Here is a 228,089-nt window from a genome sequence, read left to right on the forward strand (position 1 = left end):
TGTTCACTGCAGGGGAGTGGCAGGTCTGGGAGTGGACCCGGATGGGTCTGACATCAAAGCCACCATCGTTCGTATCCTCTTGTCTGAGTGGGAGAGCTGAGTAGACAGAAGTGTGGGGCAGGAGGACAGAAGACCCCACACTCCTGCAGCGGGGAGGCGATGGGTGCTCTGTGCTGTGGGTCCAGCTTCCCAGGGACCCTGCACACCTCCCGGACTTGCACTGCTAAGTTAGCAAAGCAAGGCTTCTCTGTGCTTCTTTGGCTCCAGAGAAATCATGTGTGCTTTTTCATTTTTGTTCCTTGTGTGATTCTACATTCCCTTTGCTACCTGGAGTGCTCAGATGCCTGCTTTTTCCAAGCAGAGACATCAGTTCATTTGCTTTTGGTCATCAGATGCTGGAAAGTCATGGGGCTGGTGTGGCGGTGCTTTGGGTTTAGATTTCAAAAGAGGAATGGTCGCTTCTCAGCTGTCTTGGGTGTCTGTTTGCTTAGAGCCCCCTAATCCTTTGGTTTTGTTTGAACATCCCTCTCTGTCTGGCTGGATGCCCCTTCTGTACTGAGATCCATGTTCTCCATCCTTGGGTCTGTCCTTCTGAGAACTTTCAGCTCTTTTCTTAGATTCTCCTCCCCTCCTTGATTCCTCCAGTGGCCTGAATTTTGGTCATTTAGGTTTTCTCCAAAGGTTATTCTCACTAGAAATTACAGATTGCTCTTGCAGTCCAACAAACACAGAGCAGTGAGTCTTTCCATCCTTGGGATAAAACCATCCTTGCCTTCAGGTACTTCTTTCAATAAGACACGGCTATCCTCTCCTTCACAGCCATTACCTTCTATTTCACTTGATTTATTTTGATTCCAAAAGTCTTCCTTCCAAAAGTTTGGGAGGGGGCAGTCATATAAGCGGGTGTCTTCTCCTGGAGATGCTCCCCCACCCACCCACTCACTGCAACAACATCCAAAAGGGACTTCTCTTCTCTGGGATTCCCTCCTAAACTTGACTCCCACCAGCTGGTGTCCTGCCCTCCTGAGCTGCCCCACTCCATTCATTCTCCTGAGGGGCTTGATGCAGAGGTGGGTCTCCTGAGATCAGGAAGGGCTGCCTCCTTCTCTCCCGTTGTAAGAGAGCAGACTTGGTCTCAGACCACGGCAGAAGGAGCCTCAGTCCTCACAGGCTCTCCAGGGAATCACTTCATAACACAGCATTTCTTCCTTGCCAACACCTTGCAAATGACAACCCAGATGCGAGAAAGCCCAAGGGTGGTCTGAGTGGGGGCTCTATCCACCTCTCAGTCCTTGTTCCACCATGACCCCAGGTGCAGTCAGGCTCTGGGACTTTCACTGTGTCATACCCACAAGAGTGATGGAGCCTGTGGCTTCCCCCTTGTAAATCTGAGGTCCTGGCATCCACTGTCCACAGTGGGTGAGGCTCCAGATGTCTCTCTCTGGCCTCCAGCTGCTGAATTCAGCTGCACATGGACCTGGAGGGCTTTGGTGACTGGGTCTTGACTTTGCGTTCAGATCACAGGGACATTTTTGAGTCATTCTGGCTGACAGACTCTGGGATACACAGGGCACAGCTCATGGAGACATATGTATACAGTCAGTGTCTAGCCGGGCACACACACCACGGCTGGGGAGGCATGCCGTGTGGGGACAAGGACACGGGTCTGTCCCCAGACAGTGCAGCGGCTCTCCAATCAACCAGTTTCTAGTAATTGCACTTAGTTTCCTGGTATTCGGGTCTCTGCCCTTCGGGCTCTTGAAGGTGCCATAGCGGGGACTCAGATGTGGCCCTGAGCTTGACAAATTCCCCTTGGTCCCTGCAGAGCTCCTACAGCCCGACCCAGCCAGGACCCAGCCGTAGATCCTAAATGCCTCCCCTTTGGACTGTCATCAAGTATCCACAAATTCTGGTTTCAGTCTCTGGGCTTGGAATAGCTTGTTTTGCTGTTGAATTTTGGTTTGAGTGGGGTCAGGGTTGCCATAGGACTCAGTTTATTCCATAAGCTTTTTTTCTATCCTGGAAAATTAAAAAATAATTGGAAATGACACAAGAACCTAGGGTTAGGATGGCTAGAGAAGTCCCTGCTTATCTGCCTTCGCCTGTCCCCACCACTGTCCTGAACCCTCCAGCCGAGCCCACTGAGGGACGTTCCCCGACAATCCAGGAAAAGAGGAAATGGGGTTCAGATGACCTGTTCTCCTGCACCCACCCCAACCTGCTATAGTGACCCCCACTCTTGTCTGATGAGACCTGGGGTCTTTCTTTTACTTGCCACACAAGCACTGAATGAACATCAACCACATGCCAAGTGCTGTCCTAGGACTGGGCAGAGGACCCGAGGAAAAGTCCTCAGGTGCAAGGGTTGGGCATCGGGCACAGACACAGTGTCTGAGCTCAGTCTGGGGGTCCAGGCAGCTGCTGGGCTATGGGCATCCCTGGAGCTCACAAGGCCCTCACATGAGCTGGACTCAGGGGGCAGAACTCTAGGTTCTAGGGGCCTTGGCAGTCCCCAGTCCATGGTGGGCACTCAGAACAGGGAGAAGGGGGGTAGGCCTGGGTGCCAAAGCAGGAACTCAGTGTGAGACAGGCAGGGTCCAACGATTAGAGAAGGACCAGCTGCTGGGATGGCATCAAAGCCAGATCTGGGGTCAAGGGCAGGGCAGGGGGAGAGGCAAGGGGCTTGGAATCTTTACACAGGTTTCCTGGGCATTTTGTATGCAGGCCATGGACTCCTGCAGACCCCTGACCCCAGAAGCCGACTCTGGTTAATTTTACTGCTCCACAGGAAATAGCCTATAGTGGACTGTATGGTGAATTTACTGGTTCACAGGCGACAGAGAGAACCAAAAACCAAAGCCAAAATAGAGAGGACCTTTGGACAAAACTGTAACCACCTTTTCAAGATGAAATAACAATAGGGTGACAACCAGGTCTCCACTGTCCAACCTTATTCACTGAGAACTCCCCAATCTCCCTCCCAGGGGTGGAACGTGCCAGCAGCCCCTGGATGCCTCTAGCCCAGTGGGCCTGACATTGAGCAATCTATCACAAGGCCACCTTCCACATTGCCTAAAGGAATGTTATGGTCAGAGTCGGGAGGAAATCTCCTTTTTAGAAAATATGAATGAAAATGAAAGGATACCAACCCGAGTTCTTGGCTCACTGAAGTCATCAAGGCCACAGAATGAATGCTAGTGAGAAAAACAAAAAAAGGAACAAAAACTATAAAATAAGACCAAAAGAAAATGAGGAGGGGGGAAGAAAAGAAAGAAAGATGTAAGATATGTAGAATGGAATTCAATGACAGCATTTCACAAGAGCTAGGGCCCTGGGGTGGGTTTGGAAAGAGACACAGGAGGTCAGTGGGCTTTAGAAGCTGATTCCACCTGAGAAACCCATTCTGTGGGATTCCTTGCCCAGGGTGGGTTACCCCACAGAGTCTGCAAACATCTGGCTAATACAGACGGGGGAGAGGTACACCGTAGTGGAAGTGTTGGTCGCTCAGTCATGTCTGACTCTTTGTGACCCCGTGGACCGTGTAGCTTGCCAAGCTCCTCTGTCCATGGGGTTCTTCAGGCAAGAAGAAGGGCGTGGACTGACATTCCCAGACCAGGAATTTTTGGTGCTGGGGTGTGACTTTCTTGAAGAATGTGGCAGGATAGTATATATCCAGGAAGAACCCGCTGATGGTCATGGTTGATGGTCCCACCAAAGGCGGGGCATGACATGCATACAAAGATCAAGAAAGACTCCACCCAGGTCCCAGGTCACCCAGTCCCACCAGAAGACAAACAGAACCCCTCCCCCTCCCACATCCCTGCCAGGGCCCACTCTTCCAAGACATTGTTTAAAATCTTTTATGCCTCTGGTTTTTCTGCTTTAAAAAGAAAAAAATATCAGGAAAAAGAAGTGGCCCTAAAGGAGTGAAAAATTGTACAGATCAGTTTGAAAATAGAGATCTTCCTTAGCTTATTTACAACTTGATTTATTCAAAAAGAATTGCTGGTGATTCTTTTTGGAGATTAGGTTATGAGAAACATGTCTGAATATTATCTGAGGTGTCTGAAAATAATTCATTGTTTTTTTTCCCAAAACCTCAAGGTAATAGCTCCCCTAAATTGTTACTGAAAAAATGAACATCCAGACAGCCAACAAATTTTAAACACATTTTAGGATCACTGGAAGTTAAAGCTAGAAGGAACATTTAGAATCACCTAGCTCTTGATTTTCTACATAGGGAAACTGAACCCTGAGAATGGTGAGGTCCTTGCCGAGACCACCCTGTGGCATGTGGTGGGGAAAGAGTTCCTGACAGCTGACCACGGTGGCTGGAGTTATTTTCCACCAGCCCAGGCCAATAGTATCCTTGAAGTATCCTTGAGACCCCCTGGGCTGCTCCAGTCCATGGGGTCACAAAGAGTCCGACAGACTGAGCAGCTGATACTTTCACTTCAACTTATCCTTATGGCTTCCCAGGTGGCACTAGTGGAAAAGAATCTGCCTGCAATGCAGATTCTGGTTCAATCCCTGGGTTGGGAGGATACCCTGGAGACGGGAATGTCAGCCCACTCCAGTATTCTTGCCTGGAGAATCCCATGGACAGAGGAGCCTGGTGGGCTGCAGTCCATGGGGTCGCAAAGAGTCCGACACGACTGAGCGACTAACACTTTTGCTTTCACTGGCTGCTCAAAATAACCGCAGAATTGTGTGGGGGCGGGGGGAGTGGTGAGCAGCTGTCTGATGGGGATTCTGCTGCTGCTTAGTTGCTTCAGTCGTGTCCGACCCTGTGCAACCCCATGGACCGTAGCTGCCAGGCTCCTCTGTCCATGGGGATTCTCCTGGCAAGAATACCAGAGTGGGTTGCCATGCCCTCCTTCAGGGAATCTTCCTGGCCCAGGGATCGAACTCGAGTCTCCTGCATTGCAGGCAGATTCTTTACAGCTGAGCCACCAGGGAAGCCGGATGGGGACTCTAGGGGTCTACTTAAACCAAATTCCTAAGGGGTTTCCAGGGCACTCAGGAAAATGGGCCCAGATCCTCCAGCCATTACCCTCTGCTGCCCCCGTGAGGACACTGCCGGTTGTGCAGGCTGGGAGGCCCTGGGGCTCCAGGTACAGTAGGGAAGACGCTAGGAAGGTGAGTTAATCTGTGTAAAAGCTGACTTTTAGGAAAGAAAACTGGTGTAGCATCTGAAGAGCTGCACTATCTCTTTGGGCCATTGTGTTTGATTCCCTCTAGAAAGAGTGGGCTGTCATCCCATTTGCAGACAACCGTGAATCTGCCCTCTGGTGGCTTTCGTGACTTTGGCCCTGCTCTGTCCATGGAATGAGTCAGACACCTGAAGCTCAGAAATATCCTTTCTCCATCTTCTTTTCCAGGGTGGCAGCACATCATCCTTAAAGCTTTTTTGACGCATGTTGTCCCCAGCAGACACCACCCCCAAAGTTGGGGTCAGAGTCCATCACCTATTCCCAAACATGAGCTTACCTCTACAACATAAAATGTGCAATTGTGGATTTTCTGTGTGAGTGTGTTTGTGTGTGTGTGTTAGTCCTTCAGTCACATCCAACTCTTCGTGACCCCATGGACTGTAGCCTGCCAGGCTCTCTGTCCATGGAATTTCCCAAGCAAGAATACTGGAGTGGGTAGCCAGTCCCTTCTCCAGGGGATCTTCCCGACAACCCAGGGATCAACCCAGGTCTCCCATATGGCAGGCAGATTCTTTACTGTCTAAGCCATCAGGGAAGTCTGGGTTTTCTACTCATCTATTACTCATCCTGCAAACATTTGATGATGCCCTATTTCATGGCAAGAACTGTCTTTGATAAAGAGATAAATAAAAGCTGGTCCCTGAACTCAAGGAAGTCCTGGCCACTGGGCAGACGAACAAGAAGTGGTAAGTGCCCTAACAAAGATGCCGCGTATATGGATTCATTTATCTGTCTGGACCAGCAGTATGTGGCGGGGGCGCTGGTAGGGTGACTGTGGGATCCCTGGAGACCCGGGTTATCCCTCCCCAGCTGTGGGATTGTGGACAGGTGTTTGAATCTTTCTCAGGCTCAGTGTCCTCACCCGTAAAGTGGGGACAACCATAGGGGCCAGTGGGACTGGGCATCAGCCTCACTTCCTGCTGGAAGGAAGAGACTTCCCTGAAGGGAAGAACACTCATTGGTTCTAGGCGTAAGTGTCATTTAAGGAGAATGAGTCCATGGAGAAAGTCACCTCACCCTTCCCAGTGAGGTAGTGTCAGAGGGGTTCAGACTTTCTTCCCTAGAAAAGTACTTATTTCTTGGACCGCCAGTATGGGGGACACGGGCAGAGAAGAGAGGGCTGAAGACAGAGCCTGTTCCTTAGGCTTCATGAAACTGACAGAAGAGAATACTCCACGTGAGCGGTTCATGGAAGACGCCAGGGGCTGGCACGAGCTCACACCACCTACCTTTTCCTCCAGTTCTTTTAGGTGTCGCTTCTGGATCTCCAGCTTATCCTCCAGTTCTCGCACTCTCTGCAACACATTAAGTTCTGTATCAGAAAAAGTAAATTTTCCAGGTTCAAATCTCACTCTTCATTGTTTGTCTAGTGTAGTGTGTTTAAGCAGCGACTCATTGGAAATGAGTCGGGAATGACTGAAGGCAAGAGGAGAAGAGGGCGGCAGAGGATGAGATGGTTAGATAGTATCACTGACTCCATGGACATGAGTTTGAGCAAACTCTGGGAGACAGTGGACGACAGGAAAGCCAGGCATGCTGCAGTCCATGGGGTCAAAGAGAGTCGGACACAACTTAGCAACTGAACAACAATAAGCTGCTTAACACACAAACAGTAAGTGGGCAACTCGACTCACTTTTATATGTTGAACAGCCTTGTCTCTCCACCCCCTGAATCAAGACTGAGGGCCTCTTCAGCACTCAGGAGGCTCCCTCAGGCCCCCACGTGACTCTATTCTGACCTCTCACTAAAAGTAGATTTTTGCCTGTTCTTGAAACGCATGGAAACAGATTGCACTCTTAAGGCAGGATCTTTTGAAAACATAAACATCAAGATCAGACCAAGACACGGACGTGCCTTTTGGGCAGGTCAATAAAGCTCATGGATTTGAAGCAGCACCAAATGACATGTCTAAGATTTATTTAGCTGGAGCCTGGGAGCAGGGGCAGAGGAGATGAGTGTTGATGGGGGCACCCAGGTTCTTAGAAGGTTTAAGGATGACAAACTGTCCCTGTGAGCCTGGGCCATTCCTGGTTTTAGCACTGAACGTCCAGAGTCTTGAGAAACTCATCAGTCCTGGGCCAACAGGGAGAGATGGCCACCTGCCTGGCTCTGCACCCACCGAATGCTCCCTGGGGTGCACACCCACCGGTGCTTTATCAATCTGTTCCTTCCAGTTCCACGCAGCGTTTCACCAGGAGGCCTGGCAGGTACGACCTCTTCCAGTTTGTCATGTGTCCAATAGCGCTTCATCACCCGACAGGGTTGATACGCCGGGACAGCTACTAGCCTTACCAGTCCTGAATGCAGACGGACACCTCATTCCTTGGGAAAAGGCTGTCGGACTGATGGCCAGGCAATTTACATCAGCCCGAATTAAGCTTGTAGACCCATCCTCAGGCCTGGAAAAACTTTCTGTCCAGATTCCTAAATTCAGATCAGCATCACCTGGAGGCCCTGTGGATCCCAGAGGCCCTGCCCCAGAGTTGCTGACCCATCAGTTCCAGGGTGGGGCCTGAGAAGCTGTGTTCCCCACAGATTCCCAGGTGATGGGGATGCTGCTGGTCTGGAGACCCTACTCTGAGAATCACCACTGTGGGCACATGTGCCCACTCAGCAGGTATGGCTCAATAGGCCCTGTGCCTACTCAGCAGGTATGGCTCAATAGGCCTAGGGCCTCAAGGGGTTTGTGGTCCATCAGGTTCAGACAATGGAACTACGCAAATACATGGATGATGCCCTGGATAAATACAGACATCACAGAGAAAGTCAAGTGGCGTAGGGAAAGGGAAGGGGTGTTATTTTATATGGGGGCTCAGGGAAGGGCAAGCTTGGCAGAGAGGTGAGGAGGGTAAGGAATTGAGGTGTGGGCTGGGGGGCCTGGAGGAGGCATAGAATCCAGCCCATGGTGGTTTTCCAGATGAGGAAAGGAGAAGGAATCCAGGCAGAAGGAATGAGATGTGTGTGCAGGGAGCTGGGGGTGCCAGGGGGCAGAGGGTCTGAATGTTCCAGTGAGAAGCTTTCTGGTGAGGAGCTTGAAGATTTAGGGGTGTCATGGGGAGTTTGCGAAGGGTTTTAAGTAGGGAAATGATGAGATTTTGATTTTGGAAAGATCACACTGGCAGCAAAATAGAGTGAATTGATAAAAAAAAGAAAGTGAAAGTCACTCAGTCATCTCTGACTCTTTGTGACCCCATGGACTGTACAGTCCATGGAATCCTCCAGGCCAGAATACTGGAGTGGGCAGCCTTTCCCTTCTCCAGGGGATCTTCCCAACCCAGGGATCAAAGCCAGGTGTCCTGCATTGCAGGCGGATTCTTTACCAGCTGAGCCACAAGGGAGGCCCGTTCAAAATGCTTAAAGTTGGCAGAGTATGTGCTCCATAAAGGAGACTGGATATGTTTCTAACCTTCTTCCGCCTGAGGGAGACAGTGACTGCTCCTCAGAATCCCCTTGCAAGGCGGGGATCGTCTAAGAATGAGCACAAACTCAGCTAGACTCCGGTTTGGATCCCAGGCCCCAAATTTACCAGCTGGTGGGCTTTGGGGTGTCATGTAATCAGTTAATCTCTCTGTGGAATCCCTCTTCTGTAATAACTGCACTGTGACCCTGTGACTCTGGGGGTGAAATGGGCACCCAGGGAACAGTGCCTTGGAAATCACAGTGCCACATGGAGGGGGGGACAACCTCTTATAGTTTTCGAAGGGTTTGCAAAAATCTCCCAGGAACAACTTCTGGGCTTTGAAAATCAGTCTGAGTTCCTTTGTATCATTTTTTTAGATCCCACATACAAGTGATGTCATGTGGCATTTGTCTTTCTCTGAGTTACTTCAGACAGAGAGATATTACTTCTGTATAATAATCTCCAGGTCCATTCATGCTGCTGCAAATGGCATTATTTCATTCTTTTTAATGGCTGAGTATGAAACTTCAGTACTTTGGCCACCTCATGCGAAGAGTTGACTCATTGGAAAAGACTCTGATGCTGGGAGGGATTGGAGGCAGGAGGAGAAGGGGACGACAGAGGATGAGATGGCTGGATGGCATCACGGACTCGATGGAGTGAACTCCGGGAGTTGGTGATGGACAGGGAGGCCTGGCGTGCTGCAGTCCATGGGGTTGCAAAAAGTCGGACACAACTGAACAACTGAACTGAACTGAATTTGGTGAGCTGATCTGTAAAATAATGCCATTTGCAGCAGCATGGATGGACCTGGGGTCGCAAAGAGTCGGACACGACTGATCGAATGAACTGAACTGAACTGAATATTCCATTATATGTATGTACCACATCTTCTTTATCCATTCCTCTGTTGATGGACACTTAGGTTGCTGCCATGTCCTGGCTATTGTAAATAGTGCTGCCATGAACATTGGGGTGCATGTATCTTTTCAAAGTATGGTTTTCTATGGATACATGTCCAGAATCGGAATTGCTGGGTCATACGGTAATTCTATGTATAGTTTTTGAAGGAACTTCCACACTGTTGTTCATAGTGGCTGTACAATTTACATTCCCACCAACAATGGAGGAGGGTTCCCTTTTCTCCATCTCCTCCTCAGATTTATTGTTTATAGATTTTTTGACAATGGCCATTCTGACAAGTGTGAGGTGATACCTCATTGTAATTCTGATTTGCATGTGAGTCTGGGTGAACTCCGGGAGCTGGTGATGGACAGGGAGGCCTGGCATGCTGCGATTCATGGGGTCGCAAAGAGTCGGACACGACTGAGCGACTGAACTGAACTGAACTGAACTGAATAATTAGTGATGTTGAGCATCTTTTCATGTGCTCTTTGGCCATCTGTATGTCTTCTTTGGAGAAATGTCTATTTAGATCATTTGTCCATTTTTTGAACTTACTTACAAAACAGAGACAGACTCATGGACTTTGAAAACAAACTTATGGTTACCAAAGGGAAAAGTTGGGGTGGGAGGGATAAATGAGGAGTTTGAGATTAACATATGCATATGAAATATATTATCAACAAAGACCTACTGTATAGCACAGGGAACTCTATTCGGCATTATGTAATAAATTATATAAGAAAAGAATCTGAAAAAAGTGGAAATATGTATATGTAAAACTGAATCACTTTGCTGTACTCCTGAAACTAATACAACAGTGTAAACCAACTATACCCCCAATATAAAGTAAAAGAAAAAAAAAAGATTAAGTGAAAAAATTATCTTTATCTAAAAAGAAATCAGCCTGAGAAGCTGACTCTCATTCTAGTCTTTCATGACTTTTTAAAAAAATAACCAGGGTCAGCCTCTCACCTGGTTATGGGAGGCTGGAAGGGGCAGTGTTCAAAAGAGTCTTGCCATCACATCCCAGCTCTGCCACTTCCTGGCTATGTCTTTGGGCAAGTTGCTTACCCTCTTTGAGCCTCACTCATTTCACCTGTGAAACTGCATCAATGGCCCCCACTCAGAGGGTTGGTGTGACCCTCAATGAACCAACATTTATGGAGCCTCCTCTAAGTGCCAGCACTGGTCTGTCTCCCTGCTCTGGAATATAAGCCTCAAGAGGGCAAGCCCTGTGTCCCCAGCCCAGAGAACAGTGCCTGGCATGCAAATGTCAGAAAAGTTACAAATGGAAACAGTGTGACATGGAGCAGGAAAAGCTGGTGAGAAAAGCAGCTGATGCATTTGTAGAGGTGAGCACCGGGCCCAGGGGTGTCAGGATGTCAGGTTATGCAACCTAGGCTTCATCCTCTGGGAACTGGGGAGCCAGGGTGGGTCTTTGGGGAAGGGTGGTGCTACGCTGTGTTAGGAAGCCTTCTGGGGTGCAGTGGATAGATTGGCTGGGACAGAGGTTGTGCGGTTGGGGAGGGATAGGACAAAGCAAGCTGGCATGAGTGGATTAACTCCAATCTGCACTACAGCAGAACATGGTGTAAATGTGCCAAATGAGTCTGTTGGGAAAGGGGCCATGTGCTGATTGATTTTTTGCCCTCTACATCCACTTTTCCCCTTAGTTAACAGTGCTTGAAAAATAAAACGTCCATAGGAGTCACACTGGTGACGTCACTGCATCCCATGGGCTAGATGCAGGCAAGACAGACCGCTGCAGCCCATGGCAAACTCGGATGTGTCCTGGTCAAATCAGGCATCCGGTGCCTCAGGCTGGGTCAGATACGGCCGAGTGCTGCCAGAGGCCCTGACGGTGCTGTGCTGTGTTTTGTCGTGTGTTATATGTGCTATATTGTGTCGTGCTCTGAAAGTTGTGTGTTGTATGTGTTGTGTGTGCTGCAGCTCCAGGTGCTCAGCCAACACCTAGCAGGTGCCAGACATCAGACCGGCTCAGGGGCCACGCCCATCAGAGGCGGGTCGCTCAGGAGCCACGCCCATCAGAGCTGGCTAGCTCAGTAGCTGGCGAGCATATCACAGCAGCACAGGAGCCCAGGGGCTCCTGCAGGGGCTGCCCGGAGTCCCTTCGCCCAAATCAAGAATGGAATGAAGAGCTCGAGTTCATACCTCCAGTTACCCTTTCGCCTTTGGTCACGACCCTTTCACTCCTCAACCAAATGCAGTCAGCTGTGCCTGCCCCGCCCCCGCACCCCTTTTTCTGCACTCAATGGGAATCCTCGCTTCTTAGTCCTAACCGGGGCCTCTGCTGCCTCGGACAGAAGGCACTTCTCCACCGGCTCCTTCTTCCAATTCTCTGTCTCCCTCTCCTTCGGTGCCATCGATTCCCAGTGGTTATCTAGATCCTTCCTCACTGGCAGGATTCCTTATTAGCTGTTGAGCCTTCAGGCACATGAGTTAACCTTCCTGAGTCTCAGCTTTCGCATCAGGGAAACGGAAGTAATCGTCCCACCCGCAGGAGTGCCATGGGGTAAGAGATCTAAAGCAGTGAGCCTCCAAGGTCTGCCAGACCCTGGGGCCGCCTCAGCTCCAGCAGCACGACGGGTCCTGGGAACCAGGCCCCCGTGTGCTCAGCAGCACAAGAGGCTCACACAGGACGTCGCACACACTTAGGAATACCAAAGTAAACCGGCCAGCCGGCGCCCCTTGTTACAAGAACCTGAGTTTAAACAGAAGACGGATGCTGGAGGAAGCGGGGACGCCTCGCTTTGGTTTGTGTTATCATTTAGCAGGGTGGGAACCTTGTTCAAATGTATGATTAGAAACAGTGGGCGGTATAGTGTGCCCGTGAGCAACCCCCCCTCCATCACTGAGGGTTCGCCGGGCTATGAGGGCGTCCACGGGAAGACACCCCCACTTCACGGAAACCTGCTTTACGGCCAGCTCTCCAGCGAATGGGCCCTCAGAGGTGTCAGTGTTCCGACGGCGGGCAGGAGGGGTGGAGAAGTGGAGACGATGGACAGAGGTGCCCGGCGGGGCGCCTGCTCCTACCTGCCAGGTCCTTGTCACTACCTGCTGGGCCCTCCCCCTACCTGCCTGCCCCTTCCCCTCCCTGCTGGGTCCCTCCCCTTACATGCCCATCCCCACCCCTACCTACTGACCCCTCCCCCTACCTGCTGGCCCCTCCCCCTCCCTGCCGGCCCGTCTCCCTACCAACTGGGCCTTCCCCTCCCTGCCGGCCCCTGCCCCTCCCTGCCTGTCTTTTGCCTTACCTGTCGGCCCCTCCCCCATCTGCTGGGCCCCTCCCCCTACCAGTCCTTCCCCCACTTGCCTGCCCCACCCCTACCAGCTAGGCCCCTCCCCCTGCCGGCCCCTCCCCTACCTGCTGGGCCTGCTGCAGCAGCTCCATGCGCTCCCGCAGGATCTGACTGTCGAACTCCCGGCTCTGCCGCAGGATCTGCCGGCGCAGCTTCTCCACGGCGGCCTGCAGGTCCTCCCGCTGGCCCTCGCTCAGCGCCTCGCTGGCCCTCCGCCCCGGCTCCTGTTGCAGCGCATCGTACAGCGTGGCCTCCAGCTCCTGGATTTTCTGAGCGACCCACATGACACAGACAGTGGGAGGTCACAAGGTGGGGGCGGCAGGAAACCCCAGGACACTGCAGCTGAGCGAGGCTGAGCTGGGGGATCTTGGGCGGGGTGGGGAGGCATGCAGCGGGCAGAGCAGAGCGGGGTGGGGTGAGGGAGCCCCTTCCAGTTCCCTGCACACAGTTTTGAGAACATGTCTTACTCTATTCAATCAAGATGCTCTGCTCTCCACAGATAAAGAAAAAATAGTCATAATCCCTTCTTAAAATATCTGATTCAAAGAGAGGTTTGATTGGACTCGTCTTTATTTTTATCCTTGGCTTCCAATTTACTGTCTCCAGCTTGGGAAACAAATCTCTTTTATCTGGAGTAGCGTGGGAAAATGTGTTCCAAATTGCAGGCACTTGGCATTCAGCTGGCTCATTAGAAAAGCGATTTCAACCCCAAGCAACTGGGGGCAATGTCCTCATTGCTCCCTCCTCCCCGCAAAAAGCAAGACTCCCTTGGTTAGCGAAGCACATAAGAGATTAGTAGCCAATGGAGGGGATCTTTGTGAAAGCTCGGAGTTTTCATCCTGAGAGGAAGTTACTTCTTTTCAACTTCACGGTGAGACACTTAAATACAGTTACCTTATAGGAATACCTAAGGATGAAAGAGAGAAAGCAGTATTTCCTTCTCTTTTCCCCTAAATCCCCACCTGAATCTCTTGCTAGGAGCAGCTCCTTCTTTTCCCAAGATGCTACCGGCCAACAACCAGTTTTAATGGAAACTGCCAGGAAGAGGCAGGAAGTGGTATGAAGCAGGGGGTCAACACAGGTAGCCCTCTGTGCCTGTGGCCATCTACTCCTGTAGCCTCCCCCGTTTCAGCACAGCTGTGCTAACTCTGCAAGGGAATTCCAGGCCCACCAGACCAATTTTAGCCAATAGGCATTGGCTTCCTCTCTCCCAATTCCAGCGATCACCCCAGGAAACTAGAAGGTGGGAATGTGTCCACTGACACAGCCAAGGGGTCCCCATGGAGTGGGAGCTTGCCTGTGCCTGCTGGCTGCCCCCCTTCAGCAGCCGAACTCCTAGGAGACCCCCAAGTGGCCAGTTTCCAGCCAGGATCTCACCATCCAATTCCGGAAGCTTCACTGTGGCCCTGTGCCATCTCACTCTGCACGATGACAAAGGAACACAGGTGTGCGTCTGGCACCTGCTCTCCTCGCTTCTGCCTGGGCACATGGCACTGCCACCCTCGGGAGCATTTTACTTCCCTGACTCTTCAGGTCAGCCTCACACTGATCACAGCTCCAACCTCAACATGTGCCTGAAATCCCACTCGAGGCTTTGGAATAGTCTTTTTCCTTTTTTTTTTTTTGATGTGGATCATTTTTAAAGTCTTTATTAAGTTTGTCATAATTTTGCCCCCGTGGTTTTTCTAGTTTTCTGGCCTTGAGGCATATGGGATCTTAGCCCCCTGACCAGGGATAGAACCCACACCCCCTCCATTAAAAGGCGAAGTCTTAACCACTGGACCACCAGAGAAGCTCCTGGAATGTTCTTCAGGTAAGAATGTTGCTTCTACCCAGCAACAGGATCAGCCTGCCCAGGGGTCTCCTCTGCAGAACCAGGACTCGGGTTCTCAGGGTCCCCCAGGGCCTTTCTGCACACAGCACTTTGACAGCCAAGGGTGGACACCGAGTTTCCCAGAGTGTGCTGGGGAACACCAGCCTTGCAAGATGTCCCTTGAGAAGAGGGCCCAAGAACCTGTGAACTTGACATATGACTTCCTCTGTTCCTCTTGGAGTCTCAGCCCATCCTTAAGCATATTAAGGAGCCAGAGGTCAACAAAATTACTCTCCCTCTTTTTTTCTGGCCACAGGTTTTCTTGTTATCCCCTGAAATAGTATTCCTAGGAACTTACTGGGGAAGCCCAGGGGAGCACAGAGATGGTGTACAATGCAGCAAGAAAGGGTATTTGCAAAAGGATGGAATCAAGATAGAATAGATAGATAGAATCAAGGAAAACCCAAAAAAGCGAAAGAGAGGGAGAAAAGAATGAACATGGTCTCATTTTTCAGTTGCTCTGACCACCATTACAACATTGTATGCCCAGAAATGACAATCGAGAGGAAAACACCTTGTCTTGATGAGGCTGAAACCTTCCCGACCTTCACCATCTGCGGCTCCCTGCCCTGGGGTTTCAAGCCTCCGGAGCCTGGACATGAAGGGTCAAGGGTCAAGAGGAGGCTGACCAGCCTTCACGTCCAGAATGTCCTGCCTGTGCTAAGCCCAGCCTCCTGCTCTCTGTCTTTATGGAAGTGGGGATTGCAAGTTAATGTTTAGTTATTGATTCTGCATTTGTTAGGTGGAAACCCTCTTTGTCAAAAGATTTAGCTACAAATGATCTAGGCAAAGTCTTGCTCCAGATATTGCTATTCACTGCTTCTTCCTGAAAAAGCAGCCTTGAGCTCAGAGTTCTCTCTGACGTGGGGAACATCCGGGAAACGCCCCCTCAAAGCCATATGACCTATGAACCTGAGCGTGGTCCCTCCTCACACTCATCACCTGGAAGCCCACAACTGGTTCTGTGACCCAGGCTTGATGTTGCACAGAACCTCATGACAAATAATTCTTGTTCTGATGATCACCTGCCCTCCACTCACTGCTTTACCTCTGTGTTTTGTTTTTAAAAAGATAGTTTTGCCACGCCATGCAGCATGTGGGATCTTAGTTCCCCAATCAGGGATCGAAATCCATGCCCCTGCAGTGCAAGCATGAGTCTTAACCACTGAATTGCCTGGCAAGTCCCACTTCTGTGTTCCTTTGTGAGCGTCTCTTTTTGCTACTTATGGGAAAACTTGCTTTGGGCTTTAAGCATGTAAATAAATATTAATAAAAATATTAATAAGCAGAAAGTTTCTTTTCCTTCATTTCAAATGGTTACTAGAACTGAGTGTGTGTGCTGAGTCGTTCAGTGGTGTCCAACTCTTTGCGACCCAGTGGACTGTAGCCTGCCAGGCTTCTCTGGCCATGGGGATTCTCCAGGCAAGAATACTGGAGTGGGTTGCCATGCCCTCCTCCAGGGGATCTTCCCAACCCAGGGATCGAACCCAGGTCTCCCACATTGCAGGCAGATTCTTTACTGTCTGAGCCACCAGGGAAGCCCAGAACTGAATAAGTATGAATAAGTATGCCCAGAGAAAATGATCAAGTTAAGTAAATATTTTGGAAAAATCATGACTGACTTGGAAAAAGTGACCATTTATCTGTACAGTTGTTCAGGTTGAAACCAAAACGTGGAGGTGGCATTGGGATCTTGCCCACTCAGCACCGCACGGACCCCACATTCGCCATCAGCCCCCAAGGGAGAGCAGCCTGTAGTGCTAAGTCTAAAGAACCAGAACATCCAACCCACTTCCGGTCCTACCAGGTAAGCCTGGTCGAGGGCCTGCTTCCTGTAGTCCAGCTCCTCCTCCAGGTAGCCCTTCTGCCTGCTGAACAGATCCTGAAAAAGAGGAGGTGCCCAAGGTCAAGATCAGCACAAGGACCCATCACCAGGCAGCTCTTCAGAGCCAGCCTACTCACACTCGCTAAAGAGTGAGTCAGTCCCACTGAGGTGGGGACCCATCAGGTGCTCAGGTGAGAAGGGGTGTCAGGTCTGCCCTGGTCGCTCCTGTGTGAACCCCCAGAAGGAGCCTCCCAGGCCCAGGAACCTCCATCAAGCCTCTCCCCACACCCCCAGCTTCCTTCCTCTTGGGTGCCTGGCCTGGTTCCCCAAGCCCAGGTTGTAGGAATCCCTCTGAAGACTATCTCAATAGTTCTCTGATGTGGCTCTTTCTCCCCCAACCAGCAGCATCACCCACCTCCTGGGTACTCTCCCTGCTGGACATGTCCTCCCCACCCTCCATCACTCAGTCCCCCCAAGCATGAGTTCTCCAGAACTGACTGGAGGGTTTCAGGGTTAGAGCTCAGCTGTTGCAGCCACTTGGTTTTGCAGAGGAGGAAACAGAGGGCCAGAGAGGACCAGTGCCTTGTTCTAGATCCCACGGTTCACCGGTGATGGAGGCGGACTAGACACCCAAGCCTGGGGATTCAGCCCAGGGCTCTTCCCATGCCACACGCAGCTTCCAGGCCTCAGGCTCTTCCTTATTCCCCTCACTTCTACTTGGGGAAATTGGTCTTTGAAAGCTCAAGAACTATCTCTTCTGGGCAGCCTTCTCCAACGTCCCCAGACTGAGTATGACAGATCCTGCTCTATGCCCAGGGGCCCTGGTGAATAGCTACCATCACTGTTAATCAGGTGCCCACAGGTGCCAAGCACTGTGTGATAATGGGCTATGTGTCCAGCATTGCTCATCCCTCCAGCTCATCGAGATGGAAATAGAAAACCCCATTAGCCATAAGAAAAAGGAGGTCCAATGTGTCTCTCCCAAACTCATGTCCAGGAAGGGGCAAGCGAAGACTGGAGCCCCTTCTTTGTGTCTCCAGAACCCCTGGTCCATTTGCTTCCATACCACTGATCTGCCTCTCCTAAGGTTCTCATGCTGCACTGTGGCTGTCCGCTCCCATGCACATGTCCCCATGGGCTTTCGGGCTAGACCCTCAAGGCAGGGACCCTGCTATTCATTACTGAACCCCTAAAACTGTCATAGTTTCCAGGATCACAGAGGCTCCAAAAATATGTATCAAGTGAATAACTGAGTGAATGGATGATGACCACACAGGATAGGGATGAGAGCAAAAGCAAAATTTAGAAATGCATGCATATCAATACAAAACACACGTAAATCCTTCCCGGGAAATGACTTATCTGCGCTCTGTCAACCCCCTCTCTCCCAGGGTCGGGGCATGTCCTTTACCTTCTCCTTCTCCAAGTCTAGCATCTTCTGGGTCAGGGCCGCCTCCGTTCCCTCTATTTGCTTCAGCCACTGGAAAACAGCAGGGACAGAGGGCGCAGCTAGTGAGAACCAGTGCCCATCGTTGGGCCGCCCTCCTCGAGGAGGCTCCTGGCCCAGAGGGGTCCCCCCATATGTCCCATGGTGGTCCTTGAAATGGAATTTCATAGTCTGCACAGATGTTTCAGCTTCAACAGATGTTTGCTCAGGAATCATGGGTACACACGTGTGCATATGTACGTGAAGGTGGGTGTGAGGTGTGTGTCCAGGTCAGCCTGTATGTAGAGGAGGTGGTGGGTATGCACGATGGATCCGTGTGGAAGCCTGCAAGTGTGTGCCCTGAGAGCCCTCCAGGTGGGCAAGCGAGCCTCCCTGGGTTCTACCTTGCCGTGTACTGGCAGCTTCCCGCCTGGGACCTCACCCAGCCCCCTCATGACCACCCTGTGGAGAAGGCAGCGTCACTCCATGTTGCAGGTAAGGACACAGCAGCTGAATTAAGTCACTTGTCTAAGGTCACACAGGTGAGAAGTGGGGATTTTGTACCCTGCCCGCAGGTCTGCACCCCTACAGCTGCCCCCTGCAGCCACGTGGGGCATGTCTGAACAGCCAGGGGCACCATGGGGTGCAGGAATGAAGGGGGTTCTGACAAGCAGGCTGTGATGGCCTGAGAGAACCCGTGGGGGCACCTGCATGGGCTGGTAATGGGGGTGTGTCTGCCCCTCCTCAGGTCTGGGCTGGGGGTGAGCGGGCACAGGCAGCTGCCCCTTAAGTGTGGGCATGCAGGTGTCTCTTTACGAGGAGCGCACCTGAGAGCCAGGGGAGAGGTCCAGGTAACTGGGTGACACCCTGTGGAGAATGTTTTAGAGTGTCCAGGAGGGTCGGGTTTGACACCATGTATGAATATTCACCTCCTCGTTGCTAAAGCCCACAGACGAACTCCTTGCCATGGGGCCTGCCTGTTACTCGCCTGTGGACCGGCCCTGTCCCAACGCCTCAGACCCCTTGTCTCCTCGTTACTAAAGCCAACAGACAACCTCCCTGCCCTGGGGCCTGCCGGCCAAGCACCTGGGGACGGGCCCGTCCCGACACCCCAGACCCCTTGTCCTCCTCCTCCTCTGGACATGGCCGCCCCTCCAGGACTCTTGGGGCCCTCAGAGCCCCTGTCCTTGGTCATCCTCTCTCCTCGAGGGGTCCTCCTTCTGGGGTTCTCCCCTCCCTTATGGGTTCTCCCTCTTTGAAATGTCTCTGAAATGCCCCCTTTAATCCAAACATGTCTCCCACAGCCCAATTCCTTAAGCCCCAGAGAAAGGGCTCACTGGCCCACTTCCATAGGGAAGGGCCCCATCTCACCTTGACCCCGGAAGGAAAAGCTGAGAGCAGCCATAGCTCCTCCCCCTTCACTTCCCGTTGTTGGTTCTACCTCCTCTTGGTTCAAAACCCCGCCCACCACTCTCCATTGCCACCGCCCAAGGCAGGCCCCCCTCTCAGCCTCTAAGCTCGCGTCTTACCCCAAATCCCCTTCGGCCAGTGCCTTCCCTCAGAAACACTTAGCATCTACTTGTGGACCTTCCCTGCTCCCACTTAAAGCCCCCCAAGCTCCTGACAACGCTGGGGGAACAGCCCCGCTTTCCCTCACCTCAGGGCCTCTGCCCACCTCCTGTCTCTACCCGGAACGTCACCACTTCTCCCATCCCCAGCCTCCGCCTGGGGTCTTTATAGAGATAACACCTACTTAACCTGTGGACCTGTGTTAGGTGTCGCTTCCTCCAGGAAGGCTTCCCTGGTGGCTCATACGGTAATTTGCCCACAATGCGGGAGACCTGGGTTCGATCCCTGGGTCAGGAAGATCCCCTGGAGAAGGAAATAGCAACCCACTCCAGTGTTCTTGCCTGGAAAATTCCATGGACGGAGGAGCCTGGTGGGCTACGGTCCATGGGATCGCAAAGAGTCAGACACGACTGAGCGACTTCACTTTCTTTCTTTCTTTCCTCCAGGAAGCCTGCCCTGCTTCCTGAGTTTGTGCGGTCCGAGGCCTTCCACAGATTCCGGCACAGCACTCAGCTGACAGATTGCTGCTTCCCTTGTCCCACCACATGGGGTGTGCTCTGTTAAGTTTCCTCACCCAGCCCGGGGTCTGGCCTGAAGCAAGACCCTGACAGTCACTTCCTGAAGGAAGGGGGATACGGGGCTGAGAAAGTGTAGGGCGCCTGCTGGCTCCATAGCAGGAACAAGCCTGGATAAAGCTGCACCCACAGAGCCTCCCCCTAGAGTTCACGTTTGCTGGGCCCCCAAGGGTGGCTACAGAGGCAGCCTCGGGAGCAGGTGCCCAACGCAGCATTTCCTTAGACTAGGCTGAGCGGGTGTGCAGTGTCTTAGAAACTGGGAAACATATTTTTTACAAGAAATGAAAAAGACTTTCTTTGTACTATCCTAAGGCAAGCAGTCATAAAATGAATAAACTAAAATGGAAAAAGAGTCCAGTTTCGAATCCTTACAACAAGCTGCTCTTTGCTTTTATAGAACATGATGTCTAGTTTTTTTCTTATTGCTAAGAAAAAGGATTTGCTATGCACATTATGCATTAAAAAAAACTAAAAAATTTTGCTTTGTATATTAGCTGTGCTGTACTTAGTCGTGTCCAACTCTTTCTGACCCCATGGACGTAGCCTGCCAGGTTCCTCTGTCCATGGGGATTTTCCAGGCAAGAATATCGGAGTAGCCATGCTCTCCTCCAGGGGATCTTCCTGACCCAGGGATGGAACCCAAATCTCTCACATTGTAGGCAGATTCTTTACCGTCTGAACCAACAGGCCCAAGAATACTGGAGTGGGTAGCCTATCTCTTCTCCAGGGGATCTCCCTGACCCAAGAATAAAACCAGGGTCTCCTGCATTGCAGGCAGATTCTTTCCCAGCTGAGCTACTAGGGAAGCCCAAGAATATTGGAGTGGGTAGCCTATCCCTTCTCCAGGGGATATCCCTGACCCAGGAATCAAACCAGGGTCTCCTGCATTGCAGGCGATTCTTTACCAGCTGAGCTACTAGGGAAGCCCACTCACAACAGGCACACACACAGAAAAATTTGACAGGTCCTTTCCAGCCACTGGGGGAGTAAAGTCAGGACAGAAAGTGCTGGCCCTGGGCACCCGGGCATGTGAGGACACGGACTTCATATCAGAATCCCACCAGATGTCTATGGGGCCTCGCTCTGGGAGGGAACTTGGATGTTCAGGGTTGTGCCATCCTCCAGGAGGAAGAGACATGGGGACAGGGCACCTGCTGCCCCCAAAACCCTGAAGGAGAAGTGAACAGGGCACGAGGAGAGGGCCTCTCATGGGAGGCATGGCCAGTGCACCCCTCACCCAGTGGGTACTTTGCCCACCAGTGCAGGACTCTGGTCCCAGAGCCCAGGGGTGGGGAACTTCCTCCTCTAGGACCCAACCCTCCTTTCAGAGAAGGGTCCCAAGGCCTTGACTCTGGGCCAACTACTAGAAAACTTTCCTGTGGCCTAAGCCACCTTCTCCAGTCCGTTGTTCCCAGTGAGAGCCTGGATTTTTAAAAAGCGTCCATCTTTCTGACGGATTTGACCTGTGTGAGGAGTGATTTGTGATTGCTTGTACGCCGCGGACATCCCGTGTTCTCTGCTCAGCCTCTGTGTGGTGGTGGGCGGCAGGCAGCAAGGCAACACCCCTGATCTTGGACTCCGCTGACCAGAGGTGGGTCTGGCGGGTGCTGAGATGGGCCAGACCTTCCAGCAGGAGCAGGGCTTCCCCAGGTGGTGACGGGAGAAGGGCAAGCTGCCCAGGCAGGACCCCATTTGCACACCCAGGTGGCTCTGGTGTCCATCTGCCAATGCAGGGGACATAAGCGATATGGGTTTGATCCCTGTGTTGGGAAGATCCCCTGGAGGAGGAATGGCCACTGGGAGGAGAATCCCATGGACAGAGGAGCCTGGTGCGCTACAGTCCATGGGGTCACAAAGAGTCGGACACGACTGAAGTGACTTAGCACCTAGCACCAGCACCCCTAGGAATGCCTGGGGCCGTGCAAACTAGTTTGACTGGCACTTTGCTCACAGGCTATGAAAGGGATTTCGTGCTGTTAGAGAGAAAACTGAAGTGAACCTCAGTTTGGTCAGATACCAGAATTGAATGGCAATTTTCAAAATGACGTATGACTTGGTTGAGGGGGCTGGCTGAGGATGTCACTGGGGCTCTGGGTCCCACTGCCAGCTTTCCTACAGCACCTGTCAGCTCCAGGGTGTCCAGCTTGTCCCTGTTTCAGCATTGAAATCCCACATCCCAGGCAAACAGGACACTTGGGCACCCTGGCTGACTTGTAGGTGCTTCCAGGGGTCCCACTGACCCATTTTTCCTCTGGCTGTGCGCTCTCAGCGCCATTTCTCTCTGAGAGGGAGACACAGCACCTCCCAAGCACTGGGGCTTCAATCACAGACACGTAGCAGAGGAAATGAGAAATGTCCCTGAGAAAATGAGAGGACATCTGTCTCTAAGTCTAGTCTCCACGGACTGTCCCAAATGGGGAGCTGGGCCCCTCTCACTGGCACAGAGTCCAGTGCTGGTGCTTCTAAGCACCAGTCCTGAGTAGTGTGCCAACCCTGGGCACCATCACTCCTGCCGCCACCCCTGTGGGATTTCAGGGGGAGCTGCTAGGCAAGGGCGGCTGGCACAGGTCTCTGCATTTAGGAAGCAGAGCATGGTGCTGGCCGTCCAACTTGGGACTCTATGATCAGCGACCAGCAGGGGCTGCTATAGGTGGGCAAGGAGTGGGCGACAGGGTCAAAGTAGATAGCAGCCGCATGCCAGGCAGGCCCCGTGTTCACGGTGTACAAGGGATCTATGCCGCTCACCCTGCACAACTGTCGAGGAGCCCCAAGGGTCAGAGGCAGGGCCAAGGCTGTGAGTCTATAAAGACCTCTGTTTGCTGCATGTGGGGAGGAGTTTATTGAGAAGGGTCCGGGTGGGAGAATTTGGTACCTGGCAGAGGCTGTTCTTGGCAGGGCTGGGGACTCCAGACAGCCTGCCACCCTCCAAGAGGCTCGAGGGGGTAGAAGAGAGGGAGACTCCCTCCCCAGGCCCACTGCTCCAGCCCCACCCTGGTCCCTGGTGTTGCCTGCTCTTTGCTCACCATCCTTATACATGGATCAGTCACCTCTCAGTACCCAGCCTGGTCCCAGGTGCTTGGCAGCGGTGCCTGGTCCCAGTTAAAAGTGCCGTGTCCTGGAGTCCTGATGTTCACCAGCAAGGCTCAGGGATCAGGGAGATGGAGGGGCCGGCCTGCAGCAGCCCCTGCCGTTAGCGGGTGTGGAGCTGAGAGCCAGCCTGGGAGGGGCCCCTGGGGAACCAGAAGGGAGCCCTGGGCACATCCTCCAGGCAAGCTGGGTAGTGCATGTTGGAATGAACATGGTATAAACTGAAAGCGCTTGCCGGCTTCTCTCCATGACCTCCAGGAGGCTACACTGTCACATTTGGCCCTCCTGCTGAGAGGATATTTTCGGAATGCACTCCATGTCCCTGTCACCTACCATCACCTGCATCTGAGGGGCCAACAGCCAGCCAGGTGTGAGTCCTCCTCACCCCCGCTCACCTGAGAATGCAGACTCAGCCGGGTGACTGAGACAGTGACGTGGGCATCGCCACTTACCAGCTGTGTGACCTCAGCAAGGCTTTGCCGTAAGTCTGTTGCCAACATTTAGGGCCCTGTGCACAGGGAAGGCTGGACAGGTTCTCAGGGGCAAAAAAAAAAAAAAAAAACTATTTACATTTTAAATGTCCTCCAAGATTCTGGAAGGAATCCTGATTAAAATCATTAAGACTTCATCACTATAAAAATAGCATTTTAAAATTTAACTCACGTTTACAAGAAAAAGATCCACAGACAAGACCACATTGAAAAGTTGGGATGTCTTAAAACACCCTAAATTAATGTAAAAGGCAAATCAGGAATGTATTTTTTTTAATAAATATGGCAAAAGTTATTATCTTTAGCATGTAAACCTCACAGAGAAGTCAGTAAGAAAAACCATTATTATGACCAAATTCATATTAAATAAGTGAATAGATGAAGGCATGATTGAATGAAGCTATGAATGGATGATAAACAAACGGAATGGAACGTAATTACAATTCTCAAGGAACGAGAAAATGGATAATACACAAAAAATTCATTATCACTAGCACTTGAACAAATGAAAATTAAAATAATGACGTCGTATGATCTTTGCCTATCCTATCAGCAGAATTCTTAGTGGCCACATATGCCTTGCTGAACAAGAAACCGGCAGTGGTAGCGTTCATGTAGAAGGCGACTTGGTACCATTTTTATGGAAACGACTGAACAGTGTCAAAGCTCTTAAAAACCCTCTTACCCATCGGCCCAGTGACCGCACTTCTAGAATCTATCCTGTGGAAGTGTTTTAAAACATAGATAGAAACTTATGATTAAAGATGCTTGCTCATCGCTGCATGATGATATACAGAAATACTCTAATATGTTAACAGCAGAAGAATATTTAACTGAGGGCGTGGCTGTAGGTAGAATGATGCAGGGCCGTTCGATCTCATGGGGGAAAGCTTATGAAGCAGGATTAAAAGCTAAAGTCAAGTATGAACCCAAAGTTTGTTTGTTTGTTTGTTTAAAAAAAAAAGGGGGCATGGGGGGAAAAAACTGGAAATAAAACCAACTGTCGCAGACGGGTTTCCTCGAGGGAAGTTTTGATTTTCTTTCTCCGTCTCTAAGCTTTCTACCATAAGCATGAGTGACTTTCCCCTGGAAAACAAACAGGCGTGCACGTGCGCATGCAAACGCAGACAGGAAACCAGAACCATGCTTCCAGAACAAAGCGAGACGCCAATGTAGAGTTTCTTGTATGGTGCCAGGAAGCTCGGACAAGGCGTATGGACAGAAATGCCGCTGGGCTCTACCTTTTCACACAGGGCAAGCACAGTTCCAGCCTGGATTATTGCAACCTGTTCTTCATTTCTCAAATTCTAAAACACAAAAATGGGCAAGGGCGTTTTACACTGCTCCCACATCCCGTGCAGACAGTCAGCCCTACGCGACTCTGAAAGTGGCCTCCCCAGGGTCAGCCCCAACTCACAGAAGTGACAGGTCTGAGGACCGGCCCTTCGGGGGTGGGGACACCTCACACAGCGACCCCGAGCCTTTTAGAAACAGGGCCTCGCTCAAGCCCAGTCTTTTAAGAAGGCAAAAGTCTCACTTTGGGATTTCAGAGATCTTGAGTGCTTCCACTTTCTTTCCGGGCATTTATTTTTAGGCCTTTTTAACCCTCATTACTCACACGCTGTCAGGATGACCTAACTTCAGAACCCCACTTCTCACGGATGCGGACCCAGCCACCCACGCAGGAACACGGCCATACAAAAGCCTTACATTGTACTTAGTCGATCTCTTAAATCAGGAAGAAATTAAAACAAAAACGGAAACAAAAGCCACGACAGAGTACACCCGAATCAAAACAAGGACACGAAACCGGAAACCGATCGCTCATAGTTACCCCGTTATCGCCAAGGATATCTAATTTCTTCATAAGGTCAGAAATATTCACATCCTGGAAAAGATGTCCAACGTTCATTTTGTGTGAGCTACAAAGGCCATCCACACCAATCTCTGGGGCCACAGCCCTCACTCCTTGTAAGACACCATTCCCTTCCTTGTCTCTTAGGCCGGGCGGAGAGTTATTCTTGGTGGTCCCTTCAAGTAGAGAGGGCTGCTAACTGCCGTGTATTGGCTGAGTTTTACACCAGCACAAACACTGCTTTCTAGAAATTCTCATGGGATCCTGTAAGTCGAAAGGACCTCTCTGTGCCCGCGGGCCTAGCAGGATTCCAGGGTCATGGGCAACGGTTGTGAGAACCACCACCAGCTCCCGTCTCTAGAACACTCAGCATGCTCTGAGCACTTCACTGAGTCTTCAGGTTCATTATCTAGTTTAAAAACTGTCACACCCCTTTCACGGTGTGGGTGTTGCCACTCAGATCTCCTAGATAAAGAGACTGACGGTCAGACAGGCTCTGGGCCAGAGCCAGGAAGTGGCCAAGGTGGGGTTTGCTTTCAAGGCTGTATCCCATGCCTCTGCTCTTTTTAACGTGAATACAAATTTAGTGACCCAGCTGGAGTAATAAACTCTGACTTTCAAAACAGAGTGGAGCGACAGGGGGGTATCTTATTAAAATCAATTCTAGTCCTGGCACAGGCACACAATCCCTTTTCCAGCTGAGCCTGGCATTCGGGCGAGCGGGCCATGGCCATAATAGAGTGGGGGCACCCCCCCGGGCACGCTACCTTAACTCCTTCCTGGCGACAGAACAGCTGGAGGGCGCTGCTGTTGTTCTCGGGAAAGGTGGTGATTTGGAGGTTAAATGCTGGCGACCTCCGCTCTCTCTCCTGGGGAAAAGATTTGGTTTAAAAACAGAACTTTATTGTATTATTTCACCACTTGTCATTTTCCCACGTTATTCAGCAAAAAACCAAGGAATTCCAGTTGGCAAAGGTGTTCCTAGTAAGTGCGCACTCAGGCTACGGTCTGGTCGATGGTAGAGATGCTGTCCTGTCTGCCCCGCAGCGGATCCCCTGCTGACACTGGGTTACTTCTTAACCTAGTCAGCTGGGAAGAAATGGTTAGCAGAGTGTCCTGAGTGGACCTGTTGATCAAAGCCCAAGAAGTCACACAATCATCATTAAACACTCGATGAAGAACAATCGTGGGAAATTTCAATAGAAGTCATTGTTAGCTCACTTCATCCTCACATAACCCCAGGAGGCAGCCGTGAATGCTTCCGTTTTGTGGACAGAGAGAAGGAGGCTGTGAGACAGGACCCCTCCGAGGTCCCATGCAATTGAGTGACAAGGCCAGACCCCAGACCCTGGCTTCGTATCTTTTTCAATACGATCTTCTGACTTTGTTCACAAATTTTTTTTCTGATCTGCACTAACCTTCCAATGACCCTTGCCTTAGATTGATAAGTCAAATCTCAACTACTAAAAAAGGAGAGCAAGCATTTCCCCAGAAGTAGTACATTAATCATAGGTAAAGTGACAGATTTTTAAAAAGGAACTGAGTTGCCCAATTACTTACAGAAACAAAGGACAGCAGCAAAACAGTACTCTGGTCTCAATTGCGTTTCCTACACAGAGCCGCCTTTAAACCCCGAGCAATGGATAGGTCAGCCAGCAGCCAAGACCTCACCAAATGATACCTTGAAATCAAACTGCTTTTATTTCCTCAAAATTACAGTCAGTAAGCCTGCTTTGGACCACGGCTGCAGAATCGAGCCACAGAACCAAAGAGTTACTTTTTAGCCGTTAACTAAGAAATGTAGCCAAGGCAGCACTAGATGGCAGGTCCCTAATCAGATCCTCTAAAGGAGAAGGGAAGGGCGGGGCCATTAATTCAATTAATTTCCACGAAGCCCCAATCTGGCTAACCTGGTTTGAAACAGTTTAGATAGAAAACCTTATTTCCCTCATTAGACTCGAACAACCACATTCACAATGTCTATAGATGTCTCTTCTACCTGTAATACTTACTTACAGGGGGTCTCCATAGAAAAGCTGACACAAGAAAGCTCATGTTTTATATGAATGAAAGTCAGAAAACTGATTTCTAATGGCTCCTCCAAAGGATGGTGGAAACACTTGAAAGTTCTAGTAAAGTGATCAATGCTTATGGAATTCTCATGAGAAATGGCGGGTAGCAAAGAGCCGTGAAAGGTTTTCTGACAGGGGTAGAAATAGTCACCATAATCTTTCTTAACTTCTACTTCTGCTGCCTGAACGAAGGACTCAGTTTATGTTTAGACAAGAGCTGAATCACACGGCCAGCCCTGGCTCTGAGACAGGCCACGGTCCATGCTAGCACAACAAAGTATAGGATGAGATGCCCCGGGGAAGTGAGGTGAAGTGAAAGTGGCTCAGTCGGGTCCGACTCTTTGTGGCTCCAGGGACTATTCCATGGACTATTCCATGGAATTCTCCAGGCCAGAATACTGGAGTGGGTAGCCTTTCCCTTCTCCAGGGGATCTTCCCAACCCAGGGATCGAACCCAGGTCTCCCGCATTGCAGGTGGATTCTTTACCAGCTGAGCCATAGGGAAGCCCTGTTCTAGAGAAAGCAGAATTTTAACTGAAGCTGAGAGGAGAAAACGAAATCTGAGAGACACCAACATAGCCAAGGAGCTCACTTTTACCGAGGATTCAGGACATGCAAAGGCTTCAGCTGAGGGAAAGGACAGCCGTATCACCACAGATGCTTAGAGAAAACCAGTCACAAACTCAGGCGATGTGTCACATGTAGATGCGTTTGAAATGGAAACGAACAAACGAAAAAGGATTATGAAGTCAGGTGGTAGCAAGGCAATACAGTAACATATCCGAGGCAGGGCTCCAGTTGGAAGCAATAAAACCATCCATGTCCTCAGCCTGGATCCAGCTCTGTGTATCTGGGACGTCACTGAAGGTTTGCAACAGGATTTCTACCTGTGGACAACAGTCAATCTCCCTTCACGCTAAGGGAATCATCCTGAGTTGCAGTTTGAGTTACAGACATATTTAGTCCAGTACTGCTCGAGTTTGCGTTCACTGCGTCAAGGAGTTGGAGTAATGTTACAAGCTTTCTCAACTACCTATTGCAAATACCTCCTCTTACCCTGTTTACTTACCTTGTGTTTACCTTGGCAAAGAGAAAACAGGCCAAACTAGCAGTAAACACATTATGAGGTCAGCCGCAGGCCAGGTCAGACCCCGCTCTTTCAAAAGGTGAGATTCATGCATGCAAGGTCACTTTAAAAAGGTGTGTTATCAATTGCAACAGTGCTTCTGTCCGCGTTTGCAGAAGGCATACCAGGTGACTATGCATGCAGGAAAGAAGTAGTTATGGAAATGAAACACAAATAAAAAAGGCAAAATATTGCAAAAACAAATTATTTTATTAAGTGCAAAAACAAGCCGTAGGCAATAAATAGATTAGCTCTGGTACATGTCCAAGGACTTCGGTGAGCATTCTCTTCAGAACATATTAAGGCAGTGAAATTATTCTCAATGTACAGATTTAAAAAAAAGAAAAGAAAAGAAAAAGAAAGAAAGAAAAGAAAACAAGTGTCACAGGTCCCCTTACACATGCTTGAAAAACATCTGGGACTTTACATGAATTTCAGTTTGGGCTCAAAGAGAATGTCTGCTCCATTTGAGAGTTTACAACAGATAGAGTCTCTTACTTCGAGTTCTAGCACTCTGAATTCTAACAGCTCGTTCTGATCCTTTGCATCTTGCATTTCATTCTTCAGCTGGTTCTCTTCCATTTCCAGCCTGTAAATCTAGACCAGAGACACCTGGGGGTTAATGGCGGGAGAAGCACTGTTTCTTATCGGGGGCCGTGAGAACGTGTCCCGTATCACAGACCCCCGGGATGTTGGCCTGGGTACACAGGGGCCATTATCAGGGGTAGGGTGGGAAGGGGAGGGTCTCAGTGGGTGTGCACGGTGGGCCCTTTCTGCTCCAGGGGCTGGGATGGCCCAGATCAGAGGCTGTGCCTGCTTCGTCCCTGCAGCCCAAGCTTGGCCCTGTATGGGGGCCAGGTATTTACTGAATACACAAATGGTGGAGAAACTAAGGCACAGAGCAGTTGAGTCCCTTCCTAGAGGTCAGTCCTGGGGAAGCAACAATGATCCCCAAGCCTGTCTGAATTCCTTCTATCCCGATCTCCCAGAGTTAGCCCACCCAGGGCCTGGCTAGTTGCAGTAGGAAGGTGTCCTGGACTCCCCAGAGGGCTCCTATGAGTAGGAGATCTGAAAGTCTGGGAAGTCCGGCTGCCTGGGTCCCAAACCCACTGGGAGACTCTGGGCCAGCTATGTAGCTCCTTGGATGACATGGAGGCACACAGCAGCCCCCACTTGGCGGCCTGCAGTGAGGACCAAGACAATACATGGAAATGAAGGTCCTGATGGTTCAGTTGGTAAAGAATCCGCCTGCAAAGCAGGAGACCCCAGTTTGATTCCTAGGTCGGGAAGATCCGCTGGAGAAGGGATAGGCTACCCACTCCAGTATTCTTGGGCTACCCGGATGGCTCAGATGGTGAACAATCTGCCCACAATGCGGGAGACCTGGGTTTGATCCCTGGGTTGGGACGATCCCCTGGAGAAGGGAAAGGCTACCCACTCCAATATTCTGGCCTGGAGAATTCCATGGGCTGTATGGTCATGGGGTTGCAAAGAGTCGGACACGACTGAGCGACTTTCACTTTCACTGGTGGGTCATGGTCACCTTTACTCCTGCCTCCCCACCTCTAATGGGGTGGTACTTCCCCCAGGGGGACATCTGGAAACAGCATAAGAGTTTTCCGGGCCTCTCAGAATTTAGCCAGAAGGACCAGGGATCCGAAATCTCTCCCAAAGCCTGGAGCCGCCCCACAGGAAGTGGCCAGCTCTGTCCCATTGCCCCAGATGCTGTGGAGGGACATGGGACAATGAACGGCCACACGACAGGTCAGCACAGAGCTGGGACAGGACCCCGCCGCCCCCCAAGGAGGCAAGGCTGGGCTTGTCCGGTTGGGACATTTGAGGATGTTTAGAAGCTAAGGCCTAACACAGTCCACTTCCACCAGGACAGAAGGTGCAGAACAAGCAAATCTGCTGGGACAGAAAGCAGGTTTCCAGGGGCTGAGGGGTGAGAGACAGGGGTGACTAGAAAGGGGCAAGAGGGATCCTTAAGGGAGGCTGAAAATGTTCTAAAAATTGCATGGTGGGGCTGGGTGCACAACTCAGTAAATTTACTAAAAAAAAAAAAAATCACTGAATTGTTCACAAATAAGAAAAAGATAAAGCTGAGGTCTCGTCCCAAAGCATTAGATTTACCACTCAAGCCGACTCCCTACAAGTTCCATGACCACAAAGGGAAGGACAGGCTCGGCTCTGCCAGCACCACGGGCTCCAGTCGATGAACTGGACCATGACTGTCCGAGGATCTGCCCACCGACCCCTGCCTGGGGAGCAGGTGGTGGGGGTAGGGGGGTTGGGGAGTGGTCTGGAATCCAAGGCAACGGTAGAGGTGGCCTGGAAGCCCAGCATAAGGAGGACTGGCAGGCCTCACCACGTCTGCAAACCAGCTCTTCGGGCCCCGACCCAGAAGACAGAGACAGGACCGGTGGGTAGGAGCCCTCAGGACGGGCGTGGGTGAGACTCCGGCGGCCGGAGCAGGCCTCGGGCTCCATGATCGGCTGGGGCAGGGCTCAGGGTGTTGGTGCCACGTACCTTTTCCAGCAAGTCTTGGTTTGTTCTGATGAGTAGCTGCTTCTCTTCAACCCATTTGGAATCCTAAGGAAAAGTACTAAATATGTTCATACTCATTGAAGCAGACAGCTAAGTAACAAAGCATCAGTGGGAAAGGTGACTTCATATGAACCTTTCTATGAAAAGGCCAGAGAGAAGGAGAGCAGTTAGAATGATCTCATTGTCCCTCTAAACCAGGGGTCCCCAACCTCTGGGCCGGGGAACCAGACCTCTTGTCAGATCAGTGGAAGCTTTAGATTAGAAATCAGTCAGTCCAGTCGCTCAGTCGTGTCTGACTCTTTGCAACCCTATGGCAGCACTCCAGGCTTCCCTGTCCATCACCAACTCCCAGAGCTTACTCAAACGTATGTCCGTCGAGTCAGTGATGCCATCCAACCATCTCGTTCTCTGTCGTCCCCTTCTCCTCCCACCTTCAATCTTTCCCAGCATCAGGGTCTTTTCTAGTGAGTCAGACTAGAAATAGAGAGCACAATAAATATAAGGTGCTGAATCATCCTGAAACCAACCACCCCCCGCCCCGGTCAGGGTAAAAATTGTCTTCCATAAACTTGGTCCCTGGTGCCAAAAAGACTGGGGACCACTGCTCTAAACGTTTAATTCTGAAAAAGAGAATTGGCAGGTCTGCAGTGCATTCCTCCTCCACTCATGTTCCCTAAATTTCAGGGAGCTCATCTGTATCAAAGCTACTGGTTTTTCCAGTAGTCATGTATGGATGTGAGAGTTGGGCCATAAAGAAAGTCGAGCACCAAAGAACAGATGCTTTTGAACTCTGATGTTGGAGAAGACTCTTGAGAGTCCCTTGGACAGCAAGGAGATCCAACCAGTCCATCCTAAAGGAGATCAGCCTGAATATTCATTGGAAGGACTGATGCTGAAGCTGAAGCTCCAATACTTTGGCCACCTGATGGGAAGAACCGACTCCTTAGGAAAGACCCTGATGCTGTGAAAGACTGAAGGCAGAAGGAGAAGGGGAAGACAGAGGATGAGATGGTTGGATGGCATCACTGACTCAATGGACATGAGTTTGAGCAAGTTCTGGGAGTTGGTGATGGACAGGGAGGCCTGGCGTGCTGCAGTCCATGGGGTTACAAAAAGCTGGACACAACTGAGTGACTTAACTGAACATCTGTTATCACCGACAGAAAAGCACCTGGAGCACACCTGAGCTGGTCCTGGCAGCCCTTCCAGGGCTTGCTCTCTTAGGCTCGAGGGCAAGTGTCTGGGCCACGCCCCCATGGATGTGCCCGTTGACCTGGTGTCATCACAGTAACACACTTCTGCTCATCCGAGACCCTCTGCCTAACCACATCTTTGTCTGGACAAGTTCTGTCCAGGAACGTTCCATGAGCCGAGGGGCTAAGTCTGTCTTTATACCAGCATCTCCAGCACCTAACACGGTGCCCAGCACACAGCCGATGCTCAGTAAATGCCAGGGGATGGATGAAGGTATAAACGAGGGAACTTCCTCCCTCCCTTCCTTCTACCCAGCGCGTATCACCCTGTGTCTTCCCAGTATTGACACACGTGTAGGCTCATGAGGCTGAGTCCAGAGCTGGGTCCATTCATCTTTTTTCCTGTGGGAGGTTGTTGGCAGTGGCCCTCCCATGGCTCTGCCCCTTTGCAAGGTGACTCTGCAGCTCCTCCCAAGGAGCAAACTCACCACTGGGTGTGGCTGAAGCATTCTTTGGTGAACGGGATATTAACCAATGGGATGCAGGCAGAGGCATGGCCTATACTTGTGCTTTGGGGGCTTCCCTTTCTTCCTGCTCCAAGACCTTTACTTAAAGGAGCCAGCGTCCTTGAGGACGAGAGACCATGAGAGCCTGGCCAACAGCTGGCACTAATGCGCAGACAGGACACTGAGGTGATTTGGGGCCATCTATCCCCAATCAGCTGCAAAATGAAGCCTCTAGAGTGACCCCAGGGGAGACCAGCAGAAGAACCACCCAAACTGCTGATCCATAGAACTGTAAGCACACAAAATTTCTGTTATTTGTAAACAACTCAGTTTTGGGGTGCTTTGTTAGGCGGCAATAGCCAACTGATACATGATCCCACACGCTGAGCACAGAGCCCAGCACAGGGCAAGGGCTCTGGTAAAGTGCTCGCTGAATGAATGGCCATGTGCTTTGTCCCAGACTGGCCCCTTTATTTAGCAGGCACTGGGGGCAGAGCACACCCAAAAACTGGGCCTAGCACCTCAGATGGGAGGTTAACTTAATCATAGGCTGCGGTTGGACGGGTTGCAACCTGTGAGCTCAGCCTGAAAGAGGGAAGCTGAGGTCAATGGCAGGTGAGGACAGAAGTGTGAAAACAGCCTCATCTTCCCCCTGGACTCCACCCAGGCTGCTGTTGAGTCTCCCTCCTCCCCCATTCCCTATGTGTTAAGTACTATTATTAGCCCCATTTTAAAGATGAGGAAACTGAGACATAAGAGATCACGTAATTTTCCCAGGGCTGTGTAACAGGTCAGGGGCAGGGCTGGCCTGTGGCTTGTTGGCTGTGGTGTATGTTCTGCACTGCTCCCCTGCCTCATGGAGAGTTTTGGACCGGCTCCCACGGCCACCTCTGCCATCACTGAGAGCTAGCTGCAAGTTCATTTGCACAACTGAATCCTCATAGGCAGTGTCAGCTTTTCTTCCAGATTCAAGTCAGAAAAGATTCTGCTGATCACTTTATGTTTGGAGTTGTCTCCTATTCTTGTACATTTGGCAAACAAACAAAGAAAAAGCCAAGTAGACTCTCAGAACATGATGGATTTTTTAAAAATTGGTAAAGAGGCAAATGAGCTGGGATAGTCTCGCCTGAACTCTGCTAACATTCTTTTTTTTTTCTCTCACATCTCCAGAGCAAATGATATAGATCAACAGACCATCCCCCTGGGCACCAAGACCCCAGCGACACCACCAAGGGGATAGAAATGCAAAGAGTTACAGGTCACGTGACCGTTTCTGCTCACCTGGCCCTTCTCAACCAGTAACTTCTCCAGATCCTCGATTTTGGCCTGACACCTCAGCAGATCAGCTTGGAGCTGTTCCCGAGTCTGAAATGCAAAAGACCAGGAAGTGAGCAGGTCCCCCCGGATGATGACAGAGAAGGGGAAAGGACAAGGTGGCATCCGGTCCTGAGAAACGGGTCCTTTTTTTAGGAGCACACGTGCCGACTGGCCTGCCTGGTTCCTGTGTCACCCACGGGTGTGACACCTGGAAGAACCGCAAGGCCTTGACAGGCCGTCAGCGCCACCCCTGTTGAGAGACGAGCGCAGCCTGGAGAAGCGGCCAGCTTCTTCACGAGGGTGAGTGAGGGGCCAGCATGTCAGCTCCCAGCCCAGCTTCCTGATCCCGTGCCGTGGCTGTACCACCAACGCCAGCCACACTTTCTCCCTTGCTCAGCCCATCTCCTGACAAAGGTGTCACCGACAGCGAGGGCTGAAAACCAGATACCCCGAGCACCAGGCGGGTAGTATAAATAAGAGAGACTGACTGGGTGAGGGGTACTAGGGAGTGGTGGCGACTGTGGCAAACCAGGGGCACATGTCTCAACTCAGGGGGGGTGCTGCCACTCAGCAGCTGCAGCCAAAGGTGACTACACGGAATGGGAAGACTGGTGCTACCAGATGCTCTGAGCTTTCAAGAGAAGCCAGGAACCCGGATTTCTACGTGAACTCTCTCAACTTTTGAATGGTGCAAGGAGCTGAAGCTTTTTTAATAAGAAACCCATGCTTCAGTCCAAACCACCTCCAGCGTACACCTCCAGTGTACTTCCTCTGACCTACAGGTTACAGGCTGACACTATTGTAGCCGAGGAGCTTCCCTCCACAGCCTCATTTGCCACCCCTTACCTCATGGGGCTGTTGTGGGAATGAAACGGGTGTGTGCTGGGGTGAAAAGTCACCCCAGCAGGAGCACTCCCAGGGGTCCCTCTTGCCTTCAGAGGGAAAGGCTGGCCGAGTCTGGTCTGTGCAACTCCTGAAGATGGGCTAATGGCCAGTGAGTGGACGTTACTAGATGGTGGAGGTCAGCCCAGCCATGAGGGCTGGTATGGTCCAGACCTGGGTGGCCAGCAGGGACCCGAGAGAGCGCTGGGTGGGCTTTAACTGGGCAGCCCTGCCTGTGTGCCTTAGGAACATTCTTGGGGGTTTCTCAGCCGGGAAAGAGAGATGTCTGTTTCACAGTGAGTCTGATTTCATCACTGAGTCAAACTTCTGAAACCCTTCTTGCCAACGGAAGGGGCACAGGACACTGAGACAGCAGCATTTCTTCTGCAAATGTTGCTCCTGCACTGAGGACGGGCAGGTAGCTCCCGTTGGATTTGCCAAATGCTGGAACATCACCACAGCGGAGGCTGCCAGGCAACCCCCATCCCCTCTCAACAGAATCCGGCTGCTGGGAAGGGCATGCACAGGACATCCAGCCTCTGTCCGACCCCTCAACACCTTCCGCTGGCACCTACCCGGGCCTCTCGCTCGGCGTCCAGTGTCCCGCCCACCTGCTCCTGAAGCAAGGCATAGGCTCGCTGCAGGGCCTGGTACTCCCTGGTCAGCTGGCAGAATCTCAGGTCAGCCTCTTCTCGGGTTGTCGTCTTCACGTCATGGAAGAGAAAAGCATCAGGAAGCCCGTGACTTGACGTGAACGGCAGTGCCAGGGTCAAGTCAGGCAAAGACAACGTGCAGATGTCACGACCGCTGCCAGCTCTTACTTAACAGACTGGCCCGGGCCAGGACCTAACTGGAGGGCTCTGGAGAGAGTGCTGGGGAGAAGATCCCTTCTCTGCCATCTACCCTGGAGCTCCCTGAACCCCAGGAATCACTGAATCGTGTGCAGGGGAACAAGGGTGAGCCAGTCCCGACTGCACGGCGAGCGTCTAGGCTGTAAAAGGCACCCCTCCCACCCCTCAGGTCTCATTCTGGGGATTTCTCCCAAGGAGACAACCACCCAAAGAGCATCGCTGCAGTTGTGAAAAACTGGAAGCCCCGTACTCCTCTCATCAGGAGCCCTTAGGCTGGACGCACGTGTGGATCTACGAGGGTCTGCTCGGGACAGAGGATGATGACTAACAGCATCTGGTGCTGAAAGAAGCCTGTTACACATTCTTGGTGAAAAAGGCAAATCAAAAAGCGTGTGTCCGACGAGATCGTATTTGACTGGGGTTTCCTGAATGAATCCCAGCGGGCAGGGTGGGAGGAAGGGGCTGCTCTTTGCTCCTGTGTAACTCAGGCTCTCTGGAGCAGGGGACAGGAAGGTGGATGTGCAGAGACGGAGGGTCAGGAAAGTGTGAGAGAGAGGAGTCGGCTTCCGTCTGCTCTTTTCTGTGCTGCTCGCATCCTCTCCTACAGTGACACACCATCTTTATATACACAGGTGTGTGTGTGTGTGTGTGTGTGTGTGTACAAGCCTGGGGGGAGGCGAGGGGCAGACCACCACACAGCAGTTTTAATGACAAAGGGCAAGCGGCACCGCCGTGGCTACAGGTCTCCGGTGTGAAATCTGTGCTGGGAAGGGAAAGGGCCCCTCCAGACTGCAGGCACCCCGCCATCGCCATTCTCAGAACCCGTCAAAGTGGGGACCACCCTCCCTGGCCACAGGCTGTGACCACACAGGTCCTGCGAGGTTCGTCTCACAGGGAGGGACCGAGGCTACAGAGCCCAGGTGAGGTGGGAGGCACCCCCTTACAAGCACCCAGGGGTGAGGCCCGCTTACGTCGTCCAAGTCCTCCTCGGGTGTGGCCGGAGCCCTGTCCGTCCTGTCCGTGTTGCAGGACGTCTCCGACAGTGTTTCCGAATCCACGGACTCCTCGTCAAATCCAAAAAATGTCTCCACAACATGCTTCTGTGAAAGGCAATTTGCAAAGCATGAGAGAGGGACTCAAGAGTTGCCTGGATACCCCCACCCTGTCATCCGCAGGGAGACACTGTGCATCAGGGCCACTGGGGCATCCCAGAAGGGGGGTGGGGGGTGCGTGACTGCTGAGGGGGAAAGAGGCAGCCAGAGGTGGTCAGAGGGTGGAGGCTGACCACAGAGGGTGCTGGCCCGACCCTGGCTCAGGCTCACGTGCTGATGACCTTTTGCAAGGGAGCCACACAGCCTGTCTGAGAGCCAGCTCCCTTCTCCATCAGAGGGACACAGGACCCCCAGCTCACCCCTGAGCACAAAGTGAGGTCACCGAGCAAGGTGCCCAGCGTGGTAACACACGGTGAGTAGCATCCTTGCTATACTGAGTGGGGGAGGGGAGGGCAGGGGCAGGCCATGTGAGATGCCGGGCTGTAGGTCAGACACGGAATGGTGAGAGGGCAGAGTGTCCACAGGTGGACCTGGGGTTCTGACTGGCTGGGCAAGTTGGGGAGCGGGGGGCCCAGGTCCTCACCAGACGTGCCCCAAGAGGCAATTTTAGTTTAGTTTAACAAGCACACTTATAAAATTAGAAGGAATGGCGTAATGGACCCATATACACCCAGTACTCAGATTCAGAGGCAGTTTTGAGGCTCTGTGTGCTGGGCTTCCAGCTACCCTGTCCAGCACTTCTCTCACCCCGAATATCACAAGAGATGGGCCTTCATTCACTCACTTATTCATTCATTCCTTAAGTGAACATCTGACTGAGCGCCTTCTATGGGTCAGACCCTGGGTGGGGCCTGGGGGGCCACAACCAATCAAAACCAGGTGTGGTCCCTGCCCCAAAGAGCTTCAGTCCCTTGGGACCACAGACACCAGCCCACAATCACCAGATCAACATCCCTTGTCCAAGAAACACTGGTTTCCCCCCCTCACCGCCCACCTCAAATAGTCCGTGAGAAGGTTTTTGATTTTACAAATCAGGGATGCTCCTGACCATGAAGAAAGAACCATACCTAAATCCGGAGCCAAGCTCCAGGCTCCCACTCGTCAATCTGAACCAGGCTCTCGCAGGGGTCCCTCCCCACCCATCAACACAGAGAGACGCTCCCCGCATGCTCGGGCACCTCCTGCCATCAGAGCCAGTGCTGGTGTACAAGCTCTTGGGTCCAGATGTCAGAAAAACGTGGCTGGTGCACTAACAGGATTAGGAACCAATTCAGAACCAGGAAGTGAGGCGAAGGGAGCTCCTTTGTCACCCTGCACAGTTTAGCATCTCTCATGGGGCTTTGAGGGAGGCCCCCGGCCACGGCTGGCGCCCACGATGGCCTTGCATTGACAATTGTGTTTCTGCAAACTGCTTTCGCCTTATGCTTTTTGTTTATTTAACACAGGTGGGACATGTACTGCCCTCTGAACTCCCGGGTCACACGTCAGGCACCTCCTAGACAGTTCCAGGGAGGCTGGAGAACACTGACCTAACACTCCCGAACCGGCTGTTTCCAGGTTCGGACTAACCTGTGTTCACCACTGGCAGCTCCACCTCTACAGTTCCTCAGGCCAAAAACCAACCCCTTTCTCCACTCCATGCTCCACGCCTCTGAGAGAAACCCTGCTGGCTCGATCTTCAACCCACGATCCAAGCCTCCACGAACCAGCACCTGCCTCCTGGTCCAAGCCACCATCACCTCTCACTACTGGCCTTCCGGCTTCTGCCTTTGTCCCATAACCTGGTGGCCAGAGTGACTATTTTGTAACAAGAATCCCGTTGTGTTTGTCCTTTGTTCAAAGCCCTGCACTACACTTAAGTGGAAGCCAACATCGACAGCGCGGTCCACAGGCCCTGCGCCTGCCCCCGCTCGCTCCGGCCTCATCCCCTCCTCACCACTGTGCTCCAGCCACACTGCCGAGCACACCTCCGCCCCTTCCACGTGCCTGCCGCAGGGCCTTTGCACTCCCAGATGCTGTCCCCCAGAACCCACGTGACCCTCTCCTTCCCTTCCCTCCAGTTTTTGCACAAACATAACTTATCAAAAGACTTCCCTGATCACCACATCAAAGTCTTAACTAGCCTTTCCCCACCCCCGCCTCTCTGTTCTTCTTCTTTTATTTTTCTCCATAATGCTCATCACTGCCTAACATAAGATACACTGTGCTGATGTCAAGGCCTGACACGCTCAAGAAATACTGGTTGCTCAATAAGTATTTGCAAAGAACTCAACGGTAAACAAACGTTCACCCACGAGTAGTTTGGGTTTGCACGTGGTGTCCCTTCCTTCGCTCCTGCAGCCCGCATCGGTGGGCAGCCACCTGGCGGTGCACCCCAGGCGAGTCCACCAGGTAGACATGAGTCCCTACTAGACTCCGTCAACGTCAAATGCAATCCTCTCTGAGTGGAGTTGGAGGAGACATTCCTATGCTCAAAGGCACACTTCCAGCCCCCGGGTTGAGAAATCCCCCTGAGTTTGTGTCAATGATGCTCCAGACGCCACACCTCCAGAGAGCTGTGGCCATGACCTTTGATGGCGGACACATTCATAGCACTCAGTTCGTCTGCACACATGCGGTTCACCCGAGCCCCAGGCTCCTTGTTTTTCTGGGCAGCCACTCAGCTGACCTCATTTCTTGTAAACACTGCTAACTGCAAGGCCTCCAGGGACAGGCCTGTTGTGCTGATCAGCAGTGAGCAGTGACGCAGCGAGGCCCCTGCCCAGCACAAGGATGGAGCCCCAGGAAACATTAAGCCTCACAGTCTCCACATGGCCAAGACACGAGGCCAGGCGGTGGTCACCCACTGCAGGCATTGCGCAGGCGGTGGTCACCCACTGCAGGCATTGCGGGCTATTCTTGGGGGGGCGGGTGATGACTCAGTGCTCCATTACCTAGGGTGACCTGCTTTTTGAAACTTTGTGGGACTGAGAGTTAAATACTCAATTGCGTGCATGCTAAGTCACTTCAGCTGTGTCAGATTCTTTGTGATCCTATGGATGGAAGCCCACCAGACTCCTTTTTTTGGGATTCTCCAGGCAAGAATACTGGAGTGGGTTGCCATGCCCTCCTCCAGGGGATCTTCCTGACCCAGGGATCGAACCCACATCTCTTATGTCTTGTGCATTGGCAGGCGGGTTCTTTACCACTGGCGCCACCTGGGAATTACTGAGCCCTAAAACAGAGTACTGGGCTTCCCAGGTGGCTCAATGGTAAAGAATCTGCCTACAGTGCAAGAGAAGCAGGAGATGTGAGTTTGATCACTGGGCCAGGAAGATTCCTCTGGAGAAGAAAATGGCAATCCACCCCAGTATTCTCACCTGGAAAATTCCACGGACAGAGGAGCCTAGCAGGCTACAGTCCGTGAGGTTGCAAAAGAGTCGGATATGATTTAGTGACTAAACAATGACAAATAACAACCAGGGTATTAACTACAGACGCTGCAGCTGTGCATTTAAAATTGACCTGCCTGGATCCCAGTGGAGCGCCTCGAAGTATCATGTGGCTCCAGAGACAGAACCTGAGGAAGTACGCTGGGAGGAGGGAAGGAAGAAACAGCTCCGAAGGCGGGCTCAAACACACAAGGACATTCAAAGTATAATATAGAGAACTGACTTATGGACACCGGAGGGGAAGGAGAGGGTGGCACAAATTGAGAAAGTAGCACTGACCAACATGCACTGTCCTGTGTAAAGTAGATATTTAGTGGGAAGTTGCTGTAAAAGGCAGGGAGACCAGCCTGACACTCTGTGATGACCTAGAGGGGAGGGCTGGGACGGGGGAGGGAGGCTCAAGAGGGAGGGGATATACATACACAATTAGGACTAATTCACGTTGTGGTATGGCAGAAACCAACAGAACATGGTAAAGCAACTTTCCTCTAATTAAAAAATTAAAATATATAATCCTATGACCACAAAGGAGACGATCCATGAATCCACAGCACACACAAATTCCAAGGCAGTAGGGAGGTGACCACGAGTCACCCCCACCTTGTGTGACATACGGGTTGGGTTGGTTTGTTTCCTGAGAGTTAGTTTTTTTAAATTGACTGTATTATATGGGAAGCCAAAATGCACCACATAAATTTATGGCTTTATTAATAAAAAAACAAGCTTTAAAAAAAAAAAAGACAACGTTTCAAGTGAAAATCTGGTGGCTGTCTTCTTTGGAGACCAAGCAACCCTGCCTTCCACTGCATGTTCATATACACGAAATTACATACAAGCCTCCAAGGAATGAAAGGAAAATCACCTGGAAATACTGTTTCTCAAACGCTCAGCTCATAATGGGGTTTTTAAAGAAAGTCAAGCACAATAGAAACTGTCGATTTTTTGGAGCCTCCATCATTCAAAAATTCCCTGGGAAATTCCTAAGGAAAAAATAACTTCAGGAACATAAGATTTCCATCTTTGCTCACTCCAAATGCATCCTCTATGGAAAAGGGCCCACCTCTCCAGACTTCTATTTTCTTTGCCACCAAAGCCCTGTCTTGCTGACATCTTTCTATAAACCAACCCAAACGCTTGAAATGCAGTTTGGGCAGCTATGACTGGAAAATAAACATTTCTTCTCCACTGACATGCTGCATATACAGAGGTGCTCATTCTTAGCAGATCACGTGAACAGAGTGGAAAAAGGGAGGCACCCCGTCCCCCAAATAAACAACCTCTTGGCTGAGCCCAGCTTCTCACGGCCTCCTCTCTCCTCCATGTCATTCCCAATAATCCCAGGCACAGGAAAGAGCTTTCCAATCACAGCCGCTGATATTCACACGACTGCAACTGACCCAAAGCTGGCCGCTTACCTTCATGCTTGTAGGTCATCTCCTGGCAGCCAGAAAAGTACAGACACACCAGGGTGCAGAGACAGAGGAAAAAGGAGAAATACAGCACGAAGAGGACGTACTCCATGGTGGGGATGCGGGAGCGGGGAGGGGGCGGGGCAGAGAGTCTGAGACCCGCTAGCCTGTGTATGTCAGGGGAGCTGGAAGCCACATCACTGCCACCAGATTCCAGGCCTCTCTCGAGTCCTGGGAGGAAGCACCGATTCTTCTGCAGAGCGCTCTCGTTTCCTCTACCACACTAGGTCCACTGCCTTCCTTCTCCGCTGCACCGTTCTGAGAACAACCAGGATGCTCTAGAAGGTGTGCCTTTGTTAAAAGGGATGCCGGCTCTGGGGCAGATCGTGGGCTGAGAGGAGCCAGTTTCCAGGGGCTGGGCCTGGGTGAATCAGTCACAGCAGACAGCCTTCAGGCTGGCTGATTCTCTGGGGGCTTTCCTCCCAGCCCCAGGCTCCCCGAGTCGCCCTGTCGTCAGGGCCCCTGGGAACAGCCTTAGCAACCGTGATGCCGAGAGAACCTTCTTCAGGACCAGAGCACAAAACAGGGAGGTGCCTCCTGCCTCGTGTACTTAGGAAATTTCTCGGTTCATCCCCTCACCCTGTGCGTGCCCCCAGACTAGCTGAACTCATGGGTTCTTAGCAATTCTTCCATAAGCATTTGTTTTACCATTTATATGAACTGAAGCAAACCACCATCCGATAGAAAAATGGCAGCTAGAGTGGCCCTCAGTTCCCACACCCATGTAGCACCTATGAGGGCACCTTCTTGCAGAAGCTTCTCTAGCCACAAGATCAAATGCAAAAACCCTCCTAGCGGGAAAAAAGGGTAGATTTCACCATTAAAAAGTAAACCTTTTTATTTGAAAGGTATTAAAGCAACCCTGGAGGAGGGCATGGCAACCCACTCCAGTATTCTTGCCTGGAGAATCCCCATGGACAGAGGAGCCTGGTGGGCTACAGTCCACAGGGTCGCAGAGTCAGACACGACTGAGCAACTAAGCACAAAGCAACATTAAGAGGCAAAGAATAATTCACAAAAGTGTGTGCTAAGATGCTTCAGTCATGTTTGACTCTTTGCAACCCCATGGACTACAGCCTGCCAGGCTCCTCTGTCCATGGGGTTCTCCAGGCAAGTATACTGACTGGAGTGGGCTGCCATGCCCTCCTCCAGGGAATATTCCCAACCCAGGTACTGATCGAACCCAAGTCTCTTAGTTTCCTGCACTGATAGGCAGGTTGTTTACCACTAGTACCACTTTGGAAGCCCCAATTCACAAGAGAAAAAAATACATATAGCCAAGTTCATATATATTTCAACTTCAATAATGTTTGATCCTTTCAAAGTAGCCATGATATGAGCTATGTAACCAGGTCACACTATGCAATTTAGTGCTAAGTCTTTAAGTTGTCTTTCCAAATGAGGTGCCTCCAGAGTTGGGACTGGGTCAGGAATGGACCTGTGACCAGGCTGAACCCAGGAGCACCGGTCCCGGGACTTTTGCTGGAACCACTGAGGAGAGAGATCCTCTGACCACAAAGGTTGGTTGTCAGGTATAATGCCAGCTGGAAGCTGCTAAAGCTGTTTGGGCCACCACATGGGAGAGTCTGCTTGAGAAAGAGGCCAGTCCAGAGGAAAGCACACTTGAAAGATGGAGATGGACAAGTCCCTGATAATTGCGCGTGAGCATCTGGATCCAGCTGTACCTGAAACCGGACGTCTAGACTTCTTAGCTATATAAATTCATTTATTTGCTTAAACGACTTTGAATTTTTGGCACTAGCAATAGAAAAAAAATCTCAGCTAACAGGGAGGAGGGAGATAATCCTAGAAGTCAAGCCATCTACAAACTGTTGAGTTCTGCAACAAGCCTAAAGACTTGATTTCTCTCTAAGCTGCTCTGCACTTGGACCCTCAAGAAAAACCAAAGACAGCCTCTGCCTGGAAGAAGGATCCCTGGCAGAAGGATTCCTGGCTCTGTGGAAGCCATGACACATGTACAGTGGGCTGCCTCCTGGATCTACTTAGACCCACTTTGCCAGAAATTCCTCAAGAGTGAAAATTCCTCTGTACCCATCACCTGACGCTCTGTTATGCCCAGGGCAACAAGATGCACCGAGACAATGATGAGAGGGATAGGGGGATGGAGGGGCTGAGAGCTGTTCTGCCTCGGCTGGACACGAGCTGCCACAAGGTCGGGGCAGGAGGTGAGCAGGACCAGGTCCTGGAAGGCCCTGAGGGCCCAGCCAAAGGGCCCTAGATTCATCTCCTGAGAAAAGGAGAACCAGTGGAGGGTTTTTTAAGGAAGAAGGTGGCAGGGTAAGACCTCTGCCTTAAAAAGACAGTTCTGGTGGGAGAAGATACTGGAAGCAGGGGAGCAGCCAGAGAGCTGTGGCAATGGTCCCAGAACAGAAGATGAGGACCCAAAGGAAGGAGGTGGACACAGATGAAGAAGCAAGGGCCTGGAAGGGAGGGTCTGGAATCAGGGAGCCTTTGCCTCAAGCCCCTCCACACTGGATCTAGGGTCCCCTCCTGACTCTAGGCAGGGGGCCAGGAGCTGCAGACCTGCCTTCTAGCGTGGTCCTCTCTGAAGACTGAGTCTCACCCCCAGGCTCACTCCTGGTGTTGGAGTGTCTTGTCCTGCTAGAATATGTTGCCTATGACCACCATTACTTCCTGTCTATCCCAAAGTCTTTGGAAGTGATCTGGATGTCCCCATGGGCATTGCTGTGCTAGATGAGGTACGCTGGGCAGGTGAAATGGCCAAGGCAGGCTCCTAGCTCTGCTCTCCCTCTCTCCATTGCCCAGCAACCTGCGATGTTGCCCCAGGTAGGACAGTACAGACTGCGTGTGCGGCTGAGCCACTCAGCTGCCTGAGTGTGGCCCTGCACTTTCAAAACCGCGCCCGTGTTCCATCTCCAGTGCCCCAATCGTTTCGAGTCCTTTACCGAAGGGCCCACAAAGCCAGCAGGCGGCCCTTGGAGCAGCTCCCTGTGGGGCTTCACGTGCTTCTGATGTGAAGCTTAGCCACCTGCCTGGCCGTTGAAGAGGGAACAAGATGATGGGCTGCTGCCCAGGCTGGAAGGGCCAAGCCCTCATCCCTTTCAGGGACTGAAACACGGAGCGAAAGCCCTTGGCTGCCTGCTGCTCGGAGGGGAACCCTGGCAAGACTGCAAGGATAAACAGCCCCCTTAGTCCATGCGATCGAGCCCCACGGTGAGGGCCAGGCGCTGTGCTAGGGGCTGCTTATAACCCGGCAAACAAGGCAGGAGCCAGCCCTCCCCACGCTGAAAGGCTGAGGACGGAGCCGTGGGGGAAAGGCGGTCTGGGAACAAAGTCAAGTGGAAATGACCAGAGAGGGGAAAAAGGGTTTCTTTGGCTACTTAAAAATGGAGAAAGTGTGCACGTGATGGAAAGCACTCAGGCGTGTGGCCAGGCTAAGGCATGTCACCCCAGCTTCTGTCCCAGGGCAGCTTCAGACACCGAGTTCTTCCTCCCACAAGGCTGTGGGCTTGGCCTCGGGGCACAAGGTCAAGTTTGGATAGGTTTCAGGTGTACTGTCAGAGTGAATGCAGGGGCTGCGAACCAGGAGTGACCTTCGAGAAGATCCCCAGGGTGACCTGCGTCCTGGTGACAGAAGAGGCCTGGTCCATTCGGGAGAGGGGACCACAGAGCTGACGCTTGGATCCCAGGAAGGGCCGACTCTCCAGTGGTGCTTTGATGTTTCCCAGCCTCCCTCAAAGGGTGGGGATGTCACCTTGCTGCTACCTGAGACTATTTCTCTCTCTTTAAAAATGCAGTAGTAGCAGTGTTAGTCACTCAGTCATGTCCAACTCTTTGTTATCCCGAGGACTGTAGCCTGCCAGGCTCCTCTGTCCATGGGATTCTCCAGGCAAGAGTGCTGGAGTGGGTTGCCATTTCCTTCTCCAGGGGATCTTCCTGACCCAGGGATTGAACCCAGGTCTCCTACATTGCAGGCAAATTCTTTACCATCTAAGCTATAGGGAAGCCGCCTCTTTTAAAAATGGGGGCCATGAGTTAGAGGGGGATGGGGGGCAGGGTGAGGCAGGGCCTCACATCTAACCCCCCCATGCAGGGCCTGCATCTAACAGGCCCTCCAAAGGAAAGCTATTCATTTAAGATGAAGGGAGAAAGAAAAAGGATAATATAATTTACTGATTCCTGTCTACTCTTCAGGCCTGGAGCCAGATGCTTCAATTGATCCCATAGATATGATGTTTTAAGAACCAGGAAACAGGTTCTCAGAGTTCAAGGCTTCACAGCTAGGAGCTGGCCTGACTTCCTGCTGCTCCAGGCCATGGTTCCTGAGCCTCGTCCAAGATCTTAGCTCTACTTTCAAGACAAGTGAGCAAACTGTACTCATTTTAGCCATTCTTTATGGGCCCAGCTCTCTCCTAAGACACATCTCTCCCTTGCTAGGCTGCACGTTCCAATGGCTGACCCACTACCTCCTGCCACTTCAGGGCAGGGGCTCTGTTTCCAGTTAGGTCCTGATCACACCTTCCACAGAGCAAGCCCTGAACCCTGGACAGGGCCCAAGGAACCACTTAAGGTCCTTCTCCTGTAACCCCCACCCAGGGCTGAAAAATCAATGGCAAGTCCCCAGGCAGGGACAGCCAACACCAGTCTTGTCCCCAGGAGCCCAGTGAGACAGGTCGGGAGCTGTTGAGGATATGCTGGCTGCCCTGGAAGATGACTGCTGTGTCCTCAGAGCATCTGCAGCAGCTGGGCTATGGTGTGGAAATGGAGCAGACCCTTGGCAGGGAACTACAGAGTCCAAAGAGGCTTGCAACAGCTGGAGAGCAGGGACGGAAAGTTCTGGAATCTTCGGTGCATTCACCGAGACACTCTGTCACATAAAGACCCGGACAAAGTGATAAAGTGCATGTATGCATGAGGGACAGAGTGCAAGGAAGATTATTTAAGGAGAGAAAAGAAAGTACTGATCCCCACGACATGTGGGAAAGAAGGAAGGGAAGCCGCCCAGGCCTGAGGGCCAAGCCCTGGGGACTAAAAACCTGCCCAGGTCCCGATGAATCCACTCATCCATCCGGCCCTGGACTAGCTAGGATTAAGCAGGAGCATAAGGGAAACAGCTGTACATTGAATCCTGAGAAAAAGGAAAATACTGGTGGGTCACAGTAAGTGGGAAAGACCCCAAGCCGGGTCAGGAAATTCCCCTAGAGGTTCCAAGACTCTGCCTTTAGTGGCGTCAAACTCTTGTAATTACAGTGACCAAACTTCCGCATCCTGGAATGATCCAGTGTTAGGTAAATGCGTTTTTTCCAGTAAGAGCAATTTGTTTATTCAGTCAACAACTGTTTAGGGACACCCACTCTGTGCCAGGCAATGACCAGGACATAGTGAGCAGGACACAGCTCCTGCCCACCTTGCCTGCAGTACATGCAAGCCTAGCCAATCCTAAGTCCAGTCTAGGCCTTTGTGAAGTTCTCTTCCCATAGACACATTCAGAAACAGGAAAAGGGAAACAATCTCTTATTCTGGATATTCTGACAACATTTGAAAAATATAGTCATGGCACAAAACTGGGTTTCCTGAAACCCTTTCTGGGGTGTATGAGGCCACAACACAGCCAGTTCATGCAACAAACTGAATTCCTTTCGATGGTTACTTTTTAAACATGTCTTGTGGTGAAAATGGCCATCGTGTACATTACTGACAACGGGGCAAAAGGACACAGCCCTTCTATACAGCAGACAGAAGGCTGAATGTTCTTGATCGAAGCCTTCACACCCTCTGACCCACATGTAGACTTCCGGGAATCTATCCATGGGAACGATCTAGACTATGGACAGTTTTCTGGACAAAAGGAGTTCACTGTGGTTACAGTTACAGAAGCGGGGAGTCCAAGAAGACCGAAAGGGTGGTCACCCAATGAAATGTTCAACACTCAGGGAATCTAGCAGAACTGGCTGGTGAAGAGCAGTCTGCTAAGCACAGACACATTTACTGCAGTATTATTCACAACCATGAGGAGCTGGAAGCAGACACGCTTGGTGGACACAGAATGTTAGACAAATTTATGGCCCATCCACTCAACAGATTATGTAGTCTTGAAAATTCGTATTTATGATGACAGCATCATAACACGGAAAAATGCTTTATAGTATAATGGTAAGTAAAAACCCAGGGTGCAAAAATGTATTCTACAATTACAGCTACAGTATCTAAAAAATGTGAAGCGGAACAAGGATGGGGGAAGGAGATTGCATTAAAATGCCAACATTGATTGCACCGCGGAGGCACTGCCATGATGGACCACTATGTTCCAGATAGTCTATAATGTGGCTATACTACGTCCATAATAAAAATAGGTATTTAAATATAACCAAGTTCTGCTGAACCGCTTCCCATTTCTGAGATTCTAATGTCAGTGCATAGAGACTTGTACCTCATTCAACTTGACTTGGTGGCATAAGCTTGGGCCTTGGAGCCCCAGACTTGAGTTTAAATGTCGGTCTGTTACTTTTCCTCTTTGACTCATTTATATATTTTATACCTATATACTTCCTGTAATTTTAAAATAGAAAAAATAACACCAACCTCACAGGGTTGCTATGACGATTAAATAAGATGCTATAAATAAACCTTTATCCAAATGTACAAATTTGGTTCAAGATATATTTTATGTGCCCAGAGTGTACTATAAACAATTTGCACCAACATTCACAATCCTGAGATTTTACATAGAAGTGTTATGGGTTGAAATGAGCCCCCCAACCCAAAAAGGTTATATTAAGGCCCTAACCCCCCAGTACTTCAGAGTGTGACCTCACTTGGAAATAGAATCATTGCAATAATCAGTTAAAAGGGGGGCACACTGGATTGGGGTGTGATTAATGTCCTTATAAGAAGATGGCTATGCAAAAACAGAGACACACAGGGAAAACAGCACATGACAACAAAAGTAGAGACTGCAGCTGTGCAGCTTTAAGACAAGGAACAGAGAGGGGTGGACAGGGAGGCCTGGCGTGCTGCAGTCCATGGGGTCGCAAAGAGTCAGACACAACTGAGTGACCGAACTGAACTGAAGACAAGGAAAGTCTTGTCAAATAATACCAATTTTCCAGTAAATCACCAGAAGCAAAGAAGGATCTCCCTAAAGGCTGGGATCATGCTGCCAACACCTTGATTTTAGATCTAGACTCCAAAACCTTGAGCTAATACATTTCTGTTCTAAGACACCCAGTTTGTGGTACCTTGTTACAGAAGTCCTAGGACACTAATGCAGAGATTTCCACGTCTCTTGAATAACTGAATTATCTGACATCACCTGGCTCACTTTCTTACAGCAACTGATATTCTGGACCCAGTTTTTCACAGTCCCCATCACTCCCTATTGTCCCACTGACACCAAAGCCATATATCCATGGTCATTCAGTAAGACATCTGCATGGCTGTTTTCTTTATAGATGAGAAATATTTCCATATAGCCATATCTCTACCAAAAGATAAACCAGGAGGGGCATCTGGTTTAATAAGAAGGTGACCAGGCCCACATCTTCATGGAAGTGAAAAATGTTTCCAGGTGTTAATGCAAACTAAGGCCTTTTAAAAAATAGCAATTTGCAGGACTTCTGTAGCAGTTCAAAGGTTAAGACTTCACCTTGCAATGCAGGAGTGTGGGTTCTATACCTACCTGGTCTGGGAACTAAGATACCACATGCCCCCTTGTCAAAAAACCAAAACATAAAACAGAAGCAATAGTGTAACAAATTCAATAAAGACTTAAGAAATGGTCCACATCAAAAAAATCTTAAAAAAAAAAACCAATTTGTTCTTTTACTTTCCAGCTCGATCCCTGTGGGCATCTGAGTTTTCCAAGACTGCCTCTGCTCACCTCACTGGACATCTGGACAACGTCTCTATAAAAAGGGCAAAACCACATTTTCCAGGAAGAATGCATTCTGCATCATTCCAAAAAAGCCTGAAGCCCCTGATTCTTCAAAACAGGATATATAGATGTTATAAACCAAGACCAGGTATCCTTTAAATCCTTCAAAAGGTCTAAGTATTTATGTTTTTAATTTTGGGCACACATCCCCAGAGGCCTAAATACAGGATACGTCTGTAAATTTTCCATGAATAAATGACAGTAACCAGGTCCATGGCCTACTTATTTATGTTGCCTTGAGAAGTAGTTATAACAGGTTTTTCTGCATCAAATATGCAGAGATATGAGGGTGCCTGCCTTCAGGGCCCCTCTATGGGTTGCTCGCTCCCCTCCTCCATCCCTGGACCACCGTCCTGCAGATCCTGGCATGGAGCCAGAGCAGGGCAGCTGTGCCACCGCTGGCTCACCTTGGGTGGCTTCAGGCCCTTCCCGCGATGTCTTCTGGACCGCAAGAGCCGTTCTCTCTCCTAGAAGGAAACACAACCATTTGCATCTTCAGCCAGTCTTCACATCACGCCCAGGGACCCACTGGCTCCAAGAGGGCGTAACTCACAAAGTTGCTGCGCCTACCTGTCTGCACCGGGCCTGGGTAGGCCCAGGTTCTGAGCACCCAGGGCACGGCTGCTTCTCAGAACTGACAGCTACAGAGCCACACCGTGAACTGGACTTGGACCCTCCCAGAAAAAAAATGCCAAGGTTGGCCAGTACTGTAAAACTCCACCCTGGCTGCCTTTGGGGCCAGAAGCTATAAAACTTGAAAGTGGTGAAAGTGAAAACGAGTCAAGCGGTGTTACCTAGTTACCTACTGTCAGTGACCCCAACAGAAAATAAACTCGTGGCTTCGATCTCACACAGAGCTGCGGCCAAAGCCCCATGGGGCCTCTTCCTGGCCAGATGACACACACCTCGTTTCCCTGATTCTCAGCTTCTTCCTTTGCTATAAGTGCTAGAACCTGCCCTGCAAGAGACTGCGATTACCTGTGGCTTCTGTCCGTAGAAATGGCACCTACAGGGGTATTAGCAGGAGTAGCAGCATTCTGCCCCAGAAGGAAGCAGCAAATTCTCTCCTTCCTGATTATCTCCTTTCTGATAGGCTGCTCCTATCCTCTTTGGCTGTCAGGACACCCAGAGACAAATACGGTGCCTGGCAACAACCCTATGGTCCACCCATGTGTCCCTCCTGATCTTGACTGACGCTGCCATCTTCATTTTCGCTCGTCTTATCTGTTTATTATTCCTCTTTCAACCCTGTCATCGTTTTGCTGGGTGTGTTTTTTTCGCCTTATGTGGCATAAAGACTTTTATGTGCAATGAAGCAAAGAAGGTTGAAAGAATAAATGGAGGGGGGTGGAATAAAGGCAGGATGGAGAGAGGAAGGAATGGATGGGAGAGGAGGAGGATGGGAAGGCAGATGGAAGGAGGAGAGGGAGTATAGATGGGTGAGTGGAAGGAGGGAGCAGAGATGGAGAGATAAGCAAGCAAAGTGAATTGGACAACTTACAGTCAAAGCCTTTTCTAGAGCTTTGGTCACTGGCTTTTCTATTTTTTGAAGTAGTACTCTTTGCTTCTAAGATACAACTAAAGCTCACTACAAATGCTCCCTTCATGGTCCCTAAGCTCCTTCCACAGAGAGCAGCAGAAGTCTCTGGATGTCACACTCAGCCGCCTTAAGATATACTCACACTCCCCCCTCCTTGATCTTACAAACACACACACACGTCTTAGCAAGTCCTTCAAATTCCGGTCTGATTATAAGGTTCCGGTTTTCAAATTCACAGTCTGCAATAATAGGCTAAAAAAAAAAACATCAGACTTCTCCAGGACAGATCGATCACACCCACTCTGTAAAGGCCAGAGACTCTTTTCAACAGAGGCTGTTGCTGCTTCTTAATGGCAGCAAACTCTGGATAAGAGCTGAGCAAAAAGAGTAACCATGGAAACCGCTCCCAGATACCGGGTGATGTCGTGTAAAGCAAGTGGAGGCTGCTTTCTGGAAGAATGGAGCAGGAAGGCCCCATCACCAGGAGGAGCTCCGTGAGACGCTCCCCCGCCCCCCTGCGCCCCACGTTGCCTGCACCCCTGATGCTATTCTGGAGGCCCATGTCTCCTGGCACCCCACGGAGGGCTTGGCACTGGTGCAGGCGCAGACATACCAGTGAGAGATCGTCAATGACGTGCTGCTGCTCCAGCACCTGCAGCCTCAGGAACTCGATCTCCTGCTCGTCCCGTGTCAGACTAAGGTCGTTCAAGGAAGTGTGCCTCTTCAGGGACGCCTGGGCGGACAGTTTCTCTTTCTGCAGCCAAGGGAAGAGAGGACACTACAGGGCTGCTCATCCACAACCCTTGTCAGGGACCCACCATGCGTCAGGGTATGGAGTGTGGGCTTGGGGATACAGGATGGAAAGATGGAGGGAGGGATGACTGCTCCCTGGTCCCCACGCTGGAGGAGCAGACAGCTGCAGACCAGGGCCAGGCTCGAGGCAGGGCCGACTGTGCCCACTGCTAACAGGAAGGACTAGCAGGCAACGGGGTGGGAGAGGTGGACGTCTGCCCTGAGCCTAGAAAGCGTGGGTGCTGGGGGAAGAGAGCACACCACGTGGTAACAATGCACATTCACACCTGGACGTTCCAGGGAACAGGGAGAAGGGTGTTCCATCTCCCGGAGCCTCAGTCTTCTCAGCTGTACAATAGGCATGCTTGAGGCTACTTTGGACAATGAAGCTCAGAGTATTCCTTAAACCATCAGCTGCAAGACACCACTCTGACCACAAAGACCAGTCATTCTTGCTGGAGCAAATGAAAGGCCCTGATTCAAAGCACTTGGAGCAAAACTGTAATTGTCGGCCTACTGAGCTGCCCCAAGGTGCCAGGTCTTCTGTGAGAACCTTCTGTGTCATCACTCCATCCTGTCCCTGACCCTATAGCACTGATGTTTTCAATCCCATTTCATGGATGAGAAAGAGGGCTGGGCCCAAGGACCCCAGGTGGAGATGGCAGAGCGGAGGTGCAAACCCGCTGTCAGGCCACCTGGTACACGCTCCTTCAGACACAGATGCCCACAGCACTGTGAATTCTGGGGAACAGAGGCTAGAGGGATGGGGTGGGGTGGGGTGGGGGGCGGGTGGGAGATGGCCTAGGAGAACTTGGACTGCTCGGGTCAGGGGCTGGAGGAGCCCAGGTGGAGACAAGGGCTTCAGGTCCATGACTCACCATCTCCACATTTTCCCGAGTGAGGTTCTTAATCTTCTCTTCCATCCTCTGGATGCTCTGTAGCAAGTCCTCATTCTTCTTGTTCATCCGCTTGTTCTTCTCCACCAGGGGCTTCAGCTGAACCTCCGTCTCGCGGGAGCGTTTCAGCTGCAATCAGACAGACACAGAGGGCAGCAGCTGTAAGACCCAGCTGTGGAGGCCAGCGGAGATGCCACCTGGCTGAAGCCGTCCCTGTGGGGACCACATCGCCTACGTGATGCAAACACCAGGAAGAGCCCCCAGATACCTGGCTTCCAGACACAGGCTCCCACCTGAGCCTCAGGAGGCCTCGGGCAAGGCAAGAGGAAGGGGTACAGCCCAACACAGAGACTCAGAGATCTGCCTCAGGTCACCCTGCTGGCAAGAGGCCTGAGCTGCATCCACACTTCCCTCATACTATACTACTAAGTCACGCCAGTAGTGTCCGACTCTGTGCGACCCCACAGACGGCAGCCCACCAGGCTCCCCCGTCCCTGGGATTCTCCAGGTAAGAATACTGGAGTGGGTTGCCATTTCCTTCTGCAATGCATCAAAGTGAAAATTGAAAGTGAATTCGCTCAGTCGTGTCCGACTCTTAGCGACCCCATGGACTGTAGCCTACCAGGTTCCTCCATCCATGGGATTTTCCAGGCAAGAGTACTGGAGTGGGGTGCCATTGCCTTCTCTGACACTTCCCTTACCTCCAGGCAAAACCCCCAGAGGTCAAGGTTCACATGCATAAAAGTCAGTCCAGCCATCTAGCTCCTCCTGGCCACCATTTCTCCCCAGGCACAGACTTGTGCCTGCTCAGACTTGTGAAAGCTCAGCATTCTTCAGACAACAGAGGATCCCTGGGCCCGGCTCAGTGCTGCGGGTATGAGAAAGATGGGGTAGCACCCGGCCCTGAGCTGCTCCCCGAGTCCTCTGAGCATGGTCCCTGTGACTGGTGGGGTGTCCCTCCAACCTCGCATCTGGTCAGCATCTGGAGGGCCCCTCTTGGGCCCGGGTCCTGTCCTAGGGGCTGCGTCAAAGGGAAGACACAGTCACCTGGGGGTGACCGTCCAAGAGATGGGGGAAGAGAGCAAAGATGGTAGGAGAGGTAGGAACACAGTGAGACAGGTCCTCATGGATGTTCCAGACAGGGCAGGCACACTGTCAGGGGTCAGAAGGGGCAAGAACATGGCGCGTCCAAGGAGCTTCATGGACGGCAGTGGGAATACGCAATGTGGGGGATGGGAAGGGCTGGGCCTGGTGAGGCCTGATTTAGGGAGCTGAGAACTATATCATCGGTTTCCACCCCCAGCTCGCCAGCCCTCCCCGCCCACCCTCCTCTGGCCAAAGGCTTTGAGGCACAAGCATTCTGTGGTCGGGTCTGCCTTCTAGAACAATCCATCACTCTGACTGCTGCGTGCAGGCCAGTCCAGAGAGACAGAGACACGAGAAATGATGCTGGAGGGGGATACGGAGCAGGGACTGGGAGACTGCACAACTGGAAGCATCCTCTCTTCCTCCTGCATACAGTGTCCTCGGCAACACACTAGCTGCAAGACCACAGCCAAACTTTCAGCCTCAGTTTTCTCATCTATAAGATGGGAATAACAGTAGCAAACTCCGGGAGACAGTGAAGGACAGGGAAGCCTGGTGTGCTACAGTCCATGGGGTTGCAAAGAGCCCAGCACAGCTAAGTGACTGAACAACAATGGTAGTATCTGCCTCAGACACTTGTTGCGAGAACGTGCATGGGTATAGCTTCTGCAGGGTTATTTTAATGGATGAAAATTAGAAACAACTCAAATATTCATCCATATGATGCCAGCTGCAAGACCCACTGCATCCATCAGGTACTCACCATGTGTCCAGGCATCCCCTCTCCTTTAACCCTCACCTCGATCCCAGGAGGGGCTCCTTCCCATCCCCATTTCACAAAGAACCTGGCCACAGAGAGGTGGGGCGATGTGCTCAAGGTCACACAGAAAGTGCCAGAACCAAGAACCAAACACAAGGGACTGACTGCAGACCTCTGCCTTGGGTCACCAGGATGTGAGAGTTAAGATGAAACACTGATGGTAGTCATGAGATGTAAAATGTACCTTGACTCATACATTGTACCGCTAGAAATCTTCTGCAGAGATAAAGGTTCCAGGAAGTAAAAACAAAAATGTATCTGCTGTGTGGCTTTGTGTACAATAGCAGAGAAACCTGAAATAGCCTAAATCTTTACCAGTAGAGGAGTGGTTGAGTAAACCATGGTTTGGCCACACAGACAGAGTTCGACACAGTTGTTACAAAGACAAAGGGAGATCCTCAGGCATGGTTGGGAAATGGGGTAACTGATACATCAAGGGAAAAAAGCAAGTTGCAAAACAATACACAGGGAAACTATCCTGTGTGTAACCATAAAATAACAAAAAAGGCTCTTCCTGAGTGTAAAGACATTCACATAAACATGAAAAGCATGTCAGAACCACTTCAAACTGTTAACAGCAGTTATCTCATGATTTTAAGATCCCAGCACTGTTATTTACAGTATGGAAGCAACCTAGATGTCCTCTGACAGATGAATGAATAAAGAAGCTGTTAGTACACATATGTAAAATGGAATATTACTCAGTCATAAAAAGGAACGAGTTTGAGTCAGTTCTAGTGAGGTGGCTGAACCTAGAGCTTGTTATACAGAGAGAAGTTAAGTCAGAAAGAGAAAAATAAATATTGCATATTAATGAATATATGTTGATTCTAGAAAGATGGTACTGAGGAACCCATTTGTAGTGCAAAAATAGAGACGCTCGCATAGAGAACAGACTCGTGGAAATAGCGGGAGAAAGAGAGGGCGGGACGAGCCGAGAAGGTAGCACTGGCACGTATACACTACTACCTGTAAATAGATTAAAAAAAGATTAAAAAGATAGCTAGCAGGAAGTTGCTATGTAACAGGGAGCTCAACCTGTTACTTTGTGACAGCCTAGAAGGGTTGAATGCTGAGAGTGGGAAGGAGGTTAAAGGAGGGGACATATGCATACTTATGGCTGATTCACGCTGTTGTACAGCAGAAACCAGCACAACACTGAAAAGCAATTATCCTCCAATTAAAAATAAATTTAAAAAAAATCCCAGTTGTGGCAAGCTTATCAATTCTTTCTTTAAATGCTTCAGGTCTGAATTGTTTCAAGCAATATATTTTTTCTAATCCATTTAGTAAACTATTTTGCCTCTCATGAGGGATTTTTTTTTAGCTCATGAATATTTACCCAATAAGTGGGGACATAATATGAGGTGGAGCATCTGATGAAAGCTATATAAAAATATGCCTTTAAAAATACTGGAAGGAAATGAAATCATTCTGATCCTGTTAAAACCATGAAGAAGTAACACTTAATAACACTTTTTATCTCCATGTGTTTCAAAAATACAGATACACTTACTTTTATAACAAAATTTTGAATAAAGAGAAATACTATGAGGCACTGTCGAGAAGTTTATATATTGACTACCACTCCATGAAAATTAGTTTAACTGTTCAATCCTGCATTTTCAAGAAGTTACTATTTTTACTTGAGATTTTTTTTTTAACCAGAAGTTCACATTCACTACCTTTAAAAATAGAACTATGTGAACTTTTACGCAAAAGAAAGTAAACAGATAAGCAAAAAATAAAAATTGTCCATAATCACACCACCTAAAATAACTTCCACTATCCAGGATGATGATAATGTGTTTCTGTTCTGTAAACCGCTTTTATTATTTAATTTATTGTGGACAAATTTCCATGGCAGTTAAATATGATCTAAAACACCATTCTTAATGACTGCATACAATTCACTGCATAAATGTTCCATAATTATTTTGATCAGTACTTGAGGATCGAACAAGTGGGGTTTGGTTTCGTTTGGGTTCAGTTTTGGTTGCTACTATATACAGACATCACTGCAATGAACACCCTCTCCACGGACTCCTCACTGAACTTCTCTGATTGTCAGCTCAGGATAAATTCCCGCAGAAACTAAGGGTACTAACAGGTCTCTTCAACAAGTGTGTGTTTGATTTTTAACCAGGAAGAAATCAGGGGAAAGTAGAGAAAACCAGACAGCCTGGGTATTAACTTCCTGTTTAGAGCCTGGATTGTGGCCCCAGGACTGCTTTCCCGAACCCCGCAGGCTCCATCTGCCTCTGAGGGGGTGGGGGGCTGATTACCAGTTCATTCCTCTCGTCTGCCAAGAGGGTATTTCTGTCTTCCAGCTTCCGTATCACCGAATTCAGTTCAGCAATTTTTAGCTGAAATCGCCGCACGTCTCGCTCATCCATATGTTGATCCTAAAATAGAATCAAGACACGAATGTACTTTGAAAAAGCTTAACTGAGTCAGAGTGCTTCATGGACCCTCTCGGAAAACTCTCAGGACAAAGGTGAGCTCCTCATTAGGGGGACTGTCAGCCGTGCTGGGGCTCCCCCAAGTCAAGCAACATGTGGAAAGACCAGCTCCAAGGCAATGAGACGGCAAACCCTCCAGCAGCTCCGTAAGATCTGGGGACCTCCCATCTCAGCCCCTGCTCTCCGAGCATCTCTGATGAAGGCATGTCGCTGACGTGCCAGGACGCTCCTCAAGGGCAGGCACTGTGCCCACCTCGCTCACCACTGAGATGCAGGGACCTCACATGGTGTCTGCACACAGCCTACCTGACAGACACTTCAGTATTTAGTGAATGAATGAATGAGTGAATGAATTAATGCCTGCAGCTTCGGCCTCCTCTGTGCCTCTTAACTACCAGCTGTGGCCCCAGATGCCCTGTCTGTTGGCTGAGCTCCCTCTCCTGGGCAGGGGGCTCTGCCTTTAAATCATGTATTGTCCTCACTGGGTCCCTTTCTGAGCTCTTACTGGATACTCGGCATTCAAGCTTTCATTTCTTTCTTTTCAGTTGAACTCTAAGACCATGAGAGGCAACAGCAGCCTGCATTCCCTGTGCCGAGCACTGGGCCTGGCTGCAGTGAATGTCTACACGTGTAGCGGGATGGGTAAGGGAGAGAAGGAAGGGTATACAGATGGATGGGAACGAGAGATGGGGGAAGGCAGGCAGGCAAGTTCGCCAGAAGAATGACCAGTGGGAGCAGTGACGGGTAGGCGGTCGGCTCGATGGCCCCAGTGCTTCGTGAGCCCCTCACCTGGACGCCCATGAGCTCGGCCATGTCCCCTATGCCGGGCGGGAGCTCTCTCTTTGGACTACCGTGGTACCGCTCAGCCTCTCTGACCTGAACCAGCTGCTCATCCAAAGCCTCTTTCTGAAGCAGCAGCTTCTGGGTCTGCCCAGTCTGCACGCCGAGCTCCTTCTCCAAGGCCAGAATCACACGATCTTTCCCCTTGATCTCATCCATCTGAAAAGAGAAAGAACAAGCAGCTGACTGTAGGGGCTTGTGACCAAGGAGTGCTCTCCCTTGCTGGCCTCGGGCCCAGGGGAAGGTTCAGCAGCTCCGTGGATCCAGGGTGGCTGGACTCAGCAACACAGGGCAGAGAGACACCGTGGGGCACAGCCCAGGCCCTGCTCCCCTGTCAATCACCGGCCCCAGCACAGAGAAGCACAGAGCTGAGGGTTCAACCTATATCATCAACCAAACACTTACCCCGAAACTGACCTATGTTTCTTTCTCTCTTACCTTCATGACATAAAGTCAAATCCTGACCTTCCAGGGTCACCCAGCCACTCCCCACCCTGCCCCCTGCACCTCAGCTTGGTCGGAGTTGGTTGTCCTCCTGCCTCCCACTCCCATCTGGCTGTGTCTCCTGCTGCTGCTGCTGCTGCTAAGTCACTGCAGTCGTGTCCGACTCTGTGCGACCCTATGGACAGCAGCCCACCAGGCTCCTCTGTCCACGGGATTCTCGAGGCAAGAATCCTGGAGTGGGCTGCAGCCTTTCAGCAAACAGCTCTCGCTAAGGTCTCCAACCCTCTCCTGGCCCCCAAACTCACTGGACAATTTTCTGTCCTCTCTCCTCACCCCATCTGACACTCTCACCCACCCTCTGCTTCATCAACTCCCCCAGCCTTCCTGCCCTCCATGGGACTGTCTCCATCTACTTTACAGACTTCTGATCACCATGGAAGTCTGTAGTTTCCATGTAGTTTCCTTTTCCTATCTGTAGCCTCTTCCCGACCAGCCAAGTCCTCACGCACGACACTAACTCCCTGTATGCGGCTGGCGCTCCATCCTCCTCCCCCTGCTCTGACACCTCTAGGAGTCCCACAGTCAGAGAACTGACTGGCTGCTTCTGGGGGCCCCAGAGTGCCTCGGTCTCCCCATGTGCACGCCTCAGCACGAGCCCCAGCTCACTCAGCCTCGTCCCTCATTCCCTACAGGAAACCAAGAAGAACAAAGCTCATAGGAGGAAGCTTCTGCCACATACCATACACTTCAGTTGTTTCTGGCCACAAAAGCCAACAGCTGAGAAACTGCCCCAGGAAGGGTGCTGTGCTGGCGTGCCCCCTCCCCAAATCCATGCCCTTCTCACCACCTGGGAATGTGACTTCATTTGGAAATAGAGTCTTTGCAGATATAACTAGTTAAGGTGAGGTCACAGTGGAGTCGGGCGGCTCTAATGACTGGTGTCCTTATAAGAGGAAAGAGACTCAAGCACAGGGAGGAGATGACCGCAGAGACTGGGGTGATGCAGCCACAAGCCAAGGAACACCTGGAGCCACCAGAAGCTGGAAGAATCAGGAAGCACCCTCCCCTAGAGCCTTCAGAGAACAAAGTCCTGCAACACCTTGACTTCAGACTTCTAGCCTCCAAAACTGTGAGTGAATACATTTCTGTTGCTTAAGCCACCCAGTTCGTGGTATTTTGTAACAGCAGTCCTAGGAAACTAATACAGGTGTTAAAAGAGAAAATTTCCCAGTACTAGAGTTTCATTAATTGACAAAAATCATAATAGTTTCAACTACAGTGATTATCATCATGGAATTTAGGAATAAATTCTGAGATAAGACACACAAAAAACTTCTGAAAAGAATACTAACGCTTTAGTAAGAATTGTTTCAACAAACTCTGGATAGAGTCTTTATGACACGGTATTATTTAACACATACCTGTGCATGCCCGCCATGAGCAAGCCCGTATAAGGTGACATAACGTGGATATTGCCTGGATTACCCAACTCAAAGGTTAAAGCCATGTGCTATAAAACAGCTTGCCAGAGGGAAAGTACTAGGCATGGAGTAAGAAGGTATGAACTGGAGATTAAGCCCCCACTGGTGAACTGTGTGACCTCTGGCAAGGCATTTGACCTCTCCAGGCTTCAGGCTCACTTGTAAAATGGGGATGTAAAAAGGGGAAATGTGAGGACAGAAGGGGACAGCAGACAGGCAGGCTGCTTAGGAGCAAGGCCACCGATTGCTGGGTCCTGGCCCTAAGGCCACCACTCACTGGCTCCATTACCTTGGTTTGGTTACCTGATTTCTTCCTATGCCTCAGTTTTCTCATCTGTGAAATGGGGATAATCATGGGGATGTTGTGAGGGTGAAATGAATACATGGAAAGTGCCTAACACACGGTAGGCATAAAATAAACAACTCTAATTATAACTGTTGCAGGCACATATTAGGTCTCAATAAGTAGGACCTCCTGTCCTTCCTAGACTTTTATCTCCTTTGGTGTGCAAATATGAAGAACACAGCAGTGGTTTGAATTGTGGTTCCTAAAAAGGTATGTTCACATCCTGAATTCAGATACCTGTGAATAGAAACTTGTTTGGGAAAAGGGTCTTTACAAGTGTAATTAAGGACCTTAAGATGAGGAGATCATCCTGGATTAACTGGGTGGATCCTAAATCCAATGACAACCATCCCCATAGGACAAAGAGAAGATGCATAGGAATGGGAAAAACATAGAGGGGAGCCCTGTAAGAGGCAGAGACTGGAGTGATGCAGGCACAAACCCAGGAACGCTTGGAGGCCCCAGAAGCTGGAAGAGCAAGGAAGGGCCCTCCCTGAGAGCCTTCAGTGGGGCATGGCCCTACTGACACTTTGATTTTGGACATCTGGCGTCCAGAGCAGCAAGGGAATAAACTTCAGTGTGTCTGTGGCCATTTGTTAAGGCAGCCCCAGAAAACAAATACAAATGCCCTTCTCATTAAGCACGCTCAATGGCACCCCACTCCAGTACTCTTGCCTGGAAAATCCCATGGATGGAGGAGCCTGATGGGCTGCAGTCCGTGGGGTCGCCAAGAGTCGGACACAACTGAGCGACTTCACTTTCACTTTTCACTTTCATGCATTGGAGAAGGAAATGGCAACCCACTCCAGTGTTCTTGCCTGGAGAATCCCATGGATGGGGGAGCCTGGTGGGCTGCCGTCTATGGGGTCACACAGAGTCCAACACGACTGAAGTGACTTAGCAGTTAGCAGAGGGTACACATTGAAGTTGATTGTAACCCGAATCAGAAGTTGAAACTCCTACCTCTGAATCAGACACCTTGAATCAAGACACAGATCACTCAAGCAGAGAATACTGATTAAGAGCCCTGTCCTGAGGGCAGACAGAAGTAAGTTCAAATCCCCGCCCCCACCAGCTGTGTGACTCTGGGCAGGCTGGGTCACCTCTATTAGGCTCAGCCTCTGTGAGGTGGAGACAATGATAACACCCTGTTTAACTAGGGGGAGATTCAGATCAACTACGGGAAGAATTTATCACAGAACCTGGCATCTTATAAGCACACAATCAATGTTGGCGGCCATCATTAATCTACTTTAGCTCCTGGCTATCTTATTTAAACAGCAGACTATGAAAAACTGATAAAATATAACTGAGATTTACAAAGGAGGAAAATGGTACCCCTAAAGCTCCAGACTGAGGTTTCCAAGCAAAGTCCCAGAGTTCTGACAAGCTCTTTGAGTGGCCTTTGAAAAAAAAAAAGGCTTTTCCCCTTCCCTCTGCATCCCTCCCTGTCCCCCAAGACAATCTCCTGCAGCTCCCCACTTTGACTAAACCTGATCTGAAGGTGTGGGGAGCAGCTCCCCACTGCAAGGAAGAACTCTTAGTGACGCGGGAAACATTGTTGCCACTGCCCATTTCAACCCAGAAACTGTAAGAACAATATGAAAGGAGTTCATTAATTTAAACCACTTAGACTTGTTTTCCTGAATTCCAAATACCTAATTGAGTGCCATCAACAGATGCTGGAAACACTGATGAGCAAAACAGATCAGAGTCCCTGCCCTCAGAGCTTTCATTCCAGAGGGGAGGGTAGCTGAAAGCAGAAGAAGTCAATACTGGAGGAGACTAGAGCATGCTTAGTGCTAGGAGAAAAAATAAAGCCAGGGGAATTAGTGGTGCGAGCTGTTACAAGTTAACAGGTAGGGTTCCAGTCTGTTCCCCTCATCATCCTGGCTGCACACTTCTGGCTTTGCTCTGGGGCCAGGAAGCACTCTCTTCCACCACCACATTACACTAGTCCCTTCCACAAGAGGGCACAGCATCACAAGCAAGATGTCTCTGGAAATCCTCAGCTTAGAAGAGCATCCGTTTCCTACTTGATTCCAGTAAGTGAGAAAAGGGCTTAAACCCAATCACATGGAACAGGTTCCTAGAAAACAGCCTCCACTAGTGGAGAAGGCATCCAGGAATGGACGGACAATGTGAAATAGATTCTGGAGCCAATATTTTCTAGGTTGTCACATTTCCCCAGACAGAGTCCTGGGGTTCCAGAGGTTAGGAGACCTGCCAGCTCACACGGCTGTGAAGTCACTCTTTGTTTGTTGACTCTGGTCTGGCTCCCAGCCTGATCTTAGTGATCCTTCCCCTTGCCCTGAGGACGGTGATGAAGTGTGAGCTTCTGACAGTGACCTTCTTGAGCTTCCCTGAACCCCATCACCTGAGTGTGCGGGACATTCCTGGATTGGTCCCTGCATCCATTTCCCCTTCTCTGACAGTCTCACTATCACCATGAAAGGGGGTGGGGCGGCACCACTCCAAATTCCCAGGGCAGGCCCTGATTGGCTCACACCACCTGCATGGCCCCGCCCCTTAATAGTAATTGGTTCAGGGATGGATACATGACCCACTCAGAGCCAACAGCCTGAAGAGGGTGCTGCTAGGACCCTCCTATTTCTTCGTAGGAGTTAAGAAAGAGCTTCTCTCACTTTCTCTGGGCTGTTTCTTCTGAGGACGTTGAGTCTGACACAATGATGGCATCTCACCAGCACAGTGAGAGTCTAAAGTCTGAGAACGATAAAAGACGGGGCAGGGCCTAAGAAATCCAGGTCCTGGGTGACATCATTAGTCCCACTGGGGCTGTGCCAGAGGCTATTCCAGCTACTTTAGCCAAGAAAACTGGTTTGAGGTAGAGTTTCTGTCATTTGCAACCATAAGATTCTAACTGATGGGAAAAAATAACAGTTCTGGATGATGGCTGTCTTACTTACATGCTACTGTGAGCTCAGGACGACATTTGTACTTAAGAGACATGCTCTTTCTCAGTCTTTAAAAGACCCTCAGGAGTCCTACTTGCCTAATCTTACCGGTGGGAGCAAGCGGCTGTTGTAATCCAATTATAGCAGCATAAGCAATTTGTTTTATTTAAAAAAATAAAAAATAAAAAAATAAAAGACCCTCAATGTAGACATTATCCCACTTTACAGATAACCTTGAGGCCCAGAACAGTGAATGCGCCCACACTCTAGGCAGTAGCAGATCCATGAATCAGACTCAAGCCAGCCTCTCTCGAGTCCTCCCTATGCTGTCTCTCTGCCCCAGAGGCACAGAATCTAGCCACTTCTCAGCAAGCACATCCAACAGCGCACACGTCTCAGTAAACACCCCAGTTTAGCCAGCTCCCAACAAATCCATCGATTTGGGGATAATTTCATTAGTGCTTCTTCATTGCAAAGTCTGAGGAATCAAGCTGCTACCCCCAGACCCATTCTCTTCTCCTCCTCGGTACCTGTGGATGAATGGTGTCCCCATCTAATTTCACGTCTACCTGGGAAATCAGAATATGAACCTGTTAGAAATAGGATCTTTACAGATGTAACTAAGTTGTTAAGCTGAGATGAAGTCGTAACACATTGGGGCAGGCCTTCCCTGGTGGCTCAGAAGGTAAAGAATCTGCCTGCAATGCGGGTAGACCTGGGTTTGGGACGATCCCCTGGAGAAGGGAATGACATCCCACTCCAGTATTCTTGCCTGGGAAATCCCATGGACAGGGGAGCCTAGCAAGCTACAGTTCTTGGGGGTCGCAAAGGGTCAGACATGACTGAGCAACTAACACAACACAACTAGATCCACTAACTGGTGTCCTTATAGAAAGAGGACAAGACATAGGCATGTGGAAAAGGAAAGGCCACGTGGTGGCCAAGGCTGGAGTGATACAGCATGAGCGGAGGAAGGCCAAAGATTCCCAGAAACCACCTGAGGGTGGAAGATGACCACACCCTCCTTCATCTGTCCTCCTACTGCCAACCAGGGATAAAGATGTGATGGCTGGCACTCCGTGGCAGGAGGGGCCGTGAGGAACAGGGCCACCTCACAGAGCCCCTTCTGAGGGGAGAGCTGAGAGGCCCTGTGGCCTGCACTACTCTGTGAAGCCCTTTCCAGACTTTGCACATTAACAGAGAAATAAATTCCAGATTTTAAGCCCCTGTGTAACAGGGTTGTCAGACCTAATCCTAACTGATCTAAGGAATGAGTCCAATGGCCCCACACTGACCACAACTGCCTTTTTCTCCTCAATTGTTTCTTAAGAGGCATGTTAAATGTGTAAGCGGAAGCCTGGAAGCCTTCCTGCATTTCTAATCCAATTCAGCTGACAAAAAAAACAAAATGCAGGCCACCTTCTGAACAGTTTGCCAAGAGGCCTGTCTGAGGAGGGACATTTATCAAGTGGGGGAATAGCGGGAGAAATGGACATTAATTCCTTTCACTCTATTCTCCTAAGTGGCCCCCACACACGGAGACAACCTGAACTGGGGATATTTCTACTTGGCACTGGAATGGAAACAGATACCAAGTCCTGGGGCTTCCCTGATGGCTCAGATGGTAAAGAATTTGCCTGCAATGTGGAAGACCCAGGTTCAATCCCTGGGTTGGGAAGAAGGGAATGGCAACCCACTCCAGTAGTCTTGTCTAGAGAATCCCATGGGCAGAGGAGCCTGGAAGACTACGGTCTGTGGAGTCCCAAAGAATTGGACACAACTGAGTGACTAATACAAACACACACACACACACACACAGACACCAAGTCCTTGGTACGTTTTAAATTAAGCTCAATCCATCTCTTGGGCAAATACATGTTTTCTCCCCATTCTATTTCCCTTAAATATACATTTCCTAGGGCTTCTCTGGAGACTCAGCCAGTAAAGAATCTGCCTGCAATGTGGGAGACCTGGGTTTGATCCCTGGGTTGGGAAGATCCCCTGGAGAAGGGTATGGCAATCTACTCCAGTATTCTTGCCTGGGGGGAGCCTGGCGGGCTATAGTCCATGGCGTTAGATGGGGAAAGTGTCAGACTTTATTTTTGGGGGCTCCAAAATCACTGCAGATGGTGACTGCAGCCATGAAATTAAAAGACGCTTACTCCTTGGAAGGAAAGTTATGACCAACCTAGATAGCATATTCAAAAGCAGAGACATTACTTTGCCAACAAAGGTTCGTCTAGTCAAGCCTATGGTTTTTCCAGTGGTCATGTATGGATGTGAGAGTTGGACTGTGAAGAAGGCTGAGCGCCGAAGAATTGATGCTTTTGAAGTGTGGTGTTGGAGAAGACTCTTGAGAGTCCCTTGGACTGCAAGGAGATCCAACCAGTCCATTCTGAAGGAGATCAGCCCTGGGATTTCTTTGGAAGGAATAATGCTAAAGCTGAAACTCCAGTACTTTGGCCACCTCATGCGAAGAGCTGACTCATTGGAAAAGACTCTGATGCTGGGAGGGATTGGGGGCAGGAGGAGAAGGGGACGACAGAGGATGAGATGGCTGGATGGCATCACTGACTCGATGAACATGAGTCTGGGTGAACTCCAGGAGTTGGTGATGGACAGGGAGGCCTGACGTGCTGTGATTCATGGGGTTGCAAAGAGTTGGACTCGACTGAGAGACTGAACTGAACTGAACTAAGCGACTAACACTTTCACTTTTTTTATACATTTCCTATGGCAGAGGAACATATTTTATATGTCTCCTATTACAGAAACTATAGGCTGTTGATAAAGACGGTTAACTTAATTCTCAGCACGCTGCATGCTGGAACAGATATGTGATCATTCCTCCTTCTGTAGATGAGGCACCAGAGATTTAGTGACCGTATGCAACCTGATTGGGGTCACAGCTGACAAGTGAAGGAGTCTGGATTCACACACAGAAGAGACCTTCTCCAAAGCCTTCTCTTCCTATTAGGTGACAACACCGCCTCCATACACGGAGGGGAAAGGGGCTGCGGAACACCTCTAAAACCTCAGTCCTGGTATGCGCTTAGATTTTCTATACATTAGAAATTTAAAATCAGTGCGACTCTTCTGCCATTCCAGGTACTGGGTTGTTAAGATGTGAACTGATGCCCTGTCATTGGCTGGTGGCCAGTCTAGAGATGGTCCTTCCACCTCCAGTCCTTCCATTTCTTACGGTGTCTCCCACCGACAGGAGAGCCCTGCCGGAAGCCTCCATTCCGCACCCAGGATGGGAGGGGCTTTGCTGGAACCCTAGGGCCTAGAGCCAGGCCGGGAGCACAGTGGTCCCCTTTACTGCTCCAAGAGGGGAGGATGGGGCACGTGCTTGCAGAGAGGCCACACGCATGAGTCAGGGAAGGATGAGGCGCGTGTGCACAGAAGGACGGTTTGTCTGTGGGCAGGAAGGGCAGGGTGCCCGTGTATAAAACAGAAAAGGTGCCTGTGTACAAGAGAGACAGGGTGCGCATGCATGGGGAGTGCGGGGGTGCGTGTACTGCAGGACCGGCGCGCACGCAAGGCGGGGCGGGGTGGCACACGTACCAGCCGGCGGATGTCGCGCTCGCACTCCCGCTTGATGCGGTGCACCTCGTCCTGGTGCGCCTGGTAGGCGGCGCGCAGGTCGGCCGCCTTGGTCTTGTCGGCCTGCATGCAGTTGCTGAGCGCCTCCTCCGCCTGCTTGCGCGCCGCCTTGAGCTCCAGGATCTCCTGCTGCAGCCGCAGGCGCTCGCCGTCAAAGGCCCTGCGCGCCTCGTCGCGCGCGTCGGCCAGCAGCGCCGTCTTGACCTTGTCAGCCGCGCCGTCGCGCAGCACGTTCAGCGTGGCCTGCAGCCGCTGCAGCTCGCCCTCCTTGATCTTGGCCGTGCGCGCTGCCTCCTGCTCATGCTGGCGGATGAGCACCTCGCGCAGTGCCTGCAGCTCCTTGGTCTTCTCCTCGTGCAGCTTGGCCCTGAGCTCCGAGATGTAGGCTGTGTGCCGTCGCTGCTCCTGCTCACGCTCCAGCTTGGCCTCCTGCAGCCGCTCACGCAGCTTACCCACCTGCGGCCAGAGCGGGGAGACTCGGTCAGGGTCAGGGCCAGGACTGGGGGCGCCGGCCAGGCTCACTGCCACCTTCCCAAGTCCCTTTTTGTATGACAGGCCCCTGAGACCCTCTTGGGCCCCCACCCTCCAGTTCCCCCTGCCGCCACCTCCATCAGCCCCACCCAGACTCTTCCCTACTGTTTTTCTGAGATTTCCCCAGCCCTGGAAAACCATCTGAAGGTGTTGGAGGAGGGTCAGGTTCTGACATCACCTCCGATTTGGAGTTTTTCCAAGGAAGGACAATTTATCAGTCACAAAATATGCCCTGCAGTAATCATCTGTGTCATCGAAGTGTAGACCAGAAATACATTTCCAGTGCTCGTGCCCTGAGCTCTGGAGTTAGAGCAGACGGAGCAGGTGAAGGTAGAAAAGGGTGGGGGTGGGGGAAACAGAGGTGCCCTCACTCCCCTGCCAGGACTGGGGGGCTCCAGAGCCACAGCAGCATGAATCCCTCACCACCTCAGGAAGGGGGCAACTGTTTTGCCATGAGGCAGCCAAGGTTCGGACTTCCCAGGTGGCTCAGTGGTAAAGAATCTGCCTGCCGATCCAGGAGATGTGGGAGACGTGGGTTTGATCCCTGGATAAGAAAATCTCCTGTAGGAGGAAATGGCAACCCACTCCAGTATTCTTACCTGGGGAAATCCCATGGACAGAGGAGCCAGACGGGCTATAGTCCATAGGGTGACAAAGAGTTGGATATGACTGAGCATGTATGCAACCAAGGCTCAGAGATGTCCCAGTGACCTGCCTGGGGTGAGGGGCTGCCAAGGGGCAGAGCCAGGCTTTACTCCCAGGTCCCTGGCCCCAGAGAAAGTGTTCTGCAGATGCCAGGCTGCCAGCCCCACCAGAATGTATTCATCTGTTCAGCAAACAAAACGTTATTTGTAAAATGTGCCAAGGGAGTGTTTTCTTCATATACTCCAAAAGGCTTTATTCGATCTTTCCATTTCAAATATCACACAATTACATACATTACACAAGAATCCATTTGTTTTCTAAATGACATCCATCTCCGAAGAACCGAAACGAACCGAAACAAATGTGTCTCTCATGGACAGGCTGTTCCCATGGAAAATGGCATCATTTCCCCCGACCACACTGTTTATAGCACACCAACATGCTGAAGTTAATTTTAGGTGAGGAGTTTTACAATGTTACTTAGGGTGGACAAATCTTTACTTAAAACAGCAGGGAAAAAGCAAATCAAACCCACCAGGCAAAGACACAAGTCTCCTTACATCAAACACAAGCACGGAAATAAAACATGGACCCAGTCAGAAGGCCCATCTTGCCTGAGAGTTAGAATGGGCCTCTTCCTAAGGGACTAAGGGCCAGGATGCCAGAACTTTAAACACTGAACGTGATTTCCCAGGGAGGGACTAAGTGCTTCCAGCATGCTCCTTCCAAGGGAGCAACTCTGTCCTAACTTCCTGGGTTAACACTGACAGTGACCTGAAGTCAAAAGGATGGGATCTTGTCGGATTCTGAATCTGTGCCGATGAATGCATTTCCCTTGGCAAATTACCTAACCTCGAGATGGTTAATGGTTACGTGTCCACTGGGCAGGGCTGTGGTACCGGGTCATTCAGCCAAACACGAGTCTAGATGCTGCTGAGAAGGTATTTTTAATGATTAATATTTAAATCAGCAGCCCTGGAGTAAAGCAAATGAGCCTCTATACTGTGAGTGGGCCTCACTTAAGGCCTTAAATCAGTTGATGGCCTTAACAGAAAAGACTGAAATGCCCTAATGAGAAAGGAATTCTGCCTCATTACTGTGAGATCCATGCTCCCTGAAATTTCCAGCCTGCCTGCTCTGCAGATTTCAGATTTGTCAGCCTGCATGACCAGGTGAGTCACCTTCTTGAAAACAAAAAATCCCCCTCCATCTCTCTCTCCTATTGGTTCTTTTTCTGTCTGAAGAACCCTGACTATAAAACCTCCCTGATCCTTCTCTATGAAACAAGTCCATCAACAGCTGCCCCTTGAAGACTCTTGGGAGAGAGAAAGCTGAAAGTGAATGAGCAGATGAAGGGAAGTTTGGTCCCCCATAAGTAAAGGAAGGAGGGATGTGGACAGTGTGAACAGAGGTGTGTGCAGGGCAGTCTGAGGGTTGGGGAGGCCGGGCCTGTCCCTGGGAGGGGCAGAGGGGGCCAGCTGAAGCTAACAGTAACAGAGGTGCCAGGGATGCTCACAGTGGATGGGCTGGGGGAGAAGACCCTGATGGTCCTACCAGCTCTACCTAGAAAAGCCCAGGGTCGAGACCAGGCAAGGACCCAAGTGTAGCACAGTGAGGCGGGGGCTGCCCCGGTGTGCACAGGGCACCCCCTCCTTATTCCATCCCGCTGAGCAGGTTGACAGAAGTCACGTGTCATCTCACTCGCCAGACGCCTCTAAGCCACCCCACCAAGTCCAGAGGGGCAACAGGAGAGAGGGGACCTTACCAGCCTTGTCTCAGCACCTGGGCTCTAAATGCAGCAAGAGCAAAATGAGCAAGACAGGGCACGCATCGAGGCAGGAGGGGCTGGCGGGAAGAACGCTGCCCACCCCACCCCCCAGTGGGCACAGTGAAGTCTGCCTCCGCTTGGCTGTCTCCCCCGCTCCTCAAACCATCCCTGCGACCACCCTGGCTCAAGCTGGCAGCTGCAATCCTCTAAGAGACCGGGGCAGTCACCTCACCAATCGCCCTGCCTCTGCCCCTGTGCACGCGTCCCTATGTCGCCCCCTGGTGGCCAGCACAGGCCTCAGCACTCATGTTAGATGATTTCCCTCCACTGCCCTCTGAATTCTTGGGGTGCGGGTTAACTGTTCTGAAACCGCTGTGTGTGCAGAGTGTTGAGTAACTAAGTGGGTGGTGGGGTCAGGCTGTCTCTGCTGGAGAGAGGACACCATAATCAAGGGAAGGAGGCCAGAGGATCCAAGTGGTACTGGATTAGGCTGGGGGCATCAGTAAGAACTCACCTTTAACTTAATACACATTTAGAGGTTACATTAAGGACTAGCTTAGATATGTATAGATACACAGTTAGTATATATGCATACACTTCCTTGCTGTTCTAGCTAAGCCCAGAAGTAATGGCATGCCAGCAGTGGTGAGCACCCCCAGTGCCCAGATCTTGGTTTTTCACACCATTTTCCAATAAAAGTGACCAAAGGGCCTTGGTGAGTGGCTCTAGGAATGGGGCAGGGAACATCCAAGATGAACCAGGAGCACCTTACAGGACCAGAAAGTAGGGGTGTGCCGAGAAGAAATTAACAAAGAAAGGCCACAGTGGCGGGGGTGTCAAAGGGACACAGGAGCTGGCTGGAAGAGATCCAGTGGCCAAAGCTGGAACGGTTTGAGCAAAATAAGGTATCGGGTTAGCTAAAAAGTCCACTTGGTTTTAAGTGAAAATAAAAGACATTTTTCATTTTCACCAAGAACTTCATTGAACAATGTATTCATTAACCAAACGAACATTTTGGCCAGCCTAATAGTATTGGATGACAACCCAAAGTATAAAATGAGAGTTCGTAGTGATATAAAGGATTGAATAGATAACATACAAAAAACACAAAAGTACACAAACAGAAACCCTCGAGAGCTCTGTAGCATGCAACACACAAGCCTGAGTCCTCCCCGGCCTGCAGGACTGACCCTGGCTTATGGCTCTCTGGTCCTCCTCCCTGACTGCCCAGCTCAGGCCACCTCCCTGCCTGCTGCACCTCGAACATGCAGGCACTTTCCCACCTGCAGGCCTTTTCCCGAGCTGTTCCCTCTGCCTGGAGGGCTCCCGGCCAGGTCTCTGCAGGGCCTGCCCTCCACCTGCAGTGCCCCTGTGTTGCTGACCACCTCCCAGAAGAGCCACCCCTACTCCAATCCCACTCCACCTGCTTCTCCAGCCTTACTTTCTTGGCATTTTTCACTATGGAACAAATGTCACATGTTCACCTCCTGGCCTTTGCTCCCCACCTCCCCCACTAGACACCAGCTCAGGGTGAGGGTCTCCAGGGCAGCGCAGTTTCTGGGACAGAGCATGGCACGCAGTAGATGCTCAATAACCAGCCGTGGACTGAGCGAAAGAAAGAATGAAAGGATGATGGGTCTGGCAGTTTGTAAATAATCAATGACAGCATCCACTCCCCAGGGGGTCCCGGCTCCTAGGCTCACTGGTCCTTCTGCCTGGTGCCTTCCCTCCATTCTCCAAGAGGGTCTGGAAGCCTTCCTCGACTGGGTCAGGGCCTCCCCTGGGTCCCTGGAATGTGATTCCCTCCATCACCGCACAGACCACACCCCAGTTCCAACCCTCTCAGCATACCTGAGCCAGCCCCTGAAGGACAGGATGGGGCCTGACTCGCTTCTGTAGCTGGATTAGTCCCTGACCCGGGGTAGATCAAGACCACAGTGGGCTGCTCACTGCAAGAATCACCAGCTGTTGAGTGGTGGGCAGCACCTGTCTTGAGCCCATGTGCTGACCATTGCCCTCTCTGCCCCTACCCATCCCAAACTGTGGGCTTCAACAAGTCAGGGACTCTGCCCCCAGTGGCCTGGCACCCCAGGTGACACTGAGGAAGCCCCCAGTTGATGCTGGATACTTGGGATAGTGTGAATCCGGCTCCATTTCTCACCAGCTAGCAAAATCCTTCAGAGCTGGCTCCAGACCACCTCTGGAGAGATAAAGCAAAGCTTTCTCAGGCCCCTATAACCACTGCATGGTTTCCTAAAATCCCTGGTGCCACAAGCCAAGTACTGTCATCTGCCTAGCTCCCTGAGCATCTGAGCACACAGCCTGTCTGTGAATGGGGTCATTTCTGAGTTACCTCCAAATGCCCAGCCCAGGCCTGGGGCACAGGCCCAGGGGGGCTTGAAGAACCAACAGGTGTGTTCCCAACAACCCTTGATTCTATGGGCTCCTCTGCTGAAGTAACAACACTGTAAATGCAACATCAAAACTGGATATCACAAGATCATATAGAAGTAACAGTTACATGCAACCGTAAGGTTTATATGTATGTTTGTCATGATAGCTCAGTTGGTAAAGAATCCACCTGCAATGCAGGAAACCCCGGTTCGATTCCTGGGTCCGGAAGATCCCCTGGAGAAGGGAAAGGCTACCCACTCCAGTATTCTGGCCTGGAGAATTCCATGGACTGTATAATCCATGTGGTCACAAAGAGTCGGACACAACTGAGTGACTTTCACAGGTATCATACCAGCCAGTAAACACATTGCTGAATTCTCCAAGAACAGAAACCCTCTCTGCACACCCTTGGAAGGGCCACGAGGTGGCTGGATTGAGCACACAGCAGCCAGGGCATGTGGTGGCAGGAGGTGCTGGGGACAGGGAGGCCCAGGCTGGGGTTCTCGTGGGCCAGGCTTCCAACCCCCTGCCAACACCTACGACTGGACTGTCCTGCTGTGATGGGCTGAATCGTGTCCACCAAATTCCTGTGTGGTTGTTCTAACCAACCCCCACCACCCCCTACCAGAACCTCAGAATGTGACTGTATTTGAAGACAGTCTTAAAAGAGGTCACCAAGTTAAATGAGGTCATGAGGGCGGGGTCCTGATCCGATACAACTGGTGCCCTTATAAGAAGAGATTAGAACACAGACCCACACAGAGAAGACCATCTGAGGATGCAGGAATAAGGCGGCCGTCTATAAGCCAAGGAGAGAGGCCCCAGGAAGAAACCGACTCTGCCCGAACCCTGATCTCAGACTCCCAACCTCCAGGACTATGAGGAAATAAATCTCTGTGGTCGAAGCCTCTGAGTCTGTGGTATTTTATTTACGGAAACCCAGCCACTTCTTCTCCCCAATGCTCAGTCTGCTCACCTGTAAGGTGGGGAGAAGGGGGCTTCCCACGTGGCTCAGCAGTAAAGAACCTGCCTGCCAATTCAGGAGGTGTGGGTTTGATCCCTGAATCAGAAAGATCCCCTGGAGAAGGGAATGGCAACCCACTCCAGTATACTTGCCTGGGAAATCCCGTGGCCAGAGAAGCCTGACAGTCTACAGTCCATGAGTCGCAAAAAATTAGACACGACTTAGCAACTAAAGGACAACAAAGTGGGGAGAGCCTCATCTAACCTCACAGGTCACTGCGAGGGTCAGGAGGCTCTCCACGGTACCTGGTGTGGCCTGCGTACCAGACACATAAGAAACATCTGCCAACCCCTGAGTAACTACAACGTGACAGGCAGTGCCCAGGGCCCTGGATGTGACTCTTATTCATTCCTTAAACAACCCAGAGAGGCAAACACATCAGATGTCCCCATTTAACAGATGGGGAAACTGAGGCATAAGGCAGCTACCCGGCTTGCCCCAAGACCTCAAGGCGGGTTAGGTGGTGGAGGTGCAATGGAGACCTGGTCAAAGGACACTGGTCCCACAGACACAGCTGCTGTTGCTTCTTCCCAGCCAGCTGCTCAGACCCAGCTGGGCAGCAGATAACCCCGGGGGATCCTGGCAGGCGAATCCTTCCTGGGCTGGGCAGGGTGTGGACAGGCTGCATCGCCAGCAGCTGTGCTGAAAGACTGTGGCTGCACTGCCGCTGGAAATCGTGAGAGTCTGGGCACGGGAAGGGGCATACGTGTCCCCAAGCTCTAGAAGCCCAGTCTTCATCGCCCCAGCTCAGGGACTCTGCCTCTGTTCTCCACGCAGCCATCTTGAGCTGGGCTCAGAGCCAAGGACCAAGCCTCAGCCCCCTCCCCACCCGGAAGCTGGACCCTGCTCAGCACTGCAGCTGCTGTCAGAGTCCCAGCTCGCAACCAGACACCTGCAGCTATTCCCAGGGCAGGCCCTCCCCGCCCTCAGGTCTATGGGCAGAGCGGGAGGGGACCTGCGGGGCTGAGGGTACAACCTCCGTGTCCCCAGCCAGACAAGGTCCTCAGATGGGTCCCCCAGGAACAAGCCCGAATCCCATCCTCTTTCTCTTCTCACACAAGTGGCGGCTCCTCTCTGGGCTGGCACAGCACCTCCCACCTTGCCTGCTTTTGCCCTCAAACCACCCGGGTCAGAACTACACCAGCATAAAGGACCATGGCTGTGCAAGGTGGGCTTTCTTTGTCTCCATCACCTGATATCTTTCAGTTCAGGTCAGTTCAGTCTCTCAGTTGTGTCCGACTCTTTGCGACATCATGGACTGCAGAATGCCAGGTTTCCCTGTCCATCACCAACTCATGTCCATGAGCTTACTCAAACTCATGTCCATCGAGTCGGTGATGCCATCAAACCATCTCATCCTCTGGCATCCCCTTTTCCTCCCACCTTCAATCTTTCCCAGCATCAGGGTCTTTTTCAATGAGTCAGTTCTTCCCATCAGGTGGCCAAAGTATTGGCGTTTCAGCTTCAGCATCAGTCCTTCCAATGAATAGTCAGGACTGATTTCCTTTAGGATGGACTGGTTGGATCTCCTTGCAGTCCAAGGGACTCTCAAGAGTCTTCTCCAACACCACAGTTCAAAAGCATCAATTCTTCGGGACTCAAGCTTTCTTTATATATCTTTGGTAGTGGTTTAATCGCTAAGTTGTGTCTGACTCTTGCAAACCCATGGACTGTGGTCCTCCAAGCTCTTCTGTTCATGGGATTCTCCAGGCAAGAATACTGGAGTAGATTGCCATGCCGTCCTCCAGGGGATCTTCCCGACCCAGGAATCGAACCTGGGTCTCTTGCACTACAGGCAAATTCTTTACTGACAGCTACCATGAAAGCCCATGATAACCTTAAGTCAGGAGGTCATTATGATACCATATTACAGATGAGAAAATGGAGGTTCAGAGACTTCAGGTCACTTGTCTAAGATTGTGAAATCAGTCAGGAGCCTAGGTGAGGTCTAAAGCCAGGTCTGCAAGATTAGAAAGCCTGGGCTCCTTCCACTGTCACTGGCTTCCCATCATGCCTGCCCTTTGACTGGCACCCAACTGGGTATTGTACTGACTGGCTCCAAAGCTCATACCTGCCTTACCAGAGCAAAGGCTCCCATCACAGAGCCAGGCTCCATACCGAGCCCTTCATGTATCTGTATTTACACCCTTACTCCTGACCGTTGGCCCATCAGGTGGCCTTATTATGATCCCATCCTGCAGGTGAGGGGGGTTATGGTATGGAGAGTGAAGTGACTGGCCTGAGATCAGAGCCAAAGGTGGGGGATAGGACAGGATTTGCACCCACGTGGCCTCTGTACCCATGTTATACCCATTTTATTGAGGGGCAAGTTGAGGCTTGGAGAGTGGAAGTGCCCACTCTCACCCCAGCCCCGGGACACACCCTCGCGGGGCAGTGTGTCCACCAGGAATTCACAGCCCACCCCTCACCTGAGCCGGGAGACCCGCGCCCTTCCCACCTTGCTCTTTTCCTGCTGGAACTCGATCTGAATGCTGGTCAGCTTGGCCCGCAGCTCCTCGTTGGCCATCTGCACCGGGTCCATCTCCATCTCGGGCTTCTCGCCCTTGCTCCGGCCTTTCTTAGACATGCTTCCTCTCAAGTTGAGACGCTGAGATCTTGCGTTCACTCCCGCCAGCCAGCAGGCACCACTCCCAGCTCCGCCGTGCTAACCAGTCTCGCAGGGCTCAGCTCCTCCTCCGTGTAAACCACCATCACTTGGGATCCTGGGAGAAGAAGGAGGCCAGGTCAGCAGAGGCGGTGGGGGTGGAGGTGGGGTAGTGTGCCTCTTGCCTGGGGCACTCTAACAGGAGTGCAGCCAGCATTCACCGAGGCCTCCCTCCCAGAGCTTGCACTGCTAACCCAAGGATGCCCTGCCATTCAAAACTGACCAAGCACTTCTCCAGCTAGGGCTGCATCAGAATCACCTGGAAGCTTATTATGGTCCTGGGATCACCCCCCAGAAAGCCGATTTGCACGTCTCCCATGCTTCCAGCTGAGGTTCCCTGTGACCACTCCTCACTGAGTAACTCTGCCTGGTCCAGTCCTGGCCTCGTCAAGATGTGACTATGCCACCTAAGTGACTGTAAGCCTTGGTCTGCAAATGTCACTGAGCCTCAGTCACCGGATGCCGGTTCCTAAGGCAGGACCCTAGGGGGTCCCGTGGTTTCAAGGTACAGCCCACCTGGTACCACACTGTGCTCCGAGAGCACAAAGCCGGAGCAGGAATAAGGACCACACTCTGAAAACTGGGCTTTCAGACTCCTTTATGGAGTCTAACCTTTATGGTTAGCAGTTCCCTCCACACTCCCAGGACTAGCCCAGCACTAGTTGGCTAGAACAGCCAGCTCTGGGCCCAGCGGCAGTGCCCAAGCCAGCCTGGCAAGACAGTACAGGCTCGCAGCTCCCAGTGCTGTGCCCAGCCAACCCCAGGCTGCTCTGCGCTGTGAGCCTGACTCTGGGCCCTCTGCCCCTCGCTCTGCCTTGTTACTGCTTTCCGTGTGACAAACAGACATTCACTTACTTCCTGTCTATTTCCCCTACACCAGGATATGAGTTTCAAGTAAGCAGGGCCTACATCTGTTTGGTTCTCTCAGTGTTCTCCATGCTTAGTACAGAGCCCAGCATGCAGGAAGCACCCCATCAACACTTCCTGAGTGAATGAGAGAATGAATGAGTGACCACAGAAGACAGTTACAAGGCACCTATTATGTGCTGAACCCTGTGATGAGAGAAGGGAAGCATATCATCCTTGCAGGAGAGCCAGGATAGAGATGAGACAAGTGAGTTGCAGACAAGCTAAGTAAGCTACCTAAGGCCACACAGCTAGTAAGTAGAAAAGAAAGTTTAGTCACTCAGTCGTGTCGGACTCTTTGCAACGCCATGGACTATAGCCTACCAGGCCCCTCTGTCCATGGGATTTTCCAGGCAAGAGTACTGGAGTGGGTTGCCATTTCCTTCTCCAGGGGATCTTCCTGATCCAGGGATCAAACCCGGGTCTCCCACATTGTAGGCAGACGCTTTATTGTCTGAGCCACCAGGGAAGTCTTGGGAGAAAATGGAGAGAGGAAAACAAGAGAGCATTCCAGAGTGGTGGAAGACCAGCCTTGGGAGGTCAGGGAGAAGACGTGAAATCAGCAAGGAGAACAGTGAACGAGAAGTCTGCAGACTGAAGGAGAAAAATGGAGAACCAGGAAAGCTAAGGGAAGAAAGTGTTTCTAGAAGGAAGGACCCGACAGGGGCAGCTCCTGAGAGGTGAAGAGGAAGACTGGAAAGTGGCCATCGGATTCAGTAACATGGGGTCCGTGGCCTGGGCAGGGGCTGCTTGGTGGGGTGGGAGTTGGGAGGGGGCCAGGGGAAGTGTGGGATGGGGAGTTGTGGGGGGCTCTTGTCAATGCCAGTGGGTCTGGTGGGCTAGGGACGTGCGATGGCCATGAACTCCAGTCCAGCATGACCTGCTAGCCCTGGGGGCCCGGGATGTCCATCCAACTAGGAATCTGGGAAGGCAGTAATGGAGGCCAGTTACACTCTCTTGAACAGGAGACAGAGCTGTCTCTCAGCGTGCCATGGAGGTTTATTTGGGGTAATCAACCTCCACCACCCCCCCCCCACCCCAGATCGATTCCAGAAAGGTACATTCTGTCTTCAGAGAAGGATGAACTCCATTTGCTCCAACTGGACTTATCAGAGCACAAACCATAATTCATTCCTCTCTCCTCTGACCTGCCTGCTCCTGCAACCGCAGCGCTTCTCAGAAATCGGCCTGGGCCTCTGCCGTGTGTCTCCCCTACAGCCCGAGGAGCAGGAAGCATCTTCCAGACCTGGGAAAGGGGAGGTTGCTCCCTCTGTTCCATCCTGTGGCCCCACAACGCCCCTTCTAGGAATGCACTTTAGCTAAGCAGAGATTCAGTCTCTGGACGAACACTCGGATGTTCTTCCCAGCGACGAAACGCTCAGCCACAACAGGCAGGTCAGGTAAATTACATCCAGGCGGTGAGAGCAAACCCCACAGGGAGAAAGGCCAGCATCGTAAAGAGAGGAAAAGGCAGTGTCAAAGGACAAATATGATTTGTGATTGCAGTTTTCTGAACTGTATTTGTTCATCTTTTGCATTTGATCACAACTGTGTGTTGAGCAGCTGCGCGGCGCCAGGCCCTGCGTTGTGGGGACACAGGGGTGAGGAGGAGGTAGGCTCACCTCCCAGGCGTCGGCTGGGACAGCCTAGTGACGATGCGCCAGCAGCTACTTTTTCTCTTTAATACCCTTCCGAGTAGATTGAATTTTCTATTACTGTTTTACAGAAAAAATGATGCCATTTTTCTTAAAGGAAGGTGAAGTGAAGTGAAAGTACCTCAGTTTTCACATCTGTTTAATGGGATCCACAGCACTCACTTCATAGGGACCAGAATTTGAAGTGCTGGCAAGGTGCCTGGCCCAGTGAAGATACTCACTAAACAAAACAAAGCTAAATCTATTAGGAGGAGCAATGCCAGCCTCCAGTTGTCTCCATGAAGGCCAAGGTGATCTGTGCTGAATCTGGGCACTGCTAGAAGCCTTGGTATCAAGGCACAGCCCACCTGGTACCACACTGTCACAGCTTGCCAGTGGCCTGACAAATGGGAAGGCCCCTTTCCTTCCCAGCAGCCCCTCCCATGATCACTGACGATGCTTGGGAAAAAGGAGGTTTCAGATGAGGCTCTGAGCCCAGGGAAGCAAAGCATGTGCCCGAGGCAGCACAGCAGGCAGCCAGACTGGACCACCACTCTGTGAGACCCTGGGACGGCAACCTAGCCATGGACAGCAGTGGGAACGGGAATGGAAACCCAAGAGTATCTGGGGGTCATGAGAACAGTGGCTATTAAGTCTCCGGGGCCAGTCCCAGACACCACCTTTTTATCAGACCCTGGACTGGCTGGACCCAAGGCCCCCTTGGTCAGGCTCTCATGACCCCAAGAGCAGAAGAGCCAAAGGGCAGAGACAGGAGGCCATGCCTGGGGATGACCCAGTTTCTTACCCCAACCATAGCACCCCTTGGAAAAGCACATCATCTCATTAGAAGCTCAGCACACATCCCCCACTTTACAGATGAGAAAACTGAGGCCTCAAAAGGGAAAGTCACAGAGACTCTCCTGCTTAGAAGCCATCTAAGGTTCAGGCCGCCTCTGAAGAGAACCCTGACCCCTGAAGGAGCACAAGCCTTTCAGGGTCTGAGTCACGCCACAGCCCCACCCCACCACCTCTCCCGTAGCCACCTCAAACTCCAGGCCCGATACACTCCCCAGAAGGCCATGGTGATGCAGTTCTCTGACAGAGAAAGCCAATTCCCCACCCCTTTTCACGGCCAGCTCCCATTATGCCTCCTTCAGGAAGCCTCCCGGATGCCCTCCACGTTGGTCAGGTGCCTCCTCTGAGCCCCCCAACTACAGGCTGAGGGCTGTCCTGTGTGTTTGCTCATTTGTCAGCCCCCCCTGACAATCAACCGCTCAACGACAGGACTTGACTTCCAGCTTTGTCTGCTTCACCCTGTGCTCAGCCCAAAGCCTGAGCTCAGTATTTCCAGGACAAATAGACTCCAATAAGCTAAGGCCAAGCCTACTGCTCTCGACAGCCACCTTCAACATCTGCCAGGCCGGAGCCTTAATAAATGTTGAGATGAATGGGACGAAAGAGGGGAAGGTACCCAGGGTTCTGGGCCCAGTCAAACTTGGCCTTGTGTCAAGAACACACCCAAGGCCAGTCTGGCCCAAGGCTTAGAGTGCCACACAGTGTCACAATGATTAGCCCACAGCCAATGACTTCTGCAAAGGCCTTGCCCCCCCCCCCACCTCCAGGAGCAACTTTGGGTCATGCTTCCACCTGAGATGAGCCTGGTGCCCACTCTGTGCCACGGCTTTTCATTTAGAGCTCACTGCGGCCCGAAGAGCCCGGCACAGCCCAGTCCTCACAGAGGAGCCCAAGAGTCTCAGCCAGGAGATATGATTCCTCGGCACCATGCTGGGAAGGACAGCGGACCTGAGAAGGTACATTCCAGAAATCACGCTAGCCGTGGGGGGCAAAGGAGGACCAGACAGGGTCCCGGCCATCACAGAAGTTTCTAGCCAGGGAGACAACCAGGGAATGAATGCATAAACAACCCTGGATTGTGACTGTGCTAAAATGAAAGAGGAAACAGGGTATTGGAACCTGTAACAAATATCACTCAAGTCATCAGTGGAGGAGACAAGGGGTGCAAATGTGTCAGACCTCCTGGGTCCTGCAGATCACAGACCGGGCCAAGACCAGCTTTAGAATGTGCAGCCGAGTGCAAAATGGAAATGCAAGGGTCTGGGTTCAAAAGCTATTCAGACTTTCATGACCGTGACACAGAGCATTAAACCAAGAGGTGGGCCCCCTGACAGCCTCTATGACCTCGCTGTGCGCCGGTGACGCTGGCCCTGGAAGGAGTTTAAGCGTTGACTCTGAGGGTGCTTGGTTGGGCAGCAGGTCCCAAGCAACGTCAGCTTCTGGCTGATGAGGACCAGAGTGGGCTGAACAGTGGCCCCCAAAAGATATGTTCACATCCTATTCCTGGCAGCCGGGAACACACCCTGGTTTAGACAAAGGGTCTCTGCAGATGTAATCAAGTTGAAGATCCCAAGATGAGAGCATCCAAGATTAGGGTGACCTTGACCTTGGACTTCTGACCTCCCAAATGTGTAAGAAAACAAACTTCTGTTGTTTTAAGCCACTCCATTTATGGGAATTCTTTCTGGCAGCCACTGGAAAGCAGTACATTGGGAAGGAGGGGGAAAAAGCTCAGGGCACATATTCAGCACTTTGTTTAATGACTTAAGATAACTTAGCTTCTTAGCGCCAAGCCCTGCCACTTTCCCGGCTGCCTTTCACATCAGTCGTAAGCCAGCACACACCACCCCGCAGGCAACTCCCCTGTCCTTCCCTCCCTCATAGCCTACCATCTAATGATTTACACACAAGGCTAGCTGAGGGGTCTGTCCGCCCAGCCCAGAGCGGAAGGGAAACAAATTCGCTTCACTGTGCAGCAGAAACTAATACAACATTGTAAAGCAATCACATTCCAATAAAAAAAAAAATTAAAGAGCAAGGACATTAGAAGGGCAAAACAACAGCAGAACACACCACACAACTGGCAGATGGTATTCTGCAAGAGGCAAACAGATAGGAAAACGAAAAAAGAGCAAAGGTTTTTCTAGAGAGCAAAGTTTTTCGGCCACACCCTCCCCCCCCCGCAAAAAATAGAGTAAATAATTCCTTTAACACTTAAAAAGCCTTCAAGGTCTAAAATATTAACACTCTGAGGACATCTCGTTCTCCAGTTATAGCAAATTAATAAGGTGCTCATGCGCACTGTCCACACTCTTTTCTTACTCAACATGGGTGTGAAATAGTCGGTGGGAGTTTCAAAAAATTATAGGAAGTTATAAGTAAAGTCAACCGAGTCAGGGCTGTCCTGACACGTTTTCAGGGCTCAGGTGTGAAGGGCTGGAAGGGGCACCCAGAACAAGAAGCAGGGCTCAGTCACTCAGCCCAGCCCTGCCACCAACCTCTGTCATTTCCTAGGACTTTCCAGCCACACAGTGGGGCTGGCCACACATCCAGTGTGTGGGGACTGGCATCACGGCTCCCTCCAGAGCAGACCGTCTGCAGCCAGGATTCCAGGGCCCCTGCTTCCCGTCACACAAACCAGGACCCCGGAGCTGGTGGGCCTCAGAAGTGATGGCAGAACAGCCACTGGCCCCAGCAATCCGGGAGCGCCTGGCTGCCTGGGCCTGTTCTACACCCTCTGGGTGGCGCTCAGCCTTCACCTTGGCCCCCAGGGCTCCTGACCCTCAAGTGTCCGACCACCAAGCCTTGTTCTCCCCCATTCTCAGAGGTGTACCCTCCTGCGATGGCTCTGGCCAGCCCTCACCCCTTCCTGCCTGACCGTGGCTTCCCCTGTCTCCTGGCCTGCACGCGGCCCCCCTCACCCAGGGGCAGTGGGGTGACCCTCCCCCGCCACTCCCTGCTGACCACCTGCAGGGGACAGGGCTCACGGGCACAGAGGGCAGCCCTCCACGCAGCCTGAGCCAGCGGAAGCCACCGTGGGCCACGCCTGCCGTCCCCTCCAGTCCTCAGCACACGTCTCCCCCTGCCTGGCAGAGCCACCCCTGGCCACCTCCTAATTGTCCCAGGACTCGGCCTGGGCCAGGCCTCCTCCCTCTTTGGCCCCGCAGGGAAGGTGAGAGTGTCCTTGCAGCCCAAGCCTCATCAGGATGACTCTCAGTCACCACCTGGACTAGGAGGCCAGCGGGGTTGGGGATCACCACAAGAGAACAGACCCATTCTACAGATGAAGAAGCTGAGGCCCAGACAGGTCAGAGTCACTGGGAGTAGGGGCCTGGTGGGGAGAGGAGAACTTATTACTCCTCCGACCCCACCAGGAGGTCAGCAGAGTTTGCCGGGTGCTTCAGAGGCTGTGGAGTGGGTACCACCCACGTGGTCACCATGGGCGCACTGAGGTGCCCTCAGCTTCCACAGCCCCCACCGCTGGGGGCACCAGTGCTGTCATTCATCACAGCAGCTGGGCGCCCCCTCCCGGGCTGGCTGACCCTTCACCTAGGAGCCCCTCATTCCAGGGGCCACCAGAGCCAAGATTCCACCCCACCAAGACTCTCCCTACACCCAGGGCCACCCACTCCCCCCGAGCTGGGACTCTCGGCCCTTGCTACCAAGTCTCCCAGCTGTGAACCCTCCCACCACAGGGCCTGCATCAGGCTGACCTCCTTTGCTAGTCCAGGTTATACCTTTTGCATCCAAGGAACCTCTGAGGATCCCTCTAACGACAGGCAGGGGTGGATTCTGTTGATGTTCTACATATATCACGCGCACACACACACCCAGCTCACAATGCACACATTGTCCTGAAACACACACCCCACACACAAGCCACACATTCATGCAAAGAAACACACACACCACATATACACACACACATACCACATATATACCACAATGCACACACTGTCCTGAAACACACACCCAACACACAAGCCACACATTCATGCAAGGAAACACGCACACCGCATACACACACACACACCACATATATACCACAATGCACACACTGTCCTGAAACACACGTGCAATGTACACGTCACACACGTACACCACAGAGGAGTGAGCACACACACAAGCTAATGAGTGAATGCTTGTGCGTCTCCAGTGTTCATAGGTCGAAATCCTAATGTCTGATGTGATGGTATATTAGGAAGGGGACCTTTGGGAAATAATTAGGTCAGAAGAGTGGAGCCCTCACGAAGAGGACTAGCATCTTTATGAACAAATAAGGTAAACAAAGACCAGGCCCGTGGGCGGGGAACCTGGGGCCTGTCATTCCTCTGCAGGAGCCCCCACACATGGCCTTCCAGCTTCTCTCCAAAGTCCTTCCAGGGACAGGAAGGCCCCCATGGGGTCGTCTGCTCCCCAGGACAATCTTACTTTAGAAATCACTTAATTTTTCAAGCTACAAACACACAAACCAAAAGGGCCACCTTCTGCTGTGAGCGCCTCCAGCACCCGCAAGCCGCCTCAAAAGAGCCCACTCCCCCGGACACACAGAAGGCTCTTTAGACGCTGAAGATGCCCATCACACATCCCACATCGTCCTGTCCTCCAGGTGATGAGGCATAAGAAGAGCGAGTGCTTACTGATGGGAAAGACAATCCTCAACCCACACCCCTCATCTGGCGCTATGGTCAGCCTTTCACAGGACAAACCCATCGAAGTCTCCCAATGATTATCCTGCAGGTGCTATTATTACCCCATCTTGTGGATCTCTCTTGAGAGGCCCTTGGGCTGCAAGGAGATCCAACCAGTCCATCCTAAAGTCAGTCCTGAATGTTCATTGGAAGGACTGATGTTGAAGCTGAAACTCCAATACTTTGGCCACCTGATGCCAAAGAACTGAATCCTTGGAAAAGATTCTGATGTTGGGAAAGATTGAAGGCAGGAGGAGAAGGGAACGACAGAGGGTGAGATGGTTGGATGGTATCACTGACTTGATGAACATGAGTTTGAGCAGGCTCTGGGAGTTGGTGATGGACAGGGAACCCTAGCATGCTGCAGTCCATGGGGTCGCAAAGACTTGGACACGACTGAGTGACGGAACTAAACAGAACTTTGCCCCTCTACCCAGAAAATGATCAAAACAACAACATTAATTATAACAACATCATGTCAACCTGCTGTGGTCCCACTGCCTCAGAGGAAAGTCTGCACATAGTGAGGGATGCCTTGCGAGGTTCCTGCCATCGGGCCCAATAGCTGCGTCTCCTTAGGTCTCCTATGTGTCTGCTTGCCCGGCTGGATTCTCAACTCCTGTGAAACCATCTTATTTGCTTGACTCTCCAGTAGCAAGCAACGTGCCTGCCCAGAGAGGTGTTTGGTGACATCAGGACCCCTTCTGGACGTGTGCTGAACTGTGAAAGCATTACATACGTTCCTTTCACATCCAGCCCAGGCGTGGCTTCACAGGTACAAATTTAAGGCAGGACATACCCTTCAAGGGATGCAGGATTCCTGAGTGCTTGGTAAAAATAATCCCCAACCGTGAAGCCAAGCAGCACTACGTAAGAACTGACTTCTGTGTGGACAGAGATGCGAGTGCCCGGGATAGCGGGTTTGGCTCACTTGCCAGCTGAATCCACACCCCCCTCCCATACTCAGATATGGTTCCCAGCAAAATCACAAGCTCACAGCATCAAGGACCTTGGTCTTGCCCTTGGGTAACCATGTTGGGTGCTGAGAGTGGCTTGGCAGGTTGAACACATCAGTCCCTCATTTGCTCAGCACAAGCTCTCAGCTTGCCTCCTACATTCAGGCACTGTGCTGGGCATGGGACCATGATACTGAGTATCTGTCCTCCCCTCCCTGCCCTTGGGATGCTGAAGGCCTCTCCAGCCCAAAGCTCCCTCCTGTCAGACCCCCTGACGCCTTCCATATCTCCATATGCAGAATAGGAGGAGACCTGTCCTTTGTACCTTAAAACAGTCGAAAGACGGTTAGAGGGAAACTTCTCCAAGGACCACCACTCTTCAATCCCTAGAAAAATGACAGGAGGTCGGAACGCCCCTCCCTTTTGGTGGCAGCATCACCTGCCACTGTCACTTGTCACTGTCACCCCGGTCACAGAGTCAGCATGATCATCTTAGAAGTCAGGGTCATGGGAATGGTTGCAGCCTTCACAGCAAAGGACACCAGCTTCGACAAGGATAGGAGGGCCTGGGAATCTTCGGACAGCCTCCGTCACCTGGTTCTAACATGTCCATCTTAATATGTCCCAAAGAAGTAAAGTGCAGCCAAGTTCAGGGAAGTTCAGCCATTCTGAATTTGGGAGACTCTGGAAGAGCAAGGCTCATGCTCAGGGACCCACAGAGGGCACATCTAAACTCGTGGGTGCCACCTCCCCAAGTACCAGAGAAACTGAATAGTAAGGTAACACTGCAGTTGTTCGCCCCGTGGCCACTTTGGCAAAGTCTTGCCGAAGGAAAAGTGTGTGTGTGGGGGGGACCTCCGTAGGAGAAAGGAAGGGAGGAAAGATGGAAAATAAAAGTATGAGGGGGGAAGGGAAGGAAGGAAGGAAGAACACAGAAACAACGGAATCAAACTTCCAGTTTCTGGTCTGGTGTGTAAGAAACTTGGGAGTCATCACTCTCATTCATATAATAAAAATGCTGAACAAATGGAAAATCAGTCACTTTTCTTTTATCCATCAGAGAACTGAGATCATAGGGCAAATGGCTGCAGATAGGTAAACACAAAGAAAAACAACTTACCAAAACTGTAACCCAGGAACAGAGAACTTTGTGGGAACCAGTTCAGATTCCTTTTACCAAATACTTCCTGTCCAGCTTTCAACAACAACAACAAAACGACAAGGCATACTAAAAGGCAAAATAAAAAAATAAATAAATAAACAGTTTGAAAAGACAGAATGAACATCAGAACCAGACTGATATATGGCAGTGATGTTAGAATTGTCAGACTGAGGCTTTAAAATGATTCTAATCAATATGCTAAAGGCACTAATGGAAAAAATAGACAACATGCAAGACTAGATGGCTAATGTCAGCAGAGATGGAAATTCTAAAGAAGCACGCAAAACCCTGGAGATCAAAAACGCTGTAACAGAGACGAAGAATGCCTGTGATGGGCTCCTCAGTAGACAGGTCATGGCCCAGGAGCCAGTGAGTTTGAAGCTACATCAATACAAACTTCCCAAACTGAATGCAAATTTTTAAAAACACTAAAATAAACAGAATAGAATACCCTATAACTGTGGTATAATTGCAAAAGGTACAGCATATGTATAATGGGGGAAGAGAGAAGAAGGAGCAGAAGAAGTATTTGAAGCAATAATGTCTGAGAATTTCTGAAAATTACTGATTCCAATCACAAATGTAGGAAGTTCAGAGAACACCAAACAGAATAAACGACCCAAAACCTACACCTAGGTATATCATAGTGAAGCTGTAGAAGAGCAAAGATAAAGAAAAACCTTGAAAGAATCCAGAGGGAAAAAAATATATAGCAGAGCAAGGATAAGAACTAAATAAAAAACCTTTATTATAAGGTACTCATACTACACATGAAGCAGTATGGTGCCATTTGAAAGTAGACTTGGGTTGGTGTACTGCAAACTCGAGTGTGACCACTAAAAAATAATTTTTTTTGAAGAGATACAATTGACATACTAACAAAGGAAAGGGAAAAAAATGGAAACATATACAATGCTCAATTAAAACTGCAAAAAGCAGAGAGAGGAAGACAAAAACAGAAACAAACAGGGACAAAAATAGAGAATAACAAATATGATAGACATTAATCCAATCATATCAATCATCACTCCAAACATCAGCAGTCTAAGGGGCATAACATACAGCAAGGTGACCATGGATAGCATAGTTAATAATACTGCGTTGCATACTTTAAAGTTGCTAATAGAATGGATCTTAAAGTTCTCATCACAAAAACAGTAATTTTTGTAAATTTGCCTGGTGACAGATGAAGACTAGATTTACTGTGGTGATCAATTTACAATATATATAAATACTGTATCATTTGTTGCCCACCTAAAGCTATTATAATGTCACATGCCAATTATACCTCAATAAAAAATAATCAATGGTCTAAGTACATCAATTAAAAGACAGAAACTGTTAGAAGGGCTCAAAATACAAGACCCAACTATGGGCTATCTACAAGGAAACACTGACCTTGTAGGGCTCGCATGCGAAAAGCCAGTCAACTTCTATGCATTCATTGTCAACTAAAGGAAATGAAAGCTCAAATTGACACCCAGTGTTAATCTCTCAATGTTGCCACAATCTCCAAGCTACAACCAAAAAGGTACAACTCACCCCTTTTGAATTAAAGAAAGATCTTTGTAATTCATTCAATAGGATTAAAATCGTATTATAAAAATGATACTCAAGAAGCACATTATAAAATAACGTGACCCAAAAGAATACCAGCAATCATAATGATGGTCTAAATTAAATCACAAAGACAAAGCCCATGCCAATTAGAATCGTGAAGTTACCTATTTAGGAATCTCAGCGTGTGCTCCTGAATATTTTATGAGAAAATTTCACCCCCAGCATCTCCCACCATAAATGGGATTGTAACCCTGCTCACAGTTTCTTTGTAAGGCTTCAGTTCAGTTCAGTCACTCAGTCATGTCTGACTCTTTGTGACCCCACGGACAGCAGCACACCAGGCTTCCCTGTCCATCACCAACTCCCGGAGCTTGCTCAAACTCATGTCCATTGAGTCGGTGATGCCATGCAACCATCTGTCGTCTTATGTAAGGCTTAGGAAACTCATAAATACAAAGATTTTGTTTCCATATGAAAAAGCTTATTTATGTTTTGAGAGGGAGAGAGGGAGAGCAAGAGAGAGACGGGGCCAATGTTACACCCAACTCCTTAAAAAATGTATTGAAAGTCTACCAACAAATTAATCCTTGTATTTGGTAATCAGATTCCCTTTACCTTCTGAACTCTTGTTCTGTCCATGAATCTCTTTTGCAACCATGATATAAATACTCAATATGGGTGGGGGAGGGGGTTAGTTTTATCAAGTTTCTTGCGGAGCTTAAAGCTCTGGGGCTGGAACCACATTCTCTGAGGCCCCAGCACGTCTGGAAGTGGGATTCCTGCATGCTCAGCAAATCCCCATTCACTTCCCTCCATTTCACAGATTCCCCTGCAACATGTGAGGGTCACGTGACTGCCTAGTCAATGATGTGTGAGCAGCAATGACCTCTCCCCCATCTGTGCAAAGGCACGTAAGAGCCCATGTGTTTCCTCTTCTCTCTCTTCCTGCTGCACAGACCTCACAAGTCAAGTGTAGAGCTTGTGGCCTGAGCAGATGGGGAGGGCTGGATCCCTGAATCACTGCTGGAAGAGAGCTCCAGTGGACCTGCCCCAGCGCACGGGTGACCTAGAACTGACCTTTCAGGGTTCTTTTGTTACTGCAGCACGGCCTCATAAACCTCGCTGATACTCTCCTCCTGAAATGCCCAACCCCTCCTTCCCACCTGTCCATCTTCAAAATTCAGCGGGGGCATCAACTCCCCCAGGGACCTTCCATGGATGCCACTTCCTACCCGCCCTCCAAAGGGTAGGGGGCTTCCTCTTCACATCCACAGTCCCCTGGGCTTCTCTTCCTCACAGCCCTGACTGCACTGAGTTGGCTCCGTCTTCACCATCAGACTAGGCACTCTGTGGCAGCGAGACCTTGGCGTTTGCCTTGGAGCAGCTGGCGAGTGCCTGTGAAAGAGGAGACTGTATGTGCACACAGATGACACTGCAGGGCCCTCCTTCAGTCACACCGCATACGGCCCAGGGATAGAAAGATAAATCTTATCCCCACTCCTACCAGAACTTCAAGTCCAGCAGGGAAGGGGTGATGTGTCCATAAATGATCGCAGCCCCAAACAGAAAATGATAATGAGGGATAACCCTCTGGGGAGACCCAGGGGCAAGAGACGTGGCTTCCAGCTGGGGGCTGGGTGATGGAGGCAACATCTTGAGCTGGCCCTGGTCGGACAGCAGGACCTAGGCAGAGGGAGGTGAAAGATGCAGGTCCACCTGTTTGGAGTCTGGGGGCTCGGGCAGGGTGGCTCAGCCTCCTTGGGAACCACTCCTCCCCATCCCCCAGCTGTGGGAGGTCGCCAGAGCTGACCCACCCCACTCCAGGGATGGGCACTTCCCAGACGCAGCCTGGCCCATCCTTAATAAAAACGCCATCATGAACAAAGCACTATGCAGAGTGAAACACTCTAGTGCCCCTAATATTCACTGCATTAAAACCTTCACAAACCCTCTGGGAAGTCATTTATGGCCCCATTTTACACGGAAAAGAGATCTGAGACCCATAGCCTGCCTGGATTTAAATCCAAACATTTGACAGCCAAGTTCCTCCCCAAAGCACTACCCAGTAGGACTGCTGGCTCCCACAAAAATGCTTACAAATGTTTTCAAATCATCACCTAACACCTTGATAGAGACTGGTGTCTTGAGGATCAAGAAATAATGGGAGGGGGAGAATCGCATAGTGAATGGACCACTCATTCAGCACTTATGGAAGTGTTCTGGCTTCCAGCAGGCACCTGTGAATCCATACTTAAGTCTGTTTACACCCAAATAAACAGAATGGGTGAATTTAACTCAGATGACCATTATATCTACTACTGTGGGCAAGAATCCCTTAGAAGAAATGGAGTAGCCATCATAGTCAACAAAAGAGTTCAAAATGCAGTACTTGGGTGCAGTCTCAAAAACAACAGAATGATCTGTTTGTTTCTAAGGAAAACCATTCAATATCACAGTAATCCAAGTCTATGCCCCGACCACTAATGCTGAAGAAGCTGAAGTTGAATGGTTCGATGAAGACCTACAAGACCTTCTAGAACCTACAACCAAAAAACACATCCTCTTCATTATAGGGGACTGGAATGCAAAAGTAGGAAGTCAAGAACTACCTGGAGTAACAGGCAAATTTGGCCTTTGAGTACAAAACAAAGCAGGTCTAAGGCTAACAGAGTTTTGCCAAGAGAACGCACTGGTCACAGCAAACACCCCCTTCCAACAACACAAGAGAAGACTCTACACATGGACATCACCAGATTGTCACCACCAAAATGAGACTGATTATATTCTTTGCACCCAAAGATGGAGAGGTCAGCAAAAACAAGACCAGGAGCTGACTGTGGCTTAGATCATGAACCCCTTATTGCCAAATTCAGACTTAAATTGAAGAAAGTAGGGAAAACCACCAGACCATTCAGGTATGACCTAAGTCAAATCCCTTACAATTATATGTGGAAGTGAGAAATAGATTCAAGGGATTAGATCTGATAGACAAGAATGCCTGAAGAACTATGGATGGAGGTTCGTGACACTGTACAGAAGGCAGGGATCAAGACCATCCCCAAGAAAAAGAAATGAAAAAAGGCAAAATGGTTGTCTGAGGAGGCCTTACAAATAGCTGAGAAAAGAAGAGAAGTGAAAGGCAAAGAAGAAAAGGAAAGATATACCCATTTGAATGCTGAGTTCCCAAGAATAGCAATGAGAGATAAAAAAGCATCCTTAGTGATCAGTGCAAAGAAATAGAGGAAAACAATAAAATGGGAAAGACTAGAGATCTCTTCAACAATATTAGAGATACCAAAGCAACATTTCACGCAAAGATGAGCATGATAAAGGACAGAAATGGTATGGACCTAACAGAAGCAGAAGATATTAAGAAGAGGTGGCAAGAATATACAGAAGAACTATACAAAAAAGATCATTATGACCCAGATAACAATGATGGTGTGATCACTCATCCTGGTATGTGAAGTCAAGCAGGCCTTAGGAAGCATCACTATAAACAAAGCTAGTGGAGGTGATGGAATTCCAGTTGAGCTATTTCAAATCCTAAAAGATGATGCTGTGAAAGTGCTGCATTCAATATGCCAGCAAATCTGGAAAACTCAGCAGTGTTTTAGACATGACACCCAAATAATCATGAGAACATTTAAGCACTTTTGAAATATCCTATTTCAGCACCTCAGTGATAATCTCTCTTCTGGGAATGAGGGAAGCGCCAATTAGGGACCGAGGAGAATGTGCTAAGTGTGGGCACAGAGTCACCTCATCAAGCCTCACGAGCCCGAGAGGGAGGCTCGTGTGGAATACTTTGTACACAAGACAGCTCAGGCCCAGAGGGGCTCAGCCTCTGCTCATGCTCACACAGCCAGAAAGGGCCCCTGCCATCACCACTCCACCTTTTACCCCTTTCTTGCTTGTTTTTCTTCCTTTTGATGGTGTTTAAAACTAGTTAATAGCCAAACTAAGGTAAAGAATCTAGATTTCCAAGAAATGACCAGCCCAGGAAAAAAAACAAACAAATCAGGTCTGCTTCCCCTCCACTGTGGTCATCTGATTGGAGCCCACAGGGCAGCAGGTCCTGATCACACCCAGAAAGCTCTTCACCTTCCACCGTGCCATCAGCGCCCGCTGCCCTGTTCCACACCCCTATTTAGAGCAGCCCGAAAGAGTTGCAACTGAACACAGATGGAAATGGGGGTGCCCCAGAAAGCTGAGTTAAATTGAAAGAGGGAGACACAGAGCAGTGTTAAATGACACAGCAGAAATCCAATACTTCGTTCATGCTCCCTACGAATAGACTCTGCCTCACTCTACCTCACCCACACTCCACCAATGCAACATCTCTTTCTAGAACCTCAGGATGGCAGGGGAGTGGAGGGTTCCCAAGGGCTGGCTCTGGCATCAGACTGAGCGAGCTATAGTCCTCATTAGCTGTGTGTCTCTGAGCAAGTTACCTGCCCTCTCTGAGCTTCAGTTTCTCCACCCAGGAAAATGAGGAAAGTAACAACACCCACCTCAGGGGGCTGGGTTGTTGTGAGTACGGCATGAGCTGCATTAACTTGTTAATTGAGTCAAAATTTAATTTTTTATTGTGATTAATATTAATGAGTATAAATAGTTAATAAGCATTACATGTTCACTGTGAAAAATGTGAGGACAAAGATAAAATTTAAAATCACTTATTTCCCCACCCCTCTGGGAACAGTGGGGACAATTAATTATTAACTATTAACCGTTTCATCAGTTAATATTAATAATTAATACTCTGACACACACCCGCACATACACACACATGCAGATACACACACACACACACACTACAGTAGAGGCCAGCCCCACTCACCTCTGGACTCCTCCGAAACCTGGGTACCTCTCTCCCTCCCCAACTTTAACATGAGTTTAAGGGTGTCACAGGGACTTCAACACTTCATTGTTAAAAGGGTTCCACTCTAAGTACAAAAACATTTGAAAACCACAATGTCAGAACATTTCATGATACTGAGAAATGTTCTTGATGTATGTTACAGGTTAAACTCCTCACCCTCCTGTAAAAATCTAGATGTTGAAGTCTTAACCCCCCAGCATCTCAGAATGTGACCTTATTGGGGAAAAAAGGTCTTTAACAAAGTAATCAGGTTAAAGTGACGTCATCGGGGTGGGCCCTAATCCAATATGACTGGTGCCATACAGAAAAGCAACATTTGCAAAGACAGGCACGCAGGAAGGACCCGTGTGAAGATGAAGGCAGGGATCGGCGGGGTGGAGCTATAAGCCTAGGAACCCCGAGAAGGGCCAGCAAAGCCCCAGGGGCTGGGGAGAGGCCTGCAACAGATCCTCGCTCACAGCCTCAGAGGGAGCAGACTGCAGCCTCCAGACCTGGGAGACAGCAAGCTTGTGTCATCTCAGCCGCCCAGGGTGCGGGCCCTCAGCCAGGAGGAAACTAACGCAGACTATTTACCAAGTAATGGCATCTGCACATAACTACTGTCCCGGTGTTTAAGGGAACCACTTTGTACACACAGGGAGAAAAGACTGGCGTTAGGATAACGGTGAACAATGCTTCTTCAGCTGGACTTTGAGGTTGTCCCCTGCTGTTCCTCTCCTTTCTTTGTGGGGGAGGGGCTTGTTGAGAGACAGACAGCCTTCCACACACGCCTCCCCCACGGAGTGGACGGCTCAGCTGTGGGGGTGCAGCGCCCACCCCGCCCGAAAGGCTGTACCGAGGGCTGTCGCTGGAGCGTGTACCGAGGGCCTGCTGCATCAGCATGGGGCCTGACAGACATCCAGCCTCCCCGGGTCAATTTAAGGATGTTCCATGGATACAGATTGGCCTTTCTCAGACTCCTCTCCTGGGTCAGAGACGAGCCCTCCTGCTGCAGTAAGAACGGACTTGACAGTCACTTTGTGGGGAAATCAGTGACTTTTAATCTCTTTGTCTATCCCCTCCAAATTTTCCACATGAACATGCAATGCTTATATATAAAAAGGGGGTTAAAAAATATGTATACCTATGGCTGATTCATGTTGAGGTCTGACAGAAAACAACAAAATTCTGTAAAGCAGTTATCCTTCAATAAAACAATTCTTTAAAAAAAAAAAAAAAATGCTCAGACGTGTACTTCCCTGGTAGTCCAGGGGTTGGAAATCTGCTTGCCAACGTAGGGGACGTGGGTTTGACCCCTGGTCTGGTAAGATCCCACTTGCAGTAGGAGAAGTAAGCCTCTGTGCCACAACTACTGAAGCCCTTGCACCTAGAGCCCCGGCTCTGCAATGAGAAGCCCATGCACCGCAACTAGAGAAAGCCCACGTACAGCAAGGAAGACCCAGTGCAACCAAAAATAAAATTAAGTAGTTAACTTAAAAGGAGTTTGCAATGACCAGCCATACCTCCTCCTTTAAAAAAAAAAAATGCTCAGACAACTTGATAGAATGGCATTTCTCAGATCTGATGGAAGGTATCCTTTGGGCACCGAGAAAGACGTAATTAAATAAGAGCTGCAATCAAGATAATTAATGTCAACTGAAAACACTTTAGGAGGGGCACCAGTGAGAAGCACTTCAGCGCCTGTGCTGTAGCAGACACTCCAAAACAGTGTCCTTCTTCCTCACCCTTCACAGAATCAGAAACTGAGGGTTCGAAAGGGTGAAGTGCTTTCCCAAGAGCCCAGAGCTGAGCCATGATGGAGCCGGAGGTGTGGAGCCATAATCTCAGCACAGCGTGTGCACGGAGCCCAGGACTCATAGCAAGGTAAACGTTCGTGAAGGGAGGGTGCCTCTCCGCCTCGAAAGGTTGATGTTGAACAACGAAAGATGCTGGGATTCTTGGCCTCCGGAGGAGAAGAATTCAATCCAGGGCCAGAGACAAGGCTTGATTGCTCAGAGCTTTTGTATAGTACAGTTTTATTAAAGTATAAAAGAGAGAAAGCTTCTGACATAGACATCAGAAGGGGCTAGGAAGAGTGCCCTGCCTGCCTCACTAGTGTTAGCAAGGGAGTTATATACTTTTTAATTAGTTATTACAATGAATCAAAAGAATGTCTGGAGGTTGTAAAGATCTTACTAGACCCACTCCCATAATCTACATTTTAAGATAACAGGATTCAGTTCAGTTCAGTTCAGTTGCTCAGTCGTGTCCGACTCTTAGTGACCCCATGAATTGCAGAACGCCTGGCCTCCCTGTACATCACCAACTCCCAGAGTCCACCCAAACCCATGTCCATCGAGTCAGTGATGCCATCCAGCCATCTCATCCTCTGTCGTCCCCTTCTCCTCCTACCCCCAATCCCTCCCAGCATCAGAGTCTTTTCCAATGAGTCAACTCTTCGCATGAGGTGGCCAAAGTATTGGAGTTTCAGCTTCAGCATCAGTCCTTCCAAAGAATATTCAGGGCTGATCTCCTTCAGAATGGACTGGTTGGATCTCCTTGCAGTCCAAGGGACTCTCAAGAATCTTCTCCAACACCACAGTTCAAAAGCATCAATTCTTCGGTGCTCAGCTTTCTTCACAGTCCAACTTTCACATCCATACGTGACCACTGGAAAAACCATAGCCTTGACTAGACGGACCTTTGTTGGCAAAGTAATGTCTCTGCTTTTCAATATGCTATATAGGTTGGTCATAACTTTCCTTCCAAGGAGTAAGCGTCTTTTAATTTCATGGCTGCAATCACCATCTGCAGTGATTCTGGAGCCCCCAAAAATAAAGTCTGATACTGTTTCCACTGTTTCCCCATCTATTTCCCATGAAGTGATGGGACCAGATGCCATGATCTTCGTTTTCTGAATGTTGAGCTTTAAGCCAACTTTTTCACTCTCCACTTTCACTTTCATCAACAGGCTTTTGAGTTCCTCTTCACTTTCTGCCATAAGGGTGGTGTCATCTGCATATCTGAGGTGATTGATATTTCTCCCGGCAACCTTGATTCCAGCTTGTGCTTCTTTCAAGCCCAGTGTTTCTCATGATGTATTCTGCATATAAGTTACATAAGCAGGGTGACAATATACAGCCTTGACGTACTCCTTTTCCTATTTGGAACCAGTCTGTTGTTCCATGTCCAGTTCTAAGTGTTGCTTCCTGACCTGCATATAGGTTTCTCAAGAGGCAGGTCAGGTGGTCTTGTATTCCCATCTCTTCCAGAATTTTCCACAGTTTATTGTGATCAACACAGTCAAAGGCTTTGGCTTAGTCAATAAAGCAGAAATAGATGTTTTTCTGGAACTCTCTTGCTTTTTCGATGATCCAGCGGATGCTGGCAATTTAACTACTATAATATAATTTCATATATTATAAGGATTACTAATATAATCCTTAGTAGAGTTTAAACTGAGTTGTTTGTTGTGTAATCATCAGTTCCAGGCTTAAAGATAAAAACAGTTTTATGTGACTGAGACTAAGGAATGTAGAGGGGAAAAAAAAGGTTTTCCTTTCCTCCTCCTTGAGAATTCCAGACCCCTATCTCCTCCTCGAGAACGCCAGACCCCTTTCTCCTTGGGGACCCCTGGACTTCTTATCAACCTGTGAAGGAATCAACTCTCTCAGCCTCAGTCTCAACCATCCTAATCACCCCATTTAGAATGAGAAACGGCTCCCAGGTCAAACGTGGTATATACACTAAATCCTTCCCAACTGTACACAGAACAAATAATGGTCGTTCCTCACGACCCCTCCACAAGGTCAGTGCCTGGCCTGCAAGTCCCCCCACTCCCCCGTCCCGCTATTCAGGCATCTCCTTCCTCTTAACTTGCTGGGAGCTATTTGTGCACCGAATGGAAAGTCCCCCAGGACATGGATGCTGAGGACTGCTATTGACCATCATAGCTCTAGGTGACCTTGGCAACCACTGAGAGGCCTGCCTGATCGGAAACCGCTCCAGGCTCTGAGAGGGAACACCCACCCCTCGAGGTGTCTAGAGTAGTTTAGGCTTTGAAAAGGTGCTGGTCACCTTTTCCCTTCACTTTAAAAGTCCGTCTATTCAACTTAAAAAAGCATGCCCAGGTGGTGCAGTGGTAAAGAATTCACCTGCTAATGCAGGAGACACAGGAGACATGGGTTTGATCCCTGGGTTGGGAAGATTCCCTAGAGGAGGAAAGGGCAACCCACTCCAGTATTCTTGCCTTGAAAATCCCATGGACAGAGGAGCTTGGCAGGCTATGGTCCACGGGGTCGAAAAGAGTCAGACACGACTGAGTGACTGAGCACACTACTCCACTTAAGGGATGTGGGAAAACACAGAGAAAGAAGCAAAGAAATTTCTCTTTATCCCCAAAATCCACCCTGAGCACCGGTAGCATTTTGATTTCTTCCTCCCAGTCTGTCTTGTTTTTCTAGATGTAGAGTTCACTATTCACTTATTTTTCAAACTTGTGTCCTCTGATCATTTTCTATCTTGTTTTCACCACTTTACATCATAAAATAAGCATTTGTGTGAGAGTCTGAAAAGTGGCAACACCATAGAGTGTATCCATTCTGATTTTTGGACACCGAGTTATTGCTGATGCTTCTTTGTTGAGAGGAGCTGCACTGAACCTCCCTTTGCAGGCACTTCGTGAATATTTAGAATTATTCCCATCCCAGGAGTGGGTTCTGTAGCCAAATCTTGCAAACTTTCCAGGGGGCTTGAACCCATTTAGACCTGCACAAGCAACGTTAGCCAGCCCAACATGGGAGTCCTAGGTTTTCATAATGGTTCAGTTTAATTGCTCAGTCGTGTCTGACTCTTTGCAACCTCATGGACTGCAGCACACCAGCCTTCCCTGTCCATCACCAACTCCCAGAGTTTGCTCAAACTCATGTCCATCAAACAGTTGATGCCATCCAACCATCTCATCCTCTGCTGTCCCCTTCTCCTCCTGCCTTCAATTATTCCCAGAATCAGGGTCGTTTCCAAGGAGTCAGTTCTTCACATCAGGTGGCCAAAGTATTGGAGTTTCAGCCTCAGCATCAGTCCTTCCGATGAATATTCAGGACTGATTTCCTTTAGGATGGACTGGTTGGATCTCCTTATCAACCAAGGGACTTTCAAGAGTCTTCTTCAACACCACAGTTCCAAAGCATCAATTCTTCAGCGCTCAGCTTTCTTTATAGTCCAACTCTCACATCCATACGTGACTACTGGAAAAATCATAGCTTTGATTAGACAGACCTTTGTTGGCAAAGTCTCTACTTTTTAATACACTGTCTAGGTTGGTCATAGCTTTTCTTCCAAGAAAAGTGAAGTCGCTCAGTCATGTCCGACTCTTTGCGACTCCATGGACTGTAGTCCACCAGGCTCCTCCATCCATGGGATTCTCCAGGCAAGAATACTGGAGTGGGTTGCCATTTCCTTCTCCAGGGGAACTTCCCAACCCAGGGACTGAACCCGGGTCTCCCGCATTGCAAGCAGATGGTTTAACCTCTGAGCTGAAGCAAGTGTCTTTTAATTTCCTGGCTGCAGTCACCATCTGCAGTGATTTTGGAGCCTCCCAAAATAAAGGCTCTCACTGTTTCCATTGTTTCCCCATCTACTTGCCATGAAGTGATGGGACTGGATGCCATGATCTTACTTTTCTGAATACTGAGTTTTAAGCCAACTTTTTCACTATCCTCTTTCACTTTCATCAAGAAGCTCTTTAGATTTTCTTCTCTTTCTGCCATAAGAGTGACGTCATTTGCGTATCTGAAGTTATTGATATTTCTCCCGGCAATCTTGATTCCAGCTTGTGCTTCACCCAGCCCGGCATGTCATATGATATACTCTGCATATAAGCTAAATAAGTAGGGTGACAATATACAGCCTTGATGTACTTCTTTCCTGATCTGGAACCAGTATGTTGTTCCATGTCCAGTTCTAACTGTTGCTTTTTGACCTGCATACAGATTTCTCAGGAGGTTTCTCAGATTCTGCTTTCTCTGAGTCTAGAGCTTTCGGCGTGACATTTTTTTGCAAATTCAGACAGAGCACTGCACTGATCTGTCACACAATAAAAGTTCCAGGTAGACTTGGTGATACTAAAAAGTTGTATACTTTGATTTTATTTCATATTATTGGTATTTCTTAAACTAACATAGCAAAATGTTGCTATCTGCATTCCAATCTTAAATTCTTAAAATATATCCAGAGTCATTGCCCTCAGACTTAGAAGGCAGCTGGAGTAGAGGTCAAGTTCACAGCTTCTGGACTCTGACGCGAGGGTTCCAGGAGATGACAATGGAAAGCTCCTAGCACAGGGCATGGGCCACAATCAGCATTCAATCTACAGGGGCTGAGATTAACCTATGACTAAACCACCAAAAGACACATTTTTCTAAATACTCCCAGTGCAAAGTTTCTATGAAGTGACAAATGATACTGTGGGAGTGACCCTGGAGATAATAACTCAACCTCGCTGTCCACTGAGGACACTGAGGATGCAGAAGTTAAACGACACAGTGGGAAGTGACAGAGGTCAACCTGGGATCCTGGTTCCCTCGGTCCAGCACTGCGTGTGTGTGTGTGTGTGTGTGTGTGTGCGCGTGCACACACACACACACATGTACACGTGTGGCCTCCTGTCTGAGACCACACTATCAACATGAAGAGAAAAACTACCCTGATGACTTCTAGGGGCTCGGGGAGACTCAGGTTCAGCACACACTCTGGCCGTGTCTGGCTGGGTGACTGTGGGCAAGTTATTTAACCTCTCTGAGCCTTAGTGGCCCACTTGTACAGATGGTGACAGCTCTCACCTGAAAGGATTAGATGAATTAACACATGTAAGGCACTTTGTACAGCACCCTGACACCTGGTGGAGTTTGCAGACAATGTTAAGTCTTTATTATTCTGTTTCTATTTGCCTTTGGATATGTTCTGAAAGCTTTCTGAACAGACTTAGGGGCTTTGTGGCCTCCCGTCTGAATTTGGATCTGGAAGCGGGAGACTTCCTTTTGCCATCACCAAGGCTCGAGGCTCAACTGCCACAGACTCCTTCTGGGGCCCTCTCTGAACTCAGGCTGATCACAGTGAACAGAGCCCCTCAGGGGCTAGCCCCCTCATACTCTAAAACAAAGACAAGAGGCAGGCCTGCTGTATCCACCCCAGGTCCCACTTAGCCTCTTACAGTTTCACCTATGGCTGAAGGATAATTTTTTTTTTAATATTAACTTAGGATGCCTCCCCTAGAAAAGTAGTTCTCAAAGCGTGGTCCTTGGACCAGTAGCAGCATCAATTGCAAACTTGTTAGGAATAAAAAGCCTTCGACCCCAACTCAGACCTACTGAATCAGAAAGTGGGGATGGACCCAGCAATGTGAGTTTTAACATGCCCTCCAGAATATTCTAACGCTTGCTGCTCTGGAACAGCAAGCATTATTTATTACTTTTTATTAAAATGGAGAAGAAAAAGAATACTCTCACAGTGACTCTTTACAGTCATAAGAGGACAACAGAAAGCCTGCGGATGTGGGGCCAGGCTAGCCTGCTCCCTGGCTACTTACTGACTCATGGATCTGGGCCAGTACCTTCCCTTCCATGCAGTCTCCTCATCTGGAACACGGGACCACAGCATCACTTCACACACCAGATTACAGGCGAGATGCTGACCCAGGCTCAGAGGCTGGCGTGGGTAGACAGGCTCGAGAGGAAGGAGCTTTATCATGATGCCAGCAAAGGTCTGATTGGGGCAAAAAATCCACCATTTCTGCCTATGCATTTTTATAAAGCATGCATGCATGCTCAGTCCCTCAGCTGCATCCAACTCTTTGTGACCCCATGGACTGTAGCCTGCCATGAGATTCTCCAGGCAAGAATACTGCAGTGGATAGCCATTCCCTTCTCCAGGGGATCTTTCTGACCCAGAAATCAAACACAGGTCTCTTGCATTACAGGCAGATTCTTTATCATCTGAGCTATCAGGGAAGTGCTAAAGGGCCAAAGTCTGATGTAAACGTATCCTTTAAAGCTCTGGACAGAGAAGTCTGGCAGGCTACAGTCCACGGGGTCGCAAAGAGGCCAATGCGACTGAGCGACTAAAAACAACAAAGACGCCCTAGCCATGTTAGCCATTCCTTCCCAATTCAGGGAAAACCGTAATGCCATGATAAAGATGAAAACTATTATATATTAAACATACTTTACACCTAGATACAAAGCAAGCCCAGGCCTAGATGGCTTCATGGGTGAATTCTACCCAACACTAAAGAAGAATCAATACTTTGCGTGCATGCTCAGTCATGCACGACTCTTTGTGATCTGATGGACTGTAGCCGCCTGCCTCCTCTGTCCATGGGAGTTTCCAGGCAAGAACAGTGGAGTAGGTTGCCATTTCCGGCTCCAATACTAAACTCTTCCAAAAAGTAGAAGCGGAATGAACAGTTCCCAATTCATTATATGAGGACAGCATTACCCTGATACCAAAACCAGGCAAAAACATTACAAGAAAACAAGCCATTCCCTTCTCCAGGGGATCTTCCTGACCCAGGGATCAGACGTGGGTCTCCTACATTGTGAGCAAATTACCGTCTGAGCCACCAGGGAAGCCCCACAAGAAAACATTACAACAAACTAATATCCCCTATAAATACAGATGCAAAATTTTTCAACAAAATATTAGAAAAATAAACCCAGCAACATATAAGAACCATATACCATGACTAAGTGAGATTAATCCTAAGAAAGCAAAGTTGGTGTAACATCCAAATGAATCCATTTAATAACTATATTAATAGAATAAAGGACAAAATCCTCATGACCATCTCAATGCATAAAAGGCATGTGGCACAATCTATCACCCTGTCATGATTAAAACACTCAACAAGCCGGGAACAGAAAGGAACTTCCTCAACCAAATAAAAAGCATCCACCATACCCCAAACCCACAGTCTAAATTACACTCAATAGTGAAAGACTAAAAGCTTTGCCTCTAAGTTCAAGGACAAGTCAAGGATGTCTATTCTCATCTCTTCTATTTAACACTGCACTAGAGATTTATCCAGGGCAATAAGGCCAGAAGAAAGAAATAAAAGGCATCCATATTGGAAAAGAAAAAATAAAACTACCCCTACTTGCAAATAACATGAACTTCTGTACAGAAAATCCTAAGGAATCTACAAAAACCTCCCCACAAAACTCTTAGAACTAACACACAAGCTCAGCAAGGTGGAAGGATACAGGATTAGTATCCAACAATTAATTGCATTTCTACACATTAGCCATGAACCATGAGAAAACACAATTAAGAAAACAGTTACTGTCCAGAAGACACAGGTGTATCTGTGCATCCCACTGGACTGGCACGATTGTTAACAATTAATCGTAAAAGCAGCCACGATAGCACGAGTGCCTGCTCCATCCCAGGCACTAAGCCAAGCTCTTCCCATGCAGAATCTCCTTCCACTCTCACACCCCTGCAAATGGTGTTTTCCTCATTTGACTGATGAGGAACTTGAGGCTCAGAGAGGTGAAGGGACCTGCCCAAAGTCACACAGCTGGGGAGAGGAGGCACCAGGCAGTTTGACTCTGAAGCTCATGTCTTGTCCCTGTGCTGGACCCCCACAGCCCTCATGCCCCAGTGTTTGGCACATCAGAATCTCCCAGGACTCAAAAATACCCATCCCTGGGCCCCACCGGAAAGAATCTGATTGAACTGATCTTGGAAAAGACCTTGATGCTGGGAAAGACTGAAGGCAGGAGGAGAAGGGGACATCAGAGGATGAGATGGTTGGATGGCATCACTGACGCAATGGACATGAGTTTGAACAAGCTCGGGGAGTTGGTGATGGACAGGGAAGCCTGGCATGCTGCAGTCCATGGGGTCGCAAAGAGTTGGACAAAACTGAGCGACTGAACTGACTGACTGACTAACTGGGTAGGGCACAGACATGGGCATTTTTCTAAGCTTTCAAGGAGATTCCAACATGCAGCTTGGGTGCCAGGGTTGAGGCTCTGCTCTGAACATCCACAGAAGTGGAGGCTTCTTCAGGGTCTTCTCGCACTTGAAAGTGAAAAAGTGAAAGTGAAAGTCACTTATTCGTATCCGACTCTTTGCGATCCCATAGACTATACAGTCCACACAATTCTCCAGTCCAGGATACTGGAGTGGGTAGCCTTTCCCTTCTCCAGGGGATCTTTCCAACCCAGGGATCGAACCCAGGTCTCCTACATTGCAGGTGGATTCTTTACCAGCTGAGCCACAAGGGAAGCCCCACTTGACCCCACCTGAAAGACACAGGCTGCCCCAGGGCAGCAAATATGCTTCCTCCCAGATGCAACACCTAAAATTCATGTAGGGAGGGAGGTTGGACAAGCTCAACTTAGGCACACATTTGGCACCTTGTAACCTGTAAAAACTTAACTAACAAATCTGTGCACTGACTGTTATAAGCAGTCATTCTTGGCTTTTAAGCATTAGTGTAAATGGAGCATCTAAAAGACACACACAGAGAAGGCAATGGCACCCCACTCCAGTCCTCTTGCCTGGAAAACCCCATGGATGGAGGAGCCTGGTAGGCTGCAGTCCATGGGGTCGCTAAGAGTCGGACACGACTGAGCGACTTCACTTTCACTTTTCATTTTCATGCACTGGAGAAGGAAATGGCAACCCACTCCAGTGTTCTTGCCTGGAGAATCCCAGGGATGGGGGTGCCTGGTGGGCTGCCGTCTTTGGGGTCGCACAGAGTCGGACACGACTGAAGCGACTTAGCAGCAGTAGCAGCAGCAAAAGACACACAACTGTAATCTCAAAAACCCAGTCCAGGTAAAGAAGGTGGAGGCTGCAAGACCTGGAATCAGAAGACTTCCATCCGGTTCTCAGCTTTGGACTTCTCATCTCTGCCCCGACACTCATGTAATGGAAATTATCAGTATGCCCAGTTCCTAGGCTAAGAAACTAGAAACTCAGGCCCAGAGACATCACACAGCTCATACGTGGCAGCACAGGGATTCAAACATGGGACTGACTCATGCCAAAGCCTGGCCCTGCCCACTAGACCCCGTTGCCCTCTGTGCACATGGCCGTCCAGTACATGTGAAGGAAATGACCTTCAATTACTGGGTAACCTCTTCCCTGAAGCCAACCTTAATTAGAAAAGTCTGATCAATACAGACAACACTGGCTCCATCGGATCAGATGTATCATCTCTGATGAGCGGGGCTTATGGTGGACATGCTCCACGCATTATCCCTTATAACTGTCACCTCACCTGCCACCTCCTGTATCTCACAGCTCAGGACACTGAACCGCAGAAAGGTCAGCAATGCCCCCACCCCCCAACCCAGGTCACACAGCCAGCACATCACAGGAGCAGGACTTGAACCCTGGTCTGAGATCTTCCCAACATAAGCTAGAAGTGATGTGAGAAAATGACACTTTACTTAAATAATGGTGTAGGGCTTCTGCAAGGATCAACTCTTAAAACTCATTCACTGAAGGGGCCTAATTTAGAGTTAAAGTACACATCAGTAAGTCACAAAGAAACACGGACTGGCTGTCCACAGAGAACATATTTGAGCCAGTCACAGAAACGTGAAAGCATGTTTGGGCAACGCCATGGTGAACTGACAGCTGTGGAATGAGGTCTCTGGATGAGGGTCCAGTCTGTTCCCCAGGCTCCGGGGGCCCCAACTGTCCTCCAGGTTCCCATCACGTCATCCCTCTGCCTAGATGGCTTCACAGGGTCCTCCACGTTTGGGGTTCAGCCTAACCCCAACGGTCAAGACTCTACCCCCTGCTCCACTTCCTCTGATGCCACATGGTCAGCTCTCCAAATGCCCACCTTTCCATGCAGTTCACTCCATAGCTCCTAGGTCCCATCAGGCGGGGCTTCTGCCTCCATGCCTCCCTCTGACCAGGGGTCCTGTCTCAGTCTGGACACTATCTTCTCCTGAACTCACAAGTCTCCTCCCCTAGAAGCTTCTATAATCTGCTTCAGGGCACCCACAGGTCCTGTGCTTCCTTCTGACAGGGCCACTATGGCCATGCTGGGCTAGCATCATCTACTGCTTGTTCCCACGTAATTATTCATCTGGTCAACAAAGGATTATTGAGTCTCTACTCTGAAGGACGAGGTTCTCAGCACTGAAACCATGAAACAGACAGAAATCCCTGCCCTCGCAGAGCTGACCTCCTCTGAACGTCCACTCCTTAGGTGCTAGGGCCTGGTCAGGTCAGCTCTGTGCTCCAGGACTGACCACAGTCCATGTGGGCAGAGGAGGAGCTCAGAGAACAGTGAGTGACAGCAAGACAGGTCAGGCAGGGTTTCCATTGCAGAAGAGCTTTCTGGAACTGCTGTAGGTTGGGTAACATGTACATGCTAACTGAACTCTATGGCATATTCCAAGCTGAATGCAGGCTGGAGTGGAGTGCGATGATGTGATGGCCATGGTGTGGCCGGTGTGTTTCCTGATGAGATACTCCATGCAGCCGACTGACTTACTGTCCCCAGCGCTGGCTCACGCCCAGCAGATGTTTCTGGAGCAGAAGACTGGTGCCCCTTTGCATTTGTTTCTTCGTAAGTAAATAAGGGTTTTCAAGCTTCAGCTCCTGGACTGCAGGAAAGGCATGTGAACACATGGTTCTGCAAAGATGCCTGCATGATCATTCACTCAGTCGTGCCCAACTCTTTGCAACCCCATGGACTGCAGCCCCCAAGCTCCTCCATCCGCGGGATTTTCCAGGCAAGAATACTGGAATGGATTGCCATTTCCTCCTCAGGGTTTGAAACCCAGTCTCCTGCACTGCAGGCAAATTCTTTACCAGTGAGCCACTAGGGAAGGTTTGCAAAGGTATGTGGGTCCAACCAAGTGTCTTCCTTTCTCTGGCTGCCTGGGAAATTTCAAAGCTTTGGAGCGGCACCATGAGCACGGGGCCTCCTGAGTCCCACACCTGCCACCACTGGGCACAGGGCCAGTCTGCAGAGGCAAAGACCCAACTGAGCAGATTGCTTGTTGGGGCTTTTCTTTGTAAGTCATATTCTAAATTATAAAAGCAAAATCATGCTAATTGAAGAAAAAAAATTGAAGGGTTCAGAAAAGAAAACAAAATTAATTTATAATCCCATCCTCTCCACAACACATGGTGTATTTGCAGCTTTTCTTCCCAGAAGGGAGGGACCAGCAGTGAACGGGCACGTCCAGGCCTGGCTCTGTGCGGCCATCCCACTTGACCCTCAAGTCTTCTGTTCACAGAATGACTCTCACACTTTACAGACGGGAGAAGAGCGTTCCCGTGAAATTGTGACATGGCCCAAGGCCACCCAGGTAAGAAATGCTGAGTCCAGGATCTGAAACCAGAATTGACTGCGAAGCACTGTTTGTGCTCAGGATGGAAGGAAAGTTCATTTCATCTCTCCTCCAAATTAAAACAATATGGTAAAAAAAAAAAAATCACCTAACTTAAAATTCAATATTTATGTATCTGCTCACAAAGTCCAAATGATATCAAGTTCTCGTTCTACCTGTGGGGTCTTTTTCTCCTGACCAGACTGTAAACTCGGGGAACGGGCGGGGCTGTGCCTCTCAGCTCCCAACCAGCACAGAGCAGGCCTCCATTTGCCACCAGGCCTGGAGAAGATGACGATACACATCTCTTGTTGCTGTTCAGTCACTAAATCATGTCTGACCCCATGGACTGCTGCCCGCCAGGCTCCTCTATCCATGGGATTTCCTAGGCAAGAATACTGGAGTGGGTTGCCATTTGCCCTCCAGGGGATCTTTCCGACCTAGGAATGGAACCCACATCTCCCACATTGACAGGTGGATTCTTTACCGCTGAGCCACCTGGGGAGTCCAAACATCTCTTGTCTGCGTGTGTGTTAGTCGCTCAGTCGTGTCCGACTCTTTGTGACCCCATGAGCTGTAACCTGCCAGGCTTCTCTGTCCATGGAATTCTCTAGGCAAGAATACTGGAGTGGGAGGCCTGTCTCTTCCCCAGGAGATCTTCCAGGCCCGAGACTCTGACCTGCATCTCCTACATTGACAGGTGGATTCTTTACCACTGAGTCAGCTGGGAAGCCCAAACATCTCTTCCTCAGGCTCAAAAGACCAACTCAGAACCTCAGAGAGTATCCAGCTGGTGGTCAAGAGCTGCAGTGCAGTCCAGCTGATCTCTCCCACTCCACTCCCAGCTCTCCCTACAGAAGCCTGTTCTCCAGCCAGGCCACTCTCCTTACCCCCTGCCCAGGCCTCGGGTCTCCCAACCCCTGCACCTCTGCCCCCTCCATTCAGAACCCTGCTTGTCCCGAACACACCCCGTCTTCCCAGGTCTCCACTCGCCTAAATGCCAAACTCTCCAAGGCCATAATCACATTCATTCTTTCAATAAACACACCACAAAGTTTGCTGTAAGCCAAGCTCTGGAGTTTAAAAGGTGAGTGAGATGGCGAGGGTCCCCCACCCTGCTTCTACAGTGCAGAACATTCTGGAGAGAGAGAGAGAGGAGCAGCTCCCAAGAGCAGGCTCCTGCTACGTGCTCAGTGATCACCATAATTCTTTGAAAGAGATGCTCTCATTCTCCCCACCCCACCCCCCATTTCAGAGAAGGGGAAACTGTGACCCAGAGAAATGAAGCAACCCGCCCAAGATCACGGGCTGGGAAGCCGCATCCACCCATCAGGGTTCTGTCCACCTAAACCTTGACTGTCGCGCCCTGAACCTCAAGGGCAGCGTGTGCGCTCACCCACCTCTGCGTCTCTAGGGCCCTGCCCAGCACCTGATGCAGCAGGGACATGGCCCCGCTTGCTGAATTGAGTGGTTTCCGCGTCCAGGAATAGACACATGCTTCTACTCCTGGCTTCTGAGCAGCGTTCCCCGAAACGGCCTCTCTCTGGTGATGAATAACCCAGGGAGCCGGCAGCGCCTGGATCAGCGTCTGCCTGGCTTCCTCCCTGAAACCCGACAGGCTCCATCTGGGCCCCAGAAAATGGCCCTGATGCTGCTGACAAGAAGCAAATCGTTGCAAAGCACCTTTGAAAATGCCGGTCTCTAAAACCAGCTACCTAGACTGCAACGGTTAGGGAACAGTGACAGGTTCCTGTTTGTCTACACCCCAGTCTCGTGTTCCTCTGTTTCAGCGGGGCAGTCGTGTCTCCAGACAGAAGACACACATAGCCACCTCAAGCAGGTGGTCCTTTGGCGAGCTCAAGGGGACGCACACCTGGAAGATGGGGTCTTAAATAACCATACCCAGCTCTCACTGTTGTTGTGAGAAGTAAATGGAATAATATAAGTAAAAGTTTCACACGGTGCTGGGCGCCTGACACACCCTCACAAACATGAGCTGACATGACTGTGATGACACGGTACCCATTATAGTCCTCACCACTCTGGCTGATAGACCGTGAACCACTTTAGAGAGGAAGGGAGGGAAGGAGGAAGGAAGAACGAGACGAATCATTCTACCTGGAATAGAACCACATAACCAACAGACAGTGCCCTAAAGGGCAGCAAAAAAAAGCCAAATTTCTTTGAATTCTGGCCATGACACCCCACAGCTGCTCTGATGAACTATCCCAAGCCTGATGGCTGAGGGTAAAGAATCTGCTTGCAATGCAAGAGACACGAGAGCCGTGGGTTCGATCCCTAGGTCAGGAAGATCTCCTAGAGGAAGAAATGGCAACCCACTCCAGTATTCTTGCCTGGAGAATCCCAGGGACAGAGGAGCCTGGCGGGTTACAGTCCATGGGGTCACACAGAGTCAGACACAACTGAGTGACTAAGCACACACACACAACTTATCCGAGCCTGACTTTCATCCTCCTTGGTGAAAGCTGCATTACCTGAGCCTGGAGCCTCTGTTCTCAGTGCCCTCCCTCCCCCGGACCCACCCTCCCTCTAACCTGCTGAGGAATCTCACAGCTGCTCTGTGTGCCATGAATGAAAAGATAAGACCAGGCCCCGGAGGAGCTGGGTCAGACCTCAAAACGCAGGAGGTCAACAAGAGAGTCATAACATCTGAGACCTGACAGTGTTTACGTGACGTTTTAACTCCCAAGTTAATCTAAACTCTGGTTCTTTGACCTTCACTCTTGCCATGGGGATGTCTTCAGAATCTTCTTCAAGAAGTGGTTATTCCTAAGCAACTCTAATAACCCACGCCACCGACCTGCTCATCTGAGGACCATCTGTTTTGCTGTAACCAGCCACACCCAGGCACATCCACCACTCCCGCCCTCCTTGACAAATAAGCAGGCAAATGCAGCCACCAGGTCTCAAACACGAGCCCCACCCAGAAAGTTGTGCACCTGGCCCAGACACCTGCTCCACGTCCCCAGCACTGAGGTTCCCCCACCAGGGCAGCCTCCACTCCGGACCTTGCTGCACTCCAGCTTCCTGTTACACAGACCTTGGAGGCAGGGTGGATCTGGGGTGAGAAAGGGCGCCTCTGAGCTGACTGCCATCAGCCCTGGGTTTTGATAACCATTCTTTCCTCATAGGCCTCTGGTGGCTCGGACAGTAAAGAATCTGCCCGCAATGCAGGAAGACCTGGGTTTAGTCCCTAGATTGGGAAGATCCCCTGGAGAAGGGCATGGCAACCCAGTCTGGTATTCTTGCCTGGAGAATTCCACAGACAGAGGAGCCTGGTGAGCTACAGTCCATGGGGCCACAAAGAGTCAGACACAACTGAGCAACTTACACTTCCTTCAAAGTGCTGTGTGACCTTGGGCCATGAATCGCCTCTCTCTGGGCCTCAATTTCATCCTTTGAAAAATGCACATTTGGGCTGGACATTGTTTCAAGTCGTCCAGTTGCAGCTGCTGTAATTTTTGCATAAAACACATACAACATGTACTACTTTTTAAAACTCAGCTTTAAGTGGATAACTCAGAGGGCATTTGCAATTGAGATACAGAATATTTGGAGGAACCTCTGCCAAAATTCCCTCATGCCCCTTTGCAACTTCCCTTTAACTGCTTAATATTTTTCTTTAAAATGACTAACGTTTTAAAAACATAACACTGTTTCAGCTTGATTCTAAGCAATAATATCCACAAAATCACAAGCTTGATGGGCTAGGCATATTTTCTCTTATACACACAAAAATAATTCCTACTAAAATAAAATGCCAGGACTCCCCTGGCAGCCAGGTGGTTAAGACTTCACCTTCCAATACAGGGGCTGCAGGTTCGATCCCTGGTTGGGGAGCTAAGATCCTACCTGTCTCTTGGCCAAAACATACAGCAGAAGCAATACTGTAACAAAGTCAATAAAGACTTTAAAAATGGTCCAGCCAAAAAAAAATCTTAAAAAAAAAAAATAGTGCTACCTAAAATCTTCTCTCATACCTACGGAGCCATGTGTGTCCCACGGAGAAATACTCAATGAGATGACCACTCCCTCCCGAGGCCTCTTTAGCTCTGAAAGTCTGGATTCCATCTCTTGTCACCAAGTCTGGCTTCGTGTCCTGTATACAGAATGCATGCGTGCATGCATGCTCAGTTGTTCAGTCATGTTCGACTCTTTGCCACTCCATGGACTGGGGGCCACCAGTCTCCTCTGTCCATGGAATTTCCCAGGCAAAAATAGTCGAGTGGGTTGCCATTTCCTTCTCCGGGGGATCTTTCCAACCCAGGATCAAACCCGAGTCTCTTGCGTCTCCTGCATTGGCAGGTAGATTCTTTACCACTAGTTCCACAGCATGCGTGCATGCATGCTAAGTCACAGCAGGACAGTGGACAGGGACAGTGAAGTCGCTCAGTCGTGTCCAACTCTTTGCAACCCCATGGACTGTAGCCCACCAGGCTCCTCCATCCATGGGATTCTCCAGGCAAGAGTACTGGAGTGGGTTGCCATTTCCTTCTCCAGGGGATCTTCCCAACCCAGGGATTGAACCCAGGTCTCCTGCATTGCAGGCAGACGCTTTAACCTCTGAGCCACCAGAGAGACAAGTCACAGCAAGTGCTTGCTAAACACTGGCTGCTCAACACGAGGGACAATCCACGGCCTATCTCTTTTCCATCTCTGACCGACGTGACCGACATCCACCACCCCCGGTGGGAGGCAGCAGCTGGCATTCCTCAGAGCTGATAAACGCTGCATTCAGAGAGATGGCCACCCCAGAGAGAGAGCGGGGCAGATGCAGAGCCAGGCAGGAAACCAGGTGGGTGAGGAAGAGAAGCAGATCAGTGAAAGCGCCAAGGCTGAGTTCGGGGAAGCTGCTCCTAAGTCTCCACCCTCTGCTTGCATGTTTTTAGCCCACGAAGTTATTTTAATAACTCAGTTGCTTTCACGGCAAAACCTTTTGCTAGAAAAGCCCTCCAAGATGTCGCATCTGCATTCCCAGAAGGGATTTACCACAAAGAGCGCAAAGAGAGACTGGTCGCCTTCCAAAGCCCCAGTTTCGCGACGAGCTAAATAATTGAAGGGAAGCCTTCTGTGTCCTTAGCAACTGAGCAAGGAGTTTGTCAGATGTTTACAGCCCTTTAAATACTAGAAACAGAAGATGAATGGAGAGGTGAATCGCAGCTCAGAAAAAGGCACTAATGAAAAGGTAGGCAGGGAAACAGCATGATTTCAAGAGCCCTGGCATGGCGGGTCCACTGCGTGTAGGAACCATGCCCCAACTCTGCAACCCAGCAACTGGAGCGCCTTCCGATCCAGCTCACAGCTGCAACCTTCTCAATATACTGACTACCCAGCCCCATCCCAACACCCCACACCAGGACGCAATGATCTACTGACATCACCCCAAACATTCAGCTACACCTTTGCATGTGCTGGTTCAGCAGTCAGGATAGCCCTTCTTCCTTTCTCCACCTGGAAAACTCCTATTCATTCCTCAAAGGCCCAGGAATAATGGCCAAGTTCAACCATCACCTCCCACAGGAAGTCTCCCCTCAGAGAGTCTCTCCCTCCACAGAACAGCACAGAGTATATGGGACGGGGTAGGGTGGGGGTGCTCTTTGGGGCTGGGGCCAAGTTCTAAAGGGCCTTCCATCCTTGTCCAGTGTGCAAGGAATTTACAGTTCATTCTCACGCAGGGTGGGAAGTCAGGGAGGAGCCATGAGCAGAAAAACACATCCAGACCAAAGTGGTAGGAAATTTCTGGTGACAATGTGGGAGACAGAATGAAGTTGGATCCATGATGACAAAGTGAGTCTCTAGCATCAAATCGTAGCTGCTTGGCTGCTGGTATCCAGAGCTCCCTTTCAGAGTCACTGCTGTGCACAGACAGGGGCAGAGAAAGCAGGACCCCTCCCTCACTCCAACGTGGTACCACCACCACCACCATAGCTCACGTGCACATAACACAGCCTTTCCACTTATCAGCCCTGCTCTAAGCACCTACACTGACTCCTTACAATAGCCCTAAAATGTAGCTACTATTATTGCCCTGTTTTAGGGATGAGAAAATCAGGGGAAGATTCAGGAAGCTGCTCAGAAGTGTCCAGCTAACAAGTGGGACAGGAAGCCGGACAGTCAGGCCAGAGCCAGATATGGTGGCTGGGAGAACTACAGCGGATCCATACCTCACCCTTAGAAAGTCAGCCAAAGTACCCAATGTACCCGAAAGAAACTACGGGGGATTTAGCTGCAAGGACATTCACGGATGTTTTGTTCACCAGAGGAAAACCAAAAACAAAGTATCTGCCAAACATCCAAATATTAGCAAATACCCTGAACTACTGTGGAGCATTTACGCAGTGGGCTGCTATGATGTCCTTAATGTGCTAATAGAGCTGTAAACTCTATTTCTCACATTTCGATTTGAAGTCCTCCTGTTCCTGGATCTCCCAGGGTGCCTCTGAAAATGCAATTCCTGGGTCTCTCCTGGACCTGAGGGCCCCCCCCGGTGGCTTAGTGGTAAAGAACCCGCCTGCCAATTCAGGAGACACAAGAGATGTTGAGTTCGATCTCTGGGTCGGGGAAGATACCCTGGAGAAGGAAATGGCAACCTCCTCCAGCAGATTCTTGCCTGGAAAATCCCCTGGATACAAGAAGCCTGGCAGGCTATAGTCCATGGGGTCACACAGAGCCAGACACGACTGAATGCACACACACCCTGGACCTCGTGACAGACCATGTCTGGAAGTGGGGCCTGGCAATCAGAATCTTTGTGTGCAGGCTTTTCTGCATGGTAACATTTGAGAACCACTGCTGGAGATGAATATCCAATGCCATGGAAAGGGTCAGCTCCGTGAGCAGTTTTGTTCACCTCAGGGTCTCCGATGGCTAGAACAGTGTCTGGCACACAGCAGATGCTCACGAAATCTTTGGTGACTGAATGAACCCATCAATCAATAAACAATTCTGCCATGAGCTGTTGGCAGATCTAAGTATCTGACCAGTCTGTGTGCCTCAGAGAAGCAGGGCCTGTGCACGTAATTTCACCTTGCTGTACCCAGCACAAAGTCAGCCCTCCGACACGATCCACAAGCATGTGAACACATGAACACTGCTGTGTGCCTTGCTTCCGAGCTGCATGCTCTCTCACTCTAGACACGGAATGTGTCTTACAACCTAGCCCTGTAGCGGTTTAGCTGGCAGCATTGTTCTTCCCTTTCCTTAGTGGTACAAAAAAACAATAAAACACCTCTCAACTGGTGTCATCTTAGATTTATTCAAATACAGGAACTGAGTACATCATTCTGATTTCAAAAAAAATTCAAGTCATATGCCAATACAGCTAACAGATTGCTGTGCATTCCCTCTCTTATGATTTGCAAAAATCAACCCAATGCCATCTGTCCTGAGCTTTCAGCTGCAGGAGGCCCCATTAGTCCTGGTCATCCAACCCTTTGCTGCTGAGGTTCCAACCCATGATCTGATGTGAATGACCGGCTCTCACCTGTCTTCACCTGGGAAACTTCTGACAGCATCATTTGGAAGGCTTCTCTACATACCTGGAGGCCGCAGGATGTGCCAGAGGATGGTTCTGGCCCATACTTGTGTTCATCCCAGCCCCACCACTCCCCGGAGATTCATCCTGGCACATGGTCTGGTGCAACAGTTACTGGTCCTCTTGTGACTTCTCAGCACTCGAAAGACTGACGCCCCTTGGCCAATGCTCTACAGCCCTGCACGTGCTGTAACCGGTCCCACGGTTAGAAGAGAGCCAGATGCCGTAGGCTGGTGACCCTCATGCGCAAAAAGAGGGATGGGGATGTGAATCTGGCCCATTGCACAGGGTCATTCTGAGAACCAAATGAGGTTCATTTGAAAGTTATCTGGAGAGTAGCAATTTCTATACCAGGTGATTTGTGACATTTAGAAAGATACAAATGTGTAGAACATCTCAAACTTAGAGATGAAACTTTAGCACCTACTTTCCATTGTAACACCTGCCTTCTTTTGACTAAAATCTACCATTATCTAGACCTTTTTAATGAGCCAGTGGCACAAACTGTCAGAGCAGCGAAGGGCCAGGAACTCGAACCAGAATGCCATACTGTCCCCCTGGGCTGCCCTGGACACGTCACTTAAGCTCCCTGAGGCGTCACCTCCTCGTGCATAGACTGGGGCTCACTGTCTGCGTTATCCCTTTCCCTGTGCAGTTAGAGCTGTCTCTCTGGAAAGCACCCGGCATGGAGCCTCCCACAGCGCGTCTGCATGAGGGAATCCACTCCCGGGATGTCCTCACTTAAAGCAACAGCACTAGGTTGGCACAGTTTTTCTTCTATGGAGCATTTTATTCCCCCAAAGAACAAAGCTCAGTCGGTAAAGAATCTGCCTGCAATGCAGGAGACCCAGGTTCGATCCCTGGGTCAGGAAGATCCCCTGGAGAAGGAAATGGCAAACCACTCCAGTATCCTTGCGTGGAAAATCCCATGGACAGAGGAGCCTGGTGGGCTGCAGTCCATGGGTTGCAAAGAGTCAAACACAACTGAGCGACAACACTTTCTTTCAACCCAAAGAACAAGAGCTAACTAAGCTTCTACAGCTTCGAAAGTTATTTGGGCCACATTTCCAGGGTTAAGGCAACAGAGAACAGCGCTACGAGGCAGGGCCCCAGTTGGAGGCTGGCTCCACCCCTTTCTCTGGCCGGGTTCCTCTGCCCTCACCTCATGGTCTCCAGCCCGCAACCTGGGAAGTGAGGATGATGAGGGTGCAACACCTCCCAGGGATGCTGTCAGGACTGTGGACAGACAAGGGTAGCACAGAGGGAGTGCTCCAGACATCCAGCTTCCCCCAACCTCAAACACGAAGCACTTGAAGGCCAAAAACCTTCCAGCATGGGGACAGCAGTGGAGCGGTGGTGTCTACCTGCCCACCGGCTGCCAGGCAGGAAATGTCACAGGTGCTGCGAGTGAACACAGGTCCACAGAGGCTTTGTGCTGGGTGAAGAAAGCAAGCAGGGGCCATGGCTTCGGAAGCCCCTGCTTAATTCATGTGGCTAACCCAGTAAGGGTCTGGCGGAAGAGGTGGCAAGTCAGTGTTTGTAAGTTAAATAAAAATTTACTTTTGGAGCCACTGCTGAGATATGATTAGGCAGAGAGAAGGGATGAGAACATTTCAGAGGATTGGAGGTGTAGGGGTGATCACCCTACAGGGTTTTCTGTGCTCCTCCAGATTGGCTCAGTCAGTAAAGAATCTGCCTGCAGTGCAGGAGACCTGGGTTTGATCCCCGGGTCAGGAAGATCCCCTGGAGAAGGGAATGGCAACTCACTTCAGTAATCTTGCCTGGAGCATTTCATGGACAGAGGAGCCTGGAGGGCTATAGTCCATGGGGTTGCAAAGAGTCGGACACGACTGAGGGACTTTCACACACACATCCACAGAGTTGCCATCTTCAGACAGGAAATCTATCTTTTTTGAAGGAAAGGAAAACTGGTTTGAAAACTTCAAGCTGGGTGTCTGTGCCTCTTTCCTGAGGGATACCATGTGGGCTGATCGACAGATCAGTGAGATGGGAGAGAAAGTTCAAAAAACGGATCCAAGGACAGACACAGGAATTTAACCCACATAAATGGGGAGAGAGAGAATAGCTCATGCCCTACCACTGGACTGGGACAGAGGACAAGCTATTTGGGAACAAATAAAACCACATATCTATCTAGATCCTTAAACAACTTTCATGTGGATTACACACTGAGATAAAAACAAGGCTTCACTAACAGATGAATGGATGAAGAAGATGTGGTATAAACAGATGTATACATATACATATGTGTATATGCACATCCCCATGTATGTATACCACACCATATACATGTCTATATATGCACATGCATATACGCATGTATACACAGTGAATACTACTCAGCCATAAAAAAGCATGAAGTAATGTCATTTACAGCAACATGGATGGGCCTAGAGATTATCATACTAAGTGAAGTAAGGTGGACAGAGAAAGACAAATATCATATGACATCACTTACATGTGGAATCTAAAAAATTAATACAAATTAACTTATTTACAAAACAGGAACAGACTTACAGACTTAGAAAACAAACTTATGGTTACCAGTGGGGAAAGGTGGAAGGGAGAAGGATAAATTAGGAATTAACAGATATTTACACTACTATGTATAAAATAGATAAACAGCAAGGTCCTATTGTATAGCACAGGAAACTATATTCAGTATCTTATAACAATCTATAATGGAAAAGAATCTGAAAGAATAGATCTGTGTGTGTGTGTGTGTGTGTGTGTATGAATCACTTTGTTTCACACTGGAAACATTGTAAATCAACTTTTTTTTTTTAAAGAAACCACAGAACAAAGAAATCTCCTAAAAACAAGTATTAGAGGAGGCCAACAGTTTAAGCGTCCACAGAGGGCACTAAGGCTAAACTTCTGGTGGGGAAAAGCATCCCAGAGCGAAAACACCAGAGCCCAAGATGGGAAAAAAATTATTGCAACATATTAAAGACCAGGAGTTAATATCCCCTTTAGGTTACGAAGCTTTACAAATCAAATCTGCTTTAAGTGACGTGCCAACAGAGAACTAAGCATAAATAATGAAGAAGCAATTCTCCAAAAAGAAAAGCACGTGGCCAGTACACAGGCGACAAGATGCTCAGCCTCACTGAAATCCAAAAACGAGACTAGGGATGAGAATTCTCACTTGTCACGCTGGCACAGGTCTGCACTGTTGGCAGGGTCCTGGGACATGGCTATTCCCGCTCACTCCTGGTGGGTACAAATTGGCACAGCTCTTCTAGAGTGCCACTTGGCAACTCCTGTGAAAAATTTTAAATGCGGATTGCTTTCGCTTAGTAGCTTCACTTCTAGAATCTTTCCTAAGGGAACAATCAGACAGGGAGATAATCCATAAAGATGGGAATAAAAAGGCACTCGTTAAATAAAGCCAAGCAGAGGCCATGGCAAGATTTCTGTGTATGAAAAGCTGGTCACAAATCGAGTGATCCCTTTTCTCAGGGGAAAAGCCCCAAGTCGAGACACTCACTGGCATCACAGCTCTAATGAGCAGGATAAGCCAAGAAAGTATTTCCATTTAGGGGCAGGGGAAGGCGGCTGTGTGAACAAAGAGGATTCTTAGAAAGAAAAGGTGGAAGGCTGCTGTCAACAGTGGGGAGGGAGAGAAGAACCAGGAAATGGAGTGGGGGTAGGTAGGTTTGGGCCAAGAAAAAGAGAGGGAGAAGAAATTAGCCTGCAGAGAAGTGACAATGGCACCAAGAAGATGAAATATACTAAACATCCAATTGGGACTAAATATACTAATGGGACTTTTAGACTCTCCCAGAGTAGATGAATAAGTCTAACTGACAAAAATAATAGCTTTCTTTCCTATATACTAGCAATAACCAATTCGCGGATAAAACTGGAAGATGATTCCGTTTGTAACTGAATCAAAATGAGCTAGGAATGAACAGCACAGACTGTTCAGGAGAGAGGAGAAAATGGTATTTTTCTATAAGGGACAGAGCAAGCTGAACCGAGAAGCAGTTACTCACTTTCAAGCTTGCACTCCCAAAATCAACACCTGCTTCTTCTCTGGCCTTGGACCCCTTCTCATTCCCATCTTCTCTCAAACCTCCCTCCTTTGTCCCAGCTACTGCAGTGTCACCTCCCTCCAGGGCTCCTCACCGTCAACTTTATCTACTCCAGTCAATTCCATTAAAATAAACAGACTTCTCTCTGTCCCCAACACCCCTAACCTCTGCCTCTCCATCTTTGAGGCTGGCATCTAGGCTGCCTCCTCATTTCCTGCGGGCTATGAGCTTCCTGGGGGCAGGGACTGGGTCTAAGTCACCCCAGTCTCTATCCCTCAGCGCAGAGTGCCATGTGGGATACCCTGGTGGTGGGGTTAAAGAGGCGGGAGGGGGAATGGATGGAAGGACAGATGAACACAGAAATAAAGAAAAAAATGACTCCATTCAACTCAGAACTTCAATATAGCCCAAGCAGAGTTTGGTGCCAGGGTCCCTAAGACTCCTTCCAACCTGAGTTTCTAAGACTTTATGGTGCAGTCCCCCTGACGCCTGGGGTCTGGACCTCAATTCCTAGGCTCAGCTTAAAAAGAAAATCTTCAGAAGAAACAGCACTCAAAGGAGGGAAACAATCATTTCTCAAACAGGAGGAGTCTCTTCCAGTGGGGAATTTTGTTTTGGGGACAACCTCTAAAAATAAATAATATTTAAAAGAATAAAATGGATCATATGGCAGTTTTAATCCTAGTTTTTAAAGGAATCTCCATACTGCTCTCCATAGTGGCTGTATCAGTGGGAGGAGGGAGGGAGGTTCAAGAGGGAGGGGACCGTATGTATACCTACGGCTGATTCATGTTGATGTGTGGCAGAAACCAACACAGTATTGTAAAGAAACTATCCTCCAATTAAAAATGTAACTTAAAAAGAATAAAACGGATTTAGTAAAAGACTGAAAAATATAAAATACTGTGGAGAGAAATTAAAGATGACCTTAATAAATGGAGAGGCATCCTATGTTCATGGATCATAAGACTTAATATAGTTAAGACCAGATTTACCTACTGATTCTACACAATTCCTATCAAAATCTCAGCTGACTTCTTCAAGAAGATAGTCCTGAAATTTCAACATGAATAACCTTTAAAACAAACAACAACCAAAGATTGAGGACACAAATTTCCTGATTTCAAAACTCACCACAAAGCCACAGCGATCAAGACAATGTGATGCTTGTATGAGGACAGACATAGAGATAAACAGAACAGAGCTGAAAATTCAAATACACACCTTTACATGTATGGTCATTTCTATTTTTGACAAGAATATCAAGATAAATTGATAGAAATAATAGCCGTTTTAACTAATGGTGCTGGGACAACTAGATATTCACAAGCAAAGGAGTGAAGCTAATACCCACTTCATGTCATATACAAAAGAAAAAAACCCTTAGAAGGAAACACAGGAATAAATCTTCATGACCTTGAACTGGGCAATGAATTCTTAGATAAGATATGCAAAGCACAAATGGAAAAAAAAAAAGATAAACTGAACTTGACCAATATTTTAAAATTTGAAGGACACTGCAGTGGTTTGAATAGTGTCCTTCAAAAATTCATGTCCACCGGGAACCTCAGAATGTGACCTTATTTGGGAATGGGGTATGTGCAGACATAATAAGTTAAGGATCTTGAGAGGAGATCATTCTGGAACTGGAGTCTATAACAGACAGCAGAAAGGCACACAGGGAAGAAGACCACGTGAAAACAGTGGTGAAGGTTTGGAGTGATGTGGCCACAAGCCGAGGAATGCTTGGGGCCACCAGAAACTTGGAAGAGGCATGAGACTCACAGGGAGTGTGACCCTGCTGACACCCTGACTTCAGACTTCTGGCCTCCAGCACTGGGCAAGGATAGATTTCTGTTGTTTTAGGACCACACCACCCAGTTTGTGGCCATTTGTTATAGCAGCCCCAGGAAACTAACCCAGATGGCACAAAGAAAATGAAAAGAAAATCCACAGGAGAAAATATTTGCAAGTCATATACCCAATAGTGAAGTCGCTCAGTCGTGTCCGACTCTTTGTGACCCCATGGACTGTAGCTTACAAGGCTCCTCTATCCATGGAATTTTCCAGGCAAGAGTACTGGAGTGGGTTACCATTTCCTTCTCCAGGGGATCTTCCCGACCCAGGGATCGAACCTGGGTCTCCCGCATTGCAGACAGACACTTTACCATCTGAGCCACCAGGGAAGCCTCCCATATATCCAATAAGAGGCTGTCAACTACAAATTGGCACTTATCAAGGGCGCTGCCAATGAGTGAACAACAAAGGCATTTGCCATCTGCCTCTAAGAAGATTGAACCCCATGCTGTTGACCTTCAACAACCCCTGAGGGAGTTCAAAGCAGGGTGAGGCACTCTGTGCTACAGGGAACCTGGTGGACAGGTCTTTAGATATTGGATGTTTTTAGGAACAAATTTCATGATCTCAACCCTTGCATCTCATATCTGGAGAAGCGCTATATCCCTTCATGGTGACATCAGATCCTCATGACTAACAAAAAACCTTTTGTAAAGTGAGTGCTTCATGGTACTCCCCCTTCACCCAAACCTTATATATGGACTTTCCCCCACTGCCGCTTTGGAGCAGCCTCTCAGAGCTGTCTGAGATGCTGCCTCCCGGGCTGCAGTCCTCACTTTGCCCCATATAAAACTTAACTCGCAATTCTCAAGTTGTACATCTTTTTTTAGTCGACAGGGCCTATATCCAGAATATAGAAAGAACTCTTACAACTCAACAATCGAGACAAACAACCTCATTTTTAAATAGGCAAAGGATTTAAATAGGTATTTTTCCAAAGAAGATATATACCAACAGCCAATAGACAGATGAAAATGTGCTCAACATCACTAGTCATTAATGAAAATCAAAACCACAATGAGACAGCACTTCACATCCACTAGAGGAAAAAGCACCTGTTTTAAGCCTCCCAGCTTGTGGTATTTTGTTATAGCAGCCCTGGGAAACTGTGTGTATGTGTGCACACACATATACATGATTTTTTCTTTTTTTTTTATATTGAAGTAAAATTGATTTTCAATATTGTGTTAGTTTCAGGTATATAGCAAAGTGATTCACGTATACATACATATATATATATATACTTCAGATTCTTATCTTATACAGGTTATTACAACATATTGAATATAGTTCTCTGTGCTATACAGTAAATCCTTGCTGTTTATTTATTTTATATATAGAATATATAGTGTGTATCTGTTAATCCCGTACTAATTTATCCCTCCCCCTTTCCCCTTTAGTAACTGTTTTTTTTTCTATGTCTGTGAGTCTATTTCTGTCTTGTAAATAAATCATTTGTATTGAATATTATTTTTTAGATTCCACATATAAGTGATACCATATAATATCTGCCTTTCCCCTTGTGGCTCACCTGGTAAAGAATCCACCTGCAATGCAAGAGACCTGGGTTCAATCCCTGGATTGGGAAGATCCCATGGAGAAGGGAAAGTCTTCCCACTCCAGTATTCTGACCTAGAGAATTCCATGGACTATATAGTCCATGGGTCGCAAGGAGTCGGACATGACTGAGCAATCTTCACTCACTTCATCTAACTTCACTCAGAATTAACAGTCTTCCATGTTTCTGCAAATGGCAATATTTCATTCTTTTTTATGGCAATATTTCATTCTTTTTTATGGCAATATTTCATTCTTTTGGGGGAGTGAGTAGTATTCCATTGTTCATATGGACCACATCTTTATGCATTCAGTAAAGGGACAAACAGTTTGTCTCCATGTCTTGCCTATTGTAAACAGGGCTGCAAAGAACTTTGGGGTGCATGTATCTTTTTGATTCTGGTTTTCTCCAGATATATACCCAAAGGTGGGATTGATGGATAATATGGTAACTTTATTTTTAGTTTTCTATGGAACCTCCATACTGTTCTTCATAGTGGCAGCATCAATTTATACTCCCATCAACAGTGTAGGAGGGTTTCTTTTCTCCACACCCTCTCCATAATTTATTTGTAGACATTTTGATAATGGCCATTCTGACCAGTGTGAGATGGGACCTCATGGTAGTTTTGGTCTGCACTTCTCTAATAATTATCAATGTTGAATATATATGATTTATTTTTAAATTGACTTTTAACCATTAGGCAAGGGAACTAAACAAAACCCTCAAGGCTGAGAGGAGCCATGTCCATGCCCACAAACTACCAAGGACAGCTGTAACCAGGCCTGACCCAAGACATTAAACCATTAACTATGGCCTCCAAGAGGCAGCCTCAGAGCAGGTGTCAGGAGGGAAGGGCAGAGAAAGTGAGGCAAGGGGTTGACAACACACAGGGGGAGCAACGGTCAAAGTGTTGCCTGAGGGCCAAAGCAGACCATAAGCAAGACCCAGAGCCAGTTCATGGCACACAGTATCCTTCAGATGCTGCAAATGGATCTCACTCACACGACCAGATGTCAATGTCACAGCGCAACACAAGAAGCTCTAAGTGCTGAAGAACCAGAGCCTTTCCTCAGAGATGGTGGGAATACAGCCCAGGACTGTCTCATGTGTTTCAGATGCATGTCTCCAAGTGCCATCCATACCTTCCTGCTAACCCACAGACATCTCATAATACGCAGCCCAGAACTGGGCTCCCCACTTCCCATCCTTACATCTGTGTTTCTCTCAAGTTCCTCACCCCAGGAAATACCCCATCAGCCCCCTAGGCCAGAAATCTGGGTGCCTTGGGCTTCCCTGGTGGCTCAGATGGTAAAGAATCTGCCTGAAATGCAGGAGACCTGGATTTGACCCCTGGGTCAGGAAGATCCCTTGGAGAAGGACATGGCAACCCACTCTAGTATTCTTGCCTGGAAAAATCCCATGCACAGAGGAGACCGGCAGGCTACAGTCCATGGGGTCGCAGAGTCCAAGACCACTGAGTGAGTCCTTCTAAGCTACTAGCTAATAACAACCACCAGATTATTCTAACATCAGTGATTTTCAAACTGCTGTGCACCAGAAGCCCTGGAGCCTAATGAATCTCACAGAAGCCTAAAGTTCCCCCATGATTCTCCTGCTCCTCATGTTTCAGAGCCGCTCCATTTGATTTATCAGTAATAAATAAATAATAAATAAATAAAACGCAGCTACTGATCTTGAGGGGCACTCCTGAGTGTCGGGGTACGGTGCAAGCCATTTATAAACATTATTTCTCAGGCAACTCCTTGGAGCAAATAGTTTATTTCCCTCACTTTATAGATGAAGGCAGAGCTCAGGAAGGTTAACTAAGTTCCAGGAGGTCACACAGCCCAGTGGGGAGCAGCAGAAGCGGAATCTCTTCAGAGTCTCTTTGAGCACAAGGCGCTTCACCTCGCCAAGGGCAGGAATTAGAGGCTTGGAGCACGAGGCCGGTCCTCAGGACCTACGGCCAGCAGCACAGGAGCCTCAAGGGGCCAGGCACAAGCTCTCAGTCCAGGGCAACTGTTCCTAGCCCTGCTGACCACTGGAAAAGCCCAGAGAATTGATTGTTCATACCCGTGCCCAGCTCCACCTGGCCACTGAATCAGAACTCTCCAGGGGCCAAGATGGTATCATATTCTCAACTACCTGGGCAACTAGAGTTAAAAAAAAAAAACTGGCTCCAGCAGCGGTTCTCAACCTTGGCTGAAAATTCCTGATGCCCAGGCCCTGCTCCGTCTCAGTGACTCAGCATCCTGGAGTGAGGTACAGGTCTCAGTGGTTTTTTAAGGTCCTCAGGTGATTCCAACGTGCAGCCAAAGCTGCAGCCGCTGGTTTCGGGCCTTGCCTGTTCCAGGTGTGGCCTCCAGGTGTGGAGCACTGGCACAGCCAGGGAGCTTGCTAGAAATGCAAGATTTCAGGCCCAACCCAGACCTGCTGAATCGGAAATGTGGGGGTAAGTTCAGCCAGTCCTTCAGGTGCCGCTGATGCAAGTTCAAGGATGAGAATCTCTTGCAACTCAAAAATGGGTCCACAGACCAGTAGCGTCAGCATCCCTGGGATCGCATGAGAGATACAGGGTCTCAGGCCCCATCCCCAGACCCACTGACTCAGAACCTGCATTTTAACTAGATGCCCAGGTGAGTCAAGCACACAGTGAAGAGAGGATCTGCCCTTCTTCCCCTTTCCCTGCTCCCTTCTGCTCTGGATTAGCTCTCATCTCACCAGGAAGGAGGCCACGGTCCTGATGCTCTGGTGCACACAGGCCACTGGAAGGAACAAGGCTAGAGACACGCAAGCCTGGGTTACATGCTGACTGACTCAGCAACTGAGAGCAGGCCAGGGTGACAGCTTAATGTAGTGCTTCTCAAACTTTAATGCGCTTGAGTACGACAAGCTCCTTGAATGCCCCTTAGCTGGCCCATCCCCAGTAATGCTGATCAAATGGGTTGGGCCCATGAGTCAGCATTTCCACAGGTGATGTCATGCCGGAGGTCCCAGGATCACACTTGGCTAACCCTGATTTAGTGTGGATGGAGGAGGCTGGTAGGCTACAGTCCAGGGGGTCACAAAGAGTCAGACACAACTGAGCGACTTCACTTTCTTTCCTTCTTTCTTTTCTGCAGCCAATCTATCAGGGTTCGAATCCAACTTTAGCATGCACTGACTGTGCAGCCCTGTGTCCCACCTGGCAAAGGAGCCTAGCGGTGATTCCAACTTCATAACTTGTTATGAAGAGGCAGTAGACTGAGAACTAAAGTGCTTACGTGAGTACAAGTGGACCCATAGTTTTAAGTTTTACTACACACACAGGGATTCTCTAGTAGCTCAGCTGGTGAAGAATCTGCCTGCAATATGGGAGACCTGGGTTCGATTCCTGGGTCAGGAAGATCCCCTGGAGAAGGAAACAGCTACCCACTTCAATATTCTGGCCAGGAGAATTTCATGGACCATCTAATATAGTCCATGGGTCGCAAAGAGTCGGACACGACTGAGCGACTTTCACTTTCACACTACCACCGAAACCGCAGCCACCACCATCCCTACCATCGGCACCTCCCACCACCAGCCCTACTATATCACCCACACCACCACCATCCTCACAACCATCATCAATACCATCACCATCACCATTGTCTCCACCACCAACACAATATTACCATCACCTGCAACACCACTGCCTCTCTCACCACCACCATCACGTGTAAATCCTGTGCTGCTCCAGCCCTGGCCTGGGCTTCTTCCTCACCCCAAAGACCCCCAGGGGGCCAGCCTGTACTGGGCCTGGGGAAAAAGAGGGGACCCAGCCCCGGCCCCACCCTTGGTCACTCATGACCCATTCCACAAGCCTGTCCCACACAGGGCATTAATGTGAGGACAGCCAGGGTGCATGGGAGCCTCAGGGTGGCCTTGGCCATGTTCTCCAAAGTGACTTTCTGTCCCCGGATGCCCAGGGCCCTGGGACTCTCTTCCTCAGGGCTAGAAGGAATGTGTGAAGGAGGAGGCGTCTCTTCCCTTATCAGTAACCAATACCCATCACCATAACCACCCTCACACCACCACCACCAATACCAGCACCATCACCAATATCATCACCATCACCACTCTCCCCAGTACCCCACCACCCCACCACTCTATCAGCATCATTTCCACCATCACTACCATCACCACCGCCACCAAATTATCATGATCACCAACACCCATCACCAAAACTACCCTCAAACCACCACCAATACCATCACCACTGCCAGCACCAAAGTCACTTTCACCGCCACCTCCATCATCAGCATCACCATAATTACCACCAGCTCCATCACCCACACCACCACCACCCTTCTTACCACAACACCATCACCATCACCACCCTCCCCACCACCCTCCCAGCACCACCACGACCCCCACCACTGGGTATTCACAATACAGCCCCAGTCATCAAAGACTGTTAGCCTAGGTGGACAGGCAGACAAGAGACTGGGAGAGAGAGAGAATACAGAACCTCCTGTCGTGTAGACCAGCGGCCCCCAACCATTTTGGCACCAGGGAGTGGTTTCATGGAAGACAATTTTCCCATGGACCTGCAGGGGGATGGCCTGGGATGATCCGAGCACACTGCATGTACTGTGCACTCTATCTCTATCATTATTACACCAGCTCCACCTCAGATCATCAGGTGTTAGATCCTGGGGGGGGGGACCCCTGCTTGGTTAGACCAACTCAGTTCAGCGTTTGTTCAGAGACAAATGCCAAGGAAATGAATGCAAAATAGTGATGGGTGTGGGAAGGTGGAAGAGGGATCTTTACATGTCCTGCATGTTGGTGGTCCAATCTCAGAAACCACCTAGACCAGGTGAGACTAGGGCTGTGCTTCTTTCATCTCCAGATGTCAACTCCGGGTACAGGGCCTGGCCATGGAATCAGGAATGAGTCCACAGACTTGACTTTTCAAAGTCACTTTCCTACTCAGTTTATGCTTCCATTAAATAGGGAAAATGCTAATTTCAAAGTTGCTGAAGTATATATTCTTACAGAGCTATGAAGATATCTAATAGTTAAGCATTACTGATATTCATCATTAATAACTGAAACTAACAGAAAAGCTGAACTTCTCACTTCTCCACAGGCTCCTCAATTGACGCTGACCACTCTTCCCAGGACACACATCACACCACTAGAGAATTCTCAGCCCACTCTCTTCCAGTAACAAAAATCCTCTGAAATCTCAGTCCAATGTTCTAGTATCTACAGTCCTGCCTTCAGGCGAGTTGCGACCCCCTCAGCCTGAACCGGCAGGCGAGCTCAGGACAGCTGCCCAGAGCAAGTGATGCTCCTGTCTACACTCCCCAGCACACTAGCTGAGATGCCAGCCCCTCAGCTTTACATCCTGCTGATCTTTCAACTTCCTCCAGCTGGCTATGCCCTGGTCCCTTGGCACCAACCGAGCAATCTGCAGACAAGATTAATAAATCCCAGCTGCAGAAAGCAGTGCCTCTAATGAGGACGGAGCCAGGACAGGACAAGATAACGAGACCCAGGCCAGTCCCATGTCTAAATCCTGTGCTTCTCCAGCCTTAGCCTGGACTTCTTCCTTGCACCCAAGACCACCAGCGGGCCAGCCTGTACTGGGCCTGGGGGAAAAGAGAGAACCCAGCCCCGGCCCCACCCTTGGTCATTCATGACCCATCCCACCAGCTTGGCCCACACAGGGCATTATTGTTAGGACAGCCAGCCAGGGCACGGGAGCCTCAGGGTGGCAGTGGCCATGTTCCCCAAACTGACTTTCTATCCCAGATGCCCAGGGCCTTAGAACTCTCTTCTTCAGGGCTAGAAGGAATGTTTGAAAGAGGAGGCATCTCTTACCTGCAAGGTTCTGCTCAGGCAACATCCTTGCCCAGGATGTTGGCCCTGCCCATCTGTTCACTCCACAAACACTGACTGTACATCTCCTGGGCTCCCGGCTTGAGTACAGACGATGAAATGGGAACAGCTGCTGCCCCTGCATTACCCACGATCTGGCAGGGGTGGTGGCTTATAATCAGATGACTGCAATGAAATAAGGTCAGTGCTCAGAGCCTGGAGGGCTTCCTGGAGAAGGGAGCCCTTAAGTCATGTCTTCATGGAGAGGTAGGGATCCCAGATTAGCAAAGGATAAAAAAAACAAAGACACCAAGCCCTACTATGCTTGTGTGAATTTCTATATGTTCCCACAAGCATGGAGAGAATGTAGTTCTTTCTTTATTCTCCTCTTGGTTTGAATAGTTACAATAAAAATAGGATTTTAGTAATTTTAGAAGGCAACACAATAAACATGTAAAGCAAGAAGAGAAATGAAAAATTTAAGGAAAGTTGACCCAAAAGGAAAGATTCTGAAAATGAAATGATTTCTCTAAAGAAGGTAGAATGAATTCTGTCAAAAGTCTGTGTCTCTGATTCAAGACTGGTCCCCAGGAGGCTGATCAGAATGGAACTGTGGAGTGAGTAGTTCTCTCCACCTAGAGGTGATGGAGATGCCGAAGAGGCCAGAGACCCAAGGGTGGATGGTGAACAGAGCCGAGCCTCACCAAGCCTCTCCTGCTAGGAGTACAAATTGAAAAGTACAAACTTTTCAATTTGCAAAGTTTCAAAACTGCAGAAAAGTCCCAAGAATAGTATAGTGAACTCTCCACATCTTCCTTAGACTCACCAATAGTTCACAGTTTCCCTCTGCTACTTTATCGATGTTTCTATACATCGATAGAATCTATACAATCTATAGATCTATAGCGATAGAATTGATACATCTATAAAAGTCTATTTTTATGAACCACTTGAAAATAAACTGCAGACACCACAACAGCTCACCCTCAGTGCTGTGGCTTTCATCTCTTAACATCAAAGACATGATGAGATCACAACACAATTATCAAAACCAGGAGATTTTACCACTGATACGTTTCCCACTCCAATGTATGTCACCAATTGTTGCAGTGATGTCCTACTTAGCAAAATGACTCTTTTTCTTGACCCAGCACTTTAATTAAAGAGCAGTTGTATGCAGGGTGAGGTCATGTCTCTGTCAGAGGTACTCCAAACCACAAACTTACCCAAATAATCAAGTGGAAAAGTAAAACATAAAGACAATCAGAATAATATGCCTCATTAGAATAATCTTTGACAAGTAGTAGGACAGGGCAGCTGGAAAGGGTTCTAGGCACCATGATCGAGGATGATGAACCCTCAGGTGATACCAGCCTTGGTCTTCGGCTCTGTGTCTAAGAAAAACACAAACCACATGCCCGCGGGCATGACAGTGGGGTCCTTCTGTCCTTGGGAGCTGGCAGCCTGGGTCAGGTGGGCCACAGCGCATAAGAGCAGGGGATCTGGGCTCCCACCTCGCAACTGCTGAGTCTACCTGGAGAAGTCACATAGACACTGTGGGCCTCGGTTTCCCCATCTGTAGGGGTGGAGTCTGGCCACTTCCTCACCCTCTGCCCCCTCATTCATGGCCACCCTGAGCCCTGCTGAGTTCTAATCCAGGGTCCCTGATCTGGGTGTCTACCACTACGTTTCTGAGAATCTGAAACAGTAAAATATATTCACAGACTGTCGCTGGTGCCTCACTGCCCTCAGGGTGCAAACCAAACTCCTTGGCTTGGATAAAGCCCTTCCTCATCTGTCCCCTCCTCCTCCTTCCCATGAATCCCCTGAGACTCTCCTCACCAGTATCCCAACCAATGTCAGAAAGCAGCAGCCCTAACCAGCAGTGGTGTTTTCTCCAGAGCATTGATTGCTAAAGCCATGGAGGCCCAGAGAAGTTGAGGAACCGGCCCAAGTCCAGCAGCTCAGGAGTAACAGAACTGAGGCACCAAGAAATACGCTCCAAACCAGAGCCCTTCAGCCCACATGAGAAGCAAAGTGTTTCATTGACACAGGTCTCGACCTGCATGCTGCCTCTGGACAATGCTGGAAAAGATACTACAACAGTGGTTCAGAAGGTGCTGGGAATAAAGATGAAAGCTGGTGGCTTTTTCTTTATGAAATGCTTTCTTACTTCTGTATAGCTTTAAATTTCACAGTGGAACAATAATAGTAACTAAAATTCCACAAGCACTAAGTGATGAAGAGTCCCACAAACATCTCACTATCACTACATCACTGATACACTATGCACAGGAAACAGAACTGGTGGCCTGATTTCAACTGGGAGCTCATCCCAGCATGGCGGGCATCGGCAGGATTTCCCACTCAGCTCTGCCCAGGCCGGTGGATGCTGCCTTAGACCAGGACCCTGCCCACAACTGGAGCATGCCTACCAATCCTGGACTCCCTCTGCACCTGGAAAAGATTTCCGATTTTTTTCCTTCCAATTGAAGTAACAGATGCCTTATGTGTGTGTGTGTGCTCAGTTGCGTCTGACTCCTTGTGACCCCATGAACTCTAGCCCCCCAGGCTCCTGTGTCCATGGAATTTTCCAGGAAAGAATATTTCAGTGGGTTGTCATTTCCTACTCCAGGGGATCTTCCCAACCCAGGAATCAAACCCACATCTCTTGTGTCTCCTGTATTGGCAGGTGGATTCTTTATCACTGTGTCTCCTGGGAAGCCCCAATAGATGACTCATGGCTCCCTTTAAAGAGCTTAAGAGACTAACTCTATATTTATTTAATGATTATTTTTAATTCTGTCAAGACCCATTATCCTCTCTGAACCCCAGGTTCTTCATCTGTATAAGAAATAGGAACACTGGCATCCAAAGGGCTATAAGTGAAACTCCTAATAGCAGAGGATGTGTTCTGCTCAGTAGATACAGTGACAGACAGCATCATTACCACTTCCTGACAATCTACTCAGTGTCAGATACCAGGTACTAAAGCTACATAGATGAAGAAGGCACAGTGCTACCCTGGAGTGATTAGAGGCCTAATGTTGGGGGGTAGGAGGCGGGGGGAGGACAATAAATTCCTAAAGGGCTAGTACTTGACCCTGAGCACAGCAGGAAGCCACTGGAGAGGTTTATGGCCAGGACAAGGTCAAACACCCATGCATTTCTGACTGCTTGCTCAGGGTCAACACGGAGGGCTGCCTGGAGGGGGCCCCCAGGGGCAGAGACAGCGTCCTGAGGCTGTGTGTCTCTCCCTGATAGGGGATGAAGGAGCCTGAGGTGACATTATGGATGTGAATAGTTCAAGAGGCAAAACCATAGGAGTATAGTCCAAGTGAATGACGACAAAGAATTTCTAAAGCTTGAATTGAGCTGTATTTCACATTTTGAAAAGTGAAAAGAAAAGTGAAAGTTGCTCAGTTGTGTCTAACTCTTTGCAACCAACCGACCCCATGGACTGTAGCCCACCAGGCTCCTCTGTCCATGAGATTCTCTAGGCAAGAACATTGGAGTACGTTGCCATTCCCTTCTCCAGGGTATCTTCCTGACCCAGGAATCAAACCTGGGTCACCAGCACTGCAGGCAGATTCTATACCATCTGAGCCACCAAGGAAGCCCTGTATTTTACATTTTAATCTAATTTTAAATCTCTTCAAACATTTACCAAGCTCCTTATCACTCCTACCCCAGGCTTATCACTCCTACCCCAGGGCTACTTTTCTACAGAAATGGGAAGCAGCACAGTTTCAAGAAAACCAAGAGGATTGGGGCAGGGGTAGGGGGTGGCAGGTGGGGGTCGGGGGTGGGGAGGTTAGGGGATTAGGTGAGATAACACTTCCCTGTTAAAAAATACGGAAATGGAGGTTCTCTGAGTCAAAGGACTGGCACTGAACATGCAGGAAGACTGGGATCTGAACACAGATCTGTCAGGCCCCAGGGCTTACTCCATAATATCATCCAGTGGGTGACTCTCCTAGCATCACTGACAGCCTGGGTGGCCAACAAGAGTTAGAGTCTTTCAAAATGGCGGACACAGTCTTGTTGTCATGAACAGGGACACCTACCTGGACACCCACTGTCATCCAGCAATCAGGAACGGAGTTCAGGAAGGGAGGCTGTGTTGGCAGTCAGACATCAGTCTTCCTCAAGAGAAAAATATTTAGCAAACACTTATGTAGAGAAGGAGTGAGCCCCACACTCGGACGGGATGTTGAGAAAGGCCACCTGGTCCTACTTCCCCATTGTACTGATGGGGCATGGAGCCCAGAGAGGGTGTGTCTAATGCAAACATACACAAGGAGGCGGGATTTGAACCCAATCCTCTGCTCTCCTTACCCTGGCCTCATGCTTAACCAAGTAAAGGTGTATAAGCAACATTACTGCCTGCTTCAGCAAGTCCTCCATGACTGCCAATGCTCCTGCCCCTGAAAACCTGGGCCTCCCTAAAAAACCCTGGACTTCCCTGTCAGACCCCAGGTTGAATCCTGGCTCCATTTCTTACAGCCTGTAGGACCAACATCAAGTCCTGTTACCTGAGCCAGAGAAAATTCTGTCTCCGGAGAATGCTCCATGGATTACGAGAATTTAGGCCACCCCTGTAGGGTCTGCTAAGAAAAGCAGCCCCTTCCATGGATGGACCCAGAGAGCAGTCAAACAATAACGGCTGCCTTTCCCTGAATGTCAATGCGAAGCCCACTGCTCTCCTCCAATGCCACTACCTACATCAGAGCCACCATCTTATTTTCTTATTGGCTTGGGAAGCACTCGGCTCTGTCCTAACTGAGTGACTCGCATGCTGCAGGTCATCCCTCTGTCTAGACTCCTCTGTTCCGCCCCTTTCAAGCCTCCTCAACTCCAAAAGCAAATATGTGCACTAAAGCACTGAAGTTACCCCAAACACCTCAACTCCGACTCACGTCTCCCCAACTTCCAGCCAGTCAGGAATCACTTCCTGCCACTGACTTTTAAAGTTGAGCCTGACTCCTCCCCTTCCGCTTCCATCACCACCCCGCCTCCTTGGCCACGCCCACCACCTGCTTCCTGTCCCTGTTCCAAAGGAACAATATGATGGGGAAATCTTCAGCAGGGATTTCTGCACTTAAAAAGAAGGGCAGGCTACAAATTTGGTGCAGTATGAACTCCAGTAAAATATAAAGCTAGCACATGTGTTGAGAGGACAAAAAAAAAAAAGAAAAAAAAAAATATATATATATATAAATAAAGATTAGAGGTGCTTTTCAAATTCTTTTTCCCCCAGGAAATGAAATCTTGTTGTGCAGTCCACATGAATCTGCTCTTGGAAGGACCCACTCCCAAACCTCAGCCTGTTATAATCCCCTTGCTGAGCCCACCCAGAAAGGTGCAGCATGGGTGCAGAGAAGGCAAAGCTCTCCTGCTTAGGGTCCACCGTTCACTAACTCTGACTGTTAAAGACTTATGTAACCTCCTGCAGCACCTGTTTCTTCCTACCTTCTCTGAATGGTGGTTCAGAGACCCAGAGAGGAGCATAAAGCATCCATCCAGGGGTTACTCAATAAATATCACAGTGAAAAGGCAGACTGGATGGATCGGGACAAGATAGTCCAGACCATGTCCGGGGTGGCTGGCTTGGAGACCTCATCCCATCTACCACCACCTGCCTCCTCCACCTTCCAGAAACCCGCAGGTGCCATCAACAGGACAATGCTGCAAAGCCACAAACCCACAGGAAACCAGGCCTCTTGCCCCACACACAGCTACCTCCTCTGGAAAAGGTGACCCTACCCATCCTGCCAGCCAGAGAACAAGAGGAAAGTGGCTGAGGGTGGCCCAGAGTCAGTCTGCATGGGTCTCTTGAGGCCTGACTCCTTTCCCTGAACGCTAAAAGCAGCAGTTACACCAAGAGCCGCCATATATGAGAGCCTACTCTATGCCAGGCAATGTGTTGGGGATACCCATCTCAATCCATCCTCAAAACCTCCTTGTGAAACAAGTAACAATATTATCCCCATTTGACATATAAGGAAACTCAGGCTCAAAGAGGTGAAGTCGCCTGCCCAAGGTCCACAGCTTGTTTAAGTGGCAAAGCCAGGACTGAACCCAGGTGTATCTGACTCTAAGGCCACTTTTTAGGTGCCTAAAGAATTGTCAGTTTTGTCTTCTTTCCCCAGGACCCAGCACTATGCCAGGCATGTTCTTAGAAGGCATCCAGGAACATTTTTAGGAAGGAAGAGCAAGGCTCCTTCCTGCAAATTGTGCCATCACCTCCAAGAACAAAGAATACTGACAGGATATATCAAACGTCACCAAATTAATAGCAACGCTTATATAAAACAGTACAACTTTTTCAATCATGAGAAACTTTCAATATCATCAGAAAACCACCTACTTCAGTTCCCTACTAAACATAAACACAATTATTGATAAAATTGCTACTCGTATTCAGGACCCACGTAACAAAATTCTCATCAACTAGAGGAATGAGAAATAGGAAAAGAAGTTCGTCAAGGCTGTATATTGTCACCCTGTTTATTTAACTTCTATGCAGAGTACATCATGAGCAACGCTGGACTGGAAGAAGCACAAGCTGGAATCATGATTGCCGAGAGAAATATCAATAACCTCAGATATGCAGATGACACCACCCTTATGGCAGGAAGTGAAGAGGAACTGAAAAGCCTCTTAATGAAAGTGAAAGTGGAGAGTGAAAAAGTTGGCTTAAAGCTCAACATTCAGAAAACAAAGATCATGGCATCCGGTCCCACCACTTCATGGGAAATAGATGGGGAAACAGTGGAAACAGTGTCAGACTTTATTTTTCTGGGCTCCAAAATCACTGCAGACGGTGACTGCAGCCATGAAATTAAAAGACGCTTACTCCTTGGAAGGAAAGTTATGAACAACCTAGATAGCATATTGAAAAGCAGAGACATTACTTTGCCAACAAAGGTTCGTCTAGTCAAGGCTATGGTTTTTCCTGTGGTCATGTATGGATGTGAGAGTTGGACTGTGAAGAAGGCTGAGCACCGAAGAATTGATGCTTTTGAACTGTGGTGTTGGAGAAGATTCTTGAGAGTCCCTTGGACTGCAAGGAGATCCAACCAGTCCATTCTGAGGAGATCAGCCCTGGGATTTCTTTGGAAGGAATGATACTGAAGCTGAAACTCCAGTACTTTGGCCACCTCATGCGAAGAGTTGACTCATTGGAAAAGACTCTGATGCTGGGAGGGATTGGGGGCAGGAGGAGAAGGGGACGACAGAGGATGAGATGGCTGGATGGCATCACTGACTCGATGGACGTGAGTCTGAGTGAACTCCGGGAGTTGGTGATGGACAGGGAGGCCTGGCGTGCTGCGATTCATGGGGTCGCAAAGAGTCGGACACGACTCAGTGACTAATCTGATCTGATCTGATGAGAACATGGTGAAACTTCCTTTAGAACATTCTGTGCATGTGAGGTTTTCCTTTTTCTTTAGCTTTTCACTGTAAAATCTTCCCAGATCCTGAATGAGAGAGAAACTTCGAGGTGGGAAAGAGCAATGGAAACCAATAACTGTGCTGCAAGGGAAATAAAGCATCATGGCAGCACCAACGCTCCTCTCCCATCAAATAGAATTTGATACAATTCAACAAATATGCACCCAGTAGTACTAATCGTAACAGTCGCTGATTATGTAACAGTCTATACTAGAAATTCTTCCAAATGCTCCAAATTCTCTATAATTCCACAACCCCATGACATGGGTATTATTAGTGCCCCGATTTAGTGTTCAGGCAGAAAAGACAGAAGTACTTTGACTGGGTGACATAGCTAGCAAGTAGGTGTGGGAGGCTGTGCCCAAGTGGTCTGGTTCCAATGTCCACATTTTTACCGGCTCTGCTATGTAGCTTCCAGGTGTCAGATATTGTGCTAGGTTGTAAAGATAGAGCCACAGGCAAGCCCAGGCACTGCCTCATCCAGAAAAAGTCAAAGAAACTATGTTTATAATAAGAAGCCACAGCCATTCTGCATACCTGGGGATAGATGGGTGCCACTCCTTAGGCAGCAAGAAGGCATCAGGTCTTTACATCCATAATCCTGGTTCTCACGAGGTCCTGGAGAAGCACAGGTTGTTTTCCTCATTTAATAGGGACACAATTTCAACTGCATGCAAGTAAAGGACTTGCTCAAATCCTCACCTGAATACAAAGTGTTTGCTCTTTCTGCTGCTATTTCTTGCTGACTCTTCACAAACTCCCTGCACCATTTTGGAATCTCCCCTTTGTTAATGTACAAGGGCCCCTTAACAAGTCCCAGAAAAGGCCCCAGCCATCAGGCCATTTCTCTCTCACCTCTCTTGAAATGAGTCACATAATCACACCGCTGAGAAGAAGCAGGGTGACTGGTGACTTTCAAGCTAAGAACAACTTCTTTTGTGGTTTCCACATCCTTTGTACACCAGCCACTCAATGGGGCTCGATATGCTTAGGGCACTCCTCGCCAGACAACTACAGAGCACCTGCTGTGTGCACAGTTGGAGGAGGGGCACACAGAGCTCATCTACATCCTGGCTTCTCTCAAGAGAATGACTCCAGAGCTGCACAGGGCTGAGCTGAAACAAGCGGGGTGAGACCGGGGGTTTGCTACAGGGCTGGGGTGCCTGGACCAAGAAGAACGTATGGCCAGATTACTCACTGCCAGGTTACTACCATCACAGGGAAGGAAGAGGCTTAAGGATGACGTCATCTGGTGCAGACATTTGCCCAGTCCCTTGAATGTGATGGCTCAGGGCTGTGTGTCCCAGTGGTGACCCCACCCGCATGAGGAGTTCAGCTGAGTCAGGGAGGCAGGCGAGGAAATGAATGTAACAAGCCCAGGTGATAACTGCAGACCTGGGGCTGTGGCTCCCAGGAGAGTGTGAAGAAAGAGACATCTGACATGGACCCTGGCAGGAGTGAAATGCAGACATGCAGACAAGGCAGCAGGGGTCTAAAGAAGGTTGAATGGCATTGAGGCAGGAAGGGCAGGAGCATGCACTCCATTCATTCATTAATTCATTTGTTTATTCACTCATTCACTCAACATTCCAGTGGCTGCCCATTTCCAGGCCCTGTCCTGGGCACAGAAGCCTCAGACACAAATCCCACCCAGGTCCTGGACTCCCACCAGTGCGGAAGAAAAACTATGAAAGACAATAGCCTCACAGTTTGGCCAAGTTTGGGACAGAAAGATATGCAGGGCCTAGGGAGTCAGGAAGTACCCGAGGGTATGAGCCTGAGCCACCTTTAGAGGGGGCAGAAAGGGTGTGCTATGGCAAGAAAACAGATGTACAGAGACAGGAGGAACGAGGGCAAACTCAAGGAAGACAGATTGTTACATAAGGCAAGGGGCAGTGTTATGGACTGAATGTTTGTGTCCCCCAGAAATTCATATGTTGAAACCCTAATCCCCAATGTGATGGTATTTGGAGATGAAGCCTTTGGGAAGTGATTAGGCTCACATGACAGGATCAGTGTCCTAATAAGCAGACACACAAGAAAGCTTACTTCCTCTCTCTCTGTCCACTTAACGAATGCACAGTGAGAAGGCAGCCACCTACAAGTCAGAAGAGAACTCTCACCAGAATCAGCCAGCACCTTGATCAGCCCCAGAATTGTGAGAAATAAACTTCTGTTGTTTAAGCTGCCCAGTCAATGGTATTTTTTCTTATAGTAGCCAGAGCAGATGAAGATAAAGGATGAAAGCAAGAGCATCAAGAGATGAGGCCACAGATGTCTTGACAGGGGGTGTGGGCTTCATCCTAGGACACAGGGAGCCCACTGAACAGAGGGGTGACACAGCCAGGTGTATGGTTTCTGAAAGACATCAGCCTTTCTCGGTATGACTGATCATCCTTCCAAACACTCCCAGTAACCCAGTAACCCAAGGTCCGTTTTGAGGAAGAAGTGAGTGGGCAGCATCCTTAGATTATCCTTGGAGAGCACTGGACACTCAAGGTCTGCTCACAGAGACCTGGGAAGTGAGTGTGGTTCTAATGTGGCTCTTCTTCCAGCCTGGGTCAGCTCCATCAATGACATTCCTGGAGGTGCTTCCTTCCCAGAACATGGTCCTAGGGATGTGAGGACATTTGGAGGCTAAGACGGAACAAACAACCCAATGTGATATACTGAGGAGCAGATGGCAACACAGAGACACAGGTGTCTGCGAAGAGATGGCGGCCAGTACTGATGCTTTTGAACTGTGGTGCTGAAAAAGACTCTTGAGAGGCCCTTGGACTTCAAGGAGATCCAACCAGCCCATCCTAAAGGAAATCAGTCCTGAATATTCATGGGAAGGACTGATGCTGAGGCTGAAGCTCAATACTTTGGCCATCTGATGTGAAGAGCTGACTCACTAGAAAAGACCCTGATGATGAGAAAGAGTGAGGGCAAGAGGAGAAGGGGGTGACAGAGGATGAGATGGTTGGATGGCATCACCGACTCAATAGACATGAGTTTGAGTAAACTCCAGGACCTGGTGATGGACAGGGAGGCCTGGCGTGCTGCAGTCCACAGGGACAAAGAATTGGACAGGACTGAGTGAGTGAACAACAACAACAAGAAGCACCTAAGAGAGCAGACCATCAGGACTGCGGGGCACTGGGAGAGGGCGACCAGGCCTGGGTACCAAACCACATTCCATGGAGCCCTGGTCCTCCCTGAAGGTGCTTAGGGATCTTAAAGATCAGGGTGTTGGAGCAACAATGTTTGATTCTATTTTTCTTTTCTGGTGCAATAATTTTAAACTACAGACAGAGCATGCAAACTCAAATGAGATGCACACCAAAAGACTCCAGCACATGGACCTGGCTACTAGGTGAACGCTCAGCTTTGTTTATTTCTTGGTGTTGAGACTTTCCTATCATGTCCAGGAAAATGGATCCCCAAAAGGCAAGACAAGTTGTTGACAAAAACGCTACCATTTGCAAATGTGGTGGGTAAAAGATTCTCAAACCAGAATAGTTTCACACCCACAATAAAGCCCAAGTAACACTCCAAACTTAATTTTGAAAGTTGTATTCATCAGACCAACCTCACTGTTCTCACGGGCTGACTCATAATTTGAAACGCTGTAAGTTTAAAGTCATAAAATAAATGTGATGGTAAATTAGTTCCTCCCTGTTTTGTATATTGGGGGAGGAGATCAGCTGTTAAAACAATTAAAAAAAAAAAAAAACCCGCTTCATTATTACAGATGGGGAAACAGACCCAGACAGAGGGAAGGGTATTGTGTCATTCTACTATTATCTTTGATTATCACCCTTGCTCAATGGGCTTCAGGAGAGCAGAAAGCAAGTGTCCAGCACACAGCAGGCACTCCACAAACAACTGTGTAGAGGAAGGACCCCTGCAGAGCATTACAGGCAGGGGGTGGGCAGAACTCAAACCCAAGCCTGTGACTCCTGGCTCAGGGTTGGTTTCACACTCCACTGCCTTCACTCCTTTCCTAGAAATGATGAAGCAGTCCACGCCCAGCACCCTGAGGGACAGAGTATAGAGTAACAGGGCCAGGCCTCCTTCTGCAGGAAGCCACTGACAGCTGACACACCCTTCACCCTGAGCACCAATTTGAAATGTGTGCTTGCTTAGGTGGTTTGTTATTATTCAGTCGTCAAGTCACCTCTGAACAGACTGCAGCACACCAGGCTTCCCTGTCCTCCACTATCTCTCAGAGTTTTCTCAAACTCACGTGCACTGAGACTGTGATGCCATCCAACCATCTCATCCTGTCACCCCCTTCTCCTCCTGCCATCAATCTTTCTCAGCATCAGAGTCTTTACCAATGAGTCGGCTCTTCCCATCAGGTAAAGTATTGGAACTTTAGCTTCAGCATCAATCCTTCCAATGAGTATTCAGGGTTGATTTCCTTTAGGATAGCTTCCCTAGTAGCTCAGTTAGTAAAGAATCCGCCTGCAATGCAGGAGACCTCAGTTTGATTCCTGGGTTGGCAAGATCCCCGGAGAAGGGATAAGCTACCCACTCCAGTATTCTTGGGCTTCCCTTGTGGCTAAGCTGGTAAAGAATCCGCCTGCAGTGTGGGAGACCTGGGTGCGATCACTGGGTTGGGAAGATTCCCTGGAGAAGGGAAAGGCTACCCACTCCAGTATTCTGGCCTAGAGAATTCCATGGACTGTATAGTCCATGGGGTCGCAAGAGACGGACACAACTGAGCAACTTTCATTTCATTTCCTTTAGGATTGACTGGCTTGACCTCCTTGCAGTCCAAGGGACTCTCAAGAGTCTTCTCCAGAACCACAGTTCAAAAGCATCAATTCTTCAGCACTCAACCTTCTTTATGGTCCAACTCTCACATCTGTACATGTTTGGGTGGAGAACTACCCTTTACATGCTATGAATTAAGGTCCCCTAGTCTTACCTACTGGAGAAGGCAATGGCACCCCACTCCAGTACTCTTGCCTGGAAAATCCCATGGATGGAGGAGCCTGGTGGGCTGCAGTCCATGGGGTCGCTAAGAGTCAGACACGACTGAGCGACTTCACTTTCACCTTTCACTTTCATGCATTGGAGAAGGAAATGGCAACCCACTCCAGTGTTCTTGCCTGGAGAATCCCAAGGATGGCTGAGCCTGGCGGGCTGCCGTCTATGGGGTCGCACAGAGTCGGACACAACTGAAGCGACTTAGCAGCAGCAGCAGCAGCAGTCTCACCTACAGATCCAGCAAGATGGTAAATGTGATTCATCCTTATTGGAGGGAATCAGCCAGTTGCCAGCTATTTTAGAAACAACCCGACTGTGTAACTACAAGAGAAGTGGGGGACCAGTTCTGCCTACTCTGATTCTGAAACTGGAGGGAGGGCGGGTATCAGAACTCCCCAGACAGATTTAGTTAAAACCCAGATTTCTGACTTTTAACCCAGTGTTTCTGATCCAGCAGCTCAGGGTGGGGCCTGAGACAGCGCATTTCTGAAACGTTCCCAAGCGAGGATGCTACTGCTGGTCCAGGACCCTCCTTGAAGAACCACTGCTGTAATCTATTCATTACAAAATCTCCTTAGTGTGACTCATTAAGGCAGGTCATGGAAGCCTGGACAGGTAGGTCCTCCTAAGACGGGGAGGGTGGAGAAGGCAGAGGACTAGGCATTCTAAGAAGTGAGCAGTGTGAGCAAACACGCTGGAAACGGCGGGTAAGGAAGTCCGTAGTTCACTGCGGTCCAAGGGGTAACGAGGAGCAATGGAGGATGAGGAGGGAGAAAAAAGCAGGGGCTGGAGATGACAGCCTGACAAGGGTGAAACTGAGCATCAGCTGTGGACCAGGCCCTGTGTTTGCTGCTATTGATTTCCAATTTCATTGCACTGTGGTCAGGGAACACACTTTGTATTATACCTATCCTTTGAAGTCTATTGAGTTATTTGACAGCAAAGCATATGGTCTATCCTGGAGATTGATCCATGGGCACTTGAGAAGTATATTCTTGGTGAAGAACTGGAGAAAAGGGCAACTGTGTGCACTCTTGGTGGGAATGTAAATTGGTGTAGCCACTATGGACGACAGTATGGAGGCTCCTCAAAACCTTAAAGGTAGAACTATCACATGATCTGGCATTTTCTGCTTCTGGATATTTATCCAGAGAAAATGAAAGTACTAACTTGAAAACATATATGCACCTCTATGTTCACCGAGGCATTATTTATAATGCCCAAGAGATTGAAAAATCCTAAGTACCCACTAGGTTGTCCACTGGCGGCTAGTTCCCTGGTTGTTCCCTGGTGGCTCAGACGGTAAAGAATCTGCCTGCAGTGTGGAAGACCCGGGTTTGACCCCTGGGTCAGGAAGATCCCCTGGAGAAAGGGAAAGGCTACCCCCTCCAGTGTTCTTACCTAGAGAATCTCATGGACAGAGGAGCCTGGCGGGCTACAGTCCATGTGGTTGCAAAGAGTTGGACACGACTGAGCAACTAACACTTTGACTTTCAAGTGTCCATTAGTGGATGAATGGATAAATAAAATGTAAAATAGATAGATATAAAATGGAATATTATTTAGCCACAGAAAAGAATGGAATCTTGCCATTTGTGAGACATGGATGGACCTTGAGGGCATTATGCTAAGTGAAATGAGTTACACAGAGAAAGAAAAATACCACATGAACCTCACTTATATGTGGAATCTTAAAATAACAACAACAAAACCAAACTTACAGACACAGAGAACAGACTGGTGGTTGCCAGAGGCTGGGGGTGGGGGGTGGGTACGAGAGTGGACAAAATGGGCTAAGGAGGTCAGCAAGCACAAAGTTCCAGTTACAAAATACAAAAGTCATGGGGATGTAACATACAGCATGGTGACTACAGTTAATAATACTGTTTTGTATATCTGAAACTTGCTAACTATAGTTCGTAATACTGTGTTGCATATTGGAAACTTGCTAAGAGAGAATATCTTAAAAGTTCTTGTCACAAGAAAAAAAAATTTAAGTAACTATATATAGTGACAGATGTTCACTAGACATTGCAGTTATCATTCCATAATGTATACAAATATCAAATCATTATGTTATACACCTGAAACTAATGTATTATGCCTCAATTATACCTCAATTAAAAATATGTTATTTACACACACACACACACAGATCTCCCTGGTGGCTCAGATGGTAAAGAATCCGCCTGCAATGTGGGATTGATAAGTTCGATCCCTTGGTTGGGAAGATCCCCTAGAGGGCATGGCAACTCACTCTTGTATTCTTGCTGGGAAAATCCCACAGAGAGGAGCCTGGTGGGCTACAGTCCATAGGGTCGCAAAAAGTTGGACGTGACTGAATGACTGAGCACAACACATATATACACATACGTATTCTGATGTTGTTGGTGGAGTATTCTATTGCTATCTGTTAAGTCCGATTGGTTTATAGTGTAGTTTATAGTGTAGTTCAAGTTTTCTACTTCCTTACTGTCTTCCTTACTAGACAGCTAGTTGTTCTATCCATTACTGAAAGTAGGATATTGAAATATCCAACTATTACTGCTGAATTATCTACTTCTCCGTTCTTTTCAATTAGTGTTTGCTCCATATATTTGGGTGTTGTGCTGTTAGGTGCGTATGTGTTTATAATTGTTATATCTTCTTGTTGAATTTACCCTTTTATCATTCAGTATCAGTATCAGTTCAGTTGCTCAGTCGTGTCCAACTCTTTGCGACCCCATGAACTGCAGCATGCCAGGCCTCCCTGTCTACCACCAACTCCCGGAGTCTACCCAAACCCATGTCCATCGAGTCGGTGATGCCATCCAACCATCTCATCCTCTGGCATCCCCTTCTCCTCCTGCCTTCAATCTTTCCCAGCATCAGGGTCTTTTCAAATGAGTCAGCTCTTCGCATCAGCTGGCCAAAGTATTAGAGTTTCAGCTTCAACATAAGCCCTTCCAATGAACACCCAGGACCGATCTCCTTTTGGATGGACTGGTTGGATCTCCTTGCAGTCCAAGGGACTCTCAAGAGTCTTCTCCAACACCACAGTTCAAAAGCATCAATTCTTCGGCGCTCAGCTTTTTTTGTAGTCCAACTCTCACATCCATACATGACCACTGGAAAAACCATAGCCTTGACGAGACGGACCTTTGTTGGCAAACTTATGTCTCTGTTTTTTAATATGCTGTCTAGGTTGTGTAATTAAATGTAAGTATAAAATATCCCTCTTTATCTCTGCTTTTTTATTTTAAATCTATCTGGTATGATAGCAGTGAGTAGGGCATGGCAACCTAATCCAGTATTCTTACCTGGAGAATCCCCATGAACAGAGGAGCCTGGTGGGCAACAGTCCCTGGGGTTGCAAAGAGTTGGACATGACTGAGCGACTAAGCCCACACATGGTACCAGTATAGTCACTGTCGCTTTCGTATAGTTGCTCTTCGAATGGTGTATATTTTCCCGTACTTTTATTTCCAATCTATTTGTATATCTGAGTCTAAAGAGGTATACACCTGTAGACACCATAAAGTTAAGTCATTTTAATACAGTCTAACAATCTCTGCCTTTTGATTGGTTTGTTGAATCCATTCACATTTAATGTTATTAATATTACTGATATAGTTGAGTTTACATCCTCCACATTACTTTTTGTTTTCTATATGTCCCATGTCATTTTAGTTCCTCTATTCCTCCTTTACTATGTTATTTTGCATTAGATGAATCAAACCAATGTCACAGCAAGAACTTCAAAGAGCTAACTCTTTTTAATTCAGATACAAAATTACCTCTCCCACAATTTTTAGGTTCTTAAATGGTTCACTTTCTAATCCATCCTGATTTTTTCTCTCTGGTTCCGGTAAACAGAAGCAAATCAATTACTCACCCAGTAGTCATGGAACACCAACTATAATAATGTCCATTACCAGCTTCCTGGGGTGGAGAATTTGAGGCTACAGTTTGACCTTCCCACACAGAGGAGAGATAGAGCCATTCACAACATTTTGAGGATCCTGTTCATGACATGTGATGATGAGAAGTGTTATAACAATTCAGTGCTTCAGACCAAGGTGGAAAAGGATGGTTCCACAGGTATTTTCAAGTGCCATGGCATTGCTTTCACAGACCTGGCACAGATGCTAACAAAGATCTAATGAGCAAGAGACTGTTCTACAGCTGCAACAATGAACAGGTAAGACACCACAAAATGATCAGCGCACATGCCTGCCTGGGAGTGTTAACACCCCTCCCCACCACCTCTTAGTTTACCTACAAAGCCCTCTGCTCCAGAAAGTGAAACTACAATCCAGGAGCTTATGAATTATGAAATCCAAAATTTACAATGTATGTTGTAAACACCTGAGGTTTGGGGCACCCAGAACTCCTCCCCCATCTTCTAGCTGGGGCACTCCCAATTTCTGATATCCTCTCCAGCTACAGGATTATTTATGTATTTTGGTATGAAGTATCTTGCATCCATCTTGCTAGTGGTAAAGAACCCACTTGCCAATGCAGAAAACATAATGAGATGTGGGTGCCATCCCTGGTCAGGAAGACCCCCTTGAGGAGGGCACAGCACCCCACTCTAGTATTCTTGCCTGGAGAATCCCATGGACAGCTATAGTCCATAGGGTCACTAAGAGTGGGGAATCAACTGAATGGACTTAGCATGCATGCATGAATGTCTTGCATGCACCTTTAGCCATGTCTATAGAAAACTCAGGGGATCTGTAATGCCCAAGCCCTCATAAACTGGACTCGTCCTGGGTATCTGGAAAATTTCTAGGGAGAGACAGATCATGCAAGTAAAACACCCATTTGCCCAATAGTTTAAACAGATTAGGCAGAATCCGGGGGGCATCCAGGCCTTTGTTCAAAATAAGGTGTCTGGTGGGCAAAAGAACCTCTTCTGGCCCTGATTCTGAAAGGCTCCAAGACTTGCCACAGAAACTTAATTGCTGCCAGGCTTAATGAGCTCACTTGCCCAGCTGCCCTGGCACACGACGCAGCCCTGCCAATTTCCAAAGAGAGATGTGCCTTCCAGAGCATGTTCTGAGGTGCAGCTTTGGAGAAATGGAAAAATCAGACCACTTTAACAAGAAGTATGACCTGTGAACACAAGAACATGGTTTGGATTCTGAAGAACAGCTTTCCAACATTTTTTTTTCTGCCCTAAAGTAAAAGCAGGCTGCACGGTAAGGCAGTGAAACCCCCCTGTGCAGAAGGAAAACCTTATTAAGTTTCATAGAAGCTTCACTCGTGAAGGTAATGGCAACCCACTCCAGTATTCCTGTCTGGGAATTCCCATGGACAGAGGAACCTGGCAGGCTACAGTCCATGGGGTCACAATGAGTCAGACGTAACTTACAGACTAAACAACAACAGAAGATGCCTCACAACTGTCATCTCGGGACTGACGGAACAACCAGGGATGTTTCAGTCGCAAGTACTGAGGCATCCAAGGTTTGGAGAGTTGATGTCACTAGAGGTGGCCGCTGCCATGAAGGAGTGGGGCTTATTAAGGGCAGAATGGACTCGATGCAAACAACAGAGAGAAGAACCAACGGCACTCGGTTAAGGTCCCTCCCAACACTGACATTATAGGCAGATGAAACATACTCATTTTTCATTTCCTGGCTCAGACGTGAAGACAAATCAGTCATCATACTATCAACACCAAACACTGAGGCTAAAGGCCAAAAGCTATTGACCACCCACGGTGGCCCGACCCTGTGCCGGGCTATGGGAGGCCCCCTGTGGACCAGGCAGCATCTCCACTTCCTGGAACCTTCTGTCTAGCAGGAAAGTCCGGCAAATCACTGGCAGCTGGAATACAGAATCCAGGGCAGCAGGAGCCCCAGGGACACATGCAACGTGGCCTGCAAATGTGGAAGTACTGTCAAGGAAGGTTTTCTGGAGGAAATAAGGCTGATGATGGACGCTCAGCACATGCAGAGGATGTTCATCAAGTGAATGGGGTAGGGAAGACTAATGGGCAGATCTGCCAGAGGGACCGGCATGTGCAAAGGCTGGACCCCCTCAGGAACGGCAGGCAGACAGTATGGCTGGATGCATGCTCTGGTGAAGGCCTGGGAGGACAGACGCAGGGGCAGGCCCTGACACCCTGCGCAGAGCAGGAGGAAGCCTCTTTAGTCTGTTCCTCTGCCTCCAGGCTCTTCCTGTCTTAATCCAGCCCCACTGACTTCATTCACTGTATCTTCACTTGAAGATCAAGCTGATAGGTCCCTCCTGGGGCCCCACCATCCAAGCTGGGCTTTGGAGCCTGCAGGGTTTCACAAGCGGGGGTGGGTGAGGGAGCTGTTGTAGGCAGAGGCAGCTGGCAAGCAAGGGTCTAGGAGAAGGGACAGTGCTTAGGAGAGGGGTACCATTCACTGGGGGAGATACAGGAAATGAGCTGGAAGCAGGCCACGGGGGCCTTGAACACAGGTGAAGGTGGCTGCACTCTTTTCAGAAGTAATCAGCAACTGTCAGAGTAGCCAGAGATCTGACCCCCCATCCCCACCACTTCGACTTCCACGTGGGCAACCTCAGGTAAGTCACTCGTTCTCCAGCAATAAGTGCGGCCCAATGAGGGTTGGAGAGGAAGACTCACTGTCGCCCGCAATAACCCATTTTCACTTACACGTGTGCAAGGCCCACCCCTAAGCCCCCACCCAGCAGGCGCACAAGGTCAGGCACCTGCTGGCAGGTGTGTGTGTGTGGAAGATGAGAATGCCCCTGACCCGTGAAAAACTGGGACAAAGCCTCCCTCGGCATTTCTCCACGTGAAGCACACGCACCTGGCCGGGGTCCGGGTGCGGCCCTCACCACCAGAGCTCCCAACGGTGAAGTGATTTGTCTCCCTCGTGGCTTCTGGCAAGATCAAGAGGAGCTCAATACAGCCTCCCTCCCAAATGCAGAAAGCAGAGAAGATGCGGTCTCCAGCAGTGAAGGCGCACAACACCAGAAGACAGGCTTGCCACGACCAGAGCATCAGTGGCCCTCATCCAATCAGCGCTGACCATGGCGCAGCCCCGCCCACGAGATGCTCAGAAGCGAGATCTCCGTATTCCTGGGCGAGTGAAAGTCGCTCAGTCGTGTCGGACTCTTTGCGACCCCATGGACTATACAGTCCATGGAATTCTCCAGGCCAGAATACTGGAGTGGGTAGCCTTTCCCTTCTCCAGGGGATGGTCCCAACCCAGGGATCAAACCCAGGTCTCCCGCGCTGCAGGCGGATTCTTTACCAGCAGAGCCACAGGGGAAGCCCACATTCCCCGGGGGGCCTCTGAGAAATGAACTGAAAATTCTTCACAGAACATAAAAATTCTGGTACAGTTATTATATGCAGAGGGATGAAAAACGCCAGAACCGCTGAGTGGAGGCGACTTTGAGTAGAGTGGCCCAATGTTTCAGCGCTCTCGGGTCATCCCAAAGTGTTCATCTTGGCTGCCAGTTAGAGCTTATCATGCCCCAGGCTGTAGGTGGATTCACCCCAGCTCTCCTCACAGTTCAGTTCAGTTCAGCCACTCAGTCGTGTCCGACTCTTTGCGACCCCATGGACTGCAACACCCCAGGCTTCCCTGTCCATCACCAACTCCCAGAATTTACTCAAACTCATGTCCATTGAGTCGGTGATGCCATCCAACCATCTCATCCTCTGTCGTCCCCTTCTCCTCCCGCCTTCAATCTTTCCCAGCATCAGGGTCTTTTCCAATGAGTCAGCTCTTCGAATCAGGTGGCCAAGGTTTTGAAGTTTCAGCCCTGACCTCTCCGAGCTAGAGACCCAGCCCTCTTCACTCTACCATTATTTGTCAGGTATCCTTACTTACACCCTTCAGAGAGTAATCACAGTCTTAGTGGCGGGGTTTGTGTTTTATTTGGGTCTCCCCTCTCTCAGACTGAAAGCTGCCATGGGCAGGGACCCAGCCACTCGTGTTCATGGGGCTATGGGTCCTTTCAGGGGCACACAGGAGGCCCTCAAATGTGCAGTGTCATTGTTCGTCATCAGATCGAGCTTCTTGTTTACAGAGGAGGAAACTGAAGCACGGAAGAAATGTGACTCACTTACCCAGGGCCACACACTTCACAAAGGCAAAGCCACCAACCTCTGGAGCAGCACTGTCCCCCCAAATACAATGTGAACCCCAAATGCAATTTTAAATTTCTAGTACCCACGTTAAAAAACATAAACATAAACCAGTGACACTAATTTTAATAATACATTTCACGTAGCCAATATATCCAAAATGGTTCCGTTGTAACAAGTAATCAATGTTCAAGTTATTACTGAGATCTTCCTCATTCTCTTTTTCCCACAAAGTCTTTGAAATTCAGAGTACATTTTCCACTCTCCAGGGCACACGAGCACATGACTTAGGAGACTCATTCACAAGTATTCTGAGCACTACTTTTGGAACCACCAGCAGCAGCAGCGCTAACTAACATCTACTGTATACCGACAGGCTCTGGGCCATCTACACAGTTATTTCTGACCTCCACACTGACCCCAAGGGCTCAGGACACTGGACTTTCTCCATACTGAACAGAAGAAAAAAGTGAAGCTGGGAAAGATTAAGTAACAGGCTCAAGATCATCAAGCTAGCAAGGTGAAGTTAGGAAATTAACTCACATCTGACTCCAAGCGGTAGCAACACATTTCTTGGGCACCTACTGCATGCCTACGTCCTGTGCTAGGAGACAGAAAATATGACAGATTAGGTTCCTGCCCTCACGGTGCTTTCAGTCTAGTTTATGAGGACCAGGGCCATGATCACAAATGGGGAAACAAACCCACTTCAGATCTTCATGTCAGAAGCAACAAGGGGACAAAGGGGACAGTAACAGTGGACGGGGCAGGTGGGCATCTCCCAGGGAAGGGCAGGGAAGACCTCTCCAAAGAGGGGAAATTTAAGCTGATATCAAGGGTGAGAAGAAGCCAGTTCTGGAGCGGGCAGGAGATGAAGAGGCCAGGAAGCAAGGGGCAGACCTAACTGCAAAGCATCTGGCACATTCCAGGAACACACAGAAAGGTGGCTGGGCTCCCTGCCTGTGCCAGCTGCCTCTCTGGGCCACTCGGGTGCCCCGTGCCGGCCCTCCTGCCTCTGGGTACTCCCACACTCTGGCTTGGAAAGTGAGAAATCAATAAACCGTTCTCCAGATATCAAGAGCAAGTCAAGGCTGGAGGTCCCCAGCATAGAACTGGGCAGGGAGGACACATCCACAGCTATCTGATGAGTGTCTGAACAGATGAATTAGTGAGTACTGGGAAGAGAGAGTGGAAACACCAGAACAGAACCTTGGCAGCTAGGGCCCCAGGAAGAAAGTTTTAACACTTTAAGCCATGCTTCAAACAGTCTGCACAATAGCCAAAAGGTGAAAACCTCCTAAGCGTCCATCCTTGAAATGGAAATAATGAATAGGTCACAAAATGTAGCCAATCCTTACAATGGAACATTACTCAGCCTTAAAAAGGACTGAAGTATGGATGCATGCTATGATCTGGATGAATCTTGAGGGCATTATGCTCAGTGAAAGAAGACACAAAAGGCCACACATTATATATGAGTCCGTGTATATGAAATTCCACAACAGGGGAATCACAAAGACAGAAGGCAGGTGGGTGGCTGCCAAAGGCTGGGGGAGGGGGAAGGGGTTTTCCTTGGGGGTGATGAAACTGTTTTTAAACCCAGAGGTATTGGCTGTACAACATTGTGAATATATTAATACTAAATGCCACTAATTTGTATATTTTAAAATGGCTAATCTTGAATTCCAGCTCAGCTTTAAAAAGTACAGGGGAAAGGAGGAAAAAAAAGAATTGTTTCGACAGAAGAGTCAGGTGGTGATTCTGCTAAATAAAATAAAACCCCATGTCTCAGAAAGCAGGTAGGAGGGATCAGCCTCCAGAAGTACCAGAATAGAAATGGAAAAGAGAGAAGATGGACTTTCCAAAGCTAGAAGAAGTAGAAAGCGACTTTACCAGATCACTCTCACCTCCACCATTTGATGCCGTTCAGTCGCTAAGTTGTGTCCGACTCTTCGCGACCCCATGGACGGCAGCACGCCTCCACTGCAGATGCCTGGAATCCTCAGGGTCTGTCCCACAAGGGCAGCAGGACACTCCTCGGTGGTGTGTCCCACTCCCCCCAGGCCTGGGGAAGGGGCCAGGGGCCAGTCCAGGGCTCCTGTATCAAAATACAGCCGAGATGGAGGCTTGGGGGCCAGCAGGCCGAGCCAGCGCATCCCCTGACCTGGCACATACAAGGGCATTACTGCCACGATGGGCGGCCCTTGGCAGCCCCAGGATGGCCGCAACAGAACCTCCTTTCATTCCCTAGAGTGGCCCTTCAGCCAAGTCTGGGCCGCAGGGGAGAAAGGACGGCAGGAAAGCGGCATCCACACAGCACACGGGTCCCCTGGGGTCTAGCTGGGGCTTTAGGATACACGACGGGGCCTGTGGATGATTCCAGGACCTGGAAAGGATAAAGGGACACACGAGCCACACAGAGAGGACAGACCGACCTCACAGCTGTTTCAGGTGTGGCTGTTCCAGGGACAGCATCACAGATACTACCTAGCACACGAGGCTGGGCCTTCCCCTCTGTTCTGCATCTCATCCTCACACCCACGTGGTCTGCAGGGACAGGGCCTGGGGCTATGCCCATTTCACAAATGAAGCCACTGAGCTCCAGAGGGTTCAAAGGGAACAGACCATCATCCACGGTCAGTATGTTGCAGAACCAGCATCCAGTCCCAAGGCTTCCACCAAAGCCTCCTGTGCTAAATTATAATGCTGCTGATGCTTGCTTTTTTCTACAAAACACCCACAAGGCAGGATGGGGTCATGGTTAAGAATGTGACCTGCCAGTTTGGGAAGACGGAAAAGTGCTGAAGATGGATGCAGATGGTGGTTACACAACACCATGAAATACTCAATGCCACTGAACTATATGTATATATTTAAAAGATATTTTAAGAAGTCATCAGGTACCGGGACATTAAGAAACTGTGGAATCGAAATTTTTAACAATAGGTATCATACGGAACCACATTCTCTGAACATGTATAAGATTCAATTAGAAGCTAACAAAAAATATAAATTCTTCCCCTTCTCAAAAAAAAAAAAACATGGGCTGCCAGTTTTGTGACCCCGGGTAGACTTCAGAGCCTCTATGTGCCCACCAATAAAATGAGAAATGCAAGCATCTTCCTCCGGGGTTGTATCCAAGTGAAAATCACTCAGTCGCGTCTGACTGTGTGGCCCCATGGACTATACAGTCCATGGAATTCTCCAGGCCAGAATACTGGAGTGGGTAGCCTTTCCCTTCTCCGGGGGCTCTTTCCAACCCAGGGATGGAACCCAGGTCTCCCGTATTGCAGGCAGATTCTTTACCAGCTTAGCCACAAGGGAAGCCCAAGAATACTGGAGCAGGTAGCCTATCCCTTCTCCAGGGGGATCTTCCCCGACCCAGGAATTGAACCAGGGTCTCCTGCATTGCAGGAAGATTCTTTACCAACTGAGCTATCAGGGAAGCCCCTGGGGTTGTGTTCAGGACTGGGTGAACTCAAACCAGGGAGAGAGCACAGACCAGGGGGCAGCAAACTTCTGCAAAGGGCCAGGTAGTAAATGTTTCTGACTTGACAGATGTCTGCGCCAACTGCCCAACTCTGCCAGTATAGGGCAGAAGCAGCCATAGACAGCAGGTACACAAATGGGCATGACTGGGTGCCAATAAAACTTTATTTACAACATCAAGCACCGGGTGGATGAGCCATAGCTTGTAGATAGTCTGGCCTTTGGTATGTACTCAGGCAATGTTTCCATTAAGGAAAACAGCATTTGTCTCAATTCATTTCCATAGATCTCAGTGAGAGGAACAGTATTCCTTGTGGTTCTGAAAATAAATACTATCACCAAAGACAAGAGCAGAGGCCCCCTCCCCACTGGGGAGCTGGCTCCTCCCTCACTCTGAGAACCCCAGTGCCCTCTCTCTGCTGCCCCATGCAAGCTAAATGGTGTCAGTCGTGTCTGACTCTTTGAAACTCTATGGACCGTAGCCAGTCAGGCTCCTCTGTCCATGCGATCCTCCAGACAAGAATACTGGAGAGGGTTGCCACGCCCTCCTCCAGGGGATCAGGGGATCTTCCCAATTCAGGGATCCAACCCACCTCTATGTCTCCTGCATTGGCAGGCAGGTTCTTTACCACTGGCGCCACCTGGGAAGCCCCACTGCTGGGTACCAGCATGTTAATTACACCCTGGTAATTAAGACCTCCTGGACCACTCCCTCAAGCACTAGTGCCCCTTCCCACTCCCTACAGGTGAGGCTCCTGACCCCTGCCCTTCACACCGTGAGGACCCCAGGACCCCCTTCCTGGCCCTTGCTCCTCACTGCTGACCCACGGTGCCCGGGCTGTCCCTCTGGCTTTGGAAAGGCACAAGAAAAGAAAACATTTTCCGAAGGCATTCAGGGCTAGAGTGACAAGCCAAGGTCCCTCTGGTGGCCAGCCTGCAGGCCTTTTTCTGAGCCTCAGGCTACAGCAACACCAACAGCTACTACTGGCTTTAAGGTAACATGTTTCTATTAAAAGCACTAAGAAGGCTCTTCTGATTGATTTCTCACACCAGTCCTGCAGGAAAGTTGTCTTTCCGTTACAGGAATCGGCGTGCTTCATGGAGCAACACCTAAGCTCTGGACGGAGACCATCCCCCGCCTCCACCACTGCTTAGTTCTTCCAGCTCCATCTCGAGACACAGCCCCTAACAAGGGGGTTCATGCAATCCTTACCCTGCCGGCTGCTAGGCAGTTTAAATTAAGATAATTCATGGCAAGAGTGGGAGTTTAAGCAACCATAGAAAGCTGTTTTCCTTCAGTGAACATCACGAGAAAGGAACTGGGCACAGAGAGGTTAAGTGACTTGCCCAAGGTCACACAGCCAGTAGGGTCTGAGCTGGTTCCTCGGCACACGTCCTGTAACCCAGCCCTGTTCCTTCACAGCCCACCTCACCTAGCTGGTAGCTTCAGCCTATGATCATTATTTTCATTAAGGGTTTTCCCTAAAACAGGGAACCAACCAACAAGGACTTACTATACAGCACAGAGAACTAGGCTCAAAACCTCGTAATAACCTATAATGGAAAAGAATCTGAAATATATATATAACTGAATCATGTTGCTGCACACTTGAAACTAACATAACAATGTAAATCAACTGTATTTCAATAATTTTTTAAAGAGTTTTCCTAAGAAATGGATGGAGATGACTCCAGCAGTGAGCAGGAAAAAGTCCAGACAAAAGAGGCATCAGAGGATCTGCTCTGGGGCCAGTGGACTCTGAGTTCAGGATTCTGGCACCGTTCTCAGCACCTTCTCACACAAGTCTGCACAGTTGGAATTAGTCAACATGGCACCCATCTCTTTCATCGTTCATTCTTGCTTATTGAATATTTAGCTTATTGGCCTGACGATGTTAGCTTGGGAAGGACAAAGAAGGTGAGGGCCTCTAACCTGGGCGTTTACTCTGTGACAAAGCTAAAGGGTTTATTTTTCCAAATCACGTATCACACACTCCTTCATCATCCTGTTGTTGCTGTTCAGTCGCTAAGTCGTGTCCAACTCTTTGGGACTGCATGGACTGCAGCATGCCAGGCCTCCCTGTCTCTCACCATCTCCCAGAGTTTGCCCAAGTTCATGTCCATTGAATCATCATCATCACCACTTATTTAAGTGCCTCGGATGCCCAGAGGCCACACTTCTGATCCCCACACCAATTAAGCCAAAGTCGGACCACTGCCCTTATTTGTACAGGAAATAGAGGCTCAGAGAGGTTAATCCTCTTGCCCAAGATCACACAGCTGTCAAGAACAGGACACCAGTGAGCGCAGCTTCAGGAGCCCTGCAGGTTGGTCCAACCACAGAGGGGAAGGAGGCAGAGAGAGAAGAACCAGGATTCACCCCAGCCTCTTGTCTCCTGCATTGGCAAGAGGGTCCCTTAACACTTAGGGAGATAAACAAACCACAGCACACAGGGGCAACTGCTGTTGGTTAATGCCTTCCTCAGAAACTGTTCCTTCTGCCACTCATCTCCCAGCCTCAACGTGCTCTGTGCACTAAGAAATCGGGCTCCGGGGGCCTCCCTGGTGGCTCAGTGGCAAAGAATCCACCTGCCAATGCCAGAGACATGAGTTCGATCCCTGGCCCTGGAAGATTTCACATGCAGCGGAACAGCTAGGCCAGGGCGCTACAGCTATTGAGCCTGTGCTCTTGAGCCCAGGAAGGAACCGCAACTACTGAGCCCTCGTGCTGCAAATACTGAAACCCAAGCACCCTAGAGTCTGTGCTCCACAAATGAAGCCTCTACAATGAGAAGCCCATGCACCGCAACTCGAGAGTAGTCCCCACTCTCTTCAACTCGAGAAAAGCCCTCACAGCAATGAAGACCCAGCATGGCCAAAAATAAATTTAAAAAGGAAAAAAAAGGGAGGGGGGCTCCATCCTGCCCCCTCCTCGTGAAGCCTTCAAGTTGGAGGAAGGGAGCTGTCATGCTCTCTCTCTCTGCACGTGTCTCTCTTATAGCGCTGACAGTACAGGTGCCTCCCCAGGAAGACAGAGCCCCACCAATCACGTGCTGCCTCTCAGATCTCACTGTGCCTCTCATCTCTGGTGGGCAAGGTCTTCTTAAGGAAAAATGACATAAATATTATACAATGTACGGATATAAGGTTCTGCGAGAGCTAAGTGTGTGTTAGTCGCTCAGTGGTGTCCGGCTCTTTACAACCCCATGGACTGTAGCCAGCCAGGCTTCTCTGTCCATGAAGTTCTCCAGGCAAGATTACTGGAGTGGGTTGCCATTCCCTTCTCCAGGGGATCTTCCCAACCCAGGGATCGAACCCAGGTCTCCTGCACTGCAGGCGGATTCTTTCACCGTCTGAGCCAGCAGAGACGTGAGAGATAAGAGAACCACACAATCTGTTTGAGCAGAATCAAGGAACACCACAAGACTCTCCACCACAGAATCTCCCACCACGAGAGCTGGGATGTCATATGAATAGGAGTTCTCCAGACACACAAAGGAGGGGAAACTTTTGGGGAGGAAACACAGCCTGTGGGGAACCCCTAAATGTGAAGACAATCTGGGGACACAGGGGTGGCGTGTCTGCCTCAGACTTTGTGGCAGGGAGAGGGAGAGGTGGTCCAGGGAAGCCGGGATGGGAAGAACTTGTGAGGAGGTCATGGAGGCAGGGGGAGCTGTAGGTGATTTGTGAAGGAGAAAAAATGGCAATGAATTCATTTGCTGGAACCATATTCTGACCCTTTTGAGGGGCTTCTCGCTAGGACAAGACTCAAGGCAAGAGTGAACACCTCCACCCCAGACTGAACAGGGATGTTTAGCATTACAAACCACAGGCAGGCGTCTCAACAACAAAAGCTTTGCAATCATCCATTAGCCTCCACCGAGTTGTACAAAACAAAGATTGCTCAGAGCAGCAAGTTAACAAATGTCCTGCTGGACAAGCATCCTAGGGGCAGGAAAGAAGGGGGGCTCCTAACCACCCCATCCCATCTCCAAATCTGCCCCTCCTCCTCATCCATTCCGGCTCATGGGAGAGCCACCCACCTGCTCAAGGCCCTGGAAAAGAAGCGGGCCCCTCCTATAGCCTTGGCCCCCACCAGTGGGTCACCCTGAGATGGGAGGCGGTATACCCTTAGACCAGATATTTACTCTGGGTGACTCCCCCTGTGAGGAGCTGAGGCTACCTGCACCCTACTCCAGGACCTCTTAGTCTGATCAGGGAGGCGGAGGCTATTGGATAGGATGGCAGTGTGTCCAGCTCTGTCATACAGGGACACTCAGGTGGGGGGCAGGGGAGGGTGGCCCGCCGTGCTCTCCCTGCCTTCTTCTAGATGGAGCTATCCAATTGAAGTAGGGATGTTCCAAGAGGGGGAACAGCACAAGCAAAGGCCAAGGACAGTGTGCCTGTGAGTGTGCAAGGAAGGGGTGGGGGTGGCGGAGGAGGACCAGGGTTAGATACAGTATCTCTGGAGCTTACAGAGCTGGGCAGAGGCTGGCGCAGAGCCCAGGCCGCCCCAGACGTCCGGAGAAGGGCAGACCAGAGTGTGTGGGGAGGGATGGTGCTGGTGGTGTGTACGCGGGAGGTGGGGGTGGAGGGTGGGTGGTGGCTGCTTTTAGGTAAACGGCTCCAGCGTGGGAAGCAGCCTCTATCAGGGATGACAAGACCGGATCCGCAGGAGCCTGAAGCCAGGAGGGTGGAGTGATGGAGCGAAGGGGCCGGGGGGCGAAGGCGCGGGAGGCCCGAGAGGTGGCTGGCCTGAACGCAGGGCATCCGGCAAGGTGCCGGGCCCCGCGGGAACCAATCCCTGTGCGCCATCTCCGGAGGCCGAGTGCGCCCAGGACGCGCCGGCCAGGCAGGAGGGTGGGTACCAGCCTTTCTTCGCGTTTCTCTAGCCTCCTCCCCGGCGCCCACGTGGGCGGAGCAGCGTGGGGGTGTGCAATGCGTGGGGTGGGGCGGCCTCGCCCTCCCGGCCCCCAGCCTCCAAGGCGCGGCCCTGGGGCTCCATCCTCTGGGCCATCTCGCCCGGCCGAGATCCGGGGGACCCAGACCTACTCAGTGGGTGGGACATCCAGGGAACCGGCCGACCACGCCCCCCCATCCCCCGCGCCACTCCCGGGAGGCACCCGGTGGGTCCCCATCCCCCTCCACAGATTGGGGGCGGAATGGGGAGAGGAGTGGAAATGGGGGTGGCGTGAGGAAGAGAGGCGGGGGAAGCGTCTGTAGGGAGGCGACGCGGAGTCCTCCGGACGGGATACGCCGCAGGGGGATTTGGAAGGGAGTGGGGGATGGGAACGGAAGGGTGGGGAACCTCGGAGGTGAGATGCGAAGGTGGCAGCGGTATTAAAGGGGGCGCGAAAGGCTGGAGGAGGGTAGAGGCAGGTGGGCGATGGGGCGGGGCGGCACCGGTCACTGCCTCCCTTGCCACTGTGCCAGCCCCATCGATCGCAGGGTCCGCGGGTTCCCTTTGACCAGCGCGCGCCTCCCGCCCCCCCGCGCACCTGTACCCACCTGCTCGGTGCTCAGGCCCGAGCCGGGCAGCAGCAGCAGCAGCAGCAGCGGGCGTAGCGAGTGCAGCCCCGCACCGCATCCTCCGGCCGCCCCCTCCCCGCCCCGAGCTACGCTGCCACCGCCCCCGCCTTAAAAAGGACAAAACGGAACGGAAGAAGGATTCATGCAAAATTTAAAAAAAAAAAAAAAAATCGAAAGAAGCAAATGAGAAAGACGGGCTGATGCGCGCGTAGCTCGGCTGGGCGAGGGGCGAGGTGCAGCGACGCCGGGTGACCGTGCTCCGGGCAGCCGGCCGGCGCGTGCCGCACACTCCCGGCTGCAGCTCGCTCAGCCGCCCGCCGCCCCGCTCGCAGCGCGGCCCCGCCCCTCACCCGGGGCGCCCCTCCGGTTGGCCCGTCCTCCTGCCAGTCAGAGGGTAGGGCCGGACGCTTGCCCCGCCCCAGCCCGGGGACGTTGCCGGGAGCTGTTCTGCCGCCAGGAGGAGAGTTTCGAGGAGGCCTGAGTTTGCGCAGTGGACCCGGCGACTTGTGCCCAGGAGGAGCGGGGGTCCCGCTGCTGAGCTCCTCCAAGCTAGCAGCTCTGCCGCCGGCTTAGTCGAAGCTGCTGTTGCAGGCAGACGGCCCCACCTAGAGCTAAGGGCCCCAGGAAACTTCACCTCCATTTTGGAGGGGGTGTATATCACCTGGAACTGTGGCTGTCCGGGGCCACCCATGGTCTAGAAGACACAACCAGAGATAGCGATCTGAAGGTCAGGGGTTAAAGGAAAATACTGAATGTGTCACAGCCAGCAGGTGGCACAGACCTGGTGACTAGGCAAAAGAGCGTCACCCAACAGTAGTAAAATGGACCACGTGATGTCCACCTGAGGCTTGAAGGAAGGGTAGGATTTAGTTAGGCAAAGATTCATTCATTTGCTTTCATTTTATCTCCTTTCGTTTGATCTCCTTGCAGTCCAAGGGACTCTCAAGGGTCTTTTCCAATACCAGGATTTGAAAGCGTCAGTTCTTCAGTGCTCAGCCTTCTTTATGGTTCAATTCTCACATAATGTTACATATTTGAGAATCCAAAGTGTAAGATGGGAAGATGGGCAGAAGCCAGCACATGCAGGCTACAAGAAAGAATTTGTTTATCCTGAGACTGTCTCACCAGGTAAGGGGGTCTGTAGGACCCCTGTCAGATTTGTCTAAGTGTATACATCAGGATAAGCTATGTGGAGCCCAAGTAACAAATGAACCCAAATATCACCATCTTGTTTTTTGCTCACATCCTACCTGAACCAGCAGGGCGCTCTGCTGGCTCTAGTCAGTCAGGAGCCCAAGCTGAAACCATGTACGCATAATATTTTTGGCACTTTGAATGAAAGGTGGCAAATTTTACCAGCTTTTAAAGTTTCCACTTGGAAGAGACATATCACTTGGCTTTATGGCTCATTGGCTAAAACAAGTCATCGGCCATGCCTGACCTGAATCAGGGCGGGAAGGGCAGACCTCCCATGTTCCCAGTAGAAATATCTGTGAACAGATCTAAGACTCTCATTAACAGATACACTGGCTGTCTTTGAATCTCAGACTGAAAAGGCAAGTGGAGATCAAAGAGGTGCGTGCGCATAGCTTCGGTGACAAGGGAAGAGGAGCATCAGAGAGGGTCAGGTAGTTGATTTGGCAGGACTTACTCAATGCTTTATAGAAGGCAATGGCACCCCACTCCACTACTCTTGCCTGGAAAATCCCATGGACAGAGGAACCTGGTAGGCTGCCATCCATGGGGTCGAGAAGAGTCGGACATGACTGAGCAACTTCACTTTCACTTTTCACTTTCATGCATTGGAGAAGGAAATGGCAACCCACTCCAGTGTTCTTGCTTGGAGAATCCCGGGGATGGGGGAGCCTGGTGGACTGTCGTCTATGGGGTCCTACAGAGTCGGACACAACTAAAGCGATTTAGCAGCAGCAGCAGCAGCAGCACTCAATGCTTGGTCAAGAGGCACCCAGAGAATGGAGGCACTGGGGACAGGCCTTGGTGTTACGAGTTGAATTGAGTTCCAAAAAAACCAAACGTTGAGGTTCTAACTCCCAGTGTCTCAAAATGTGACCTTTTTTGGAAATAAGGTCATACAGATTAATTAGTTAAACTGAGGTTGTACTGGACTTTCCTGGTTGTCCAGTGGTTTGGGAATCCATCTACCAGTTCAGGCTACACGGGTTCAGTCGCCTGATCCAAGAAGATTCCACATGCCAAGGGGCAGTTGAGCCCGTGTGCCACAACTGCTGAAGCCTGCACACTCTAGAACCCGTGCTCCACAGCAAGAGAAGCCACTGCAATGAGAAGCCTGTGCATCCGGACCAGGTAAAGAATCTGGCTGCAATGCAGGAGACCCTAGTTCAATTCCTGGGTCAGGAAGATCTGCTGGAGAAGGGATAGGCTACCCACTCCAGTATTCTTGGGCTTCCCTGGTGGCTCAGGTGGTAAAGAATCTGCCTGCAATGCAGGAGACCTGGGTTCGATTCCTGAGTTGGGAAGATCCCCTGGAGAAGGGAATGGCTACCCACTCCAGTATTTTGGCCTGGAGAATTCCATGGTCCTTATAGTCCATGGGGTCGAAAAGAGTCGGACACAACTGAGTGACTTTCACTTTCTTACCTGCTCACTGCAGCTAGAGAAAGCCCGTACACAGCAAAGAAGACCTAGCACAGCCATAAATAAATAAATAATATTTTTTTAATGAGGTTGTATTGAGGTGGGGTGGTCCTTAATCCAATATGACTGGAATCCTTATTAAAAGGAGATTTAGATGCAGCCCTGGGATTTCTTTGGAAGGAATGATGCTAAAGCTGAAACTCCAGTACTTTGGCCACCTCATGCAAAGAGTTGACTCATTGGAAAAGAATCTGATGCTGGGAGGGATTGGGGGCAGGAGGAAAAGGGGACGACAGAGGATGAGATGGCTGGATAGCATCACTGACTCGATGGACGTGACTTTGGGTGAACTCTGGGAGTTGGTGATGGACAGGGAGGCCTGCTGCTGCTGCTGCTGCTAAGTCACTTCAGTTGTGTCCAACTCTGTGCGACCCCATAGACGGCAGCCTACGAGGCTCCCCTGTCCCTGGGATTCTCCAGGCAAGAACACTGGAGTGGGTTGCCATTTCCTTCTCCAGTGCATGAAAGTGAAAAGTGAAAGTGAAGTCACTCAGTCATGTCCGACTCTTCACAACCCCACGGATTGCAGCCCACCAGGCTCCTCTGCCCATGGGATTTTCCAGGCAAGAGTACTGGAGTGGGGTGCCATTGCCTTCTCCAGGGAGGCCTGACGTGCTGCGATTCATGGGGTCGCAGAGTCGGACACGACTGAGCAACTGAACTGAACTGAACTAGATGCAGAGACACACACAGGGAGAACACCATGTGAATGCGAAGGCCGAAAATGGGGTGATGCATCAGTGCCAAGGAATGCCAAAGATTAACAGCAAGCCCCCAGAGCTAGGAAAGATCCCTGGACTAGACCTTTCCCTGGCACCTCCAGAGGGTGCGTAGCCGTGCTGCCACCTTGATCTCAGACTTCTAGCTTCCAGAACTGAAAAACAATCAATTTCTCTTGTTTAAGCCATTGAGTTGGGGTACACTGATACATGTATATTAGTTAGGGGTTATGTTTGACTGTTGGAGAAGGCAATGGAACCCCACTCCAGTACTCTTGCCTGGAAAATCCCATGGACGGAGGAGCCTGATAGGCTGCAGTCCATGGGGTCGCTAAGAGTCAGACACAATTGAGTGACTTCACTTTCACTTTTCACTTTCATGCATTGGAGAAGAAAATGGCAACCCACTCCAGTGTTCTTGCCTGGAGAATCCCAGGGACGGGGGAGCCTGGTGGGCTGCTGTCTATGGGGTCGCACAGAGTCGGACACGACTGAAGTGACTTGGCATAAGCAAACTAAGCATTTTTTTCTCATTCAGGAAGAAACCCAAAGGTAAACCTCCCCGATTTTATCCCCTTTCACTCCTTCATCCTCAACACAGACTTTTCTTCCTCAGAGTATCTTCATGGTGGCAAGATGGACACCCTTCCCCTAGGATCCCAACACTACTCCAGTCAAGATGAAAGGGAAGGGCAAAAGGCATACCTCAGCTGAGTTGGCTCCCTTTAACCACTTTCCTGGAAACTCTTCTCAGAGACTTCTATTCTTTTTTCAATTAATTTTTTAATTGAAGTATAATTGCTTTACAATGTTGTATTAGTTTCTGCTGTACAATAAAGTGAGTCAGTTATATGTATGTATATATATATCCCCTCCCTCTTGGACCTCCCTTCCACCCCTCCAATTCCACCCCTCTAGATTATCACAGAGCACCGAGCTGAGCTCCTTGCACTGTATAGTAACTTTCCACCAGCTATCTATTTTACACTTGTGTGTTAGTTGCTCAGTCATGTCCAACTCTCAGCAACCCCATGGACTGTAGCCTGCCAAATCTCCTCTGCCCGTGGAATTCTCCAGGAAAGAATACTGGAGTGGGTTGCCATTTCCTTCTCCAGGGAATCTTCCCGACCCAGGGATTGAACCCGGGTATCCTGCATTACAGACAAATGCTTTACCGTCTGAGCTACTGCTGCTGCTGCTGCTGCTGCTGCTAAGTCGCTTCAGTCGTGTCCCACTCTGTGCGACCCCATAGACAGCAGCCCACCAGGCTCCCCCATCCCCAGGATTCTCCAGGCAAGAACACTGGGGTGGGTTGCCATTTCCTTCTCCAATGCATGAAAGTGAAAGTGAAATCGCTGAGTCATGTCTGACTGTTCGAGACCCCATGGACTACAGCCTACCAGGCTCCTCCATCCATGGGATTTTCCAGGCAAGAGTACTGGAGTGGGGTACTGCTGCTAAGTCACTTCAGTCGTGTCCGACTCTGTGCGACCCCATAGACCGCAGCCCACCAGGCTCCCCCATCCCTGGGATTCTCCAGGCAAGAACACTGGAGTGGGTTGCCATTTCCTTCTCCAGTGCATGAAAGTGAAAAGTGAAAGTGAAGTCGCTCAGTCGTGTCTGACTCTTAGCGACCCCATGAACTGCAGCCCACCAGGCTCCTCCATCCATGGGATTTTCCAGGCAAGAGTACTGGAGTGGGGCGCCACTGCCTTCTAATGTCAGTGCTACCCCGTCAATTCATCCCCCTCTCTCCTTCCTCACTGTGTCCACAGTCCACTCTCTATGTCTGCGTCCCTATTCCTATCCTGCAAACAGGTTCATCGGCACCATTTTTCTGGATTCCAAATATATGCAATAATATATTTGTTTTTCTCTTTCTGACTTGCTTCACTCTATAGGACAGACTCTAGGGTCATCCACATCACTACAGTGCCCCAAATTTCATTCCTTTTTATGGCTGAGTAATGTTCCATTGTTTATATGTACCACCAGGTCAGTATCACATGGCCACCTCTGGCTTCTTGAAAATTATTTTTAAAAATGAAAGAGGGTTCATTGTTGCCTGAAACAAAATCAGGGTTCTGTTGGTAAGGAACTGGGGAGAGGATTTTGAGTGGGCGTGGACCAGGTTTCATAGCACCTGGAGCTTTCACAATTTTGGAGGTTCTCTTTAAGAAAAAGAAATTTTAAAATTATATGACAAAACCAGGTACAAAAGTGAACGTTTGTTTAGAATAATTTAAAAAATCAGAACAAACGTTTAAATGTTTTAAGTTGTCAGCTATCACAAGCAGTATAAAATCCAGGAAATAAGATAATATTTTTTTATAAATTTATTTATTTTTAATTGAGGATAGTTGCTTTACATATCGTGTTGCTCTCTGCCACACATCAACATGAATCAGCCATAGGTATACATATGTTCCCTTTTTCTTGAACCTCCTTCCCATCTTCCACCCCTTCCAAACCCTCTAGGTTGTTACAGAGCCCTGGTTTGAGTTCCCTGAGTCATATAGCAAATTCCCATTAACTGTTTTACATATGTTAGTGTATATGTTTCCATGTTACATTCTCCATATGTCCCACCCTCTCCTTCCTCCCCTCTGTAAGTTATAATAATTTTTAATTAACTAATACTGACCTTTATAATCTTTCTCTACATTTTTTTTTCATCCTTTTGGATTGTGTCTCCATAAGACAATTTTGCAATATTTTTTTCTACAGAGAAAAGATAATTCAGAGTACTCCTCTGATGATGGATTTTTTTTTTTAAGTGTTAATTAGGAAATTTTCTTTTGGCTTCATAATTCATCACTAGTAGTCATGGACATTTTTAGGATTGTTGTCAAATTTGGGACAACCTTTATCATTCTTTCATAAGTGAACACTAGGATTTGGAAGAATTGCTTCTTCTCTTTTTTTCAGTTTCTCCTTGCGATTTTATTAATTTGGGGGATAAAAGGCAGTTGTCCAAATTCAAATAAATCTTCCAGAAATTGTATAAATCTTCCAGAAGATGACTCTGCCAGTTCTTCCAAAACCTCAGTGCCCCTCACAGGCACACAGGGAAGCGTATAAAACTGCAGATGCCCAGTTCCTGTGCTCCACTCTGAAGTGGGGCCTCGGAATAGCAGGGCCCAGGAATCGGAATTTTATTAAGTGCCTCTGGTGATTCCAGTGTCTGCTGAAGCCTGAGAGGCCCTGGATCAGGTGATTCCAAAGTTGTCTTGTGACTCAAGTTCTGCAAATCCAGGCCACCCCACGGGAAGGACTCCCTTTTAAACTTCATTCCTCCTTTACCCATATTCTCAGGCAAGGTGCCCCTGGGTTGGCACAGCGTAGGGGAGGTCACACTCGGCAGTCATCAGAGTCGCTCAGGGAGCAAGAACTCAACCTACACAGATCAGCTAAGGATATAAACATTGCCCACGAAACACATGTCAAGTCATCCTCCAGTCAACTTCCCTTCAGCTACATCCCCAAAATGCCTTCAGCCACCCCAGCACTTCCCGATAGGAGAAGTATGATGATGTGAAATTGGTGGGAAAGGGGGGGAGCTGTGGGCTGAACTGGTCTCCCCGCAGATTCGAACGTTGTAGTCCTAGCCCCCAGCACCTCAGACTCTGACTATATTTAAAGATAAGGTCTTTAATGAGCTAATTAAGGTAAATGAGGTCTTTAGGGTGGCTCCTAATCTGTATGACTGGTGTCCTTATAAGAAGAGGAGATTAGAGACACAAACACGCACAACAGGAAGGCCACATGAGGACACAGGGAGAAGATGGCCATGTGCAAACCAAGGGGAGAGGCCTCGGAAGGGACCAACCCTGCGGACACCTTGACCTTGGACTTGTAACCTCCAGAATTGTGAGAAAATGTTTCTGTGCTGTCCGGTCTATGGTACCTTGTTATGGCAGCCCTAGCGGTGGTCTTGACCAATTGCAGCTAAAATATCTCACTTTTGCAAAATTTCTAAGACTGTATGACCGCCTGAACCCATAGCTCAGGCCCCTTAGAGCTTGGAGGCACCTGCAACTTCACCATCCTTAGCTTTGCAGTACATCCACGCCCCTCTGCCACCCTGTGCTCACTCCACATCCTCAGGACAAGCTGATGAGGCAGGTATGGTCACTTCCTTCTCACTAGTGCCGAGGGTCCCCAGGACATAGCAAGCAGCCACGTGGGGGCCAGGAACCCATCCTCTCCTCCAAAAAGTGGCCTCCCTGGCACATGGGCTTGTGGTGTGCGACCCAGGCCAGGATGTCACGGGGGTGTAGGTCTCAGCTCAGCATCATGAGGACATCATGCCTATGATGGCCATGAACTTTGGAGAGTGTTGGAGAGGGGATTCTGCCAGGGCGAACTTGAAGCTCTTGCTCATCTCTGCAGGAGCCAGGCTGCCTGCCCTGGATCCTGCCTCTGCCCCTTCCTAGCTGATGACCTTAAGCAAGCCATTGCCCTTTGACTTTCCTTGGTTTCCCCATCTGTAAAGTGGAGCTTATAATGGTAATAACCTCCTAGCTTTGAGTGGAGATTAAATCAGTTCAGTTCAGTTCAGTTCACTTGCTCAGTCATGTCCAACTCCTTGTGACCCCATGAATCACAGCACGCCAGGCCTCCCTGTCCATCACCATCTCCCGGAGTTCACTCAAACTCACATCCATCGAGTCAGTGATGCCATCCAGCCATCTCATCCTCTGTCGTCCCCTTCTCCTCCTGCCCCCAATCCCTCCCAGCATCAGAGTCTTTTCCAATGAGTCAACTCTTCGCATGAGGTTGTCAAAGTACTGTAGTTTCAGCTTTAGCATCAAAGAATACCTTCCTTCCAAAGAACACCCAGGGCTGATCTCCTTTAGAATGGACTGGCTGGATCTCCTTGCAGTCCAAGGGACTCTCAAGAGTCTTTTCCAACACCACAGTTCAAAAGCATCAATTCTTCAGTGCTCAGCTTTCTTCACAGTCCAACTCTCATGTCCATACATGACCACAGGAAAAACCATAGCCTTGAGTAGACGGACCTTTGTTGGTAAAGTAATGTCTCTGCTTTTGAATATGCTATCTAGGTTGGTCATAACTTTTCTTCCAAGGAGTAAGCGTCTTTTAATTTCATGGCTGCAGTCACCATCTGCAGTGATTTTGGAGCCCAAAAAATAAGTCTGACACTGTTTCCACTGTTTCCCCATCTATTTCCCATGAAGTGATGGGACCAGATGCCATGATCTTTGTTTTCTGAATGTTGAGCTTTAAGCCAACCTTTTCACTCTCCTCTTTCACTTTCATCAAGAGGCTTTTGAGTTCCTCTTCACTTTCTGCCATAAGGGTGGTGTCATCTGCATATCTGAGGTTATTGATATCTCTCCGGGCAACCTTGATTCCAGCTTGTGCTTCTTCCAGCCCAGCATTTCTCATGATGTACTCTGCCTATAAGTTAAATAAGCAGGGTGACAATATAGAGCCTTGACGTACTCCTTTTCCTATTTGGAACCAGTCTGTTGTTCCATGTCCAGTTCTAAGTGTTGCTTCCTGAACTGCATACAGGTTTCTCAAGAGGCAGGTCAGGTGGTCTGGTATTCCCATCTCTTTCAGAATTTTATCGTGATCCACACAGTTTATCCACAGTTTATCGTGATCCACACAGTCAAAGGCTTTGGCATAGTCAATAAAGCAGAAATAGATGTTTTTCTGGAACTCTCTTGCTTTTTCCATGATCCAGCAGATGTTGGCAATTTGATCTCTGGTTCTTCTGCCTTTTCTGAAACCAGCTTGAACATCTGGAAGTTCATGGTTCACGTATATAAATCTCTGTTGGTTTCCTAGGGCTGCCATAAAGTGGGGGGGGTGGGGAGCTTAAAACTGTAGAATTGCCACAAACTGGGAGGCTTAAAACAACAGAAATGATATACATTTCTGTTGTTTTAAGCCTCCCAGTTTATGGTAATTGATTATGGCAGCCCTGGGAAACCAATAGATGTGTAGATGTAGGGGGTAGGGGGAATGGGATGAATCACGAGGTTGGGATTGACATATATATACTACCATACATAAAACAAATAACTAGTGGGAACCTGCTAAATAGCACAGGGGGCTCGGCTCAGTGCTCTGTGATGATCTAAAGGTCATCAGGAGTGGGATGGGGTGGGAGAGAGGGAGGAGATATGTGTATACATAGAGTTGAGTCATTTCATCATTGTACAACAGAAACTAGCAGCATCCCAAAGCAACTATACCTCAATAAAAAAACAAGTACAAAACAACAGAAATGGGGGCTTCCCAAGTGCCACTAGTGGTAAAGAACCCGCTTGCCAATGCAGGAGATATAAGAGATGCGGTTTCGATCCCTGGGTCAGAAAGATCCCCTGGAGGAGGGCACGACAACCCACTTCAGTATTCTTGCCTGGAGAATCCCATGGACAGAGGAGTCTGGTGGGCTACAGTCCACAGGGTTACAGAAGACCCCGGTTTGATTCAAGGGTCAGAAAGATCTGCTGGAGAAGGGATAGGTTACCCACTCCAGTATTCTTGGGCTTCCCTGATGACTCAGCTGATAAAGAATCCTCCTGCAATGTGGAAAACCTGCGTTTGATCCCTGGGTTGGGAAGATCTCCTGGAGAAAAGAACAGCTACCCACTCCAGTATTCTGGCCTGGAGAATTCCATGCTCTGTATAGTCCATGGGGTCACAAAGAGTCAGACACGAGTGAGTAAACTTCACTTCCATCCCTGCAGGGCAGGTGCTGTGATTCCCATTTTCTAGATGAGACAATGGAGACTCAGAGAGGCCAAGTCACTCTAACAAAAAGGATCTGGAAACTACAGCCAGGTCTCTGCAATCCCAAGGTCATGCTCTCCATCAATTCATTTTAAAATCCAAAGGATGGTGATGAGAACTATGCTGAGTGAAAGCAGCTGTATGATTCCATATATATAATTGTATCAAAATAACAAAATTCTAGAAATAGAGAACTGGTTAGTGGTTGCCAGGAGTTGGGGAAGTGGCTGTGACTATAAAGGTTTAGCAATAGGGATCTTTGTCTTGAACTGCTCTGTATCTTGACCGTGGTAGCCACACATGGAGCTGCATACATAAAATTACATAGAACTAAACATACATACATGAGTTCATATAAACCCAGGGAAATCTGAATAAGGTGCATGGTTGGTACCAAGGTTAATTGTGATACTGTGTTATATGTTGGCGCGATATTACCATGGGGGAAACTAAATGAAAAGTACAGTGAGTTGCTCTGTATTTTTTCTTACAACTGCATGTGAATCTACAATTGTCTCAAAACTAAAAGTTTGCAAAAAAGGACAATGGTGACCATTAAAGTAGCTGATTAAGGCTCTTGCATTGGACAGGGCTCTTCCCTTTGGCAGGCATATGGCGCGGGGTGGGGGGATTCTCCTCCAGAAACAGGGTGGAGCAGCCTTGAGGGAGGCAAGGCAGGAAAGCACCCTAGTTCTCTACCACCGTCAGTGTGGGGGCTCCAGCCTTCTCAGCCACAAGGTCCCTGGGCCAGAACAGGCTTCCTTTATCTCTTTTCCCCTTTCAATGAAAACAGCTTTCTGTGGACTATTTCTGGTTCTATGAATAATACATGCTTATGTAAAAAGTTCAAACAGTACAGGCAGATATAAAGAGGAAAACAAAGTTCACCTTGAATCTCAATGCACAGGGTTACCCTCATGGGCCCCCGGGTGACTGGTCTTCATGCAGCTCCTCCAGTGCAGATACATGTGACTAATTTACATGAACGGACTACTTTTATGCAGCATATTTTATTATGGAGGCTTGTAATTATATGCTATATACCTGCAGATGTACACACAAGCACACACACACGCAGGGATTTGGGGAGTCATTGAACCCATCGTAATTACATTTGTCTGCTTCTAACTTGTCATGCTCATCAACACCTGGTGAAAATCCCTGCCAGCATCCAGAGGGAACGAGACTCACCCTTTTGAAAGGTTGAAAGGATGGCTCCCATGATTGCGGCGTCCTTTTGTCCTTGCCAGCTGAGAACTGTGGACAATAAACACCCTTGCATGTGCGTCCTCACATAGCTTTCTACAGGTGGATTCCCAGGCACGGAATTGCTGGTTTGAGGTTTAAACTTTTAGTAGACGTTGAGAGGTCACCTTACCAAGATTCTGTGACACCTTACCCGTCTATGTCAAAGTATTTATTTCCCATCATCAACCAATGCTGATGCTACAGCATACTATAATTGTTGCCATTATGATGAGTGTAAAGTGATATGTCTTTCTTATTTTAGTTTTCATTTCTCTGCCTATTGGGAAATTTGGCAGAATTTGAATATATACATAACTTAGGATTTGCTCTTTTGTGAATTGTCTGTTCAACTCTTTTTAGTTGGGGCTTTTTTCTTTCTTTTTTTTTTTTTTTTGAGGGGGGGCGCTTTTTTCTTTTTTCAGTTTTTAACATGACATCTTTGCCTGTCATGACTATTCAGGCACTTTTTCCAAATCCAGTCTTCATTGCTGGATGAACTGTGAATTTTCCTCCACCTGTGGCATCTTTGTCACATAATAACAAACTTTTATATAATCAAGTATATAAATGTTTCTCACTTTATATTTCTTATTAAATATAGTTTCTGAGTTTTATTCATGGTAAGAAAGTCTCCAAGATTTCTAGACTGTACATGCAGCCTCTTAGATTTTCCTGCAAGAAAAAAATTGGTTTCATTAACAGTTATTAGGTAGTGTTTACTCCCAGTATAGCAAATTGAAAAGTGGCTTGACTGGCAAATGTGACCCTATAAAATACTGAAATAGAAGTTTTATATTATTACAAAAATATTTTCAATCTGAAATATTGCAAGAATGCCAAATAATATATATAAGGTATGTATTCTCCAAAGCTCAATAGAAAATTTCAGGAAAAGTCAGTTGCATTATATACCGCCTTAGAAAGAAAGATTTCTTGAAAGAAAGATTGAGAAGAAAAATGAGGAAAGAAAGAAAAGGGGAAAAGGTACACACAAAATCCGTGATGATATATGTATATGCATGTATAAAAGAATATATACGCATATAAAAGGAGAAGGAGGCAGCAGAGGATAAGATGGTTAGATAGCATCACCTACTCAATGGACATGAATTTGTGTAAACTCTGGGAGGTAGTGGAGGACAGAGGAGCCTGGTGTCCATGGGATCCCAAAGAGTCAGACACAACTTAGCGAGTGAACAACAACATATATATATACATATATATATGTATATATATTTGGAGAATAGATACCTTATATATATTATTTGGCATTCTTGCAATATTTCAGATTGAAAATATTTTTGTAATAATATAAAACTTCTATTTTAGTATTTTATAGGGTCACATTTGCCGGTCAAGCCACTTTTCAATTTGCTATACTGGGAGTAAACACTACCTAATAACTGTTAATGAAACCAATTTTTTTCTTGCAGGAAAATCTAAGAGGCTGCATGTACAGTCTAGAAGTCTTGGAGACTTTCTTATCATATATGTATCATATATATACATATATGTGTGTGTGTATATATATATACATACACACACACGCAATGTAATATTACTTAGTCATAAAGAAGAACAAATTTTGCCATTTGCAGCAACATGCATGGAATTAGAGGATACTATGCTAGGTGAAATAAGTCAGGCAGAGAAAGACAAATACCATATAATTTCACTTATATGTGGAATCTAAAAAATAAACTAGTGAAAATAACAAAAAAGAAGCAGACTCAGATCTAGAGAACAAACTTGTGGCTACTGGTGGGGACTGCAATATAGGGGTAAGAGAGTGAGAGATACTAACTTTTGGGTGTAAGACAGGCTGCAGGGATGTATTGAATAACACAGGCAATAGAGCCAATATTTTGTAACAACTGTAAGTGATGTGCAACCTTTAAAAATTATATTGAATTTTTTTATTTAAAAGAAAACTTGCGATTAAAAAAAAAGCAGTGAAATTATACTACACATAAGCAGTATAGCCCCACAAGGACTTGAGAGAGCTTCAGGTGATTGTAGTCTTTCAAACAGTAAGAAATTTTGATTGCCCCTTCTGGGAATAAAAGATGAACAGAAGATTCAATCCACAACTATTAAGCAGAAACTGGTGTGATCATAGGATTCATTACTCTAAGATTTTACTACAGTCAAGGAATAAAAATATTAAAAAATAATTGTCATTTTACCCACCATTCAACTTAAGAAATAGAATGTTACCATATCACATAAGCCCTTACACAGTTGGTAACCATTCTTTTATATCAGTATATATATTAATATAGTGTTTCCCAGGTAGCTATAGTGCTAAAGAACCCACCTCCCAGTGATGGGAGACATAAGAGACTCGGGTTTGATCCCTGGGTCAGGAAGATCCCATGGAGGAGGGCATGGCAACCCACTGCAGCATTCTTGCCTGGAGGATCTCATGGACAGAGGAGCCTGGTGGGCTACAGTCCATAGGGTTGCAAAGAGTCGACCTAAGTTGTGCTGAAACAACTTAGCACACATTTATTAATATATATTCTACAAAGTTTTACTTTTTACAGGACACTGAGGTTTTAAAATTCATCCATTTTGACACATGTGAATGAACTGTAAATAGAGAGTCTGGTGATTTTTTTTTCCTATTTAAACAGTACAGCAATGGACACAAGGATTCATATCTCCTGAGGCACAAAGATAGATTTCTAGAGCAGGGTTTCTCAACAGCAGAACTATTGCCATTTGGGGTAGGATAATCTTTGGGAGGAGTTGTCCCTGGCCTCTAACCACTAAATGCCAGCAGCATCCTCCCACCTACCTGTGACAACCAAAAATGCCTCCAGATGGTGACAAATGTCCCCCTAGACAGCAAAGTCACCCCAGGTTGAGAAGCGCTATTACAGAGTATGTACCATAGGAATGGAATTGCTAGATCATGGCCATGAACATCTTCAACTTTACAAGATAACCACCAAATAGTTTTCCTAAATGTTCATGCCAATTAATTTTCCAACCAACCTTCTCCAAAAAATCCAGTTCCTCCTCATCTTTGCCAGCACATACTCCTGGCTAAATGTTAGGTTGTTGCTGATCTGGTGAGAGTACAGTGGTGTCTCAGAGCCATTTAATTGTGAATTTCTCTGACAGCAACTCTTGCTGTGTTTCTGGCTACGCATACTTTGTCTCAGTGAACGTGCCTTTCCATGTATCGTGCCTATTGTTCTACGAGGTAGTCTTTTTCATATTATTTCAAGGATTATTTATTCTTTCTATATACTAATGTCTTGTTGAGCATATGTTTTACATATATCTTCTTTCAGTTATGAGTTTGTCATTTCATATTAATATACTTTACTTGGGGTGAATAAAAACATTACTTTTAATACAGTCCATTTTTCAATCTTTTCATTTATGATTTGTGCTTTTTGCATTTTAAGAAGTTCTTCCATATCTTGAAGCACTAAAAATATTCTCCCATATTCCCTTCTAAATGTTTTAAAGTTTTACTTTGTCATTTTAAGAATTAATGCCCTTGGAATTGGGTTTTGTGTGCACTGTGAGCTAGAGATCCTATTTCAATTTCTTCCCTGATAGGAATAGCCAGTTGTCACATCATCACTTATTTAAAACTCCATCCTTCCTCACAGTGAACTGCAGTGCAACCTGTGATACATATCAAATTTCCATGTATTCATGGTCTGCTCTTTTTATCCCATTTGTCTACCTCTGTGTCAATATCACACTGTCATAATTACTTTAACATTATAGTAAGTATTAATATCTGTCAAAGTTTATCCCGCCTCATTTGAACATCTTTTAAAGGAGCATTTGAGCTATTTTTAGCCCTTTGCACTTCCATATACATCTTGGAATTAGCTTGGCAAATTTTGCAAAGATCCTTATTTGGATTTTGATCAGAACTGCTTGAAACCACACAATTTGGAGAGCTGCGACACTATATCAAGTCCTTATATTGATAAATACCTCTATTTACTTGGGTCTTCCTAAAAATCTTTCTGTATGAAATTATAATTTTCCACGTTAAAGTCTTACATATCTGTCAGTAAATGTATTTCTCATTTTGTTTTGCTACTGTAAATGGTATTTTTCTTAAAATGAAAAATGTTCTTTATATAATAAGTTTATGTGTTCATTAAATAAAGCTGATTATAAATGTGCTGTTCAGATCTTATTTTTTACCTGCTCTTTTTTCCTCTTTGGCTTACAAATTATCAAGAGGTACATTGACAATTCACACTCATTTTGGATAGCTACTATCAAGAAAGCCCAGAAAACAACAGGTGTTGAGAGGATGTAGAGAAACTGGAATTCTTATGCACTGTTGCTGCGAATGTAAAAATGGCACAGCCACATGGGAAATGGTGATTCCTCAAAATGTTAAATACGGAATTACCACGATGGTGGTTTAGTCACTAAGTCATGTCGGACCCTTGCAACCCCACGTACTGGAGCCTGCCAGGCTCCTCTGTCCATGGAATTTCTTCAGGCAAGAATACTGGAATCGGTTGCCATTTCCTTCTCCAGTGGACATTTGGACCCAGGGACTGAATCTGCGTCTCCTGCATTGTAGGCTGATTCTTTACTGCTGAGCCACAGAATTACCACAAGAACCAGAAACTTCACATTTATACACAAAAGAAGTGAAAGTAGGGCCTTGAACAGATATCGGTACACTCATATTCACACCAGCATTAATTACAATAGCCAAAAGGGGGTTGTTGTTCAGTCACTCAGTTGTGTCTGACTCTTTGCAACCCCATGGACTACAGCATGCCAGGCTTCCTGTTCATCACCATCTCCTGGAACTTACTCAAACTCATGTCGATCGAGTTGGTGATGCCATCCAACCATCCCATCCTCTGTTGTCCCCTTCTCCTCCTGCCCTCAATCTTTCTCAGCATCAGGGTCTTTTCCAATGAGTCGGCTCTTTGCATCCGGTGGTCAAAGTATTGGAGCTTCAGCTTCACCATCAGTCCTTCCAATGAATATTCAGGATTGATTTCCTTTAGGATTAATTGGTTGGATCTCCTTGCAGTCCAAGGGACTCTCAAGAGTCTTCTCCAAAACCACAGTTCAAAAGCATCAATTCTTTGGCACTCAGCTTTCTTTATGGTCCAACTCTCACATCCATACATGACTACTGGAAAAACCATAGCTTTGATAGATGGAACCTTTGTTGGCAAAGTAATGTCTCTGCTTTTCAATATGCTGTCTAGGTTGGTCATAGCTTTTCTTCCAAGGAGCAAGTGTCTTTTAATTTCATGGCTTCATTCACCATCTGCAGTGATTTTGGAGCCCCCTCAAAATAAAGTTTGTCACTGTTCTCATTCTTTCCCCATATATTTGCCATGAAGTAATGGGACCAGATGCCATAACCTTATTTTTTGAATGTTGAGTTTAAGCCAGTTTTTTTCACTCTCCTCTTTCACTTTCATCAAGAGGCTCCTCAGTTCCTCTTCAATTTCTGCCATGAGGGTGGTGTCATCTGCATATCTGATATTTCTCCTGACAATCTTGATTCCAGCTTGTGCTTCTTCCAGCCCAGCGTTTCTCATGATGTACTCTGAATAGAAGTTAAATAAGCAGAGTGACAATATACAGCCTTTTCATGCTCCTTTCCCAATTTTGAACCAGTCAGTCATTCCATGTTTGGTTCTAACTGTTGCTTCTTGACCAGCATACAGGTTTTTCAGGAGGTGGTAAGGTGGTCTGGTATTCCCATCTCAATTTTCCACAGTTTGTAATGAGCCACTCAGTCAAAGGCTTTAGCCTAGTCAATTAAGCAGAAGTAGATGTTTTTCTGGCATTCTCTTGCTTTTTCTATAACCCAATGGATGTTGGCAATTTGATCTCTGGTTCCTCTGCCTTTTCTAAATCCAGCTTGAACATCTGGAAGTTCATAGTTCATGTACTGTTGAAGCCTAGCTTGGAGAATTTTGAGCATTACTTTGCTACTGTGTGAAATGAGTTCAATTGTGTGGTAGTCTGAACATTCTTTGTCATTGCCCTTCTTTGGGATTGGGATGAAAATGAATCTTTTCCAGTCCTGTGGCCACTGCTGAGTTTTTCAAATTTGCTGGCATATTGAGTGCAGCACTTTCACAGCATCATCTTTTAGAATTTGAAATAGTTCAGCTGAAATTCCATCACCTCCACTAGCTTTGTTCGTAGTGATGCTTCCTAAGGCCCACGTGACTTGCACTCCAGGATGTCTGGCTCTAGGTGAGTGATCACACCGTTGTGGTTATCTGGGACATTAAGATCTTTTTTGTACAGTTCTTCTGTGTATTCTTGCCCCCTCTTATTAATATCTTCTGCTTCTGTTAGGTCCATACCATTTCTGTCCTTTATTGTGCCCATCTTTGCATGAACTGTTCCCTTGGGATCTCTAATTTTCTTGAAGAGATCTCTAGTCTTTCCCGTTCTATTGTTTTCCTCTATTTCTTTGCATTGTTCACGTAGGAAAGCTTTCTTATCTCTCCTTGCTATTCTTTGGAACTCTGCATTCAGATAGATGTATCTTTCCTTTTCTCCTTTGCCTTTCACTTCTTTCCTTTTCTCAGTTATTTGTAAGGCCTCCTCAGAAAACAATTTTGCCTTTTTGCATTTCATTTTCTTGAGGATGGTTTTGATTGTCACCTCCTGTACAATGTTATGAACCTCCATCCATAGTTCTTCCAGCACTCTGTCAGATCTAATCCCTTGAATCTATTTGTCACTTCCACGGCATAATCATAAGGGATTTGACTTAGGTTATAGCTGAATAGCCTAGTGGTGGTAGCAACCACGTGTTGAGGTCACACCTGAATGGGCAAGTGGTGGCAGCAACCCAAGTATCCATCCACGGACAAATGGATAAATCATATGTGATTGATACACATAGACACACATACCAGGATATTATTCACTCTTAAAAAGGAGGAAAATTTGACACGTGACAACATGGATGACATTATGCTCAATGAGATAAGACAATCATGAAAGGAAGAATACTGTGTGATTACATTTATATGTGGTCCCTACAGTAGACTCATTGGAAAAGACGGCTGGGAAAGATTGAAGGAGGCGACAGAGGATGAGTTGGTTGGGTGGCATTACCAATTCAATGAACATGAGTTTGAGCAAACGTCAGGAGATAGTGAGGGACAGGGAAGCCCGGTGTGCTGCAGTCCATGGGGGTGCAAAGAGTCATACACGACTTAGTGACTGAACAACAACAACAAGAGTAGTCAAATCCATAGACTCAGAAAGTAGAATGGCTTAGGGAGAATGAAAAATGGGAAGTTGTTGTTTAATGGGTATAGAGCTTCAGTTTGGGATGATGGAAAAGTTCTGGACATGGGTGGTGATGATGGCTGCACAGTGTCAATGTGAATATTCTCAGTACCACTGAACTGTACTCTTAAAATGGTTCAAGTGGTAAACTTTATATTTCACCACAATAAATAAAATTTTAAAAAGAGGTATGGTGAACTGCCCCACTAAGTGGATTTGCCAATTTCCCGTTTAGTTCTCTCCATCTTTGTTTCATATACCATGCATGTAATTCTAGCTTGTGTCCTCCTGCTGCTAAATTCATTATGTGGTAGTAATCTTCTTTATCCTAATGATTGCTTAATTTAAGGTTTATTTTGTTCAATAGTAAAAGCTACCACAGCTTTCTTTTACTTCATAAATTTTGTTTCATCCTTTGACTTCCAACCTTCCTATGTCCTTCTCACACTTCAGGTGCGGCTTGAATACTTGGGTTTTGAATTTTTACAACAATAACACTTCAGCCTAAGCCAATCAGCTTGTTCACCTAAGCAGATCATAAGTGTAGGTCTCTTTGGAGCTATTTCTACCCATCTGATTTTGTCTTGCTTTTTTCTCCTTCTCCTTTTTCTTCTTTTAGATTACATGAACTTTTTTCTTATTCTATTTTCCTCTCTTTGAAAGGTTTAATTTATTTTCATCTTTTCAGTTATTAACCTGAAAGTTCTACCATATTTATTTTGCAAAGCCTAAATTAATCAAACTCTCAGTTGCCATCTCAAACGACAAGGACTTTAAACTCAATCACTTCCCTTTCAGGTTACATGGTTTTTATCCAGTATTTTAATTATGGCTTCTATTCTTTTAAGCTCAATTAAGTAGCTCACTAATTTTATATACATAATATGTATGATTCAAATTTAAATATTTTGTTTCCCCCTGTTTCCAGTCAATCCCTTAATTTCTTCTTTGACCCACATATCAATTACAAATGTGTTGCTTAATTTCCTAATACTTGGGGGATTTTACATACATCTTCTTGTTATTGAATTCTAATTTAATCCTACCATTGGTGAAGATCATACTCTGTATAGCTTTGCGCCTTTTAAATTTATTGAGATGTATTTTATGGTCTGGCACAGGATCTATCTTGGTGAATTTTCCATTTGTACTTGAAAAGATGCAATAGCTGCTTTCAGTGGGTAGAGAAGTCTGTGAATGTCGATGAGGTCACGTTGGTTGATAAGGCTGTTCAGATCTTATGAACCTACTGATTTTTGTCAATAACCAAGAGAGTGAGTAGTGTCAAAAAGTCTACAACAATAATTGTGAATGTGTCCATTTCTCCTTTCAGTCCTGTCACGTTCATTCATGTGTTTTGAAGCCTTATTATTACAAATGTATATAACTAAGGCTGTCATGTCTGCTTCACGAACTGATCCTTTTATCATTGTGAAACCTCTCTGGTAACAGTCTTGGCTGTAAAGCCTGTTTTTTTTCCTGATATTTGTATAGCATTATGAAATTTCTTATCCTTAATATTGAATGGTCTATTTTTCGAAAGACTTACTTTCAGCCCATCTTTCTTCATATTTAAAGAGGATTTCTTGTAAACAGCATATCATTGGGTCTTCCTGTTTATTCCTCTTCCATGGAGTGGTAAATCCATCCATTTTTAATGTTATTGTTAATACATGTGGGCTAAAGTCTGCCTTCTTGGTATATGCTTTCTGTTTTTCCCACTTATTTATTCATTTTTCCCCCTTTTACCCTTTTATAATTTTAAATTAAGTACTTTTAGTATCCCATTTTCTATCCTCTAGTAACTTTTCAGTTATATCTTTATTTCTTTTTACTGGCTGACTTAGGATTCATAATATGCATCTTTTATTTATCACAATCTAGTTCAAATAGCACATATAACTTCCCATGTAATGTGAACCTTATATTTCAGTCTTCTCCCATCCTTTCCTTTGTGCTAATGTCCATTATTTTACTTCGATATTTCTTACAAACTGAAAAAAATGAAAGTCACTTAGTTGTGTCTGACTCTTTGTGATACCATGGACTGTAGCCTGCCAGGCTCCTCCGTCCATGGCATTCTCCAGGCCATAGAGAATAGTGGAGTGGGTAGCTGTTTCCTTCTCCAGGGAATCTTCCCAATCCAGGGATCAAACCCAGGTCTCCCGCATTGCAGGTGTGGTGTAATTATATTTGCTCAAAACTGTCAATTATAATTTTTGTAACAGCTTTATCAAAGGAAAATTAGTAAGGATAAGCTGCACATATATAAAGTGCTGATGAACATTGACACGTGTAGACACCTATGTAGCCATCGCCACAAATCAAGATAATGAACATGTTCATCCTTTGAAGGCTTCCTGGAGCCGTTCTATGAGCCCTCCTTCCTGCCTCTATCCCTTCCCCACACCCACCTCTCATTCCTGGTGTTTTCCTGGTCTTCTTTCACTAGGCAGTTATTCTGAGACCCATCCAGATTGTTGCACCAGTTACTAGTTCACTCCTTGTCTTGCTCAGAAGTATTCTGTTGGATGGATACACCACCATTTGCTTGTCCATTCACATGTTAATATTTGGATTGTTTCCAGTTTTCAGCTGTTACACATAAAGCCGCTGAGAATACTTCTGTGTAAGTTTTTGTGTAAATTATGCCCTCATTTCTTTTGGATATGCATCTAAGAGTGTAAAATCCAGGTCAGGTAACAAATGGGGCTTCCCTGGTGGCTCAGTGGTAAAGAACTCGCCTGCCAAAGCAGGAGACATAGGTTTGATCCTTGGGGTCAGGAAGATCCCCTGGAGAAGGAAATGACAACCCACTCCAGTATTCTTGCCTAGGAAATCCCAAGGGCAGAGGAGCTTGGCCAGTTGTAGTCCACAGGGTCACAAGAGTCAGACATGACTGAGCGGCTGAACAACAACAACAGAAATGAATGTATATTTAACAGTTCTAAGAGCTGACAAACTGTTTTCTAAAGTGGTTGTACCATTTTACATTCCCACCAGCAGTATATGAGAGCTCCAGCCAAAACCTGGCATGGTCTGCCTTTTTAATTTTAGAATTCTCATAAGTGTGTAGTGGTAGGGCATTGTACCTTTAATTTTCATTTTTATTTGCATGATTAATACTGTGACATGATTAATGCTTTTCATGTGCTTACTTGCTGTCTGTATGTCTTCTTATAAAGTGTCTATTCAAATCTTTTGATATTTTAAAATGGGTTTGTTTTGCTGCAAGAGTTGATACACATTTATTTATATAATCATACAGTTTCTCCTAGTATATCATTTATCTTTTCCCTATTTTATCAATGTCATATGCATTTGGTATTGGGCTTCCCTGGTGGCTCAGTGGTAAAGAATCCGCCTGCCAATGCAGAAGACTCAAGATGCCGGTTTGATCCCTGGGTTGGGAAGATCCCTTGGGGTACAAAATGGCAACCAACTCCAGAATTCTTGTCTGAAAGACTCCATGGACAGAGGAGCTTGCTGGACTACAGTTCATGGGATCTCAAAGAGCCAGACACGACTGAGCACACCACCTCTCATGCATTTGGTGTTGTACCTAAGATCCAGGCCCAAGCCCAAATCACAGCAATTTTCTCTGATGTTTTCTCCTGGAATTTTTATAATGTTTATTTTTACATAAGTCTATGGTCTATTTTGAGGTAATTTGCACATGTGGTTCAAAGTATGGATCACAGTTCATTTTTATATAGATATCCAATTCTTCTGGTACCATTTGTTGAAAAGCCTGTCTTCTCTACAGAATTTTCTTTGCACCTTTGTCAAAAATCAATTGACCACATAATGTGTGAGTCTATTTCTGGAGTCTATTCTGTTCCATTGACCTATTTGTCTGTCTTTGATGCCAATACCACAGACTTCACACTGAATCTTGAAAATTCAGGTAGTGTAGATCTTCGACCTTTGCTTTCCTTTTGATGTGATATTTTCTCTGACTGCTTTTAAGATTATCTTTTTTTATTAGTGATTTTCAGCAATGTCAGACATGAATTGGTATGTGTGTGGGGTGTGTGTGTGTGTGTGGTGTGCACGCTTCTTGACGTTTGTTGATACTTTTGGATCTTTGTGTTTGTAATTTTCATCAAATTTAAATTTTAAAAATTTCTTATTGTTATTTCTTTACATATTATTTCCTGCTGTATTTCTTCCAATACTCTAATTATATAGCCATCTGATAGCTCACAAGTCACTGAGGCGTTTTGATTTTTTTCAGCTTAGACTTCTACATTCTATCATGTGTGTCCTCAGAACTCCCTCTCCTATTTGTCACTTCCTTGTCACTTTGAGTGGCATTTGGGTAACATCCTGAAATCTGGCCTTGAGTTAACTAATTGTATCAAGCAACCTGCTTGATCCACCAATTGAGGTTTTTATTCTTGTGATTATACTTCTTGTTTCAAGTTGCTTTAGTTGGTTCTTTTTCAAATGTTCCTGACCACTTTGTTTGATGTTTGTTCTTTGAACTCTTTTTATTTTGTTTTTATTTCTTTTAAATTTTTATGTTTATACTTGATTAATTTTAGTCTGTGATTTAATTGTCCACTCTCAGAAATACTTGAGGATCCTAAATTAATGTTAACTGCAGACTCTCTAAGATCATGGCATCTGGTCCCATCACTTCATGGCAAATAGATGGGGAAACAATGGAAACAGCGAGAGACTTTATTTTCCTCGGTTCCAAAATCACTGCAGATGATGACTGCAGCTATGAAATTAAAAGATGCTTGCTCCTTGGAAGAAAAGCTATGACCAACCTAGAGACCATATTAAAAAGCAGAGACGAGTGTGGAATTTCCCTGCGCTTTCGAATGAAAGGGAGCTGGCCCTCTCTTCAAATCTCCATCCTGATGGAAAGATGAGGGAGCCTACTAACTGCCATCTCGAGCAGCTTCTCCAGCCCCACAACGTGAGGACAGGGTAAAAAAAATAAATAAATAAAAATAAAAAAATAAAAAGCAGAGACATTACTTTGCCGACAAAGGTCCATCTAGTCAAAGCTATGGTTTTTCCAGTAGTCATGTACGGATGTGAGAGTTGGACCATAAAGCAAGCTGAGTGCCAAAGAATTGATGCTTTCCAACTGCAGTGTTGGAGAAGACACTTGAGAGCCCTTTGGACTGCAAGGAGATCGAACCAGTCAATCCTAAAGGAAATCAGTCCTGAATATTCATTGGAAGGACCAATGGTGAAGCTGAAGCTCCAGTACTTTGGCCACCTGATGAGAACTGACTCATTGGGAAAGACCCTGCTGCTGGGAAAGATTGAAGGCAGGAGGAGAAGAGGATAACAGAGAACAAGATGGTTGGATGGCATCAGTGACTCAGTGGACATGAATTTGAGCAAGCTCTGAGAGACTGATAGATAGGGAAGCCTGGCATGCAGCAATCCATGGGGTCGCAAAGAGACAGACATGACTGAGCTGAACTGAACTGCAGACTCTCACTTATACTGCATTATTTTTTTGTGTCTGGTAATTTTTATTATGAGCTCATATATGGTATATGGTGAAGGGCCCGGACTGGAGATGCCTTTTCTCCAGAAAGCATTTGTATCTGCTTATTTTGTGCTCCAGGGGGTGATGTGTGCTGTGCTAAGTCACTCAGTGGTGTCCGACTCTGCGACCCCACGGACTGTAGCCTTCCAGGCTCATCTGTCCATGGGGTTCTCCAAGCAAGAATACTGGAGTGGGTTGCCATGCCCTCCTTCAGGGGTCATCCCCACCCAGGGATCAAACCTGCATGTCTTACATCTCTTGCATTGTCAGGCGAGTTCTTACCACTAGCGCCACCAAGGGGCAATACTAACTCACAACTATTTTAATTTAGTTTGATGGGTGTTTACCCTGGGAGCAGGGCAAGTTTGAAACTCAGACACACATGGGAGCTGTCCTCCAGCTTTAAATATCAGGAGAGACTATCATTTGTATCATTTGTGGTTTTTCCTCCCAGACGCAGCAGATATGAGCAGATTTTTTTCATTGGTCCACCATACCAGCATGAGTCCCTAAAACTTGAAGTTCATGTTGTAGGTGGTTGGACTCAGTGGAGCTCAGACGTCTGTGTTAATAACCACTCTGTCCTGGGCTGATTATTCTTTTTTTGTGTGGGAGATGTGGTTCTTGGGTATTTCTCTGTGAGTTCAGCAGAGCCTTTTGTTATAAATAATCCTCCATCTCAGTACTTTCATCTGGGAGGGTGTTCCAGGTGAGCTGTCTAGCTGAGCATGCTATTGGGATCCTAATGTCTTGTATTATTTTTATTGTTCACTTTATTAATTTAGGTCTATAATCCATCTCAGAGAAGGCAATGGCACCCCACTCCAGTACTCTTGCCTGGAAAATCCCGTGGACAGAGGAGCCTGGTAGGCTGCAGTCCATGCGGTCGCTAAGAGTCGGACACGACTGAGTGACTTCACTTTCACTTTTCACTTTCATGCATTGGAGAAGGAAATGGCAACCCACTCCAGTGTTCTTGCCTGGAGAATCCCAGGGACGGCGGAGCCTGGTGGGCTGCCGTCTATGGGGTCGCACAGAGTCAGACACGACTGAAGCTACTTAGCAGCAGCAGCAGCAGCATAATCCATCTAGAATTTACTTTTGTATTTGAAATTAGATTGAAGTCCATCCTTTTTTCTTCTCAGATAGCTAGCCAATTAATAGTATTGATTAATAATTGTATTTTTCTGAATTAATTATGTTTGTCATAAATTAACCTAACATGTATTCTGGGATTTCATTTTGGTTCTGTCTTCTGTTCCACTCACATATTTAACCATTCCTTTATCAACACTTTACTGATTAGATTCCAGAAGCTTTATGTAGTCTAATGTATGAAAATATAAATCTCATTGGAATGTTCTTCTGTTTCATAGTTTTCTTAGCTAATCGCAAGGATTTAAGAGAATATTCTTAACTCAGTTTTGCAAGGAGGGGAATCTCATCCTGCATTTACTGCATTTAATTAGATTGAATTGAGAAGATGCATGGGGAGGTGGAAGGACCATCACTTGGGGAAGCCACGTTCCCTGTCCAGGACTAAGCTTCCTCCACTGGTGAAAGAAGGACTGGCACTCTAGATTCCTGGACTCCTTTCCTGCTCTGGAGTCCCAGCCCAGGTTGACTCAGCCCTGGGGCTTCCCTGTGGACATGGACAACACCAGCTAAGAGTAGCTATTTATGTCATTAGCTAGGAAATATACACCAGACTTAGTACTCAGCGAGTCTATATACTCCTCACAGCATCTCATTTAATCCTCAAACATCCTTGTGATGCTATTGATACTATTATTCTCCATAGGAAGAAACTGAGGAACAGAGAGCTTTAGTGGCTTATTTGTTGAAGCCACTGGTTGATTAAAAATAAAAATAAGGGAATGGAGTGGGGAGCTGTGCAGAGTATGAAAAGACCAAATTATGTTTTTACACAGTTATTGCTCATTACCCTTGATACATGCAGAGGAAGGACCTCAGAAACAATTAACACATTCATTGAGTGCCTCTGATGTACTTTAGGAATATTAACTCATTGATCCCTACAACCATCCTATATAATGGGCACTATTTATTATCCCCATGTCTCAGATGAAGAGAGTGAGGCCCAGAGAGGTGAAGTAACCAGCCCAAGATCACCCAGCCAGAGGTAGGCTGGTGGACACACATCCTCCGACTCCAGGGATCGTGCATTCATATAGGCAACCTCAAAATTACACACAGAGAGTGTGTTGAACTCATGACTGCCTTTAGGTCACCTGCCACAAGCTGGATGGAGACATGTGAATGTGGAAGTGTTGCCACTGAAGGGGTGGAGCAGCTCGTGGCCATCTCTAAATGTTTAGAATTATCTGTGAAAATGTATTTTGATTTTTTTTTTTTTAACGTAAAGGAGGCACTCCAGTGGATTAACAGGTTGTTGGCTTTGAGGGGCAGGATTCAGGGAGAGGGGGCTGGCTGCTTTGAGTTTTCTAATTACGCCACAGTGCTAATACAGTATGTATTCCTGTGTGACTTGAAAATACTCAGAGACGTATAAATAGGGGCACTTATGTAACTGAGGGGGCGGGTGGAGGGACCCGCAGCAACCAAGGTGGGGGTTCGGTAGCGGGGCGGGGCTGCCCACTTCTCCGCCCCGCCCACTCCCCGCCCCTTCCACCCTGGCCCCGCCCAGTCCCCGGCTACTCTGAAACGCCGGAGCCCGGAGCACCCTGCGCAGCTGTAACTCTTGCCCTACGCGCCCGCCCACGTCCAGGCGGCGCGACGCGGTCCAGGGTGGACAAAGCCCGCACCCCGGGCACTCGCAGCGGCTCAGCGAGTGACGCCTCCAGAGGACCCGCCTACGGCGCACGGGGCGGGGCGGAAACGGAGCCCAGGGCGCGGGGCGGAGCGGCAGGCGCTGGGCGGGCGTACCTGGTGGGCCGAGGCCAGGCGGCGGCCCGGGCGGGCGGGCGACATGCAGCGGGACAGCGGCCAGGCTGCGGGTCAGTGGCTGGACTTGCGGCCCCTCCCCTCGGTCGCGCGCGCCCCGCTCCTTGGGAGTTTGGGGGGTCTTCCCCGGGACGGGGTGGGCGCGTCCCGGTGCAACCCGGCCACGCGGCGCGGGTGTGGATGCCCGGGGTGGTGCCCAGGGCCTGGCACGTGACTCGGGCCTGCGTCCGGCCGGTCCGCTCCCCGCGCGTCCCTAAGCTCAGGTGCCCATCTGTCAGCCCCCTGCCGCCGCCCCAGTCGGCCCTGCGCCGATGACCTCCTCCCCTCACCAGCGCGGCCCCAGAGCCGGTCCGGCGCTGTCTGCGCCCAACGGTGCTGATGGAGGGGTGACCCCTGATCCGGTGACAGCCTGAGATCCCGGGCCCCTGCGCTGGGGCCGGACGCGCGCGCACGTCAGCCGGCGACTCTGCTCATAAGAGCTGTTGCGTTGTGCGGCGTTCGGGCAGCTCTCGGCTCAGCGAATCTGTTCTCACCTGTCCCGCGTAAAGACCTGGCGACCTGGGGGCGGGGACTGTGCTCCACAGTGAAAAATAGAGGACATTCGGTGACTCGAACGCGGCCCCGCGGGTCCTTACGTAACCAGGATTCGAGCCCAGGTGGTGGGTGTCAAAGCTTTGGCGTCTACAGCGCAAATGTTGACACTGATGCTGGAAAGATCCAGGTCTCAGTCCAGAACCTTCCTTTATGCAGAAAAAGCCCTTTCCTGCCCTTCATGATAAGCCCTATGATTTTGCTCCTGGCTAATGTGTTTCTGTCACCTGCGGGCAGGTGGCATTTGAACTTAAAGTTGAACTTGCAGACTGGATTATCATGTTCCAATAAGGACTTTGAGGAGGCTTAGGCTACCAGCAGTTCTTAACGATAGCCTGCTTCCTGGGTGCCAGGCACTATAATAACCAGTGCCTCTTAGTAGCCCAGTCCTGCAACTGAGAAAACTTGAGGAACAAGAGACCATGTGGTTAATAGGTGGCTGAGCTGAGTCTGGGATCAAAAGTTCTAGCTGAGGTATAGGTGTGACCACTGTACTGTCCAGCCAGTGAGGAGGCCAAGGCCCCAGGACAAGCACCACTTGTCTCTGGATTGGAGATCTTGAGCAGGTCACAGAACATTCTAGAGCCTCAGTATTAGGCAAAGCAATCACCGTTGCAACCCCTTTGCCCACTTAGGAGCTGGGACTTAATATGGACCTAGAGCTCCCTGAAGTCTGCATTGTCAGCCACTGCTGTTTCTGCAGCTGCTGCCTGTGGCCTGGCAACCCAAGGTTGTTGGGGGGAGGTCCTATCTGCCCTGCCCTGCTCTGGGCACTTGGGAGAGTCACTGACCTGAACTTCTTTCCCTACCTGTGGGTGTTGCCATGGCAACTAGAGTCATGCTGAAGATTAAATAGGATAACATGAACAAAGGGTCTGATTATCACCCATTTTTATCACCACCTTTTGGAGTCAGTTATATCATTTGGATGGGTGTGAGACTAGTTGAGACATTAGGGCCCAGCTTCCTGGAGCTTTGAATACCAGGCTAAGGGGTCTGGACTTCATGCCAAAGTCAGGGGGAGCCATAAACAGATGTGAGCAGAGAGGGAGGTGGTGGGATTCTCACCTGTGGGTCCAACGGCAGGGATCCTCGAGAGGAAGTTGAGTCCTTCACTGCTGATGGGTGTAAAATGGATCCAGCCCTGTGGAGGGGTATGTGACATCCAGAGTCTATCTGAATTAGAAACACATATGCCCTTTGACCCAGCAACCCAGTTTTCTAGAGAGCCCACTGCATGCATGAAATGCTATGTGTGCAAGGCCAGGAGGAACATGCATTTCTTACTGGGTCTGCTAACTGCTCTAAGACCCCTCCTCACAGCAGAATTCCAGGCCCCCTTCACCAGAAAATGCAGCAGCTCTAAATAGGCTGGTGCGGAAAGTACTCAAAGACGTAGTCAACAAAAGAAGTAAAGTTCAGTGTGCCCTCTCGCCATTATGCAGGGTACAGAAGTGTTTGTAAATGCACAGACTAACTCTGGAAGGGCCCATGAAGAGCCCCCTAATGTGGCCTCCAGGGAGGGGACTGGGCGCTGAAGGACCGGGTACTGAAGGACCAGGGAGGGGTGCTGTCTGCCTTTTACCATAACCCATGGGAGTGCCCCCCTAGTTCTGAGTCATACCCACAAGTTATGATTCAAAACAAAAATACCATTAAAAAAACAAAAATAGTCCTAGTGATGGATTGCAAGACTGGATCAGGCTTGGCCATGTGGATACAAGCCAAGGAAAGTTCCAGAATGCTGGGTTTTGTCATCACTCTTGGCTGTATTTCCCCTTCCCAGGAAGCTGAGAGGGAAGTCAGTGGATACCTTCTTGTCTTTCCTCAACCCCAGACAAGTCAGCATCCAGAACTGTCTGGCAGGATCTGTTTCCTGCATTGTGGTTGTTAAGTAATACTTACCAGGACAGAGGATGAGATGGTTGGATGGCATCACCGAATCAGTGGACATGAGTTTGAGTAAACTCCAAGAGTTGGTGATAGATAGGAAGGCCTGGCATGCTGCAGTCCATTGGGTCGCAAAGAGTCAGACACAACTGAGCGACTGAACTGAACTGAACTGAACCAGGATACCACTTCAGAATGGTAACTTGAAAGTTGTTACCTTCCCCTCCCCATGAGGAAGCACATGGGGTGCAGGTTGAAGGCAGAGGACAAACCTCGGACTGGTAGCCAGGAGGCTTGGGTTCAGTCACACCTGCCTTTCCCACCTGTGTGATTCTAGGCATCTTTCTGGAATCAATCTGCTTCCGGGTACTTCATCTACAGTCACAGCGATAGTTAAGTGTGTGTGGGGGGAGGGGGGATTGTGCATACATCTAACAGATTTGAGCTATTTGTTGTTCAGTTGTTCAGTCTTGTCTGACTCTTTGCGATCCCATGGACTGCAGCACACCAGGCTTCCCTCTCCTTCACCATCTCCCGGAGCTTGCTCAAACTCATGTTCATTGAGTCGGTGATGCCATCCAACCATCTCGTCCTCTGGCGTTCCCTTCTCCTCCTGCCTTCAATCTCTCCCAGCATCAGGGTCTTTTCTAGTGAGTCGGCTCTTCTCATCAGGTGGCCAAAATATTGGAGTTGCAGCCTCAGATCTGAGCTATCAAGTGTCCCATTCCCACCTCCCTCCCATCTGTAAAATGGGATCATAATTACCATTCTGCCTCATTCACAGGAGGTCAGGAGTTTATTTGACTGCAGACAATATCCTCAACATTCTCAGAGGATAGATTTCTGTAAATGCACCAATTTAAAATGTCAGGAAAATAAGTGACATTACTGAGAGCCTACCAAGGACCATGTGGTGCTCTGAGGACTCTGTGTGTTTGGGTTTAACCCCCTACCCTCACAATGTAAACTCCAGGGGGACTGTTTGTCAGTTCTACATGGTTGTCTGCCACACCCAGCATGCACTTGGCATCCTGTAAGTACCTGTGGTGTGAATAGACCTTTCAACAACTCTTGTCAAGTTGGTCTGAAGTTTGCCCTGACTTTGTGAAGAGGAACCCATGGTTCCACAGGGGATTGTGTTGCTGATGGTGTGAAGCTAACTCAAGGGACTTGGGGGCTGAGCCAAGAGAAATGACCGTCAACTCAGGTTGTAGGCATTTGCCATGGATGGAGGAGCCTGGTAGGCTGCAGTCCATGGGGTCACTAAGAGTCGGATACGACTGAGCGACTTCACTTTCACTTTTCACTTTCATGCATTGGAGGAGGAAATGGCAACCCACTCCAGTGTTCTTGCCTGGAGAATCCCAGGGACGGCGGAGCCTGGTGGGCTGCCGTCTATGGGGGTCGCACAGAGTCGGACACGACTGAAGCGACTTAGCAGCAGCAGCAGCAGCAGTGGGCATTTCAAACACAAATGTTCACATCACAGAGTCCCTGTGCTGGACAGACTCTAGGCGGGATGGTGATTTCAGTATCTCAGACCTTATGTGGCTGTTTTTTGCTGTTTTAATGCCCACAGAATTCCTTTTCCCACCTCCAAATGGGACGGGCAGCCTACTACCCGGGAGCTCTGTGATCCAGACCTACTGCCGGGACCTGGCATCTCTGCCCATGCAGCACATTAGGCTGACTGACCCGGGGGACCCAAAGGAGCAGGACTTAGAGGAACCAAAGGCAAGTGCGGTCCAGGCCAGGCTTGGAGGGCCTCCCATGCTGCAATGTCATGGCGTCATAACACGAGTGATAACACCTGCATCTTAAACATGTTCTGTGCTCCAGGTTCTGGGCTGGCACTCCTGGGCATTATTTTTTCAAACCTTCATGACACTGCGAAGCACAGAGAAGTCAAGGAACTTGCTCAAGGTCACACAATAATTGGCAGAGCAGGATTTGATCTTAAAGAGTTTGGCTCCTGAGCCTGACTACTCCAGGAAACTTGGGGTTTGGGTGAAAGTTCTGGGGTGAGGTGAGCAGTTCTTAGCTGGGGGATGACCTAGTCCATTTTCTGTGCAGGAAAGGGAGTTGGTGAGGGCTGGCATGGAGGGCACCGTGGTAGTTGAGTGGTGGCTAAGTGGGAAGAAGGTGGTCTTGGAAGGCAGACAGATGGGTATTGGAAGTGCGGCTCTGCCATCTTCTAGCTGTGACACTTTGCACAAGGTGTGTTAATCTTCAAGACTCAGTTACTTCTTGGTGAAACAGGGATAACATTATTTGTGTGTACTCTCAGTCATGTCTGACTCTTTGCAACCCATGGACTGTAACCTGCCCCTCTGTCCATGGGATTCTCCAGGCAAGAACACTAGAGTGGGTTGCCATGCCCTCTTCCAAGGGATCTTCTTGATCCAGGGATTGAACCCGTATCTCCTGCATTGCAGGTGGATTCTTTACCCCTGGGCCACTGGGAAAGCCTTATAACATTATCTACTGAGAGGGTAACAGGCAGGAAGGCCAAGGGTCTCCAAATAGAGGAAATAGCCTGCAAGTGTCAGACATTTTTATCTCTCTTAAGTGGCAGGAGGAAACAAACTAGCAATATTTTTTCCTTCTCTATACAAATTTAAAGGGAGGTTTCTCTTAAAATATTGTGTTGCCATAATGACACCCGGCTTCACCTGAAGTTAGCTATTCTCGAGTCTAGAGATAACCAATGCCTTTTTCTTATGGAAATGTTTGTCTTAAGCTATGCTAATGTGCTATGCCTTTACCCCAAACTCTGTCTCCAAGTCGGTTCTGCCTCTTGGCCCAGAACCTACTTGACAAACCAGGATGGATGTTGTTCCCCTAATCTATGTAAATGAAACTATTTGTATGGTGGTCTGCCCTTCTTCAAGATTCAAGTTAATCATTTTATGGCCCAGGATAAACCATTTGGTGCCAAGATTATCCCAAAATGCATCTTATGGGTGAGGGGCCTGGTGCCATTCTGAATTTTAAGACACTCCTTTCTTTCATTAACAGACTGCTAGTGACTATATAACATCCAGCTAAAGACTAGCAGAGGGGTACTCTTTCTGCCCCCTTCTGATGCCTATGTCAGAAGCTTTCTCTATCTCCTTTATACTTTAATAAAACTTTATTACACAAAAGCTCTGAGCGATCAAGCCTCGTCTCTGGCTCCGGATTGAATTCTTCTCCTCCGGGGGCCAAGAATCCTGGTGTATTCGCGTGATTCAACAACAACCTTTCACTACTTTAAAGGAATTTCTCAAGACTAAACAAGTATTGCATACTGAAAGGTCTGGTCCATAATAGGTGCACAAAAAAACTTTTTTTCTTTTTACTTTATTATTGTGAAACTACAGCGAGACATAACCAGGTCTGCTGAGAAATACCAAAAAGAAGCAGTACTCTGCACCAGTTGGGATTAGGCTCAGCTTCACATAACTAAAAACTCCCCAGATAATAGTAATTTGGGCTTTCCAGGTAGCTCAGTAGTAAAGAATCCGCCTGCCAGTTCAGGAGATACAAAAGACATGGGTCCGATCTCTGGGTCAGGAAGATCCCCTGGAGAGGTAAATGGCAACCCCACTCCAGTATTCTTGCCTGGAAAATTCCGTGAACAGAAGAGTCTGGTGGGCTACAGTCCATGGGATTGCAGAGGTGGACATGACTGAGTGACTGAGCACACACACACACACACACACACACACACACACAAGCACACTGATACCACAGTCAGAAGAGACCCAGACCCAGAGCCACCTCACTGCTCCACCATCCTTAGCATAATGCTTCACCGTCCTTATCGTGATGCCTTATGATCCATGGTGGCTGCTTGAGCACTAGCCCTCATGTCTGCATTCCAGCCAGCAGGTAGGAGGAAGAGGTTAAAAAAAAAATAGGTTCCTTCCTTGAATGATATGTTCCAGAAGTTCCATACTATACTTCAGTTTACTTTGAATGGACAGAACTTAGTCACATGGCTGCCAGTTGCATGGGAGGCTTTATTCCAGGTGGTCTTGCCCAGCTGAAAATCAAATTTCAATTCCTAACGGAGGAGGCCAGAATAGATACTAGGAAGATGACTGGCAGTGTCTGTCATGCCCCCAGAGAAATGTGCAATGAGCTTAACTCAGGACCTTTTCATCTCTTAGAGACAAGGCTTAATCCCAAATCATGGCATTGATTTGGGAAAGTACTTTCCTTTGCAGAGATCTTCCCTAATGACCTTCTCAACAAGCCAGTTCCACTTACCAGGTGGAGGGGGACTCAGAAAGGACTAATGACTTTCCTGAGGTAAGAGATGCAGAAGGTGGTAGAGCAGATTTAGAATGCAAGAGGGCTGACTGTAATAACAATAACAGCTACCCTAACAGCTGGGTGCCTGACCCCACGCATTTAATCTTTGAAGATACTGGGGTAGGAGCTGGTATCTCCACTGCACAGAGGAAGATACTGGTGCACAGAGAGGTTAGGTAATGTGCTCAAGATTTCAGGGCCAGCACACGGAGTCACTGGGACTTGAATCTGGACAGTCTTACTCCTGAATTCATGCTTTCACCACTACCCTCCACTGTGCTTAGAATCATTACCTCTCTGGTTTTAGTCTGCAAACCTGGTTAAAACTGAGATAAGAAACTAGGCAACAGGATGCTGTAATGTCTAATAACCCTCCTTTTAGAAAAACAGAGAAGTATTGGGTTGGCCAAAATGTTTACTTGGGTTTTTCCATAAGAACATAAAAAAAAAACAAAAACAAAACAAAAAACCCAAATGAATCTTTTGGTCAGCTCAATATTTCTTTTGCAGTGTGTGTATTTCAGAAACAAATGAACTAGAATTTTGTTTTAAGCTAGGACCATAATATCTAAAGGTGGGAAGCCAGCCTTTGACAGTGTCTAAACGTGTGATGCAGATAACATCTTGCAATAAACATCTTCAGTATTCAGGTGGGGGTGGGGGATGGTGCATGCCCCTCAACAAAGCTCTGCCCACATGAAAATCACCAGGACTTTTCTGGGCGAGTTGTAAAACCACTGGAGCCAAGATCCTTTTCCTAACTGTGATTATAATCATCAATCGAGCTTTGGTCTGGTTCCCAAATGGTTGATATGATTGTTACATACAGGAAAATGTTCTTCTCCTTGAGACCTGCTCGATTGCCTTGTAGAATCCTGTTCATTGATATGTTCTGGAGTTTCTTCTCCCTTATCGATAAAAAGAACACATGCACTGAACGCTGCTGTATGCCGAGACGTCCTGGCCCTTTACAAACGTCAGCTCACCTACTGCAGTGCTACCTCTTGTTGTGTCTGTTAGGAGCTGCAGAGGTACAGGGGGCTCAGGTTCATGGTGCGTCCGATCCAGGGACTCAGCCCATACCTGTCACTCAAGCCCCCACACTGTACCTTCTGCTACACCCTGCTGACTCCCAGTGGACATTTTCTTTGTAAAAGAAAATTTGGTGTATAAAACCAAATATCAAAAATTCCCTGTCTGTTGCAATCTGAACATGAAAGGTCCATGCTGGTCAAGAATCCTATTGAGATGGATTTTATTTCCCCCTTGAATTTTGCCCATCCATTGATCTTCTGCGCGCCTGCTGATTGCACTTTTTTGCAATGTCTTTCCTTGCTCAGCCATGTTCTACTTCTGCTTTTCCTTTTAAACTAACGTACTCAAGTGTGTGGGAAATATTCTCCATGTAGTAACACCCAGTGCTAATTAATGATCAGCTCACTGTGGACGTGGCTCTATTTAGGGCAGAGTCAATTTGGTTTAAATCCTGTGTGAGAAATTCAGCGAGAACAAAAAAGCTTCAGAGAAAAACATCCCTGCAGCCTTTCCAAGTGTCTTTGTCTCTGTAACTATGGTTTCTGGACAAACGCAGAAAACGCTCAGGAAGGATTTTCTTTGGATAAAGAAGCTGAAACAAAGGGCCAGGGATGGCAGTAAAATGATAAGCACTTTTATTTTGATTTCTGATTTATAAAACTAGAATATAGAGAAATAACAATAAATATATGAAAGTGTTTCCTCCAGTTAAAAACAAGCAACTTTCCCTGTGTGCTTCAGCAGAGGAGCTGAACAGGCAGACGGGAGGAGGCCGCTGTGATGCAGGGCGCAGGTGACCTGGTCTACCTCCATGTGACTCCAGGCAGCTGTGGAGTCTCCCTCAGAAGGCACAGCTCTAACAGAAGCCACGGTGTGCTCTGACTCTCAGCCTGGCCATTCGGTGGCCAAGTCACGTCATCTATCTGAGTGTCTTGCTGTGTTGTGGGGTGATTAAAAGAGTTCCTTTGAGCAGGGAATGTGAGACTCAAATTCAGGAACATGTGTGTTGGAAAGTTCTTGGTGAACCGGACTGTAGCGATGGTTTCAGCTTTTATTACCAGAAATCAGAGCTGACCACAGGACCCAGGAGCTCTCCAGGGTCCTGAAAGGCTTGTCATTCCCTTTCTGACTCCGGGAATCAATCACATAGGAGTGAGAAAGAAAGAGAGTTGTTTACTGTGCACCTGCTGCATGCCTGGTGCCTTGCTAGATGCTCTGCAGAATTCTCTCTCTAACACGTGTGATTACTAGCCTGGCTTTTTGCCTCTGCATGGCCTGAGCTCTATGTTCTTGTTCCTTAAGTCCCCAGTGCCAGGCGCTGCCCTGACCGCCTCTGTCCTGAGGCCCTCAGCACATGTGGCCTGGCTGTGATGGTATCAGATCCTCTCCCAGCCAGCCTGCTGGGCTGCTGACCAGCTGTGTATCTCCTGGCCTTGGGAAAGCTGAAATGGGCATGTCTTGGAGGGAGTTTTGAAAACTGGAAAACTGGAAAGCTGAAACAGAGGTTTTTAGGCCACATTTGGATTATTTGCCACCATTTTTGGCACCTGTGTGTGTTTGGTTTAGGAAAAATATGAAACTGAGCCCTGAATGCAAGGGTGTCCAGGCTATCATTTTGTAACCCTTAGTCCCTGAAATAAGTTGTTGCCATTATTTATATGCCCCAGACCTCCTCCATTAGACTGAGCCACTTGAGGGCCAAGCCTGCATCTTATTCAGCCCTCTAGGCTCTGAGCATGGCCCAGGATCCCAGTGGCAGCAAGGGTGCAGGCACCATTGATGAACCAAGAAACACACTCAACAGAAGAGAGAGCTGCAGCTTGGGTCTCCTTCCTGAGAACTGGCTGCCACAGGAGGGGGTCTGCATGTGGCCATGGCAGCCTGCATTTAGAGAGCACCTACTGCTTGCCTGGCTCTGTTGTAAGAACCACATGATTGTTTCCATATTTAATCATCATTACAACCCACAAGGTTCAGGCTATTATGATTCCCATTTTACAAGTGGGGAAACAGAGGCACAGGGATGTTACTAATTTGCCTGTGGTCACATGACACAAGTGGAGCTGAGATGGGAACCTAGGCTGAGCTAGTCAAGCTCAGAGGTTAACACCCTGCCTCCAGGACCAAGGCCTGGCCCCATCCCCACCCCCTCACCTTGTACCTAGTCACCCAAATCTCATGTTGCTTTCTTGTTTGTGCCCAATCATATGACCATATGCTTCCTGGTGATTGGGCTTCCCTGGTGGCTCAGATGGTAAAGAATCTGCCTGCAATGTGGGAGACCTGGATTCGATCCCTGGGTTGGAAAGATCCCCCGAAAGAGGGCATGGCAACCCACTCCAGTATTCTTGCCTGGAGAATCCCCATGGGCACAGGAGCGTGGTGGGTCTATGGGGTCGCAAGGAGTTGGGCACGACTGAGTGACTAAGCACATACAGTCATAACACGATGGGAGGGAACATCCCTGGCTCTCGCACCTGCTGGGGACACCCAGGTAATGATTGCATTCCTCCAAGCCTTGGTTCCCTCATCTTCAGGACACGACCATCTCTACTCTGCAGAGCTGCCAGGACATCAGAGGTCACGTGAGTAGAGTGTGGCGAGGACTCTTTAGTGTGTTGCCTATTATGGGCTGTGACTCAAATATGGTCAATCATTGTTGACAATCCTGAGGTCTTCCTGCGTATTACTCTTTCAGAAAAGGAAAGGAGGCTGGCCTAAAGGCAAGAAAAGGAAACCCCCGAGGGATCTTGCTGTTCCCCGTGCTCCTACGACAGGGTAAGATGTACTATGTGCCGAGCCTGGATGGCCTCTGTCCCATCTCAGCCTTTATCTGTTCTTCAGGACCCTTGATTGTTACGGAGTCTCACACCACAGGGAGTGAGAGAGGGTTGTTTAGTTCTTTAAGCTGGAATAAGTTTGTGATACTCAAAGGAGAGCTGGGCTTGAGTCACAGACAGGAAAGTGGGTGGCCGTGGGGCCAGTGTGTCTGGTTTCCCTTCCAGGCTTGTGATACCTGGGGCTCCATGGCCTTGGATGATCTAGTGAACCTTCATCAAGGCTCAAAATGCAACCCCCGAGGGCCCTGAGACCTGTGCCTCATCCCCTGGCATCTTGGGCTGCAGAAAAGAGGCCCCAGGCCAGTCACTTCCCGCTGCTCTGAGGGTCACCTGATTCTTTTGGAAGCTTGAGTGTTTTTCTCTTTATCCTCAAGGTTCACATGTTTCGAAGGGTGAAGGTCTTTTCTCAGTTTTCCCATAACTCCAGTGCACATGGCCTTTGGTCCAAAGACTGGTTTGTCTCATTCCAACACCTGCAGACTTTCTCCCTGTGCCTTGACACAGATCCCTCATCAGGAGGGTGGGAGGGCTTGTACCTGGAGCATTTGAGCCATAGAACCACCCCATGAACAGGTATATTATGTCCATAACACAGAGGGGGAAACTGAGGCTCAAGTAGGCTTGAGCAAGTTGCCCACCCAGTCTTCATGCCCCTCCTGTGGGAGGGGGCGAAATTCCTCTTAAGTCTTCCATCAGTCTCCGGATAAGCCAGCCATTCATGTATTTCGCCACCTTCAAATAGCCCCCATTTCACCAGTTTGAGTGAAAAATACGGACAAACTCTTGACTGTTGGTTTTCATGAAACCCTGAAAGCGGGAGTGGCTGCGGCAGGCCTCCCCTCCAACAGCAGCTCAGCACTGTTGTGTGTATTCCATTCCCGGCGCAGTTACACGATATTCCTGAACGAACAGAGGAGCCAGCTGAGGGCCCAGCACCCCAGTCTGCCTTTCCCGGAAATCACGAAGATGCTGGCTGCTCAATGGGCTCACTTGCCACAAGAGAAAAAGCAAGTAAGTCTTCTTCTGCGAGGAGTGAACAGAGAACGGGGTCTGGCTGTCTGCAGCCTTGATTAGGGGCTGCTCCCCCCAGGCCATCTTTTCATACTGGAGCGAGAGGGAATGTTCCACAAGATAGGCACGAGGTGCCTCCCACCTCACCCCTTAAAAGCAATTACTGGTCTCTGCGGCTTTGGCATCCACTATCTCCCAAACTGTCAGGCAGAATGCTGAATCTGTGAAAAATGGCAAAATTGTCCAATAAGTTTAGGAAATCCTGGAGCAGACCAAGGGAAATAGATTTTTTTTCCTTCTGCGGGGCTTTTTTTGGAGCCTTTTGCTATAATTTGATTCACTTAAAATAGTTCAGATGAAGCCCATGCTCTCCTGGAATGAGGTGTGAAGGGCGAGATGGAGCACAGCACGCTAGGGCACGAGAATCTCTGCCACCTCTCGTGAAAGGCTTCTCAGAGTAATCCACCATGGAACCCCTTATGCACAGAGCTCCTGTTAACCTCCTGTGGAAGTATGTTCTGGGGTCACAGAAGAAGCAGCCGTAAGTTAGATGACAGTCATGCTTTTATCACGGCATTTATGTCCAATGTCAACTTCTGCCACCTCGTCCCCCACTACTTTCCAGCCACCCTGATCAAGCCATGCCTGCTGTGGCGTCACCTCCTACAAGAAGCCCTCCCAAACTCCTTCTGAGTATGTCTGACCTCAAAGCCCCCATACTCTTCCCAGAAAAGCCTGCTGCCTCCAAAGTGTCATTTCTTTGGGTCAAATGCAAAAACTCTGAGATGAGCTTCTTTAACCCCTGCACTTCCAACTTTTTTTTGCCATAGAAAACCTTTGGTTCAAATGAACTATCACAGAGAAATCCTAATTTGAGAGCATGGTGTCAATTAATAGAGTCCCTCCCTTTGCTACTCAGATCTGCGACCACTCAGGAAGTAGATCCAGTAGCCAGTCAGACAAGTGGACAAACCCTGGTCATCACAGTCAGGGCAGGCCCCTGACTCTGGCCAAGAGCAGCCTGGGACCCTTGCTGTCCGTCTCCATCAGGTCTCAGGGGAGGAAACAGGAGGGGCCTCACGGAGCATGTCTGGTTCTGGCTCCCAATTTACCCTCGATAAGCCCCTCCTCCCACATGGAGGGGAGGGTGATCCTGGAGAGGCCAGCAGGATTAAGCTCCCCCCTTACAGAAGGAAACATCAGGAGTGGGGAAGAAATGTTCCCACCACACACCCTTGCTAACGTGTAAAAGAGATCAAAGCAAAATTACGGTGACTAAGTTGGGTGAAGATGGTTAGGGTTAGTCCCCACCTGTCACAGTAGCTTAGGCTGCCAACATTCCAGTCTGAGCAGCTGAGACAAAAATGACAATTGTCTTTGGAATAAGCATGGTGATTACAAAGCACAGGACAGCTCTTAGGAGTCAGGGAGAGGCAGAACCTCTGATCCAAGATTTTAGGGAGTCTCTGAGCTACTTTCACAATTTCAGAAATCCTTCCCTCTCTCCCTGCCCCAGCTGCTGTGTCTGGAGCGCCTCCAAGTCGTAGTTTCAAAAGCCCTGCTACAGCATTGTCAGCTGTCTCCTTGGTAGAGTCAAGTCCCTGCAGGAATGGGACAGAGGCCATGCACCACGTGCCTGGTGGAAAGAGGCTCCAGAAGCCCAGGGAAAGAGGCCATGCTCAGCTCCATACTTTGTTAGGACCAGTTCAACACATGCATGCTAAGTCGCTTCAGTCATGCCCAGCTCTTTGCGACCCTATGGACCATAGCCTCCCAGGCTCTTCTGTGCATGGGGTTCCCCAGACAAGAATATTGCCATGCCCTCCCCGAAGGGATCTTCCAGACCCAGGGATTGAACCCACATCTCTTACATCTCCTGCACTGGCAGGTGGGTTCTTTACCACTAGTGCCACCTGGGAAGCCCCCAGTTCAACACATCAGTGCTTTAAAAGTTTTTTGCTTAACATGATAATTTATTTCAAATTACCAGGTGCATAAAATAGTCACTGTGAATAATAACTACTTGACAAGCATTCTTAGAGCAAATTTTGGCTACACACACACACACAAACACACACACACACACACACACCCCATACCCTGGGTTACACCAGTTGGTGCCAGCCTCTGTGACTGAAGGTGAGTCCAAGTCCCTGCTTTCAAGGAGTTCATAGTGTAGGGGGTCGGGACCCCCAAAGTGGACACATACAATCCAGTATGAGGAGTGCCTGGGACAGAGGTTTCTACCAGGTCCGGGGGGTGGTATCCAGGAGGCATCTAATCCAATGTAGGGGTGCCCAAGCCAACCTGGGGGCATCAGAGAAATTCTCCAGGAGGTGAATGTTCTGTGATAGATCTTGAAGGATAAGTAAGATTTGGCCAGGGGAGGGAAGCTGAGACAAGTGTTCCAAATGGAGGGAAAACAATAGCAGATGAGGTAGCCTGGGGCTGGATCTGATTCATCTCTTTATCACCTGTTCTGCATCCAGCGCCCTGCACAAAGTTAAACGCTGATGTCTTAAGCACTGCCATAATTGAATAGAAGTGTAAGGTCCCAGAGTTGGGGTGGGGGCACTGATAGCGCTACCCTCCTCTGCAGTCATCAGACCACACCTGGCAGTTGTGGTGAAAGCAGAGGGAGGCAGGTTCTAGTTGATTGGAAGGAAGACCTTTCCTATGGTCTGCATCATTTGAACAATGAGTGAACTTGCTGTTAGGTAGTGAGGTTTCCATCCCTGTAGGTATGTAAGTAGAAGATGAGCAATAGCTTCTTGGTAGCATCCTAGAGAGACAGAGGCAAGTTAGACAAGGGGACCCCACCAGCCCCCTCCAGATGAGGGGAGTCTCACAGGATCTCTGTGCTCCTTCTTGCAGAGGTACGTTTGTGAGGCGGATGAAGACAAGCAGCGCTACATCCGCGAGCTGCAGGCCTACCAGAACTCTGAGGCTTACCGAGCCTTCCTGCGGAGGCGGGCAGCGCTCAAGGTGCAGGCGCGGTGCGGTGAGTGAGCCTGGCCGGGGTGGACTGCAGCTGCTGTCTTCCAGGCTTGGGGCTATGCGATGCTCTACAGCAGATGGAGGGTTTGGAGAGCTCTCTTTTAGTCCTAGCCTCTATCAATATTCACATCTTTATGTATTTGGGGTATTAACCCCTTGTGAGATGTACGGTTTGCAGGTGTCTTCTCCCATTTCGTAGGCTGCCTTTTCATTGTAGTCTGCAGCGCAGAAGCTTTTTAGTTTGATATAGTCCTACTTGTTTATTTTTTGGTTTTGTCACTGAGCTTTTGGTGTGCTATCCAAAACACCACTGCCAAGACTGGTGTCTGGGAGCTTTTTCCTGATGTTTTCTGCTAGGAGTGTTTTTCAGTTTCAGTCTTTAATCCATTTCAAGTTCATTTTTGTGTGTGGTGTAAGATGTGTCCAATTTCATTCTTTTGCATGTGGTTATCCAGTTTTCCCAACATCATTTATTGAAGAGACTGTCCTTTCCCCATTGTGTATTGGATTTGCTGAGAGTAGATCGTAAGTACCCACTCAGGAGACACACGTTTGACCCCTGGATCAGGAAGATCCCCTGGAGGAGGAAATGGCAACCCACTCCAGTATTCTTGCCTGGAGAATTCCATGGACAGAGGAGCCTGGTGGGCTACAGTCCATGGGGTCACAAAAGAGACTTGACTTAGTGATTAAACAAGATCACAAGTGCTCTCACCACAGATACAGAAAAGAAGACTATGTGAAATGAAGGATGTGTTAATTAACTTGATTGTGGTAAGGTATACTATAGCCAGTCATCTGCTTTGAACACTTGAAGTATACACATTTTTTAATTTGTCAATTAAACCTGAGCAAAACTGGAGGAGGGGAAGGAGCCACGCCCCTACACAAAGCAGCTGGCGTAATCCCTTTGTGGCTCTTTTTTTTGGGGTTGAGACACCTTGTACCTGATTACGGAGGAGGCACCCCCTCCCTCCCCCTTCTGGGGAATGTCAGAGTGGTGCTGGGCCACCGATTCCATTTTAATCCTTAGAAGGAGAAAAGGAACTGGCAGTTATGGAACTCAGTTATGCAAAGTGCCCTGGATCACCCTGAAGCCTTTTAAAATGCAGGTTCTGACCCAGCAGGTCTGGGGTCTGCATTTCCAACACACCCCTGATTCAGTCCATGCTGCTGGTGTAGGGACTCCGCCTTGCCCAGCCTGAGTCGTGCCTGATGTGCCAGGAAGTTAAGACACGAAACATCCCTAAACCAGTGCACACAAGAAGGGCAACAATGGCGGATAAAGACCTCAAGTCGCCCCTACCCGCCTTGCTGAAGTGTGTCCCATGCGCCCTCTAGAGGCTTCTGATGGGACTGCACCCTGTTGACTGCGGGCTTCTGCTCAGCGAGCGCCAGCTCCACCCCACCCCTGCACTACTGGCTTTCCCCTCTCCCTTGACCCACTTCCCCTCTCCTCTACCAGCATTTCCTGGGATCACTGTGCAAAAAAAAAAAAAAATGCTTGCAACAAAATCCTTGTAGTGTGCCTCTGGGGGCTGCAGGCTTAAGGCAGAGACAGGAACTCCACCCTACTTGTGGCATGTTCCCCACCAAGGGGCACATGACCTAGAACAGCACTGGGCATTCTCACCAGGGCTCATCACTGTCCATCCTAAGGGTTCTTCCTGCATTCCCCATGCTGGGGCTGACCAGCATCCCAACAGAGCCCGTCAGTTCTCCACTTTGGTGCTTCTCTTTCCCACCTGAGCCTGGCAGAGAACCGTCTCCATAGTGGTCAGGAAAACCGTCTCCATAGTGATCAGGTGTCGGCTCAGTGGGCCAAATGCCTGGGGTCAAATCCTGGCTCTGTCACCTTGCACAAATCATTAAAACATTCAGGGCCTCAGTTTCCTCATATGGAAAGTGGGGCTTTAATAGGACCTCCCTGCATTGGGTCGGACACGACTGAAGCGACTTAGCAGCAGCAGCAGCATTGGGTCTGGTGCTGATCGAGCAAGTTAAACCATAGGAGCTTGGAACTCAGTGCCTGGCATATAGTGAGTCCAGCAAATATTCATACTTTGTACCCTTAGTTCTGGGGCACGAGCCCCTCACCGTAGCTTCATCCAGATCAGGGATCTGTAAACTTCGTAAAGGACTAGATAGTAAATGCTTTACTCTTTATGGGTACCGTGGTCTCTGTTGTAACCACTGAACTCTATGGTTGTAGCAGGAAAGCAACCATAGACAATATGTTAACAAATGGGTGAGACTGTGTGCCAATAAAACTTTATTTATAAAAACAACCAGAGGGACAGGTTGGTCCACAGACAGTTCCACTCTGGTCCATTGTACTTCTTGGGTTTCCACTTAATATTTGTTTTCAGTGAAGTACCTCCAGATAAAAATAATCCTCTGAAAACTACTGGTCTAGCTTATAATTGGCATTAACAAAGTGGAGTGTCAGATGGTTCCGAGGGAGTTGTGAGGCCTCTGGTCCTCATGTGCAAAGTTAAGCAGATCATGCCCTGAGACCTCTGGCTAAGGGTCCCCAGAGAGCAGTTGTCATTTTCTGTTCATGTATTTCTCCCTAAAAATGCCATTTGTCAGACTTAGCAGAGAACACCTCATCTTGTTTAATTCTTCAGCCATGTTGGTCTCCTATTGCCTTCTTATTTTTGTGATTATTTGTAGATTGTCATCACACGACAAGTTGCCGTATTACAAGGAAAGGCTAGTCCAAGAGAACTTGGCTTTTAAACAAGATGTATTTCTGCCTAATTGAAAGCAGTAAATTTAAAAGTTTACTATATAAATATAATCATAATGAATATTTTTTAAAAGACCACCTAGATTCTGCCATGCTAATAAAAACTGAATTGTTTATATTTTTCCTTGTTTCTCTCTAATCTTCATTTCATACCTGGCTAGATGTTTATTATAAATTGAAGTCAGAGGTATCTGGTGTTTCTTCTTGGTTTATAATAAGGGATTTTAAGACCTCTTTTAAAAAAATTTATGCATTTTCCCTGAGGTTTTTAATTAATTGATTTTTAATTGAAGGATAATTGCTTTACAATATTGTATTGGTTTCTGCCATATATCAACATGAATCAGCCAGAAATTGAGCAACTGAAGTCAAGACCTGATCCTCCAGCAGGAAACATGGAGACCTCTTAGGATAAGTGTTTTCATCCTCAGAAGGCATCTCTGACCCTTGAATTGATTCTCTCCCGACACGGCTGAGGCCTTTTCTGACACAGGTGCTTTGTAAAGTGATGCCGTTTGTTTGTCTATCAGGAACAAGTGCACCAGGATATGAATTTGAGGGCAAGGGCCTTGACTTCTCAGCAGTGGATGTAAGTACTGGGGGACTGTGGTTTTAAACTAATCAGCCTCATTTGGTGTGGGCACCTGAGAAATGGTGCCTCCCAAAGGATAGCTGCATTCTAATCCCTGGGGCCTGTGAATGTTACCTTATATAACAAAAACCAGGGAAGTCCTTGAAGTTGTGATTAAGTTAAGGATCTTAAGAGAGGGGCATTAGGCAGAAGATAAGATGGATAGATAGCATCACTGACTCAATGGACATGAATTTGAGCAAACTCTGGAAGATAATGAAGGACAGGGAAGCCTGGCATGCCGCAGTGCATGGAGTCACAAACGGTAGGACATGACTTAGCAACTGAATAACAATTACGTAATCATAAGTGTCCTTACAAGAAGGAGATGAAGGGAGATTTGACACCAAAGAGGAGGAGGCCACGTGACCACTGGCAGAGATTGGAGTGATGTGGCCCCAAGGTAAGGAAGGCATCAGCCACCCCAAGAGGCTGGAAGAGGTAAGAACAGCTTCTCCCAGAACCTCCAGAGGGAACTAGGCCCTGCCCACATCATAATGTTGGACCAGTCAGGTTGATTTCAGACTGCTGGCCTCTGAGACTGTGAGAGAGTGAACTTCTGTTATTCTAAGCCACTCATTTGGTGGTATTTGGTTATGGCAGCCCAGGAAATGAAACATCTGGGCGCAGGGGTTCATGCATCGCTGGAGCGTGCCTCACACATCAGTCCCTCATGGAGGCCTTTCTTTGCGGGTTCCTTGGGCAAGTATGTATGAAGTCCAGCTCAGTGGGAGGCAGGGCACCAGATTCCGGTTGCAGAAGTGGGTGAAGTGAAGCGCAGCCCCACGGCTCCTGTCCAGGGCGAACTGGCAAGTGTGCAACCCATGACACTAGGCTCTGCTGTGATAGAGACGCATGCACAGTGAGAGGGACCCCACCCGAGGCTGTCCGGGCCAGTCTCAGGGCAGGTGGTTCTGCGATGATGCTCATGAAGAAGAAATGGGAAATTCCCGGAGAAAATGCTGGCCAGATGGAAATGAAGCAAAGAGGGAGCTCTAGGCTAGGGAACAGGACGTGCAAAGGCCTGGGGGTGGGAAGCAGCACAGGGTGTGTGGGGGCCGTGAACAGTTCTGGACGCCTGGAGCAGACAGTGTGCGTATAGGGTCAAGGACAGGGTGGTGGGGACCTGGGTTGTCAGATGTCCAAGCTAAGTTGTAATTCATAGGCGCTTCCTCTTTGAGTTTTGAGTAATGATGAAATAGATATTTAACAAATGAAGAACACCTGCAAGTAAATCTTAGGGGCCAGACAGATGCATTTATGGGGCTTCCCAGGTAGGGCCATGGTAAATAATCCACCTGCCAATGCAGAAGATGCAAGAGATGTGGGTTCCATCCCTGGGTCAGGAAGATCCCCTGGAGTAGGAATTGGCAACCCACTCCAGTATTCTTGCCTGGAAAATTCCTTGGATAGGGGAGCCTGGTGGGCTACAGTCCATAGCGTCACAAAGAGTCAGACATGACTGAGCGACTAAGCACGCATACACACACATGTGTTTATACCAAAACTTTCTGGAAGGCTACACAAGAAGGTCCTGCCCACAGTGAGTAGAAACGGGATGTTGGATACCTGTAACTTTTTACGCATCCCTTTTCTATTACTTTCAACATGCATTCATAATAACTTTAAACATTGTTTTAAGTATAACATTCTTTATCATTAGACAATGATTCGAGACTTAGAAGGCAAAGGACTTCCTGAGTTAATTGTCCACCTGGGATGGTCAGCCCCTCTGTGACCCAGGCTGGAGCCACTATGGCAGGGGCCACGTGAGTGGAGTTTGCCCCCCAGCAGCCCCTCCTCCTGGAGGGGCCTGCTCTGTGCATCCAACTGCTCTCCCACCAGCCCAACCATCCTCTCCCTGGAGCCTACACTGGCTCCCAGTGCCTGCCGGGACTTGGTCTCCATCTCCCTGCCAGGCTTATGTCTCCACCAGCAGGGACCATGCTGTTCCAGAACCTCATTTTTTTTCCTTCCCCCCTCTATGACCTTAGTCCAGCACCTGGTAGTCTGAGGCTGGCCTTCCTCATAACCTTATGTAGCTCAAAGCTTGATTATGAGAGGATATTAAGAGCTGACACTTCAGGCCTGTGCTAGGACCCATCTCTTGTCAGATATTGGCAAGTTTTTATATCTCTGAATTAATACATGAAATCAAATATATATATACCTCTTTTAAAGTTATTTTTCTGTTAAAAATAATACATGTGCCTGGTTTTAAAAATGGAAACAGTGCACAAAGGTTACAGTGCAAGGTGGGTTCTGCTCAGCCAGAGACCCAGTCCCTCCCTCACCCACCCTGTCCCTGCATCCCCTGGTGTCCACTATGACCAGTTTCTGGTGCATCTTCCAGAACTGGCCCATGGATAGGCAAGCACCTACAGGTTGGTGCACATGTGTCTGATAAGAAGACACATCTTTGTCATTTAGTCATAGAGTTTGTTCAGCATTGCAAAGCAAACCCTTTGAACATAAGAAAAACTCAGAATTGGTCATGGACTCAGATAATACCACTGTCTCACTAATCGATGAACCCAGGGTAGGCAAGACGTGTGCAGGGAAGCTGGAAGAAAATTCAAGGAACTGTGGGAACTGCAGACAGGCTCTGTTCACTCATGGCTGATGCAGCAGCAAGGGACGTTTTGGGTGGTGCTCATATAAGTATGCATGAACAAAGGCAGTGCGTGGCCAAGCAGTTATATCATGATGCGTGTGCCCAGTAATGTGGATGGTCTCAGCCGTTACGTAACCCTACAGAGTCATTGTTTACAGGATGTAGGGTGAAAGGGAAAGGGCATGGGGCGAGAGGGCCTGGCCACCACTGTCCTGGCTAATTGCTCTCCCTCTATAACCACCAATTCTCAAACACTCCCTGTTGTACCCTCTTTGCCACATTCCTAATATTCTGTCCCACCCTGTGACACAGACCTTGGGATGAATTGAAATTCTCAGCTGTGCTTGGAAAAGCCTCAAACCGGCCAGTGATTTCCAGGTGGAAAAGGGACTAGCTGGACCCGGTTGGACCCACCTAAAGCCCATCTGCCATTTTAAGCTAATTTTATATTCCAAGAAGGGGCTTCCCTTGTGGCTCAGATGATAAAGAGTCTGCCTGCAATGCATGAGACCTGGATTCGATGCCTGGGTTGGGAAGATCCCCTGGGAAGGGATTAGCAACCCACTCCAGTATTCTTGGCTGGAGAATCCCATGGACAGAGGAACCTGGCGGGCTACACAGGGTCCCAAAGAGTCAAACACAACTGAGCAACTAACACTTTAACACTTATGTTCGGAGAAGGCGGGATCCCTGTGCCTCCTCCCTGCTCACCAGGAGCTACCTCTGTCCACAGGCCGATGAGAACAATGACCTGTACTGTCGGACCTGCAGGCAGTTCTTCAGTTCCCTGCATAACAAGAGGGAGCACCTGCTGGGGAAGCAGCACCTGCAGAACCTCACAGGTAACCAGCTCAGCTGTTGTTGTTTAATTGCTCAGCTGTGTCCCACTCTTTGCCACCCCATGGACTGTAGCCTGGCAGGCTCCTCTGTCCATGGGATTTCCCAGGCAAGAATACTGGAGTGGGTAGCCATTTCTTTGGCCATCTGATGCCAATACTTTGGCCTCCTGATGCGAAGAGCTGACTCATTTAAAAAGACCCTGATGCTGGGAAAGATTGAGGCAGGAGGAGAAGGGGACAGCAGAGGATGAGATAGTTGGATGGCATCATGAGTTTGAGTATGCTCTGGGAGTTGGGGATGGACAGGGAAGCCTGGTGTGCTGCAGTCCATGGTGTCTCAAAGAGTCGGATACGACTGAGCAACTGAACTGAACTGAAGCTATTTTCTTCTCCAGGGGATCTTCCCCACCCAGGGATCAAACCCACACCTCCCGCACTGGCAGGCAGATTCTTTACCGCTGAGTCACTGAGGAAGCTCAACCAGCTTGATGCGGCAAGGCAAACGCACACCTTGACTCCATCTATGCTGGGGTTCACCAACCCACAGCCCAGAGACTCCTTGTCGTTTAAATTTAATTTTAAGGCAGGGTCTATTCAAACACTCTTAATGCTAGGTGGGTATGTGGGAGGGGAGTGGGTCTTCCAAGGAAGCACAAATAGACTTGCCTCTTAGTTGACAAGGGCCCCCCTGCTCTGGCCCCACCCCTCAGGGGCCTTAGAACCTCCTGGAGCCCCGCTGCCTCCTTAATGGCTCCCAGACCTTGCCACCGTCCTGTGCGGCCTCCAGGCCTAAGCACAGCATCCTCTCTTCCCGTAGCACTCAGCCTGTCCCTGCAAGGCTCGCCTCCCCCCTTCACCTTCGTCTTGTTTAACTGACCTCTTCCCCAGGAGGCTAGCCCTGGCCGTGCTGCACACATCCTGCCCCTCCCAGGGCCCCTCTCCAACTTTATCTCTCTCCCTGCTTCCATCATCTCCTGTTGGCCTCTTTCATTTGTCCATCTTTGTTATTGCTTGCCGTCTCCCACCAGCATACAAGCCCCTCATGTTTGGGGATTAATTGCCCGTTTCAGTCACTGCATTATCCCCTGGATCTAGAGCCATGCCTGATGCTCATAGTCAGTACTCACTGTGTGTCTGTAGAATGAATGAATGAGTATGTTCAACAAATAACTCCTGGGTACTTATTCCTTCCTGGCACTGAGCCAGGTGCTAGGGACACAGCAAGAATAAGGCAGAGCTCTGTCCCAAAGAAACTGAAGTATATGGATTAGTACAACATCTTTCCATTAAAACATCTTGCACTGAAGTGAAAGGAGACTCACAGAAGACAGAGACCCTGCAATGACTGGAACTGCGTAAGTCAGAGGCGTGCTCTGGGACTAGGGAAGATCCTCAAAGAATGAAAGCCATCGTGTCAGGGGCAGAACTAGGGGGTGACATTTTTTCCCACCTATTCCTTAATGTTATTAAAACAGAAATAGGTCTGACTTAAGCCTCTCTTCTGCACCCTGCTTGCTGAGTGGCCTGGGGCCAATTACTTAACCTCTCTCTGCTTCCACTACTGCCTCTGTAACATAAGGATGAGCTGCTCGCCTCACAGGGCTCTTCCGAGGATGGACATCAGAGCCTTGTGCCTTCTTGGTGCAGCTGAGATGCCACCTCCCCTAGGAAGGTTGTTCCTGGTCCCAAACTTGGGGGTGGGGGCGCTCCTGAGCCTCCAGCATGTACCCTTCAGTTAGAAATTATCTTCCTCTTCTACTGTTACCATCAGCCTGTGACACATGTGTGCACATGCATGCAGACACAAGACACGCTTACACACAGACATGCCAACAGACACACCCACATAGACACACACACGTCTACTGTCCTGGAAGGAAGGAGCTATGTGGTTTAGGACATATCTCTTGCTAGATTCTCGATAGACATTTGATGAAGGAATGCACAGATCTACAGGAGGCTGACCTTCGTCTGGGGTTTGTAAGGCAATAAACCGTCTTCAGTAATGTCTTGTTGAAGGTGAGTAATGGCAGTGAAGGTGAGAATGCATCGCATTACTTGCAACTGAGTATAACACGTGAGCTCAGATACCTAGAGTTATACTGTGTAAATTACTCACTGGAGAGGTTTACAGCTCATTTCAAAATCTATAAAATCATGTGCTGGGAGACGTGAGGCTGTACATACATGTGGCTCTGATTCCGTGTAACTCTCTGAGGACCTCTAAAGTTATTTAAAGGGAAACGGACGTGGGCACACCTCACTTAGTGTTCCCCCTAAACAGCCTACAAGTTTTATGTTAGCGGTCAAGCTCTTGAGAGCGTTTCCACATCTGCCTTTACTGCTGTGATATTGCTGGAAAGCAGGGCCTCGGGTAGCCGCACTGTGAGTCTCTGGGTCTCTGAGTCTCAGTGCTGATGGGAGGGGGTGTTAGCCATGCGTCCCTTTGGAGCTGGATCTCACGTGGTTCACAGTGCCCTTTGAGGCGAGTGTGAGCCCAGGGATCGCCTGTTCCAGCCCTAGAAGAAGCTGACTCCTGCCCAGCTCTCTGTTTCTGCTCACCAAAACCCGGGTGTGGCACAGATGGGAAGCCAGGGCCCAGAGCTCATTGTTTTAACCGTGTTCCTGGGATCTAATTCACACACCATAAAACGCACCCACTGAGAGTGGTTTTCCGTATATCCCCAGATATGTGCAACCACTACTGCAGTTCAGTTTAGAACATTTCCATCAGCCCAGACAGCACCGTACCCATGAGCAGTCACACCCCATTTCTGGGCAACCGCTAGAGTGCCTTCTGCCTCCACAGGGGGCTCTGGGGGTTTAATACTTGGTGTCTCCTTTCTGTGATAACAGTAGGCATCCCCGCCTTTGTGCTATCTTAGGTGGGCAGAGCCCTGTCGCCACGAATGACCTGAGTTTGCCTCCCTCCTCCGCCACTTATGGCCTTTATCACCTTGGTTGAATTTTCTACCCACTGCCTTTTCTTTTTCAAGTGCAAAATTGGGGATAATGATAATAATACTGACCTCACGGGGCTGCTGTAAGGAAACAAGATAATTCTGTGATGCTCGGCACACTCTGGGGCCTACTATTATTATTATGAGCTTGGGGGCTGTAGCAGATAAGCAGACCAGTTCCCTACCCCGCTTACCTTCCAGGAATCTCACACTGCTAATGGTCCCCATAGCTCTGTACTCTCCAGTTTCTTTGTCTCTCCCCTCAAGCTGCTTTTCTCTAGGAATGGCTTTCCCACCTCTGTGCACCTGGTCTCCCTCCTGTTCATCCCCCAAAGTCCTAACAAAAAGGTGAATAATAGTAAGTTTTGGAGATGGAGAGGAATCGTAGCCCTGATTCACTGCCAGTGGGAACATCAAGTGGGGCAGCCACGTTGGAATGTAGTCTGACAGTTCCTTAAAAGGTTAAGCATAAAGTTACTATTGAGTTGGAAAAAAAGTTTGTTCAGTTTTTTCCATGAGATGTTACTGAAAAACCCGAATGGACTTTTGGCGCACCCAATATAGGATCCAGCAATTCCACGCCTAGGTATGTACCTAAGAGAACCGAAAATGTATGTTCACACAACACTATGAATGTGCGTAACAACATTATTCATAGTAGCCCCAAGGGGGAAGCAACCCAAACGTCCATCAACTGATGAATGCATAAAGAAAATGTGGCCCCTCCACGCAGTGGAAAATATCATTCAGCCATGAAAAGGAGTTAGGTACTGATAGGTACCATAACGTAGATGGACCTTGAAAACATGGTAAGTTAAAAATCCAGTCACAAAGGACCACATGTTGTAGGATTTCCTGAATATGAATTGTCCAGAATAGGGAAATTTGTAGAGGCCTAGGGTTGGGGCTTCCCAGGTGATGCTAGTGGTAAAGAACCCGCCTGCCTAATGAAGGAGACAAAAGAGATGCGGATTCGATTCCTGGATTGGGAAGACCCCCCAGAGGAAGGCATGGCAACCCACTCCAGTATTCTTGCCTGGAAAATTCCATGGACAGAGGAGTCTGGCGGGCCACAGTCCATGGGTCACAAAGAGTCAGACACAACTGAAATGACTTAGCACGCAGGGTTGAGGGAGTGGTGGGGGATGGGAGGTAATGGCTAAAAGGAACCAGGATTTTCTTGGGGTGGTGATGAATATATTCTAAAAATGATTGTTGTGATGATTTCATGTACCAGAATATACTAAAACCCATTGAATTATACCCTTTTAATGGGTAAATTGTATGGTACGTGAATTAGATCTCAAAATTGTTTGGAAAAAAGATACCGATCTCAGTCAAGGACTCCTTTCTCCAGGAAGCCTCCCCTGCTAGCCTCCACTCGGCACCAGTCCCAGTGCATTCTTCTTTTACATCTGGGGACCTGGTACTCAGGGATGGGGGCTCAGGACGGACGGGCTTGCCCACATCTGGAGAGAGGGCCAGGTCCAGAAGAGCCGCTCATCTTGTGCTCAGGGGCTGACCTTTGACATGGAGTTTCTTTGCTTTTTTAGGGGAATTTGAAAAAGACTCTGCTGAGTGCTTGAAGCATCTGGAGCTTCTGGAGGGAGAGGAAGGTCAGAATTTGAACAAAGGGGACTCAGAGAAGGAAGCCGAGTATCCTGACCCGCTTCTTCTCGGAGGCCTGATTCCAGAGAAGGGTTTTGCTTCATTTGACTTGTGTTTCTTGCAAGAGTTCATCTTTAAACTTCTGCAAAGTGAGTAATCAAGTTCTACCGCTTGCTAGTAACTTTGGTGACCAAAGATTTTATAATCCTAGTAAGAGTAACCTACCTAATAGGTTGTATTATAATATTAAGTGGGAAAAATGAAAGGTTGTTATTAATATTAGGAGAATAACAATAAATAAAGATAATCAGGTGGGAAATAGCTGAAGGCTTCTGACACACCAGGCACAGGTCTAAGACGTTTATAATAACTACCTTTTAATTGTCATAAAGGTACTGTGAGGTCGGTTATAGTATCACCTCCTTTTAAAGATGAGACAAGTGCAGCACAGAGAGGTTAAGTAACTTCCCATGGTTGCACAGATAGTGAGCTGAGATGTAAACCCAAGTGCTTGGGATCCAAGACCCATGCTCTTCATAACTTCCTTATGATCTCAACTATATAAAACTACGCATATGTGAATCCATGCAAATGTTAACCATGATTATCTCTGGCAGGCAAGAGGAGGGTGTTTTTCTTTATTCCTTTTTATATCTGCCACATTTCCCTCGATGACTTGATGTCCTTTCTATTATCAAAGCACAAAATTAACTCTATTTTAAAGGGTTTTGAGGTCACCTGCACATATCAGGGTCCCAAATGTTGCCTATGTGAAGTAAGTGAAAGTCGCTTAGTCGTGGCTGACTCTCTGCCACGCCATGGTCTATACAGTCCATGGAATTCTCCAGACCAGAATACTGGAGTGGGTAGCCTTTCCCTTCTCCAGGGGATCTTCCCAACCCAGGGATTGAACTCAGGTCTCCTGCATTGCAGGCAGATTCTTTATCAGTTGAGCCACAAGGGAAGCCCAAGAACATCGGAGTGGGTAGCCCATCCCTTCTCCAGGGAATCCCCCCGACCCAGGAATCAAAGCAGGGTCTCCCACATTGCAGGAGGATTCTTTACCAACTGAGCTGTCAGGGAAGCCTATGCCTATGTGAGGTGTGGTTCAAAGAGAAGGGGAGGTTTTGGATGGAAAGGAACAGATAAAGACAGCCTTCTCTCCGCCTTCCTTCCAGTCAAAGAATCTGAGCTCAGAGAGCTGAGGAAGACTCTAGAAAGAGCGCAAGCAGAGCAGGAGGCCCTGCAGAGGCAGCTGCTGGAGTTCCAGGTAAGGTGCTCCAGAGGGAAGCAGCCAGTCCCCATCTCTGTAGCCTGTTGCTCAGCTCAGGGCCCGGCCTGGTGGGTCAGGAAGCTGGAGAGGAAGACCACGTGGTCCGATTAAAAGAACACATTGCAATCTGCAGTGCCACTTCCCTCTGCACGGTTCCTGCTAGAGTACACTTGTTGCATATTCTTGTAAAATACGGAGTGTCTGTCTGTAAAATACAGAGTGTTTCCAAGGTACAGAAATCGTGCCATGGGCCTTCTTGTGCTGCCTGCTGGCTTCACTCAAGGCTCCGTGGTCATCTACACTGCCCCGTGGCATTTGGCCTGCTATTTCTGCATGTCCCTGGCCCGCTACCCATGTTGTGGCCTCTAGTTTGCCACACTCCTTTGAGTGTAGTTTATTAAAGAACAGTGAATGTTAAAAACAAACAAAAAAAAAAACCAAAGGAAACACCCCAGTTATTGTGCAATGGCCCACCTGACACAGGTCCCTGGATGTCAGCCCAGCCAGGGCCCCTGGCTCAGCAGCCTGGCTGGTGGAGAGGGTGTGAACTGTGGAGCTGGGAGGGGGTGTCCTTTACGGTCCGGGACCTTCTTAGCAGAGTGGCTCACTGAGCTCCCAGCCCATATCTTAGAGGAGGACAACCACATCTGCCTCGCCAGGGATGTTGGGAGGGGCCAAAGGCCTGGCACACAGTCACACTTTATCTGCAAATCCTGCCCTCGCCCTGGGGCTGCCCCATCGTGGGGCATCCTGGCTGGGGGCCCCGCAGATGGGAGCCCGAGAAGGACCGACTCGGAAATCAGGCCCAGCTGTGGGTCTGGGCTCCTCTCCCTGGCTGTGGGGCTAGGGAAGCTCCCTGACCCTCAGGGAGCTCACTCCCCAGGCCTATTTATATATAGGAGGCAGGGATACCACCTGGGCAGGAGGGCAGGTGAGATACTGAGAGATATAAAGAGTCTAGCACCAAGATATAAAGAGTCTAATACCAAGTAGTATTTTTAACAAGGCGGGGTGGTGGTGCTCTGTCAGTGGGACAGCTGTTTTATTCCTTGGACTCAGGGAGGGGAGATTGACTATGTTCATGGCTTCTGTGTGTGCCCTACAAGAGCAGCTGCAAGACCCTTTTTGTCTAATTGTTTGCTTATTTGATTACTTATTCATTTGGTGCCTATTTATTTACATGTATCCTTACTTCCTTATAATTATGTACTTATTTACTGGTTCATTTATTTACTTCCTCACTTATGTGCATAGTTATGTATTTATTTATTCACTTGCTTATTTACTCATTCATTCAGCTATTCATTCATTTGGAAAGTTTTGGGGCTAGCCACATGAACACCTTGGTGTTCCTTTCAGAACCGACAGCAGTGGCTGGAGGTGGAGCTGGCCAGCCTGAAGACCTATGGGGTCATCCTGGAGAAGGAGTTTGAGAACCTGAACACAGTCATCATGCTGCCCCACTTTGGCCTGCGAGTAATGGACATGGGTGAGTCCCTCTCCCCATCCTCTGGCCTCACACATGCTTCCTCCAGGTCCTCACTGGTCTGTGAAACTGAGGCCCAGAAATTCCTGTCCATTCACTTAGTCGTGCCTTCATCCCTCACTTCTTCACTTAGCCTACTTCTTGCATGGCCAGTGCATCCAAGCTTGGTGCCCGGTGCGAGGGATGTGGAGATGAATGGTCACCCTAAATCCAGCACCCACTGGCATCAGTCCCTGATCTGGGTGCTGCCAGGGGATGAAGATACGGAGAAGCCCCTGGCCTCAAGCTCTAACTGCCTGGACCCTCGGTCACTAGACTGTTGGGGTGCAATGTGTTCCAGAGGAGAGCTGCCCCCCATGGACAAGATGCTGTGGGCACTCAGGTGCGAGGCAGTTCCCTATCTCTGCGAGGTGGGCTTCTAGAAGGACTTGACAGAGGAAGGACCCAAGAGGACAGTCCCAAACTCCTGAGACAAAGAAGGGCCCAGAGGTCTGCCAGTGGGGAGAGGTGAGCGAGGGCGCAGAGCATGTTCATGCTGCGTCTCACGCAGGCCTGGTGCCAACACCCTTCTCTGAAGAAAATGTCATGAGTACCACTTCATTGTAAATATTTAAACATGACTGCTTGGGGGAATGTAAAACGTGAACATTCCTCTTCACTCCCCACACCCCTGCCCAGTCCCTTCCCTAGAAGTTTTTACTGTTCACATCTTGCCATTTCCTGTTTATGAATGAGGTGGCGGTGAGTGCATGTGTCCTAAGTCACTTTAGTCGTGTCCAGCTCTGCAGCCCCATGGACTGTAGCCCGCCAGGCTCCTCTGTTCATGTGGTTCTCCAGGCAAGAATACTGGAGTGGGTTGCCATGCCCTCCTCCAGGAGATCTTCTGGACCCAGGGATTGAACCTGCATCTCTTATGTCTCCTGCATTGGCAGGTGGGTTCTTTACCACTAGCGCCACCTGGGAAGCCCAAGGTGGTGGCCAAAGTCATTAACAAGAGGGAACTTCTCCGGACATGGCTGCCGTGTTGCTTTATTGAGGCAAGGGGAAGGGGGCAGTTCCTAGGCAGTTAGGGGCCCTAGGACAGTGGGTTTGTACCAATCAGTCTGGCAGATTTCAATACTTTCAAACCTGGTACCACCTCACTGGTGCATTACTGGCTAACCATCAGCACGGTGCTGGCGAGAAACAGCTGGACTTGTTCATCGACAGCTTATCTGTTTCCTACAGATGGGACAGCACCCCAGTGCCCGGCTAATTCACACTGAGGTGGGGGACCCCTGGGGTTTCACCATCACGGTGGAGCAGTGACTCCAGAACACAGCACATCGGGTACAAGGTGTAGCATCCCTGCTCTATAAATAGCTAAGCCTCAAGGCCAAGGGTCCTGGCAATGAGAGGAATGGAGCTTGCAGGCCCCTCCCCTTCTTCCTTCCGTTCTCCTCTCCTCCCCATCCTTGCTTGAGAGCATTTGCCCTGGCCTGCGGAGTCGGACATGACTGAGCGACTGAACAACAACAACACGTTAAGTATCAAAATTCACATGGAATCAGGCCAGGGCAAATGCTCTCAAGCAAGGATAGGGAGGAGAGGAGGAGAGAAGGAAGAAGAGAAGGTGCACAGCCACTGTCCAAGAGCCCCTCACTGCCTAGGAACTGCCCCACTCTCCTTGTCCCAAGCCAGCAACCTGGCAGCCATGTCCCAAGAATCAATTAGACAAGTGAGATTTAGGGAGAGGTGCCAGGTGGTGAGTGCTCCTAAGGGAGAAGGGTTACCCAGGCTTGGGTTCCTGTTGGATGAGGGAAGCAGGTGGGAGGCATGTTCTCCAGTCTTGATAAGCCCATGGGCCCCTACTCTTTCTCCCTTCCTGTGGCTTCTTCCTTACCTGGTGAATTGGATCCTTTTACTGCAGTCATGACACTGGCAACTCTGGGGAGCAGACAAAAGATGCTGTGGGGTTTGGTTAATGTCCAGATGTGTTCACGTGGGTGTCCTTCCCAGGGAAGGCATGATGGAAGGCATGGCATGTGGTGCCTGTGTAATGTGTATACAGGATACAGTATAATGCGAAAGGTCAGCTTTCAGAAAGCATTTCTTGATTATTGGCTCCAAATTTGTCAATGCACCTGGTGTCAGGTAATGTCCAGGAAGCAGTTTTGCAGGTTCAGCTGCTTCTCTGCTCCTGCCACTCACTCTCTGCTTCCTGAAGTTCCCCTCAGCCCACTCAGTTCACTCCATCCCCAGACGTCCTTTGAGCCCAGGGCTCAGTGCTGGGAAGCCAGAAATTCAAGATGTTTTATGACCTCACGGAACTCTGGATCTCAGAGGGTGACACTGGGAAGTAAATCAAGGCTCATGGTGTGACCTGCTTCCCAGGTGGCACAGTGCGAAAGAATCTGCCTGCCAGTACAGGAGACATGGGGGATAGGGGTTCGATCCCTGGGTTGGGATGATCCCCTGGAGAAGGAAATGGCAACCCACTCCAGTGGATTCTTGTTTGGAAAATTCCATGGACAGAGGAGCCTGGCGGGCTAAGTCCATGAGTTCACAAAGAGTTGGACGTGACTGAACACACACGTGCCATGATGTGACTCAGCCATCCTATCTGAACCTGAGCTGTGTGCATGGGGTACCAAGCAGGCCCTCCTCTCAGGGCCCCCTCTTCCAGGACCCTGTCCCACTTCTCTGTCTAGGACACAGTTGTCTCTCCGGGAGCATCTGGGATAAGCAGAGCAGACGTGGACTGGGCTCCATCTGAAGCAGCCCTTGGGCTCCACAACTTTTTCCTGATACTAAACTGTCTTCTCTCCCTTCCCAACTCTGCAGCATAAAGCAGTGCACACCTTTCACCAGTGGGGACCCCAGGATGCATCCCGGGCACATTAGAGGTCAGCTTCCAAAGGGCCATCTCCCTCGGTGGAAGAAGAGTGGGGATCCTGGGCCCCTGAGGATGGGGTAGCAAGGATGAGTCGGAGAGCTGTCTACTCTACTGATCCAGGAGAAAATAAATCATGTGTGTGTGTGTCTTTGCACAACAGACTCAGTCTATCTTTTGTCTCGGGCTTGGCAGTGTCTGCTCCCAGGAACTGTAAGTTGAGCAGCTTTGATCTGGAAAGATGTTGGTGGAGCGTGTCTGCCTCTGCAAGCAGAGAGAGTAAGTGCCGCACACACCTGCTCTTGGAGCCCTTGTGCCCAGCGTCCCTGAGCCTATGCCCGCCTCTCCCTCTCACAGTCAGTCTCCGTGAGTGGTACAGAAGCACTTCGGTTTCCTCTACTGAATTATAAGGTTTCTTTCTGCTTCAGTTTCCTCTACTGAATTATAAGGACACCAGCGCTGCCCACCAACCACAAGAGGTAGGGTGAAGATGAAGTAATACAGCCAGACCCCAGAAGCTGACCTACAGGCAAGCAGGTTGTTTGGGAGGTAACCCCAGGTAGAGGAGTGGGGAAGTGAAACAGGGAGGGGAGGACAGACATGAGAGGGCACATTGTCCAGGCAAGATACTGTGGCTGGGCCCTGGGGAAATTCCGGGAGCCAGGGTGGGACACACACCTGAGAGCATCCCACTCAGTGGCCTGGGAAATGGGGTAGTTATCCACCAACTCCCTTCAGACTCTGCTAGGGGATGACTTCTAGGAGGGGTTAATTCCTTTTTCTTCCTGCTTGCTATGCAGATAACATGGGGAACCCAAGAGACCGGAAGAGCCTTGGGCAGGGAAGGCTAAGGTTGGAAGGCTGGCCAGTGTGCCCCTTGGGGTGGAAAGGACAAGGGATGAGAGTGGGACCCAACAGTGTTTGTTATGGGGCTGCTATGGGGCTTTATAGGCTATTAATCAAGATACAGCTACAAAATAGGGGAGATCACGGTGGTTCCTGCACACAGGGGTGTAGACATCAGGGATTAGGTCTGCCTCCCTGCAACAAAGATGTGACCACAATGGCCTCACCACATAAGAAATGGTTGAGTGGTGAGCAGTGGGGACTAAGACAGCAGTTCTTGTGTGTACATGCATTGCCCACAAGGTAGCTCCCCAACCTCCAGCACTGGTTCTGTGCTCCAGGCAGGATGAGGGCAAAGGGGGGAGGGTGACAGCTGGTCTGCCTCTTTTCACAAAGAGCTTCCAGAAAGTCCCAATTTCTAGAAAGAATTTCCAGAAAGCAACTTCTATTTGCATCTCAGGGACCAAGGTGGCAGCATTTGGTCAAGATAGCTGCAAGGGAGTCAGAAAAATGTAGTTTTAGCTGAAAACAGGGGTGTCCAGAGCAAAGCTGGGTTGGGTTAGTGAGGAAGAAGCGGGTAGAGAAAAATTGAGGGGCGGGGTGGGACAGAGGGCAGTATCTGCCCCAGTGGACACTGTTTCTAGAGGAGAAAGCCAGCTTGTGACCCTGCAGAGGTCTCTGTGCAGTCTGGCTGGAGTCCTGGCAGAGGACCCCAGCATCTTTCTCTCTGCTCAGCAAACATTGGTGGGGTGTCTCTGAGCATTTTTATGGCAGGTGTTCAGCCAGCGTGATAGCTACTACACTAGTGCTGCTGAAGGCCTGGTCTGTACTTGGTCTTTGTACACACTTGATGCTTGGCAACTCACTCAATATTCTTGCCTGGGAAATCCTATGGACAGAGAAGCCTGGTGGGCTACAGTCCATGGGTTTGCAAGAGTCAGACACAACTTGAGAACTAAGCTATCACCACCACACACATCCGATCTCATTGTGAGGCAGGTCCGCTTGAGCCACTTACAGATGGAACGAAAGAAGCTCAGTAATTGGCCAGAGATGCCATCAGCAAGGAGATCAGATTTGGTTTCCATGACAACTGTAACCTATGGAGATTCAGCTATTTGCTTTGACCACACAGGCCTACAGGACGGGTAGCTGCTTTGCAGGAAGACAGTCGTCTTTCTCTTTCAAACCAACTCAGCCTCTCCCTCCCTATAGTGACTCTGTCTGCACTAACCTACAGCCAAGGTTACACTCAACAAATTTTGCTGAATAAGAATACCTGGATTATCCAAATTAGACCATGAAGAGGACTTCCAGATTTAGCAAATGAAAATACAGAACACTAGTTAAATTTGAATCCAGATAAACAAAAACTTTAGTGTAAGTATGTCCCATGCAGTATTTAAGAAACACTGAAAAATGGTTTAAAAAATTTTAACTGGACACCGCATATTTTATCTGGCAGCCCTAAACATGAATGCCTCAATGGTTGTGTAACTCATCAAACTCAGCCCTTTATTTCATCACAGGAAAACCTGGATTTCTCCTGGAAGGGTGTTCAGTCACTGATAGTGACCCCTGAGCTGTATCCAGGTCCCAGGGTCTCAGGCCCTGACCTTTGGACCAAACAAACAAGAGAAGCAGGTAGTGGCAGGTTCTAAGTGAGGCAGAGTGGGCCCAGGTGTCTCAGAGTTGAGGGCGACTCTTCTCGGGTGCAGGTGGAAGGCTTAACCATGGATGGTGAGCAGGGTTGATCCTCGCCTCAGCTTTGCTTCCCAAAACCTGCAGGGCCTGGAATTCATCCCTTCATCTGTTTCCTCACTTGCCACAACGGAGCTGGACAAGCCTGCATCTGATAAAGTGAAGTCGCTCAGTCGTGTCCAACATTTTGTGACCCTGTGGACTGTGTCCATGGGATTTTCCAGGCAAGAGTACTGGAGTGGGTTGCCATTTCTGCATCTAATAAGTTGAGTCTGAATGCCCAAACATACCGAGACAGGTTATCTCGACTTAGCAGCTGTGGGACTCTGAGCAAGGCGCTGCCTCCATGAGCCTCAGTTTTCTGCTCTGTAAAATGGGGATGTTGACACCTAGTGGGGTCACTGTTGGGACTGAGGAGTTGTGCCTTCTAAATCACCCTGCACAGGACTGCATGCTGCAGGGACACTTGATGTGGGTGTGCCTGTTGTCCCTGACAACCGTCCTGCCAGGATCCGTCCCATGGCGACAATAACACCCGGATCACCTGACAGGTGTTGAGCGGATGTCTGTCTCATGCTCATCCCCACGGCCGAGCCTCTTTGCTGGAGTGACTCCATTCCCCAGGCACCATGGGGACCGGCTTGGGTTTAGGTTCCTTATGCCCCTCATGGGAGCTGAACCCCCTGCCACTGTCCTAGATGGGATGTGGGACTGGGGTGGGAGATGATGCTGTTGGGGCGGTCCTGATGCAAAGAGACCAGGTCTCGGAGCTCAGTGTTGCCTCCTTCAAGAAGCCCTGCCCTCCACAGCTGAAGCCTCATCTGTGAAATCTGACTCCCTCCAGATCCAGTTACCTATGCTTCCGGGCAGTGCCTCCATAGCTCCTGGCCCAGCCTTTGCAGGACACACCCCAGGGAAACCAAATCGCTGGGGGTGCTGGGGCTCACAAGGGGGCCACGGTGCCCTCAGATGGCAGGAGTGGCCATTGCACTTCTGTAGCATGCCTGGGTGTGCCCCTGGCCAGAGGAGCTGAAACATAATTATCTGAGATGGACTTGTTCAAGGAGGCACAGAAAGAAATAGAATTGCTGTGTGACCCAGCGCATACAAACAGAATTAAAACCAAACTCATGCCAAGTAATAGTCACCCTACTTCAGAGGTGCACTCTGACACTTTGTCTTCTATTTTATATTTTAAAACTACTGGGCACAGCCCCCTAAATTGATTTCAGGGCTTTCTAATAGGTGATGCCTATCATAGTTCAATAGATGACTATTAATAATTGAATAAATCTCGGGCATCCTCATTACAGACCCCTTACATTTGATTATCAGAGTCTATGACTGAGCAGGTCGGAGTTCTGGCCTGAACTGCTTCCTCTCTTCATGCTGGGAGATAAGAAATCTGGGCATCTAGCTCTGCCTGCCCACAGAGATGGGCCAAAGTGGGTGAGATGCTGAGGACTCTGAGAGTACAAATGGTGGATAGTCCTCCTGCCCTAGAATGAAGTAGAGTAAACCATACAGCTGGTATGTTAGGAGCACTGGCTCTGGGGCCAGACTAGGTGCCCAGACACTGCCACTTGCTAGCTCTGTGACCCTGCATAAATCACTTTACCTCTAGGATGCTCAGTTTCCCCATCTGTAAAATGGGGATGATGATAGCAAGACCTCATCAGATTGTTGTGAGAACTACATGGGTTCCTAGACCAGGTCTGGCATGTGGGGAGTTCAGTAAACATCAGCCAGGATGGTCAGCAGGGCTGGCTTCACAGATATGCATCCTCTCAAGTCTCACAGAGCCCTGCTCCCAGAAAGACTGAGTTTAATGCTTTTCGGTCGCCATCTTGAAAGTCTTAATCAGTTTTTCTTTGAACCTGTGCTTTATAATTGATGTCTGACAGGGCGACAGAGCCTGATCAGGGGATGTGCCGGGTGGCAGTGCTGTGCTCCAAGCAGTTAGCTTGGTTGCTGGGCTACAAACATACACACATGCCTGGCATGGCCTGGGGCACTGTGGGGTCCTGGGGAGCTTGTGACCGGGGCTGGGACCTAAGCTGCTGGTGGTGATCATGGTGGCCAGTAGGAAACCCTGGAAGAGAGGAGGAACTTCCTGCCAGGAGTCTGTCCTGGGGGGACCTATATAAATATCAACTCTCAGGCCTGAGGGCTGGGGTAGGAACTGCTGAAACTCCGGCAGTAAACTTTGTCAGTAAATTATTACAAAATTGTACACATGGACATTGCAATACAGCATGCCAAGAATTATTAGAACTCTTCAGTGAGCTTAGAATCTCTGGCTTTGACAGCTATTGCAATGCTGCAAACGTTCAAGGGCTTATAAATAGAAATTAAGTGTAAAGATTGTCACTTTTGATGGAAAAAAAAAGCATTATCTCCATATCAAGCTTTGATGAACCAGTGATTAAAGAGGAAGACAATTTTAAAGTAAATTTTCCTTATAATTAAGATATAGTGAAAGAATGCATAAATAGGTGATCGAACTATATACAAGTCATGAAGTCATTTTTGGTTTCTGTTATAACCTCCACAAATTGGGAAATGAGTATGTCAAGGCTGTATATTGTCACACTGCTTATTTAACTTATATGCGGAGTACATCATGTGAAATGCCGGGCTGGATGAGGCACAAGCTGGAATCAAGATTGCTGGGAGAAATATCAATAATCTCAGATACACAGATGACACCACCCTTATGGCAGAAAGCAAAGAAGAACTAAAGAACCTCTTGATGAGAGTGAAAGAGGAGAGTGAAAAAGTTGGCTTAAAACTCAACATTCAGAAAACTAAGATCATGGCATCTGGTCCCATCACTTCATGGCAAATAGATAGGGAAACATTGGAAACAGTGAGAGACTTTATTTTCTTGGGCTCCAAAACCACTGCAGATGGTGACTGCAGTCATGAAGTTAAAAGACGCTTACTCCTTGGAAGAAAAGCTATGACCAACCTAGACAGCATATTAAAAAGCAGAGATATTACTTTGTCAACAAAGGTCTGTCTAGTCAAAGCCATGGTTTTTCCAGTAGTCATGTATGGATGTGAGAGTTGGACTATAAAGAAAGCTGAGCACCGAAGAATTGATGCTTTTTAACTGTGGTGTCAGAGAGGACTCTTCAGAGTCCCTTGGACTGCAAGGAGACCCAACCAGTCAATCCTAAAGGAAATCAGTCTTGAATATTCATTGGAAGGACTGATGCTGAGGTTGAAACTCCAATACTTTGGCCACTTGATGCAAAGAACTGACTCATTTGGGAAAGACCCTGATGCTGGAAAAGATTGAAGGTGGGAAGATAAGGGGATGACAGAGGATGAGATGGCTGGATGGCATCACCGACTCAATGGACATGAGTTTGAGTAAGCTCCAGGAGTTGGTGATGGACAGGGAGGTCTGGCGTGCTGCAGTCCAGGGGGCCACAAAGAATCAGACATGACTGAGTGACTGAACTGAACTGAAATGAACTCCACAAGTTACAGGAAATGTCAGACAGTAAACATTAAAATACCACTGTATACAATTACATTCAAAACTAGATTCAGGCTTACAACAAACCAATGGATATGGGGCCGCTGGCTTTCCAAGGTCCTCAGTATAAGTCCCACGCTCACCAGCTGTGTGTCCTCAGGGGAATCACATCTCTGCCTCTTCTCTAATATCAGGGTGGTGAGGTAGCACATGGAAGCGCCTCTGTACTCAGAGGTGGGTAAATCAAAGTTCCCCATCTCGTTCCTCCTCAAAACTTTGCCTTAGGTACCAGCTGCATAAACGTCACCCGAGAGCTTGTCACAAACACAGAATCTACAGGCATGTGAGAGTCTTAGTGTCACAACCTTAGATAAACTGCTTGGGGAAGTTGTCTGAGTTCTTTGTCTCTTGAGTTTAGTCCTTTTGTTGTTGTTGACTTATACTGAGGATCTTGGAAAGCCAGCAGCCCCCACATCCATAGCAACATGTTAGAAAATACTAACTAAGCACACTACAGTTTATACAGTGCTTTTCACCTGCATTCCCATCACTCGACTAAAAATTTTGGACCCAGTGAAAAATAAAAATATTCCAAAAGCAGGCGGAAAATGCAGTTGTTGTTGTTTTTGTTGTTCAGTCACTCAGTCGTGTCCAGCTCTTTGTGACCCCGTGGACTGCGGCATGCCAGGCTTCCTTGTCCCTCACCATATCTTGGAGTTTACTCGTGTCCATTGAGTCGGTGTTTCCATCCAACCATCTCATCTTCTGTGGTCCCTTTCTCCACCCGCCTTCAATCTTTCCCAACAACAGCTTTTAGGAATATAGTCCTAAACATTGCTATTAAAAGTGTGCCCAGTAGAGGTCACCAGAATCAAGTGGTTAATTGATTTGCCTACCATTTGCTGGGAAAGATTGACGGCAAAAGGAGAAGGGGGCAACAGAGGATGAGATGGTTAGACAGCATCACCAACTCAATAGACATGAATTTGAGCAAACTCCAGGAAATAGTAGAGGACAAAAGGGCCTGGTGTGCTGCAGTCCATGGGGTCACAAAGAGCTGGACACGACTTCGCAACAGAACAACAACAACCATTTCCTTGGAAAAAGAAAAAAAATGTCAGTAACAAGGCTGGGAGTAACCAAGAAGAGTCAAATCCTCCTGCACTCCCACCTCCCTCATACAGAAACTTTCTGCCCACCTCCTCAAAGGCAAGTTTAATCAGAAATCTGCATTTGTAGGGAGCCTGCCATCAGAGGTCAGAGCACTGGTCTTCAGGGGAAAACCCTTCAGTAGGGGCTGGCCTGGTGGGATGGTGGGGCCGAGGGCTGTGGTGCTGAGTGCTTATGCTGCCCCCACTGCCATGGGGTGACCTCAGGCAAGTTGCTGCTGCTCTCAGTCCACAGGACTCCATCCATAAAGTGTAGGCAGTCAGACTGTGAGATTCCCAGGGTCCCCTGAGCTTGGATGGTGTGGGTCTTTTCCTGATCCAGCTTTCTATATTGTGCCCCAGAATTTTCCAAGGCTCCAAACTCCTGTGTCTACCCCTAAGCTGCCTTTCTGGCTGTCACAGCTGTGCCATCCAGGTTATCTGGCTGGCCCGGAGGTTTAAGGCACCCAGCACTCTAGAGGTAAAGACACATTCTTCTCTGTGATGAGTGGAGTGGATTCTGAGTGTGGAGAGAGACGTGTAAGATGATGGAGGGACAGAGCTGGAGGCTCCAACCATTTCACAGATGGCGACTCTGAGGTCCAGGGAAGCAAGTGACTCCATCCCAGGTCCCAGGAGCTCAGAGTCAGTGGTGGAGCTGGGACTGGAACACAGGAACTGCTGGTTGAGAGGGCTGGAGGGTGCTTATTTTCATGGCTCACTTCTGTCTTCCTGGTCTTCTCTCAATAACTATAAGCACTCCTTTTGGTTTGTTTTTAGAGGTTTAGTTACTCAAGTGATGTGCTAGTCTGCCCAGGAAAACTCCTATGAGGGCATGTGTAGTCTTGTCTGGCCCAGAGCAGGAAAGTGACAAAGATTTGTTAGGTGACCTGAGAAAGGTATTGGGTTTGGCAGGGGAGGGAGTTGACTTTGATTACGGCTACTTAATGGCTGCCAGGTTTTGTGAAAATCACTTTACATGGTTTAGTAACCTTTTACACTCTTCACAACAACCTCTGAAGACACGTATTACTCCTGTGTCATAACCGAGGCTAGAAGAACAAGAGTTACTTGCGCAAGGCTAGGTGGCCAGTGGAGCAGTAGAATCAGGTTTGTCTGTATGTCAATTAAACAATGCTAACTGCTGTAGCAAATAATCCTCAGACCTCAGTAGTTCAACCAGTAGAAGGTAGTTTTTGTTCTCTGACAGTGGAATCTGGTGACCCTGATTGGTGGACAGCCTTCCTGCACATGGTGATTCAGGGACCCAGGCTCTACCAGTCAGTGACTTCACTGTTTCCCTGGCTTCAGGAACCTCCTGCCTGGCTGGCAGTTGGAGAATAAGTGTGTATAGAAGGCACATGCTTCTTTATACCCACAGCCTGGAAGTGACATCACTTCTCATGCATTTCATTGGTGAGAAGTAGTCATATGACCACACACAGAACCAGGGGTGCTGGGAAATACAGTCCTTGCCTGAGCAGCGGCACTATGGAAAGAGGGGTACATGTTTTTGGAGGATAGTTTATCATTGCTGCCAGAGTGTGACACCAAAGGCCATGCCCCACCCCTGCCTCCCCAGGCCACCATGCACTGGGCTGGAAGAAGCGTGAGCACTGCCCTCTGGGTGTGACTGGCCCTGCAGTGTTGGCTGTGATAATAAATCACACAGCCTCAGGATTAGAAAGGCTCTTAGATTCTGCTCATCCATCTGAAGCTCCTCAATAGAGTCCTTGGCAAGATGGTGACACAGCTGTTGCTGGGCACAAGGCACAGATGCCCAGTGACCTGGAGCTCCCTGCTGATGAGGCAGCCACCCATGACCAATGTTCCTGGGACACTCCTGTCCTCTCTCCACCAGCTGAACCGAGGCCTGACTGCCAAGCCCACTGGGTCAGTGAAATGAGGAAATGTGGGAGCACGCTGGCCCCTCTCAGTCACCACTAGTCCTTCCACCTTTTGAGTTGAAATCTTCCTCCTTGACTCTTGCCCCATGTCCTGTCCTCTAGAACATTCCAGAACATATATGCTCACTCTCCATCTGGAGAAAATGGTCATCTGGATAATTAATTGATTGAGTCATTCATTTAACAAATACAGTAGACTGCTTGCCAGGGATAGGGGGTGTAGAGGATTGAATAGCATTGCCCCCTTCAAAATTTATGTCCACTTGGGACCTCAGAATGTGACCTTATTTGGAAACAGAGTCTTTGCAGATGTAATCCAGTTAAGTTGAGGTCATCCTGGAATAGGATGGGCCCTAATCCAAGGATTTATGTTCTCTTATAAGGAGGGAGAAATCTGGACACAGACACACAGAAAAGAACACCATGTGAAGATAGAGATACCCGGGGAGAAGGACATGTGGTAACAGAGGTGAGGATTGGTTGATGCCACCACAAGCCATGGTCACTGAGGACTGCAGGCCGCCACCAGAAGCTGGGAGGAGGGGAGGGTGGGTGGACGATGCCTGGAAGGATCCTGCCACTGAGCCCCCAGGAAGACACCTCCCTGCCAATACCTCGATTTTAAACTTCTGGTCTCCAGAACTGTGAAAGAAGAAAATTCTGTGTTTTAAGGCCCCTTGCCCCAGCCTTTTGAGGGACTTTATTAGGCAGACACAGTGGAGTAACTAAAGCTCAGCTCTGACCATCAATCTACCTACAGGCTAGTAAAGAAGAAAGAAATACAAAATACAGTATAAAAATACAGTTCACAAACAAATAAGGGACACTTAGAAGACCCTGCAGCGGAGTCAGTAATGGGTGGTGTTGGTGGAAGAAGCATGCTGTGAATAAAATGGTCTGGGAAGAAGGAGGGCATGGGGCAACTGCATGAAGAGTAGGTCAGGGAGGGGAGTGTGGGTGGAGGGAACAGCATGCGCAAAGGCCCTGGGGTGGGAAGAGCTTGGTACCCTCTCAGAACAGAAGAGAAGCCGAGTGGCTGAACAGGTGGGAACAAAGGAGATGGGTGTGAATTCAGTGGGGCAGTATCACCTGGGGGGTGGGCAGGAAAAGGAGTGAGTTTTTTCTTCTAAGTGCAGGGGCAAGGAGGTCTGTGGACAGTTTTTAAGGAAGAGGATGATATGACCAAATGTCATTTTGACTGCTCTGTGGAGGATTTGAAAACATTTCTCACTCCATTCATTTATTCATTCAATGATTAATAATACAAATAAATAATCTGGAACCATTTCATCTTCAGGCTTGCAGATGAAATGAGACGGCCAAGACAGTACCCTGGGTGGTCAAGGTGGCCAGAGATTCCCACAATGGTGTAGACTTAAAAAAATATTCACAACGTAAAAGTTGAGAGTGGTGTCTTATTCATTGGGAATTTGGGGGACTTCAAGCGGGACAGGCAGCATCTCAAGTAACTCTGAGAGAACTGCTCCAAGGAAGGGAGGGGAGGAGCCAGGTTATACAGAAGTTTTGTAACAGAGGACAGGTAACATGAACATCAAAAGATTACTGTGAATTAAAGGAAAACCAGATATCTCAAGTTAAGGAATTTAGTGCTTTTCTATTATGGGAAGATGCAAATGGGTTCAAAGAAATCATTCCTTTGCTATGCACCTCAGCTACCTAGGGCCAGTATCTGGTGTTTTCACATCCTGAGTTTCCTTAGGGCTCACCGTGTGAAGTGGCTGCAGTCTGATGGCTGCTAGACTGCAGGTGTTATTTTCCTTCCCGAGTTTCCTCTGAGCTCACCGGCTCATATGGAAGGCTGCAATTGTTGATGACTGTGACATTCTTTGTTACTGATACGGCAGGAAAGATTCCATTTCTTGATGGCGAGATGAGCTTCAAGCAGAGACCTGCTCTGCCAGGAGAGGGTCAGGGGATGGTGGCCCTGGCAGCAGGCACAGTGGGTGCAAAGTCTGCACAACCTGCTCTTGCTTCCACAAGCCATCTCTTTTCCAGGCTGGATGTGGCAATTCTTGCAATTATTTCTCATAATACCTTTTTCATGTTGTAATAAATTCCTGAAATGACACTGTCAGCTTGCTATCCAAGAACTCAATTGTTCCACAGGCCTTACTAATCAGAAAGTTTATCATAACAAGTTTTTATAAACACTCTATAATTTGCATAGCTCTTTTGCAATTCTGATCAACACATCCTCCTGTGGCCTAAGATGTGGGGAGAAGGAAGACATGCAAACAGATCTTATTTCACCTCCAGAGAAGTCTCATTCCATTCAGTCATGCAAGATAACTGCCTGCAAGCTCCGAGAGAGGCATAGATAAAGACACACATCCAGGGGCTCTAACAGGAGGGTTCAATTGTCTTTGAGTGCTAACAGCCATAGTAACTAGAAGGCAGCAGTCTTTGAAGACCATAAAATCTGGCAGGCTGGATAAAGATCTGGCTCTCAGGGTGTGGACTCAGGCACAGAGCCCCCAGCCAGGAGGAAAAGACAAGATCTGGTCCCTGGCTCAGTGGCTGGGAGCAAGTCTCTTAACCATTCTGAGCCTCTGCTGTAAAAGCAGGATGCCACTTGGATTTCACAGGAGGACCAAGAGGAAAGCACTCAGTGGTTGAGAGTGAGTCAGGCTTGCCTCTGCCACCAGGATCTACATGACCCTGGACATATTGCTTAAAGACTCTCCTCCTCTGATCATAAAATGGGGGTGGGGGGGTGGGGCAGAGAACAGCCCTTGTTCCATGCGGCTGTTGAGAGGATCAAATGAGACAATACATAGTAAGTGCTCAGTGAATGCTAACTAGCACTATCCTGGTTTCGAGATGAGGAAGAGAGGTGAAGTCCCTAAGTTACTTGGGTATTTTTCTGCTCTATTTCCTTGTTGATGATTATGGTGATGAAAATGGTGGTGGTGGTGATGATGGTGATGGTGGTGGTGATGATGGGATGGTTGTGGAGGTGGTGATGATGGTGGGATGGTGGTGGTGATGGTGGGATGGTTGTGGGAATGATGGGATGGTAGTGGTGATGGGATGGTGGTGGTGATGGTGGGATGGTGGTGGTGATGGTGGAATGGTGGTGACAGTGATAGTGGTGGTAATGTTGATGATGGTGGTGGTGGTGATGATAGTGATGGGATGGTGGTGATTATGGGATGGTGGTGGTGATGATGGAATGGTTGTGGAGATGGTGATGATGGTGGGATGGTGGTGGTGATGATGGGATGGTGGTGGTGATGGGATGGTGGTGGTGGTGGTGGTGGTGATTGTGGGATGGTGGTGGTGATGGTGATAGAGATGGTGGTGGTGGTGGTGATGGTGGTGGTGATGGTGATGATGGTGGTGGTAGTGGGGATGATGATGGTGGGGTAGTGGTGACAGTGGTGATGGTGGTGGTGGTAGTCGTGGTGGTGGTAATGATGACAGTGGTGGTGATAGAGATGGTGGTGATAGTGGTGATGGTAGTGATGGTGGGATGGTGGTGGTGATAGTGGTCATGGTGGTAATGATGATAGTGGTGGTGATAGAGATGGTGGTGATGTTGGTGGTGGTAGTGGTGATGACGATGGTTGTGGTACTGGTGATG

The 228,089-nt window shown here is 48.7% G+C and overlaps 3 protein-coding genes and 1 long non-coding RNA gene across 17 annotated transcripts; 2 read left to right on the forward strand and 2 right to left on the reverse strand.

Annotated features, from left to right (window-relative positions):
• Positions 1-282: 282 nt before the first annotated feature.
• JAKMIP1 (janus kinase and microtubule interacting protein 1) lies at positions 283-156,894 on the reverse strand. 7 transcript variants are annotated; one of them, XM_086407510.1, is made up of 22 exons: positions 156,543-156,894; positions 75,951-76,215; positions 67,092-67,586; positions 58,288-58,497; positions 57,322-57,441; positions 53,113-53,259; positions 52,056-52,196; positions 50,310-50,369; positions 37,007-37,135; positions 35,760-35,888; positions 34,267-34,350; positions 31,269-31,331; positions 29,238-29,336; positions 26,309-26,410; positions 25,521-25,574; positions 24,928-24,993; positions 17,950-18,018; positions 16,518-16,595; positions 12,906-13,109; positions 6,443-6,508; positions 3,150-3,194; positions 283-2,019 (listed from the first exon to the last, which is right to left on the reverse strand). In XM_086407510.1, exons 2-22 carry the CDS (start codon positions 76,077-76,079, stop codon positions 1,990-1,992), a joined length of 2,520 nt encoding a protein of 839 aa, XP_086263636.1. In that variant the 5' UTR covers positions 76,080-76,215; positions 156,543-156,894; the 3' UTR covers positions 283-1,989. The 7 variants fall into 7 exon arrangements, with proteins under 7 accessions (XP_086263636.1, XP_086263632.1, XP_086263629.1 ...); XM_086407506.1 differs by lacking the exons at positions 283-2,019; positions 3,150-3,194; positions 6,443-6,508; ... (4 more) ...; positions 25,521-25,574; positions 26,309-26,410 and adding an exon at positions 149,453-149,643 and having other exon boundaries at positions 28,929-29,336; positions 58,375-58,497; positions 156,543-156,888; XM_086407503.1 differs by lacking the exons at positions 283-2,019; positions 3,150-3,194; positions 6,443-6,508; ... (4 more) ...; positions 25,521-25,574; positions 26,309-26,410 and adding an exon at positions 149,453-149,643 and having other exon boundaries at positions 28,929-29,336; positions 156,543-156,888.
• LOC147370313 (uncharacterized) lies at positions 11,890-16,005 on the forward strand. 8 transcript variants are annotated; one of them, XR_015166112.1, is made up of 4 exons: positions 11,890-12,053; positions 12,945-13,149; positions 14,530-14,653; positions 15,169-16,005. It is a non-coding gene; the product is annotated as an uncharacterized LOC147370313 (long non-coding RNA). The 8 variants fall into 8 exon arrangements; XR_015166111.1 differs by lacking the exon at positions 11,890-12,053 and adding an exon at positions 12,069-12,294; XR_015166113.1 differs by lacking the exon at positions 11,890-12,053 and adding an exon at positions 12,070-12,294 and having other exon boundaries at positions 12,978-13,149.
• Positions 41,547-42,045, reverse strand: LOC147370314 (uncharacterized). Its single transcript, XM_086407512.1, has one exon. It carries the CDS (start codon positions 42,037-42,039, stop codon positions 41,881-41,883), a length of 159 nt encoding a protein of 52 aa, XP_086263638.1. The 5' UTR covers positions 42,040-42,045; the 3' UTR covers positions 41,547-41,880.
• A 26,561-nt stretch (positions 156,895-183,455) lies between the features above and the next one.
• LOC147370315 (high mobility group protein 20A-like) lies at positions 183,456-215,553 on the forward strand. Its single transcript, XM_086407514.1, has 11 exons — positions 183,456-183,751; positions 187,759-187,913; positions 194,212-194,291; positions 195,241-195,364; positions 198,239-198,365; positions 201,644-201,702; positions 205,092-205,200; positions 209,711-209,914; positions 210,944-211,035; positions 212,398-212,527; positions 215,348-215,553. Exons 1-11 carry the CDS (start codon positions 183,724-183,726, stop codon positions 215,350-215,352), a joined length of 1,113 nt encoding a protein of 370 aa, XP_086263640.1. The 5' UTR covers positions 183,456-183,723; the 3' UTR covers positions 215,353-215,553.
• Positions 215,554-228,089: the final 12,536 nt, after the last annotated feature.

Source organism: Bos grunniens, chromosome 6, assembly GCF_055505025.1.
Source record: "Bos grunniens cultivar Pamir isolate PY7600 chromosome 6, Bosgru_T2T1.0, whole genome shotgun sequence".
In the NCBI taxonomy this organism is placed as follows: domain Eukaryota; kingdom Metazoa; phylum Chordata; class Mammalia; order Artiodactyla; family Bovidae; genus Bos; species Bos grunniens.

Bases quoted from the DNA above. Each gene is read 5' to 3' on its own strand.
- LOC147370314 (XM_086407512.1), bottom strand. From the start codon at position 42,039: ATGGAGTACGTCCTCTTCGTGCTGTATTTCTCCTTTTTCCTCTGTCTC.
- JAKMIP1 (XM_086407510.1), bottom strand. From the start codon at position 76,079: ATGTCTAAGAAAGGCCGGAGCAAGGGCGAGAAGCCCGAGATGGAGATG. The intron at 50,370-52,055 runs GTATGTCTGCGC...GTTTCCTTCTAG, and splicing joins TCATTGACGATCTCTCACTG to GAGAGAGAACGGCTCTTGCG. The intron at 18,019-24,927 runs GTAGAGCCCAGC...GCTGTTTTCCAG, and splicing joins TGCTTGCCCTGTGTGAAAAG to TGGCTGAAGCAAATAGAGGG.
- LOC147370315 (XM_086407514.1), top strand. From the start codon at position 183,724: ATGCAGCGGGACAGCGGCCAGGCTGCGG. The intron at 183,752-187,758 runs GTCAGTGGCTGG...TAATGCCCACAG, and splicing joins GGACAGCGGCCAGGCTGCGG to AATTCCTTTTCCCACCTCCA. The intron at 211,036-212,397 runs GTAAGGTGCTCC...TGTTCCTTTCAG, and splicing joins GGCAGCTGCTGGAGTTCCAG to AACCGACAGCAGTGGCTGGA.